The sequence below is a fragment of the Oncorhynchus gorbuscha genome, linkage group LG07, assembly GCF_021184085.1.
Source record: "Oncorhynchus gorbuscha isolate QuinsamMale2020 ecotype Even-year linkage group LG07, OgorEven_v1.0, whole genome shotgun sequence".
In the NCBI taxonomy this organism is placed as follows: Eukaryota; Metazoa; Chordata; class Actinopteri; order Salmoniformes; family Salmonidae; genus Oncorhynchus; species Oncorhynchus gorbuscha.
Window position 1 is genome coordinate 35,445,796 of NC_060179.1, and position 233,499 is coordinate 35,679,294.

The 233,499-nt window shown below is 43.1% G+C and overlaps 1 pseudogene; it reads left to right on the forward strand.

Moving 5' to 3' along the window:
• Nucleotides 1-51,474: 51,474 nt before the first annotated feature.
• LOC124038987 lies at nucleotides 51,475-231,957 on the forward strand (annotated as a pseudogene).
• Nucleotides 231,958-233,499: the final 1,542 nt, after the last annotated feature.

The window sequence follows — 233,499 nt, forward strand, 5'->3', positions numbered from 1 at the left end:
AGGAAGGATATAACACCACCCACTTTGCCAAAGCACAGCCCCCACACCGCTAGAGGGATATCTTCAACCACCAACTTACCATCCTAAGACAAGACTGAGTATTGCACACAAAGATCTCCGCCACGGCACAACCCAAGGGGGGGCGCCAACCCAGACAAGATGACCACATCAGTGAATCAACCCACTCAGGTGACGCTGGTGTTATGACAGGAGAATGGATTTTTAATTTGAGTTGTTTAATGTTTTAGGGATGTTTTTTTCCTGAGAACCAGCAAACCAGGCTGTCGTCTTGTGAATCAGTGGAAGTAAAGAATATAGCTAGCTAAATCATTTACTGCAAATTGAATGTATAATTGGGTAAGCTTGCCTTGCAATGCAGCTGAAGTAACATAGCTAGCTAACCATTTACTTGCTTATTCTGGAGTGGAGGATAAAAATTTCTGTATGCCTATAGATATGTAGCCGATCTGTGAATGGACCCAAAAACATTTGGTATGAATATTAGTTCAGAACCTATCGATGAACCTCAGAACCTATCGATGAACCTAAATTCCTGATTGGTGGTGCTGCAGAGATGGTTGTCCTTCTGGAAGGTTCTACCATCTCCACAGAGGAACTCTTGAGCTCTGTCAGAGTGACCATCGTGTTCTTGGTCACCTCCCTGACCAAGGCCCTTCTCCCCCGATTACTCAGTTTGGCCAGGAGGCAAGCTCTAGGAAGATTCTTGGTGGTCTCAAACTTCTTTAATTTAAAACCTCTTCGGGAGAGAAGTTCCGCTAGTGGCACACCTCGACAACATCCGGTGAAATTGCAGGGCACGAAATTCAAAATACAAAGATTGTAATATTAAACATTTATGAAAATAGTCTAGTCGGTATTTCAATTGAGGCTTCTCTCAGAAACGAGTTCTCCTTTTTAAGTTCTTTAATGTCAATTTCAATCATATTGACTGTACCTTTTAACTTGTTTGTTTCTTTCTCCATTGTCAAAGCTTGACCTTTTTCTTACATGAGGAGACAAACAACAACAGTGTCTTTCTGCTATAGTTTGGTGTTCTTTCAATAACTTATTTTAAGAATTTATGGTGGAAATTTCACTTGGATTGGAACGGATTAGAAATTACTTTGAGTGTTATTTTAAGAACTTCATACAAACAGGTTTTGATTGATTGATAGAATTTGTTCTTAACTGACTTGCCTGGTTAAATAAAGGTAAATAATTGATCACTAGGCGCAAAATAGATAGGGCAATGGTGTAAATACACCTATTTATTTTGCGCCTAGTGATCAACCAAAATCCGTCATCATGATTCATGTGTAGAGAAAGAGTTGCTTATCTTAAGACACTAACAGCTTACAGACGGTAGGCAATTCATGTCACAGTTATGAAAACTTAGGACAATAAAGAGGCCTTTCTACGGACTCTAGGACTCCATGCCTCAGGACTACCTGACATGATGACTCCTTGCTGTCCACCTGGCCGTGCTGCTGCTCCAGTTTCAACTGTTCTGCCTGTGATTGTTATTATTTGACCATGCTGGTCATTTATGAACATTTGAACATCTTGGCCATGTTCTGTTATAATCTCCACCCGGCACAGCCAGAAGAGGACTGGCCACCCCACATATCCTGGTTCCTCTCTAGGTTTCTTCCTAGGTTTTGGCCTTTCTAGGGAGTTTTTCCTAGCCACCGTGCTTCTACACCTGCATTGTTTGCTGTTTGGGGTTTTAGGCTGTACAGCACTTTGAGATATCACCTAATGTACGAAGGCCTATATAAATTCATTTGATTTGATTTGATTTGAGTTGACCTGCAGTACTTAATGCAGCTGGTGTCCACACCAGATACTGACCTTTACTTTTGATTTTGACCCCCCCCACCCCTTTGTTCAGGGACACATTATTTCATCACGTCTCAGTTGTTGAATCGTGTTATGTTCATACAAATATTTACACATGTTAATTTTGCTAAATATAAACGCAGTTGACAGTGAGAGGTTTCTTTTTTTGCTGAGTTTATATAAAACCGATATTACTGTGTATCGTCATTTGAGCCTCAAAATGCTAAAAAAAAAACATTATTTAGGCATTATATATGTGGGCGTTAAACCCCCTATAGCATACTCATGCACGTGCGTTAGGCTATACGGATTTACGGTAAATCATTGAGAAAGCATAGGTCTTATTTGTCTATTTCGGATAGCAATAGTCAATGAAGCACTGAATTTATTATCACACAGATGGCAGTGCCATGATTTGTGTTTTATCTTTTGATGATGTTTGCCAAGGACAAGTAGAGATCAAGAAGATGGGCATGCATGTTCTCCATACATGCACCTAAATTCTGCATCGCAATATGTCACAAGCACAAAAGCCTACCAGAGAAAATTCAGTTCATACACTTATTGTCATGATTTTTATATAATCAACGTCATCCTATTACGGTAGTGTAACATCGAGTCAGGAAGCAAGTGCAGTTAGTTAGTTTAATAATAATGATGATGATGATGATGAACGTAAAATGATACAAAACAAGATAAACATAACCAATAATGCCTGAAGAGTGATGCTAGATAAATGTGGAGTAATCAGGGTAGTGATGGAGTACAGGTGGGCATCATGATGGGGCGCAGGTGTGCGTAATGAGTGTTGAAAGGTATGCATAATGAAGGGTTGCCAGGACCAGAGTAGACATGATAGGTAGACCTAGACAGGCCAATGAACACCGCTTTGAAGATGCACGATTTGCATATTATGTCTATACGTCGGCATTTGAAAATAAGGTTCCGATATGAAACGCTTGACTGATTATTCTGTTACAATTCAACGACACACTAAGCTTTTTAGAAGTAGACTAGGCCTAATAAAATGTGACATGGACTAGGGGTGTCGCCAATACGGTTACGCTTCAGTGCTGGTCTCAGATCACTTCAAAGAGGAGGTTTGATGTTTTGTTTCGTCATCGTCCCTTTTAACGTAGCCTAGACGTATCTTTCTCCAATGCTTGTCAGTCTGTCTTACACAATGCGCTTTCACTTGTTAAACATAACATGCGCATGGTGCAAGATTGTAGCAGCTGCTGCAATTCACTGTTTTTATTTCAATTAACAATTACACCAAACAGATACATTATTTATATTAACTTTTAGTGATTCAATAGTTAATCATTACAATACTTGCTAAACTATGCTAGTATTTGTTGTTTTGTCCATTATTAAACTTTTATATTGTATCCTCAGCTACAAATCATTTGGTATTAGTAGCAATAATTCATTAGTGTACCATACAGGGTTCTATATGGAACACATTTTGGTTCAGTTAAGAATAACCCCTGGGATTCTATATTTGCTTCCGTGAAATAGTGTAGGTCTATTAATGGAATCATTGCCAATAAAATGTGTCTAAAAAGTGGCAATGCTAACAAATTACTTTGGTAAACATGCTTGCTGTTCTTTTTTTGCTATTACATCGATAATACTTTTAATTCTGGTACATCCAAAGTGAAAAACAATAGCAACATACACCACCAATGTTGACAAATGCATTTGATAAATGTTATTCACAATTACAGTATACAGACCTTGAAAACCCAAAATGTTTCCAGTACAAAGATATGAGAGAAGTCTGATCATTTAGAAATACACATTACAGAGCAACGTGGCAAGTTCTTCATTCGCACATTCTTATGGCAAAGAAATTAAAATGTTTGAGCCTATACAGAAACTCTCTCCACATTGGCTCTAGACACTACCCTCCAGACCACTTTGATAGTCAGCAGTTGATGGAGATTGGAGAAGGGTATGGCAAGCCTCTTAAAATTGTACAGCTATATTGATGCCCTGAATTTCCAAGATTTCAAGATTTGCCTTGACAACCTTGTCGCCATTGCTTGACCCTCCGAAATGAAACAAAAACAAAACAGTGAGATCAGTTCATATAATGTTACCCTAATGTGCATATAGAAATCAAAGAAAGCTCCCGAGATTGTCATTACTACCACCTGCATATTTCCTCATTAACCCGCACATGAATTTACATTCCAGACAGGCCCGGCGGCAGGATTAACTCGGCAAGGGGGCCACTGCGTATGATAACAGAAATTATTTTTCCAGAGCAAAGAGTTGTTTATGGCAACACTATAGCTACATCATTACTCAACCATTGTTCAAAGTCTGCCCACTCTCATCAATGTAATGCAAATCACCTATTCTACCATATAACACAACATTAAAAACAATCAGATTATATCATAAACCATTTCCAAACACATCACAGAAATCAAGTAGTAGACTTGGCAGCAACGCCAATAAAGAAAATCACGTCTATGCCTATTTCTGACATTTACCACGCATTTCCAAAAGCTAGCAAATCACAAAATATTACAAGCATAGCCAGGCTGCCTGTTCTTACCCAGATTCAAAAGTGTTTCAGCCACCTTGATGCTGTGTTAAACCTCCTCAGCAGTCTCTCGTTCCACTCCCCACGGAATTTGCTTGTAAGTGTCATGTTTTGTCATTTATTATCATGTCTTGTCCCTGTGCTCCCCATTCTATTCGTTTCCCTCTGCTGGTCTTATTAGGTTCTTTCCCTCTTTCTATCCCTCTCTCTCCCCCTCCCTCTCTCACTCTCTCGCTCTCTCTTCTCTCTATCGTTCCGTTCCTGCTCCCAGCTGTTCCTATTCCCCTAATCATCATTTAGCCTTCCCACACCTGTTCCCGATCCTTTTCCCTGATTAGAGTCCCTATTTCTCTCCTTGTTATTCGTTTCTGCCCTGTCGGTTCCTTGTCTAGAATTCACCGTGCTGTGTTTGTGTATCGCCCTGTCGTGTCGTGTTTTCCTCAGATGCTGCGTGGTGAGCAGGTGTCTGAGTCTGTCTGGTTCAAGTGCCTTCCCGAGGCAACCTGCTGTTCACCTGCTGTTCAAGATCGAGTCTCCAGTTTGTCCTCGTCATTTCGAGTGAAAGTTGTGTTTTTTGATTGTATTTACTTTACTGGATTAAAGACTCTGTTTTCGCCAAGTCGCTTTTGGGTCCTCTTTCACCTGCATGACAGAAGGAACCGACCAAGGAATGGACCCAGCGACTTCAGACGCTCGTTACACTGCCGTCGAGATCCAAGGAGCCATGCTCGGCAGACACGAGCAGGAATTGTCTGCTGCTCGCCATGCCGTGGAGAACCTGGCCGCTCAGGTTTCCGACCTCTCTGGACAGTTCCAGAGTCTTCGTCTCGTGCCACCTGTTACTTCCTGGCCTGCCGAGCCTCCAGAACCTAGGGTTAATAACCCACCTTGCTACTCCGGGCAGCCCACTGAGTGCCGCTCCTTTCTCACGCAGTGTGAGATTGTGTTCTCTCTCCAACCCAACACATACTCTAGAGAGAGAGCTCGGGTTGCTTACGTCATTTCACTCCTTACTGGCCGGGCTCGAGAATGGGGCACAGCTATCTGGGAGGCAAGGGCTGATTGCTCTAACAAGTACCAGAACTTTAAAGAGGAGATGATTCGGGTTTTTGACCGTTCAGTTTTTGGTAGGGAGGCTTCTAGGGCCCTGGCTTCCCTATGCCAAGGTGAACGGTCCATAACGGATTATTCTATTGAGTTTCGCACTCTTGCTGCCTCTAGTGAGTGGAACGAGCCGGCGCTGCTCGCTCGTTTTCTGGAGGGACTCCACGCAGTGGTTAAGGATGAGATTCTCTCCCGGGAGGTTCCTTCAGATGTGGACTCTTTGATTGCTCTCGCCATCCGCATAGAACGACGGGTAGATCTTCGTCACCGGGCTCGTGGAAGAGAGCTCGCATCAACGGTGTTTCCCTGCTCCGCATCGCAACCATCTCCCTCCTCTGGCTCAGAGACTGAGCCCATGCAGCTGGGAGGGATTCGCATCTCGACTAAGGAGAGGGAACGGAGGATCACCAACCGCCTGTGCCTCTATTGCGGAGTTGCTGGACATTTTGTTAATTCATGTCCAGTAAAAGCCAGAGCTCATCTGTAAGCGGAGGGCTACAGGTGAGCGCAACTACTCAAGTCTCTCCATCAAAATCCTGTACTACTTTGTCGGTCCATCTACGCTGGACCGGTTCGGGTGCTACATGTAGTGCCTTGATAGACTCTGGGGCTGAGGGTTGTTTCATGGACGAAGCATGGGTTCGGAAACATGACATTCCTTTCAGAGAGTTAGAGAAGCCTACGCCCATGTTCGCCTTAGATGGTAGTCATCTTCCCAGTATCAGATTTGAGACACTACCTTTAACCCTCACAGTATCTGGTAACCACAGTGAGACTATTTCTTTTTTGATTTTTCGTTCACCGTTTACACCTGTTGTTTTGGGTCATCCCTGGCTAGTATGTCATAATCCTTCTATTAATTGGTCTAGTAATTCTATCCTATCCTGGAACGTTTCTTGTCATGTGAAGTGTTTAATGTCTGCCATCCCTCCCGTTTCTTCTGTCCCTACTTCTCAGGAGGAACCTGGCGATTTGACAGGAGTGCCGGAGGAATATCATGATCTGCGCACGGTCTTCAGTCGGTCCCGAGCCAACTCCCTTCCTCCTCACCGGTCGTATGATTGTAGTATTGATCTCCTTCCGGGGACCACTCCTCCTCGGGGTAGACTATACTCTCTGTCGGCTCCCGAACGTAAGGCTCTCGAGGATTATTTGTCTGTGTCTCTTGACGCCGGTACCATAGTGCCTTCTTCCTCTCCGGCCGGGGCGGGGTTCTTTTTGTTAAGAAGAAGGACGGTACTCTGCGCCCCTGCGTGGATTATCGAGGGCTGAATGACATAACGGTTAAGAATCGTTATCCGCTTCCCCTTATGTCATCAGCCTTCGAGATTCTGCAGGGAGCCAGGTGCTTTACTAAGTTGGACCTTCGTAACGCTTACCATCTCGTGCGCATCAGAGAGGGGGACGAGTGGAAAACGGCGTTTAACACTCCGTTAGGGCATTTTGAGTACCGGGTTCTGCCGTTTGGTCTCGCCAATGCGCCAGCTGTTTTTCAGGCATTAGTTAATGATGTTCTGAGAGACATGCTGAACATCTTTGTTTTTGTCTATCTTGACGATATCCTGATTTTTTCTCCGTCACTCGAGATTCATGTTCAGCACGTTCGACGTGTTCTACAGCGCCTTTTAGAGAATTGTCTCTACGTAAAGGCTGAGAAGTGCTCTTTTCATGTCTCCTCCGTTACTTTTCTCGGTTCCGTTATTTCCGCTGAAGGCATTCAGATGGATTCCGCTAAGGTCCAAGCTGTCAGTGATTGGCCCGTTCCAAGGTCACGTGTCGAGTTGCAGCGCTTTTTAGGTTTCGCTAATTTCTATCGGCGTTTCATTCGTAATTTCGGTCAAGTTGCTGCCCCTCTCACAGCTCTTACTTCTGTCAAGACGTGTTTTAAGTGGTCCGGTTCCGCCCAGGGAGCTTTTGATCTTCTAAAAGAACGTTTTACGTCCGCTCCTATCCTCGTTACTCCTGACGTCACTAGACAATTCATTGTCGAGGTTGACGCTTCAGAGGTAGGCGTGGGAGCCATTCTATCCCAGCGCTTCCAGTCTGACGATAAGGTTCATCCTTGCGCTTATTTTTCTCATCGCCTGTCGCCATCTGAGCGCAACTATGATGTGGGTAACCGTGAACTGCTCGCCATCCGCTTAGCCCTAGGCGAATGGCGACAGTGGTTGGAGGGGGCGACCGTTCCTTTTGTCGTTTGGACAGACCATAAGAACCTTGAGTACATCCGTTCTGCCAAACGACTTAATGCCCGTCAAGCTCGTTGGGCGTTGTTTTTCGCTCGTTTCGAGTTTGTGATTTCTTACCGTCCGGGTAGCAAGAACACCAAGCCTGATGCCTTATCCCGTCTGTTTAGTTCTTCTGTGGCTTCTACTGATCCCGAGGGGATTCTTCCTTATGGGCGTGTTGTCGGGTTAACAGTCTGGGGAATTGAAAGACAGGTTAAGCAAGCACTCACGCACACTGCGTCGCCGCGCGCTTGTCCTAGTAACCTCCTTTTCGTTCCTGTTTCCACTCGTCTGGCTGTTCTTCAGTGGGCTCACTCTGCCAAGTTAGCTGGTCATCCCGGTGTTCGAGGCACTCTTGTGTCTATTCGCCAGCGCTTTTGGTGGCCGACTCAGGAGCGTGACACGCGCCGTTTCGTGGCTGCTTGTTCGGACTGCGCGCAGACTAAGTCGGGTAACTCTCCTCCTGCCGGTCGTCTCAGACCGCTCCCCATTCCTTCTCGACCATGGTCTCACATCGCCCTAGACTTCATTACCGGTCTGCCTTTGTCTGCGGGGAAGACTGTGATTCTTACGGTTGTCGATAGGTTCTCTAAGGCGGCACATTTCATTCCCCTCGCTAAACTTCCTTCCGCTAAGGAGACGGCACAAATCATTATCGAGAATGTATTCAGAATTCATGGCCTCCCGTTAGACGCCGTTTCAGACAGAGGCCCGCAATTCACGTCACAGTTTTGGAGGGAGTTCTGTCGTTTGATTGGTGCGTCCGTCAGTCTCTCTTCCGGGTTTCATCCCCAGTCTAACGGTCAAGCAGAGAGGGCCAATCAGACGATTGGTCGCATACTACGCAGCCTTTCTTTCAGAAACCCTGCGTCTTGGGCAGAACAGCTCCCCTGGGCAGAATACGCTCACAATTCGCTTCCTTCGTCTGCTACCGGGTTATCTCCGTTTCAGAGTAGTCTGGGTTACCAGCCTCCTCTGTTCTCATCCCAGCTTGCCGAGTCCAGCGTTCCCTCCGCTCAAGCGTTTGTCCAACGTTGTGAGCGCACCTGGAGGAGGGTGAGGTCTGCACTTTGCCGTTACAGGGCACAGACTGTGAGAGCCGCCAATAAACGCAGGATTAAGAGTCCAAGGTATTGTTGCGGCCAGAGAGTGTGGCTTTCCACTCGCAACCTTCCTCTTACGACAGCTTCTCGTAAGTTAACTCCGCGGTTCATTGGTCCGTTCCGTGTCTCCCAGGTCGTCAATCCTGTCGCTGTGCGACTGCTTCTTCCGCGACATCTTCGTCGCGTCCATCCTGTCTTCCATGTCTCCTGTGTTAAGCCCTTTCTTCGCACCCCCGTTCGTCTTCCCTCCCCCCTCCCGTCCTTGTCGAGAGCGCACCTATTTACAAGGTACATAAGATCATGGACATGCGTTCTCGGGGACGGGGTCACCAATACTTAGTGGATTGGGAGGGTTACGGTCCTGAGGAGAGGAGTTGGGTTCCGTCTCGGGACGTGCTGGACCGTTCACTCATTGATGATTTCCTCCGTTGCCGCCAGGATTCCTCCTCGAGTGCGCCAGGAGGCGCTCGGTGAGTGGGGGGTACTGTCATGTTTTGTCATTTATTATCATGTCTTGTCCCTGTGCTCCCCATTCTATTCGTTTCCCTCTGCTGGTCTTATTAGGTTCTTTCCCTCTTTCTATCCCTCTCTCTCCCCCTCCCTCTCTCACTCTCTCGCTCTCTCTTCTCTCTATCGTTCCGTTCCTGCTCCCAGCTGTTCCTATTCCCCTAATCATCATTTAGCCTTCCCACACCTGTTCCCGATCCTTTTCCCTGATTAGAGTCCCTATTTCTCTCCTTGTTATTCGTTTCTGCCCTGTCGGTTCCTTGTCTAGAATTCACCGTGCTGTGTTTGTGTATCGCCCTGTCGTGTCGTGTTTTCCTCAGATGCTGCGTGGTGAGCAGGTGTCTGAGTCTGTCTGGTTCAAGTGCCTTCCCGAGGCAACCTGCTGTTCACCTGCTGTTCAAGATCGAGTCTCCAGTTTGTCCTCGTCATTTCGAGTGAAAGTTGTGTTTTTTGATTGTATTTACTTTACTGGATTAAAGACTCTGTTTTCGCCAAGTCGCTTTTGCGTCCTCTTTCACCTGCATGACAGTAAGGGCCCTATCAAATGCCAGTTGAATCAGCTGCGCTTCCTCCCGTGCAATATGCTTCATATGTGCTCACGAAATACAATTTTCAATGTTGACGGTTCCAGAGCAGAGTGGTAGATGGTCCTCGACACATCTTTTCTCCATCGCAGCATTGAGTTCTCTCTTGGACACCAAGCTGGCCTAGTGACCACCGCTGCACCAAATTATGTTTTTTTATTCATTGCCTGGATGTTTTTCTCTGCCCTGATAATACACAGACGGCAAACAAATATGCAATACATTTAAAAAAAAACATATTTTAAAACATTGGGATTATTGAAAGCATGATGTGAAATAAAAGCATGGAATGTAAAAAACCGAGTTGCAGCTTCCTTCCGACAGCTAAAGGTCCCAAAGCTTCTGCGCATGGGCGGGACCCTCCACTCCACTCCACCCCCAGACTCTGCTCCACTCATGGAGAACGGTCTGTGTCTTGCTCTTGTTTTCTAGTCTTTCTTGGTTTTGACCCCTGCCTGCCCTGACCCTGAGACTGGCTGCCATTCTGGACCCTTACACCCCCTCTGGATTATTGACCCCTGCCTGCCTTGACCTGTTGTTTGCCTGCCCCTGTTAAGGAATACACTTTAGTTTCTTCAACACTGTCTGCATCTGGGTCATACCTTAAAGCGTGATAGCGTCCCCACATCCCATTTTGATATTACATATTTCAATTAATTTAATTTATTCACTTGCGTGATAAAAACATTTTTAAACAAACATACATTTAGGGAACTATTGTTGTGGATGTTGTTTGGAGTTGACGTTCATGTAGTGCAGGGCTAGGCACCTCATGTCCTGATTTTGATTTAACTGACCTGGAAGACCAGGTGTATTGATTTTAGGCAATCACTGAACAGATCAATTAGCTCAGTTGGCCAGGTGTGGTGCGTAGTTGGAACAAAATTCTGCAGTATCTGTGGCACTCCAGCAACAGGGTTCACTATCTGTGATGTAGGGGATGGAATATTTTCGAGATCATCCAGTTCTTGCTTTGACTGGTGTTTTTCATCCAGAGGTTGTGATGATTGGTTGTTAGACTGGAGGAGGTGATGGGGAGAGGTTGAGGGTTGAGTCTGCTGATGTATCATGGTCCAAAGATATTCCAGCATGCTCACTTCTGTATTCCCTCCAATTGTGCAGTTATGGTTGAGGTATTGTAGTACAGGCCTAAAGTTGGTGGTGTAGATGGTCACCAGGCCGGGTCTGTTGACAATGAAACACTTGAGACGACACAATACAAATATATATAAAGTAACATACAGTATATGCCATTTAGCTGACAGTAGCACCCGAAGCATCTGTGCATACATTTTCTATATGGGTGGCCCCAGTGGGAATTGTAACAGTTGAATGCACCATGCTCTAACAACCGAGACAAAGAGAACCATGTCTTCTGGTTCCCCTTTTTTTCACCAAGGACTCCATCTGTAGGTCCAACCGAACATCCTGGATCCCAGCAGTTAAATATAAGATGTTGTTTGCAGAGTCTGTACATTTAGATAGATTGGTGCCAAAGGGGTGGGTTGTTTGTAAAGCAAACATTCAGTACTTTGCACTTTTTTGGGTTGAACTGCATGGAGTGTTAATTGACACAGGAGTACAGCTGTTATCCTGTTAGTCCTCTAGGGGCATTATTTCATTTTTGGATAAAAAGACGTGCCCGTTTTAAGCGCAATATTTTGTCACGAAAAGATGCTCGACTATGCTTGGAATTGATAGCTTTGGAAAGAAGACACTCTGACATTTGCAGAACTGCAAAGATTTTCACTGTGAGTGCCTTAGAACAAAAGCTTCAGGCAAAACCAAGATGTTTCAGCGACCAGGAAATGAACTGTATTTCTGAAGCTACGTTTTCCATGATCTCCTTATATGGCTGTGAATGCGACAGGAATGAACGGACCCTTTCTATCGTTTCCCCAAGGTATCTGCAGCATTGTGACGTATTTGTAGGCATATCATTGGAAGATTGACCATAAGAGACTACAATTGCCAAGTGCCCGCACGGTGTCCTGCGTGCAAATTGGTGCGCAAAACTCACCTACCAGTATTTTTCCATCCGAATCTGAGAACAATGCAGGCTTCCAGGAATGGCATTTCAATGAAGAGATATATCACAAAACACCTTGAGGATTGATTCAAACAACGTTTTCCATGTTTCAGTCGATATTATGGAGTTAATTCGGAAAAAAGTTTGACGTGTAGGTGACTGAATTTTCGGTTAGTTTCGGTAGCCAAATGCATAGTAACAAATGGGAACGATGTGTCCTACACAAGAATCTTTCAGGAAAAACTGGACATCTGCTATGTAACTGAGAGTCTCCTCATTGAAACATCTGAAGTTCTTCAAAGGTCAATTATTTTATTTGATTCCTTTGCTGGTTTTTGTGAATATGTTGCGTGCTAAATGCTAACGCTAAATGCTAAGCTAGCTATCACCACTCTTACACAAATTATTCATTTTCTCTGGTTCAAAAGCATATTTTGAAAATCTGAGACGACAGGATTGTTAAGAAAAGGATAAGCTTGAGAGCAGGCATATTTATTTCATGTCCTTCTGTAGCTCAGTTGGTAGAGCATGGCGCTTGTAACGCCAGGGTAGTGGGTTCAATCCCCGGGACCACCCATACGTAGAATGTATGCACACATGACTGTAAGTCGCTTTGGATAAAAGCGTCTGCTAAATGGCATATATTATATTATATATTATTTCATTTGCGATTTTTAGAAATTGCTAACGTTGCGTTATGGTAATGAGCTTGAGGCTGTAGTCACGATCCCGGATCCGGGATGAGGTGACGTAAGAGGTTTTAAATAAAATGTTGAAGGCTGAAGAGCTTCTCCCACCCTTATGCATTCTGCAATGTCATCAATGTACATCCATCCACCTGTGATCAAACTTTTGAAGTGTGCTGTCGATAAGGGCCAGGAAGAAGGTTCAAGACAGGTATAAAGCATTGTTCACACTGCAGTGATGAAATAATTTTATTTTTGTACATGTTTTTTTATATATTGACGGTCCAAACAGCAAGTTACAAGTGACCAAATCGGATGTGTGTGTTCAGACAGCAGTACTTTATTGACATGGCTATGCTAGTTGTCAAGTAACAACGGGTATGTGCACCGTGGTATAGACTGATTGGTGGTGGTGCTCGTGCTTCCGATCAATCAGTTATGGAGCAAGCTAAGGTGACAACAATGCCTGTCATCGACATTTCCCAGTTGCTTTGAATGTTAAAAATCATTGCGTAAGAACACATTTAAAGCTTTCAAGGATAAGATGATCCAACTTTCAAAACAAGTCACTTTTGGCTAGCCAAGACTGTCAACTAGCTAGATAGATAGCTGTTTAACTTTCTAGCACATTCACTAATTTGTTTGTAAACAATTAACAAGCTTACTAGCTGCCACATGTTATTCTCAAACTGTCAACAAAGTAGCTAACAAGCAACAAGATATGTTAAATAACAGTCTAAAGACCACTTGAGGGCAAATAAATCAGATTTGACCAATCAGAAGCAAGTCACATTGCCATAAATCTGATTTGTATCTCTTAAAACCACCTGCAAAATAGGATATTTGGATATTCAGACTGCAGGAAAAAATAACAGATTCTAATTGAATATGCAAAAATCTTTGAGTCACTTCAAACTTCCAATGTGAAAATGGCAAAAGAAGCCACTCCACAGGTCAGCTGTTGCAACTTGCCACTATGAGAGGGTGCCTTAACCTTGCCAAATATCTCTAATGGTCGCCCCAGCGTGAGTTTTTTTATGTCTTATGTCTGAATTTACTCCACGTTCCAAAATCTGATTGTTACGCAAAAGGACAGTTAACCTCTGCTGCCCTCAAACCAAGACACACTGCATGCTATTTTTCTATAGGCTGTTTCAACTTTTCAATTTTTTTTTTTTTTATCTAACAGTTTTAATTGTGGTGGGTTCCACCTCCTCATTAATTCACACAGAAGTAGCCCATTTCACTATTGCAGACAATTTATGTTTGAGGGTTTAATAAGTATGCAGACATTTACCTTACTCAGTTTTGACAGGGAAATAGGTGGTAAGAGTCTCATACTAGTCCTGGGACAAGAACAGTTCCCTCTTTCCCCTGTTGACGAGTGGCTGCACAGTAGTCGTCCACCACCTTTGTTGCTGTGGCGATGGAGCGACTATCTGTCCTGACGATGGTGATGTCATCCATATTCACCATCACTTTAAGCCTCTCCCCCTCGGCCTCTGGAATTTGGTTTCTGGTGTTGACCTGATCTTCTGGAGGAAAAGTTCTAGGTAGATGACGTACGACAGAGGGGCTAGGGGGCAACTATGGCCTACTCCGAATATGATGGGGAATAGGTCTGTGAGGGAGTTGTTTACCAGAACTCTGCTTGTAATATTCTGGTAGTAGAGTTTGGGTCAGTGGATGAGGTGTTGGGGAAATCTCATCTCGGTTAGCACCCTCTGCAGGAAGCCATGGCTAACCCTGTCAAAGGCCTTCCCCTGGTCAAGGCTGTTTTTTTAGGGGGAGGATCAGCTTGAATATTGCAGATAAAATGTAGTTTCACCACCAATTTCACCATCACCAATCACCATATATTGTTTTGTAAATATATATATATATATATATATATATATATATATATATATACATACAGTGGGGCAAAAAAGTATTTAGTCAGCCACCAATTGTGCAAGTTCTCCCACTTAAAAAGATGAGAGAGGACTGTAATTTTCATCATAGGTACACTTCAACTATGATGGACAAAATGAGAAAAAAAATCCAGAAAATCACATTGCAGGATTTTTTATGAATTTATTTGCAAATGATGGTGGAAAATACGTATTTGGTCAATAACAAATACTTTGTTATATACCCTTTGTTGGCAATGACAGAGGTCAAATGTTTTCTGTAAGTTGTAAGGTTTTCACACACTGTTGCTGGTATTTTGGCCCATTCCTCCATGCAGATCTCCTCTAGAGCAGTGATGTTTTGGGGCTGTTGCTGGGCAGCATGGACTTTCAACTCCCTCCAAAGATTTTCTATGGGGTTGATATCTGGAGAATGGAAAGAGGTTTTCCCTCAAAATCTCACGATACATGGCCCCATTCATTCTTTCCTTTACACGGATCAGTCGTCCTGGTTCCTTTGCAGAAAAACAGCCCCAAAGCATGATGTTTCCACCCCCATGCTTCACAGTAGGTATAGTGTTCTTTGGATGCAACTCAGCATTCTTTGTCCTCCAAACACGACGAGTTGAGTTTTTACCGAAACTTTATATTTTGGTTTGATCTGACCATATGACATTCTCCCAATCTTATTTTGGATCATCCAAATGCTCTCTAGCAAACTTCAGACGGGCCTGGACATGTACTGGCTTAATCAGGGGGACACGTCTGGCACTGCAGGATTTGATTCCCTGGCGGCGTAGTGTGTTACTGAGGGTAGGCTTTGTTACTTTGGTTCCAGCTCTCTGCAGGTCATTCACTAGGTCCCCCTGTGTGGTTCTGGGATTTTTGCTCACCGTTCTTGTGATCATTTTGACCCCATGGGGTGAGATCTTGCGTGGAGCCCCAGAGATTATCAGTGGTCTTGTATGTCTTCCATTTCCTAATAATTGCTCCCACAGTGTATTTCTTCAAACCAAGCTGCTTACCTATTGCAGATTCAGTCTTCCCAGCCTGGTGCAGGTCTACAATTGTGTTTATGGTGTCCTTTGACAGCTCTTTGGTCTTGGCCATATTGGAGTTTGAAGTGTGACTGAGGTTGTGGACAGGTGTCTTTTATACTGATAACAAGTTCAAAAAGGTGCCATTAATACAGGTAACGAGTGGAGGACAGAGGAGCCTCTTAAATAAGAAGTTACAGGTCTGTGAGAGCCAGAAATCTTCCTTGTTTGTAGGTTACCAAATACTTATTTTCCACCATAATTTGCAAATAAATTAATAACAAATCCTACAATGTGATTTTCTGGATTTTTTCCACCTCATTTTGTCTGTCATAGTTGAAGTGTACCTATGAAAATTACAGGCCTCTCTCATCTTTTTAAGTGGGAGAACTTGCACAATTGGTGGCTGACTAAATACTTTTTTGCCCCACTGTGTATCTAGTTTGGAGTGGACAACATCGTATTTAGTTTTGGCTAAATTGAGTCGTTCCTGTAGACAACGATTTTGATGAAGAGTTTGTGCTCGTTCATCGTCATAAGTATTTGCAATTGCTTTTAATTGTTCAGATTTCAAACGCAGTTCCTCGACTAGCAGAATGTTTTAATTTCCTGCTTTTGTCAATAGTTGCTCAGTTCTCTCCACCTGTCCCCTCATGTTCGCCATGTCTGGCAAGTGCTTCAGCTGTGCACTGTGGTATTTGACCAATGCCACATTTTTATGGCGATACATCAGTGCAAAAGTGGGGAGAACCGTCACAAAGCCTGTGCTTGATGGTTGATTTTGGAGAGCGTTCGCAATTTCGGCTGTTTTTTTCCGCTAATGGCATAATTAGGGTTGGTATTGCTGGTCAGAGATCAATCCTTTTATGGGTGGAGTTCCACTAATTAGCGGAGGAGTGATGACCACCTCCTTTGATAGCTTGCACATTATTAGAAAAAGTTAGAGGAAAAGTGTTCCTATTTTCTTTCGAAGTTTGGGTTTGGAATTGGAAGCTGCAAAGACAAGTTTAATCAACTTATAGATGTTGCCAAACTATCAGTACTGTACCAGTGATGTGGAAGTTGGACGTGAATGAATTTGCAAAAGCAAATTGAATGAATTAATCAATGCCAATGATTAATCCTACCTGGGTAGGCTATCTGGGTATTAAACTTTAATTAACCTGAGAAGTTGCTTCATCTAGGTTAGTTTGGAAAAAGTTTACAATGTCTTATTTAGAAAACTTATCAATTTGGATATTATTTGAAAGATCTATTTCAGAATGTAAATTGCCAGATTAGTTCAATTGGATAAGACATTGATATCCATCTGGATATCCTAAGTAATGACTTGAGTGTGACCTGAATAATTATTCATGAAAGAATATACTAGGGCACATCAGCGGTCAATGATTTCACACGCTGAAATCAAACGGAACTAGCCGGGATTCCGTTCCGCAAGGCGGAGCAATTTTAACGTAGCACAAGAAAACAAAATGGCTCTTTTCCCTTGTTAGCTTTATCATGCAAGCTAAAACCTCCTTTGTGCCTGAAAATGCAACATATAGGATTCCCTTGGCAGGGAAAAGGTTTTACTTATAACGTATTATGTTCAAACCCTTTTCGGCATTTTTTTGACGATATTTAAAATGGAACACGCGGCAACAACGAAATGCACCTTGGTCTACTTGCGAGAGAGACATAGATATATATCACTGGTCAAACTTATATCTCATTCATTTAAATCGGCTGGCTCTTTGTCCTCGCTCGAGAAATAATGACCGAGCCTACCCGCGTCTGAAACACGCCAGGCAGAATTAGCCCTGTGTTTGGCCAAACGCTCTATTTCTCAGATTTCTATCATTAGCTTTCTCGGCCCTCATACAGAAATGTATTCGCTTACGCTACCCACTGACTACGTCAGCAAACAACATGGAGGCGGGGGAATCTTCAGCACACACACACCCAATAATGCTTGTCTACCACTCCCAAAATTTGTACGATAAACTTGGTATATTATGTAATCTGTTTTTCAATTTTATACAGGCGGAGTCAAAATGAAAGCGTCATTCTATTTTAGATTGAGCAGCCCTATCTTATGAAAACCCTAAATCTCACATTTTAAGAGCTAAAATCACATTTCATCCTATAACGAATAATTTCATTTTCAAACATTTAAATTGAACAACAATTCCATGTGAATCCGATAACTCTGATGTGTAGACTTTCCACTGTAGAGTTTATGTCATCTTATCATTGATAAGAATGTCTCAGATGACAACCGAACTGACATCATATTCATTAAGTACCACCGGGTACGTTCAATGGTTCGGATTACCAGAATATAGTTCACCCCCCCTCCTTCTGATGTTCCCAGAATCTCTATGTTAACCAAGGGTTTTCCAAATGTAACCTCAGTATGGTAGAGAGAGGAAAAAGGGGAGAAGAGGTATTTACGACTGTAATAAACCTACCCCCAGGCCAACTTCATGACAGCATTGAAGCACAGATTGAACTTGTATTCATAAAATATTAAATAGTACAATTATAATATTATTAATACATGTATTATGCATGTATAACACTTGGATTTTGAACTTATTCCAATAAACCTTTTAACATTCTCTTCTGGTTGAAATTAAATCTCATTTCATGAAATACTACACCTCTCCTGTACATTATTTACATGACGCATAGGAAGTTCAATAAACCATTAAAAAAAATTCTGGACCAAAATATTTAAATTACCAATCAGCATCTTACAAGTTAAATCATGTGATTTAGTCTGCTACGGAGTTATATTGTGGAACCATTGATGTCCCAGGACCAGGATTGGTAAACACTGAAGTGTGTAATTGTAATATGTAAGTACATGCGGACACAGCATCATTCAAAGACTGGAGTTTGATACTCCTGGTATTGGATATGACTGCAGAATTATGTTTTATAGACATTCATACTTGAACAACACCTTTATTTTCCAAGGCATAATAACTTATTAGCAAACAATAATGACAAACACACACACTAGTGATGTACAGTTGGCAAAAGACTCTTGACTGACTCGATAGTCATGATTTATTTTTCTGAGTGACTTGTTCATTTAGTCATTAGTTTGACCTGGGACTAGTGATAACGTCCAGCAACAGCTTGCAGAAACGAGTGGTATTAAAACTTTGTGGATATTCAACTTTTAGGAGGTTGTGAATTGAACTTGACATCAATAGCATGAACACTGATAGTGAGCTCTTTGCAAAAATGACCATTTCCAAGATAGGTTATGTGTTAAAGATTATAGTGCAATAATTGTATCCTTTTCACCTTAATTAACATTTCAGACACTGAGTGAACCATTGAGTCTAAGTTTCAGTTTCGGAAGTATACACAGTCGTGGTCCACACACACAAACACACACGCACATGCGTGCACACACACAGAGCTAGTCCTCCTTGGCCTCTGCTTCATAAAGTATCCTATGGATATGTAACCTGACGGCTACTTTTTTGGCAATGGTCAGCCTTTTCGTGGATAGGAGTAAGCTTTTTTTATATACATTATATAAAATAATAGCTTGTCCTCATCCAGAGGAGCCTGGATAGTGCCCTGGGATCCCTGCACATCTGCGTGAACGTGCCTTAGGCATGCTGCAAGGAGGCATGACGACTGCAGATGTGGCCAGGGCAATAAATTGCAATATCCGTACTGTGAGATGCCTAAGATAGCACTACAGGGAGACAGGACGAACAGCTGATCGCCCTCGCAGCGGCAGACTGCGTGTAACAACACCTGCACAGGATCGATACGTCCGAACATCACACCTGCGGGTCAGGTACAGGATGGCAACAACTGCCCGGGTTACACCAGGAACGCGCAATCCCTCCATCAGTGATCAGACGGTCGCAATAGGCTGAGTGAGGCTGGACTGAGGGCTTGTAGGCCTGTTGTAAGGCAGGTCCTCACCAGACATCACCGGCAACAACGTCGCCTATGGTCACAAACTCACCGTCACTGGACCAGACAGGACTGGCAAAAAGTGCTCTTCACTGACGAGTCGTGGTTGTGCCTTACCAGGAGTGATGGTCGGATTCGTGTTTATCGTCGAAGCAATGAGCATTACACTGAGGCCTGTACTCTGGAGCGGGATCGATTTGGAGGTGGAGGGTCCATCATGGTCTGTGGCGGTGTGTCACAGCATCATCGGACTGAGCTTGTTGTCATTGCAGGCAATCTCTCTACTTGCTTCCCCCATTACCCTCCCACAGTGCACCTGTTGATGCCATGTTGCCTCCTATTGCAGGGCATGTAGCTCAACTAGCTACCAATTACCTTCCTATTTTTTGCTGATTGCCTGAACTGAGCTAATGGTATAATGGGGTTGGGGTTACCTTGCCACAGACTTAAAGGCAATAGGCACATTGACAAAAAAACTCTCCAGTGTTGCCATTTAGCCATTTTACCAGGCTCAGCCTGCTATTGGAAGATATTATTGTTGAACTAATGTCAAATCAGTCAGAGGATGATCAGTACATTATTTGAGAGAGAATACGTGGTTGAACATCTCTCCAAACTTTCCCCTATGACACGATCTTGGAAATGAGCTGACCAAGGCTCAGCGTGAGTATAGTTCCACATATTTTTAAGTGAATTTAACTTAAGTGAAACTAACAAAACCAAAATAACAAACCTTACAAAGACGTACTGCACAAACGCACTAACAAACAATCAATATCCCACAAAACACAGGTGGGGAAATAGCAACCTAAATATGATCCCCATTCAGAGGCAACGATAAACAGCTGCCTCTAATTGGGAACCACATTAGGACCAACATAGAAATAGATATACTAGATCACCCCCTAGTCACGCCCTGACCGACTACACCATAGAGAACCAAGGGCTCTCTAGAGTCAGGGCGTGACACCCTAATAGAAAAGTATCAGGCAAAAGCAGTTGCATTAGCAGATAAACTGCCAGTTGAAAGGAAATGTAGAGTTTTTACATTAGGAAAAATTATGCGAGTCCCAAATGTCACTCATTATTCCCTACACAGTGTAGTACTTTAAAGCAGAGACCTATGAACCCTGGTCCAAAGTAGTGTACTATATAGGGAATAGGGTACCATTTAGGATACCACCTTTAAAAGTACAAAATAATTAGGTGATCATGAATCATGATGGGCTGCAAAGTGATTTATAGATGGATCACTGTCATCAAGTTTCCTCTTTTATACAAGATAGGTAACTCAATGTCAAACTTAAGGAATGATACCACGGTGATGTACTGTACATGTTTGCTTGTTCATTAGCGCAATACTGACATAACAGGTTAAACTTTGATGGGGCCTACACTCTTAAAAATAAAGGTGCAAGTTGGAACCCAAAAAGGCGATACCATAGGTGAACCATTTTAGGGTCTCTGAAGAACCATAAATGGGATGGTTTTTAGAAGAACCATCAAAGAAAATATAAAATCCCAGATTTTTTGGGGCCCTTATTGACCGAAATTGAATAGCCCTGCTGTAGGACCTTAATTGTATATTTCCCAGGGTGACTTTCGAGGGAATTTTAGAGTTACCAGTACCACACATGACTGTGTTTGCTAGTGACAGAGACAGGGTTTTTGCATTCGTTCATTATCAGTACTGTGGCCTTCACCAAGTGAGATCCTTAGTGAATGTTGATGTTAAAATAAGATTTTGTAAGACACGTGTCAAACTTATTCCATGGAGGGCTAAGGGTATGCAGGTTTTCACTCTTCCCTTGTACTTGATTGATGAAATGAGGTCAGTAATTAGTAAGGAACATCAGACTGTTAAATAGCCATAACTAGCCAGCCCCCACCGAGTACCCTGCCCTGAACATAGTCACTGTCGCTAGCTGGCTACAACTCGGTTACTCAACCCTGCACCTTAGAGGCTGCTGCCCTATTTACAGTTGAAGTCGGAAGTTCGCATACACCTTAGCCAAATACATTTAAACTTTGTTTTTCACAATTCCTGAGATTTCATCATCGTAAAAATTCCCTGTCTTCAGTCAGTTAGGATCACCACTTTATTTTAAGAATTTTAAATGTCAGAATAAGTTTACATAGACTCAATTAGTATTTGTTAACATTGCTTAAAATTGTTAAACTTGGGTCAAACGTTTTGGGTAGCCTTCCACAAGTTTCCCACAATAAGTTGACTGAATTTCAGCCCATTCCTCCAGACAGAGCTGGTGTAACTTAGTCAGGTTTGTAGGCCTCCTTGTTCACACACACCTTTTCAGTTCTGCTCACAAATGTTCTATGGGATTGAGGACAGGGCTTTGTGATGGCCACTCCAATATCGTGACTGTGTTGTCCTTAAGCCATTTTGCCATAACTTTGGAAGTATGGCAAAAAAAGCATTTCGAAGAACCATTTGCGACCAAGCTTTAACTTCCTGACTGATGTCTTGAGATGTTGCTTCAATATATCCACGTAATTTTCCTCCCTCGTGATGCCATATATTTTGTGAAGTGCATCAGTTCCTCTTGAGGCAAAGCACCCCTACAACATGATGCTGCCACCCCTGTGCCACAAGGTTGGGATGGTTTCTTCGGCTTGCAAGCCTCCCTCTTTTTCCTCCAAACATAACGATGGTCATTATGGTCAAATAGTTATAATTTTGTTTCATCAGACGAGAGGACATTTCTCCAAAAAAGTCCGATCTTTGTCCTCATGTGCAGTTGCAAACCGTAGTCTGGCTTTTGTATGGCGGTTTTGGAGACTGGCTTCTTCCTTGCTTTTCAGGTTATGTTGATATAGGACTCATTTTACTGTGGATATAGATACTTTTGTACCCATTTACTTGAGCATCTTCACTAGGTCCTTTGCTGTTGTTCAGGGATTGATTTGCGCTTTTCGCACCAAAGTACGTTCATCTCTAGGAGACAGAACGCATCTCCTTCCTGAGCAGTATGATGGCTGCGTGGTCCCATGGTGTTTATACTTGTGTACTATTGTTTGTACAGATGAACGTGGTACCTTCAGGCGTTCAATTCTTCCCAAGGATGAACCAGACTTGTGGAGGTCTACAATTTTTATCTGAGGTCTTGGCTGATTTCTTTTGATTTCCCATGATGTCAAACAAAGAGGCACTGAGTTTGAAGGTAGGCTTTCACAGGTACACCTCCAATTGACTCAAATTAGGTCAATTAGCCTATCCAAACTCTGAAGGATCTGCCCCCTTTTTTTAATCCAGTATTTCTATTTGCTCATCATCATCTGCACAGCTATCACTGAAGTGTTCATTTGATACATTTTAATAACTTCACTACTATGGCCTATTTATTGCCTTACCTCCTCACGCCATTTGCACACACTGTATATATACTTTTTTCTATTGTGTTGACTGTACGTTTGTTTATTCCATATGTAACTCTGTGTCGCACTGCTTTGTTTTATCTTCGCCAGGTCGCAGTTGTAAATGAAAACTTGTTCTCATCTGGCCTACCTGGTTAAAAAAAGGTGATATAAAAATAATTTTAAAAATGTTTTGTCTAAAAGGACATACCCAAACCTATCTGCCTGTATCTCAGTCCCGGATGCAAGGATATGCATAATATTGGTACCATTTGAAAGAAAAACCTTAAAGTTTGTGGAAATGTGAAAGGAATGTAGGAGAATATAACACATTAGATCTGGTAAAAGAAAATACAAAGATAAACCATCCATTTTTTTCTTTTTTGATTCATATCATCATCTTTGAAATGCAAGAGAAATGCCATAATGTATTTTTCCAGCCCAGTTGCAATTTAGATTCTGTCCACTAGATGGCATCAGGGTGTGTGTGCAAAGTTGTAGACTTATCCAATGAACCATTGAATTTCTGTTCAAAATGTTGTTTCAACACACTCTCCTCAAACAATAACATGGTATTATTTCACTGTAATAACTACTGTAAACTGGCCAGTGCGGTTAGATTAACAGGAATTTAAGCTTTCTGCCAATATCAGATATGTCTATGTCCTGGGAAATGTTCTTGAAACTTCCAACTTCATGCTAATAACATTAGCCTACTTTAGCTCAATCATCCCGCAGGGAACTCACTAATCCTGAAGAAGTTTTAATGAATCCAACCTAAATGTATGTAAACTTCAACAGTGGGTATATATATATAAATATAATATATATATATAATATATATACACACACACTGCCATTAAAAAGTTTGGACACAAATCATTAGAGGGCTTTTATTTATTTGGACTATTTTCTACATTGTATAATAATAATGAAGACAGCAAAACTGTGAATAATATGCAGTGTAAGAAATCGTGTTGTAACCAAAAAAGTATTAAACTTCAAAGTAACCACCCTTTACCTTGATGACAACTTTGCACACTCTTAGCATTCTCTCATCCATTTTCTTTGACCGTTTCGAGCTCAAGTGAATAAGAGGGGGAGGGATGTCTAAGGCCATAGGACTTGAAAATAAACTTGTGATGAATGTCCTTTTCTGCCTCTGCCTCAGAAGGATAGCTCCAATTCTCTTCAGAGAACATCTCTTTCATTAGATAAAAGGAGATAAAAGTGCACTCCAACAATGGTTGCTATTCAACTCTCAAACACAAATGTAAGTACTGTACACTACCTGGGGCATTGTTGCTTGATCTCACACAGCAGGCATTTTCCATGGCATAATACACTTTCCAGAGCCATCTTCACAAAAACACTATGTCCTCTATTGAATAAATCATAAAAGTCTAATTAAAGTCCCACCACCTTAGGTCAGTCATGTTTTCACTGTGTAGCATCTTAATCAGTCAGAAAAGTTACATATTTTAAAGCATGGTGTCACATTCGTTATAACGAGGAGACCAAGGTGCAGCGTGATTGGAATAGATTCTTATTTTATTAAAACGAAGAACACTTAAACAAAATAAAACTAACCAAACTAACCTGAAGCTATAAACAACTAGTGCTGACATGCAACTACACAGACAATAACCACAAACCAAACCTGAATAGGTTCCCCAATCAGAGACAACGATAAATAGCCTTCTCTGATTGGGAAACAAGTCAGATTCTCTGGTCTGATGAAACCAATATTGAACTCATTGGCCTGAATGCCAAGCGTCACGTCTGGAAGAAACCTGGCACCATCCCTACGCTGAAGCATGGTGATGGCAGCAACATGCTGTGGGGATGTTTTTCAGTGAGACTAGTCTGCATCGATGCAAATATGAACAGAACAAAGCACAGAGACTAGTCTCTTGATGAAACCTGCTCCAGAGAGCTCAGGTCCTCAGACAGATGGCAAAGGTTCACTTTCCAACAGGACAACGACCCTAAGCACACAGCCAATACAACGCAGGAGTGGCTTCTGGACAAGTCTCTGAATGTCCTTGAGTGGCCCATCCAGAGCACGGACTTGAATCTAACATCTCTGGAGAGATCTAAAAATAGCTGTGCAGCAAAGCTCACCATCCAACCTGACATTGCTTGAGTGGATCTGCAGAGAAGAATTGGAGAAACTCCCCAAATATAGCTGTGCCAAGCTTGTAGTGTCATACCCAAGAAGAATCGATGCTGTAATCTCTTCCAAACGTGCTTTAACAAAGTACTGAGTAAATGGTCTGAATACTTATTTACTTATATAATATTTCAAGACTAGTCATTCAACTGAGACTGCTCTTCTCTGTATCACGGAGGCGCTCCGCACCGCTAAAGCTAACTCTCTCTCCTCTGCTCTCATCCTTCTAGACCTATCGGCTGCCTTCGATACTGTGAACCATCAGATCCTCCTCTCCACCCTCTCCGAGTTGGGCATCTCCGGCGCGGCCCACGCTTGGATTGCGTCCTACCTGACAGGTCGCTCCTACCAGGTGGCGTGGCGAGAATCTGTCTCCTCACCACGCGCTCTCACCACTGGTGTCCCCCAGGGCTCTGTTCTAGGCCCTCTCCTATTCTCGCTATACACCAAGTCACTTGGCTCTGTCATAACCTCACATGGTCTCTCCTATCATTGCTATGCAGACGACACACAATTAATCTTCTCCTTTCCCCCTTCTGATGACCAGGTGGCGAATCGCATCTCTGCATGTCTGGCAGACATATCAGTGTGGATGACGGATCACCACCTCAAGCTGAACTTCGGCAAGACGGAGCTGCTCTTCCTCCCGGGAAGGACTGCCCGTTCCATGATCTCGCCATCACGGTTGACAACTCCATTGTGTCCTCCTCCCAGAGCGCTAAGAACCTTGGCGTGATCCTGGACAACAAACTGTCGTTCTCAACTAACATCAAGGCGGTGGCCCGTTCCTGTAGGTTCATGCTCTACAACATCCGCAGAGTACGACCCTGCCTCACACAGGAAGCGGCGCAGGTCCTAATCCAGGCACTTGTCATCTCCCGTCTGGATTACTGCAACTCGCTGTTGGCTGGGCTCCCTGCCTGTGCCATTAAACCCCTACAACTCATCCAGAACGCCGCAGCCCGTCTAGTGTTCAACCTTCCCAAGTTCTCTCACGTCACCCCGCTCCTCCGCTCTCTCCACTGGCTTCCAGTTGAAGCTCGCATCCGCTACAAGACCATGGTGCTTGCCTACGGAGCTGTGAGGGGAACGGCACCTCAGTACCTCCAGGCTCTGATCAGGCCCTACACCCAAATAAGGGCACTGCGTTCATCCACCTCTGGCCTGCTCGCCTCCCTACCACTGAGGAAGTACAGTTCCCGCTCAGCTCAGTCAAAACTGTTCGCTGCTCTGGCTCCCCAATGGTGGAACAAACTCCCTCACGACGCCAGGACAGCGGAGTCAATCACCACCTTCCGGAGACACTTGAAACCCCACCTCTTTAAGGAATACCTAGGATAGGATAAAGTAATCCTTCTCACCCCCTCCCCCCTTAAAATATTTAGATGCACTATTGTAAAGTGGTTGTTCCACTGGATGTCATAAGGTGAATGCACCAATTTGTAAGTCGCTCTGGATAAGAGCGTCTGCTAAATGACTTAAATGTAAATGTAAATGTACTTATGCAAACGTAATAATTCAGTTTTGTATTTTTTATAAATTTGCCAAAATTTCTAAACCTGTTTTTCATTTGTCATTATGGGGTACTGTGTATACATTGACAAGGAAAAAAAATATTTATCAATTTTAGAATAAGCCTGTAACTGAAAGAGTTAAGGCGTCTGAATACTTTCCGAAGACACTGTACATAGCCACCTCAATTACCTCGTACCACTGCATATTGACTGGGTATGGGTACTCCTGTATATAGTAATGCTTATTAGTTAAAACCTCTAGTGACTCCCCATCCCGCATGAGGGAGCGTAATCATTGGCTGACACTAATTAGAATAACGCAACAAAAATAAATATTCCTAGAAAATATTCCTATTCATGAAAATCACAAGTGAAATATATTGAGACACAGCTTAGCCTTTTGTTAATCACCCTGTCATCTCAGATTTTCAAAATATGCTTTACAGCCAAAGCTAGACAAGCATTTGTGTAAGTTTATCAAGAGCCTAGCATAGTATTTTGTCCAGCTAGCAGCAGGTAACTTGGTCACGGGAATTGGAAAAGCAATCAAATTAATTAGTTTACCTTTGAGCTTCGGATGTTTTCACTCACGAGACTTCCAGTTAGATAGCCAATGTTCCTCTTTTTCCAAAATATTATTTTTGTAGGCGAAATAGCTCCCGAAATTAGCTCCATAATATCGACAGAAACATGGCAAACGTTGTTTAGAATCAACTCCTCAAGGTGTTTTTAACATATGTATTCGATAATATATCCATCGAGGCAGTTGGTTTCTCATAAGAAGCGATTGGAAAAATGTCTACCTCAGTATTTTTTTACGCAAGGTTTTCTGCGGGAGACAACATGCCATATATGGTCCCTTACAGCCATTGTTCAAAGGAAATGCCTAAAAAGACGTCACAATGCTGTAGACACCTTGGGGAAAACGTGGAAAACGTAAGCTCATTCGTAGCTAATTCACAGCCATATAAGGAGTCATTGGCATGAGGCGGTTTCAAAAAATGCGGCACTTCCTGATTGGATTTTTATCTGGGTTTCGCCTGTAACATCAGTTCTGTGGCACTCACAGACAATATCTTTGCAGTTCTGGAAACGTCAGAGTGTTTTCTTTCCAAAGCTGTCAATTATATGCATAGTCGAGCATCTTATCTTGTTTAAAACGGGAACGATTTTCATCCAAAAATGTTGCCTACGCTCATCACCTGGGTTTGGCCCACCAGGAAGTCCAGAATCCAATTGCAGAGAAAGAGCTGTTCAGTCCCAGGGTCAAAAGCTTGGTGAAGAGCTTGGAAGGGACAATGGTGTTGAATGCTGGAAGGGACAATGGTATTGAATGCTGAGCTGTAGTCAATGAATAGCATTCTCAGATAGGTATTCTGCTTATCTAGGTAGGTGAGGGCAGTGTGTAGAGCAATTGAGATTGGGTCATCTATGGATCTGTTGGGGCGGTATGCAAATTGGAGTGGGTCTAGGGAGGCTGGATGGTGGACATAATGTGTGCCATAACCAGCCTCTCAAAGCACTTCATGATTACAGAAGTGAGTGGTACAGGGTGTTAATCCTTGTGGCATGAAGGCTTAGAGTTATTATGGACAGGGATGATTGTGGTCATCTTAAAACATGTGGGGATTGCAGACTTGGACAAGGAGAGGTTGAATATGCCTGCCAGCTGTTCTGCGCATGCTCTGAGAACACGCCCTGGAATACCGTCAGGTCCCGCAGTCTTGTGAGTGTTGATGTGATTAAAGACCCTTCTTGCGTCGGCCTTGTAGAGTGAGATGACCTAGTCCTCTGGGTCGGTGATGGCCCTCACACCTGGCTAGATGTTGTTGTCGTCAAAAAGCAAATCAAATTAATTGAGTTCATCTCGTAGGGAGGCATAGTTTGGCAGGTCCCAGTAGAGTATTCCTTTGTAATTCGTAATGGACTGTAGCCCCTGCCACATGCAGTGGGAGTCAGAGCCTGTGTACTATGATTCTACCTCATTCCTATATTGTCCTTTTGCTCATTTGATTGTTCTGCGGTGGTCATGGCGGGCCTTCTTATACTTATCCCTATCTTCGGCCGAAAAATCAGGGTTGTCTACGATAGCTCTGTGTGTGGTAGCCCTGCTCTTTAGTTTAGTGCCAACCTCTGTTTTAATCCAGGGCTTTTCATTGGGCAAGCCTCAGTGCGGGTACAACGTCACCGATGCATTTTCTAATGAAGCCAGTGACTGAGGTGGTTAGCTCATCAGTTTTATTGGCGGAGTCTCGAAACATATTCCAATCAGCCATAGGAAAGCAGTCCTGTAGCATACCCTCTGACTCTGATGACCATTTCTCACCATAGCAAATTGCGGTCACTTCCTATTTCAGCTTCTGCTTGTAAACAGGAAGCAAGAGCATGGAGTCATGATCTGATTTACCGAATGGCGGATGAGGGAGAGCCTTGTGTGCTTGCTTGTGGGTCGAATAGCATTGGTCAAGGATTTTATCACCCCTAGTGGCATTGGAGACGTGTTGATGGTAGGTGGGCATCACGCAATGAAATAAAATCGACGGGAACCAGAAAGGCAGCCTCTGTGTGTAGGGTTTCCTGCTTATTTATAGCCTTGACAGTTCATTAACTTGTTATGCCTGGGGGCAGTATTGAGTAGCTTGGATGAACAAGGTGCCCAGAGTAAACTGCCTGCTACTCAGGCCCAATTGCTAAAATATGCATATTATTAGAATAGTTGGATAAAAAACACTCTGAAGTTTCTAAAATTGTTTGAATGATGTCTGTGAGTATAAAAGAACTCATATGGCAGGCAAAAATCTGAGAAAAAATCCACCAGGAAGTGGGAAATCTGAGGTTTGTAGTTTTTCAGATCTTTTCCTACAGAGTCTATGGGGTCAGATTGCACTTCCTAAGGCTTCCACTAGATGTCAACAGTCTTTAGAACCTTGTTTGATGCTTCTAATGTGAAGGAGGGGGAATGAGAGGGGAATGAGTCAGTGGTCTGGCAGAGAGGCATGAACTGACCACGCGCATTCACTTAAGAGTTAGCTTGAGTTCCATTGCATTTCTGAAGACAAAGCAATTCTCCGGTTGAAACATTATTGTAGATTTTATGGTAAAAACTTCCTAAAGATTGATTCTATACTGCGTTTGACATGTTTCTGCGAACTGTAATATAACTTTTTTACTTTTCGTCTGAACTAAGCGATTGCTCATTGAGCATTTGGATTACTGGGCTAAACGAGCAAACAAAAAGTAGGTATTTGGACATAAATTATGAACAAATCAAACATTTATTGTGGAACTGGGATTCCAGGGAGTGCATTCTGATGAAGATCATCAAAGGTAAGTGAATATTTATAATGCTATTTCTGACTTCTGTTGATTCGACAACATGGCGGATATCTGTATGGCTTGATTTGTTGTCTGAGTGCTGTACTCAAATTATTGCATGGTGTGCTTTTTCAGTAAAGCTTTTTTTGAAAACTGACTCAGCGGTTGAATTAAGGAGAAGTGTATCTATAATTCCATCCATAATAGTTGTATCTTTTATCAATGTTTATTATGAGTATTTCTGTAAATTGATGTGGCTCTCTGCAAAACCACCAGATGATTTGGAACTACTGAATGTAATGGGCCAATGTAAACTCAGATCCTTTCATATAAATATGAACTTTTTCGAACAAAACATGTATTGTGTAACATGAAGTCCTATGAGTGTCATCTGTTGAAGATCATCAAAGGTTAGTGATACCTTTTATCTCTATTTCTGCTTTTTGTGACTCCTCTCTTTGGCTAGAAAAATGGCTGTGTTTTTCTGTGACTAGGAGCAGACCTACCAGAATCGTTTGGTGTGCTTTCATCTTAACGACATTTTTGAAATCGGACACTGTGGTGGGATTATCAACAAGTTTATCTTTCAAATGGTGTAAAATACTTCTATGCTTGAGGAATTTAATTCTGAGATTTCTGTTGTTTTGAATTTGGGACCCTGCACTTTCACTGGCTGCTGTCATATCGATCCCGTTATCGTGACTCAAGCCATAAGAAGTTTTAAGTGCCAGATGGTTATTTTCATTGTCATGAGGTAGAATTTATACAGCAGTCATGATAACTGCTGAAAACTTTCTCGGGAGGTAGAAGGGTTGGCATACTCTTCCTGTGCAACAGCTAATGGGGATCCTAATAAAATACAAAATATCAACACCAATGTGAACATCAGGTATTCCCAGGCAGGTGAACAGTGGGTCGACATTTCCAACTCTCTGGAATTAGCACACCAGTTGTTGTTATTGATGAAGAGGCAATCCCTTCACCCCTTCGATTTTTCCGACTCCACTGTCCTGTTCACCGGTGAATGGAGAATCCATCGAGTTGGATAGTCATGGGGGGTATCTTGTCGGAGTGCCATGTTTCTGAAAAGCAAAGAATATTGCAGTTCCCGAGAGTCCCGTTGATAGCAAACCCATGATCAAAGGTCATCCATCTTATTATCGAGTGACTGTACATTAGTCAGTAGAATGGAGGGAAGAGGTGGCCGGTTTTCCCTCTATTGCCTCTGTAACGCGTTTCTTATTGGGTAGCCTGAAAATTGTGTTGGAATTACGGAGAACCCAGGGCAAATGAGTCACAAGTAGAAGACGGAATTGGGGTAAGTAACTGCCGATCTGATGTTCAAGAGTTCTTCTCGGTCGCAAGAAACAATAGCGGATGCATTTCGTGAACATTTTGTTAAAATAAACCACAAAAGAATCACAAAATAGCAAAGTTGGGTCGGAGCTTGCAAAATGGCTGCCATCCTGTACGCACCATCTTGATCAGGGACGAGAAGTCTCTAGTTGTCCAGGACAGTCTACATAGGGCCCGCCACTGACGTTGAAGTTGTGGGAACATATTATTTTTTATTTCCCCCTGGTTCTGGGAACAAAGCAGTACATTTCCTGACCAGTAAAGGTTCTGAGAAAATGTTGCCTGTTCAGGGAACTTTCTGGGAATGTTTGAGTTGCAGGGAGAATGTTTACTAAGGTTCCCTGAAAGTTTTCCTGGGAGGTTTACTTAACTTTCTGAAAACGTAAATTATAGGTTATTTGAAGGCAATTAAATAACGTTCTGAGGACGTTTCAATAATTCTCATCTTAGGTTAACTGTTTTTAACTCACAGTTAGGACACATGGAAATGCATTTGGTTTGGCATTATTAATCATGCAAACAAATACATGTTTTATTGTGGCATGGCATCAGTGAGATTTGAACCTATGCTCATCTGTTACCATTGAATTAGGCCATTGCGTCACCAGAATGGAACTAGCAGGCCATGTTTTTTATAACTACAAAAACTCATATAACTCATTTCAAAGGAAACAACCAGTCATTAAGGTCAGCTGTGGCCAATTAGTGGGCATGGCCAACACACTTAACATGCTTTAACACGTTTTTAAATAACATTCTTACAACAATCTTTGAACATTACTAATGTCTTATTGCGGTTTTCATGGCAAGTGTTCTTAATGTTCTGAGAACATGCCTTTAAATTGAGCCATGAGGAAACCTGCAGAAAACGTTATGCTGAAAGTACTGAAATTCCCACAGAAGAAAGTATCTTTTTTAACTTTCTTGGAACAATATGAAAACATTACTCTAAATTGAACGATGAGGAAACGTTTTGAGCTGAAGTACTGAAATGGCCACATAAGAAATGTTCTCAGAACAATATGCGCTATCTGGGGATCAAGCAGAACAATCAACAGCTGGCAGTAAAGTGGAATGACAATACAGACGTCCGTGTCCTCTCCTCAGAAGCCTCCTTCCCCAGACTCAAGGTTAATCAAATTGTCCTTCCAAATAACAGGCCAGTCAACCCCCCCCACACACACACACACACACACACGCTGTCTTGGAAGGTATGAGGTGAGGCTACTGAACCACAATGCAGTGTGTTATATTTTTTACTGGCCTGTCTTCTGGGAACAGCAGCTGAGATACCTTGACCCTGCTTGGGGAAGTGGCTTCTGTTTTCATTTCCAGTAATTCCATTCTGGGAACTTTGTCTTTGTGGCATGTATGTAGTGCACTAGCTTTTATTGGCAATGCAAGACAAGTTATTGTCAATTAAATAATTTATGATGACGATACGCCATCATCCAACAGTCTTGTCTCTGTTTGCGTGTCCAACTTCATTAAGTTTTGTTAAATAATATGCAGTATATTATGTACATATTGCTATCCCCATAGTTATGATTATGGAAGATGATTTACACAATTCTAAGAAAACTAAGCAGGCATTAACCTTTTAAACATTCAAATACACATGTTTCATCCATGCAGTTTCGTGAAATTATTATCCCACTCTACCTAGTAGCAGGGTTAGTGCTCACCTTATACCAAGGCTTCTCTAAATACGTGAGCAAATGCCTGAGGTCCATCACATAGATTTTTCCAGACGCAAACAAACACTGTTCATGACAATACAGTTGGGAGCAGCACTCAGGCAAAAAAAACGGGTTAAGAGCACAAATATTTAGCAAATGCTCATTTTAGCATTTAGCGATAAGTGCAACAGTAATGGATTAAGTGTCACGGGTACAGTATGTAATACTAGGTTCCAGAAAGGAATTCATGTTAGGTAGTTTAACATTTCCCCCCAACCGTCCCTGTACCCCAAAACCCCTACTCACTCACACACACACCAATCTCACACGTCTACAGTGCGTCAACAAATATATCTCTGTAAATTAGGAGGTATAATGCATAAATAATGTTGAACATAACAGTATGTGGGCATTTAGGGGAATATGTTTGCCTGTTAGTCTCTTATAGTCAGTAGTCTCTCCACTCTCCTTTTTTTCTGTAGAACCTTCTTCTAAACCTGGCTGTGCTGTGCCTGTAGTCCTCTGCTACACTCTAGTGGCAAAACTTCATAAATGTGCCACAGAGGATTAAATAAATGTTGCAATTTTTGAATGTAGTAGGTGTGTCCAAACTTTTGACTGGTAACGTAGATATTGACACAAATGTGAATAAAGTCATGTTTTTCCTTTTCACAATGTTATTCCTCAGACTTACTATGTGATAGGATTTAGCCTACTGTGTCATATTGTGCTTTTGTCAGCATAAATCCAGTAGCAGCCAGCATCCCCCTTCAACTGTCATAGATGAGGTACAAGCATGAGTAATTAGAAGGAACTGGGATTAGAGGTGAGGGATTGCTATCAGTCATGTCATGATTCATGAATATTCATGATTCCAGGATTTAGTATACTTAGTTATTCCAGGCACTGAAAATAGCAAGGCAGTTTGGGATAAAGTAATCTAAAGTTAGAATGGAACATTTTGGCTGAACTCTTGAAAACACCCTCAATTGAATTATAGTAATATAACTGAGATTGTTTGCATTTAAACAGGACACTGAAGACAAGTAATGTATGTGTCAGTAAAGCTCTAAATTCCACAAAAAAAGGCAGACTCTTCTTAATGGTAATCATTTGCCCTACTAGTACATTCAAAGGTTTTTCTTTATGTTTAAAGTTTTTTACATTGTAGAATAATAGTGAAGACTTCGAAACTATGAAAGAACACATATGGAATCATGTAGTAACCAAAAAAAGTGTTAAACAAATTAAAATATATATTTAGATTCTTCAAAGTAGCCACCTTTGCCTTGATGACAGCTTTGCACAGTCTTGGCATTCTCTCAACCAGCTTCTCCTGGAATGCTTTTCCAACAGTCTTGAAGGAGTTTCCACATATGCTGAGCAGTTGTTGGCTGCTTTTTCGTCACTCTACAGTCCAACGCATCCCAAACCATCTCAATTGGGTTGAGGTTGGGTGATTGTGGAGACCAGGTTATCTGATGCAGCATTCCATCATGCTCCTTCTTGGTCAATAGCCCTTACACAGCCTGGAGGTGTGTTGGATCATTGTCCTGTTGAAAAACAAATGATAGTCCCACTAAGCGCCCACTAAGCATCCAGATGGGACAGCGTATCACTGCAGAATACTGTGGTAGCCATGCTGGTTAAGTTTGCCTTGAATTCTAAATACATCACAGACAGTGTCACCAGCAAAGCACCCTCACATCTTCTCCTCCATGATTCACGGTGGAAACCACAAATGCGGAGATCATCCGTTCACCTACTCTGCATCTCACAAAGACACGGCGGTTAGAACCAAAAATGTTAAATTTGGATCAATCAGATAAAGGACAGATTTCCTCCCGATCTAATGTCCTATGGTGTCCTTTAGTAGTTGTTTCTTTGCAGCAATTCGACCATGAAGGCCTGATTCATGCAGTCCCCTCTGCAGTTGATGTTGAGATGTGTCTGTTACTTGAACTCTGTGAAGCATTTATTTGGGCTGCAATTTCTGAGGCTGGTAACTAATGAACGTATCCTCTGCAGCAGAGATACCTGTGGGTCTTCCATTTCTGTGGTGGTTCTCATGAGAGCCATTTTAACACTTGATGGTTCTTGCGACTGCACTTAAAGAAACTTACAAAGTTCTTGAAATTTTCCGCATTGGAATAATGTAGCTATGTAGCTACCTAAATACGGTTCATGTCTTAAAGTAATGATGAACTGTCATTTATCTTTGCTTATTTAAGCTGTTCTTGACATAATATGAACTTGGTCTTTTACCAAAAAGGGCTATCTTCTGTATACCACCCCTACCATGTCACAACACAACTGATTGGCTCAAACACATTAAAAATGAAAGAAATTCCACAAATTCACTTTTTACAAGGCACGCCTGTTAAGTGAAATGCATTCCAGGTGACTACCTCATAAAGATGGTTGAGAGAATGCCAAGAGTGTGCAAAGCTGTCATCAAGGTAAGGGGTGGCTACTTTGAAGAATGTACAATGTATTACATATTGTTTTCTTTTTTGGTTATTACATAACTATATATGTTATTTCATAGTTTTGAAAGAAAAACCCTTGAATGAGTAGGTGTGTCCAAACCTTTGACTGGTACTGTATATAATAAAAGCAAATATTAATATAATAACCATCATATCGAAGTTAACTTGTAGTCACACGATGATATATTGTGTGGGCCTCCCACTATGACACGAGAAAGCATGCAGTTTATTAGGATACAGATTATGATGAACTTCAAAGGGTGGTGAATGTGCAAGTTGATGAGCTTGATGCTCCTTTTCAATAAATATTGTTCTGGTAACATGATGATCGATGCTTGACAAATGCAAATTGTATCTTTCTCATGCATAATATCATAATATAGGTAGCCTACCTGCACTGTATATGTGAGTTGTTGGCTAGAGTTCTTCATGTGCCAAGATCAGATTGGGCACATTTGCTATATAATACAGTTTTTTGTGACAAATCCATCAGAAGAGTTGAACATGGGATGGAAACCCATTTCGCTTGAATATTTCATTCGGTACATGGGAATTTCCCACACAGCCTTTTCTATGCAAAAAAGTCAGTTTGATGAAAACATCCCTGGTGGGAAAATGTGCATATTGTTTTTTGCAGATGTTAGAATATTTGCAATCAACTCTGTTGCAAATGTTGGTTTCACAACTCTTGCATATGATTTTAAAGGCCCAATGCAGCAGTTTAAAAAAAATCCCAATTTAGTACCTTACTGTAATAGTTTTCCATTACAATGGTCAAAATAAAAACAGCGTTTTTAGCAACAGCAAAACAATCTAGTACTGTCTGGGTTTTCGTTAGCCGGTAATAGCCGGCTTTTGGCCCCAAAAATGAAAAGCCAATAAATAAAAATGTTGTTGGCCAAATTGACCGGGGTGTTGCAGAATAATGATGGAAATATCAGTCGATGTAAATAAATTTGACCATCATGCTTAATTTGTGTATGGTTGTTAGGCGGCCTGTATCTTACTTGTCACATGCACAAAGCAAGCAGAGCCTACTTTGAGCAGAATATCACTTGTAAGGCACCTAAAGGTCTCTCAGACCATGAAAACAAGATTATCTTGTCTAATAAAACCAAGATTGAGCTCTTTGGCCTGAATGCCAAGTCTTGAGGAAACCTGGCACCATCCCTACGGGGACGCATGGTGGTGGCAGCATCATGCTGTGGGGATACAGAGGAGACTGCTCTCCTCTGTATCACGGAGGCGCTCCGCACTGCTAAAGCTAACTCTCTCTCCTCTGCTCTCATCCTTCTAGATCTATCGGCTGCCTTCGATACTGTGAACCATCAGATCCTCCTCTCCACCCTCTCAGAGTTGGGCATCTCCGGCGCGGCCCACGCTTGGATTGCGTCCTACCTGACACGTCGCTCCTACCAGGTGGCGTGGCGAGAATCTGTCTCCTCACCACGCGCTCTCACCACTGGTGTCCCCCAGGGCTCTGTTCTAGGCCCTCTCCTATTCTCGCTATACACCAAGTCACTTGGCTCTGTCATAACCTCACATGGTCTCTCCTATCATTGCTATGCAGACGACACACAATTAATCTTCTCCTTTCCCCCTTCTGATGACCAGGTGGCGAATCGCATCTCTGCATGTCTGGCAGACATATCAGTGTGGATGACGGATCACCACCTCAAGCTGAACCTCGGCAAGACGGAGCTGCTCTTCTTCCCGGGGGAAGGACTGCCCGTTCCATGATCTCGCCATCACGGTTGACAACTCCATTGTGTCCTCCTCCCAGAGTGCTAAGAACCTTGGCGTGATCCTGGACAACACCCTGTCGTTCTCAACCAACATCAAGGCGGTGGCCCGTTCCTGTAGGTTCATGCTCTACAACATCCGCAGAGTACGACCCTGCCTCACACAGGAAGCGGAGCAGGTCCTAATCCGGGCACTTGTCATCTCCCGTCTGGATTACTGCAACTCGCTGTTGGCTGGGCTCCCTGCCTGTGCCATTAAACCCCTTCAACTCATCCAGAACACCGCAGCCCGTCTGGTGTTCAACCTTCCCAAGTTCTCTCACGTCACCCCGCTCCTCCGTTCTCTCCACTGGCTTCCAGTTGAAGCTCGCATCCGCTACAAGACCATGGTGCTTGCCTACGGAGCTGTGAGGGGAACGGCACCTCAGTACCTCCAGGCTCTGATCAGGCCCTACACCCAAACAAGGGCACTGCGTTCATCCACCTCTGGCCTGCTCGCCTCCCTACCACTGAGGAAGTACAGCTCCCGCTCAGCCCAGTCAAAACTGTTCGCTGCTCTGGCCCCCCCAATGGTGGAACAAACTCCCTCACGACGCCAGGACAGCGGAGTCAATCACCACCTTCCGGAGACACCTGAAACCCCACCTCTTTAAGGAATACCTAGGATAGGATAAGTAATCCCCCCCCCCTTTAAGATTTAGATGCACTATTGTAAAGTGACTGTTCCACTGGATGTCATAAGGTGAATGCACCAATTTGTAAGTCGCTCTGGATAAGAGCGTCTGCTAAATTACTTAAATGTAATGTAAATGTAATGTTCATCAGCGACAGGGACTTGGAGACTAGTAAATTACAGAGTTCCTTGATGAAAATCTGCTCCAGAGTGCTCAGGAACTAAGCTCTCTTGAACCCGATCAAAAATAGCTGTGCAGCGAAGCTCCCCATCCAACCTGACAGAGCTTGAGAGGATCTGCATAGAAGAATGGGAGAAAGTCCCCAAATACAGATGAGCCAAGCTTGTAGTGTCATCTTGAGAAGACTCGAGATGGTAATCACTCCCAAAGATGTTTTAACAAAGTACAGAGTAAAGGGTCTGAATACTTATTTAAATGTGACATTTCAGTTTAAAAACTGTTTTGTTTTGTTTTATCATTATGCGGTATTGTGTGTAAATTAAAATGTAATCAATTTTAGAATAAGGTTGTAACTGTAACGTCGTTCTTCGTTTGTAGAAAGAGAGTCGGACCGAAATGCAGTGTGTTGGTTGCTCATGACTTTAATGAACACAGTGACACATGAAATAACTATACAAATGCAAAACAACAAATGGAACGTAAAACCTAATTACAGCCTATCTGGTGAAACTACACAAGAGACAGGAACAATCACCCACGAAATACAAAGCGAAACCCAGGCTACCTAAATACGGTTCCCAATCAGAGACAACGGGAATCACCTGACTCTGATTGAGAACCGCCTCAGGCAGCCAAGCCTATGCAACACCCCTACTCAGCCGTAATCCCAATAATTGCAACAAAAAAACAATACGAACCACAACATATAAACCCATGTCACACCCTGGCCTGACCAAACATATAACGAAAACACAAAATACAATGACCAAGGCGTGACAGAACACCCCCCCTAAGGTGCGGACTCCCGGACGAACCCCAAAACCATAGGGAGGGTCCGGGTGGGCGTCTGTCCATGGTGGCGGTTCCGGCTCGGGACGTGGACCCCACTCCATTAATGTCCTAGTTCCTCCCCTTCGCGTCCTGGGATAATCCACCCTCTCCGCCGACCATGGCCTAATAGTCCTCAACCAGAACCCCACAGAACTGAGGAGCAGCTCGTGACTGAGGGGCATCTCGGGACTGAGGGACAGCTCAGGACTGAGGGGCAGCTCGGGACTGAGGGGCAGCTCGGGACTGAGGGGAAGCTCGGGACTGAGGGGCAGCTCGGGACTGAGGGGCAGCTCGGGACTGAGGGGCAGCTCGGGACTGAGGGGCAGCTCGGGACTGAGGGGCAGCCCGGAACTGAGGGGCAGCCCGGAACTGAGGGGAAGCCCAGTACTGAGAGAAAGCCCAGTACTGAGAGGAAGCCCAGTACTGAGATGAAGCTCAGGTAGGTAGTAGGCTCCGGTAGATCCTGGCTGGCTGGCGGATCTGGAAGATTCAGGTTGACTAGCAGATCTGGAAGATTCTGGTTGACTGGCAGATCTGGTAGAATCTGGTTGACTGGCAGATCTAGAAGAATCTGGTTGACTGGCAGATCTAGGAGATCATGGCTGACTGGCGGATCTAGCTGCTCTATGCAGGCTGACAGCTCCTTGCAGACTGACAGCTCTGACTGCTCCATGCAGGCTGACAGCACCCTGCAGACTGGCAGCTCCTTGCCGACTGAAAGCTCCTTGCAGAGTGACAGCTCCTTGCAGACTGACAGCTCCTTGCAGACTGGCAGCTCTTTGCAGACTGGCAGCTCTTGCTGCTTTATGCAGACTGACAGCTCTGGCTGCTTCATACAGACTGACAGCTCTGACTGCTCCATGCAGGCTGACAGCACCCTGCAGACTGGCAGCTCCTTGCAGACTGACCGCTCTTTGCAGACTGACAGCTCCTTGCAGACTGGCAGCTCTTTGCAGACTGACAGCTCTGGCTGCTTCATGCAGACTGACAGCTCTGACTGCTCCATGCAGGCTGACAGCACCCTGCAGACTGACAGCTACTTGCAGACTGACAGATCCTTGCAGACTGGCAGCTCTTTGCAGACTGACAGCTCTGGTTAAAACCTTCCCTAACAAGAAATCTTGGATTGATGGCAGCATTCGCACGAACCACCGGTTTTAATCATATCAAGGCGACCGGAAACACAGCCGAATAAAAACACTGCAGCTATTCCCTCCACAATCAAACAATCAAGCAATCAAACAAGCAACACGTCAGTATAGAGACAAAGCAGCGTCGCAATTCAATGGCTCAAACACGAGACGTATGTGGCAGGGTCTACAGTCAATCACGGATTACAAAAAGAAAACCAGCCCCGTCGGGGCCACTGATGTCTTGCTCCCAGACAAATTAAACAACTTTTTTGCTCGCTTTGAGGACAATACAGTGCCACTGACATGGCCCACTACCAAAGCCTTTGGGATCCCCTTCTCCGTGGCCAACGTGAGTAAAACATTTAAAAGTGTTAACCCTTGCAAGGCTGATGGCCCAGATGACATCTCATCTCCTTAGAGCATACGCAGACCAGCTGGCTGGTGTGTTTACAGACATATTTAACCAATCCCTATCCCAGTCTGTGGTCCCCACATGCTTTAAGATGGCCACCATTATTCCTCTTCCCAAGAATGCTACGGTAACTGAACTAAATTACCATTGCCCCACTGACCTCACTTCTGTCATCATGAAATGCTTTGAGAGACTAAACAAGGAACATATCACCTCCACCTACCTGATATCCTAGAACCACTCCAAATTGCTTACCGCCTCAATAGGTCCACTGACGATGCAATTGCCATCACACTACACACTGCCCTATCCCATCTGGACAAGAGGAATACCTATGTAAAAATGCTGTTCATTGACTACAGCTCAGAAACATCTCCACCCCGCTGATCCTCAACACTGGGCCCCACAAAGTCACGTTCTCAGCCCTCTCCTGTACTACATATTCACCCATGACTCAATCATCAAGTTTGCAGACAACACTCCAGTGGTAGGCTGGGTTACCAACACCGACGAGACAGCCTACAGGGAGGAGGTGAGGGCCCTCGGAGTGTGGTGTCAGGAAAATAACCTTTCTGTCAACGTCAACAAAATAAAGGAGATCATCGTGGACTTAAGGAAACAGCAGAGGAAGCACGCCCCCCATTGACATTGATGGGACAGTAGTGGAGAAGGTGGAACTTTTTAAGTTCCTCTGCGTACACATCACGGACAAACTGAAATTGTCCATCCGAACACAGACAATTTGGCTTGTCATCTAAAACACACACAAACTTTTACATATGCACAATCGAGAAGCGTCCTTTCGGGCTGTATCACCGCCTGGTATGGCAATTGTACCACCCTCCACCGCAAGTCTCTGGAGAATGTAATATACAAGTCTCTGGAGAATAATATAGGACTAGAATTAGATGCAAACAGCTTTCACTTCTCTTCACAAAAATGGATTGCTTATTGGTCTGCATAAATAGCTGCTACAGCCTTCCGCTATCATGCGTTCTCTCTTCTTTCAAACTACAGGTGAGTTTTATTGGTTGCTGTATTTAAGGCTAAGGTCTATTTTTCTAAATTTCCACCTGACTGACATGCCCAAAGTAAACTGCCTGTTGCTCAGGCTCTGAAGCATGGATATGCATATAATTGGTACCATTGGAAACAAAACACTCTAAAGGTTGTAGAAATTCTAAAATAATGTAGGAGACTTTAACACAATAGATATGGTAGGAGAATATCCAAAGAAAAATCTACCAGAATGTTTTATTTTTTGTGTAGGGAAATAATTAAATCTAACTCCCAATGTGCAATTCCTATGGCTAACACGATGTCAGTAGTCGTGGTTCAAGGTTCCAGGCTTGTTTCTTTTAAAATATGAGTTTTACTACAGGGACACTGGAAATGTATGTGTGCGATGAAAAGGACGTGCACCTACTAATATCACTTTCCTATTGAACATACTTTCCGTAAGAAATATTATAGTTAAATGACATTATAGTTAAATGACATCTGAGGACTACATAGAAACGTATTTTGACTTGTTGAAACAAAGTTTAGGGGTACATTTTTGGATTCCTATCTTGGCATGTTGAACGAGTGGATTACTCAAATCGATGGTGCCAACTAAACAGACTTTTGGGATACAAAGAAGGATTTTATCTAATAAAATTACACAAATCAGAGGAAGATTTTCAAAAAGTAAGTGAATATTTAAATCGCTGTAAAAATGCTTTCGCTGTAAAGCTTACTGTATATCAGACAGTGCAGTTAGATGTACAATAATTTAAGCTTTTAACCGATATAATACACTTGTATGTACATAAATGTTTAATAGCCATCATTTTTATGATTATTTATTTGAATTGCGCGCCCTCCAGTTTCACCGTAAATTGTCTGCTAGCGGGAACCCTAGCCTGAATAAATTTTAACATTCAGAAAACAAGAGTTTGCGTCCCTCTTCGAATTGTGTATTTGTATTAGAAATTCAATTTAAAAAATGCATTGAATGTTTTACCTGAAAGTGGTAGGCTAGGGCATAGACACGTTCACACATCTCAAATCTTGAACAGGATTTTTTGGGATGAAATTTGAATGGAATTGATGAGAGAGAGGGGAGGACTCCTTGCACTTGCTCTGATTTAAAGTAACAACATTCGAGTGATAGGCTGTTTCAAATTTTTTGTTAACAATCTTAACAATAAAAACATTTATGTGACCCATGAGAGCCAATGTAAATGTGTAAATTAGACATGCATTCGGTCCTTATATTACTGTAGCATAGGCTACGCCTACCGGTTTCAAGAAAAAAATATATGATGATGAGATGCTAGGTATACGTGCATTGTGAATTGCACTCCATATTGACATGGGCTGTATGTCCCCACAATGAGCATTGATGATTGATCGTGCAGAGAGAAGGCCGTAGAGAAGCCATATTTAGAAATGGCAGTTCCATTTCAAGTCATGCTGTTTATATAAATAATTGTTTTAATTTACCAATTTCTCGCAGTTATCCCAGGAAAAGGGAGTGGTTTTGGGCAGTAAATATCGGTAATCGGGTTCCCACCATTCAAAGAGCTGTTTGAAAAGACCCGTTGAAATTTCAGCCTGTTTTGTTGGGATGGACTTTTGGCAGTAAAAGTTGTTACTAGACCAATAAAAGTTAAAAAACCTCTCCACAAATAACAGCTTCAGTTTTTCCTTCCCCATTCAGACCACTCCCAGACTGTCCTAGGTAAACGGTTGCTTCAGAAAGTAATCTTTGCTCAGACCATTTTAATTGAAAGCAATTAAGGTACTTAATAAATACCAATAAATTATTTGATATTGATAGAAATTTGTTAATTGAAAAAGGTAATGATATTAAGGTAAGGTTTACAGTCAAAATATTTACAGTCAAAAGTATAGTCTTTCCTTTATTGACCAATATTTAGACTTTTGTGTAATTCCTTGCTCTGCTGAGTTTCTGCTATAACCAGGAAAAAAGCAAAAGTCCAACCTACTGGTATGCTGTATTCAATACTCTACCATTGCCAACAAAATACGTAGTCTTACGTAAACATTGGCGTGTCCTGCTTTTACATGAACATTTTAATGATAAACCCCTTGTGGCTTTCAGGAGGAACGCCAATATCAGAGACAAACTGGTTCGCTCTATACACAAATACTTATGCACTTACACAAAACACCATTGATGGCCTCGCACTCCCTATAGGCCATTACCCAAGCACGCACTGTTCCTGTTGCACACAATCACGAAACCCAACTATTTCCCCATGCAAAAACCAATAAGCCCATGACCCTGAAGAGCCTTTACCACATGGGCTTCCGAAGGAGTCATCTACGCCATCTATTGCTTGTGCTCCAAATTATACGCTGGCAAGACAACACGGATCATTGAACTCAAGAGATTTACTAGACACAAGGACGAGAACTACCCTCTAGCAGCCCACTTTATTCAACACCAACATACAGTCAATGAACAAAAATTCAGGGCGTTAGAAAAATGATAGAGGGGGTGATTTTGACCGTTTCTCAATACAAAAGAGGCTAAATGGATCCATCGCCTAGATACTGTCGCTCTCCACAGATTAAACTAACTGAGCTGAACTGTTTCTCTAGTCTAGCCTTTCCTATACTGACCAGCATATAGACATTTGTGTAATTCCTTGCTCTGCTGAGTTACTGATTACCACCATGGTGTGCTTCCTGTGTGTAGTATTATACAATGTATTTTATGCACCAGTGCATTATTTATTTTACTCACACAACTGTGATAGAGTATCCCTTTATGCACATTCTTTGTATACATTCCTGTGCGCTATTTTTCCATGTTGCCTCTATACACTGACGTGATAATGCTGTAGATGTGTTTTGTATATAGTTATTTTCCTATCATGTGACATTTACTTCTCCCCGGCTCTATTTCTAGAGACAGGTTAGCTTCAGTCCACAACGATGCCTGAGGAAGACTCCTGTGATGGAAACGCGTTGCAGTTGTGCGTAAATATATTCTGTTAATAGTATATTGCTACGTACCGGCCGCCTACTAGTCTTCATATTGAAGATAAAACAAGTATTTTACAGTATATTACAGCCACCATAATGCATACATTTAAATTATAATAACTGAACTGAACATGACATTTAAGCTACAATATGTAACTTTTTGGGCGACGACCAAATTCAAATGTAAATGTGAGTTATAGATCCGTCATTCTCATTGAAAGCAAGTCTAAGAAGCTATAGATCTATTTTCAGCTTCCCGTTCTTAAATGTTGTTTTTGGCTCTTTTAGTCTACATTCAATATTGTACACCAGCTTCAAAACAGATGGAAATATAATACCTTTGGTTCTGGAAAATATTTCACAGTGGCCTGGATGGTACAATGATTCTCTACACTACACTTGCTTGTTTAGTCAAACTGAAACTAGACAAACTATTATAATTTTAGCAACCAGGAAATGGCAGAGCAATTACTGCATGGTGTACCTATAAAAAAAAATATTAAAATCAGTAGAGGCTGGTGGGAGGAACTACAGTAGGACGGCTCATTATAATGTATGGAATGGAATCAATGGAACAGAGTCAAACGTGGTTTCTATATCTTTGTATGATACCGTCCCATTTATTCCATTCCAGCCATTGCAATGAGCTGTCCTCCTATAGTTTCTCCCACCAGCCTACACAGATTAAAACATATTCCTTAAAATATTTGTTGTTTGTTTGAGAATACTAATGTTACTGCTGCCACTACAACAAATAAAGTCTAAAATATATAACATTTTGTCCAATAAACATTTTTAATTTAAATACTGTAGAATTCCATTCATTGCTGAAGGACTGTGAATATGGCTGCTGGTGTCTTTAAAGCCTTTCATTGAGGGGATTCTATTAAACTGGCCCATGGTGTACACTGGGCTATGGCCCGTCACCTGACCTGGCGAAACCGGTGAAGGAAGCGCTCCCCCTGCTCAAATCAAATCAATTTTTATTGGTCACATAAGCATATTTAGCTGATGTTATTGCGGGTGTAGCGAAATGCTTGTGTTCCTAGCTCAAACAGTGCAGTAGAATCTAATAATTCACAACAATAGAGAAATATAAAAGTAAAACAATGGAATAAATAAATATATACATTTTACAATGAGCACTGTCGGAGTGGCTTTGACAAAAATATTGTAGAATAGTATATACATATGAGATGTGTAAAGCAGTATATAAACATTATTAAAGTGGCTAGTCATTCCATGTCTATGTATATAGGGCAGCAGCCTCTAAGGTGCAGGGTTGAGTAGCCTGGTGGTAGCCGGCTGGTGATGGCTATTTAACAGTCTGATGGCCTTGAGATAGAAGCTATTTTTCAGTCTCTTGGTCCCAGCTTTGATGCACCTGTACTGACCTCCGCCTTCTGAATGATAGTGGGGTGATCAGGACGTGGCTCAGGTGATTGTTGTCCTTGATGATCTTTTTGGCCTTCCTGTGACATTGGGTGCTGTAGGTGTCCTGGAGGGAAGGCAGTGTGCCCTTAGTGGTGCGTTGGGCAGACCAGATGGTATAGTGGTGATAGAGCCCGACAGGATGCTCTCTATTGTGCATCTGTAATAGTTTGAGGGTCTTAGGGGCCAAGCCAAATTTTCCAGCCTCCTGAGATTGAAGAGGCAACGTTGTCACCACACTGGTTGGACCATCTCAGATCATCAGTGATGTGTACACCAAGGAACTTTTCCACCTTCTCTACTGCGGTCCTGTGGATGTGGATAAAGGTGTGCTCCCTCTGCTGTTTCCTAAAGACCACGATTGTGGCGAGAATCTGTCTCCTCACCACGCGCTCTCACCACTGGTGTCCCCCAGGGCTCTGTTCTAGGCCCTCTCCTATTCTCGCTATACACCAAGTCACTTGGCTCTGTCATAACCTCACATGGTCTCTCCTATCATTGCTATGCAGACGACACACAATTAATCTTCTCCTTTCCCCCTTCTGATGACCAGGTGGCCAATCGCATCTCTGCATGTCTGGCAGACATATCAGTGTGGATGACGGATCACCACCTCAAGCTGAACCTCGGCAAGACGGAGCTGCTCTTCCTCCCGGGGAAGGACTGCCCGTTCCATGATCTCGCCATCACGGTTGACAACTCCATTGTGTCCTCCTCCCAGAGCGCTAAGAACCTTGGCGTGATCCTGGACAACACCCTGTCATTCTCAACTAACATCAAGGCGGTGGCCCGTTCCTGTAGGTTCATGCTCTACAACATCCGCAGAGTACGACCCTGCCTCACACAGGAAGCGGCGCAGGTCCTAATCCAGGCACTTGTCATCTCCCGTCTGGATTACTGCAACTCGCTGTTGGCTGGGCTCCCTGCCTGTGCCATTAAACCCCTACAACTCATCCAGAACGCCGCAGCCCGTCTGGTGTTCAACCTTCCCAAGTTCTCTCACATCACCCCGCTCCTCCGCTCTCTCCACTGGCTTTCAGTTGAAGCTCGCATCCCCTACAAGACCATGGTGCTTGCCTACGGAGCTGTGAGGGGAACGGCACCTCAGTACCTCCAGGCTCTGATCAGGCCCTACACCCAAACAAGGGCACTGCGTTCATCCACCTCTGGCCTGCTCGCCTCCCTACCACTGAGGAAGTACAGTTCCCGCTCAGCCCAGTCAAAACTGTTCGCTGCTCTGGCCCCCCCAATGGTGGAACAAACTCCCTCACGACGCCAGGACAGCGGAGTCAATCACCACCTTCCGGAGACACCTGAAACCCCACCTCTTTAAGGAATACCTAGGATAGGATAAGTAATCCTTCTCACCCCCCCCCCCCTTTAAGATTTAGATGCACTATTGTAAAGTGACTGTTCTACTGGATGTCATAAGGTGAATGCACCAATTTGTAAGTCGCTCTGGATAAGAGCGTCTGCTAAATGACTTAAATGTAAATGTAAATGTAAATGTAAATCTGTGTTGGCAAGAATTCATGACTATGGGTGATTTTCCATTATCTAGTCTGTTTTCCCAGAAGTATTGAGACAGAAAACATAGGGTAAATTAATAGACATGTGTAAGCAGAATAAAGGCTGAGCTCAGGTGAATGAACAGAGCTGGATAAACAAAGAGTTAACCATTGGACATGTAAAAACAGAACGTAAGCAGAAAATGTGTACCTTGGTTAATTAATATAGGCACCAAAAGCCATGTATCTGAAATAAGAACATATTTTTGTACTAATCAAGTATTATTAGAAAAGCACTTATATTAGGAAAGTATATATGCAATACATTTATATTTTTTTTTGTGTTCACACTATGGCACTGCCACCAGTATAATCTAAACTGAGTAGATTTGGGCATTAACAAGAAATAATTGGGACAGGAAGATAATGGTGGCGAGAAGCCAAGGGGTGTTAATCATCTCCATAGATTTGAGTGACCATGTGTGTTATTTGAAGGTGGAAACCTATAAAGCCCGAGGTCTGTAACAAGAAAATTCCATTGTTCCATGGAACTGCTCGGCTTCTGTTACTTTTGTAATAAAGTATTTTTGAATTTACAAGTTCCGGTATCTGAGAAATATTTAATTCAATTTTTCCATGAGCTCTGCTCCTTTGCTTTGTTGAGGGAGAGGTTATTTTCCTGGCACCACTCCACCACGGCCCTCACCTCCTCCCTTTAGGCTGTCTCAGCAATTTTGGTTATCAGGCCTACTACTGTTGTGTCGTCTGAAAACTTGATGATTGAGATGGAGGCGTGCGTGGCCCACTCAGTCATGGGTGAACAGGGAGTACAGGAGGGGGCTGAGCATGCACCCTTGTGGGGCCCCTGTTTTGAGGATCAGTGAATTGGAGGTGTTGTTTCCTACATTCACCACCTGGGAGCGGCCCATCAGGAAGTCCAGGACCAAGTAGCACAGTTCAGACTCAGGACCCCGAGCTTGGAGGGTACTATGGATTTGAAGGCTGAACTACAATCAAATCAAACAACAATCTGCATTGCTTGGTATTGTTGTCAACGATCCATCTTTCAGAAACATAAAACATTAGTTTTTCAAAAATATATGTTTGATATTTCAAATTAGTTTTCAATGTGAAAGAAGAAAGCATCAAAAGCAATCACATTTCAATGTGAATAATCCTATTCAATACTCCTACGTTGCTTTTGCTTTGAGCCAACTTTGCTGTTGGCCAGAACGGCACAGACTGTTCATGCCCAAGAAATACCCTAATTCCCAAAGAATTGCAATCAGTTTTCACCAGGTGCAAACTATCTGGGCACCCGGGCAAGATTAATATAATCCCCTCAATGTTTTTAACCAAAGATAATCTATTAAAATGCAACATGCAACAATTTCAAAGATTTTACTGAGTTACAGTTCATATAAGGAAATCAGTCAATTGAAATAAATTCATTAGGCCCTAATCCATGGAGTTCACATGACTCGGATTTCAGATATTCATCTGCTGGTCTCAGATACCTTAAAAAAGGTGGGGGCGTGGATCTTAAAACCAATCGGTTTCTGACGTGACCATCATTTACCTCATGCAGCGTGACACATGTCCTTAGCATATTTCTTGAACTACGTAGTTGGTTAACTTCTTTAAGGTACAGGGGGCAGCATTTTCACTTTTGGATAAATAGCGTGCCCAATTTCAACTTCCTGCTACTCATGCCAAGAATATAAGATATGCATATTATTAGTAGATGTGGATAGAAAACACTCTGAAGTTTCTAAAACTGTTTGAATCATGTTTGAGAGAATAACAGCACTTGTGTAGCAGGCAAAACCCAGAGGACTTACCGTTCAGATTTTTTTTGGGGGTCTCTGTCTGTTCGCTGATTTCTCATTGGGGAAACAATATTTCTTAGGAACTTGTTTTCAGTTCCTTCCGCTTCCACTAGATGTGACCAGTCTTTGGAATTTGGTTGAGGTTATTAATTTGTGCAATGAAGAAGTACGGCCATCTAGGAACTGCGTAACACTGTTGAGAGTTGCGCAAGACTTGAAAAGTAGCTTGGTTTGTTGTCTTCCTATATTGAACACAGATAGACCCATCTTCAATTTCATCGATTATTAACGTTTAAACATACCTAAAGTTGTATTACAAAAGTAGTTTGAAATGTTTTGGCAAAGTTCACAGGCAACTTTTAAAATATTTTGTAGTGACGTTGCGCAATTTGAAAGCTGTTTTTTTCTGGATCAAACGCGCCAAATAAATTAACATTTTGGATATATATGGATGGAATTAATCAAACAAAAGGACCAATTGTGATGTTTATGGCCCATATTGGAGTGCCAACAAAATAAGCTCATCAAAGGTAAGGCATGTTTTATATTTTATTTCTGCGTTTTGTGTAGCGACTGCAGGGTTGAAATATACTACCCTCTTTGTTTACTGTTGTGCTATCATCAGTTAATAGCTTGTTATGCTTTCGCCGAAAAGCCTTTTTAAAACTTGACATGTTGGCTGGATTCACAACTAGTGTAGCTTTAATTTAATATCTAACGTGTGATTTAATGAAACTTTGATTTTTATATCAATTTATTTAAATTTGCCGTGCTGCATTTTCCCTGGCTTTTGGCCAAGTGGGACGCAAGCGTCCCCTATACCATAAGAAGTTAAGGGCTTATAAGTAAACATTTCACTGTTGTATTCAGTGCACGTGACAATTAACACTTGATTGGATTTTTGGAGTTGATTAGGATGTTAATTTTGACCGATGGAATTTTGTCCCACTTTTCTTCAAAAGCAGTGTGAATTGTCTGGCTAATGGCGGGACCTGGGACTTTGAAAGTTGGTGGATATTGCAGGTAACTGGATCAAGCTGTCGTACACGTCGATCCAGAGCATCCCAAACGTGCTCAATGGGTGATAAGTCTGGTGAGTATGCAGGCCATGGAGGAACTGGGGCATTTTTAGCTTCCAGGAATTGTGTACTGTTCCTTGCAACATGGGGCATTGCATTAACATGCTGAAACATGAGGTGATGGTGGGGGGTGAGTTTCACGTCAATGGGCCTCAGGATCTCATCACGGCATCTTCATGCATTCAAATGGCCATCAATAAAATGCAATTGTGTTCGTTGTCTGTAGCTTATGCCTGCCCGCCATAGCACAACCCCACTGCCACCATGGGGCACTCTGTTCAACCGCTCGGACACATGACGCCATACATGCTATCTACCATCTGCCTGGTACAGTTGAAACCAGGATTCATCCATGAAGGGCACACTTCTCCAGAAGGTGAGCATTTTCCCACTGAAGTAATTTATGATGCCGAATTGCAGTCAGGTCAAGACTCTGCCGAGGATGATGAGCACACAGATGAGCTTCCCTGAGATGGTTTCTGACAGTTGCAGATGAGGTGGGCAGATGAGGAGGTCCTGGTTGTGAGGGTGGTTGGACGTACTGCTAAATTCTCTAAAACAACGTTTGAGGCAGCTTATGGTAAAGAAATTGGCAACAACTCTGGTGGACCTAGCAACAACTCTGGTGGACCTTCCTGCAGTCAGCATGCGAATTGCACACTCCCTCAATTTGACAGATCTGTGGCATTGAATTATGTTACAAAACAGCACATTTTGGAGTCGCCTTTTGTCCCCTGCACAACGTGCAGCTGTGTAATGATCATGCTGTTTAATCAGCTTCTTGATATGCCATAACTGTCAAGTGGATGGATTATCTGACAATTGACCAGAATTTACTTTTCATCGCAGGTTAAGAGATCTTACACAGCAGGTAATGAGAATTTACATAGCAGGTTACTCTACTTTAGACCAATTTTAACAATAGAAGCCATCCTCCCACTAGTCTCTTGTACTGGTCATGGGCACAGAACTGGATAACATAAGATATAGTACAGACAAGCGGGGAAGCTGGAGGTAGAGGGCAGGAGTGAGCGGGGAATGCCGTCCCTGGAGAGGGCAAGAACGAGATGCGTGTCAGGAGAAGTGTAGTATTATCATACAGAGGAGGAATGGTGGAAAAAAAGGCAGAGGAGGTCGAAGAGAAATATGGAGGAAGAGGATGAGCATCAGTTGGGTAAAAATGGCGGAAAAAAGGGAGATGGTTTGTTGAAGAAGAATGTAAGCATAGTGAGCAGTACGCCGGATTGAGGTCTGGAGGAGAAATGGAAGTGAAAGAGGGCGACTTATCGGAGGTTGCAGGTGTGGTGAAGTCCACAGTCACAGATGAGTCTGTGACGATAGGAGGGACATTTTTGGGGAAAGTGGACCCCTGCCATTTGGCTGATCCATTTGTGGTTTCAGGGTGGGTGAAAAAGGAGCTGGGTGCTCCGCCATCGGTGAAGGTAACCCAAAGTGTTCTTGTGATAATTATTGGTGTTTCTCTTGGTCAGAGGGAGCAGGTGCTTTGCACCAAACAAATTGGGACAAGATGTGACTTGTCTTGCCCTCAAGAAAAGGGCTCCATTGAAAAGAGGGATTACTGGGCTAGCGGTAATTGTGAAAGTGGACCAACTGAAGGGAAAGATGACCTGTGTTTGCGATGCTCATCGTTTGGTTTTGACGCAGACAGGGTGGCGTGAGTGGTGAAACAGAAGAGTCATTGTCTGTTCTTTTGAATTTTTATGTTGAGTCCAAAGTGATGTTAGGAATTTTCAGTTATCCCATGCGAGTTTATGTGCCGAGTACATGACGTTGTCACAGGTGTCAAGCTTATAGGCATGTGGCAACAGTGTGTAGGAGGGAGGTTCCTAGGTGTGAGAAGTGTGCAGAAGGGCATGAGCCAAAGGAATGTGTTGCATTGGGGAAAGAAGTGGTATTTGTTATCTGTAGGGGTACCCTTGTGGTTGGGGATCAGTCATGTCCAGTGTGAGAGAGGCAGATTGACGTTACAAGGGTCAGAGTAGAGGGTGTCGTATGCTGAGGTAGGGATGAAAGTTGAGGAAGATGGGTCAAAATGAAGGAATCCTGAAAGGATTTGTGTGAGTAGTAGATATGTATCAGTACAGAGGGATAGGCCAACGAGTGATAAATGCTTCAGATAGATTGGCTTCTTAAACATGTACAGCAATAGTTATCAACTGTACTGCAGGGATGGAACTTAAGTCGCATAAATTAGATGTTGTGGCTGCAGCTGCAGCGAAGTATTTGGCTGTACACGATTTGACGTGAGAAGAGTTACATGATATGTTTAGTGGTGGTGTCCTGTCCTTTCAGGCTGTTGGCCTGAGGTAGGTTTAAATAGTGGAGTAGGGTGGTGGGTTTTTTCATGAGTGTTGGGTTAGATGGTAGGATATTTGTTGATTTATTTTGCTTTTCTCAAGCAAAGTATAAGGGAGTTATACTCCAGTCTACTCGGTGGCGGTAATGCTACGTTTATTGGATGCCAACCACTGCTAAACCTCAACAAATGAGATGAATGAATTATCTTGGCAAAGAAGAAGTGCTCACTAACAAGGATGTGCACAGAATTTGCAAGAAATAAGATTTGTACACATTTGAAAAATGCTTAGATATTCTATTTCAGTTCATGGGACCACCAACACTACATGTTGTGTTTATATTTTTGTTCATGATACAGTACCAGTCAAAGTTTGGACAAACCTTCTCATTACAGGGTTTTTATTTATTTTTACTATTTTCTACATTTTTGAATAATAGTGAAGATGTCAAACTATGAAATAACCCATATGGAATCATGTAGTAACCAAAAAAGTGGTAAACAAATCAAAATATACTTTTTCTTTAAAGTAGCCACCCTTTGCCTTGATGACAGCTCTGAACACTATTGGCATTCTCTCAACCAGCTTCATGAGGTAGTCACCTGGAATTTTCCATGAACAAGTATGCCTTTTCTTAGAAGTTACTTTGTGGAATTGTGTTCCTTATGAATGTGTTTGAGCCAATCGGTTGTGTTGTGACAAGGTAGGGGTGGTATACATAATTGGTAAAAGACCAAGTCCATATTATATGGAACGGTCTGCCTACCCATGTCAGAGATGCAAACTCGGTCTCAACCTTTAAGTCTTTACTGAAGACTCATCTCTTCAGTGGGTCATATGATTGAGTGTAGTCTGGCCCAGGAGTGGGAAGGTGAACGGAAAGGCTCTGGAGCAACGAACCGCCCTTGTTGTCTCTGCCTGGCCGGTTCCCCTCTTTCCACTGGGATTCTCTGCCTCTAACCCTATTACAGGGACTGAGTCACTGGCTTACTGGGGCTCTCTCATGCCGTCCCTGGAAGGGGTGCGTCACCTGAGTGGGTTGATTCACTGATGTGGTCATCCTGTCTGGGTTGGCGCCCCCCCTTGGGTTGTGCCATGGCGGAGAACTTTGTGGGCTATACTCAGCCTTGTCTCAGGATGGTAAGTAGGTGGTTGAAGATATCCCTCTAGTGGTGTGGGGGCTGTGCTTTGGCAAAGTGGGTGGGGTTATATCCTTCCTGTTTGGCCCTGTCCGGAGGTGTCCTCAGATGGGGCCACAGTGTCTCCTGACCCCTCCTGTCTCAGCCCCCAGTATTTATGCTGCAGTAGTTTATGTGTTGGGGGGCTAGGGTCAGTTTGTTATATCTGGAGTACTTCTCCTGTCCTATTCGGTGTCCTGTGTGAATCTATGTGTGCGTTCTCTAATTCTCTCCTTCTCTCTTTCTTTCTCTCTCTCGGAGGACCTGAGCCCTAGGAACATGCCCCAGGACTACCTGACATGATGACTCCTTGCTGTCCCCAGTCCACCTGGCCGTGCTGCTGCTCCAGTTTCAACTGTTCTGCCTTATTATTATTCGACCATGCTGGTCATTTATGAACATTTGAACATCTTGGCCATGTTCTGTTATAATCTCCACCTGGCACAGCCAGAAGAGGACTGGCCACCCCACATAGCCTGGTTCCTCTCTAGGTTTCTTCCTAGGTTTTGGCCTTTCTAGGGAGTTTTTCCTAGCCACCGTGCTTCTACACCTGCATTGCTTGCTGTTTGGGGATTTAGGCTGGGTTTCTGTACAGCACTTTGAGATATCAGCTGATGTACGAAGGGCTATATAAATACATTTGATTTGATTTGATTATAGCAAGAACAGATCAAATAAGCAAAGATAAACTACAATCCATCATTACTTTAAGACATGAAGTTCAGTCAATCCGGAAAATGTCAAGAACTTTAAGTGCAGTCGCAAAAACCATCAGTCGCTATGATGAAACTGGCTCTCATGAGGACCACCACAGGAAAGGAAGAGTTACCTATGCTGCAGAGGATAAGTTCATTAGAGTTAACTGCACCTGGTGACACTGTGATTTATTTAGAATTCAAGGCACACTTAACCAGCATGGCTACTATAGCATTCTGCTGCGAAACACCATCCCATCTGGTTTGCACTTAGTGGGACTATCATATGTTTTTCAACAGGACAATGAATCAAAACACACCTCCAGGCTGTGTTAGGGCAATTTGACCAAGGAGAGTGATGGAGTGCTGCCTCAGATGACCTGGCCTCCACTATCACCCGACCTCAACCCAATTGAGATGGTTTTGGATGAGTTGGACCGCAGAGTGAAGGAAAATCAGTTCTCAGTGCCGTTGCATTTGGTGCATGTGACAAATAACATTTGATTTGATTAGATGACATGAGACACTTTTCACAGAACTTCCGAAAGTAACAAATGTTAGTACCGAACTGTTTAAAAAAAATAATTGTATCGAAAAAGAACAGAAGTTTCGGGCATACCATGCAACGCTCAACTAACGTGGCCACCTAAATGTTTTCATTGGCACGCTACAGTAGCAACCAATATAAAATGTGTGTAACACTGCCAAGTCAAAGGGTCACAAATGCAAGTGTTTGGGTCACAGTCTCGAACCCTATGCATAGCTCAACACTCGTCTGTTCCCTCGCTCTCCATCTCCTCTCTCTCCTCCCTCATGCCCTCCAATGGGACAACCTGTGCCGCATCAGCTGTACTATGTATGTGTGTGTGTGTGCTGCTTAATATGAATGTTCTCTCCGTTCCAACAGGCAGGTTTATAAAGCAAAGCACATTCATATTTCACAACCAGCGATTAGCATTTGGCTTAAAACACCAACTTCAAATCCGTCCTTCGCTACAACCCTCCTATTTTTTCCTGAGTCAACCTCGGATAAACTTAGTGTGTGTCCCAAATGGTGCCCTAATTGCCCTATGGACCCTGGTCAAAAGTAGTGCATTATATAAGGAATAGGGTGCCATTTGGGAGATGCTCACTATTGTTCTGTCCCAGCCACACTTCTGATGGTGACCTTGTGTTTAAAGTCATCTCCCTCTCTCTCTACTTTTGAAGGCCCATCAGTATCTGTCAAATATTACAGAGTTTGCGACTTTAAAGTCCTCCTACGTATAGACAGAGGATCGCTCGATAGTCCCTCACAGTGTGACATTCATTGTGGTCACGTGGGTCGTACTGGGATATGGATTTAAAAATCTCTCATTCTGCTGTTGCCTTGTTTTCTCATTAGCTGGGAATTTAGTTTGAAATGTCTGATAGAACATAGTTGGACGGTGTCAGGATTTGGCCAGGGTTGTTCCGGTTTTTGGTCACTAGATGCCCCCATTGTGCCTTTTGACCTTTTGTTTTCCCTTGATCCCCATTATTATTTGCACCTGTGCCTCGTTTCCCCTGATTGTATTTAAACCCTTTGTTTTCCTCTGTTCTTTGCTCTGTGTTTATATGTTAGCACCCAGCCCTAGTACTCTGTGAACTCTTGTTGATCCTGGTGGACGCTCTTGTGGAATTCTGTTTTTTGTTCTTGTTTGTTTGTTTTTGAGTATCTTTTGAGGCTTTTTGTGCTTTTCCTTCCATCTTGTGGAATTCCTTTTGAGGTTGTGGAGTTACATGTTTTCCTGAAGAAATTCACTTTTTACTTCATTAAATACACCTTCTCAAGTACTGCTGTGTCTGCCTCATCTTCTGGGTTCTGCCGACTATTCGTGGCTCAGTTGGTTAAGTGACTGTTTCTCACTCCGGAGACCCGGGTTCGTAACTGGGTCCTGACAGACGGGAGCTAAAATCCAGTTATTAAAAAAAAAATGTTTAACTATGTGTGTCGTTACTGCTTAAAATCTGGCTTGGCGGCACTGCTTTCATTGGGGAAAGATTGCATCTGTACCTCCTGCTTCCCCAGGCATTTCAATGGCAGGCAATGCCTGGCTGTGACCGAGAGACTTGTCTGTCTGTGTGTTTGAATAATGAAGCGAAAGTCACATATGATCAATCATTTCAAATTTTAAAAATGATTCAGTGAAGATTATGCCCAGATTATCGTGGGATAATTTAAACAACACCTGCAAAAACCTTGCATCACCAGGGGCCTGGTGATAGGACAACCACAAGCGCAGCAATATTAACCACTGCTAGTTAGCCAGAAGGGTGGGCACCACTGCACATTGTACGGCGGAAGGCCAGGTTAATCCTACAAAATGGACACTCGCTCAGACAACAAAGAACATGTAACTGGAAGATTAAACACGGAAGAATGGGTTAATCTCCTTAAAGAGATTGGAGCCACTTAATGTTCAAAAGCCCTGGGTAAAGAGATGTTGGGTGTGTGTTCAGCGTATTTTTCCAGTGTGTGCACGTTACTCTGTGTGTGTGTTTGTGTTTGTGGTTGTGTATGTGTGTTCTCCTGCATATGTGTGTGTGTGTTTGATGTGTCTGTTTTTTGGGGCAGCAGACCCTGCTTATTGAGATTCAGTTTCTTTTATGAGTTTCCTTCAGAAGCTGCAAACTCTGTTTAACACCATGGTAATGAGTGTTCCTCTTTTCTTCCCTCACTCCCTCTCGCTCTTCTTCTCTTTCATCATCCCAGTTTCCATTGTGCAGAGTGATTCGTTTCAACATAGATTACACAGTTCATTTTATTGAAGAGATGACACCAGAGGTCAGTAAAGCCCCTCATCTCTTGTATGTCTGTCTGTCTTTCTGTCTGTGTGTGTGTGTGTTTAATGTTCTCCAAACGGTTGTGTATCGCTCTCTGTGAACCCATCCAAGGCCCATGTAACCTACAGTGCATCCGGAAAGTATTCAGAACCCTTGACTTTGTCCACATTTTGTTAAATTACAGACTTATTCTAAAATTGATTACATCTTTTTTTTTCTTTGTCGATCGGCACACATTACCCCCTAATGTCAATGATGGCTTAGGAACAGTGTGTTAACTGCCTTGTTCAGGGGCAGAACCACAGATGTTTACTTTGCCAGCTCTGGGATTCGATCTAGCAACCTTTCAGTTACTGTTACTGTTACAATACATAGGTATTTAGAAACAAAAATACTGAAATATCACATTTACATTCAGACCCTGTACTCAGTAGTTTTTTTGAAGCAGTTTTCCTTTCCCCCTAGGCACTAGATCTGGGAGGGATGGGAAGGTGTTTTCAGTGTTTTTGTTTTTTCTCCATGCAGGTCCAGAGTGGGACAATCACAGTGGGACAATCTCCTGGATGTCAGAAGTTCCACTTCATGCCTAGCTTTGTCCACTTCTTACCTGGTGAGTCACTGTCCTTCCTGTCTCGATCTGTCCTTTACTTAGAGCACTCTGTCTCTCTCTGCTGGAGAATGTTGGAACCTGCTACTCTGTTTGAGTGGTATGTGCTTTATTTGTGTGAGACACTATGTACACATGAGTTATTGTCGTAATGCGTTTCTAAGATTGAGAGTCATCGCTGTAGATTTTCTGTGTGTGTCAGTCCATGTGAACACTTGTAAATTTAGGTCAAGCAATTTTGCATTAGTGTTTATTAACCTGATTGTGTATTTGAACCTGTTCATATTCTCTGTCTATCTCTCTGATCATGTGTGTGCCTTGTCTCGTCTGTCCGTCTCTTTGTGTCTGTGTCTGTCCGTCTTGTTTCTCTTGTGTGAATGTGTTTGTCTTTCTCTTTGTATGCTGTCTATGTCTCTCTCTCTCTCCGACTCTGAGTGTCTAGACGAATGTTAGGAGGTGCTGGTCCATGAACCAGCTGTTGCTCTACGTCCTGTCTATCTTCCCATTTCACTATCTCTGTGTATCCTCTCTGTCAGATGGTGGTAAGGAGGTGTTGTCCATGCAACTGGTGCTCCTTCTCTGTCCTGCAGATCTCCAAGCATCCGGTCCATGAGGAGGAGATAGCTGACATGCTGCGGTGGTAGGAACTGGAGCGGCAGAAATATGCAGAAGAGTGCAAGGGCATGATCATCACCAACCCTGGCATAGTAAGCACTAGGGATGGGCACGGTTAACGGACGTTAGTATTAAATTACTTGAGTCAGTGTTCATTTCTGGAGAATTCTTGCTTAACCACAAGTATAAACCATGACATTTGAACTACTTAATGTAATAAAACAAACTATTGAATGTTGTTGTTATAACCGTGCATTATATATATATATATATATATATATATATATATATATACATACATACATACATACATACATACATACATACATACATACATACATACACAGTGGTGAGAACAAGTATTTGATACACTGACGATTTTGTAGGTTTCATGGGGGATTTATGTTTTTTTTTTCACTTGTCTAGGGCTTGTATGTTTATGGAGCTGTTTCCTTTCTAGGTAGTTTGTCTGTCTATGGTTTCCTAGATTGGTTCTCAATTAGAGGCAGCTGTCTATCGTTGTCTCCGATTGGGAACCATATCTAGGCAGCCATATTCTGTGAGTACTTTGTGGGTGGTTGTCTTCGGTCTTTGTGTCATTGCACCAGATAGGACTTTTCGGTTTTCACATTTGTTGTTTTGTATTTTGTAGTGTTCTCGTTTATCATCTATATTAAACATGTTGAACACTAACCACGCTGCATTTTGGTCCGCCTCTCCTTCAACGGAAGAAAACCGTTACACAATGTATCAAATACTTGTTCTCCCCACTGTGTGTATATATATATATATATATCCGGATATCCCTAAAAATTGTTATGAGATTATTTGAAGATTAAAATAGAAAGTCAAATGCCCATCCATATTAAGGAAAAGGCTGTTAATCAAATAGCACCCTATTCCGTATTTAGTGCACTACTTTTGACCAGGTCCAATAGGGTGCATGTGTGTGTGATTGACAGAATGCTAGATTGGAAGGCTGTGCACTTTTGAGTGGAAATTTCCTTGAATTCAGATGCTCTTTTTGTAACAAAATAACATGTCACTGTACTGAGACGATCTGTGGTCGTATCAAGCATCCCAGAGTAGGAGTTCTGATCTAGGATCAGGTCGTCACCCCCCTGTCCACCCGTCCATGTAAACGTATACATTTTGAGCTAAAAGTCAAAACTGCTCTTAAATCAGCACTTCAACTATGAGACACTTGATACATATGGGCCCTGGGTCCGTATTCACAAAGCGTCACAGAATGGTAGTGCTGATCTATGATCAGTTTTGCCTTTTAGATAATAATTAATATGATCTAATATTGTGCTATTGTGTGTGTTTTTTTCTGCCCCCTCCTATGACCGAAGAGAGCTTCTGGATATCAGGACAGTGATTACTCACCTCGTACTGGAAAAATATTTTATCTTTAATTAACGAGTCAGACAGAAAGGATTTATTTCAGACACCCGGCAATGCCCAAATCCCAGTCATTCACATGAAGAAGAGACAGAGAAATCGGGGATGTAGGTCGGTGTAACTTGTAAGGATCAGACGGCGAGTGAGTAATCTGCCTTTACCATCAGTCCTATTAGCCAATGTGCAATCGTTGGATAATAAAATGGATGAGCTCAGATCAAGACTATCTTACCAATGGGATAGAGTAGATCATGATAAGCTGTAGACCACACTATTTAACGAGAAGTTTCATATACACTACCGTTCAAAAGTTTGGGGTCACTTCGAAATGTCCTTGTTATTGAAAGAAAAGCTATTTTTTTGTCAATTAAAATAACATCAAATTGATCAGAAATGCGGTGTATACATTGTTAATGTTGTAAATGACTATTGTAGGTGGAAACAGCAGATTTATTTTATGGAATATCTACAAAGGCGTACAGAGTCTTATTATCAGCTGTCACGTTCTGACCTTTATTTCCTGTGTTTTGTATTTAGTTAGTATGGTCAGGGCGTGAGTTGGGTGGGCAGTCTATGTTTGTATTTCTATGTTTTGGGTATTTGTATGTTTCAGCCTAGTATGGTTCTCAATCAGAGGCAGGTGTCATTAGTTGTCTCTGATTGAGAATCATACTTAGGTAGCCTGGGTTTCACTGTGTGTTTGTGGGTGATTGTTTCTGTCTCTGTGATTGCACCAGATAGGACTGTTTTGAGTTTCACATTTATTGTTTTTTTTGTAGTCAGTTGTTCATGTGTACCTTAACATATTAAAAAGAACCATGGACACTTACCACGCCGCGTATTGGTCCTCTGATCCGTTTCGCCTCTCCTCTTCGGAAGAAGAGGAGGAAATTCATTACATCAGCAACTATCACTCCTGTGTTCTAATGGCACTTTGTGTTAGCAAATCCAAGTTTATAATTTTAAAAGGCTAATTGATCATTAGAAAACCCTTTTTTAATGAAGCTGCCAGTTGAGGATTTGGAAGGCATCTGTTTCTCAAACTAGACACTCTATTGTCCTTGTCCTCTTGCTCAGTTCTGCACCGGGGCCTCCCACTTCTCTTTCTATTCTGATTAGAACCAGTTTGTGCTGTTCTGTGAAGGGAGTAGTACCAGGTGTTGTACGAGATCTTCAGTTTCTTGGCAATTTGTCGCATAGGATAGCCTACATTTCTCAGAACAAGAATAGACTGACCAGTTTCAGAAGAAAGTTCTTTGTTTCTGGCCCTTTTGACCTTGTAATCGAACCAACAAATGCTGATGCTCATTGTTTAATCAGCACAACATAATTGCAAAAGGGTTTTCTAATGATCTATCCTAATAAAATTATAAATTTGGATTAGCTTACAACTTTCCATTAGAACACAGGAGTGATGGTTGCTAATAATTGGCCTCTGTACACATATGTAGATATTGCATTAAAAATCAGCCATTTCCAGCTACAATAGCCATTTGTCAAAATTAACAATGTCTACAATGGATTTCTGATCAATTAGAAGTTATTTTAATGGGAAAAAATACTTTTCTTTCAAAAACAAGGACATACCCTAAAATGTAATTAAATATATTTCATACGTAAAGAAGTATGTTCAATAGGAAAACGATATTAGCAGGTGCATGTCCACTTCATTGCACATACTGTACACTGATTTCCAAGTCTGAGTCCCTGTATCAAAACTCATTATTCTTCCTCGTTTGGGAAGAAACAAGCCTGAAACCTTGAACAAAGACTACTGATATCCAGTGGAAGCCATAGGAATTGCATACTGGGAGCTAGATTAAATCTTTTACTTATACATTCCATTGGAAGAGCATGGGCTTTCAAAGAATATATATTTCCGGCTGGTTTTTCTTTAGATTTTCACCTATCTATTGTGTTATAGTCTCCTACATTATTTTAACATTTATACAAATGTCAGAGTGTTTTCTTTCGAGTGGTACCAATTATATGCACATCCTGGCTTCAGGGCCTGAGTAACAGGCAGTTTACTTTGGGCGCGTTAGTCAGGCGGAAATGGAGAAAAATAGACCCTATCCCGAAGAAGTTGAATGACTTGTTATTTTTCTTAATTAAAAAAATATATATACAGTGGGGCAAAAAAGTATTTAGTCAGCCACCAATTGTGCAAGTTCTCCCACTTAAAACGATGAGCGAGGCCTGTAATTTTCATCATAGGTACACTTCAACTATGACAGACAAAATTAGAAAAAAAGTCCAGAAAATCACATTGTAGGATTTTTAATGAATTTATTTGCACATTATGGTGGAAAATAAGTATTACTTTCTTAACACTTATTTTCTTAAAACTGCATTGTTGGTTAATTAAGGGCTTGTCATACAGTGTCATTCCACTGTATGGTCTACACGTGTTGACTTGATATGGGCCCTGGTATCATAGTGTTTGTGTTGTTGTTTCAGAAGCCCAGCTCGGTGCATATTGACCAGCTGAACAGAGAGCAGTTCAACCCAGAGGTCAACTCCTTCCCCACCATTGTCCACTTTGGGATCTGGCCCATCCAGCTCAGCTCCCCCGGGGACCCGCAGTAAGATCCTCACTATACCCCTCAAACCCTAACTGCCCCCCACCACCCAGGAACTATACTTCCCCTGTCCCGCTCCCCACAACCCCCGGCCCAGCTCAGTTACACTGGGGATCCGCAGTAAGACCCCAACCACTAACCACCCAGGATCTAGATTTATACTGCCCCCAGCCTCTCATCCCTGGCCACAAACACTACTGCATAGTCCCCTTCCTCAGACACACTCCTTCCGCTCCCCTCTCCCCTGTGCCCCACACTCCTTATTTAAGGAATCTCTCACAGGACGGGTTGATGGTGGCACTCTTCTGTGTTTGTTGAGAGAGAGAGAGAGAGAGAGAGAGAGAGAGAGAGAGAGAGAGAGAGAGAGAGAGAGAGAGAGAGAGAGGGGGGGGGGGGCGTATGTCGTTGAGAGACAGGGAGGTAGAGAAAGAGTGGTGTGACATTTTCAAATGCGTCGTCATGGGTCCTAGGGTTCCACTGGGTAATCTCGCTGTGGGAACGACACTGTCTGTCTCTTGAAAAGTAAAGACAAGCAGATACACACACACACACAGACAGTGTGGAGGTGAAGGAGAGGGAATACTGTACTGTGCCTGTGCATAATTACCAAAAGTATATTACATTTTCCTCTTCCATCGTCTCCAAGGTGTAGAGAGAAGCAACAACAAACAAAACAAAGCGCCAATCAAAAGTGAAACTCTTCAACAAGTTTATGTTTGTTCAGTGTGCCTGTTATTATAATCTGTTTATCTGTATCCTTGTCACATACTACAAGGAGATCCCAAATGTCATTTTATTCCTTTTATAGTGAACTACTTTTGACCAGAGTCCTGATAAAAAGTAGTGCACTACGAAGGGAATAGCGTGCCATTTGGGACACATCCTTAGAAGCCAATGACGAGCGATTGAAGGCTTTATAGCCGGTAAACAGGAGATCTCATTATTATGAAACCCCATCATTAGTGTGTTTGTGCTCAGACCTTTGTCCTTTGAGTAATGCAGATTTTTGTCTGTCGGAATATTAGGGATGTCCGTCTGCGTCCGCATGTTTCCCCGCAGTTATGGATGCACACACACACCACACACTCCCCTAGGCTATGTCAAATCTCTCTGATCCACAGACGACACGTTTGTTGACGAACGTGGACATGATTAATAGGAGGTCGCAAATGTGGAAATGAAATAAGATGGAAAGCACCGGAACATTCCTGCGACATAATGAGGGAAGTGAGGGCAGAGCTGTCTTTAATTGCATTGATGGCAATGCCACTGAGAGGGGAGCGAGGAAGGAGAGAGAGGACACAGACAACGCTACTTACGTTAAGGTACACCTTCCTGTTCCCTTACTTTAGAAATGAATGTTTAGGGTTGTTCTAACCCCAGTATCTATAGAGGGCCACAGGGAGAGGGAGTGAAATTTAAAAAAGAGAGGGGGAGCGAGACGAGGGAGAAGCGGATGGTGGTAAATTAGCATTTACTGGAGAGCGACGGCAGTCAGAGAGCATATGTTAATGAGCGTGTGGCAGACACACACACACACACGCACCAGCCTGTCATACCTTGAGAGCACAGAGCGGATCTTCTGAAATGTCAAGTGAGCAGGTTGGGGAGGGAGGCCTCTCAGGCTACAGCTTTAACCTGCTCTCCTCTCCTCCGCAGCCTCCACCTGTGCCCGACTGTCGCACGCCGTTAGGCCAGCGGTGAGCCGATAATCACAGCGGTAAAGCCGTCTCAGTCTCTCTCCACACAGATCACTAATGAAGTCGCCCTATTAAACAGCCTTAATTCTAATTCCCCTCATCGCCACCATTCCTCTCCCTCTACCGCGGGTTGCTCTCTTGCTTTCTCTCTTTCTACACCACAGGTTTAATTTCTCTCTCTCTCTCTCTCTCTCTCTCTCTCTCTCTCTCTCTCTCTCTCTCTCTCTCTCTCTCTCTCTCTCTCTCTCTCTCTCTCTCTCTCTCTCTCGAGCCGGGCCGGGCCGCATGCCCGTCATATAATTGAATAACTCGGCCACTAAATGAGGAAAAGCTTTAATGGAGTGGCGCGGTCAGAACCCTCAGTCTATTATTACTAGAGTCTGGCAGTCCAAGGGGGTTTTCAATGGTACATCACTGTGTAACCTTCCCCAAATCGATGTCCTTTTCAAATAAATTTTAAATCATATAAATTGTAATTGGGGCATTTGGAGAGATGTCTCTTCTCTTGTCACACACACATGTGTGTTATAACTGCAGCGTTGAGTGAAGAAGTGTTACAAACAGTGCTCATAAACTATTTTGTGTTTACTTCCTAGTTGTTGAAGGCGACCTCTCTGGTCGAACACAAGAGGAAACCAGGCCCCCCACACACACAGACAGCAGGACAGCAGACAAATGTACTATTAAATTATGTTGTTTAATAATGGTGAAATATTAACGTGTTGGTCTGAGAGACGTCTTTCTCTCTCTCTCTCTCTCTCTCTCTCTCTCTCTCTCTCTCTCTCTCTCTCTCTCTCTCTCTCTCTCTCTCTCTCTCTCTTTCTATCTCTCTCCATCTCTCAAAGCTGTGGAAACCCTATGTGAAACTACCCCACCTGCTGGCTAACAGTCCCAAGGTCAAGCAGATAGTCAAACAGAATCTAACACAGATGCAGGTGGGTATCACACACACTACAGCACAGTACATCTCACTGCCCAGCTGACCTCATAATAATTAAGTATGACACATGCCAGCTTCATACAATTGTAATGTCCTAGGAGCATAGGGCTGAAACATGTAGCAGTGTAATTACTAGAACCATCTAACACTACATTGTAGCCTTGTGCTGCAATGAGCTGAGGTCCTGATCTATTCACTGCCTGTAGCTTCTTTTCACCCTTGCATATCCTTCTTAGGCTACTGCTATTAGTCTTTCCTCACAGCCACTCTATCTCTGGAGCGCCATGTGTCTGGCTAGTAATTTAATCCTTATTAAAGATCAAATCCACACTAGGGGAAACAGCACCACTGTTCGCTCCACAGCGACTTCGTTTTTTTTGTTGTTGATGAATGCGGAGAAGGGTAGAATTCTAGCTAGACTAGCTTTATACCCTTAGAGCACTTTGAGCCCCTATAGTGCTTGTTTATCCTTCTAGCTCTGGTTGCTCTTGCTGCCTTTGTTGGTCCTACATGCAGTTATTGTCTGCAGTAACTGCTGTTGAGGCTTTTGTAGCTCCAGGTCAGTCAGTGGTCCTAAATCGGTTTGTATAGTATGTTTTCTCTCCCCAATTTCGATCTTGTCTCATAGCTGCAACTCCCCAACGGGCACGGGAGGCGAAGGTCAAGTCGTGTGTCCTCCGAAACATAACCCGCCAAACCGTGTTTCTTAACACCCATCTGTTTAACCCGGAAGCCAGCTGCACTAATGTGTCGGAGGAAACACCGTTCAACTGACGACCGAAGTCAGCATGCAGGCGCCCGGCCCACCACAAGGAGTCGCTAGAGTGCAATGAGCCAAGTAAAGCCCCCCCTGCCAAGCCCGCCCCTAACCCGGATGATGCTGGGCCAATTGTGCACTGCCCTATAGCACTCCCGATCACAGCCGGTTGTGATACAGCCTCTAGCACTGCGTTGCAGTGCCTTAGACCGCTGCGCCACTCGGGAGGTGTGTGTATAGTATTTTATTAGGATCCCCACACAAAACATAAAACATGTCGTAAAATGTATAGACAACTTCATCAAAAGGACAGAACTACATATGCACGCTTTTATATGTGTACGCCTTCAAAATCATTTGATTAAAAGATGCTGCTGAAAGAGAAATGTGAAAATGGAAATTCAATAACCATGAGGTGCATTGCAAATAGGCTGACACGTCTCACCTTTTGTTAGTTACCACACGCTATGGGCTTCATTAGGTAAAATCCATATTCATGAACATGAAATAACTAGGCCTTGAATCTTGAGCCTTGTTACAGTTTATCGCCCTTAATCTGTGATAGGTTTGCATTTCTGAACTTCAAATGTTATTAATCATTAGTTGTAATAGAGACATGAAGGGTGCCATTGCCAAGGGGCTACACCAGAAGTTAATGGTTATCTTGGAATGTACTGTGAAGGGAAAACAATCACATGTGGCAGGCATTGATATGGGGAGAGAGCCATGGATTAGTGATGAAGGGGGTCGAGGTCAGGTCAGGTCACATTAAGGGAGAAGGAAAGATTTATCACTTAGTTTCCTGCCTAGGGATAAAGGTAGAATGTTTAGCGAGAAGGAGGTACCTAAAATGGGGTACCTATACACCCCTATTACAAACATGTTTTTGTCAATTCAGCATTTCAATCCTTTGGGAAGAATAAACTTGGTTTAAGTTTTCAAAGTGTCCGTTGAGTTCTTACTCTGGTAATTAGAACCTAACACGGGTTAGCTAAGATATAGTGTAACGTGTTACAGTCTACCAACCATGAAGGGTTATCTGAGGTATTGTGCTAGGCTTTGGACCTGCTCATAAAATGAACAGGGTCCCGTCAATCAGTTTCGGCAGGTAGCCTAGTGGTTTGAGTGTTGGGCCAGTAAGGTTGCTTGATCGAATCCCTGAGCTGGCAAAGTGAAAAGCTGTTGTTCTGCCAATGAACAAGGCAGTTAATCAAATTATTATTATTTTTTACCATTTTTATTTCACCTTTATTTAACGAGGTAGGCCAGTTGAGAACAAGTTCTCATTTACGACTGCGACCTGGCCAAGATAAAGCAAAGCAGGTCGCCACAAACAACAACACAGAGTTACACATGGAATAAACAAACGTACAGTCAATAACACAAGAAAATAAAAGTCAATATACAGTTCCCCGGAAGGCCAAATTTGTTTTTAAAGGCGTCCCGCTAACAGGACAACTTCCAGTGAAACTTGAGGGTGCGCAATTCAAATAGATAACCATAAAATGATGGATATTAAACATTTATGCACATACAAGTGTCTTATATCGGTTGAAAGCTTAAATTATTGTTAATCTAACTGCACTGTCTGCTTTACAGTAGTTATTACAGTAAAAGCATGCCATGCGATCGTTTGAGGACTGCGCCCCAAATCAAAATATTTTTCCACCGGCACAGGTTTAATAAATTCACATATAGAGATTAAATATTCACTTACTTTTCAAAAATATTCCTCTGATTTGTTATCCAAAGGGTCCTGGCTTATAACATGTAGTGTTGTTTTGTTAGATAAAATCCTTCTTTATATCCCAAAAAGTCTGTAGTTGGTTTCATCGATTTGAGTAATCCACTCGTTGAACATGCAGAGAAAGGAATCCGATCTACCACTATACTTTGTTTCAACAAGTCAAACTACGTTTCTATTTACTCCTCAGATAACATAAAATGTAATCAAACTATAATATTTCTTATGGAAAGAAGTATGTTCAATAGGAAACCGATTTTAGCAGGTGAATCTTGTCTTCATGGTACGCGGAATAACTAATTTCCAAGACTGTGTCCCTGTACTAAAATTGATATTTCTTATTTGTTTTGGAAGTTACAAGCCTGAAACCTTGAACAGACTGTAGACAACCTGTGGAAGCCATAGGAATTACATCCTGGGAGCTATAATTGAGTATGCCCTTATACTTGCCATTGCAAGAGGATGGTCTCTTAGGTGCAGGTTTATTCTTCTTTTGATATTCTCCTACATTATTTTAACGTTTCCACAAACTTCAAAGTGTTTGTTTTCCAATGTTACCAATTATATGCATATCCTGGCTTCAGGGTCTAAGCAACAGGCAGTTTACTTTGGGAATGTCATTCAGGCAGAAATTGAGAGAAAAGGGGCCTAGCCCAAGCCGTTTTGTCACAACTTTGGAAGTATGCTTGGCGTCATTGTCAATGGAAGACCCATTTGCGACCAACCTTTAACTTCCTGACTGATGTCTCTTTTGAGAAGTGCACATGTACCTCCTGTTGCAAAGCACCCCCACAACAAGATGCTACCACCCCGTGCTTCAACGTTGGGATGGTGTTCTTCGGCTTGGAAGTCTCCCCCTTTTTCCACCAAACATAATGATGATCATTATGGCCAAACAGTTCTATTTTCGTTTCATCAGACGAGAGGACATTATTCCAAAAAGTACCATCTTTGTTCTCATGTGCAGTGGCTTCTTCCTTGCCTTTCAGGTTATATCGATATAGGACCAGTTTTACTCTGGATATAGATATGTCTGTACCGGTTTCCTCCAGCATCTTCACAAGGTCCTTTGCTGTTGTTCTGGGATTGATCTGCACTTTTCACACCAAAGTACATTAATCTCTAGGAGACAGAACACAACTCTTTCCTGAGCGGTATGACGGCTGCGTGGTCCCATGCTGTTTATACTTGCGACTATTGTTTGTACAGATGAATGTGGTACCTTCAGGCATTTGGAAATTGCTCCCAAGGATGTACCAGACTTGTGGAGGTCTACCATTTTTTTTTCCCATGATGTCATGCAAAGATGCACTGAGCTTGAAGGTAGGCCTTGAAATACATCCACAGGTACACCTCCAATTGACTCAAATTATGTCAATTAGCCTATCAGAAGATTCTAAAGCCATGACATCATTTTCTGGAATTTCCCATGTTATTTAAAGGCACAGTCAATTTAGTGTATGTAAACTTCTGACCCACTTGAATTGCGGTACAGTGAATTATATGTGAAATAATCTGTCTGTAAACAATTACTGGAAAAATTACTTGTGTCATGCACAAAGTAGATGTCCTAACCGACTTGCCAAAACTATAGTTTGTTAACAAGGAATTTGTAGAGTGGTTGAAAAACGATCTACAGTATGTTTATGTAAACTTCGAACTGTATATGTTGGGGTCAATTAATGTTGGATTTGAGCCAGGGGCTTGGAACGTTACTAAGAAATGAAAAGGCAATCACATGGTTGCGGTCAGTGATAAGGGTGGATAGCTGCGGATTAGTGAGGAATGGGAGCAGAGGTCATTGCACCCTGCATAGCAACAAATATGTCGTGTTAAGAGAAGAGGAGGAGACTCCACCTGAACTGAATGTTTGCATGCAGTTGTTGGTGTTGCTACATACGTTCCTACATTTTTTTGTGTGTGTTGGTATCGCTACATGTGTGTTGACAGGCGGTGGTGTCTAAAGCGCATCAAAGTGGCCAGCCAGGGACCATGGATCCTCCATCTGGGGTGGAACACACTGCAGTCTCTCTAGAGGCAAAGATACCATCTGGGCATCTCTCTGGGGTGAGAGCCCCTACACTGGAACCTCCACTCCTCACTTACCCTACAGTAGCTATGTCCAAAATGGCACCTGGTTAAGAGTAGTGCACTAAGTAGAAAATAGACTGCCATTTGGGAATGCGCACATTAAACGGCCATACAGGCAGTGACAGAACTAGAGCACCAACCATCAACCTCCACTAACACTAACAAGCCCTTCTTTCTCTGATGAGATGAAAGGCCTCTCTCTGTAATTTAAAGGCACATTTTATACTCGGTTCAGCAGAAAAAAACAAATGAACGTTTACCGGACCTGTGGATGAACAAGTGACACAAACGATGTGCAAACACACAAACACATGCTCACACACGTACACAAAAACACACACTCCTAATGATGTTCCCAGGGGGTTGTGGATAATAAGAGTGTTGCTGAATTGTTATAGCTGTGTGAAGACTCGCTGACATGGCTAGCCCTTGGAGCTGTGATGGCTTGGTGTGTGTTGAACTAATTGCTCTGTGGGTTGACAGTGGGAATATCAGTAATCATTAGCGACGCTGCCTGAGCTCCTAGCCTGTGCTACCTGGGAAACTGGCTAATTGACTGAGCTCAGGGCACACAAACACACAGATTATCACAAAATGTAAGACAAGTTGCTGAGGTGGAAACCATTAAGTTTAAACTTTAGAGGGAAGAAACTCCGCACAATTCAAGGTTTCTACCTTCACATCTGTGGCAGAGTTGAACACATTAGAGGGAGCCAAGGGCCTTATATGAAACTCCCATCTGATTATGGTTAATTTTATATGAGCAGGAGAGTCACTTAAAAAAAAATTTGAACCAAACAAGTCAGATAAGCTCTTAAGAATTGGACCCATTTTTCAATTTTCGCCTAAAATGACAAACCCAAATCAAACTGCCTGGAGCTCAGGACATGAAGCAAGGATATGAATATGCTTGATACCATTTGAAAGGTATCACTGTGGTGTTTGTGGAAATGTGAACGTAATGTAGGAGAAAATAACAATTTAGATCTGGGAAAAGATAATACAAAGCAAAAAACATGCTTTAAAAAAAAATCTTCATCTTTGAAATCTAAGAGAAAGGCCACAATGTATTATTGCAGTAAAGACGCAATTTAGATGTTGGCCAGTGGATGGCAGCAGTGTATGTGCAAAGTTTTAGACTGATCCGATTTAACCATTGCATTATTGTTCAAAATGTTCTATCAACTCTCCCCAAATGTGCCTAATTGGTTTATTGATACATTTTCGAGTACATAACTATACACTCTCCTCAATCAGTTGTGTTGTGACAAGACCTTTGAAAGTTTCTTCAAGTGCAGTCACAAAAACCATCAAGTGCTACGATGAAACTGGCTCTCATGAGGACCACCACAGGAAAGGAAGACCCAGAGTTACCTCTGCTGCAAAGGATACGTTCATTAGAGTTAACTGAACCTCAGGTTGCAGCCCAAGTAAATGCTTCACAGAGTTCAAGAAACAGACACATCTCAACATCCACTGTTCAGAGGAGACTGTGTGAATCAGGTCTTCATGGTCAAATGTCTGAAAAGAAACCTCAACTATATGACGCCAGTAAGAAGAAGAGACTTACTTTGGCCAAGAAACACGAGCAATGGACATTCGACTGGTGGAAATCTGTTCTTTGGTCTGATGAGTCCAAATTTGATATTTTTGCTTCCAACCTCTGTCTTTGTGAAACGCAGAGTAGGTGAACAGATGATTTCCGCAGGTGTGGTTCCCATCGTGAAGCATGGAGGTGTGATGGTGTGAGGGTGCTTTGCTGTTGACACCGTCAGTGATTTATTTAGAATTCTAGGCACATTTGACCAGTATGGTTACCACAGCATTCGGCAGCGAGACGCCATCCCATCTGGTTTGGACTTAGTGGAACTCATTAGTTTTTCAACAGGACAATGACCCAACACACCTCCAGGCTGTGTAAGCGCTATTTGATCAAGAAGGAGCATGATGGAGTGCTGCATCAGATTACCTGTCCTCCACAATCACCTGACCTCAACCCAATTGAGATGGTTTGGGATAAGTTGGACCGCAGAGTGAAGGAAAAGCAGCCAACAAGTGCTCAGCATATGTGGGAAATCCTTCAAGACTGTTGTAAAAGCATTCCAGGTGAAGCTGGTTGAGAGAATGGCAAGAGTGTGCAGAGCTGTCAAGACAAAGGTGGCTACTTTGAAGAATCTCACATATAAAATATATTTTGATTTGTTTAACACTTTGTTTTGCTTACTACATGATTCCATTGTAGAAAATAGTAAAAATAAAGGAAAACCCTTGAATGAGTAGGTATGTCCAAACATTTGACTGATACTGTATATATACTGTATTCGGTTGTACACAGAGGGCCGCTGGCGTGTCTGTGTGCGTGCCTTTGTGTGTGTGTGACCATGTTCCCTTTGATGCGCAGGAGTAGGATGGCATTATTATTTATTCATTTCTTTGTTGTTCTTATTTCCTCGCTGCCGACTGAAAATCATGCCATTCCATTTCAGACTGCATCATGGGTAATTTAGTCACTGTAGCAGAGATACCCTAGACACATGTCCCCAGTCGTAATTCTGATTTGTCTTTCTCAGCCCAGACCAAGGCTATGTCCCAAATGGCACCATATGAGCCCTATTTTCTACGTAGTGCACAACTTTTGTCCAATATATAGGGTCATTTGGTCCGCACCTGTCTCTGGTGCTAACCAGACCTCATCTCTCTGGTGTTGTTACCAGTTGTCTTCTCTCCTGTAGGGCTGACAATGTATACACTTTAGCCCTGTAACGAGAGATTTCTGGGATTCTACACACCCAAGTGTTTGTGTGTGTGTGCATGTCTGTGTGTGTATGTGCTCTATGTTTCTCTCTGTGTGTGTGTGTGTGTGTGTGTGTGTGTGTGTGTGTGTGTGTGTGTGTGTGTGTGTGTGTGTGTGTGTGTGTGTGTGTGTGTGTGTGTGTGTGTGTGTGTGTGTGTGTGTGTGTGTGTGTGTGTGCGTGTGCGTGTGTGTGTGGGGGGTTTGTGTGTGTCGGAGCCAGCGTTAGCTGCAGGTCCTAATGAACAGCCTGATGCCTCTGGGCACGCTGCCTGAGATTGGAGTCCAGGCTCCGACACACACACACACACAGAAATACACACACACATACACCCACAGCCGCCATGCTGCCCAATTCCAATGCCTCAATTAGCCAGGTCTAGTGGAGCTGTCTACTGCTTTCACTGTTATTGTGTCTGTCATGAGACGCAGGGGGTCGGAGCATTACCTGGAGAGAGGGGAGGAAGGAAATGGGCTGTGTGTGTGTGTGTGTGTGTGTGTGTGTGTGTGTGTGTGTGTGTGTGTGTGTGTGTGTGTGTGTGTGTGTGTGTGTGTGTGTGTGTGTGTGTGTGTGTGTGTGTGTGTGTGTGTGTGTGTGTGTGTGTGTGTGTGGTCATCCTGTATGCACCTGTTTGTGCGTGTCTCTGTCTATGCATGTGTCTCTCTCGGTTCCTGTATTTGTAACTGTGTGGTGTAAAGATGGTTGGCTGTCCCCTGTAGCAGCAGCTCTAACCCAGTAGATCAATAATGTATGTGTGTTTGTCAGGAAGCTCTGCAGAAGATTTGACAGAAGAACACCATGTGCCGGGAGGTGACCGTTGAGCTCACTATCCATGGAAGAGTGGCATCCGCTTCTGGAAGACTGGCATCCGCTCTGACGTCTATCAGGTGGGCAGGAGAGACGCTACGCTGCCACACTGCACCCAGCCTTACACACTTAGGCAGAGACGCAGAAAATATATGCACAAGCACACACGCTCATGCAGCAAACAGATGCAAGCACATGCACACAGACACAGAGACACAGAAGTATTCACACTCGCACACACACACTGTACGCACACACAATGTACCCACGCTCATACAGACGCACACATACACACACAGATGTACACTACCAGCAGTTTTTTTTCTGCCATCACACCATAACATCACCCACACATAGCAAAGACATAAACATGGATTGCAGTTTGTTGTCAGGTCTGATATGTGGCCGGTAGCTAGAGGCTTCCATTGATGACATCCCAGGCCAATCATTCTCTCACACACACACACACACACACACACACACACACACACACACACACACACACACACACACACACACACACACACACACACACACACACACACACACACACACACACACACACACACACACACACACACACACACACACACACACACACACACACACAGACACACACAGACACACACACCTGTTTCCTACTGAGGACTCAGTGAGTAAATTGGTCTGGGAGTGGACCCATGCGGATGTTGTCTGAGCCACTAAGCCAGTCAGGCAGGCAGTAAGGCTGTAGCCTAGTCTGATGAGTTGAGACACGGTCTTGCTTTGTTAATTGGCTAGTTAACAAGGCCTTTGAGTAGTGTGGTCATGCCCTGTGGATGGGTGCAGACCAGCAGGGTGCACACTGTGGGCGGCAGGTGGGCAGGCGAGGGCCAGGGGTGGGCTAACAGATTGGGCTGCGTGGGTTAGTGGTTAGTGCAGAGAGAGAGAGGACATAACAGAGAGAGAGATGGAGCAGAGAAAGGGAAAGAGAGGGAAACGCAGATCATTTAACTGACCTGTAGGAACCCTGGGCCCCCTGCAAGGCCCCCGGTAACACTAATTAGAACTTGCAGCTCAGCCTGCTCTTTGTGGTGGCGCGGGGTTAATGGATGTTCCACCCGCTACACAATGCTCCCCACACTGTTCTCCAGTCTGGCTTGATAAGACTCCTGCTAATGATAGCTCTCATTGGTTACACTCTCTCTCATTTTCTTGCTCAGTCTCTCTCACTCTCCAGCTCTGTCTATAGCTTGGTCTCACTCTCTTTATCACTCTCACTCTCTCTTTATCTCTTTATTTATCTCCATCTCTCTAACTTTCTCTCCCGGGCTCAATCTCACTGCCTCTGCATCTCTCCTCTCTTCCTCACTCCGTTTCTCCTTTCGCTCCTTCCTTCTTTCTTTGTTTGACAATTTTGAGAGATGTGATTCAGTGACAGAAACAGGAAAAGCCTTTCTGTTAGTTTCTGCAGGCACATTTGGTCAACATGTTGAAATAGCGGTCTTGATTCGTTCGTGACAAAATGTGAATTTCCCTCACAACTCTCATTTCTCTTCATGGTGAGAACACACACTTATTGGGCTTTTGATTATTGAATCTCCCTCTGTCGGAGCACCACTTAATAAATAATGACCAGCTGATTGATTTGACATGTTCTCTCTCTCTCGCTCTCCCTCTCCTCTACTCTCTGTCGCTGTATCTCTCTTCTTTCTCTTGCTCTGTGTCGCTCTCTCTCTCTACCTCCCTCCGCCCATCTCTCACTCGCTCTCTCCCCTCTCTCGCTCTCTCTCTCCCCTCTCTGTTATTCTCCGCAGCATGCCATGATGTGTTCAGTGTTGACCCACCACGTCTGCTACCACCACTGTCTGAAGCACCTGGACAAGCTGATTGGCTACGTCTTCAAGGAGGTCTGCCTAATACAGGCGAGACACACAAACACGCACACGCTTAGCCTGCCAGCGGAACATCACAGCAGGACATAGTCGGGTAAGGACAGGTAATGGTAATCAACACTTACTCTACAAGTCATACATGCCCCTGTAGCAGCCCACAGCATGTCTATGTGTGTGTAACTGCTGTGTGCTGTAATGAAATTCTCCAGGATACAACACAATGTAACACACAGACAGTGTAGTCTTCCAGAATGTAACCATTCTCAAATGAAGGGGCCGAGCCATGGATGCAAGGACTCACCATCCATGTTATCAAAATTGTAGTTTTAACCATATTTTGATGCTTAATATTGTTTGTTTACATGTAGTTTGGTTACAAACATTGGAGTAAAACAAGCTTATATTTTGGGTTCTGATGTGGTACAACAGTTGAACTAAGCTCATGAGGCATTTGTTATATTTTTTAGTAATCAATGGGCACATGTCAAAAAATAGATTTAGCAACTGTGGATTACCTCTTTTTAAAGAGAAGGTTGCCCCACTCAAGGCCCTCTTAGTCATTCCTTGTTGAACAAGGGAGAGCTCAGATTTTTGTTTTGAATATCTCTGAAAAAGTGTTCTATTGAAAAAATGTGGTTACCAGCTAGCTAAGATTTTTTTTTTATTGGCATCAGTTGCTGGGACTGCTGCTCGGCCCTGTAATTTCATGATTCATGGGAAAGGCCATTTGGTCATGCCCAATCTGCCAGTGCACCAAGGTCATTAACCAAATAGCCAATTGAGAGGTTAAATTGATTTGAAAACTGAAAAACATGAGCTATTCTGTTAAGAAAAACAAAAGTGTATGATACGTTTTTTGTGTATGGAATATTTCAGGGATCTTTTATTTCACATATAATCGGGTAGTTGTGGGATGGGTTGTTAGCAATTGCGTGCAGGTGTGGGTGAACAAACAGCTGACCTAGCATACATTTTGTAGTGTTTGAGGTATTGTATTGCAAGCTGTCAAGTAAGCAGAAGTGGGACCAAGTCATTGTTTTACAAGTCAAAAGTAAGTCTCAAGTCTTAGCACTCAAGTCCCAAGTCAAGTCCCAAGTCAAGACCGTCAAGTATCAAGTCCTAAACTTTGATTTTCGAGTCCTAAACAAGTCACGATGTGCTCTTCACCAAATGTAATACCATTTCATATTTTTAACAAGAGTAAAAGTTAGTATAGTATATTTATGCAAATCATGAATGCTTTTAAAAATATCTATATATTTATTACTTTCCAAATAAAGGTTATAATTACATGGAAATGCATTGGTAGCCATGAGAAAGAGCCCCCCCAATGGTCATCATCTATTGAGGATCGCTATGGGGCGCAATCGGCGATGTAGGCTTGTACACAATTGCCCAATCTTAACGCACACTCACTCACTCACTCACTCACTCACTCACTCACTCACTCACTCTCTCTCTCACTCACACACTCTCTCTTCATGGTTACAGTAGGCTAACGTATGTCAATGATTTTAGGAACAGCAGTAACATCAGGCAGGATTTAGGCTATCAAATGCCTAGCCAGTTGTAGCTCAATCTTGGGTGCAATGATCATGTTCAAGCACTGACTGACTGTGTGGAGGCTCATTCATTTAACATTACGTTAGCCTACATTATACACTAGTAAAATAATAAAACATATAGCTGTCGGCTATATTAGCCACGACTTACCGTTCGTTGTGCAGCTTCAAATGTTGAAAAAAGTTGGAAATTGTTACACCTCCATCTGTAATTTTCTTCCTGCATGTTTTGCAAGTTGCAATACGTTTTGTGTTGATACACCGTTGTCTTTATATCCGAAAATAATAATTTTGGGTATCATCTTTCCAAGGCCTCGATCTGAATTCACCCGTCGACGTACACTGCCACATGCAACTTTTTCTCAGCTGGCACCATTTGATTGGCTGCTGTACGATGCAAACTGTAATCAGTTAAATGAAGAGTTGATGCGCTGCACACTTTTTTTAATACCATCATTTTTAATATTTGGGCTTGGGGAGGGTATCAAGTCAGGTCGAGTCATAACGCTCAAGTCCAAGTCAAGTCATGAGTCATTGGTGCCAAAGTCGAGTTGCAAGTCATCATATTTGTGACTCGAGTCCAAGTCATGTGACTCGAGTCCACACCTCTGCAAGTAAGTATGGTAAGTATTGTGTGCAAATGGGGGACATGATGACAACCTTTTTCTTAAAACCATTGTAATAAGATGAGGCCATTAGTGAGAAGAGCGAAAATATGTTTAACTTTTTGAATATTAGTCATATTTTCATCACCATTGCAGAATAAATTCTTCACATTTTCCACCTGTGATGGGTTAGTATCTCGAAGTAGCCCTACAACAAATTACCATGCATATCTTCCATTTAAGTGGGCCTAGTAGCCTAGTAAATTATAGACTACTCTATGTATTTCAAGTTTTGCTGTATGCGATCCCAAATGCAGCTGGTTTATAACCTACAGTCATATTTAACAGGCAAACATGTAGACAGCTGATATTTTACACTGAACAAAAAGTATGAATGCAACATGTAAAGTGTCATGAGATGAAATAATGGATCACAGAAATACTCACAAAAAGCTTGTCTCTAAAATGTTAGTGAGCATTTCTCATTTGACAAGATAATCTATCCACCTGACAGGTGTGGCATATCAAGAAGCTGATTAAACAGCATGATCATTACACAGGTGCACCTTGTGCCGGGGACAATAAAAAGCCACTCTAACATGTGCAGTTTTGTGACAGAACACAATGCCACATATGTCTGAAGTTTTGATGGAGTGCGCAATTGGCATGCTGACTGCAGGAATGGCCACCAGAGCTTTTGGCAGATAATTTAATGTAAATGTCTCTACCATAAGCCTCCACCAATGTCGATTTAGAGAATTTGATCGTCAAACTGGCCTCCCAACCGCAGACCAAGTGTAGAGTGTAGTGTGGGCGAGCTGTTTGTTGATGTCAACATTATTGAAAAGATGGCCCCATGGTGGTGGTATGGTTATGGTATGGGCAGGCATAAACTACGGTCAACGAACATGATTGCATTTTATCATTGGCAATCTGAATGCACAGAGATACCGTGATGAGTTCCCGAGGCCTGTTGTTGTGCCATTCATCTGCCACCATCACCTCATCTTTCAGCATGATAATTGGCTGGTCCCATATCGAAAGGATCTGCACTTAATTCCTGGAAGCTGAAAATGTCCCAGTTCTTCCATGGCCTGAATGCTCACCAGACATGTCACCCATTGAGCATGTTTGAGATGCTTTTGATCAACATGTTCCATTTCCTGCCAATATTCAGCAACTTCGCACTGCCATTGATGAGGATTGGGACAACCTTCCACACGCCACAATCAACAGCCTGATCAGCTCTATGTGAAGGAGATGTGTCGCGCTGCTTGAGGCAAATGGTGGTCACACCAGATACTGACTGGTTTTCTGATCCACGCCCCTACATTTTTTAAGGTATCTGTGACCAACAGGTACATACGTATCTGTATTCCCAGTCATGTGAAATCCATAAATTAGGGCCTACTGAATTTATGTCAATGAACAAATGTCTTTATTTGAACAGTAATTCCCTGAAACCTTTGAAATTGTTGCAGGTTGTGTTTATTTGTGTATGCTACTACTGTTTTTTAGCCTATTGTAATAAAAAATCAAATGAGTAGCCTAGACAATGTTTCAGAATTCACAGGCAGTCCTTCTTATTAGGTTGGGGGGAAAGTCAATGCACAACATTGTTAAATTCAAACATTTTGCTGACAAAATTATTATTATTATTATTATTATTATTATTATTATATTATATTATTATTATATTAGGTCCACAACAATTTGCCATTATTTTCCTTTCAGAAACTGTCACAGTGCTTTGCCAAATACAGCATAAGTTACTGCAACAGATAATGTTCTGCCAACACAGTAAATAGACCTTAGCTTATGTAAAATGTTTGACAGTATGGGTAGGCTAAAGTATTGCTGTGCGATAGGAGCATGACATCAGAGCCTATTCCAAGGCAGGACATAGAAACACAATCGATTGATAAACACTATTTTGAACAAGTGTGGGCTGAGGGAGGTCAGAGACCTGGCAGTGTGGTGCCAGGACAACAACCTCTCCCTCATTGTGAGCAAGACAAAGGAGGTGATTGTCTACTACATGAAAAAGCGGGCCGTACAGGCCCCCATTAACATCGATGGGGCTGTAGTGGTGCGGGTCGAAAGTTTCAAGTTCCTTGTTTTCAACATCGCCAACGAACTATCATTGTCCAGACACACCAAGACAGTCGTGAAGACAACACCTTTTCCCCAACAGGAGACTGAAAAGATTTGGCATGGGTGCCCATATCCTCAAAAGGTTCTACAGCTATCGAGAGCATCCTGACCGGTTTGCATCACCACCTGGTATGGCAACTGCTCGGCATCTGACCATAAGGCGCTACAGAGGGTAGTGCGTATGAGCCAGTACATCATTGGGGCCAAGCTTCCTGCCATCCAGGACCTATATAATAGGCGGTGTCAGATGAAAGCCCAAAAAATGGTCAGAGACTCCAGTCACCCAAGTCATAGACGGTTTTCTCTGCTACCGCACAGCAAGTGGTACAGGAGCGCCAAGTGTCGTACCAAAAGTCTCCTTAACAGCTTAAGCCATAAGACTGTAGAACAATTCAAAAAATGGCCACCGGACTATTTACATTGACACCCCCCCCATTTGTTTTATACACTGCTGCTACTTGCTGTTTATTATCTATGCATAGTCACTTCGCCCCTACCTACATGTACAAATTAGCTCGACTAACCTGTACCCTCGCACATTGACTCGGTACCGGTACCACCTGTATATAGCCTCGTTATTGTTATTTTATTTTGTTAGTTTTATTATTTTTTACTTTAGTTTATTTGGTAAATATTTTCTTAACTCTTGAACTTGAACTGCACTGTTGGTTAAGGACTTGTAAGTACGCATTTCATGGTTAGGTCTACACTTGTATTCAGTGCATGTGACAAAGTTTGATTTGATTTGAATAAAATACGTTTCCTGTCATCATTAAAGGCGAAACGATAGCATTTTCCTGACGTAGTTATAATGCGCGTTCAAGCTCGCACAGTTTTACGACAGGTCTGATTTTATAATGGGAAACATGCATACAGTGCCATAATGGACATACACAAAATAGTCAAAATTGATGAAGTGAATTTTTTTTTTTTTATGTTTCCACAATTCACCCCAAAAAAATGTACAGGAAAGTGGTGTGTGCAAATGTATTCATCAAATCAAAATCAAATCAAATCAAATATATTTTATATAGCCCTTCATACATCAGCTGATATCTCAAAGTGCTGTCCAGAAACCCAGCCTAAAACCCCAAACAGCAAGCAATGCAGGTGTAGAAGCACGGTGGCTAGGAAAAACTCCCTAGAAAGGCCAAAACCTAGGAAGAAACCTAGAGAGGAACCAGGCTATGTGGGGTGGCCAGTCCTCTTCTGGCTGTGCCGGGTGGAGATTATAACAGAACATGGCCAAGATGTTCAAATGTTCATAAATGACCAGCATGGTCGAATAATAATAAGGCAGAACAGTTGAAACTGGAGCAGCAGCACGGCCAGGTGGATTGGGGACAGCAAGGAGTCATCATGTCAGGTGGTCCTGGGGCATGGTCCTAGGGCTCAGGTCCTCCGAGAGAGAGAAAGAAAGAGAGAGAGAAAGAGAGAATTAGAGAAAGCACACTTAAATTCACACAGGACACACCAGGAGAGGAGAAGTACTCCAGATATAACAAACGGACCCTAGCCCCCCGACACATAAACTGCTGCAGCATAAATACTGGAGGCTGAGACAGGAGGGGTCAGGAGACACTGTGGCCCCATCCGAAGACACCCCCGGACAGGGCCAAACAGGAAGGATATAACCCCAACCACTTTGCCAAGGCACAGCCCCCACACCACTAGAGGGATATCTTCAACCAAGAACCTACCATCCTGAGACAAGGCCAAGTATAGCCCACAAATATCTCCCCCATGGCACAACCCAAGGGGGGACGCCAACCCAGACAGGATGACCACATCAGTGAATCAACCCACTCAGGTGACACACCCCTTCCAGGGACGGCATGAGAGAGCCCCAGTAAGCCAGTGACTCAGCCCCTGTAATAGGGTTAGAGGCAGAGAATCCCAGTGGAAAGAGGGGAACCGGCCAGGCAGAGACAGCAAGGGCGGTTCGTTGCTCCAGAGCCTTTCCGTTCACCTTCCCACTCCTGGGCTAGACTACACTCAATCATATGACCCACTGAAGAGATGAGTCTTCAGTAAGGACTTAAAGGTTGAGACCGAGTTTGCGTCTCTGACATGGGTAGGCAGACCGTTCCATAAAAATGGAGCTCTTTAGGAGAAAGCGCTGCCTCCAGCTGTTTGCTTAGAAATTCTAGGGATAATTAGGAGGCCTGCGTCTTGTGACCGTAGCGTACGTGTAGGTATGTACGGCAGGACCAAATCAGAGAGATAGGTAGGAGCAAGCCCATGTAATGCTTTGTAGGCTAGCAGTAAAACCTTGAAATCAGCCCTTGCTTTGACAGGAAGCCAGTGTAGGGAGGCTAGCACTGGAGTAATATTTTTTGGTTCTCGTCAGAATTCTAGCAGCCGTATTTAGCACTAACTGAAGTTTATTTAGTGCTTTATCCGGGTAGCCGGAAAGTAGAGCATTGCAGTAGTCTAACCTAGAAGTGACAAAAGCATGGATTAATTTTTCTGCATAATTTTTGGACAGAAAGTTTCTGATTTTTGCAATGTTACGTAGATGGAAAAAAATGGTCTTGATATGTTCTTCAAAAGAGAGATCAGGGTCCAGAGTAATGCCGCGGTCCTTCACAGTTTTATTTGAGACGACTGTACAACCATTAATATTAATTGTCAGATTCAACAGAAGATCTCTTTGTTTCTTTGGACCTAGAACAAACATCTCTGTTTTGTCCGAATTTAAAGTAGAAAGTTTGCCATCCACTTCCTTGCCATCCACTTCCTTATGTCTGAAACACATGCTTCTAGCAAGGGCAATTTTGGGGCTTCACCATGTTTCTTTGAAATGTACAGCTGTGTGTCATCCACATAGCAGTGAAATTTAACATTATGTTTTCGAATGACATGCCCAAGAGGTAAAATATATAGTGAAAACAATAGTGGTCCTAAAATGGAACCTTGAGCAACATCGACTATGCTGAGGATTGATTCAAACAACGTTTTCCATGTTTCAGTCGATATTATGGAGTTAATTCGGAAAAAAGTTTGACGTTTAGGTGACTGAATTTTCGGTTAGTTTCGGTAGCCAAATGCATAGTAACAAAACGGAACGTTGTGTCCTACACAAGCATCTTTCAGGAAAAACTGGACATCTGCTATGTAACTGAGAGTCTCCTCATTGAAACATCTGAAGTTCTTCAAAGGTAAATTATTTTATTTGATCCCTTTGCTGGTTTTTGTGAATGTTGCGTGCTAAATGCTAACGCTAAATGCTAAGCTAGCTATCACCACTCTTACACAAATTATTGATTTTCTCTGGTTCTAAAGCATATTTTGAAAATCTGAGACGACAGGATTGTTAAGAAAAGGATAAGCTTGAGGATAGGCATATTTATTTCATTTAATTTGCAATTTTCAGAAATCGCTAATTTTGCGTTATGGTAATGAGCTTGAGGTTGTAGTCACGATCCCGGATCCGGGATGGGGCGGACTAAGAGGTTAAATTCCTCTAAAGCAGCGGAGGGCCCACGTAGGATTACCTCGAAGCGAGCATAGATTTGGTGCTCGCCCCGTAACTGGTGTTCCTCTTGTAGTCGGTGATTGTTTCTAGTCCTTGCTACCTGCGTCTCGCATTCATGTCTTTTTTGTGTCTTTGATTGATTTCTGGAGGTTATAGATGGTCTTTTTGTGTTCATCCATATCCTTAGAAATCCGACTGGAGTTAAATGCATTGGTCCACGCTCTGTTTTGTGTGGATGTTGCCATTTATCCACAGTTTCTGGTTGGGATATGTGCAAATAGTCATTGATGGAACAACATCCTCTATGTAGTTCCTGATTTTGATTGGTCAGACAAGAATTGAACAGATCTTACCACAAACAATTCCTGATTACATTTTTGCCTGTAAGCTGTCAGGAGCAGGATGGAGGTGTCATTGTACTCTGATTCATGTTTTCTTTTAAATCCACAACTAGAATCCCATCACAGTCTCATAGAAGACATAGATACTTTTTCTAAACTCTCTGGATTAAAAACAAATTATGATAAATGTAATATATTACACATTGGATCACTAAAAAAAACAACTTTTACATGACCATGTATTTTACCAATAAAATGGTCTGACGGGGATGTGGACATACTCGGTGTACATATCCCAAAATATATTCTCACTCCAAAACATTTTTATAGAAAGTTTGCAAAATAAATACACTCCAGCCACATAAGGTCTAGCATTGTCTTGCATTTAGGAGGAACCCAGGGCCAACTGCACCAGCATATGGTCTCACAAGGGGTCTGAGGAGATCTCATCTCGGTACCTAATGGCAGTCAGGCTACCTCTGGCGAGCACATAGAGGGCTGTGCGGCCCCCCCAAAGAAATGCCACCCCACACCATGACTGACCCACCGCCAAACCGGTCATGCTGGAGGATGTTGCAGGCAGCAGAACGTTCTCCACGGCGTCTCGAAACTCTGTCACGTCTGTCACATGTGCTCAGTGTGAACCTGCTTTCATCTGTGAAGAGCACAGGGCGCCAGTGGCGAATTTGCCAATCTTGGTGTTCTCTGGCAAATTCCAAACGTCCTGCACGGTGTTGGGCTGTAAGCACAACCCCCACCTGTGGACGTCGGGCCCTCATTCCACCCTCATGGAGTCTGTTTCTGACTGTTTGAGCAGACACATGCACATTTGTGGCCTGCTGAAGGTCATTTTGCAGGGCCCTGGCAGTGCTCGTCCTGCTGCTCCTTGCACAAAGGCAGAGGTAGCGGCCCTGTTGCTGCGTTGTTGCCCTCCTCCGTCCTCCTCCACATCTCCTGATGTATTGGCCTGTCTCCTGGTAGCGCCTCCATGCTCTGGACACTACGCTGACAGACACAGCAAACCTTCTTGCCACAGCTCGCATTGATGTGCCATCCTGGATGAGCTGTACTACCTGAGCCACTTGTGTGGGTTGTAGACTCTGTCTCATGCTACCACTAGAGTGAAAGCACCGCCAGCATTCAAAAGTGACCAAAACATCAGCCAGGAAGCATAGGAACTGAGAAGTGGTCTGTGGTCACCACCTGCAGAACCACTCCTTTGTTGGGGGTGTCTTGCTAATTGCCTATAATTTCCACCTGTTGTGTTGCTTCCTAAGTGGACAGTTTGATTTCACAGAAGTGTGATTGACTTGGAATTACATTGTGTTGTAATGTAAGATGAAATAAATGTCCCTTATTCAGGACCCTGTTTTTCAAAGATAATTCTTAAAAATCCAAATAACTTCACAGATCTCCATCCTATGGTGGTTCAATGAACCATAAACAAATAACTTCTTCGAGATAGGGGGCACTCTTTTAATTTTTGGATAAAAAACGTTCCCGTTTTAAACAAGATATTTTGTCACGAAAAGATGCTCGACTATGCATGTAATTGACAGCTTTGGAAAGAAAACACTCTGATGTTTCCAAAACTGCAAAGATATTATCTGCTAGTGCCCCAGAACTAATGCTACAGGCAAACCCAAGATTAAATTTCATACAGGAAATGGTCCAGATTTCGAATGCCCTGTGTTCCAATGTCTCCTTATATGGCTGTGAATGCGACCGGAATGAGCCTGCACTTTCTGTCGTTTCCCCAAGGTGTCTGCAGCATTGTGACGTATTTGTAGGCATATCATTGGAAGATTGACCATAAGAGACTACATTTACCAGGTGTCCGCCCGGTGTCCTGCGTCGAAATGATTGCGTAATCTCCAGGTCCATGCGCGTTCCATTTCTTCAGAGGAGAAACCAAACTGCCACAAATTATTAATCATCGATAGATATGTGAAAAACACCTTGAGGATTGATTCTAAAAGTAATGACTTAATTTTCAGTTTTTTTCTTACCCGAACATGATGAACAAAACGGAACAATTTGTCCTACACAAATAATCATTTTGGAAAAACTGAACATTTGCTATCTAACTGAGAGTCTCCTCATTGAAAACATCTGAAGTTCTTCAAAGGTAAATTATTTTTATTTGAATGCTTTTCTTGTTTTTGTGAAAATGTTGCATGCTGAATGCCAGGCTTAATGCTATGCTAGGCTATCAATACTCTTACACAAATGCTTGTGTAGCTATGGTTCAAAAGCATATTTTGAAAATCTGAGATGACAGTGTTGTTAACAAAAGGCTAAGCTTGAGAGCTAATATATTTATTTCATTTCATTTGCAATTTTCATGAATAGTTAACGTTGCGTTATGCTTATGAGCTTGTGGAGATAATTACACTCCTGGATACAGGTTTTTTTCGTAGCCAAACGTGATGAACAAAACGGAGCGATTTGTCCTACACAAATAATATTTTTGGAAAAACTGAACATTTGCTATCTATATGAGAGTCTCCTCATTGAAAACATCTGAAGTTCTTCAAAGATAAATGATTTTATTTGAATGCTTTTCTTGTTTTTGTGAAAATGTTGCATGCTGAATGCTAGGCTTAATGCTATGCTAGGCTATCAATACTCTTACACAAATGCTTGTTTAGCTATGGTTCAAGAGCATATTTTGAAAATCTGAGATGACAGTGTTGTTAAAACCACTTAAGCTTAGGGCTTACTTTTTCGAACATTCTGTTAAAAATCGCGCAACATTTCAGTGTCCTGCTACTCATGCCAGGAATATAGTATATGCATATGATTAGTATGTGTGGATAGAAAACACTCTGACGTTTTAAAACTGGTTAAATCACGGCTGTGACTATAAAAGAATGTGCGTTTCGTCGAAAAGCTCAAGGAAAACTGATCACCAAAAAGTGGAAAAAGTATCAATGCGCCACTTGCATGTATTGTCTATGGCACAGCAAATTTGATGGGGCCGAGATTACAAGTCCTACAGCTTCCACACGATGTCGCCAGTCTTGGCAATTGCCTGGGAGTTGTTCCTTTGTCAAACGAGGAAGAGAGACCCCATTCCTTCCGGTCTCCGACAGGATGTTTTGGAAGAGAGATTTCCGACCATGATTTGAAGACGTGGAGCTATTGAATACACATCGCCCCGTGATCAATTTGATAGATTATTAACGTTTACTAATACCTAAAGTTGGATTACAAAAGTATTTCTAAAGTGTTTTGTGAAAGTTTATCTTCAACTTTTTTAATTAAAAAAAATGACGTTGCGTTTTAAAACAGTGTTTTTTTCGGGATCACACACTTTTCATAGATCGATATTTTGGGTATATAATGACCGATTTAATCGGAAAAAGATCCAATAGTGATGTTTATGGGACATATAGGAGTGCCAACAAAGAAGCTCGTCAAAGGTAATGAATGTTTTATATTTTATTTCTGCGTTTTGTGTAGTGCCGGCTATGCTAATTATTTTGTTTACGTCCCCTTCAGGTATTTCGGGGTTTTGCATGTTATCAGATAATAGCTTCTCATGTTTCGCCGAAAAGCATTTTAGAAATCTGACTTGTTGGCTAGATTCACAACGAGTGTAGCTTTAATTCAGTACCCTGCATGTGTGTTTTAATGAACGTTTGAGTTTTAACGAGTGCTATTAGCATTTAGCGTAGCGCATTTGCATTTCCAGATGGCTGGGTGGGATGCAGACGTCTCAGAGGACGCTAAGAGGTTATTAACAAAAGGCTAAGCTTGAGGGCAAATATATTTATTTCATTTGCGATTTTCATGAATAGTTAACGTTGCGTTATGGTAATGAGCTTGAGGCTATAAATAGGATCCCGGATACGGGATTGCTCATCGCAACAGGTTAATGAACATGCACCTGTGGAACGGTCATTAAGACACAAACAGCTTACAGATGGTAGGCAATTAAGGACACAGTTATAAAAATGTAGGACACGAAAGAGGCCTTTCTACTGACTCTGAAAAACACCAAACACCAGGGTTCCTGCTCATCTGCCTGAAAGTGCCTTAGGCATGCAATGAGGCATGGAGGACCCTGGTGTTTGGTGTTTTTCAGAGTCAGTCGTAAGGCCTCTTTTAGTGTCCTAAGTTTTCATAACTGTGACCTTAATTGGAGGACTGCAGATGTGGCCAGGGCAATAAATGGCAATATCCGTACTGTGAGACACCTAAGAAAGCGATACAGGGAGACAGAATGGACAGCTGATCGTCCTTGCAGTGGCAGACTACGTGTAACAACCCCTGCACAGGATAGGTACATCCAAACATCACACCTGCGGGACAGATACAGGATGGCAACAACAACTGCCTGAGTTACACCAGGTACGTACAATCCCTCCATCAGTGCTCAGACTGTCCGCAATAGGCTGAGAGAGGCCTGGACTGAGGGCTTGTAGGCCTGTTGTAAAGCAGGCCCTCACCAGACATCACCGGCAACAACGTCACCTATGGGCACAAAACCACCGTCGCTAGACCAGACAGTACTGACAAAAAGTGCTCTTCACATACAAGCCGTGGTTTTGTCTCACCAGGGGTGATGGTCGGATTTGCGTTTATCGTTGACGGAATGAGCATTACACCGAGGCCTGTACTCTGGAGCAGGATCGATTTGGAGGTGGATGGGTCCGGAATGGTCTAGGGCGGTTTGTCACAGCATCATCTGAGCTTGTTGTCATTGCAGGTAATCTCAACGGAGGGCGTTACTGGGAAAACATCCTACTTCCTCATGTGGTACCCTTCCTGCAGGCTCATCCTGACATGACACTGCAGCATGACAATGCCACCAGCCATACTGCTCGTTCTGTGCGTGATTTCCTGCAAGACAGGAATGTCAGTGTTCTGCAATGGCCAGCGAAGATCCCGGATCTCAATCCCATTGAGCATATCTGGGACCTGTATATCTATGTTTCCATGTCTAACAATTGTATTTATCGACATTTATAATGAGTATTTCTGTAAGATGATGTGGCTCTCTGCAATATCACAGAATGTTTTTGGAACTAGTGAACGTAAAGCACCAATGTATACTGAGATCTTTTTTATATAAATGTGAACTTTATCAAACAAAACATACATGTATTGTGTAACATGAAGTCCTATTAGTGTCATCTGATGAAGATCATCAAAGGTTAGTAATTCATTTTATCTCTATTTGTGCCTATTGTGACTGAATTTTCTGTGAGTTGGTAGTGACCTAACATAATCGTGGTGCTTTCGCTGTAAAGCCTATTTGAAATTGGACACTGTGGTGGGATTAACAACAAGATTACCTTTAAAACGGTATAAAATACATGTATGTTTGAGGAATTTTAATTATGAGATTTCTGTTGTTTTGAATTTGGCGCCCTGCACTTTCACTGGCTGTTGTCATATCGATCCCCTTAACGGGATTGCAGCCCTAACAAGTTTTAAACTGGCATTGTTTCAAGTGACTGGTGATCCATGTATTAAAGTGGCCAGTGATTAGGTCTCTATGTAGGCAGCAGCCTCTCTGAGTTAATGATTGCTGTTTAGCAGTCTGATGGGATTGAGATAGAAGATGTTTTTCAGTCTCTCGGTCCCAGCTATTATGCACCTGTATTGACCTCGCCTTCTGGATGGTAGCAGTGTGAACAGGCAGTGGCTCAGGTGGTAGTTGTCCTAGATGATCTTTTTTGCCTGCCTGTGACATTGGGTGCTGTAGGTGTGATGGAGGGCAGGTAGTTTGCCACCGGGGATGCATTGTGCAACACCCTCTGGAGAGCCTTGCAGGTAAAGGTGGTGCAGTTGCCTCACAAGTCCTCAACTGGCAGCTTCATTAAATAGTACCCACAAATAACAGTTTCATCGTCAACAGCGAAGAGGCGACTCGGGGCGGCTGGCCTTCTCGGCAATGTTGCAAAGCAAAAGCCAGTTCTCAGACAGACCAATCAAAATTACAGGTTAAGATGGGCAGAAGAACACAGACACAACTCTGCCTAGGGCAGCATCCCGGAGTCGCCTCTTCGCTGTTGACGTTGAGACTGGTGTTTTGTGGGTACTATTTAATGAAGCTGCCAGCTGAGGACTTGTGAAGCGTCTGTTTCCAAAACTAGACACTCTAATGTACTTGTCCTCTTGCTCAGTTGTGCACCGGGGCCTCCCACTCCTATTTCTATTCTGGTTAGGGCCAGTTTGTGCAGTTCTGTGAAGGGAGCGCTGTAATGAAACTGGCTCTCATGAGGACCGCAACAGGAAAGGATAACCCAGAGTTACCTCTGCTGCAGAGGATACATTCATTAGAGTTACCAGCCTCAGAAATCGCAGCCCAAATAAATGCTTCACAGTTCAAGTAACAGACACATCTCAACATCAGCTGTTTAGAGGAGACTAAGTCAATCAGGCCTTCATGGACGAATTGCTGCAAAGAAACCACTACTAAAGGACAACAATAAGATGTAGCTTTACTTGGGCCAAAAACATAAGCCATGGACATTGGACTGGTGGAAATCTGTACTTTGGTCTGATGAGTCCAACTTGAGAGCCATGGTTCCAACCGCCGTGCCTTTTGTGAGACGCTGAGTAGGTGAACTGGCTCCCACCGTGAATCATGGAGGAGGTGTGATGGTGTGGGAGTGCTTTGCTACTTTGATACTGTCTGTGATTTAGTTTGAATTGATGGCAGACTTTACCAGCATGGCTACCACAGCTTTCTGCAGCGATATGCCATCCCATCTGGTTTGCGCTTAGTGGGACTATCATTTGTTTTTCAACAGGACATTGACCAAACACACCACCAGGCTGTGTAAGGGCTATTTGACCAAGGAGAGTGATGGATTGCTGCATCAGATGACCTGCCTACACAATCACCCGACCTCAACGCAATTGAGATGGTTCTGGAGTTGGACCGCAGTGCAAAGGAAAAGCAGCCAACCATCATATGTGGGAACTCCTTCAAGACTGTTGGAAAAGCTTTCCAGATGAAGCTAGTTGAGAGAATGCCAAGGGTGCAAAGCTGTCATGAAGGCAAAGTGTGGCTACTTTGAAGAATCTAAAAAATCAGTTATATTTTGATTTGTTTAACACTTTTTTGGTTTACTACATGATTCCATACATGTTATTTCATAGTTTCGATGTCTTCACTATTATTCTGTAATGTAGAAAATAGTAAAAATAAAGAAATACCCTTGAATGAGTTGGTGTGTATAACTTTTGACTGCTACTGTATATATTTTACCTTGGAATGTTAACAAAAATTATTTATGTGTTGCTTTTGATACACTTCATGTGCACTTTTATTTTAAAGAATCTTTATATAATACCAAACTGAGAAGGAAGACTTTAGTGTACTGTCTTTAACACTCAATTTATTCATCCCAAATGGCACCCTATTCCCATTGCACTCTTTTGACAAGGGCCAGTAGGGTGCCATTTGCGACACAGTCAATGTGTCTGTTTTCAGAACGGGGCTGAGTTACAATTCCAAGTAACAGTTGTTTTATGTCAAGCTGTTAGATAAAAGGACAGAGTTGTGCTTGGATGCTAGACTTATACTTGTACAATGTCAAATACTTTTGAAAAATTCTTGCTGTTCTGTTCCTTTTAGTTACTATGAAAATAGATCTTTGGTTGAATTTGTTTCTGTTCAAGGATACAACCCCGGCTCTGTTTGCAGCAATTATAAATATTGAAACCCTCTCTCTTAACATTTTACATTTATTTCTCATTGGAGCTTGAAATTGATTTGAAGTTGGCTGAACGAAGACAAGCATTTGAACCCCTAGCAGCCCAGTGAGAGGAGAGATGAATTGGAAAGTGTTTTTGCTGAGAGAAGCTACATTCTGATAATGTTAGATTGATAAATGCTCGACACGTCTTACTACAGCGGTTTTCTCTTTTCCCTGTTTGTGCTCAGTTGACAATGTTCGATTCAGACAGACACACTGCTTTCCAAGCTCTCTAGTTTGTCCTGTCTCAAACCAAAGCAGAGTTGTGGGGAATATGTGCAGTGTCTGCTGTGCTACTGGGCTTTTTGTTATAAAAGGCTTGATTTATTTATACTTTCTTCCATTTTATTTATATTTTTATGCTCTATTCCGTATTACATACTGTTGCTCAATGTTTCAATGATCAACCTTTCACATGGTTGGTGTTCTAGTCTAGACATATCTTGGAGGTCAAGGAAAGTCTAGTATGCTTTGTGTTTCAGTCAGATGAGTTGATCATCCGAGTAGGAGTACTGATTTAGGATCCGCAATACCTTTTTAGTTCATAAATAAAGGGTTATATTGCCAGGGAAGACCTGATCCTAGATCAGCTGTAATACTCTCAGATGCTAGATGCCTACATCAGACAGTAGTGATGGGGGGGATCAATACAGTTACATATTACAATATTATTTAAATTTAATTTTTGCTTCTGTAGGTTGCGTTGGCTAGCGCTATAGTCGCTGTACCTGCGCCAAAACGCGGGAATGTTTCATCCTATAGCTTGTTCTCCATCTTCTTTTTAAATAGTGAGCCAACATGTTTTCAGCACTTCTATTTCCCTGACTGATCAAAACTGGTTTTCTAAATCTCCCTCTTGTCTCTCGGTAGCAGACATATAGAGAGCAATATGTTTGGAATATTAAATTGCAGTAAAATCACAATATCAAATCACAATACATTTAGAATCGTGAGAATCGCACCTAAGTGTCATGATAATATTGTATCGTGAGGTCCCTGGCAATTTCAAGCCCAATCAGACAGTCGCCCCATCAGTCATAATCACCACCAGATTTTCCTACTCTTCTCCCTCTCCAGCTGGCCATGACTCACCTCAGCCACCACCTGAACTTTCGGCATGATACCAGACCACGCCCGAAACGCCCTGTCCAACTGTGGCATCCGCCAGCCCAAGTATGGAGACAGGGAGGTCCTCCACATGTATATGATGAGGAAGAAGGGTGGGTACCTACGGTACAACACATACGTGCAGACACACACAGACACAGACGCACGCACAGACACACACACACCACACACACACTTCATCAATATTGATTAATGGATTTAACTTCTGTCTATGCTGAATAACCAACCTCTCCCTGGTTGGTCAGGAACACCTTGATCAACATTAAGTCTAGTCTCAGACAAGACGACCCCTTCCCTCCAGGTAGACTCTACTTCCATAAGGAGGTCTACGCAATGTCACCAACCACTGATGCAATGGACATTCTTAATCCCTTATCTAATACAAATTTAGCAAATGCAAAGTCCCTAAATCAAGCAGTTGCTGTACTGCAATGCCTCAGTGTGGGTAGGCCCTGCTCTTATTTCCATGAGTGAGTTCTAAGAAATATCACAAACCACTGATGCAAGGGCCATTCTAATTCCAATACACCTTTGCATTGTGTGCTAATACATGTGTGCTATTAGACTTGTGAAGGTTTGAGACAGAATAAATACACTTGAGCAGAATGAATCAACTTGATTCAAACCGGTATAGGTCATATTTCAGGTCACTATTGGATTTTCACCTGTGATATTTGTCAGATTGTGTTGATTTGGTTTGTCTCAGAGACCTGTGGTTCCTGTGTAAATGTCTGATCTACTATAGACTGAGATGCCCATTAAATTATCTCTCTCTTCCTCATCTCTGTCTCTTTCTCCTCCCCACCTCCCTCCCTCCCTCTCTCTTTCTCTCTCACCATATCTTCCTCTCTCGGTCTCTTTCCTCTCTCCCTGTCTCTCTCTCTTTCTCTCCTCATCTCTTTTTTTCTCTCTTCCAGGATCAATCACAACGAGCGGCTGGAGTTTCTTGGCGATGCCATTGTGGGGTTTCTCACCAGGTGAGATTTATGTCCGTCAGGTCCCTCGCTTTCATTTTTTTGACAGACACGTTTGCTAATCGAACATGGCGACGACTCTCTCCCCCTCTTCTCCCCCTTCCTCTTACTCTACTCTGTGAATTTACTCTTAATTGGGGATTGGGTTGTAATTTCACTACAGCCCTTTTCATAGGGCCTTACTGAAAGTCTCCATGACAATCAACAATTAGCTGTGTAAATGCTGCGTGTGTTATTGACTGAGTCACTCCCAGGTGAGAGGGTACCGTTGTGGCCCAGGCACCACTCAGAGTGCACTGCCATGCTACTAATTACATAGAGCTATACTACAGTCACTACCTCCCTACCTAGCTACCTCTTCTGCATCGCAAAAATTAGCCTATTCCTTATGTAGCCATATGGGTCCTGGTCAAAAGTAATGTACTAGATAGGGAATAGGGTACCATTTGTGACACACCCTTTCTTTGGATAGAAAGGTAGCTGGAGAGGGGAAATGTCTAGGCTTGCCCAGCTTAGCTCATTAGGTAGTTTCTGCATGTCAAAGCATAGAAGTCTCACCGGGAAAAAGGTGAGCTGAGGGCTGCCCTGTTCATTTTAAAATGAAAACCTTCCTAGGGATGAGTTGTTGTTTTTCACTTCTCCCCGTTTTCCATTTCCGGCTGTTTGTTGTTAGAGATGAGAGCAAGTAATTTATTTCACCCCTGCCAATATATAGCCTTGGATAGACCTAGCCCCGACTGCAAGAGTTTGACTGTAATAGGAGTTGACCGTTAGTAGTGGATGGCTAGGAGTCCGTTTTAGCTGTTTTACCCAGCAGATGGACTGCATCCTAAATGGCAACCTATTCCATTTACAGTGCACTACTTTTGACCATAGCCCTCAGTGAACTATAAAGCAGATACGGTGCCATTTGGGATTCAGCCATGGATGGAGTGAGTGAGGAAGGAAAGGGGTGGTTAACTGCTGTTTCTGTGGACTTGGGCAGTTCCTCATCTTGTGTTGCTCCTCTTCTGATGTAGGCATTCATAAGGACCCGTTCAGCCCACGCAACTCGCTTTGGCCCTCCTCAGAGTTGTGAATAATGTATCACCCTCTTGTCTAGTTAACTGATGGAGCAAATCTAGTTAACCACCCTTGCTTCCCCTGGCAAGCACTGGACCTGCTCTGGACCACTCTACCTACCTCTTTCTCGCTCTCTCTCCCTATCTCTCTCTCTTTTCCCCTCTTCCTCACTCGCTCCCTCCATTCCAGCACTGCAGTCTCCTGGACTGAACAATTCTGAAACGGGAGTACCAGGAGCTGGGGATATAGAATATTTAGGTGTAAAATAGCAAGTGTGCTGAATTGGGATAAGGTGTTTTATTTGTCTTGATTTGTCATGGCCATTTGATTTCTCGTTGATTCATCACAGTCATACGTACCTACTGCCAAGGAATAATAACTTGTGGTAGGGTGAGATAAATTAACCTAAGGAACAGAACATCACTACATCACTCACACACATCAGAAACCACCAATGGATAGCCTACAACCATTCATTGAGCCTTGTGTTTTTAAAAATGCCTGTACTGGTGGCAGTAATAGCTTTCCTTAAATGTATCATGCAACAAGATAGAACTGCCAAAGGGGGAGGAGTTGCAATTTTCTGCAGAGATAGCTTGCAAAGTTCTGTCATACCTTCCAGGTCTATGCCCAAAATGTTTGAGCTTCTAATTTAAAAAATGAATCTCTCCAGAAATAAGTCTCTCACTGTTGCCGCCTGTTATAGACCCCCCTCAGCTCCCAGCTGTGCCCTGTGCACCATATGTGAATTGATTGCCCCCCATCTACAGAGATCGTTCTGTTAGGTGACCTAAACTGGGATATGCTTAACACCTCAGCAGTCCTGCAATCTAAGCTAGTTGCCCTCAATCTCACACAAATGATCAAGGAAACCACCAGGTACAACCCTAAATCCATAAACATGGGCACCCTCATAGATAATATCCTGACGAACTTGCCCTCCAAATACACCTCTGCTATTTTCACTGCGATCACTGCCTTGTTGCCTGCATCCGCTATGGGTCCGCGGTCAAACGACCAGCCCTCATCACTGTCAAACGCTCCCTAAAACACTTCTGAGACCTGGCCCAGGTATCCTGGAAGGATATTGACCTCATCCCGTAAGTCGAGGATGCCTGGTCGTTATTGAAAAGTAATTTACACACCATCTTAAAAAAGCATGCCCCTTTTAAAAAATGCAGAACTAAGAACAGATATAGCCCTTGGTTCACTCCAGACCTGACTGCCCTTGACCAGCACAAAAACATCCTGTGGCGGACTGCTATAGCATTGAATATTCCCTGCGATATGCAACTGTTCAGGTAAGTCAGGAACCAATACACAAAGTCAGTCAGGAAAGCAAAGGCTAGTTTTTTCAAGCAGAAATGTGCATCCTGTAGCTCTAACTCCAAAATGTTTTGGGACACTGTAAAGTCATTGGAGAACAAGATCACCTCCTCCCAGCTGCACACTGCACTGAGGCTAGGCGACACAGTCACCACCGATAAATCCATGACAATCGAAAATTTCTCGAAGCTCCGCAACCCTCGCAGCTACTTGCCCGAGCCTCCCGAGTTTCTCCTTCACCCAAATCCAGATCGCAGATGTTCTGAAAGAGCTGCAAAACCTGTACCTGTACAAATCAGCTAGGCTAGACAATCTGGACTGTCTCTTTCAAAAATGATCCGCTCCATTGTTGCAACCCCGATAACCTCTCTATCATTTCGTCCGAGATCCCTAAAGATTGGAAAGCTGCCGCGGTCATGAAGAGGGCTCTTCAAAGGGGGTGACACTCTAGACCCAAACTGTTACAGACCTATATCCACCCTGTCCTCCCTTTCTAAAGTATTTGAAAGCCTAGTTAATAAACAGATCACTGACCATTTTGAATGCCACCGGACCTTCTCCACTGTGCAATCCAGTTTCCGAGCTGGTCATGGGTGCACCTCAGCCATGCTCAAAATACTAAACGATATCATAACCGCCATCGATAAAAGACAGTACTGTGCAGCTGTCTTCATCGAGCTGGCCAAGGCTTTCGACTCTGTCAATCACGGTATTCTTATCGGCAGACTCAATAGCCTTGGTTTCTGAAATGACTGCCTCACCTACTTCACCAACTAATTGGCAGAAAGAGTTCAGTGTGTAAAATTGGAGGAACTGTTGTCCGGACCTCTGGCAGTCTCTTTTGGGATACCACAAGGTTCAATTCTGGGCCGACTCTTTTCTCTGTATATATCAACGATGTCGCTCTTGTTGCGGGTGATTCCCTGATCCACCTCTACGCAGATGACACCATTCTGTATACATCTGGCCCTTCTTTGGAAACTGTCTTAACGAACCTCCAAACGAGCTTCAATACCATACAACATGCCTTCCGTGGGCTCCAACTGCTCTAAAACGCCATCAAAACCAAATGCATGTTTTCAACCGTTCCCTGCCTGCACCTGCCCGTCCGACTAGCATCAATATTCTGGACGGTTCTGACGTAGAATACGTGGACAACTACAAATACCTAGGTGTCTGGCTAGACTGTAAACTCTCCTTCCAGACTCATGTCAAACATTTCCAATCCGACCTGTATGCTCTAGTCGGCTGGCCCTCGCTACATATTCATCACCAGACACACTGGCTCCAGGTCATCTACAAGTCTATGCTAGGTAAAGCTCTGCCTTATCTCAGCTCACTGGTCACAATAACAACACCCATCCATAGCACACGCTCCAGCAGTTATATCTCACTGGTCATCCCCATAGCCAACACCTCCTTTGGCCGCCTTTCCTTCCAGTTCTCTGCTGCCAGTGACTGGAACGAATTGCAAAAATCGCTGAAGCTGGAGACTTACATTTCCCTCACTAACTTTAAACATCAGCTATCTGAGCAGCTAACCGATCGCTGCAGATGTACATAGTCCATCTGTAAATAGCCCACCCAATCTACCTACCTATCTACCAATCTATCCCCATATTGTTTTTATTTACTTGTGCTGCTCTTTTGCACACCAATATCACTACTTACACACCTGTCAGGATTTGGCCAGGGTTGTTCCGGTTTTTGGTCACTAGATGCCCCCATTATGCCTTTTGACCTTTTGTTTTCCCTTGATCCCCATTATTATTTGCACCTGTGCCTCGTTTCCCCTGATTGTATTTAAACCCTTTGTTTTCCTCTGTTCTTTGCTCTGTGTTTGTATGTTAGCACCCAGCCCTAGTACTCTGAGAACTCTTGTTGATCCCGGTGGACTCTCTTGTGGAATTCTGTTTTTTGTTCTTGTTTGTTTGTTTTTTGAGTATCTTTTGAGGCTTTTTGTGCTTTACCTTCCACCTTGTGGATTTACCTTTTTTGTCTTGGAGGATTACCTTTGTTCTTGTAGGATTCCTTTTGAGGTTGTGGAGTTACATGTTTTCCTGAAGAACTTCACTTTTTACTTCATTAAATACACCGTCTCAAGTACTGCTGTGTCTGCCTCATCTTCTCGGTTCTGCCGACTATTCGTGGCTCAGTTGGTTAAGTGACTGTTTCTCACTCCGGAGACCCGGGTTCGCAACCGGGTCCTGACACACACCATCATCTGCTCATCATCATCTGCTCATCTATCACTCCAGTGTTAATCTAAATTGTAATAACTTTGTGCCTATGGCCTATTTATTACCATACCTCCTCATACCATTTGCACATACTGTATATATACTTTTTTTCTATTGTGTTATTGGCTGTACGCTTGTTTATTCCATGTAACTCTGTGTTGTTTCTGTCATACTGATTTGCTTTATCTTCGCCAGGTCACAGTTGTAAATGAGATCTTGTTCTTACCTAGCCTACCTGGGTAAATAAAGGTGAAATAAAAAATAAAAAATTTAAAAACAAATACGTACTTACCATATGAGCAAGAAATCCGAGAACAGCAAAACAACAATGTGCCGTAATGTACCCATGCTCTGGCTGTTTCAACATAGAGTAGTACTACTACTGAAGCAGGTCTTTCATTCATTAATAGCAGCTTGACATGTAAAAGTCACCCTTCATTTCTTGGGGATTAATGATTAACCAGTGAAAGCAATGAAGAACAATTAAAACCACTGTTCAAAACTAATATTTGTACTAAAGGGTTTAAGGTTTTAAGATTGGCTACATAGTTACACATCCATAGGCATACAGGTCTTTTTCTCCTCCTCTACACAATAAGCAAGAAAAGAGTTGGCTAGGTTACTTCAGCTGCATTGAATGGAAAATATGTTCAAACACTAATGTTAACGTTACTACAATAAAGAACAATGACAAGTGTTTGAATTATACTTTTTTTAATGAACAGCAAGGCAAGCTTACAACATTGTACATTCAATTTGCAGTAAATGTTTAAGCTAGATTCTTTACATCCACTGGGTTTCACAAGATGACAGACTGATTTGTTCAGGAGGACCTAAAACATTCAACAACAGAAATTACAATTCGTACTAATGTCAAACTCCCATATAGCCAGCTAAATGTATAACCAGATGATTAATGTTTGTTTGTCAGCTAGCTTGTAAAATAGTTATTTTCATAATTTAATTTATGACAAAAAAACATACGCATGTTTGTTTCTCTACAAATAGAGATCAAATTGTGATCAAACGGCAATATATCACATTTAGAATACATAATTCTTAAAATAATTCATGAATTTAAATGCTGTATTCCAAATGTGATATATTTCCGTTTGATCACAATGCCCTGACGAATAGACCTTTTGAAAAAGCCACAACTGGTATTGGTCCAACGTTTTGGAGAATGTGGACAAAGAACAGTAATGAAAATGTAGGCTAGCTGGTTGCCTGAACACAGCTGTGGTTCTGGTAGACTTCGTCCCATTGTCAGCCATTTAAGATCTAATGGGTCTGTGGTTGGTTACCTGCACAAAGCTGGGGATCTGTAAACCATCGTCAGCAATCTTGGATCTAATTGGTCTTTAGTTGCCTGCACACAGCTGGAAATCTGTTTATGAATTATTTAACCAGGCAAGTCAGTTAACTTAAGAACAAATTCTTATTTTCAATGACAGCCTAGGAACAGTGGGTTAACTGCCTGTTCAGGGGCAGAACGACAGATTTGTACCTTGTCAGCTCAGGGATTTGAACTTGCAAACTTTCAGTTACTAGTACAACACTCTAACCACTAGGCTACCCTGCCGCCCCATCTGTGACCCACCAGGGGCCATCTTGGATCTAACAGCTCTGTCTGTGTGCTTCCTGTCTTCACAGTGTCCATCTTTACTACCGGTTCCCCTGTCTGGAAGAAGGAGGCCTGGCCACCTACAGAACAGCCATTATACAGAACCAGCACCTGGTTATGCTAGCAAAGGTGAGACTTGAACCCTTTTTGGGGAAGGTTTCACTGACGCAGATTAACACTGGTCCTATTAAAGCAAGACCTATTCAAGACCAAGACCGGAGCAAATCGAGTCAGAGTCAAGACCAACAGCGGGGGCGGGATGGGGACAAGGGGTTCGAGACAGAGTCAAAACCAAGACTAGAAAAATGTGAGTCCAATTCAACATCATGTTTGTAAAATCGCCACCATAATAAGAGTTAAAAATGTCCAGTATTTCTGTGTTCATATTTCAGAAGTATATATGGATTCTTTAGACATTCCGAATGGTTAAACAATGCAAGATGAGGGAAAATAGAGCCGCTCTACAGATGATTAGTAACCCAAACACAGTGGGAACAATGAGAAAATCCCCAAATCCAGATGTGCTAAGCTAATAAACATACCCAAGATGACTCAAAGATGTAATCGCGGCCAAAGGTGCTTCTACAAAGTATTGACTCTGGTGTGAATTGTTATGTAAATGAGATATTTCTGTATTTAATTCTCAATACCTTTGCAGAAATGTCTAAAAACATGTTTTCACTTTGTCCTTATGGGGTATTTTGTGTGATTACAGGCCCCTTACAGTGTGTGTGTGTGTACTGTGCCATACAGAACATTTAACATTACATTTAAGTCATTTAGCAGACGCTCTTATCCAGAGCGACTTACAAATTGGTGCATTCACCTTATGACATCCAGTGGAACAGTCACTTTACAATAGTGCATCTAAATCTTAAAGGGGGGGCTGAGAGGGATTACTTATCCTATCCTAGGTATTCCTTAAAGAGGTGGGGTTTCAGGTGTCTCCGGAAGGTGGTGATTGACTCCGCTGTCCTGGCGTCGTGAGGGAGTTTGTTCCACCATTGGGGGGCCAGAGCAGCGAACAGTTTTGACTGGGCTGAGCGGGAGCTGTACTTCCTCAGTGGTAGGGAGGCGAGCAGGCCAGAGGTGGATGAACGCAGTGCCCTTGTTTGGGTGTAGGGCCTGATCAGAGCCTGGAGGTACTGCGGTGCCGTTCCTCTCACAGCTCCGTAGGCAAGCACCATGGTCTTGTAGCGGATGCGAGCTTCAACTGGAAGCCAGTGGAGAGAGCGGAGAAGCGGGGTGACGTGAGAGAACTTGGGAAGGTTGAACACCAGACGGGCTGCGGCGTTCTGGATGAGTTGAAGGGGTTTAATGGCACAGGCAGGGAGCCCAGCCAACAACGAGTTGCAGTAATCCAGACGGGAGATGACAGGTGCCTGGATTAGGACCTGCGCCGCTTCCTGTGTGAGGCAGGGTCGTACTCTGCGGATGTTGTAGAGCATAAACCTACAGGAACGGGCCACCGCCTTGATGTTAGTTGAGAACGACAGGGTGTCATCCACACTGATATGTCTGCCAGACATGCAGAGATGCGATTCGCCACCTGGTCATCAGAAGGGGGAAAGGAGAAGATTAATTGTGTGTCGTCTGCATAGCAATGATAGGAGAGACCATGTGAGGTTATGACAGAGCCAAGTGACTTGGTGTATAGCGAGAATAGGAGAGGGCCTAGAACAGAGCCCTGGGGGACACCAGTGGTGAGAGCACGTGGTGAGGAGACAGATTCTCGCCACGCCACCTGGTAGGAGCGACCTGTCAGGTAGGACGCAATCCAAGCGTGGGCCACACCGGAGATGCCCAACTCGGAGAGGGTGGAGAGGAGGATCTGATGGTTCACTGTATCAAAGGCAGCCGATAGATCTAGAAGGATGAGAGCAGAAGAGAGAGAGTTAGCTTTAGCAGTGCGGAGCGCCTCCGTGATACAGAGGAGAGCAGTCTCAGTTGAATGACTAGTCTTGAAACCTGACTGATTTGGATCAAGAAGGTCATTCAGAGAGAGATAGCGGGAGAGCTGGCCAAGGACGGCACGTTCAAGAGTTTTGGAGAGAAAAGAAAGAAGGGATACTGGTCTGTAGTTGTTGACATCGGAGGGATCGAGTGTAGGTTTTTTCAGAAGGGGTGCAACTCTCGCTCTCTTGAAGATGGAAGGGACGTAGCCAGCGGTCAGGGATGAGTTGATGAGCGAGGTGAGGTAAGGGAGAAGGTCTCCGGAAATGGTCTGAAGAAGAGAGGAGGGGATAGGGTCAAGCGGGCAGGTTGTTGGGCGGCCGGCCGTCACAAGACGCGAGATTTCATCTGGAGAGAGAGGGGAGAAAGAGGTCAGAGCACAGGGTAGGGCAGTGTGAGCAGAACCAGCGGTGTCGTTTGACTTAGCAAACGAGGATCGGATGTCATCGACCTTCTTTTCAAAATGGTTGATGAAGTCATCTGCAGAGAGGGAGGAGGGGGGAGGGGGAGGAGGATTCAGGAGGGAGGAGAAGGTGGCAAAGAGCTTCCTAGGGTTAGAGGCAGATGCTTGGAATTTAGAGTGGTAGAAAGTGGCTTTATCAGCAGAGACAGAGGAGGAAAATGTAGAGAGGAGGGAGTGAAAGGATGCCAGATCCGCAGGGAGGCGAGTTTTCCTCCATTTCCGCTCGGCTGCCCGGAGCCCTGTTCTGTGAGCTCGCAATGAGTCGTCGAGCCACGGAGCGGGAGGACCGAGCCGGCCTGGAGGATAGGGGACATAGAGAGTCAAAGGATGCAGAGAGGGAGGAGAGGAGGGTTGAGGAGGCAGAATCAGGAGATAGTTTGGAGAAGGTTTGAGCAGAGGGAAGAGATGATAGGATGGAAGAGGAGAGAGTAGCGGGGGAGAGAGAGCGAAGGTTGGGACGGCGCGATACCATCCGAGTAGGGGCAGTGTGGGAGGTGTTGGATGAGAGCGAGAGGGAAAAGGATACAAGGTAGTGGTCTGAGACTTGGAGGGGAGTTGCAATGAGGTTAGTGGAAGAACAGCATCTAGTAAAGATGAGGTCGAGCGTATTGCCTGCCTTGTGAGTAGAGGGGAAGGTGAGAGGGTGAGGTCAAAAGAGGAGAGGAGTGGAAAGAAGGAGGCAGAGAGGAATGAGTCAAAGGTAGACATGGGGAGGTTAAAGTCGCCCAGAACTGTGAGAGGTGAGCCGTCCTCAGGAAAGGAGCTTATCAAGGCATCAAGCTCATTGATGAACTCTCCGAGGGAACCTGGAGGGCGATAAATGATAAGGATGTTAAGCTTGAAAGGGCTGGTAACTGTGACAGCATGGAATTCAAAGGAGGCGATAGACAGATGGGTAAGGGGAGAAAGAGAGAATGACCACTTGGGAGAGATGAGGATCCCGGTGCCACCACCCCGCTGACCAGAAGCTCTCGGGGTGTGCGAGAACACGTGGGCGGACGAAGAGAGAGCAGTAGGAGTAGCAGTGTTATCTGTGGTGATCCATGTTTCTGTCAGTGCCAAGAAGTCGAGGGACTGGAGGGAGGCATAGGCTGAGATGAACTCTGCCTTGTTGGCCGCAGATCGGCAGTTCCAGAGGCTACCGGAGACCTGGAACGCCACGTGGGTCGTGTGCGCTGGGACCACCAGATTAGGGTGGCCGCGGCCACGCGGTGTGGAGCTTTTGTATGGTCTGTGCAGAGAGGAGAGACACATAGTTGACAGGCTACAGAAGAGGCTACGCTAATGCAAGGAGATTGGAATGACAAGTGGACTACACGTCTCGAATGTTCAGAAAGTTAAGCTTACGTAGCAAGAATCTTATTGACTAAAATGATACAGTACTGCTGAAGTAGGCTAGCTAGGTAGGCATTATGAGGCCCGAGACGCACCCCCAAAATTTTCTTGGGGGGGGCACAGGGAGAGTGTGGCAGAGTCAGGAGTCAAACCTGAGCCAAATCCCCCCGCTTATCGTGAGGAGCCAAGGAGGAGCTCAGAACCAGAGCTGGCGTTGGAGGTGAGCGAAGCAGAGACTGTGAAGGAGTTAATGGGAAGATTGGAGGAGAGAGATATGAGGGAGTTGCTGTGTTGGTGCATGAGACACGGAATTCGCCCGACGGAGCGTGTCGAGGATTTGATGACACCTGGGTCAGCTCTCCATACTCGTCCTGAGGTGCGTGCTAGTCGGCTGGTGAAGATGGTGCCAGCCTCACGCACCAGGCCTCCTGTGCACCTCCCTAGCCTTGCATGTCCTGTGCCAGCTGAGCGCTACAGTGTGCCTAGCAGTGCTAACCGTGGCGGGCGTGGTACTGGTCAGGCACCGTGCTATGCGGTGGAATGCACGGTGTCCCCAGTACACGTGCTTAGCCCAGTACGCTACATCTCAGCTCCTCACATCTGCCGGGCTAGACTGAAGATCCAGCCAGGGCGGTTGGTGCCAGCCCTGCTCTCAAGATCTCCAGTACGCCTTCACGGTCCGGTCTATCCGTCACCACCTCCACACACCAGCCCTCCGGTGGCAGCTCCCCGCACCAGGCTTCCTGTGCGTGTCCTCGGCCTAGTACCACCAGTGCCAGCACCACACATCAGGCCTACAGAGCCTTCCTCCTCTCCAGCGCTGCCGGAGCGTCCCGCCTGTCCGGCGCCGCTGCCGGAGCGTCCCGTCTGTCCGGCGCCGCTGCCGGAGCCTCCCGCCGCCATTTAGTGCAGGCGGGTAGTTCTTGTCACTTGGGCTCGTGGTTCGAGCTGTCCTGCATCAACGGTTTGTTTCCCTTTTATGTCATCACCCATCTCCCTCTGGCTTTGAGACTAAGTTGGACCTTGCAGTGGAGGGATTCGCATTGTTAAGAAGAAGGACCGCCTACTCCGTTAGGGCATTTTTGTCAGTAAGAGGTTCATGTTTCTACAGCCCTTTTGCCTTAGAGGGAGCCAGAGAAGTGCTACAGTACTGTTGACCTTTCGTTATTTCCGCTTGTCACCATTCAGATGAACCCCTGGCCGCAGGTCAAGCTGGACGGTTAGGCCCGTTCCAAGGTCATGTGCCAGTGTTTGATTGCAGCGCTTCTTGGCCTAATTTCAACGAAGCAGGCGTAATTTAATCAAGTTGCCCCTTCACAGCTCTTACTTTGAGTACGGCGCCGCTGCCGGAGCCCTCCTCGGTTCCGCCTGTCCGTCGCCGCTGCCGGAGCCTCCCGCCTGTCCGTCGCCGCTGCCGGAGCCTCCCGCCTGTCCGTTTGGACGCCGGAGCCTGCCCCGCCTGTCCGGCGCCGCTGCCTCCTGTGGCAGCTCCACGCACCAGGCTGTCTCTCTGTCGCCTCCCGCCTGTCCGGCGCCGCTGCCGGAGCCTCCCGCCTGTCCGGCGCCGCTGCCGGAGCCTCCCGCCTGTCCGTCGCCGCTGCCGGAGCCTCCCGACTGTCCGTCGCCGCTGCCGGAGCCTCCCGCCTGTCCGGCGCCGCTGCCGGAGCCTCCCGCCTGTCCGGCGCCGCTGCCTCCTGTGGCAGCTCCACACACCAGGCTGTCTCTCTGTCTCCTCCCTGCAGGTGCTCCCGCCTGTCCGGCGCCGCTGCCGGAGCCTCCCGCCTGTCCGGCGCCGCTGCCGGAACCTCCCGCCTGTCCGGCGCCGCTGCCGGAGCCTCCCGCCTGTCCGGCGCCGCTGCCGGAGCCTCCCGCCTGTCCGGCGCCGCTGCCGGAGCCCCTCAGCCCAGAGGCGCCAGAGCCGGCTATGTAGCTAGCTAAGAAGAAATTGCTAAGATTAGACAAATCAAACCGTTGTGCTATAATGAAATGTAATGAAAAAGTTATACTACCTGCGGAGCGAAGTGCCGATGCGACCGCTCGCTCCAACCCGGAAGTTATCAACTCTGATATATGACTTCATTAAACCCTTTCTGTGTGTTTGAAAACAGCTGATCCCAGTTGAATGTGTTGAGAGTCAGAGAGAGAGAGACAAAGACAGAGAGATGGTCCTGTGACTCCAGCTACTCTGATATATGAACATATACATATAGAACAATACAAGCATTCTGCAACATTCGCAATAACATCTACTAAATATGTGTATGAGACCAATAAAGTTTGATTTGATTTGAGAGACAGGTTGACATTTATTATTTTCCTTAGATAGGCCAGCTGCAATGTCAAAATGTGCTATATTGTAAAAATGTATTTAAACAAGTTTTAGGTTTGGGCTAGACATTAGGGTTTAGCAGTCAGCTTTTTTTTCACCACCTCGACCATCTCTGTATCGGACAAATATCAAAGTGTCAGTTATCAAAGACAAAAGAAGGTCAGGAGACACGCTGATTGTGTTATTTGCTCCCATAATTGTGTGTTATAGTAATTGTGTGTTATAGTATGATGGAAATTAAGCTATCCCGCTAGCCTGAACTAGCCAACCAGGTCAGAAAACTGTTATTGTTCGCAGTACTGCATGGCACAGATTGTGACTGGATGTGTTGGTACAGTATGTTTTGTGCTTTGCCAGAAACTGGAGCTGGATCGCTTCATGTTTTATGTGCACAGACCAGACCTCTACAGGGAGTCAGACCTGAGACCCGCCATGGCCACCTGCTTTGAAGCCCTCATAGGTGAGTGTGTCCATCCATATGTCTCTGTAATTCACAGGTGTGTGTTTGTGCGTGACCATGCTCGAACCAGAGTGTTGTATCCAGGTCAGTGTGTATGTGTGTGCAGTATAACTCCCGTCAGGTCCAGACACATTAAGCAGCTTTATTGATCTCTCTATAGATGGGCTTTGACCTCTGGCTGGACAGGCAGTCCCTAGAGTACCACATATACACACATATACACACACACACCCCACACAGACTAAACTGTCTGTAGGGACAGTCTCCACTCCATCCCCCTTGGGCGGCAGGCAACAGTAGGGAAGCTAAGCAGCGCTCGGTCCTGGCGAGTGTGCCGTGTCGGCAGCTTTCCCATCTTATCACCATCTTGATTAAACCATTTCAGCCATTCCTCCACTCCCCTGATAGGCAATGGAGATTACGTCCCAAATGGCAACCTACTCCCTATATCATGCACTACTTTTCCTCAGGGCCATGTGGGTCTCCCGATTGGCTCTACTCAAGGTATTGCACTGTGTAGAAAATAGGGTGCATTTTGGGACACAGCTGGGTGGATTTAAAAAGAAAAGACAAAATTAAAGTGGGCAAGAAATGAGAGGCAAACATTGTTGAGAGTAGTGCTGTTTTGCGTCTTGGATCGGAGTGGTCCCTCGCCTTTCTCTGGGCCCCGGGGCCCCCAACCATACTTGTTCATATTGGCTGCGAGATCAGCTTGGTAATCTATTCCATCCCATAGCTCCTCAGAGAGAGAGAGAGAGAGATCGAGAGGGAGAGAGAGAGAGAGAGAGACTCATCCTCTCATTTCTTCTCTCTTTCTATATTTTTACATAGAATGTCAACGCAAGTGACAGAAAATAAACAAAAAGAAACTATACAGGGGAAATAAACAATCCTCCCAAAAAATATATGCTGCTATTTCTTTCAAAATACTGCAAAATGCAGCATCATACGGCTTTGATGATGGATTTTGCATCATTTGTCTGTATTTTGAAATGTACATATCTTGAAAACTTGATTGCTGACAATGGACTAATGAATCAAACATAGTTTTGGGGTGGAATTTTCCTTTCACAATGAACACTAAACTCACATTTTTTTTAAATAATATATATGTTTCAAATGTCATATTACTGTGCATGTACAGTGTTGTAACAATGTGCAAATAGTTGAAGTACAAAAGGGAAAATAAATATAGGTTGTATTAACAATGGTGTTTGTGCTCTACCGATTGCTCTTTTCTTGCAGTAATAGGTCACACATCTTGCTGCTGTGGTGACACACTGGCATTTCGCCTAATATATATGCAAGTTTATTAAGATTAGATATGTTTTCAAATTCTTTATGGGTCTGTGTAATTTGAGTAAAATATGTGTCTCTAATATGCTCAAATATTTGGCAGGAGGTTAGAAAGTGCAGCTCTGTTTCCACCTATTGTGTAGGAATTGTACCCATAGCCTGTCTTCTCTTGAGAGACAGATCTTCCTATGTTGACCTCTTTCAATGGCAATACCATGTTTACTGAGTCTGAACATAGTCAAAGTTTTTTGAAATTTTTGACTCAGTCACAGTGTTCAGGTATTCTGCCACTGTTTATTTTTTGTTTAGTTCCAAATAAAATTCCAGTTTGTGTGAAGTAATTATCTTTTTGTTTTCTCATGATTTGGTTCGGTCTAATTGTGTTGCTGTCTTGGGGCTCTGTGGGGTCTGTTTGTGTTTGTCAACAGAGTCCCAGTACCATCTGGCTAAGGGGTCTCTTCTGCAGGTGCATCTCTCTGTAAGTGAGGGCTTTGTTATGGAAGGTTTGAGAATCACTTATTCTTTTTAGGTGGTTGTAGAATTTAATAGCTTTTTTCTGGGGTTTTGATAATTAGCGGGAATCACCCTAATTCTGTTCTACATACATTATTTGGTGTTTTGTGTTGTACACTGGGGATGTTTTTGCAGAATTCAGCTTTTTTGTGTTTGTCCCATTTTGTGAATTCTTGGTTGTTGAGTGGATTTCAGACCTCACAACCATAGAGAACAATGGGTACTATAACTGATTCAAGTATTTTTTTTTGCTAGGTCCTAATTGAGATGTCAAATTGTATGTTCCTTTTGATGGCGTAGAAGGCCCTTCTTGCCTTGATCGTTCACAGCTTTGTGGAATTTACCTGTGGTGCTGATGTTTAGGCAGAGGTACAATAGGCATAGTTTTTTTGTGCTAGCCGTGTCTAGGAGGAATTTTTATTTGTGGTCCTTTTTTTTGGAATACCATAATTTTTTGTCTTATTGAGATTAACTGTCAGGGCCCAAGACTGACAGATTATATATGCAGAAGATCTAGGTGCTCTCTCGGCCCTCAACTGCAAACAGTAAACATTTGACTTCAGAGTCTAGTGGGGTAAGGTTGGGTGCCTTCACCAATTCGTTGATATAAATGTTGAAGAGGGTGGGGCTCAAGCTGCGTCCCTGTCTATTCAAACAACCACAAACTTGTTGTTTCTATAAATGGATGTTATAATGCTGTATGTATTCCTCCCAACACCGCCTTCAATCAATTTGTATATCAGACTTTCATGCCAAATTGAATCAAGCTTTGTTGAAATCTGCAAAGCATGAGCAGAATTTACTTTTGTTTTTCTTTGTTTGTTTGTCAAGAAGGGTGTGCAGGGTGAATATATAGTCTGTTGGACTGTAATTTGGTAATCGATTATGTATATGTGTTTGCTGTTTGTTATTTGCTGTAAGGCCAAAAAGATTGGAGAAGTGTTTTACCTATATTACATGACCAAAAGTATATGGACACCTGCTCGTCGAATATCTCATTCCAGATGTTGGAACATTGCTGCGGGGTCTTACTTCCATTCAGCCACAAACATGAGGTCGGCCACTGGCTTGTAGTCAACGTTCCAATTCATCCCAAAGGTGTTCGATGGAGTTGAGGTCAGGGCTCTGTGCAGGCCAATCAAGTTCTTCCACACTGATTTTGACAAACCATTTCTGTATGGACCTCACTTTGTGCACAGGGCATTGTCAAGCTGAAACAGGTAAGGGCCTTCCCCAAATTGTTGTCACAATGTTGGAAGCACATACTCATCTGGAATTTAATTGTATGCTGTAGAGTTCCATTCACACGAACTAAGGAGCCTAACCCGAAACACAAAAAACAGCCCCAAACCATTATTCCTCCTCCACCTAACTTTACAGTTGGTACTATGCATTCGGGCAGGTAAGCACTATCCTGGCATCCACCAAATCCAGATAAGTTTATCGGACTGCCAGATGGTGATGCATGATTCATCACTACAGAGAATGCAGAGAACGCGTTTCCACTGCTCCAGAGTCCAAAGGCGGCGAGCTTTACACCACTCCAGCCTACACTTGGCATTGCGCATCTTAGGCTTGTGTGCTGCTGCTTGGCCATTGAAACCCATTTCAGTGAGTGTTGCAACAAAGAACATGATTTTTACGTCCTACTCTCTTCAGCAGTCTCCGTTCCCATTCTGTGAGATTGTGTGGCCTACCACTTAGGGGCTGAGCCGTTGTTGTCCAAGACGTTTCCACTTCACAATAACAGCACTTACAGTTGACCGGGACAGCTGTAGCAGGGCATACATTTGTACGAACTGACTTGCTGAAAAGGTGACAGTCACTGAGTTCTTAAATAAGACCATTCTACTGCTAATATTTGTCTATGGAGATTGCATGGCTGTGTGCTCGATGTTATATCCCTGTCAGCAATGGGTGTGGCTGAAATAGCCAAATCCACTAATTTGGAGGGGTGTCCATATACTTTTGGATATATAGTGGATATAACTTCTTGTTGTTGTCTGTTTAGTGTGTTCCAATTTTACCAGAAGTGGTTTGATTCTATGGATTCTTCAGTAACTGGTTTCTGACATGCTTTTCTTAATTTTTCCTTACTGTATTTCTACTGTTTTTAGTGTTTCACTATAGTGAAGGCGTAGGCTCAGGTTTTCTGGGTCTCTGTGTTTTTGTTTGGATAGGTTACATAATCTCTATCTTATGTTTTTGCCTTCATCAAAACATTTGTCATTGCTGTTAATTTTCATAGGTGTTCTGGTTTACATATTTACATTTGATATGGAAGCTGAAATATACTGTTTAGGTTTCTACTGTCAAGTTTACACCTTCCCTTTTGCAGTGAAACATTTTTTCCAGTAGGTTTCTGGTAGGTTTCTCCAAAACTTTCCATCAATCTATGGCATTTCTTTATAGTATGTGTTTTGTTCAGCTCTGATGCCTCATGATTGAGTATTGCTTTATTGAAGTAGGCTGTGATTTTGCTGAGGTGTCAGTGATCTGTCAGTGGGCTGACTGAAAGGTCTGAGAGGCTCTGGGTTCAGGTTGGTGATAAAGTAATCTACTGTAGAGTGCTGCTGACAAGATATGAGATGTACAGTTGAAGTCGGAAGTTAACTTCTTATGGCTGGGGTAGTATTGAGTTGCTTGGATGAATAAGGTGCCCAGAGTAAACTGCCTGCTACTCAGGCCCAGTTGCTAATATATGCATATTATTATTAGTAGTAGAAGATTTGGATAGAACACTCTAAAACTTTCTAAAACTGTTTGAATGATGTCTGTGAGTTTAACAGAACTCATATGGCAGGCAAAAACCTGAGAAAAATTTAACCAGGAAGTGGGAAATCTGAGGTTTGTAGTTTCTATGGGGTCATATTGCACTTCCTAAGGCTTCCACTAGATGTCAACAGTCTTTAGAACTTTGTTTGATGCTTCTACCGTGAAGGAGGCGGGAATGGGAGCTGAATGAGTCAGAGGTCTGCCAAAGTGCCATGAGCTGACAACACGCGTTGACGCTTGCGTTCCATTGCATACCTTAAGGGAAGATTTCGGCAGTACCTGTATGGTTAGTGAGAAAGTCCATATTGCAAATGTACGGTCCCTTACTAGACGTCCGAAATCGTTTGTAAAATTCGCAGACGGCGTCGGGCCGAGCGGCAGGGCCGGACCTACCAGGAAGTCATCAAATGAACTTTGTCGGACATTCGGTTTCCGTTTTACAAAAATAATAAGATTTAGGTCATTTTTCCGATGTCCCGGAAATTCCCACAAGAGGGCATAAGCAATCATATTGCTATTGGACAAAACATCACGATTCACGACGGGGCCTTATCTCGAAAACTGAAAATATTTAGAAGCCGAAACTCGGTGAGCGTAGGGGCGGCATAATGGGCAGTTGGCCCCGAACAAGATGGCGTCTAGGCCTCAACGGTTTTTGAGTTATGGCCATTTATCTGGGATTAAAGGTCCAAAATGAAAATAGAGAAATTATTTTTCCACTTCACGTCAAAGTCAAGGAGCCTCCGGTGTCAATAAAAAAAGAACCAGCCATTTATCTATCGTCATTTAAGAGAAATCGTACAACGACACCTTGGTGATGTTCACGGATAGGTGTTTTTTTTTTCAATCGTTACAGATCCAGTTGCAGGGTGTTCTTACGAATCTTTTTAAAGTGTGCTGCGGAGCTCTGCGACATTTCTGTGATTTTCTATGATTTTCTGAAATAACACACACTCACTAAACCCTCCGTAAATAACTCAGTTCTTAACGTAAAGACTTAAAACTCAGGATTCTGTAAAGGCATACCCCAATCATGATATGAGTTTATTTATAGCTTCCTGTGCCAACCGGAAGTGCCTTTAATGGTGTCACAGTGGCAGTTTCCATGGGTTAAAAAGGTCAGATCTTTTCAAAACTTCATATGTGTGACTAGGTAACCATCATGAACTGTAAATCAGTAATTTCTCCCAGCAGATGTCAAAGAAAAGCTCTCACACGCACACACAGCAAGGATGGAGTGGAAAAAGTGCAGTTCTGAAAGACACAGAGAGCAGGCAATGGCATAAACATAATAATCTCTAGGCCGTGCCGAGTTCAACGAGATATCCCGCTTGACCGTAGCTCGCTCGGTCTAAGCGCAGCGACCATTAGACAATTAGGCCCAAAATGAAGCCTGCCCCACAACGTCATTTGCTTTTGGGTGACAGTGAGAGAACCGTTAGGGTGAGAAGCACAATTCGACCTCAGGTACGTTCCTGAGGTCCTCCCGATCCGTGCAAGCCTAACGTTGACCGTGTGGCATTAACCCTTAATAGTTAAAAGAAGGTGTTTACTTCAAAGAGTTTGCATTGACTTCTCTCCCCATAGGAATACATTGCCTGCACCCCTAAATTCAACCTGAAGTCTATATGGGTTATGAATGCCGTATGAACCTGTCTTTGGTAACAGTCCATCAGGCCAGTATGAGGTCTACCTGTGTTGATTCTAAGCTTCCTGGACTAACCGGAAGTGGTTAAAATCACCCTAAAAGTGTTTTTCCATTACCTGCCTGCAGTTTGATAGACATAGTGCATTCACTCCTGTGTAAATCAGTCAATTCTTAACGTAAGGACTTAAAACTCAGGATTCTGTAAAAGCATAGCCCAGTGAGGATATGTGTTGACTTATAGCTTCCTGTGCCAACCGGAAGTGCCTTAATTGGTGTCTCAGGGGCTGTTTCGAGGGGTTAAAAAAGTCAGATCTGTCCAAAACTTCATATGTGTGATTAGGCAACCCCCATGAACTGTAACTCAGTCATTTTTCCCATAAAATTTCAAAGGAAAACTAAATCACAGACACACAACTTGGAAGGAGGGACGTATTGGGGTTTGTAGAGACAGACAGTGCCTCCAATAGTTAGCTTTGTTCGAGCTAAAAAAGAACCGTCAGACCTAGAGATCCGAAACTTTAGAATCCTGTTCTAGACCTCAGGTCGATAGTGCGTGGTGAGTTACGTGGCTCTAGACGGTTCTCGGACCGAGAAACAGCTTCGTACATTTGCAATGACTTCAATTCATTTTGACCATTACGAAAATGGCGACATTTAGAAATGTCTCAGAGACACAAGACTAGGTGCATTGCGACCGTGTCGGCCCATATAGACAGACCCCAACGTTTCTGTCTGATAGCTTATTCAAGGACCCCGTAGCAAGTCATGGAAAAAAGTGGATTTTCAGCACCAATTAGGGTTTTGCTCGGACACCAAATGACCGATCGAGCCGAAAATTAGGATTCGGGGTCGCCTCAGCTAGGCCTACACGTAACATAAGAAATGGACCCGCAGCTAGAACGTAACTACATGTTTTATGGTTTTTTTATGGTTTGAACCAAAGGCGTTGTGAATTTTGGGCCAGCTCTGAAGTGTGTGATAGTTGGCTACTAAACAGGTTGGAAAAAGTGGGTTTAGTGTCAATTTGTATCAGTTTGGTGTCAGAATGACATCTAATTGACTGGTGGACACTGACTTGCTAGTTGACTTTTGTACATTAGCAATATGTTTAAACGGTGAGGTACCATCACCAAAAGTGACATTCTGAAATCAACCCTAACGAGCCATTGAGATGAACCAGAATCACTGCCCAGCCATCCCGGGTTCATCGGGCCAGTCAATTTCACATTCCTGCAGGATTTTTATAGCATGACAAATTCGTGATGGTACCTGCCCATTGAACCATATTGCAAATGCACAGTGACTTTGCAAAAGTGAGAAAACATAAATAAATGGACATGATGAAATCAACACAACGAGTGATGGAAAGGTACAACTCTCACTGCTCGGCCATCCTGTGTTCATCAGACCAGTCAATTTTGCATTTTTGAGCATGTCAAATTTCATATGGTAAAATGCACATTGAAACATATTGCAAATGCACGTGCACTTACAATATGATTCTATAGTGAAAAAACATCACCTAACGGAGATGATGAAATCAACACAACGAGTGATGGAAATGTACAACTATCACTGCTCGGCCATCCTGTGTTCATCAGACCAGTCAATTTTGCATTTTTGAGCATGTCAAATTTCATATGGTAAATGCACATTGAAACATATTGCAAATGCACGTTCACTTGCAATATGATTCTATAGTAAAAACATCACCTAATGGACATGATGAAATCAACACAACGAGTGATGGAAATGTACAACTATCACTGCCCGGCCATCCTGTGTTCCCATAGCGAGCATTAATATCAGAATGACCGGTAAATGCATTTACAAGCATATTTTTGGGGGGGTTACCAGGTGCCTATTTTCAATCACCAGTTGCACAACATGCGTATCCATCAGAATATTTTAAACAGTCCATAAAGCACTCAGGACGTACTCCATAGATAGAGGGCCGTAGTAGGGTACTCCCATAGCGGGCATGGACAATAGGCGTCCCGGTAAATGCATTTACAACCATATTTTTATTTTTGGGTTACCAGTTGCACAACAATGCACGTGCATTTGCAATATGATTCTATAGTGAAAAAACATCACCTAATGGACATGATGAAATCAACACAACGAGTGATGGAAAGGAACAACTATCACTGCCAGGCCATCCTGTGTTCATCAGGCCAGTCAATTTCACATTCCTGCAGGATTTTTATAGCATGACAAATTCGTGATGGTACCTGCCCATTGAACCATATTGCAAATGCACAGTGACTTTGCAAAAGTGAGAAAACATAAATAAATGGACATGATGAAATCAACACAACGAGTGATGGAAAGGTACAACTCTCACTGCTCGGCCATCCTGTGTTCATCAGACCAGTCAATTTTGCATTTTTGAGCATGTCAAATTTCATATGGTAAATGCACATTGAAACTTATTGCAAATGCACGTGCACTTACAATATGATTCTATAGTGAAAAAACATCACCTAATGTTCATGATGAAATCAACACAACGAGTGATGGAAATGTACAACTATCACTGCTCGGCCATCCTGTGTTCATCAGACCAGTCAATTTTGCATTTTTGAGCAAGGTCAAATTTCATATGGTAAATGCACATTGAAACATATTGCAAATGCACGTGCACTTACATTATGATTCTATAGTGAAAAAACATCACCTAATGGACATGATGAAATCAACACAACGAGTGATGGAAATGTACAACTATCACTGCTCGGCCATCCTGTGTTCATCAGACCAGTCAATTTAGCATTTTTGAGCATGTCAAATTTCATATGGTAAATGCACATTGAAACATATTGCAAATGCACGTGCATTTGCAATATGATTCTATAGTGAAAAAAACATCACCTAATGGACATGATGAAATCAATATAACGAGCGATGGAAAGGAGCAACTATCACTGTCAGGCCATCCCGAGTTCATCTGGCCAGTCAATTTTGCATTTTTGAGCATGTCAAATTTCATATGGTAAATGCACATTGAAACATATTGCAAATGCACGTGCACTTACAATATGATTCTATAGTGAAAAAACATCACCTAATGGACATGATGAAATCAACACAACGAGTGATGGAAATGTACAACTATCACTGCTCGGCCATCCTGTGTTCATCAGACCAGTCATAATTTGGCATTTTTGAGCATGTCAAATTTCATATGGTAAATGCACATTGAAACATATTGCAAATGCACGTGCACTTACAATATGATTCTATAGTGAAAAAACATCACCTAACGGAGATGATGAAATCAACACAACGAGTGATGGAAATGTACAACTATCACTGCTCGGCCATCCTGTGTTCATCAGACCAGTCAATTTTGCATTTTTGAGCATGTCAAATTTCATATGGTAAATGCACATTGAAACATATTGCAAATGCATGTGCACTTACAATATGATTCTATAGTGAAAAACATCACCTAATGGACATGATGAAATCAACACAACGAGTGATGGAAATGTACAACTATCACTGCTCGGCCATCCTGTGTTCATCAGACCAGTCAATTTTGCATTTTTGAGCATGTCAAATTTCATATGGTAAATGCACATTGAAACATATTGCAAATGCACGTGCACTTACAATATGATTCTATAGTGAAAAAAACATCACCTAATGGACATGATGAAATCAACACAACGAGTGATGGAAATGTACAACTATCACTGCTCGGCCATCCTGTGTTCATCAGACCAGTCAATTTTGCATTTTTGAGCATGTCAAATTTCATATGGTAAATGCACATTGAAACATATTGCAAATGCACGTGCACTTACACTATGATTCTATAGTGAAAAAACATCACCTAATGTTCATGATGAAATCAACACAACGAGTGATGGAAATGTACAACTATCACTGCTCGGCCATCCTGTGTTCATCAGACCAGTCAATTTTGCATTTTTGAGCATGTAAAATTTCATATGGTAAATGCACATTGAAACATATTGCAAATGCACGTGCATTTGCAATATGATTCTATAGTGAAAAAAACATCACCTAATGGACATGATGAAATCAATATAACGAGCGATGGAAAGGAGCAACTATCACTGTCAGGCCATCCCGAGTTCATCTGGCCAGTCAATTTTGCATTTTTGAGCATGTCAAATTTCATATGGTAAATGCACATTGAAACATATTGCAAATGCACGTGCACTTACAATATGATTCTATAGTGAAAAATATCACCTAACGGAGATAATGAAATCAACACAACGAGTGATGGAAATGTACAACTATCACTGCTCGGCCATCCTGTGTTCATCAGACCAGTCAATTTTGCATTTTTGAGCATGTCAAATTTCATATGGTAAATGCACATTGAAACATATTGCAAATGCACGTGCACTTACAATATGATTCTATAGTGAAAAAACATCACCTAATGGACATGATGAAATCAACACAACGAGTGATGGAAATGTACAACTATCACTGCTCGGCCATCCTGTGTTCATCAGACCAGTCATAATTTGGCATTTTTGAGCATGTCAAATTTCATATGGTAAATGCACATTGAAACATATTGCAAATGCACGTGCACTTACAATATGATTCTATAGTGAAAAAACATCACCTAACGGAGATGATGAAATCAACACAACGAGTGATGGAAATGTACAACTATCACTGCTCGGCCATCCTGTGTTCATCAGACCAGTCAATTTTGCATTTTTGAGCATGTCAAATTTCATATGGTAAATGCACATTGAAACATATTGCAAATGCACGTGCACTTACAATATGATTCTATAGTGAAAAAAACATCACCTAATGGACATGATGAAATCAACACAACGAGTGATGGAAATGTACAACTATCACTGCTCGGCCATCCTGTGTTCATCAGGCCAGTCAATTTCACATTCCTGCAGGATTTTTATAGCATGACAAATTCGTGATGGTACCTGCCCATTGAACCATATTGCAAATGCACAGTGACTTTGCAAAAGTGAGAAAACATAAACAAATGGACATGATGAAATCAACACAACGAGTGATGGAAAGGTACAACTCTCACTGCTCGGCCATCCTGTGTTCATCAGACCAGTCAATTTTGCATTTTTGAGCATGTCAAATTTCATATGGTAAATGCACATTGAAACATATTGCAAATGCACATGCATTTGCAATATGATTCTATAGTGAAAAAAACATCACCTAATGGACATGATGAAATCAATATAACGAGCGATGGAAAGGAGCAACTATCACTGTCAGGCCATCCCGAGTTCATCTGGCCAGTCAATTTTGCATTTTTGAGCATGTCAAATTTCATATGGTAAATGCACATTGAAACATATTGCAAATGCACGTGCACTTACAATATGATTCTATAGTGAAAAAAATCACCTAACGGAGATAATGAAATCAACACAACGAGTGATGGAAATGTACAACTATCACTGCTCGGCCATCCTGTGTTCATCAGACCAGTCAATTTTGCATTTTTGAGCATGTCAAATTTCATATGGTAAATGCACATTGAAACATATTGCAAATGCACGTGCACTTACAATATGATTCTATAGTGTAAAAACATCACCTAATGGACATGATGAAATCAACACAACGAGTGATGGAAATGTACAACTATCACTGCCCGGCCATCCTGTGTTCATCAGACCAGTCAATTTGGCATTTTTGAGCATGTCAAATTTCATATGGTAAATGCACATTGAAACATATTGCAAATGCACGTGCACTTACAATATGATTCTATAGTGAAAAAACATCACCTAACGGAGATGATGAAATCAACACAACGAGTGATGGAAATGTACAACTATCACTGCTCGGCCATCCTGTGTTCATCAGACCAGTCAATTTTGCATTTTTGAGCATGTCAAATTTCATATGGTAAATGCACATTGAAACATATTGCAAATGCACGTGCACTTACAATATGATTCTATAGTGAAAAACATCACCTAATGGAGATGATGAAATCAACACAACGAGTGATGGAAATGTACAACTATCACTGCTCGGCCATCCTGTGTTCATCAGACCAGTCAATTTTGCATTTTTGAGCATGTCAAATTTCATATGGTAAATGCACATTGAAACATATTGCAAATGCACGTGCACTTACAATATGATTCTATAGTGAAAAAACATCACCTAATGGACATGATGAAATCAACACAACGAGTGATGGAAATATACAACTATCACTGCTCGGCCATCCTGTGTTCATCAGACCAGTCAATTTTGCATTTTTGAGCATGTCAAATTCATATGGTAAATGCACATTGAAACATATTGCAAATGCACGTGCACTTACAATATGATTCTATAGTGAAAAAAACATCACCTAATGGACATGATGAAATCAACACAACGAGTGATGGAAATGTACAACTATCACTGCTCGGCCATCCTGTGTTCATCAGACCAGTCAATTTTGCATTTTTGAGCATGTCAAATTTCATATGGTAAATGCACATTGAAACATATTGCAAATGCACGTGCACTTACAATATGATTCTATAGTGAAAAAACATCACCTAATGGACATGATGAAATCAACACAACGAGTGATGGAAATGTACAACTATCACTGCTCGGCCATCCTGTGTTCATCAGACCAGTCAATTTTGCATTTTTGAGCATGTCAAATTTCATATGGTAAATGCACATTGAAACATATTGCAAATGCACGTGCATTTGCAATATGATTCTATAGTGAAAAAACATCACCTAATGGAATGGACATGATGAAATCAATATAACGACCAGTCGATTTGGAAAGGAGCAACTATCACTGTCAGGCCATCCCGAGTTCATCTGGCCAGTCAATTTTGCATTTTATTTTGAGCATGTCAAATTTCATATGGTAAATGCACATTGAAACATATTGCAAATGCACGTGCACTTACAATATGATTCTATAGTGAAAAAAATCACCTAACGGAGATAATGAAATCAACACAACGAGTGATGGAAATGTACAACTATCACTGCTCGGCCATCCTGTGTTCATCAGACCAGTCAATTTTGCATTTTTGAGCATGTCAAATTTCATATGGTAAATGCACATTGAAACATATTGCAAATGCACGTGCACTTACAATATGATTCTATAGTGAAAAAACATCACCTAATGGACATGATGAAATCAACACAACGAGTGATGGAAATGTACAACTATCACTGCTCGGCCATCCTGTGTTCATCAGACCAGTCAATTTGGCATTTTTGAGCATGTCAAATTTCATATGGTAAATGCACATTGAAACATATTGCAAATGCACGTGCACTTACAATATGATTCTATAGTGAAAAAACATCACCTAACGGAGATGATGAAATCAACACACAACGAGTGATGGAAATGTACAACTATCACTGCTCGGCCATCCTGTGTTCATCAGACCAGTCAATTTTGCATTTTTGAGCATGTCAAATTTCATATGGTAAATGCACATTGAAACATATTGCAAATGCACGTGCACTTACAATATGATTCTATAGTGAAAAAACATCACCTAATGGACATGATGAAATCAACACAACGAGTGATGGAAATGTACAACTATCACTGCTCGGCCATCCTGTGTTCATCAGACCAGTCAATTTTGCATTTTTGAGCATGTCAAATTTCATATGGTAAATGCACATTGAAACATATTGCAAATGCACGTGCACTTACAATATGATTCTATAGTGAAAAAACATCACCTAACGGAGATGATGAAATCAACACAACGAGTGATGGAAATGTACAACTATCACTGCTCGGCCATCCTGTGTTCATCAGACCAGTCAATTTTGCATTTTTGAGCATGTCAAATTTCATATGGTAAATGCACATTGAAACATATTGCAAATGCACGTGCACTTACAATATGATTCTATAGTGAAAAAAACATCACCTAATGGACATGATGAAATCAACACAACGAGTGATGGAAATGTACAACTATCACTGCTCGGCCATCCTGTGTTCATCAGACCAGTCAATTTTGCATTTTTGAGCATGTCAAATTTCATATGGTAAATGCACATTGAAACATATTGCAAATGCACGTGCACTTACAATATGATTCTATAGTGAAAAAACATCACCTAATGGACATGATGAAATCAACACAACGAGTGATGGAAATGTACAACTATCACTGCTCGGCCATCCTGTGTTCATCAGACCAGTCAATTTTGCATTTTTGAGCATGTCAAATTTCATATGGTAAATGCACATTGAAACATATTGCAAATGCACGTGCACTTACAATATGATTCTATAGTGAAAAAACATCACCTAATGTTCATGATGAAATCAACACAACGAGTGATGGAAATGTACAACTATCACTGCTCGGCCATCCTGTGTTCATCAGACCAGTCAATTTTGCATTTTTGAGCATGTCAAATTTCATATGGTAAATGCACATTGAAACATATTGCAAATGCACGTGCACTTACAATATGATTCTATAGTGAAAAAACATCACCTAATGGACATGATGAAATCAACACAACGAGTGATGGAAATGTACAACTATCACTGCTCGGCCATCCTGTGTTCATCAGACCAGTCAATTTTGCATTTTTGAGCATGTCAAATTTCATATGGTAAATGCACATTGAAACATATTGCAAATGCACGTGCACATTTGCAATATGATTCTATAGTGAAAAAAACATCACCTAATGGACATGATGAAATCAACACAACGAGTGATGGAAATGTACAACTATCACTGCTCGGCCATCCTGTGTTCATCAGACCAGTCAATTTTGCATTTTTGAGCATGTCAAATTTCATATGGTAAATGCACATTGAAACATATTGCAAATGCACGTGCACTTACAATATGATTCTATAGTGAAAAAAATCACCTAATGGAGATGATGAAATCAACACAACGAGTGATGGAAATGTACAACTATCACTGCTCGGCCATCCTGTGTTCATCAGACCAGTCAATTTTGCATTTTTGAGCATGTCAAATTTCATATGGTAAATGCACATTGAAACATATTGCAAATGCACGTGCACTTACAATATGATTCTATAGTGAAAAAACATCACCTAATGGACATGATGAAATCAACACAACGAGTGATGGAAATGTACAACTATCACTGCTCGGCCATCCTGTGTTCATCAGACCAGTCAATTTTGCATTTTTGAGCATGTCAAATTTCATATGGTAAATGCACATTGAAACATATTGCAAATGCACGTGCACTTACAATATGATTCTATAGTGAAAAAACATCACCTAATGGACATGATGAAATCAACACAACGAGTGATGGAAATGTACAACTATCACTGCTCGGCCATCCTGTGTTCATCAGACCAGTCAATTTTGCATTTTTGAGCATGTCAAATTTCATATGGTAAATGCACATTGAAACATATTGCAAATGCACGTGCACTTACAATATGATTCTATAGTGAAAAAACATCACCTAATGGACATGATGAAATCAACACAACGAGTGATGGAAATGTACAACTATCACTGCTCGGCCATCCTGTGTTCATCAGACCAGTCAATTTTGCATTTTTGAGCATGTCAAATTTCATATGGTAAATGCACATTGAAACATATTGCAAATGCACGTGCACTTACAATATGATTCTATAGTGAAAAAAACATCACCTAATGGACATGATGAAATCAACACAACGAGTGATGGAAATGTACAACTATCACTGCTCGGCCATCCTGTGTTCATCAGACCAGTCAATTTTGCATTTTTGAGCATGTCAAATTTCATATGGTAAATGCACATTGAAACATATTGCAAATGCACGTGCACTTACAATATGATTCTATAGTGAAAAAAACATCACCTAATGGACATGATGAAATCAACACAACGAGTGATGGAAATGTACAACTATCACTGCTCGGCCATCCTGTGTTCATCAGACCAGTCAATTTTGCATTTTTGAGCATGTCAAATTTCATATGGTAAATGCACATTGAAACATATTGCAAATGCACGTGCACTTACAATATGATTCTATAGTGAAAAAACATCACCTAATGTTCATGATGAAATCAACACAACGAGTGATGGAAATGTACAACTATCACTGCTCGGCCATCCTGTATTCATCAGACCAGTCAATTTTGCATTTTTGAGCATGTCAAATTTCATATGGTAAATGCACATTGAAACATATTGCAAATGCACGTGCACTTACAATATGATTCTATAGTGAAAAAACATCACCTAATGGACATGATGAAATCAACACAACGAGTGATGGAAATGTACAACTATCACTGCTCGGCCATCCTGTGTTCATCAGACCAGTCAATTTGGCATTTTTGAGCATGTCAAATTTCATATGGTAAATGCACATTGAAACATATTGCAAATGCACGTGCACTTACAATATGATTCTATAGTGAAAAAACATCACCTAACGGAGATGATGAAATCAACACAACGAGTGATGGAAATGTACAACTATCACTGCTCGGCCATCCTGTGTTCATCAGACCAGTCAATTTTGCATTTTTGAGCATGTCAAATTTCATATGGTAAATGCACATTGAAACATATTGCAAATGCACGTGCACTTACAATATGATTCTATAGTGAAAAAAACATCACCTAATGGACATGATGAAATCAACACAACGAGTGATGGAAATATACAACTATCACTGCTCGGTCATCCTGTGTTCATCAGACCAGTCAATTTTGCATTTTTGAGCATGTCAAATGTCATATGGTAAATGCACATTGAAACATATTGCAAATGCACGTGCACTTACAATATGATTCTATAGTGAAAAAAACATCACCTAATGGACATGATGAAATCAACACAACGAGTGATGGAAATGTACAACTATCACTGCTCGGCCATCCTGTGTTCATCAGACCAGTCAATTTTGCATTTTTGAGCATGTCAAATTTCATATGGTAAATGCACATTGAAACATATTGCAAATGCACGTGCACTTACAATATGATTCTATAGTGAAAAAAACATCACCTAATGGACATGATGAAATCAACACAACGAGTGATGGAAATGTACAACTATCACTGCTCGGCCATCCTGTGTTCATCAGACCAGTCAATTTTGCATTTTTGAGCATGTCAAATTTCATATGGTAAATGCACATTGAAACATATTGCAAATGCACGTGCACTTACAATATGATTCTATAGTGAAAAAACATCACCTAATGGACATGATGAAATCAACACAACGAGTGATGGAAATGTACAACTATCACTGCTCGGCCATCCTGTGTTCATCAGACCAGTCAATTTTGCATTTTTGAGCATGTCAAATTTCATATGGTAAATGCACATTGAAACATATTGCAAATGCACGTGCACTTACAATATGATTCTATAGTGAAAAAACATCACCTAATGGACATGATGAAATCAACACAACGAGTGATGGAAATGTACAACTATCACTGCTCGGCCATCCTGTGTTCATCAGACCAGTCAATTTTGCATTTTTGAGCATGTCAAATTTCATATGGTAAATGCACATTGAAACATATTGCAAATGCACGTGCACTTACAATATGATTCTATAGTGAAAAAACATCACCTAACGGAGATGATGAAATCAACACAACGAGTGATGGAAATGTACAACTATCACTGCTCGGCCATCCTGTGTTCATCAGACCAGTCAATTTTGCATTTTTGAGCATGTCAAATTTCATATGGTAAATGCACATTGAAACATATTGCAAATGCACGTGCACTTACAATATGATTCTATAGTGAAAAAACATCACCTAATGGACATGATGAAATCAACACAACGAGTGATGGAAATGTACAACTATCACTGCTCGGCCATCCTGTGTTCATCAGACCAGTCAATTTTGCATTTTTGAGCATGTCAAATTTCATATGGTAAATGCACATTGAAACATATTGCAAATGCACGTGCACTTACAATATGATTCTATAGTGAAAAAACATCACCTAATGGACATGATGAAATCAACACAACGAGTGATGGAAATGTACAACTATCACTGCTCGGCCATCCTGTGTTCATCAGACCAGTCAATTTTGCATTTTTGAGCATGTCAAATTTCATATGGTAAATGCACATTGAAACATATTGCAAATGCACGTGCACTTACAATATGATTCTATAGTGAAAAAACATCACCTAATGTTCATGATGAAATCAACACAACGAGTGATGGAAATGTACAACTATCACTGCTCGGCCATCCTGTGTTCATCAGACCAGTCAATTTTGCATTTTTGAGCATGTCAAATTTCATATGGTAAATGCACATTGAAACATATTGCAAATGCACGTGCACTTACAATATGATTCTATAGTGAAAAAACATCACCTAATGGACATGATGAAATCAACACAACGAGTGATGGAAATGTACAACTATCACTGCTCGGCCATCCTGTGTTCATCAGACCAGTCAATTTTGCATTTTTGAGCATGTCAAATTTCATATGGTAAATGCACATTGAAACATATTGCAAATGCACGTGCACTTACAATATGATTCTATAGTGAAAAAACATCACCTAACGGAGATGATGAAATCAACACAACGAGTGATGGAAATGTACAACTATCACTGCTCGGCCATCCTGTGTTCATCAGACCAGTCAATTTTGCATTTTTGAGCATGTCAAATTTCATATGGTAAATGCACATTGAAACATATTGCAAATGCACGTGCACTTACAATATGATTCTATAGTGAAAAAAACATCACCTAATGGACATGATGAAATCAACACAACGAGTGATGGAAATGTACAACTATCACTGCTCGGCCATCCTGTGTTCATCAGACCAGTCAATTTTGCATTTTTGAGCATGTCAAATTTCATATGGTAAATGCACATTGAAACATATTGCAAATGCACGTGCACTTACAATATGATTCTATAGTGAAAAAAACATCACCTAATGGACATGATGAAATCAACACAACGAGTGATGGAAATGTACAACTATCACTGCTCGGCCATCCTGTGTTCATCAGACCAGTCAATTTTGCATTTTTGAGCATGTCAAATTTCATATGGTAAATGCACATTGAAACATATTGCAAATGCACGTGCACTTACAATATGATTCTATAGTGAAAAAACATCACCTAATGGACATGATGAAATCAACACAACGAGTGATGGAAATGTACAACTATCACTGCTCGGCCATCCTGTGTTCATCAGACCAGTCAATTTTGCATTTTTGAGCATGTCAAATTTCATATGGTAAATGCACATTGAAACATATTGCAAATGCACGTGCACTTACAATATGATTCTATAGTGAAAAAACATCACCTAATGGACATGATGAAATCAACACAACGAGTGATGGAAATGTACAACTATCACTGCTCGGCCATCCTGTGTTCATCAGACCAGTCAATTTTGCATTTTTGAGCATGTAAAATTTCATATGGTAAATGCACATTGAAACATATTGCAAATGCACGTGCATTTGCAATATGATTCTATAGTGAAAAAAACATCACCTAATGGACATGATGAAATCAATATAACGAGCGATGGAAAGGAGCAACTATCACTGTCAGGCCATCCCGAGTTCATCTGGCCAGTCAATTTGCATTTTTGAGCATGTCAAATTTCATATGGTAAATGCACATTGAAACATATTGCAAATGCACGTGCACTTACAATATGATTCTATAGTGAAAAAAATCACCTAACGGAGATAATGAAATCAACACAACGAGTGATGGAAATGTACAACTATCACTGCTCGGCCATCCTGTGTTCATCAGACCAGTCAATTTTGCATTTTTGAGCATGTCAAATTTCATATGGTAAATGCACATTGAAACCTATTGCAAATGCACGTGCACTTACAATATGATTCTATAGTGAAAAAACATCACCTAATGGACATGATGAAATCAACACAACGAGTGATGGAAATGTACAACTATCACTGCTCGGCCATCCTGTGTTCATCAGACCAGTCAATTTGGCATTTTTGAGCATGTCAAATTTCATATGGTAAATGCACATTGAAACATATTGCAAATGCACGTGCACTTACAATATGATTCTATAGTGAAAAAACATCACCTAACGGAGATGATGAAATCAACACAACGAGTGATGGAAATGTACAACTATCACTGCTCGGCCATCCTGTGTTCATCAGACCAGTCAATTTTGCATTTTTGAGCATGTCAAATTTCATATGGTAAATGCACATTGAAACATATTGCAAATGCACGTGCACTTACAATATGATTCTATAGTGAAAAAACATCACCTAATGTTCATGATGAAATCAACACAACGAGTGATGGAAATGTACAACCATCACTGCTCGGCCATCCTGTGTTCATCAGACCAGTCAATTTTGCATTTTTGAGCAAGGTCAAATTTCATATGGTAAATGCACATTGAAACATATTGCAAATGCACGTGCACTTACAATATGATTCTATAGTGAAAAAACATCACCTAATGGACATGATGAAATCAACACAACGAGTGATGGAAATGTACAACTATCACTGCTCGGCCATCCTGTGTTCATCAGACCAGTCAATTTTGCATTTTTGAGCATGTCAAATTTCATATGGTAAATGCACATTGAAACATATTGCAAATGCACGTGCACTTACAATATGATTCTATAGTGAAAAAAACATCACCTAATGGACATGATGAAATCAACACAACGAGTGATGGAAATGTACAACTATCACTGCTCGGCCATCCTGTGTTCCCATAGCGAGCATTAATATCAGAATGACTGGTAAATGCATTTACCAGCATATTTTTTGGGGGGTTACCAGGTGCCTATTTTCAATCACCAGTTGCACAACATGCGTATCCATCAGAATATTTTAAACAGTCCATAAAGCACTCAGGACGGACTCCATAGATAGAGGGCCGTAGTAGGGTACTCCCATAGCGGGCATGGACAATAGGCGTCCCGGTAAATGCATTTACAACCATATTTTTATTTTTGGGTTACCAGTTGCACAACAATGCACGTGCATTTGCAATATGATTCTATAGTGAAAAAACATCACCTAATGGACATGATGAAATCAACACAACGAGTGATGGAAAGGAACAACTATCACTGCCAGGCCATCCTGTGTTCATCAGGCCAGTCAATTTCACATTCCTGCAGGATTTTTATAGCATGACAAATTCGTGATGGTACCTGCCCATTGAACCATATTGCAAATGCACAGTGACTTTGCAAAAGTGAGAAAACATAAACAAATGGACATGATGAAATCAACACAACGAGTGATGGAAAGGTACAACTCTCACTGCTCGGCCATCCTGTGTTCATCAGACCAGTCAATTTAGCATTTTTGAGCAAGGTCAAATTTCATATGGTAAATGCACATTGAAACATATTGCAAATGCACGTGCACTTACAATATGATTCTATAGTGAAAAAACATCACCTAACGGAGATGATGAAATCAACACAACGAGTGATGGAAATGTACAACTATCACTGCTCGGCCATCCTGTGTTCATCAGACCAGTCAATTTTGCATTTTTGAGCATGTCAAATTTCATATGGTAAATGCACATTGAAACATATTGCAAATACACGTGCACTTACAATATGATTCTATAGTGAAAAAAACATCACCTAATGGACATGATGAAATCAACACAACGAGTGATGGAAATGTACAACTATCACTGCTCGGCCATCCTGTGTTCCCATAGCGAGCATTAATATCAGAATGACCGGTAAATGCATTTACAAGCATATTTTTTGGGGGGTTACCAGGTGCCTATTTTCAATCACCAGTTGCACAACATGCGTATCCATCAGAATATTTTAAACAGTCCATAAAGCACTCAGGACGGACTCCATAGATAGAGGGCCGTAGTAGGGTACTCCCATAGCGGGCATGGACAATAGGCGTCCCGGTAAATGCATTTACAACCATATTTTTATTTTCGGGTTACCAGTTGCACAACAATGCACGTGCATTTGCAATATGATTCTATAGTGAAAAAACATCACCTAATGGACATGATGAAATCAACACAACGAGTGATGGAAAGGAACAACTATCACTGCCAGGCCATCCTGTGTTCATCAGGCCAGTCAATTTCACATTCCTGCAGGATTTTTATAGCATGACAAATTCGTGATGGTACCTGCCCATTGAACCATATTGCAAATGCACAGTGACTTTGCAAAAGTGAGAAAACATAAACAAATGGACATGATGAAATCAACACAACGAGTGATGGAAAGGTACAACTCTCACTGCTCGGCCATCCTGTGTTCATCAGACCAGTCAATTTAGCATTTTTGAGCAAGGTCAAATTTCATATGGTAAATGCACATTGAAACATATTGCAAATGCACGTGCACTTACAATATGATTCTATAGTGAAAAAACATCACCTAACGGAGATGATGAAATCAACACAACGAGTGATGGAAATGTACAACTATCACTGCTCGGCCATCCTGTGTTCATCAGACCAGTCAATTTTGCATTTTTGAGCAAGGTCAAATTTCATATGGTAAATGCACATTGAAACATATTGCAAATGCACGTGCATTTGCAATATGATTCTATAGTGAAAAAACATCACAAAATGGACATGATGAAGTCAGTATAACGAGCGATGGAAAGGAGCAACTATCACTGTCAGGCCATCCCGAGTTCATCTGGCCAGTCAATTTTGCATTTCTGCAGGATTTTGAGCATGTCAAATTTCATATAGTAATTGTCCATTGAACCATATTGCAAATGCACGTGCACTTGCAATATGATTATATAGTGAAAAAACATCACAAAATGGACATGATGAAGTCAACACAACGAGTGATGGAAAGGAACAACTATCACTGCCCGGCCATCCCGAGTTCATCAGGCCAGTCAATTTTGCATTTCTGCAGGATTTTTGAGCATGTCAAATTTCTTACGTCATTTGGCCCACAAAAAAATTCCTTATGCACAATTAAAAAAAAATATAAAAAAATATGATAATAAAATTGGACAAAAGTATATTCATACAGTTCTTACACATGTGTAATTGACAAAAAAATTGAAAGAATTTCAAAAAACGGTCCAGAAAGCACTTTTTTAAGGGTGTGTGAAGTTTTTTACAAAATTTTGACATTTTTGACTTTTGACTTTTGACTTCCTATGAAATCATATTGAAATTGGACAAAACATATTCCTTATGCGCATGTAAAAAAAAAAAAATTATGATAATAAAATTGGACAAAAGTATATTCATACAGTTCTTACACATGTGTAATTGACAAAAAAATCTAAAGAATTTTGAAAAACAGTCCAGAAAGCACTTTTTTAAGGGTGTGTGAAGTTTTTTACAAAATTTTGACATTTTTGACTTTTGACTTTTGACTTCCTATGAAATCATATTGAAATTGGACAAAACATATTCCTTATGCGCATGTAAAAAAAAAAAAAATATGATAATAAAATTGGACAAAAGTATATTCATACAGTTCTTACACATATGTAATTGACAAAAAAATCTAAAGAATTTCGAAAAACGGTCCAGAAAGCACTTTTTTAAGGGTGTGTGAAGTTTTTTACAAAATTTTGACATTTTTGACTTTTGACTTTTGACTTCCTATGAAATCATATTGAAATTGGACAAAACATATTCCTTATGCGCATGTAAAAAAAATTAATTATGATAATAAAATTGGACAAAAGTATATTCATACAGTTCTTACACATGTGTAATTGACAAAAAAATCGAAAGAATTTCGAAAAACGGTCCAGAAAGCACTTTTTTAAGGGTGTGTGAAGTTTTTTACAAAATTTTGACATTTTTGACTTTTGACTTTTGACTTCCTATGAAATCATATTGAAATTGGACAAAACATATTCCTTATGCGCATGTAAAAAAAATTAATTATGATAATAAAATTGGACAAAAGTATATTCATACAGTTCTTACACATGTGTAATTGACAAAAAATCGAAAGAATTTCGAAAAACCGTCCAGAAAGCACTTTTTTAAGGGGTGATAAGTTTTTGACAAAAATTTCATTTTTTCAAAATTTTACTTTTGGACGTTGACTTGGGTTACATTTCCAATATGAAAAACCCCGGTGGAGCGCATTCGCCCCCTGTTGAATTTTTAAAGTGTTACAACTGGCAATTGCCATATGGCATTTGCAATACACTTTGCATGAATCAACGCCGAATTGGGTGGTATTGGCCAATGTGTATATGGTTTGTCCGATGCCAATGACTTGCCATTCATTTTTGTCCAATACAGGGGGGACTTCCCTTACATTTCTGAAGACAAAGGAATTCTCCGGGTGTCACGCCTTGGTCATTGTATCTTGTGTTTTTGTTATATGTTTGGGTAGGCCAGGGTGTGACATGGGTTTTATGTTGTATTTCGTATTGGGGTTTGTATTAATTGGGATTGTGTATGATTAGGGGTGTGTCTAGTTAGGCTTGGCTGCCTGAGGTGATTCCCAATTGGAGTCAGCTGATTCTCGTTGTCTCGGATTGGGAACCGTATTTAGGTAGCCTGAGTGCGCGTTGTTTTTTGTGGGTGATTGTACCTGTCTCTGTGTTAGTCACCAGATAGGCTGTAATTAGTTTCATCTCGTTTGTTGTTTTCTTCTTCAGTTATTTCATGTACCGCATTTATCTTCATTAAAGTCATGAGTAACCTACACACTGCATTTCGGTCTGACTCTCTTCATTCAACAGACGAACGAACGTCGTTACAGAATCACCCACCATTCACAGACCGAGCAGCGTGTGAACTGGCAGGATCTGAAGGAGGACGTTATGGACAGCAGAAGCATGGAGTATACTACGTGGGAAGAAATCGACAGGTGGGCGGCCGACCCAGAGCGAGTGCAGGAGCCCGCCTGGGATTCCCTACAGCAATGCGAGGACTTCTGGTCTTGGGAGATGATATTAGACGGTAAAGGACCCTGGGCGCAGCCGGGAGAATATCGCCGTCCCAAGGAGGAAATAGAACCAGCTAAAGCGGAGAGGCGCAAGTATGAGGAGGCAGCACGGCGACGCGGTTGGAAACCGGAAAGTCACCCCAAAAAATGTATTAGGGGGGGGGCTTAGGGAGAGTATGGCTGAGTCAGGAGATAGACCGGAGCCAACTCTCCTTGTTCATCGTGAGGAGCCAAGGAGGAGACCAGAACCAGAGCCAGTGTTAGAGGTGAGCGAAGCAGAGACTGTGAAGGAGTTAATGGGGAAAGTGGAGTGGAGAGTAATGAGGTAGTTGCTAGCTTGGTGCCATAGATATAAAATTTGTCCGACGGATCGTGTCGGGGATTTAATAGCACCTGAGTTAGCGCTCTATACTCAACCTGAGGTGTGTGTTAGTCAGCTGGTGAAGTTGGTGCCAGCCTCACGCACCAGGCCTCCTGTGCACATCACTAGCCTTGCACGTCCTGTGCCTACACTGCTCTCAAGATCTCCAGTACGCCTTCACGGTCTAGCCCATCCTGTGCCACCTCTACACACCAGTCCTCCGGTAGCAGCTCCCCACACCAGGCTTCCTGTGCGTGTCCTCGCGCCAGTACCACCAGTTCCAGCACCACGCACCACGCGTCCAGTGCGCCTCGCCTGTTTAGCGCAGCCAGAGCCTTTCTCCTCTCCTGCGCTGCCGGAGTCTCCTGTGTGTCCAGCGCCACCAGTGCTCCCAGTCGGCCCAGCGCGTCCAGTGCGCCTCGCCTGTTTAGCGCAGCCAGAGCTTTTCTCCTCTCCTGCGCTGTTGGAGTCTCCCGCCTGTTCAGCGCAGCCAGAGCCTTTCTCCTCTCCTGCGCTGCCGGAGTCTCCTGTCTGTCCAGCGCCGCCAGTGCTCCCAGTCGGCCCAGCGCGTCCAGTGCGCCTCGCCTGTTTAGCGCAGCCAGAGCTTTTCTCCTCTCCTGCGCTGTTGGAGTCTCCCGCCTGTTTAGCGCAGCCAGAGCCTTTCTCCTCTCCTGCGCTGCCGGAGTCTCCTGTCTGTCCAGCGCCGCCAGTGCTCCCAGTCTGCCCAGTGCTCCCAGTCTGCCCAGCGCCGCCAGTCGGCCCAGCGTCACCAGTCTGCCAGGATCCGCCAGAAGTGCCAGTCTGCCAGGATCCGCCAGAAGTGCCAGTCTGCCAAGATCTTCTAGATCGGCCAGACAACCTGAATCATCCAGTTCCACCAGCCAGCCAGGATTTACCGGAGCCTACTACCTGCCTGAGCTTCCTCTCAGTACTGAGCTTCCTCTCAGTACTAGGCTTCCTCTCTGTACTGGGCTGCCTCTCAGTACCGGGCTTCCCCTCAGTACCGGGCTGCTTCGGTCCCGGGCTGCCCCTCTGTCCCGGGCTGCCCCTCTGTCCCGAGCTGCCCCTCTGTCCCGAGCTGCCCCTCTGTCCCGAGCTGCCCCTCTGTCCCGAGCTGCCCCTCGGTCCCGAGCTGCCCCTCGGTCCCGAGCTGCCCCTCAGTTATGTGGGGATCAGGGTGAGGACTATTAGGCCATGGTCGGCGGAGAAGGTGGATTATCCCAGGACGCGAAGGGGAGGAACTAGGACATTTATGGAGTGGGGACCACGTCCCGAATCCAGAACCGCCACCATGGACAGACGCCCACCCGGACCCTCCCTATGCTCTTGAGGTGCGTCCCGGAGTCCGCACCTTAGGGGGGGGTTCTGTCACGCCTTGGTCATTGTATCTTGTGTTTTTGTTATATGTTTGGGTAGGCCAGGGTGTGACATGGGTTTTATGTTGTATTTCGTATTGGGGTTTGTATTAATTGGGATTGTGTATGATTAGGGGTGTGTCTAGTTAGGCTTGGCTGCCTGAGGCGATTCCCAATTGGAGTCAGCTGATTCTCGTTGTCTCGGATTGGGAACCGTATTTAGGTAGCCTGAGTGTGCGTTGTTTTTTGTGGGTGATTGTACCTCTCTCTGTGTTAGTCACCAGATAGGCTGTACTTAGTTCACGTTTTGTTTGTTGTTTTCTTCTTCAGTTATTTCATGTACCGCATTTATCTTCATTAAAGTCATGAGTAACCTACACGCTGCATTTCGGTCTGACTCTCTTCATTCAACAGACAAACGTCCTTACACCAGGTGGAACATTATTGAAGATTTATGATAAAAAAAATCATAAAGATTGATTCTAACCGGGATCTAAGCCATAAGAAGTTTTTAACATACACCATACTTTTTAAACTCAGTTTTTCACTATTCCTGACATTTAATCCCAGTAAAAATTCCCTTTTTAGGTCTGTTAGTATCACCACTTTATTTTAAGAATTTGATGTGTCCGAATGATAGTAGAGAAAATGATTTATTTCAGCTTTCTGTCATCACATTCCCAGTGGGTCAGAAGTTTACATCATCTCAATTAGTATTTGGTAGCATTGCCTTTAAATTGTTTAAGTTCTGTCAATCATTTTGGGTAGCTTTCCACAAGCTTCGCACAATAAGTTGGGTGAATGTTGACCCATTCCTTCTGACAGAGCTGGTGTAACTGAGTCAGGTTTGTAGGCCTCCTTGCTTGCACACATGTTTTCAGTTCTGCCTACACATTTTCTATGGGATTGAGGTCAGTGCTTTGTGATGGCAACTCAAGTAACTTGACTTTGTTGTCCTTATGCCATTTTGCAACAACTTTGGAAGTATGATTGGGGTCATTTTCCATTTGAAAGACACATTTGCAAACAAGCTTTAACTTCCTGAATGATGTCTTGAGATGTTGCTTCAATATATCCACATTACTTTCCTCCCTCGTGATGCCGTGTGTTTTGTGAAGTGCACCAGTCCCTCCTGCATCAAAGCACCCACACAACACGATGCTGCCACCCCCGTGCTTCACGAATGGGATTATCTTCTTCGGCTTGCAAGCCTCCTCTTTTTCCCTCCAAACATAACAATGGTCATTATGGCCAAACAGTTCTATTTTTGTTTCATCAGACCAGAGGACATTTCTCCAACAAGTAGGATCTTTGTCCCTATGTGCAGTTACAAAACGTAGTCTTTATTTTTTATGGCGGTTTATCAGAAGTGGCTTCTTCCTTGCTGAGCGGCCTTTAGGTTACGTTGATATGGGACTTGTTTTACTGTGGATATAGATACTGTTGTACCTGTTTCCTCCAGCATCTTCACAAGGTCCTTTGCTGTTGTTCTGGAATTGATTTGCACTTGTCGCACCAAAGTACATTCATCTCTTGCAGACAGAATGCGTCTCCTTCTTGAGCGGTATGACGGCTGCGTGGTTCCATGGTTTTTATACTTGCGTACTGTTGTTTGTATCGATGAACGCGGTACATTCAGGCATTTGGAAATTGCTCCAAAGGATGAACCAGACTTGTGGAGGTCTACAATTTTTTTTATGAGATCTTGGATGATTTCTTTTGATTTTCCCATGATGTCAAGCAAAAAGGCACTGAGTTTGTAGGTTGGCCCTGAAATGCGTCCACAGGTACACCTCCAATTGACTCAAATGATGTCAATTAGCCTATCAGAAGATTCTAAAGCCATGACATAATTTTCTGGACCCACTGGAATTGTAATCCAGTGAATTATAAGTTATATAATCAGTCTGTAAACAATTGTTGGAAAAGTTACTTGTGTCATGCACAAGGTAGATGTCCTAACTGACTTGCCAAAACTCTAGTGTGTTAACAAGAAATTTGTGGAGTGGTTGAAATACAAGTTTTAATGACTCCAACCTAAGTGTTCGTAAACTTCTGACTTGAACTGTAGTTTTACCTGCAGTTTGAGTCCCCTCAAAGCCTATTGAATATGTACAGTGCCAGGTTGTGCCTAGGGGGGCATCTGGTGTAAGCCTCTTAGGTCGCAGGATATGGCTTAGGTGGGTGTATTAGTGAACAGGAAAAGTTGAGCCTTTTCCTGTTTTCACAGCCTGGGCATATGTGTAGCATGTCATGATGAGGTCCGTGCTGCAAGGGGGCAGGGGGCAGAAGGGGTGTAGGCCTGATCTTTCTCCATCTCTACGTGTCTCTCTTTCTCTCATGCTATCTGTATAAGACAAAGTTTGATGCCCACCTGTTTATTCAGTGTAACAGAGCCTGGCTGTCAGAGAGAATGCGAGGCAAGAGAGGAGACGACAGTGATTTTTGGATCTCTAACTCGAAATAGTCTCTGCATGCCGAGACGTACGCTGATGTGCGGGCGTACACATACGCAATCATGCAGACACACACAAACACTTGTATTAACATTGTTTGGCTCAATGTACCTTTTCTTTTGTGACACTTCTGTCATCTCAATTTCTGTTTTAAGCTCCAAGGGCTCTTGAAGACGCCTTTGTCTTGCTGTCTCTCTCTTTTCAATTCAAAAGGGCTTAATTGACATGGTAGACATATGTTTCAATTGCCAAAGCACATATACAAAAATGAGAAGAAACAAACTTCAAAACAAAAAAACAATTAGAACATTGCACTCAAATGTTTCAAATGTCACGCCTTGGTCATTGTATTTTGTGTTTTTGGTATATGTTTGGGTAGGCCAGGGTGTGACATGGGTTTATATGTTGTGTTTCGTATTGGGGTTTGTATTAATTGGGATTGTGTATGATTAGGGGTGTGTCTAGTTAGGCTTGGCTGCGTGAGGCGATTCTCAATTGGAGTCATGGGATTCTTGAAACCAATCCCCCAACTTGAGCAATACTGATATCTATTGGTAAACATAAGTATACCAGGTTATTACATTGCCCCTTTTAATACTAATAACTCAACAAATTTCCTTTCTAAGCTAAAGCAGCCAACTAACATTTTAAGATTTTCTCTTGACAATCACATGCTATTTTAATATTAAATTTTTTCGAACATGATCTCCTTTAGGATCTGAAATAGTCTGGCAGACATCTCACTAATAGCACTTCAACCTTTAATGGTGAAACAAAGTCTTTTTGTGGAGACTTCACAGAAGGAGGTTGTCCTGGACTGGTGGTGACAGGAAGACCTTTTGGTCTCAGGTTGTTTGTCCAACTGCAACTTTGTGGAACATTCCAATGTCCTGTCCTGCTCATTTAAGCATTGATTCATGTCCACGTATGGAACTGGAATTCGAGTTTGGATCTGATCCACGTGTCTCCTTTGAATGTGTCCACTTCCGATGATCACAGTATAGGTCCTGAGCAATCCTCAATTGTAGCTGGAATCCATTTAGGACCAAACCCATAGTTCTTATGTGGACATCGTCTCCAGGTGAGAAACTTTTGAGTTTTGTTCTGTTGTCATGATTCCGTTTTTGATTCCATTGCTTTTATTGTATTTTCACTTTCAGGTCTGGCCTGGTGAAATCCATGGTTGACCTCAACCGCCTTGACATCAGCATGTCTTCAGGTGACAACCCAGTTATAGCTTGAGGAGTGATCCTGTAGCTAAACAAGAATCTGGACACCTTTGTTTCAATATTGTCCCCTTGCATCATCCTCATCCCCTCCAAGGTCTGAACCCACGTTCTAGTATTCCGTTTGAAGATGGGTGAAAAGGGGCCGACGTTACATGCTGAATTCCATTTTGTTTCATGAAGCTTGTGAATTCAGTGCTAGTAAAACAAGTAGCATTGTCACTAACCAACATTTGAGGCAATCCCATGACACTGAAGCGTTGTCTCAACTTATCAAACGTAGAGTGGGATGTTGACTTGTTCATGGGGTAAACGTCCATCCACTTTGAATGTGAATCAATCAGCACAAGGAACATTTTCCCTAGGGAGGGTCCAGGGTAGTCCACATGTAGTTGTGTCGATGGTTTTTCCGGCCATTCCCATGGATGTAATGGCTTGGTGGGGGGTGACTTCCTGTTACTCTGACAATCTGCACACAGGCTAACCTCATTATCCACATCTTGGTCCAACTTTGGTATGACCTCGCTAAGCCTTTCATTCTCGACATACCTGGATGCGACTGGTGCAACAATTTCAGTAGCATACTCCATCCTTGTGGTGGGATAACTACTCTTGAACCCCACAGACCACACCCATCTCAAACACTCAAGCGGCGAGTGCAGTAAGACATGATCTGAGGCTCTGTCACTGTAGGCCATACTTTCAGGATAAATTCATGCACTTATGATAATGTCATGTTCTTTGAAGTTCATTGCCTGATTTTGTGTTGTCTTCACCGGTGCATCATCCAAAACACTGATCATCAAGACTTGGTCATTTTCTCTTTCCTGAGCAATTATTTCTGGAAAGGCCAGCCTACTCAGAGCATCAGCATTCCCATGGTATCTACCTGGCTTGTAAATCACTCTGTACTCGTAGGCCCTGAGCAACACAGCCCAACAACCTCTTTAACACTTGTCGGAGCTGGAGCACCAACGACTGCCATCACTTTAGCTTTTACAGTGTGTAATTACCCCGTTGGGACTTGGCGTCCACCTTATGACCTAGGTCCTGCACTTCATCTGCTAACAGTGTACACTTGCTCCTCTTCAGCCGGAGACCGGCCTCTTCCATCCCCCTCAAATCTTCACCCAAGTTTCTGAGATGTGACTCCCGTGACAAGAATGTTGTCAAGGTAAACTGCTACCTTGGGTATGCCCTGCAGAACTCCCCCCGTGCGGAAGACACCCCAAAAGGTAAGCATTTATAGGTAAACATTCCTTTGTGGGTGTTTATGGTCAGGTACTTCTGTGACGCTTCATCGATTAGCACTTGCTGATATGCGTGACTCATGTCCAGTTTTGTGAACTGTTGCCCTCCGGTGAACGTTGAAAGCAAATCCTGCACTTTGGGTATAGGGTACTGCTCCAGTGATGAAGTTCTATTTACAGTCAGCTTGTAGTCACCTCATAATCTGATCGAACCATCTGGTTTGAGTATGGGAACAACTTGACAGGAATAGTTATATCCTCTGCTAAGAGTCTGTCACATCCACTTTAGGCTTTATGGCATATGGAACTGATCTTGGCCTATAGAATCTGGGAGTAGCATCTGCAGCAACAAAAATCATAGTGTGGGCCCCTTTTAATGTCCCTAGCTCTTCTTTGACAACACACTCATACTTTGAAAGCACCTGCTGCAGTGTCACTGTCTCTGTGGTGACATGTTTGATTTCATCGCAGTTCAATTGTATTTCTTCCAACCACACTCTCCCTAGTACGCTGGGGCCAGTACCTTCCACTATTAAGATAAAAGTTTTCCTTTTGTCCTTGATATTCCACTTGAACATCAGCAACTCCAATCACAGTGATCTTCTCCCCTGTGTACCTTTCGAGTTTAATGGGGGTGTCTCTCAGTGTAGGCACTTCAACCTCTTTCCACTTCTCATTGAATTGGGACATGTTCATCAGCGTGACGCTACATCCTTTGTCTATTTCAAACGGTACCTTAGGTCCATTTATTCCCATTTCCACAATGAAAGGTTTCACCCTTTTCATATTCACACCCCCTGTACACTGTACATTGAGAACGCTTGCTCTGTGTCTACTCACTCACTTTCACTTTCTTTCACTTGATTTGAGCGGTAGCTATAAAGAATTGCGAGGTATTTGGTATTCTTCTGTCCATTTTCTTTTCTGTAGCCCATGGCTTTGTCTTATTGCGACACACCCTCGCAATGTGTCCTATTATGCCACAGGCATAACACTTTCATGTTTGAAGTTACAGTCAAACACTGTGTGTTTGCCTTTGCAACGAGACATCTCTATTGGCAGCTGCCCCGCGGCTATCCCCTCTTTGAAATTCAGTGCACCCAGAGTTACTTGTCTTTACGGTACGGCAATCAGTTGCAATACTTGCCTGCAAATCCAGTGCATTTCTATTCGCGGACTCAATGAGTGCATTCTCAAACGTGAGATTGGGCTCACACATTATCATTATCCCCACACACCAGCCGATCGCATAGCATAATGTATTCCCATAGTTGCAGTCCAATCCTAGTTTTCTCAACTTAGCCACATATTCCCCCACTGATTCAGTAGGTTTCTCATGTGTCAATCAAACTTGAATCATCGCACTGTTTCAATGGGTTTGAAGTGATCTTTTAATAGTTTGCTATATCTATGAGTGACTTATCCTGGCTTCCGGCTCAACATGTTTCTCATTAATCTGTATGTCTACGCACCGACAAGGCTTATGAGTTTATAGGGGTGGTGCGGTGAAAGGGAAATGTCCCGTGCTTGTTGAACATTTCTCTGAGATCTTGGTACTCTGCGGGAAAGGCGTAGACGTCCGGAAACCACCTCCGAGGACCCAGGATGACGTCCCAGGGCAGGTTGTGCCGCCTTCAGACAATGGGTGTGGCAGAACGGACTCCAGCCCATGATGGCACCCGTAGACCAGTTGATGAGTGGGTTGTGTCACTGGAGACAGGAGAATCCCAAATCCACGGGGATCTGGGGAACTTGATGAGCAGGAACTGAATGGTCTCGCTGTGATTCCCTGACACACGTAGGTTGATGGGAGTGGTGTTATGGGTGACCCGACCTATAGAGCCCCCGTCCAACGCTCTAACATCTATGGGAATGGAGAGGGGCTGAGTCGGCCCCAGAAAAGCTCTCATCGGCCCCAGAGCCATTGCAGACAAGGAGAGATTTGGACTGGTTTCCCCACAGCAGAATGACATGAAAAGGGTGCGAGTAAGGGAAGCAGAAAAGTTCCTCATATGGCCCACCAGAGTTTGTACTATCAGGTATGAAGGTAAGACCCAGATGCAGAACACGTCAAATAAACAATAGTTAAATATTCCAACAGGGGCAGGCAATAGACAGATCAAGGCAGGCAGAGGTCAGTAAACGAGAGGTGGGGCAACAGTTTCGGGTGGCAGGCAGGGTCAGGGTAAGGCAGAGGTTGGTAATCCAGAGCGGGGCAAAGGCACAGGTCGGCAGGCAGGCTCAGGGGCAGGCAGAGTGGTCAGAACAGGCAAGGGTCAAAACCAGGAGCTGAGAGACAAAATTCTGGTTAACTTAAACAAACAGATGACCTGGAAACAGACAACCAGAGAACACAGGCTTAAATACACACGGGATAATGGGGAAGATGGGAGACACCTGGAGGGGGGTGGAGACAATCACAAAGATAGGTGAAACAGATCAGGGTGTGACATATTTCTGTATAGCGGCATCAGTTATTTTATTAGCAGCAAAGAAATTTTCCTTTATTTCACAGTACTCCTCCCATTCCTGATTTTTAGGGTCAAATGATGGTTGAGAGCCTATTGTTGCCAAAACGATCTTTTCCGGTTTGCTCTCCCCTCAAATAGTCAATCATTTGTCCTACCCGTAACCAGGGAATCAATCCTTCAGCATCTTCTCACTTGAGTCTCACATCCAGCGTCACACGCCAAACACTCCTTTGAATTTGTGGAAAACAAATCCAACGAAGTCATCCATAGTCATCCTCGTCGCCAAATATGTATCATCTTAAGATGCTTCTTACATTGATAACACCAGAGACATAAGTACGTTTTAGTATTTAATTGTAACTTAGAATAACATACCCTAAAGCACCTGGTGTAAGCTTTCTCAAGCATGGTTATATATGGCAGACATAGAAAACGGCTACGGATAGCGGAAAGAAAACCCCCGACTTAAGTCAATACTGCCATTGACTGGCAAACATAAATATAACAGGTTACTATACCAAAGATGTTAGATCGGGTTCAAGTCCGGGCTCTGACTGGGCCACTCAAGGTCATTCAGAGGCTTGTCCCGAAGCCACTACTGTGTTGTCTTGGCTGTGTGCTTAGTGTCATTGTCCTCTTGGAAGTTAAACCTTTGCCCCGGTCTGAGGTCCTGAGCGCTCTGGAGCAGGTTTTCATCAACGATCTCTATGTACTGTACTCCGTTCATCTTTCCCTCTATCCTGTCAAGTCTCCAAGTCTCTCCCAATGAAAAACATCCCCACAGCATGATGCTGCGACCACCAAGCTTCACCCTACGGATGGTACCAGGTTTCCTCCAGATGTGACACTTGGCATTCAGGCCAAAAAGTTAAATCTTGGTTTCATCAGATCAGAGAGTCTTGTTTCTCATGGTCTGATAGTCTGTAGGTACCTTTGACAAACTCCAAGCGGACTTTCATTTGCCTTTTACTGAGGAGTGTCTTCCGTCTGGCCAATCTACCAAAGAGGCCTGATTGATGGAGGGCTGTAGAGATGGTTGTCTTTCTGGAATATTCTCCCATCTCCACAGAGGAGCTTTGGAGCTCTGTCAGAGTGACCATCGAGTTCTTGGTCACCTTCCTGTCCAAAGCCCTGTTGCACTAATTGAGCAGTTTGTCCAGGTGACCAGTTCTAGGAAGAGTCTTGGTGGTTCAAAACAAATTCATGCAGGCCACTGTGTTCTTGGGACCTTCAATACTGCATAAATGTTTTGGTACCCTTCCCCAGATCTGTGTCTCGACACATTCCTTTCTTGGAGCTCTACGTACAAATCCTTCGAGTCATGGCTTGATTTTTGCTGTGACATGCACTGTCAACTGTGGAACCTTATATAGACAGGTGTGAGCCTTTCCAAATCATGTCCAATCAATTGTAGAAACCTCTCAAGGATGATCAATGGAAACAGGATGCACCTGAGCTCAATTTCGAGTCTCATTGCAAAGGGTCTAAATACTTAAAAACATAAAAACATTTAACGCATTGTAGAAAAAGGCTGTAATGTAACAATCTGGAAAAAGTCAAGGGGTCTGAATATTTTGCAAATGCACTATATACAGGTTAAATAATTTCCAGTAGCATATTTACAATGTGCTTGGATACTGAAGTGATATACAGAACCAGTCAAAAGTTTGGATACACCTACTCATTCCAGGGTCTTTCTTTATTTTAGTTATTTTCTACATTGTAGAATAATAGTGAAGACATCAAAACTATGAAATAACACATGAAGTAACCAGAAAAGTGTTAAATAAATTCCTCAATTAGCAACCCTTGGCATTCTTTTAACCAACTTCACTTGAATGCTTTTCCAACAGTCTTGAAGGAGTTCCCACATATGCTGAGTACTTTTTGGCTGCTTTTCCTTCACTCTGCGGTCCAACTTATCCCAAACCATCTCAATTGGGCTGAGGTCAGGTGATTGTGGAGGTCAGGTCATCTGATTTAGCACTCTATCACTCTCCTTCTTGGTCAAATAGCCTTGTGACGTGCAATTGAGATTGCGTTGTCTATGAATCTGTTGGACCGGTATGCAAATTGGAGTGGATCTAGGGTGTCTGGGATACTGGAGTTGTGTGCCAGAACCAGAATGCAAAGCACTTCATGATTACATATGCGAGTGCTACAGGGCTGTAATCATTGTGGAATGAAGCCTGTGAGTTCTTGGGAACAGGAATGATGGTGGTCATTTTAAAACATGTGGGGATTACAGACTGCAATAAAGAGAGGTTGAAAATACAGTGAATATGCTTGCCAGCTGTTCTGCGCATGCTCTGAAAAAGCACCCTGGAATACTGCCGGGTTCCCGCGTTGCGGGTGTTGACCTGATTTAAAGATCTTATTCACTTTGGCCACGTTGAGCGATGTCACCCAGTCCTCTGGGTTGGCGATGACCCTCACCCGGCATGATGTTGTTATTGTGTAAACTTGCATGAAATGTGTTGAGTTCGTCTGGTAGAGAGGCATCGTTGGGCAGATTACGGCTTTGTCATCCTTTGTAATCCATTTTGGAATGTAGCCTCTGCCACATGCAGAAGGTGTCGGAGCCTGTGTACATCGACAAGCTATAAGTGTAGCCTCTTAACATATTCCATCCAGCGCTAGCTAAAGTGGTCCTTTAGCATAATCTCTGATTCTGGTGACCATTTCTCAACGGAGCGAGTTGCGGGCACTTCCTATTTGAGCTTCTGCTTGTAAAAAGGAGGCAGGAGTACAGAGTCATGATACTATTTGCCGATTGGCAGACAAGGGAGGGCCTTTTGTACTTGCTTGTGTGTAGAATAACAGTGGTGTAAGACTTTATCACTCCTAGTTGCAAAGGAGACAAGTTGTGCATCACATGGCTTAATGACACATAATTATTCATTCTTATCACAAGGTGGAACGTTTACAAGTCTCTAAAACAGCTGAAAACTCCCTGATGGAGGTAGAAGAGTTGGCATTTGACCATTAGGTATTCCAATTTGGGTGAATAATGGGCCGACACTTCCACCACACTCGAGTCATTATACCCCCTCTCAATTTTCCCTGACTCCACTGTCCTGTCCGCATAGTGAATGGGGAATTCATTGAGTTGGATAATAATGGGGGGTATCTTGTCCGAGACCCATGTTTCAGAAATGCAGAGAATATTGCAGTTTCGAGAGTCCTGTTGGTAGCAAATCCGCGATTGGAGGTCATCTATCTTATAATCAAGTGATTTGCCAGTAGAATGGAGTGAAGAGGTTGCCGGTTTTCCCTTTGTCTTAATCTCACCCGGATCCCCCCTCTTGCTTCTGTAATGCCAGCATTTCCACATGGGTAGGCCGAAAATTGGGTCGGAATTACAGAAAGAGCCCAGGGCAGGTGAGTTGAACTTGAAGCCACATTTGAGGTAAGTAACTGCTGATCTGATGTTCAGAAATTCTTGTCGGTTGTAAGAAATTAAGGCAGATTTCGTAAAAAAATAAAGTAAAAATAAACAACAAAAGAGTCACAAATAATCAGTTGGCTCGGAACTTGCAAAACGGCGGCAATACAGTACGACGCCATCTTATCTACACTGAGTACACCAAACATTAGGAACACCTCCCTAATATTGAGTTGCATCCCACCTTTTGCCCTTAGAACAGCCTCAATTTGTCTGGTCATGGACTCTAAAAGGTGTCGAAAGCGTTCCACAGGAAGGCTGGCACATGTTGACTCCAATGCTTCCCTCAGTTGTGTGAACATCCAGTTGGCTGGATGTTCTTTGGGTGGTGGACCATTATTGATACACACGGGAAACTGTTGAGCATGAAAAGCCCAGCAGCGTTGCAGTTCTTGACACAAACCGGTGCGCCTGGCACCTACTACCACACCCCATTCAAAGACACTTGAATTTTTTTGCCTTGCCCATTCACCCTCGTCTGTCTGCCGATCGTTCAGTGTGTTGTGTTTTAGGGACCACCCGCTCTAGATGTCTGACTGCCAAAAAAATGTAATGATTCTACATGTAAATTGGTGCGTTGTCTGTTCGCAAAAAAACATTGATGTGCTAGGTACTCTCAGTGAACAAATTCTTTTGATGTGTTTGGACCCTTAGAAGTATCTACAGACTGATCTGCTCACTCAGTTGCAGGTTGTTTAGGTTTCTGTTGTGCTTATTCTACTGGTTGTTGGTTTGCTAGATAGTTTGCTGGGTAGTCCTATGCAATAAGAATCCTAATAGTTGTCAAAAATCCAAGGTTGTAGGTTTAAAGTTTTGGATAAATGGTTGTGTTGTAGAAGGTAGTTTTATGTGTGAGTCCTTGTAAAACAATCCAGGTTTATCCAACTCTAATTCAGGTTTGAGGTTATTCAGGGGCTCATGTGCCCCCAATTTACCCCTCCCCCCTCTCTCTCTATCTCTAGCTCTCTCTCTATTTCCCTCATACCCCTCTCTCGTCCTCTCATTGAGTCTTCCTTCCTCTACAAAACATTCCCAGTTTAGAGTAACAGGCCGAGGGCACGCTGGCTGTCATTTCATCCTGTTTTACACACATTTCCTGTAAAACAGATACATTATCAGAGAGCAGCTCCCACTGTAAAATGTATGTAGTTCTGTCCTTGAGTTGTTCTTGTCTAATAATGTGCTGTATTATGTCATTCTGTATTATGTTTTGTGTGGACCCCAAGGAGAGTAGCTGCTGCTTTTGCAACTGCTAATTCTAATAAAATACCAAATACCAAATAGCCACACACACTCACTCACTCACTCACTCACTCACTCACTCACTCACTCACTCACTCACTCACTCACTCACTCACTCACTCACAGACTCCATCACTCACTCACTCACTCAATCACTCAGACTCCATCACTCACTCACTCACTCACTCACTCACTCACTCACTCACTCACTCACTCACTCACTCAGTCAGTCACTCACTCACAGACTCTCTCACTCACTCACACACACACAGACTCACTCACACACACACACTCAGACACACACACACACACACACACACACACACACACACACACACACACACACACACACACACACACACACACACACACACACACACACACACACACACACACACACACACACACACACACACACACACCCCATCACTCACACAGACTAACTCACCACAGACAACACTGCTACTCCTACTGCTCTCTCTTCGTCCGCCCACGTGTTCTCGCACACCCCGAGAGCTTCTGGTCAGCGGGGTGGTGGCACCGGGGTCCTCATCTCTCCCAAGTGGTCATTCTCTCTTTCTCCCCTTACCCATCTGTCTATCGCCTCCTTTGAATTCCATGCTGTCACAGTTACCAGCCCTTTCAAGCTTAACATCCTTATCATTTATCGCCCTCCAGGTTCCCTCGGAGAGTTCATCAATGAGCTTGATGCCTTGATAAGCTCCTTTCCTGAGGACGGCTCACCTCTCACAGTTCTGGGCGACTTTAACCTCCCCACGTCTACCTTTGACTCATTCCTCTCTGCCTCCTTCTTTCCACTCCTCTCCTCTTTTGACCTCACCCTCTCACCCTCCCCCCCTACTCACAAGGCAGGCAATACGCTCGACCTCCTCTTTACTAGATGCTGTTCTTCCACTAACCTCATTGCAACTCCCCTCCAAGTCTCCGACCACTACCTTGTATCCTTTTCCCTCTCGCTCTCATCCAACACCTCCCACACTGCCCCTACTCTGATGGTATCGCGCCGTCCCAACCTTCGCTCTCTCTCCCCCGCTACTCTCTCCTCTTCCATCCTATCATCTCTTCCCTCTGCTCAAACCTTCTCCAACCTATCTCCTGCTTCTGCCTCCTCAACCCTCCTCTCCTCCCTTTCTGCATCCTTTGACTCTCTATGTCCCCTATCCTCCATGCCGGCTCGGTCCTCCCCTCCCGCTCCGTGGCTCGACGACTCATTGCGAGCTCACAGAACAGGGCTCCGGGCAGCCGAGCGGAAATGGAGGAAAACTCGCCTCCCTGCGGACCTGGCATCCTTTCACTTCCTCCTCTCTACATTTTCCTCCTCTGTCTCTGCTGCTAAAGCCACTTTCTACCACTCTAAATTCCAAGCATCCGCCTCTAACCCTAGGAAGCTCTTTGCCACCTTCTCCTCCCTCCTGAATCCTCCTTCCCCCCCCCCCTCCTCCCTCTCTGCAGATGACTTCGTCAACCATTTTGAAAAGAAGGTCGACGACATCCGATCCTCGTTTGCTAAGTCAAACGACACCGCTGGTTCTGCTCACACTGCCCTACCCTGTGCTCTGACCTCTTTCTCCCCTCTCTCTCCAGATGAAATCTCGCGTCTTGTGACGGCCGGCAGCCCAACAACCTGCCCGCTTGACCCTATCCCCTCCTCTCTTCTCCAGACCATTTCCGGAGACCTTCTCCCTTACCTCACCTCGCTCATCAACTCATCCCTGACCGCTGGCTACGTCCCTTCCGTCTTCAAGAGAGCGAGAGTTGCACCCCTTCTGAAAAAACCTACACTCGATCCCTCCGATGTCAACAACTACAGACCAGTATCCCTTCTTTCTTTTCTCTCCAAAACTCTTGAACGTGCCGTCCTTGGCCAGCTATCTCTCTCTGAATGACCTTCTTGATCCAAATCAGTCAGGTTTCAAGACTAGTCATTCAACTGAGACTGCTCTTCTCTGTATCACGGAGGCGCTCCGCACTGCTAAAGCTAACTCTCTCTCCTCTGCTCTCATCCTTCTAGACCTATCGGCTGCCTTCGATACTGTGAACCATCAGATCCTCCTCTCCACCCTCTCCGAGTTGGGCATCTCCGGCGCGGCCCACGCTTGGATTGCGTCCTACCTGACAGGTCGCTCCTACCAGGTGGCGTGGCGAGAATCTGTCTCCTCACCACGCGCTCTCACCACTGGTGTCCCCAGGGCTCTGTTCTAGGCCCTCTCCTATTCTCGCTATACACCAAGTCACTTGGCTCTGTCATAACCTCACATGGTCTCTCCTATCATTGCTATGCAGACGACACACAATTAATCTTCTCCTTTCCCCCTTCTGATGACCAGGTGGCGAATCGCATCTCTGCATGTCTGGCAGACATATCAGTGTGGATGACGGATCACCACCTCAAGCTGAACCTCGGCAAGACGGAGCTGCTCTTCCTCCCGGGGAAGGACTGCCCGTTCCATGATCTCGCCATCACGGTTGACAACTCCATTGTGTCCTCCTCCCAGAGCGCTAAGAACCTTGGCGTGATCCTGGACAACACCCTGTCGTTCTCAACTAACATCAAGGCGGTGGCCCGTTCCTGTAGGTTCATGCTCTACAACATCCGCAGAGTACGACCCTGTCTCACACAGGAAGCAGCGCAGGTCCTAATCCAGGCACTTGTCATCTCCCATCTGGATTACTGCAACTCGCTGTTGGCTGGGCTCCCTGCCTGTGCCATTAAACCCCTACAACTCATCCAGAACGCCGCAGCCCGTCTGGTGTTCAACCTTCCCAAGTTCTCTCACATCACCCCGCTCCTCCGCTCTCTCCACTGGCTTTCAGTTGAAGCTCGCATCCCCTACAAGACCATGGTGCTTGCCTACGGAGCTGTGAGGGGAACGGCACCTCAGTACCTCCAGGCTCTGATCAGGCCCTACACCCAAACAAGGGCACTGCGTTCATCCACCTCTGGCCTGCTCGCCTCCCTACCACTGAGGAAGTACAGTTCCCACTCAGCCCAGTCAAAACTGTTCGCTGCTCTGGCCCCCCAATGGTGGAACAAACTCCCTCACGACGCCAGGACAGCGGAGTCAATCACCACCTTCCGGAGACACCTGAAACCCCACCTCTTTAAGGAATACCTAGGATAGGATAAGTAATCCTTCTCACCCCCCCCTTTAAGATTTAGATGCACTATTGTAAAGTGACTGTTCCACTGGATGTCATAAGGTGAATGCACCAATTTGTAAGTCGCTCTGGATAAGAGCGTCTGCTAAATGACTTAAATGTAATGTAAATGTAACTCACATTCTCACTCACTCAGACTCATCACTCCATCACTCACATAGGCTCACTCACACAAACTCACTCACTCACTCACTCACTCCATCACTCACTTACACAGACTCACTCACTCAAACTCACACACTCACTCAAACTCACTCACTCACGCAGACTCTCTCACTCACGCAGACTCTCTCACTCACTCACACACACACACACACACACACACACACACACACACACACACACACACACACACACACACACACACACACACACACACACACACACACACACACACACACACACACACACACACACACACACACACACACACACACACACACACACACACACACACACACACACACACACAGACCTCATTCATTCACTCACTCACTCAGACTCCATCACTTACTTACACTGTTCACTCACTCACTCACTCACTCACTCACTCACTCACTCACTCACTCACTCACTCACTCACTCACTCACTCACTCACTCACTCACTCACTCAGGCTCACACACTCAGGCTCACACACTCAGGATCACACACACATACACACTCACTCACACAGTCTCACTCACTCACTCACTCACTCACTCACTCACTCACTCACTCACTCACTCACTCACTCACTCACTCACTCACTCACTCACTCAGGCTCACACACTCAGGCTCACACACTCAGGATCACACACACATACACACTCACTCACACAGTCTCACTCACTCACTCACACACACACACACACACACACACACACACACACACACACACACACACACACACACACACACACACACACACACACACACACACACACACACACACACACACACACACACACACACACACACACACACACACACACTCAAACATCCCTGAGAACAAGTTGCTTTTCTTCTTTAGATGTGTCTTCCATTTTGGAACTTATTATTTTTCTGCATATCTCTGATCTTTCCTGTGCCTTCTCTTATTCACATAGAATTCGGATGTCTTTCTCGGCTCTTTAATTAGTCCTTTTTTTAAGAAGAGAGATGAAATCTGACATGCATCTACATCTATATTTGAAGAGCGAAGCCAAGAGTGGATGGTTTTAAGTGGTTGTTGGATGTGTTTCGTGACCCTTGTTGTATTTGTTTATGTGCCGAGGTGACCTTTAAACCCTGGCTATGCAGGAAGCAATCGGAAGCGGCAGATAATCTCCTACTTTGCATAGACCGACTGACTCTCCTGTCTCACTGTGGTACAAACGCACGCACCCACATGCAATGTCTATATCTGCTTGCCCTGAAGCAGGGCCACTCTTTGGCGGGGAGTGAGGAAGGGAGAGGAGGGAAAGAATGGAGGGAGGAAGGGAGAGAGAGAGGTGGAAAGGCAAAGCGGCATCTGTAATGCAAATGGACGCCTGCAACCCTGCATTATTCAAAGTGTTCAATGGAAAATTGAGCTGTTTTGATCTCTTGTCATTAAACTTCCTGGCAGAGTGTTCCATTCTCATTTGGGTTATTTTGGCCCAGTTCGCCCAGTTCACATTCTCCTGTGTCTTGGTTTTCTCTCATTTCTCTCTCTTTACCTCTTGTAATGTAAACAAAATACTTTCTTACCTTTTCAATGGGGCTGCCGCAAGCTTTCTCTCCCCCTCCCTCCATCCTCCACTCCTCTCTATGAGGTCATGACTGATAAGCCCTCTCGTCTTCTTTCCTTCCTTCCATCCTATTGAACCGCTTGAAAAGAGGAAAGAATTGAAAAAGAAGAAGAAAAGAGCTACGTTCTGTTTTATGGCCCTAATTTCCTTGTGTATTTGATCTGTGGATTATAGTGTGCCAGCAGCCACCAGGCACTGCCATGATGCAGATGGTGGATCATTATGAGTTTCTCTCCCTCACTCTCTCTCTGTCTCTCTCTCTCTCTCTCTCTCTCTCTCTCTCTCTCTCTCTCTCTCTCTCTGTTCAGCCTCAACGCTCTTCAATCTCAACACTCTTCCTATTAAGAGAGCAGAGAAGAGGATTATGTTTCACTCGTCTGAATGTCAGATTTGCACAATGCAGAGACGGTGAATTTATTGAGCGAGCACAGCTCCATTGTTAATTGCTGTGGATGGTAGCAATGGAGGGATAGTTATCTTTGTTCGGTTCCTCTCTCTCACTCTCTCTGTTTTTTTCCACTGTTTTTCTCTCACCCTTTTTTCTCTTGTTTTTCTTCTCTCACCCTCTCTCTCCTTTGTTTCCCTCAACCCCTTTTAGTTTGGAATAGTTAAGATGTTTGATGTGGGAATGCAATCAGCGGTCTTGGTGCGTCGACGACAAAAGTTCCATTTATTTTCTTGTTCCGTTTATTTTGTCATTAATGCGCCTGCACAGTTTTGCATGTCGTTTGGTTGGGCTGCCGGGCCGGAGCAAAGAGAGAGAGAGGAGGAGAGAGGGAGAAACTGCTTTATTTCTATTTGATGGATTAGAGCCTGAGCTTTTTTGAATAATTCATTTGAAGTTATTAATGTGACTGTCGGATATTTTGAGCTCCGGACCCTGTTTATCAGAAGGGCGTCTCAGTATTTCAATGTTTTTCCCTAAAGAGAACTGTAGCGTGCAGCTGCACAGAAGCATGCCTGCCTATACAGGCGCTCTGGATAAGAGCCACTGCTAAATTACTAATGTAAATGTAGCACCTGCCTTTCCCTAAATCTGACACAAAGACAACAGGCATATTATAGTCGTTAATGACACGAATAGCCCTGACCTGGATCACAAATTGCACCAAATTCCCTTTATAGTGCATTGCTTTTGAACAGAGCTTTATGGGTCCTGGTCAAAGGTAGTGCACTTTAAAGGGAATAGGGTGCCATTTTTTTTATGCAAAATAAACCTATGTGTTCTGGCTTCAGTAACGTCCTGGGTATAAATCTGAAACTGTACAGATGCTGTATGGGTTGTTCTGGCCAGGTCATGACGTAAGTCAAGGTTACTTACTGACTCGGGGGGAGGGGCGGCTCCTGAGGACATGATATGCATCTGCTGCCTGGGTCTCCGATTGTGGCCGCATCCCAAATAACATTCTAATTCCTACATAGTGTACTACTTTTGACAAAAGTTTCTCTCTCTGTGTCTCTATCTCTGTGTTTATGTCTGTATCTCTCTCTCTTTCAGGTGGCAGGTATTGTAAGTTGTAGAAGGCAGCAGCCAGGCTGGTTAGCTTGACGATGGATGGCCTGACTTGACTGGCTCCATCTAATGATCACTGCATGTTGTGCGATTGGTCAGACCGCTGCAGGGTAATCTTTCCACGGACAGAATTCTTGTCAAAGTGCTCTCTCTCTAGCTCTCGCGCTCTCTCTGAGTCTATTTCCATCCCTCTCTAAAATTATCTTAATTTTCATCTACTGGCTCTTTGATTGACACCGAAGGTGTTACTTTGAGATGTTTTAATACATTTTTCCTTCCCCTTGAGGTTCCCACTCCCCGATTCTTGGGAAAGTTTGAGAAATGCAATAAGAGGCAAAACTCTTTGAATCGTCAACCTTCCGTCCATAACTTCGACTTTCTGTAACTTCCAGGGAGTCAGTATCAGTGATGGATCACCGAAACCACAGGAAAAGCCCTTAGCTCTTGAAATGTAGCCTATATTGTATTGTACAGTCAATATCAATAAGAAATATACCTGTAGAGAGAGAAAGCAGCCAGGGGTGTGTTTCTCCTCATAGCTGCCTTATAATCTTCAGAGGAAACATCTGCTGTGTTGGAGCATCCAGAGCTGTGGTCAAGCCACTAATCTGGAAGTGGGAGGATATCCTTTAGACGCGGTGGATCTCAACTCTCCTCGCGGACCCCCAGGCTTTTCACAGTTTCCTTGTAGCCCTGACTTACCACACCGGACTCACTAACCAAGGGCTAGATGATTTGTTGAAAAGTTGAATCGGGTGTACAGCTCTGGAATAGATCAAATGGATCAAATGCATGGCGTTTAACGTGTTGAAGAACCATCTTCTGTGTAGGAGCATCTCCAAAGTTGTGGTCGAATCATGGTCAAACCACCAATCTCAGCACAAATATAGGAGTGGGAAGGTGTCCTTTAGAGGAACCTCTTTGGTCCCCTTGCAGTGAGGGTCTAGTGGGCACGCATACACGGAAACACTCACGCTGTCATGGCAAGATTAGAGGTCTCGACCTCCGAGGCAGCTGGAAGGGGTTTCATCACAGATAAGATGCTTTGTGTGTGTGTGTGTGTGTGTGTGTGTGTGTGTGTGTGTGTGTGTGTGTGTGTGTGTGTGTGTGTGTGTGTGTGTGTGTGTGTGTGTGTGTGTGTGTGTGTGTGTGTGTGTGTGTGTGTGTGTGTGTGTGTGTGTGTGTGTGTGTGTGTGTGTGTGTGTGTGTGTGAGGCAATGGGCCTGTTAGCCATCTGAAAGCTGTTTCCTTTCCTGAAGGATGAATCTAACATATCTGCGTTTGATGTCGTTTATAAAGACACTTTGAGCAAAACCACACATCACAACCATCTCCAAATGAGCTCATTTGCGCACATCAAAGACGCGCTGCACAATCGTATTTTCAATTATGCCAGGTTTTTATTGCTTTTTCTAAATTGAATGAACCATTCTTAGGTGATGTGGGACGAAGTTGTAGGCAACTTAACAGAAGAAGATTGCAACACATCAATGTTAATAAAAGCCCTAACGAACAAGAACAACTTTTGTCGAGAGTAAATGATTGGTGTTCTCAAACACTGGTTTGTGTGCCGAAGCAGCTCCTTCAGTACACCGGAGAGAGAGACACAGAGGGAGAGACAGAAAGAGAACAATGAAGAAGGAGAGTGAGATGTGGGGATAAAAGAGAGAGGTGGATATAGAGATGGAGGGAGAGAGAGGTATTATTACAACACAGCAGATGCACTTGCTGCGTGCTGTGACAGAAAACAATTTGTTTTTTTTTGTTTGTCTCCTTGTTTATGTGTATGTTTCCTCTCAAGTGTGTATCTTTTGAACATTTTAAAACATTGTACACTGTCTCCCCGTGTGTGTGTGTGTGTGTGTGTGTGTGTGTGTGTGTGTGCAGCTCGTATGAGAGTTGTGATTGTGTGTGTGTGTGTGTGTACAGGCGCATTTGTGTGTTCGGCGTTCATATGAGAGGTGTTTGCACAGCACATCTAAGTCATGTTGTTTATGTGACCTTGGTTAGTTTCATCTCCTGTCACTGTGGTGATGAAGCCATGCCATTTCTCCTTGCCTCCTACTGCACTCTGTGACAGAGGGGGCTGACGCGCACTCACACACAGAGGTGGGACACACATACATCCAGTGGTCATTTTAACATGAAAAGCTATGCAAAAAAAAAAAAGAAACTTTTAATAAAGCAATTATAACAAATTCTGCAGAGTTCAATTAATGTCAACTTTTCCATCTGGAAAGTGGTTGTCAAACAGTGATTGCTCAACTTTGAACGAAGGAAATGTTGTATTAAAAAGCACACGTGATTTGTCATCCCTCCCGAGGAGTGTGTGTATGCCTAGCCAACATCGTTCCTAAACCAAACATATATTTTCCCTATCTGAGTATTCTATATTTTTCATTAATCTCATCCTACCTTCTCTATTTTTTCCCTCCCTTTATTCTGTCTCTCCTTTAGTTTATTTGATTTGGAGGGCGGTGTAGAGGAACCACAGCAGCTGTTTAGGAGGCTGCTTTTCAATGGAGAGGTACAATCACTTAATCACTAAATGACTAATACTGTCTAATGCAGTGTTCCTACTTCCTCCCCCTTGTGTGTGAGAAACGTTTGTACGATGTGTGTGTTGGCACGTGTGTGTGTGTGTGTGTGTGTGTGTGTGTGTGTGTGTGTGTGTGTGTGTGTGTGTGTGTGTGTGTGTGTGTGTGTGTGTGTGTGTGTGTGTGTGTGTGTGTGTGTGTGTGTGTGTGTGTGTGTGTGTGTGTGTGTGTGTGTGTGTGTGTGTGCGCACCTGAGTTCTACTTTCGTAGTGTGGATTGATTCAACGTCCTTGGTTCTGTCTATGACTTCCCTCTGGCCATGCAGCTTAACGACAGTCTATTGAGTTTGTGTGTGATGCAGGGTCTGTGTTTTTACAGAGTGTGTGCGTGTCAGGGTTTCCATCAGGAAAACGTGGAGCTGGACATTTGACCGGCAGCATTTTAATTTGGACACATATTCATTGGTTGGGAAACATAGTCATTGGTTGGACACATATTCATTGGTTGGACACATATTCATTGGTTGCATAACCAGATTAGGGTGTCTACCACAGTTCTCAGAATGACAGAAATCACATTTAGTTTATGGGAGTTCTGTCTTAACAGAACATGCAATGGCGTGCATCATTCTTACTGAATTTCAAGGAGCAATTTGAAGATGGAATAAATAGGTGGCACGCCCACAAGGCTAGGGCAAACTGTCCCTAAAGTAAATAGAATTAAATTCCCAAAATTGTATAGCCTAAATGGCATATATAATTAGAATACCCCTGTCTATACAGAAAAAAATGAAAACCATTCAAAATAGGCTACAATACCAGAAAACATAATTTGGCCACAGTCGATTATTAGCTTCTTTAAAAAAAAAGAATCATAGATCCCAAATTCAATACAACCGCTAAGCCTAGGCGACATCCAAAAAACGTTAAAAAGCAATGAGGCATGCAACAGATCAGATGTTGAAAACTATTAGTTGTTCAGCAACTAATAGGCTACGCGCAACTGGCCGTTCCTGTCATGCAGGTGAAAGAGGACCCAAACGCGACTTAACAGAAACAGAGTTTATTAATGTTCAAAACGGAATAACAGAAATCCTCTAGATTGTAGAGGGGAAAACAACTGGAGAAGCGGCCACAGACTGCAGGTCGCTTCGGGTAGGCGCAGGCCGTAGTCGACTGAGACACCTGCTCACACGCAGCGTCTGATGAAGGCACAAAACACGACAGGACAGGGTGATACACAATCACGGCGAAAACACGACAGGACAGGGCGAAACGCAATCACAGCATGGTGAATACAATACAAGGAACCGACGGAACAGGAACGGATCACAAAGGAATAAATAGGGACTCTAATCAGGGAAAGGATCGGGAACAGGTGTGGGAAGACTAAATGATGATTAGGGGAATAGGAACAGCTGGGAGCAGGAACGGAACGACAGAGAGAAGAGAGAGCGAGAGAGTGAGAGAGGGAGGGGGAGAGAGAGGGATAGAACCAAACAAGACCAGCAGAGGGAAACGAATAGCATGGGGAGCACAGGGACAAGACATGACAATAAATGACAAACATGACAGTACCCCCCACTCACCGAGCGCCTCCTGGCGCACTCGAGGAGGAATCCTGGCGGCAACGGAGGAAATCATCGATGAGCGAACGGTCCAGCACGTCCCGAGACGGAACCCAACTCCTCTCCTCAGGACCGTAACCCTCCCAATCCACTAGGTATTGGTGACCCCGTCCCGAGAACGCATGTCCATAATCTTATGTACCTTGTAAATAGGTGCGCTCTCGACAAGGACGGGAGGGGGAGGGAAGACGAACGGGGGTGCGAAGAAAGGGCTTAACACAGGAGACATGGAAGACAGGATGGACGCGACGAAGATGTCGCGGAAGAAGCAGTCGCACAGCGACAGGATTGACGACCTGGGAGACACGGAACGGACCAATGAACCGCGGAGTCAACTTACGAGAAGCTGTCGTAAGAGGAAGGTTGCGAGTGGAAAGCCACACTCTCTGGCCGCAACAATACCTTGGACTCTTAATCCTGCGTTTATTGGCGGCTCTCACCGTCTGTGCCCTGTAACGGCAAAGTGCAGACCTCACCCTCCTCCAGGTGCGCTCACAACGTTGGACAAACGCTTGAGCGGAGGGAACGCTGGACTCGGCAAGCTGGGATGAGAACAGAGGAGGCTGGTAACCCAGACTACTCTGAAACGGAGATAACCCGGTAGCAGACGAAGGAAGCGAATTGTGAGCGTATTCTGCCCAGGGAGCTGTTCTGCCCAAGACGCAGGGTTTCTGAAAGAAAGGCTGCGTAGTATGCGACCAATCGTCTGATTGGCCCTCTCTGCTTGACCGTTAGACTGGGGATGAAACCCGGAAGAGAGACTGACGGACGCACCAATCAAACGACAGAACTCCCTCCAAAACTGTGACGTGAATTGCGGGCCTCTGTCTGAAACGGCGTCTAACGGGAGGCCATGAATTCTGAATACATTCTCAATAATGATTTGTGCCGTCTCCTTAGCGGAAGGAAGTTTAGCGAGGGGAATGAAATGTGCCGCCTTAGAGAACCTATCGACAACCGTCAGAATCACAGTCTTCCCCGCAGACAAAGGCAGACCGGTAATGAAGTCTAAGGCAATGTGAGACCATGGTCGAGAAGGAATGGGGAGCGGTCTGAGACGACCGGCAGGAGGAGAGTTACCCGACTTAGTCTGCGCGCAGTCCGAACAAGCAGCCACGAAACGGCGCGTGTCACGCTCCTGAGTCGGCCACCAAAAGCGCTGGCGAAGCGCTGGCGAATAGACGCAAGAGTGCCTCGAACACCGGGATGACCAGCTAACCACTGTCGCCATTCGCCTAGGGCTAAGCGGATGGCGAGCAGTTCACGGTTACCCACATCATAGTTGCGCTCAGATGGCGACAGGCGATGAGAAAAATAAGCGCAAGGATGAACCTTATCGTCAGACTGGAAGCGCTGGGATAGGATGGCTCCCACGCCTACCTCTGAAGCGTCAACCTCGACAATGAATTGTCTAGTGACGTCAGGAGTAACGAGGATAGGAGCGGACGTAAAACGTTCTTTTAGAAGATCAAAAGCTCCCTGGGCGGAACCGGACCACTTAAAACACGTCTTAACAGAAGTAAGAGCTGTGAGAGGGGCAGCAACTTGACCGAAATTACGAATGAAACGCCGATAGAAATTAGCGAAACCTAAAAAGCGCTGCAACTCGACACGTGACCTTGGAACGGGCCAATCACTGACAGTTGGACCTTAGCGGAATCCATCTGAATGCCTTCAGCGGAAATAACGGAACCGAGAAAAGTAACGGAGGAGACATGAAAAGAGCACTTCTCAGCCTTTACGTAGAGACAATTCTCTAAAAGGCGCTGTAGAACACGTCGAACGTGCTGAACATGAATCTCGAGTGACGGAGAAAAAATCAGGATATCGTCAAGATAGACAAAAACAAAAATGTTCAGCATGTCTCTCAGAACATCATTAACTAATGCCTGAAAAACAGCTGGCGCATTGGCGAGACCGAACGGCAGAACCCGGTACTCAAAATGCCCTAACGGAGTGTTAAACGCCGTTTTCCACTGTCCCCCTCTCTGATGCGCACGAGATGGTAAGCGTTACGAAGGTCCAACTTAGTAAAGCACCTGGCTCCCTGCAGAATCTCGAAGGCTGATGACATAAGGGGAAGCGGATAACGATTCTTAACCGTTATGTCATTCAGCCCTCGATAATCCACGCAGGGGGCGCAGAGTACCGTCCTTCTTTTTAACAAAAAGAACCCCGCCCCGGCCGGAGAAGAAGAAGGCACAACGGTACCGGCGTCAAGAGACACAGACAAATAATCCTCGAGAGCCTTACGTTCGGGAGCCGACAGAGAGTATAGTCTACCTCGAGGAGGAGTGGTCCCCGGAAGGAGATCAATACTACAATCATACGACCGGTGAGGAGGAAGGGAGTTGGCTCGGGACCGACTGAAGACCGTGCGCAGATCATGATATTCCTCCGGCACTCCTGTCAAATCGCCAGGTTCCTCCTGAGAAGTAGGAACAGAAGAAACGGGAGGGATGGCAGACATTAAACACTTCACATGACAAGAAACGTTCCAGGATAGGATAGAATTACTAGACCAATTAATAGAAGGATTATGACATACTAGCCAGGGATGACCCAAAACAACAGGTGTAAACGGTGAATGGAAAATCAAAAAAGAAATAGTCTCACTGTGGTTACCAGATACTGTGAGAGTTAAAGGTAGTGTCTCAAATTTGATACTGGGAAGATGACTACCATCTAAGGCAAACATGGGCGTAGGCCTGTCTAACGGTCTGAAAGGAATGTTATGTTTCCGAACCCATGCTTCGTCCATGAAACAACCCTCAGCCCCAGAGTCAATCAAAGCACTGCATGTAGCACCCGAACCGGTCCAGCGTAGATGGACCGACATAGTAGTACAAGATCTAGATGAAGGGACCTGAGTAGTAGCGCTCACCAGTAGCCCTCCGCTTACTGATGGACTCTGGCCTCTTACTGGACATGAATTAACAAAATGTCCAGCAACTCCGCAATAGAGGCACAGGCGGTTGGTGATCCTCCGTTCCCTCTCCTTATTCGAGATGCGAATCCCTCCCAGCTGCATGGGCTCAGTCTCAAAGCCAGAGGAGGGAGATGGTTGCGATGCGGAGCAGGGAAACACCGTTGATGCGAGCTCTCCTCCACGAGCCCGGTGACGAAGATCTACCCGTCGTTCTATGCGGATGGCGAGGGCAATCAAAGAATCCACATCTGATGGAACCTCCCGGGAGAGAATCTCATCCTTAACCACTGCGTGGAGTCCCTAGCGAGCAGCGCCGGCTCGTTCCACTCACTAGAGGCAGCAAGAGTGCGAAACTCAATGGAATAATCCGTTATGGACCGTTCACCTTGGCATAAGGAAGCCAGGGCCCTAGAAGCCTCCCCACCAAAAACTGAACGGTCAAAAACCCGAATCATCTCCTCTTTAAAGTTCTGGAATCTGTTAGAGCAATCAGCCCTTGCCTCCCAGATAGCTGTGCCCCATTCTCGAGCCCGGCCAGTAAGGAGTGAAATGACGTAAGCAACCCGAGCTCTCTCTCTAGAGTATGTGTGGGGTTGGAGAGAGAACACAATCTCACACTGCGTGAGAAAGGAGCGGCACTCAGTGGGCTGCCGGAGTAGCAAGGTGGGTTATTAACCCTGGGTTCTGGAGGCTCGGCAGGCCAGGGAGTAACAGGTGGCACGAGACGTAGACTCTGGAACTGTCCAGAGAGGTCGGAAACCTGAGCGGCCAGGTTCTCCACGGCATGGCGAGCAGCAGACAATTCCTGCTCGTGTCTGCCGAGCATGGCTCCTTGGATCTCGACGGCAGTGTAACGAGCGTCTGAAGTCGCTGGGTCCATTCCTTGGTCGGTTCCTTCTGTCATGCAGGTGAAAGAGGACCCAAACGCGACTTAACAGAAACAGAGTTTATTAATGTTCAAAACGGAATAACAGAAATCCTCTAGATTGTAGAGGGAAAACAACTGGAGAAGCGGCCACAGACTGCAGGTCGCCGGGTAGGCGCAGGCCGTAGTCGACTGAGACACCTGCTCACACGCAGCGTCTGATGAAGGCACAAAACACGACAGGACAGGGTGATACACAATCACGGCGAAAACACGACAGGACAGGCGAAACGCAATCACAGCATGGTGAATACAATACAAGGAACCGACGGAACAGGAACGGATCACAAAGGAATAAATAGGGACTCTAATCAGGGGAAAGGATCGGGAACAGGTGTGGGAAGACTAAATGATGATTAGGGGAATAGGAACAGCTGGGAGCAGGAACGGAACGACAGAGAGAAGAGAGAGCGAGAGAGTGAGAGAGGGAGGGGGAGAGAGAGGGATAGAACCAAACAAGACCAGCAGAGGGAAACGAATAGCATGGGGAGCACAGGGACAAGACATGACAATAAATGACAAACATGACAGTTCCATTCAATTAGCAGGAAAACACCAAATCTCCTGTTACATAAAAATCCAATCTAAATAGGCTAGCATGGGTTGCTAATATGACTAGGATTGTGCCTTTGGCTACTGGAGGATGAAAGAAAGTTGATTTAAAAACAAATAGAACATGAGAGAAAAACGCTACTAGTTTCAATGTCATATGGAAGTCTTTATTAAACAATATTAAGTTGGTTGGATATTTGCTAGGCAACTTTGAAGTTAGGGGAAAGGGGGTACCTAGTAAGTTGTCCAACTGAATGTATTCAACTGAAATATATTTTCCGTATTTAACCCAATCCCTCTGAATCAGAGAGGTGCGGGGGGCTGCCTTAATGGACATCCATATCTTCAGCGCCCAGTGGGTTAACTGCCTTGCTCAGTGGCAGAACGACAGATTTCCACCTTGTCAACTTGGGGATTCAATCCAGCAACCTTTTGGTTTCTGGCCCAACGCTCTAACCACTAGGCTACCTGCTGGTTACTGGCCCAACGCTCTAACCACTAGGCTACCTGCTGGTTACTGGCCCAATGCTCTAACCATTAGGCTACCTGCTGGTTACTGGCCCAACGCTCTAACCACTAGGCTACCTGCTGGTTACTGGCCCAACGCTCTAACCACTAGGCTACCTGCTGGTTACTGGCCCAACGCTCTAACCACTAGGCTACCTGCCGCCATGGAGTGACGCACTTCATGTTCAGGTTTCAAACAATTAAGTATATGTTTTCAAAATGCATACTGCCTCGAGCTGATAGCAAAGTGGTGTGTGATGCGCTGAAGTCTGCATGCGATTGCCTTTAGAATTGTTGTGCGATGATTGTGCTTATTAAAGCACGTGTTTCATTCCAACGGCAACAAACAGCTGTATCAGCAGTTCTCGCACTACATTGACAGCTATATTTCAATCAACGAGTAGGCTAAAATCCATTATTTTGCAATGGGATAACATTTCTTCTACTGGACAATTGTGACGGTGCCAATTTTATTTATCAGCTTTGCAATCGTTTTATCGGCCCAAAGCTGGCTAACGGAAACTCTGTTTTTGTGTGTGTGTGTGTTTTTGTGTTTTTGTTTGTATTTGTGTGTGTGTGATGCAGGGGTGTGTGTGTGATGCGGGAGTCTGTGTTTCTACACAGAGAGAGATGCGTGCTGCCGATTTTGTTAGCCCTTTGGCTCAGACCGCTTTGCTCCCTATATGGCCCTAAGGGCCCTGGTAAAAGTAGTACATTATATATGGAATAGGGTTTCATTTGGGATGCAGGGAGTGGAATCAGTGACCAAAGGCTGCCTTTGTACGCAGCCTGTTGTGAGGGTTTCAGCTACAGTAAACAGATACAATAGATGCACCCGAATTTGCTGAATGGTTGTGGATTAAGGCAGTAACTCTGGGTGATAAAAAAATAAGGTGCAAGGGCATCCCGAGTGGCGCAGTGGACTAAGGCAATGCATCACAGTGCTGGCTGTGCCACTAGAGATTCTGGGTTCGAGTCCAGGCTCTGTCTGGGTTAGGGGAGGGTTTGACCAGCAGGGATGTCCTTGTCCCATTGCGCAATAGCGACTCCGGTGACAGGCCGGGCGCAGTACACGCTGACATGCTTGCCAGGTGTACAGTGTTTCCACCCACACATTGCTGTGCTGGCTTCCGGGTTAAGTGGGCATTGTGTGAAGAAGCAGTGCAGCTTGGTTTGGTTGTGTTTCGGAGGATGCGAGGCTCTCGACCTTCGCCTCTCCTGAGTCTGTACGGGTGTTGTGAAATTGGGGAGAAAGAGGTAAAAAAATATATAATACGGTGCGTTATCAAAAGTTTCCACCTAAAACAACAAATGTTACAGAAGATTTAGCAAACAACCAAGCAAAGAAAGGGAGGCGGCTCGACTGCTAAAGCCACAGAAAGGAATTTGGAGTCAAAAATGCACAGAAAGCATAAACACACACACACACACACACACCCTCTCCTAGATTCGTAGACAATAGAAACAAACAGTGCGGAGCCGAGCAGATAAACATCCCTTGGCTATAGCAACAAGACTGCCTGCTGCGCGCTCTGTTTCTCTCTCTTATAGCAATAGTCTAACGACACACACTGTTTCTCTCTCTATAGTCATTATCTAAATGATGACACAGGTGTTGGTTTCACTCGTGTCGGGAGATGAGGACAGGGAAAGATTTCTGAGAGAGAGAGGGAGGAGGTGTAGTAGGGAGTGGGTTTACAAATAAGTGAGGGAGAACTGGAAATGGAATGGAGGGAGGGAGGTAAGGTGTGTAGGAGTGGGTGTATTAATTAGTGTATGTGGGAGGAAGCGAGAGGGTGTAGAAATGAGTAATGATGGAATGTGGGAGGGATATAATGAAGGATAATTTAAATGTGTTGGAGTTTAAAATATCAGTGTCATCACCACCAGCTGAATTCTCCCCATGATGGAACAATAAGATGATGATTTACACGTTGTCAGCCATACCAGTTACAGAAAACTCTGTCTATAACTTAACACTCCCAATTTGTCTTTACACACCACATTACCAAAGTTATAAAAGGGCTGTGTTGCAAATGGCACCCTATTGCCTATGTAGTGCACTAATTTTAAGGGAAACATATACGGTTCTGGGCAAAAGTAATGGACTATGTATGGAATGGTGTGCCATTTGGGATGTGTCAAGCTGAAGGCCTCTCTATTTCTCTCTATGTTCTCTGCCCACTGAGGGATGTCTCTGTTCAGAGTGGTGTTACATTCACACATGGATGCTCATGGGCCTATACACTGTCACTTCCTCACCACTCACCGTCTGTTTCTCTCTCTTTTATTTATCTCCCGCTCTATCTCTCTCATTCCATCCCTCTTTCTCTCCCTATCCCTCTGTTTCTCTGCTGTCAGTTCCATAGTGTGTTATTATGGTCAGAGAACTTCAGTCCCGTACCAGTTGTTTATGACAGACTAAATCAAAATGGATGCTTCTCAAATGGCACCCTATTCCCTACAAAGTGTGCTACTATTGACCAGAGCCCTGTTGACTCTGATCAAAACTAGCACATTACATAGGGCGTATGGTACAATTTGGGACTCAGACAATGTCCCTAGTGGGTTTAAAATGAATCCCTAATTGGTTTAACATTCATGTCTGTTTCACACAGAGACAGTTAAACGTGACAGTTTTTTTTACACAACACCTTGCCTTCCACTAGTTTCTAAATGACTGTACTGTAATTCAATACAGGAAAATCTAACATATCAACTCTCCATAGGGAGCCTGTGAAATATGTAGATGTGAATGTCTTAATGATGTTAGTTTGTTATAGAAATAGCTCAAGGTTATTATGCCATCTTACAGGCGAAGGAAGGGCCTCTCTAGACAGCCTCCACAGTGTGTGAGTGTCTGCGCGATTGTACTATATTGGATATTGTTGAGACGATGCATTCTGCTCCATTCTTAGAAAAAAGGTTATCTGAGCAGTAATCTCCATAATGACGATTGCACTCACTCCCAATATACTAATCCACTACTGCCTATTATCAATCCACCCCGTCCCCGTCCTCGACCATCCTATGAAAACGTTCCAGGGGTTGCCATGACAATAAACGTGGTCGCCACAGCGCTATGTGACTGTCTAACTTTTTGTTGGTTTTGTACAGCAGCAACAGACAGCCCTCACCCACACTGAATGGAACGATGCTGGGATTTTAATAACAGTGTGGAGAGAAGAAAAAAACTAAATAGAGTGGTATCTGAAAAAAACATTCAAATCTAAGCCCTCAGTAAAACAATTCTAGATTTTATATTCAATTCAATGTTCACAAATGCCAATTTTGGTGTCCACTGTAAATGGGTGAAAACCTATGGGCAATGATCAAATTGATTCCCTTGAATGGAATACATAGGCCATGAGACTTCAGCACATTAAAACATCCCTGTGAAATCAATTCATACAATATCACACGTGTATTGTGATTGTGTATTTGTTCCTGTTAGATTTGCACAACCACTCTTTTAGCCTGTTGTACTTGGTTTCTGGACATGGGCTACCAGTAGAGTGTGCTAGGCTTACACAGTGCAAGCAGTCCAATGCTGAACACACACTCACACAGGTAGGAGCTGGTTCTGACAGCCCCACTCCACTACTTCAGCCAGCGAACCGTGCCGAGCCTAGCGAGGGGTAGAAAAGAAATGGCTTCCTAATGCTCATCATCACCACAGCCTCCTCTACCTCAATTGATTTGGTTTTAGATCACTTTATTTTAAGAATGTGAAATGTCAGAATAAAAGCAGAGAATCATTTATTTCAGCTTTTATTTCTTTCACCACATTCCCAGTGGGTCAGAAGTTTACATACACTCAATTAGTATTTGGTAGCATTGCATTAACTCGGGTCAAAACATTTTTTGGTAGCCTTCCACAAGCTTCCCACAATAAGTTGGGTGAATTTTGGCCCATTCCTCCTGACAGAGCTGGTGTAACTGAGTCAGGTTGAAGGCCTCCTTGCATGCGTATGCTTTTTCAGTTCTGCCCTTAAATTTTCTATAGGATTGAGGTCAGGGCTTTGTAATGTACCTGCTTCGTCCAACATCTTCACAAGATCCTTTGCTGTTGTTCTGGGATTGATCTGCACTTTTCACACCAAAGTACATTCATCTCTAGGAGACAGAACATAACTCCTTCCTGAGCGGTATGACGGCTGCGTGGTCCCATGCTGTTTATACTTGCGCACTATTGTTTGTACAGATGAATGTGGTACCTTCAGGCATTTGGAAATTGCTCCCAAGGATGTACCAGGAGGTCTACAATTTTTTTTGATTTTCCCATGATGTCAAGCAAAGAGGTCCTGAGTTTGAAGGTAGGCTTTGAAATACATCCACAGGTACACCACCAATTGTCTCAAATTATGTCAATTAGCCTATCAGAAGCTTCTAAAGACATGACATCATTTTCTGGAATTTTCCAAGCTGTTTAAAGGCACAGTAAACTTCTGACCCACTGGAATTGTGATACGGTGATTTTTAAGATAAATAATCTGTAAACAATTGTTTGAAAAATTACTTGTCATGCACAAAGTAGATTTCCTAACCGACTTGCCAAAACTATAGTTTGTTATCAAGAAATGTGTGAAGTGGTTGAAAAACGAGTTTTAGTGACGCCAACCTAAGTGTATGTAAACGTCTGACTTCAACTGTATCTAGTCGCGTCTAATTGTATTTAAGCGCACTCCCCTCCATCCCTCTCCCTCAATGTTTTTTCTCTCATACTATATTTATATTTCACTTAAGTTTTTTACATGTTTTCATCGAATGTACCAACAGTACTTTCAAAATGTTCCCTGACTTTGTGTTTGTTGAATATGTTGGTTTGCTTTGTTTCTTCAGACACAATCAACATCTCTCTCCAGGGTTGTTGCTATTCTACTCTTCTATTTGAGGGAGTCGTGTGTGAGTGTGTGTGAGAGAGCTTTCGTTTTTTGCTTTTCTTGGCTTTAGTAGGAGCTCTGAAAAACACCACATACAGTACATTAGAAAGGTTGTCAGACCGCTTGACTTTTGTCAGTGGTGTAATGTAGTTTGGTAAAAATACTTGAAGTACTAGCCAAATAGTTTTTTGGGTGAATCTGTAATTTACTCTTTATATTTTGGACTGCTTTTACTTCACTACATTCCTCAAGAAAATATTATACTTTGTACTACTTACATTTTCCAATTCCTACTTACAAACCCAAACCTCGTTACATTTTGAATGCTTAGCAGGACAGGAAAATAGTCCATTTCACTCACTTATCAACCAAACATCCCTGGTCATCCCTACTGCCTCTGATCTGGTGGACTCACTAAACACATATACTTTATTTGTAAATTATGTCTGAATGTTGGAGTGTGCCCGTGGCTTTCCGTTTTAAATGTAATGGTGCCATCTGAGTTTCATAATATGATGAATTTCAAATTATTTATACTTTTACTTTTGATACTTAGGTATATTTTAAACCAAATACTTTTTTACTTTTACTCAAGTACAATTTCACTGGGTGACTTTTACTTTTAATTGTGTAATTTTCTATTAAGGTATCTTTACTTTTACTAGTATGACAGTTGGGTACTTTTTCCTCCTCTGACTTTTGTTACATTACAGCCTCATTCTAAAATGTATTAAAATACGTTTTTCCTCATTAATCTACACACAATACCCCATAATGACAAAGTGAAAACAGGTTTTTAGAAATGTTTGCACATGTATTTTACAAATGAAAAACTGAAATGCCTGATTTACATTAATGTGGTTATTCAATTGATTAGACATTTTTTGGAAATGCACACACCTGTAAACACAAGATCCCACAGTTGACAGTGATTGTCAGAACAAAAACCAAGCCACAAGTTCAAAATAATTGTCTGTAAAGCTCAGAGACAGGATTGTGTTGAGGCACAGATCTGTGGAAGGGTACCCAAAAATGTCTGCAGCATTGAAGGTCCCCAAGAACACAGTGGCCTCTGTCGTTTGGAACCACCAAGACTTTTCCTAGAGCTGGCCAAACAGAGCAATCAGGGGCGAAGGGTCTTGGTCAGGGAGGTGTTCCTCTGTGGGAGGGGAGAACCTTCCAGAACGATAACCATCTCTGCAGCACTCCACCAATCAGGCATTTGTGGTAGAGTGGCCAGACCGAAGCCACTCCTCAGTACAGGACACATTACTGCCCACTTGGAGTTAGCCGAAGGGCACCTAAAGGACTCACAGACCATGAAAAAAAATATTTTCTGGTGCGATGTAACCAAGATTGAATTATTTGACCTGAGTGCCACGTCTGGAAGACACCTGGCACCATCCCTACGATGAAGCATGGTGGTGGCAGCATCATGCTGTAGGGATGTTTTTCATTAGCAGGGACTGGGAGACTAGTCTGGAGCGAACGATGAGCGGACAAAGTACAGAGATCCTTAATGTAAACATGCTCCAGAGCGCTCATTACATCAGATTGGGGCAAAGGTTGACCTTCCAACAGGACAATGACCCTAAGCACACAGCCAAGTCAATGCAGGTGTGGCTTTGGGACAAGTCTCCTAATGTCCTTGAGTTCCAGAGCCCAGACTTGAACCCGATCGAACATCTCCGGAGAGACCTGAAAACAAGCATTTCACTACACATAACATCTGCTAAATATGTGTATGTGACCAATAATATTTCATTTGAAAATAGCTGTGCAGCAGTGCTCCCCATCCAACCTGACAGAGCTTGAGAGGATCTGCAGAGAAGAATGGGAGAAACTCCCATAACATAAGTGGGCCAAGCTTGTACAATAGCGTCATACCCAAGAGGACTTGAGGCTGTTATCGCTGCCAAAGGTGCTTCAACAACATATTGTGTAAAGGGTCTGAATACGTGTGTAAATGTGACATTTCAAAAATTGCACAAAATCTAAAAGTTGTTGTTTTGTCATTATGGTGTATTGATGAGGGGAAAAATAAATACATTTTGGAATAAGGCTGAGAGAGAGGAGAGAAGAGTAGAGACAGAGAGACATGGAAAGAGAAAGAGGTGGGAGAGAATGGTATGAGAGAGAAAGAAGGAGAGAGGATAGAGAGGGAGAGAGCACACCATTATGTCCCAATCATGGATGTCCAGTAATCCCAGGAGGTCCCAGCCAGCATGATTGAGAGGAGCCATGTTGTGTGTCTGTCTGTCCGTCCTTGTGCTTGTATGTTCGTTCGCACCACGCAGTAGTGTTGCACAGTACGTTAAAAAAATGTTTTACTTTTTCAATACTAGATCATGAAAAATGGTCCGGTACTCACATTTTGTTACTTTCGGTACGTCTGTCAAATGTGTCTCACATCATATGTGGATTGAGCTGATCAAGTCTGTCTAGTAATTTGTTTGAATCTTCTGAAGGGGGCAGAATTAAGCTAGCCAGGCCTTTTGCACATTCAGCTGACACAGCACCAGTGTTGGGATTAGTTTATTAAAAAGTAGTGTACATATTACTCATTGCATTTAACAAGATTAACCTGCTACTTTACGATATTACTTTGCTTGGAAAGTAACGCGTTATATTACTTTCTGTTTCTTTCATGAACTGTCTGCTTGACTGTCAGAGGGAGCAGTGCGAGTCATGCACGCTCAACCAAAGATGGGTTACGTACTAACTCATGTTTGATCACTAGTTTCTCCTTTCATCTATAGCGCTGCTTTCCTGTGCGAGTCTACATGTTCTGCAAGGCTTCTTCTAATGAAAACATCGTACTTCCACACCCACAGTTTGTTGTAAATCTAGCTCCAAATGCAAACTATTGAATTACTTTGCTTACAGAGCAGATGATGAGTGCCGGCTAATGTATTATATAATAGATGACTGATGGGGCGCGCTGTGTTGAAGTCACTGTGACTCCATCTTGGCACTCCCCCACCATTGTAAAAAATAAATTTAAAAAATTTGCACTGTGGAAAATTCCAGTAGCACTGTGGAATGTCCAGGTACACTTTTGCAAACTTCAGACATGCAGCAAAAACAAATTGGGACAACAGTGGCTTCTTCCGTGGTTTCCTCCCATGAACACCATTCTTTTTAGTGTTTACGTATTGTAGACTCGTCAACAGGGATGTTAGCATGTTCCAGAAATTGTTGTAAGTCTTTAACTGACACTCTATGATTCTTTTTAACCTCATTGAGCATTCTGCTCTGTGCTTTTCCAGTCATCTTTGCATGATGGCCACGCCTAGGGAGAGTAGCAACAGTGCTGAACATTATCAATTTATAAGCAATTGTCTTACCATGGACTGATGAACATCAAGGGTTTTAGAAATACTTTGTAACACTTTCCAGCTTTAAACAAGTCAACCATTCTTAATCTCAACTCTTCTGAGGTCTCTTTTGTTCGAAGCATGGTTCGCATCAGGCAATTCCTGTGAATAGCGAACTCAAATGTGGTGAGTTTTTTTATCCAAGGCAGCTCTAACCAACATCTCCACACTCGTGTCATTGATTGGACTCCAGGTTAGCTGACTCCTGACTCCAATTAGCTTTTGGAGAAGTCATTAGCCTAGGGGTTCACATACGTTTTCCAACCTGCACTGTGAATGTTGAAATTATGTAATCAATACAGACAAAAATACAATCCTTTGTTATTAGTTTAAGCACACTATGTTTGCCTATTATTTTGACTTAGCTGAAGATCAGATCAAATTTGATGACCAATTTATGCAGAAATCCGGGCAATTCCAAAGGGTTCACATTGTTACGCCTGCTGATAAATGACCGGACCAAGGTGCAGCGGAGTAGCCGTACATTCTCTCTTTATTTGACAACACCGGGAAAAAACAACACCGGGAAAAAACAATGAATACAAACCAAACGTAAAGCAACAAACAAAGACAATATCCCACAAAACCCAAAAGGAAACTGAAAACTTTTATCTGATTACCAATCAGAGACAACAATAGACAGCTGCATCCGATCGGGAATCAAACACACCAACATAGAAACAGAAAACCTAGAATGCCCACCCAAATCACACCCTGACCTAACCAAATAGAGAAATAAAAAGGTTCTCTAAGGTCAGGGCGTGACAGTACCCCCCCCCCCCGGACTCCGGCTGCAAAACCTGACTCTACAGGGGGGGGGGATCCGGGTGGGCATTTATCCTCGGTGGCGGCTCCGGTTCGGGACGTAGCCTCCGCTCCGCACACTGATCCCTCCGCTTCCGTGGAACCGGAAGTCTCGGGCGTATAGCTGGCACAACCCATCCTGGCTGAATGCCCTCTTCCGCCCGGCAAATGCGGGGCGCTGGCACAGAGCGCACCGGCCTGTGAATGCTCACTGGAGACACAGTGAGTATCACAGCATAACATGGTGCCTGACCGGTCAATCGCTCCCCACGGTATGCACGAGGAGTTGGCTCAGGTCTACACCCTGATTCCGCCAATCTCCCTGTGTGACCCCCCTTGCCGTGACTCTTGGTCTCATCGCTGTTCCTCCCTCGCTGCTTCCACCTGTATCCACTGCAGTCTCTCATGCCCTGCCTTTACCTCCTCCCATGTTCATGATGTCCTCCACTCCGGGGCACGGTGCTTGGTCCGTTGGTGATGGGATCATCTGTTACACTCGTGGTCGGATGATAAATGACCGGACCAAGGTGCAGCATGGTAGGCGTACATTCTCTCTTTATTTGAAAACGCAACACCGGGAAAACACAATGAACACAAACCGAACGTAAAGCTAGTCATGCAATAAAGCAACAAAGATAGACAAGATCCCACAAAAGCCAAAAGGAAACTGACAACTTATATCTGATTCCCAATAAGGGACAACGATAGACAGCTGGGAATCAAACACACCAACATAGAACCAGAAAACCCTAGAATGCCCAACCTAATCACACCCTGACCTAACCAAATAGAGAAATAAAAAGGCTGTCTATGGTCAGGGCGTGACACACATACATTTTCTTGCCACTGTATTTAGACTGCTTCGTGTTTTTCTAGGCTTGCTAGCAGTAACCAGCCAGCAGTTTTTGTGCAAGTTCCTTATACAACAGCAGGCACTGGCATCTACAATGTGATACCAGCAACCCTCCGGTTGCCAACTCACTTCCCACCAGATTTTTCCTGTATCATGATACTAAACCTGGTATTGGCATCAAAGTCAAAATTCTGGTATCGTGACAACGCTACCATGCAGTGCCAGGGCTGTGCTGAGCCTTGGTCTGAGTGGGTTGTGGAAGATTGATTCTCTCAGAGGGTTAGAGAGAGCAACACTGATTGAAGCCTCTGACTTCTTCAATATGTTACTGGTTATTCAGCAGCCTGTTTTCATTTATACTCTCATTATTAGAAAAAGTCATCATTGTGATTCAAATAGTTGTGCGTTTGCATGGCATTTCATTTTTAAGAGAGACGGGAAAATAGAGGGATGGAGAGAGACAGACAGAGAGCGATGGAGAATGACACAGAGAGAAATATGGAGAGACAGAGAGGGAGGGAGAGAGAGAAATGGAGTGAGGGATGGAGGATCGGGAGGGAGGGACTCAAGAAGAGAATGATCCTGCACCATCCTAGCAAATTGCAGTGATTCACCTGTACATAGTGGTAGTATTGATGATTTGTCCCTTGCAATTACACCTCGCTCAGGAAAACATTTATTGTTAAATCCCCACTTGATGTGGGCGTAATCATTTAAACCTGTTGTCTGGTTTGTCTTAGGGATGCCGTCTGTAATTGAAACATTAGTGTTTCTGGTCAATATGTGTAACGACATTCAGAGGTGGAAGAAGGATCGGACCAAAGCACAGGGTTGTGTTCATGATGATATTTAATTGAAATGAACTGAACACTGAAATACAAAACGATGTGAACAAAATGAAAACCGAAACAGTACCATGTGGCCCAAACACTCACAAGGAAACAAACACCCACTAACAAAAAGTGAAACCCAGGCTACCTAAGTATGATTCTCAATCAGGGACAACGATTGACAGCTGCCTCTGATTGAGAACCATACTAGGCCGAACTCAAAACCTCAACATAGAAAAACACACGTAGACTGTCCACCCAATTCACTCCCTGACCATACTAAAACAAAGACAAAACAAAGGAACTAAGGTCAGAATGTGACAGTACCCCTCCTGGCTGACTGGCGGCTCTGGCGGCTCCTGGCTGACTGGCGGCTCCTGGCTGACTGCCGGCTCTGGTGGCTATTGACAGACTGGCGGCTCTGGCGGCTCAAAACAGACTGGCGGCTCTGGCGGCTCAGGGCAGAAGGGAGACTCTGGCGGCTCAGGACAGACGGGAGACTCTGGCGGCTCAGGACAGACGGGAAACTCTGGCGGCACAGGACAGACGGGAGACTCTGGCGGCACAGGACAGACGGGAGACTCTGGCGGCTCAGGACAGACGGGAGACTCTGGCGGCTCAGGACAGACGGGAGACTCTGGCGGCTCAGGACAGACGGGAGACTCTGGCGGCTCAGGACAGACGGGAGACTCTGGGCTGTGCTGGCGAACCGGGGCCACCATGCGTAAGGCTGGTGCCATGTACGCCAGCCTGAGGAGACGCACTGGAGACCAGATGTGTAGAGCCGGCTTCATGTCACCTGGCTCGATGCCCACTCTAGTCCGGCCGATACGAGGAGCTGGAATGTACCGCACCGGGCTATGCACCCGCACCGGGGACACGGTGCGCTCCACCTCATAACACGGTGCCTGCCCGGTACCTCTTACTCTCCGGTAAGCATGAGAAGTTGGCACAGGTCTCCTACCTGAACTCGCCACACTCCCCGTGTGCCCCCCCAATAAATGTTTGGGGCTGCCTCTCGGGCTTCCAGCCGCGCTGCCGAGCTAGCTCCTCATAATGCCGCCTCTCAGCTTTCGCTGCCTCTTGTTCTGCCTTGGGGCGCCGATATTCACCCGGCTGTGCCCAGGGTCCCTTGCCATCTAATATCTCCTCCCAAGTCCATCTCTCCAGATATCGCTGCCTCTCCTGCTGCTGCTGCCTGTTACCACGCTGCTTGGTTCTTTCTTGGTGGGTGTTTCTGTAATGCCATTCAGGGGTGGAATAGGGATCGGAACAAAGCACAGCGACTGAACACTGAAATACAAAACAATAAACAATGTGAACAAAATGAAAACCGAAAGAGTACCATGTGGCAACAAACACTCACACGTAAACAGACACCCACAAATCAAAAGTGAAACCCAGGCTACCTAAGTATGATTCTCAATAAGGGACAACGATTGACAGCTGCCTCTGATTGAGAGCCATACTAGGCCGAACTCAAAACCCCAACATAGAAAAACACACACAGACTGCCCACCCAACTCACGCCCTGACCATACTAAAACAAAGACAAAACAAAGGAACTAAGGTCAGAACATGACAATATGTGGCTGGTAGGGCGGCCCTGTGCAGCCCATGTTTCCATTTTAATCAGGTGTGTGTGACAGTGTGTGTGTGTTAGGGTTGGACATTACATCAAATTAATTTGATTGCGATGTTCCAAATGCCTCTATTGCAGGAATCAACGTGTGTGTGTGTGTGTGTGTGTGTGTGTGTGTGTGTGTGTGTGTGTGTGTGTGTGTGTGTGTGTGTGTGTGTGTGTGTGTGTGTGTGTGTGTGTGTGTGTGTGTGTGTGTGTGTGTGTGTGTGTGTGTGTGTGTGTGTGTGTGTGTTTGTCATTTTGGTCTCATTCGTTCCTTCTATGTTGTGTTGACTGTGCACCTTCCCACGTGCAAACAGACATTTAGCCCCTCTCCCTGCCATCAAAGACAAAAGATAACAAAGACGAAAGATTATATTACATTTGTCATTTAGTGGAATCTCTTATCAAGAGACAATTACATGAGCAATTAGGCTTAAGTGCCTTACTCAAGGGCACATCAGCAGATTTTCACCATTAGGCTTGGGCATTCATCTTCCTCTCTGACAACAAACAATTGCAAATCACTATTTGCATTTGGGGTCCAAAACAATCAGTCATATGGACACCAAAACACATTGAGACGTTATTTTACTGTAATAGAGTAAAATGCCCTTTTTATATCTCAACTCCCAAATTTTAGAACATAGGAGACCCTACTAAGACAGGAGTATCAATTAGCATGATTGTTAAAAATGAATGCTCTGTTTCTGTTGCGTGGCATTGCAGTTTCTGTTGCACGCGACGAGACCGTAATGTCACATAAGCACATTAACAATTGGCAACTCGTTCTCATTCTGAGAAATAAGCATTTTCTTATCCAGGTAGGCCACTTGACTTCAACATCTAAACGTAAACTGTTCTACGTTGTTAGCAAGAAATTAAATCCAATTTGGCTAGACTTTAAATATAAAGATTAGCTAGTTACTCACTAGCAGGTGGGCTTGTGCTTGAGAGATGTTTATGAAACCTGTGTTCATTTTCTATATTGCTTGTTATCAGAAGTTGGTGATTTGTTCGTTGATGTGCATTGTACATGGTTCTAGATAAATGTGTAACAAGGGGATTTTCATAGACCGACATGAAAGCCAGATCGCTGATTATTGCACAAAAAAAGCAGATTCAACTATTTTGATGAAATAATTTTAGTGGGTCTTATGATTGAATGCTTATATTTAGCCCTGAAGCCCCGAATTAATTAGATTATTCCCGATTATTTGAAATGCAGTGTATGGACATCTTAATTATGCAACAAAGGTTATTTAGAGAGAACATAAAAAATATATACATATACTCAACACTGAGTATACAAAACATTAAGAACACCTGCTTTTTCCATAATATATGCCATTTAGCAGACACTTTTATCCAAAGCGACTTACAGTCATGTGTGCATACATTCTACGTATGGGTGGTCGCAGGAATCAAACCCACTACCCTGGCGTTACAAGTGCCATGCTCTACCAACTGAGCTACATGACAGACTGACTAGATGAATCCAGGTGAAAGCTATGATTCCTTAATGTCACTCGTTAAATCCACTTCAATCAGTGTAGATGAAAGGGCGGACACAGGTTTAAGAAAGATTTTTAAACCTTGAGACAATTGAGACAATGCATTGTGTATGTGTGCCATTCAGAGGGTGAATGGGCGAGACAAAATATTGAATTGCCTTTGAACGGGGTAAGGTCGTATGTGCCAGGCAAACCGGTTGGTGTCAAGAACTGCAATGCTACTGGGTTTTTCAGGCTCAACAGTTGCCAGTGTGTATCAAGAATGTTCCACTACCAAAGGACATCCAGCCAATTTGACACAACTGTAGGGAGAATTTGAGTCAACATGGGCCAGCATCCCTGTGGAACCCTTTCGACATCTTGTAGAGTCCATGCCCTGACAAAATGAGGCTGTTCTGAGGGTAGCTATAGCGAGTGGTGTTGACTCTTGAGTGATGCCATCTACCATCTCACCACGGCTGTGGATTTTTCACTCAATACAATGTTGACTCAGTACGTGCTATGTACTTAGGGCCTTTTTACCTTTGAAGAGATGTGAAAACGAATGAAAGCATTTGCTCGAACATATTGAGCACTTTCATGAATTTTTCATCACCTCAGTTCCTTACCATGAAGTCAGTAGCGTTGGAGAGTAGTTGAGGTGTGTGTGCTCATTGCGGCCAAACAAAGGTGTAGCATCTTTAAAGCTTTATCTATTTATCCCTTTAAAAAACCCTTAAACGCCCCAATGACTGACTTGCCGGCCCTGTCTTGTGTGTCGCTCACTCTCGCTCTATCTCAGGAATGACTCACCCAGTATGAAACCAGCACCAAACTGTGTCTTGGCGACCTGTCTCCATAGCAACCAGGCCGTCTCTGCTGCGTTACCACAGCGTTATCCTGCCGTTATCCATAAGTTACTCCTGTTGTGTGGATATAAAAACAGCGCGACTATGTGAGCCAACGTACAGCACAAATGCATATCTGTCTACACAGGCCAGTGTCTGTCATTGTGGGGTGATGGGAGCTTTCAAGTGTGTGTGTGTGTGTGTGTGTTTTGTGTGCATTTATATATATGTGTGTGTGTGGTGATGGCTTTGCCACAGGACCTGGTGTGTTGTGATGGTTGATGAGGAGATCTCTGTGCTCAGAACGACATGCTGCTGACTCATTCAGCGTGCATCTCAAATAGCACCCTATTCTCTATATAGTGCACTACTTTAATAGAGTGCCGTTTATGACACAGCTTTACTGTTATTTTATCTCCCTCCATGGAGGTGTGGGGGGTCCTGAAAGCACATTCACTCAATAATCCCGCCCCCCACGTCTCTCCTTCACCCTCCCTCGCTCTCCATCTCTCCTCATCTCCTCCGCTCTTCCCTTTTACAGGACCTACGGGAGGTTTGGCTCAACTATCCGCCCACCCTCTGCAGGTTGGTTGGAAATAATCTATTTTGTTTGTTTGTCCCGACATTCTGTATCCGTAGATGGATAAAAAAGATGTATAAAATATATATGTACAGCTCTGAAATACATATTGTATATATGTAACCCCCCCAGAGTACCGCTTTCTTACACACACACACACACACACACACACACACACACACACACACACACACACACACACACACACACACACACACACACACACACACACACACACACACACACACACACACACACACACACACACACACACACACACACACACACACACACACTCAAATCAAACTTAATTTGTCACCTGCGCCGAATACAACGTGTAGACCTTACCATGAAATGCTTACTTATAAGCCCTTAGCCAACAGTGCAGTTCAAGGAAGAATTAAGAAAATATTTACCAAATAAACTAAAGACATTTTTGTTGCCGAAATTAAGTTCAATGTCGCAACAATTTCAACGATTTTACTGAGTTACAGTTCATGTAAGGAAATCAGTCAATTGAAATAAAATCATTAGGCCCCAATCTATGGAATCAGTATCTGGAGTGACCATCATTTGCTTCGTGCAGTGGAACACATCTCCTTCGCATAGAGTTGGTCAGGCTGTTGATTGCGGCCTGTGGAACGTTGTCCCACTCCTCTTCAATGGCTGTGCGAAGTTGCTGGATATTGGTGCATACTGGAACACACAGTCATACACAGCCTATGCCAGCCCATACCATAACCCCACCACCTCCTTGGGGCACCCTGTTCACAAAGTTGACATCAGCAAACCGCTCGCCTACACAACACCATTCTCATGTCTGAAGGAGACGACACCTACGAGGGTAAAAAAAAAACACCCTGTTAAGAACTCTTTTTTTACATTTTATTTTTTATATATTGACTTTCAATGTCTGTGGTTGTGAGGCCAGTTTTATATACTGCCAAATTCTCTAAAACATCATTAGTGGTGGTTTATGTTAGAGAAATGAACATTAAATTATCTGGCAATAGCTCTGGTGGACATTCTTGCAGTCAGCATGCCAATTGCACACTCCCTCAAAACATGAGACACCTGTGGCGTTGTGTGACAAAACTGCACATTTTAGAGTGCAATTTTATTGTCCTCAGCACAAGGTGCACCTGTTTAATGATCATGATGTTTAATCAGCTTCTTGATATGCCACACCTTTCAGTTGGATACATTATCTTGGCAAAGGAAATGCTCACTAACAGGTACTGTATGTAAACAGCTTTGTGCACACAATTTGAGAGAAATTAGATTTGTGTCTATGTACAATTTCGTGGATCTTCTATTTGAGCTCATGAAACATGGTACCAACATTTTACATGTTGCATTTTGTTCATTGTAGTTTAAGATAGGGTATAAGTAGGCCTGTTAAATGAATATCATAAGCCTATTGCTGTCGTTTGTTGGGTACATTAGGCACTAGCATTTCTTGGTAATTCTGAACGAAAATGCACTTCTGTACGCCTATATCTGCACAGCAGATGCTTTAGCCTATCTGACAAGGATCAAGAAATGCATGTCGGTGTCGTAGCATGCTGTCGGCATATCTCTACCTCTCTTTGGGGCTAGGCCTAAGCTTCTCTTCCTTTTGATATAAGTGTTTTAAAATATTAATAGGCTATCATACAGTGGATCCCTAAGTCTAGTATAGGTCTATGAATGCAATGCCCTGATGCATTTTGTGCTCAAATCTCCGACAGCTGAACCATGAGGTCGACTCGGATTAAAGTTCTCCATCACTGCGACGGATTTATGCCATATAGATTTGGGAGAGGTCTGGTTGGTGAAATGGCCTAATACAGAATCATGTCTGTTCTGTGAAATACACTGAGTGTACAAAACATTAAGGTTATTAACTTCTTGCGTCGAGCCATCCCGGAGCCGGGATCGTGACTACAGCCTCAAGCCCATTACCATAACGCAACGTAAACTATTTATGAAAATCGCAAATGAAATGAAATCAATATGCTAGCTCTCAAGCTAACAACACTGTCATCTCAGATTTTCAAAAATATGCTGCTCAACCATAGCAAAACAAGCATTTGTGTAACAGTATTGATAGCTATTGCAGGCTAGCTTAGCATTTAGCGTTAGCATTCAGCAGGCAACATTTTCACAAAAACTAGAAAAGCATTCAAATAAAATAATTTACCTTTGAAGAACTTCGGATGTTTTCAATGAGAAGACTCTCAGTTACAAATGTTCAGTTTTTCCTGAAAGATTATTTGTGCAGGACAAATCGCTCCGTTTTCTGCGTCACGTTTAGCTACGAAAAAAACCTGTAATCCAGGATTGTGTAAATCTATCCGCAAGCTCATTTGCATAACACAACGTTATCTATTCATGAAATTCACAAATGAAATGAAATCAATAGGCTAGCTCTCAAGCTAACAACACTGTCATCTCAGATTTTCAAAAATATGCTTCTCAACCATAGCAAAACAAGCATTTGTGTAACAGTATTGATAGCTATTGCAGGCTAGTGTAGCATTTAGCGTTAGCATTCAGCAGGCAACATTTTCACAAAAACCAGAAAAGCATTCAAATAAAATCATTTACCTTTGAAGAACTTCGGATGTTTTCAATGAGGAGACTCTCAGTTCGATAGCAAATGTTCAGTTTTTCCTGAAAGATTATTTGTGCAGGAAATTTGGCTACCAAAAAAATCCCCAAAATTCAGTCATCATAACGCCAAACTTTATTCCAAATTAACTCCATAATATCGACTGAAACATGGTAAACGTTGTTTAGAATCAATCCTCAAGGTGTTTTTCACATATCTCTTCATGATATATCGTTCGTGGAAGTCTCCTCTCAAATCACTGGATGACTGCGTGCAGCTTGTAGAATACGCAGCAATTTCAACAAAGGACACCGGGCGGACACCTGGTAAATGTAGTCTCTTATCGCCAATCTTCCAATGATATTCCTACAAATACGTCACAATGCTGCAGACACCTTGGAGAAACGATAGAAAGGGCAGGCTCATTCCTGGCGTATTCACAGCCATATAAGGAGACATTGGCAAACAGAGCCTCAAAAATCCTGCTCATTTCCTGTTTGAAGTTTCATCTTGGTTTCTCCTGTAACATCAGTTCTGGGGCACTCACAGATAATATCTTTGCAGTTTTGGAAACGTCCGAGTGTTTTCTTGCCAAAGCTGTCAATTATATGCATAGTCGAGCATCTTTTTGTGACAAAATATTGCGCTTATAACGGGCACGTTTTTTTTTATCCAATAATGAAATAGCGCCCCCATAGGTTGAAGAGGTTAAAGAAGGATTTTTAGGTCTTGTGACAGTTGAACCAAGGGTTGTGTATATGTGCCATCCTGAGTGTGAATGTTCAAGCCAAAAGATTTAAGTGCCTTTGAAAGGGGTAAGGTAGTAGGTGCCAGGTGCACCGGTTTGAGTGTGTCAAAAACTGAAACGTTGCTGAGTTTTTCACGCTTAACAGTTTCCTGTGTGCATCAAGAATGGTCCACATGCATGATTGTTGCTTACCAAAGGCGACGAGTCCATAAGGTTAGGTAGGGTTTCCCTAAAGTAAATTAAATTAAATTGCCCAAATTATATAACCTAATTAGCCTACTCCTTCTAAACATAAATACATAAAATCATTCAAAACAGGCGTCTACACCAGAAAGCATGATTTGGAGGATCAGAGCATCGTTAGCTCATTTAAAAAAAAAATAAGCCTGAGGATTGTTTTAAATGAAATAGCCTGTTGAAAGGCATATAGTATATATATAGTATATATATTATAGTATATATATATATTCAAGTTGCGAGAGCCATAGGAAGGGAAACATGTATTCTAATAAGCAGTCAATGCACAACAATTCTTAATGCAATCTCAGGAGAACACTTTTGAAAGCAGTTTTGACATTTTTTATTTTGAAAGCATTTGTTCTTTGTTTAATAGAAAGAAGGGGGTCACAGTTTTCCATTGCTACCATGTTTATTTCTCTACTCCTTCAATTACGCAAGTGGCCTTGTTTTTCAAATGCAAACTGGAGCGGCACCACTGAGTTCTTCTTAAAAGGGCATTGACATACTTTCTAATAGAAACTCCAACATTTACATTTTTGGAGTGAATAATAATAATTAATGTATTTATAATAAAAGTATTATTATTAATAATAACAATAATATATAATTAGAACAATCAGGTGTTGTGTCCAATGGGGTAAATGCAGATGGAAAAACCCCATGCTTCAGCAGCAGCCCATGTACATTTTATAGCCTGAGTGGCCTCGTTTCACTGCCAAAAATAAACCTAAACCATCTAGTGTTCAGCGAAATAACAACACAATGTCAAATACAGGTAGCCTAGTCAAATAATTAACATCCAATCACATTAACCATTACTCTCTCGCGGGAATTCCACTAACGGTCCGTATGTAGCCAAACGTAGCTGCTGCTCATTTTGGTATCTGTACTGATGGCCCAAAAGCCATGACAGGGAGACATAGGGGAGCGGTAACGCTTGTGGAAGCAGTTGCTCCCGAAGCCACTTGGGTACACTGCACCATCCACCGAGAGGCTCTTGCTGCCAAGGGAAATGCCTGACAGCTTGAAATAGGTTTTGGACACTAACTTTGTTAAAGCAAGGCCCCTGAACTCTCATGGATTTTCTGCACTATGCAATGATATGGGCAGCAACCATGTAACACTTTTACAACATACAGAAGTGGGCCGGTTAACAAGGGGCAAAGTAGTGACGTGTTTTTGTTTAAATTGGGAGACAAGCTTAAAGTTTTCTTTCCTGACCACAGTTTTCACTTGTCTGACCGCTTACATGATGACGAGTTTCTCACACGACTGGCCTATCTGGGTGATGTTTTCTCTAGCCTGAATGATCTGAATCTAGCATTACAGGGACTCTCCGCAACTATATTCAATGTGCGGGACAGAATTGAGGCTATGATTAAGAAGTTGGAGCTCTTCTCTGTCTGAATTAACAAGAACAACACACAGGTCTTCCCATAATTTCATGACTTTCTGTGTGCAAATGAACTCAAGCTTACGGACAATGCCTAATGTGATATAGCGAAACACCTGAATGAGTTGGGTGCGCAATAACGCAGGTACTTTCCCGAAATGGATGACACAAACAACTGGATTAGTTATCCCTTTAATGCCCTGCCTCCAGTTCACTTACCGATATCTGAACAAGAGAGCCTCATCGAAACTACGACAAGCGGTTCTGTGGAAATCTTATTTAATCAGAAGCCACTGCTAGATTTCTGTATTGGGCTGCGCTCAGAGTGACCTGCCTTGGCAAATCGCACTGTTAAGACACTGATGCCCTTTGCAACCACGTACCTATGTGAGAGTGGATTCTGGGCCCTCACTTGCATGACAACTAAATACAGGCACAGACTATGTGTGGAAAATGATTTAAGACTTCCCACGAGCCGGGTTGTGACAAAAACTCACACTCATTCTTATGTTCAATAAATGTATCATATAGGCTTACAATGGTGGCAAAAAAACAACATTTGTGAGTGTGCTAACTCTGGTGCTAGAGGGGGTACACAGCTGGAGGTTGAATGTTTGAAAGGGTAAGGGTCTAAAAAGTTTGGGAACCACTGATTTAGACCATGCATTGTCCCATATGTTAAAATAATTGGATATGTTATGGGGCTCGTTTCTGGAGGTGGACATTTTATTTTAGTTGGTGTCAGCTTCATTTTATTTTCACTTATTTTGGAGTAGAATGTCCTTTTTAAAAGGTCACCAGAACTGAGCTTCTCAGTCCTAAGGGGACTGGAATTGGTCAGACTTACAGTTTTATACAGTACATGTACAAACGTATCCTGTTTCCCTAAAAGCATGATGGTCATGACTTGCTTGTATGAAAGGGGAGGTTGATCTAAGATTGACTTAAGTTTCATCATTAGTTTTCTTTTTATGCTTTAACCCCTGGGTTAACAATGATTGTTTTAGGAAAGGAAGAACCAATACAAATAGGCTATAAAGTTTTCCTTATAGGCTGTTTTTAAGGATATAGCTAACATCCCTCATTTATTGATGGTGCTGGGTGCGTGGGTGGACCCTCTAATGGGTTAAGCGCCCAATGTACAGTATCAGTCAAAAGTTTGGGCACACCTACTCAACCCAATTGAGATGGTTTGGGATGAGTCAGACTGCAGATTGAAGGAAAAGCAGCCAGAAAGTGCTCCGCATATTTGGGAACTACTTCAAGACTGTTGGAAAATCATTCCAGGTGAAGCTGGTTGAGAGAATGCCAAGAGTGTGCAAAGCTGCCATCAAGGCCAAGGTAGGCTACTTTGAAGAATCTCAAATATATAATAGTCAAAATAAAGAAAAACCCTTGAATGAGTAGGTGTGTCCAAACTTTTGACTGGTACTGTATATGGATGACCTATACAGTTTTCAGATAAATGTAGATATTCCTGGTCACTTGTCTGGCACCAAATGTTCCTTACGGAAACACACACACACACACACACACACACACACACACACACACACACACACACACACACACACACACACACACACACACACACACACACACACACACACACACACACACACACACACACACACACACACACTCAGTTAGACTGTCTGTTGTTCTCTAGCTAGTCCCTATGTTGTCCATCTGCTGTTTCCGCTCTCCATAATCCGCTTTCTTACCATTACTCAGACACCCTCTCGCACTTTTATTCTCTACCGCTGACTCTAGCTCTCTTTCTTTCTCTTTATACACTTTCATTCATTCATTCTTCCTCTCTCTCTTTCTATTTCTCTCTCTCTCCCTATTTTCATTCCCTCTCTCTCCCCCTATTTTTGTCCCCATTCTTCTCACGCTCTTCCCCTTTGCAGTGCATGATCTCCCTAGAAACATTGAGAGTAGGGCAAAGAGAGAGAAGAGGATGTTTGTTTGAAAGTAGGATTCGGAGGAAGAGATCAAAAATGGTGTAACAGGATTACACACGGTCCCAAATCACATAGGGCCTCCAGGGACCAAAACACTGCTTCTGTGTGTGTCAGTGTGTATGTGTGTGTGTGTGTCTCACAGTGCGTTTTGTGAGTCAATGTGTTTTCACGTGCATGTTTTTCTGAGCATATCCATGTTTGTTTCTAAATCCCACTCTGATCTCGGCTGATGTACGTTTTTATATTTTCGTTTGCTCTCTGCTCTCAATTGATGACAGAGATTTTGAGACATGGTTTAGAGAGCTTTTGGCCCACATTGACAGTACAACTGAGCCCAAACCGTTTGTCTGTACTTCTTCCTATATGCCTGCCACCATGCCAGTGAATATAATATTGTGTCAGCTGCTGCCATGGCCATAGAAATAGAATCACTAGAATGGGCTTCCCTATACAAGTCAGTGGGTCATTCTATTTAGCCACAGAAACCTATGAAATCCCACCAACAGGGCTTTACAGACATTATTTGGGAGGTCTAGCAAAATCTTCCAGCCACTCATTCTTGACTTGTTACCAGCATCTGAGGATGGTAGCTTGTGGTCATTTCAGCCATGCCCTTCCCTTCTCAACAGCAGCCTTGGAGGTCAATACCTGGGTAAGGTGTGGACGCCTAGGGTCAATCCCACAATCCTCAGTGGTCAGGGAGGGACCACCGCTGGGTGTTCCTGGGTAAGGTTTATGCTAAGCGGGATCGTGGATAATTATGGGGTTTAGAGCGAAGGCCATCCTTCCATCTCTCCATATTTCCAACCTGAGTCAGTCTGCTGTGGGTTAGAGTGGTCAGAGAGAGGGGTCTCCTCCTCCTCCTCCTTCTATTTACCTTACATGCCTAGCTTAGTTTATGAACCCGTGACTTAAATTTAAATGACCTTTTAACATGAATGAATAGTTTTACGATAAGATTATTTAAGTGAAGACATCAATTTTCTATGTTGATGAAGCCTAAAGGTAAGCAGGGACAACCGACATCTGGTTCAAGGGCTCTCTCTCTCTGAGCATAAATGGCTACCAGTTGGCTCTCTCTCTCTCTCTCTCTCTCTCTCTCTCTCTCTCTCTCTCTCTCTCTCTCTCTCTCTCTCTCTCTCTCTCTCTCTCTCTCTCTCTCTCTCTCTCTCTCAGCCTATGGGGTAACAAGATGACTCTGGCCCCAGGCAGAACAGAAAGGCTGATGATCGTCAGGAGTTAGTTAGCTGAAAGCAATTCACCAATAATGAGGCCCAGGCTTATGTTGATGACAATCCATCTTTGTTTTTATTTCTACAAAACTTTTATTAAATAAAGAATATCCAGGATTGTAGGTGTACATATGCATGTGCGCTGGCCCATGTTCATACATTAGCATTAACACCATGGGTTAGCTCTGCCTGCCTGCTAAGTTTGGGCGGTATTTAGATTTGTGCATTTTCATACAGTTTCTGTACATGTATGTGTTTTACACTATTACCTGCAGTTTACACAAGAGGCTGTTAATTCGTTCCAAATGTTAAAAAAAAGAAAAATTGCTGACACTTGCCACTGTAAATGCTAACAAGTGCAAGCAAACATAAACAAATTGCAAGGACAGACAACCCACCTCATAAAGTTGTACAACTATGTCAATAGGTTTGTTGCACGAACAAAATGAATAATAGACAGCAGTGATCTTGACCTCAGAGGGGATTGATTGCGTCTGCTTTAACCATGAAGAGTGTAACCATGAAGTGTGTGTGGTGTGTGTGTGTGGGTTTGTCGTTAAGAAAGAGTTAGCTGAGACGTCCCACAGCATTTTATCTATTCTATCTCTACTTTCCCCACTGCTGCATTTATATTTACAGTGCCTTGCGAAAGTATTCGGCCCCCTTGAACTTTGCGACCTTTTGCCACATTTCAGGCTTCAAACATAAAGATGTAAAACTGTATTTTTTTGTGAAGAATCAACAACAAGTGGGACACAATCATGAAGTGGAACGACATTTATTGGATATTTCATAGTTTTTTAACAAATCAAAAACTGAAAAATTGGGCGTGCAAAATTATTCAGCCCCTTTACTTTCAGTGCAGCAAACTCTCTCCAGAAGTTCAGTGAGGATCTCTGAATGATCCAATGTTGACCTAAATGACTAATATATATATATATATATATACTAATGATGATAAATACAATCCACCTGTGTGTAATCAAGTCTCCGTATGAATGCACCTGCACTGTGATAGTCTCAGAGGTCCGATAAAAACGCAGAGAGCATCATGAAGAACAAGGAACACACCAGGCAGGTCCGAGATACTGTTGTGAAGAAGTTTAAAGCCGGATTTGGATACAAAAAGATTTCCCAAGTTTTAAACATCCCAAGGAGCACTGTGCAAGCAATAATATTGAAATGGAAGGAGTATCAGACCACTGCAAATCTACCAAGACCTGGCCGTCCCTCTAAACTTTCAGCTCATACAAGGAGAAGACTGATCAGAGATGCAGCCAAGAGGCCCATGATCACTCTGGATGAACTGCAGAGATCTACAGCTGAGGTGGGAGACTCTGTCCATAGGACAACAATCAGTCGTATATTGCACAAATCTGGCCTTTATGGAAGAGTGGCAAGAAGAAAGCCATTTCTTAAAGATATCCGTAAAAAGTGTTGTTTAAAGTTTGCCACAAGCCACCTGGGAGACACACCAAACATGTGGAAGAAGGTGCTCTGGTCAGATGAAACCAAAATGTAACTTTTTGACAACAATGCAAAACGTTATGTTTGGAGTAAAAGCAACACAGCTCATCACCCTGAACACACCATCCCCACTGTCAAACATGGTGGTGGCAGCATCATGGTTTGGGCCTGCTTTTCTTCAGCAGGGACAGGGAAGATGGTTAAAATTGATGGGAAGATGGATGGAGCCAAATACAGGACCATTCTGGAAGAAAACCTGATGGAGTCTGCAAAAGACCTGAGACTGGGACGGAGATTTGTCTTCCAACAAGATAATGATCCAAAACATAAAGCAAAATCTACAATGGAATGGTTCAAAAATAAACATATCCAGGTGTTAGAATGGTCAAGTCAAAGTCCAGACCTGAATCCAATCGAGAATCTGTGGAAAGAACTGAAAACTGCTGTTCACAAATGCTCTCCATCAAACCTCACTGAGCTCGAGCTGTTTTGCAAGGAGGAATGGGAAAAAATGTCAGTCTCTCGATGTGCAAAACTGATAGAGACATATCCCAGCAAAAGGTGGCGCTACAAAGTATTAACTTAAGGGGGCTGAATAATTTTGCACGCCCAATTTTTCAGTTTTTGATTTGTTAAAAATGTTTCAAATATCCAATAAATGTCATTCCACTTCATGATTGTGTCCCACTTGTTGTTGATTCTTCACAAAAAAATACAGTTTTATATCTTTATGTTTGAAGCCTGAAATGTGGCAAAAGGTCGCAAAGTTCAAGGGGGCCAAATACTTTCGCAAGGCACTGTATATTTAATTTTACCTTTATTTAACCAGGCAAGTCAGTTAAGTCGGTTAACTGCCTGTTCAGGGGCAGAACGACAGATTTGTACCTTGTCAGCTCGGGGGTTTGAACTCGCAACCTTCCGGTTACTAGTCCAATGCTCTAACCACTAGGCTACGCTGGGGCAAAGAAGTATTTAGTCAGCCACCAATTGTGCAAGTTCTCCCACTTAAAAAGATGAGAGGCCTGTAATTATCATCATAGGTACACTTCAACTATGACAGACAAAATGAGGAAAATCACATTGTAGGATTTTTAATGAATTTATTTGCAAATTATGTTGGAAAATAAGTATTTGGTCAATAACAACAGTTTATCTCAATACTTTGTTATATACCCTTTTTTGGCAATGACAGAGGTCAAAAGTTTTGTGTAAATCTTCACAAGGTTTTCACACACTGTTGCTGGTATTTTGGCCCATTCCTCCATGCAGATCTCCTCTAGAGCAGTGATGTTTTGGGGCTGTTGCTGGTCAACACGGACTTTCAACTCCCTCCAAAGATGTTCTATGGGGTTGAGATCTGGAGACTGGCTTGGCCACTCCAGGACCTTGAAATGCTTCTTACGAAGCCACTCCTTCATTGCCCGGGCGGTGTCTTTGGGATCATTGTCATGCTGAAAGACCCAGCCACGTTTCATCTTCAATGCCCTTGCTGATGGAAGGAGGTTTTCATTCAATATCTCACGAAACATAGCCCCATTAATTCTTTCCTTTACATGGATCAGTCGTCCTGGTCTAAAGAGTTTTCTGATGATCAATTAGCCTTTTAAAATTATAAACTTGGATTAGCTAACACAACGTGCCATTGGAACACAAGAGTTGATTGTTGCTGACCATGGGCCTCTGTACGCCTATGTAGATATTCCATTAAAAATCTGCCGTTTTCAGGTACAATAGTCGTTTACAACATTAACAATGTGTACACTATATTTCTGATCAATTTGATGTTATTTTAAGTTTAATTATTATTTTTTCTTTCAAAAACAAGGCCATTTCCAAGTGACCACAAACTTTTTAACAGTAGCGTATTTGCAAAAAATATAAATGGGGGGTTGGAAGTGATGCAGACAATTACATTGATGGAAGCTACAATCTATCTACAATTTTAAAGCTGATCTACTCCCTAGATAAAGAAATAAAGATAAACAAATATATATAATAATTTGAAAATGAATGACTCCATTCTCCTGTTTCCCAGTTTTCAAACAAAAGCTCAAACAGGAAGTACTATTGAGCGCTCAATACGAAAGTGTTCCGATGATGCAGACGCGAGGCTGTCGCACCCCTCACTCGAAGCTCCAATAATGTTTTGCAAGTACAGGCTGGGATATGTTCCGGGATTCACCCGATAGCATTGAGGAGTTTACCACATCAGTCAATAAGTGCATAAACAACGTCTTCCCCACAGTGACTATACGAATGTTACCAAACCAAAAAGCATGAAATAAAGGCACTATCCTTGATGGGATTAAAGGCTAGAGCTACTGCTTACAAAGAACAGGACATGGACATGAACACATACAAGAAAGCCCACTACCACCTCCAACAAACATGCAAAAACATGCACACATGCAAAAGGACAATATAGGAGGAAGGTAGAATTCTATTACACCAGCTCTGACACTCGTCAGATGTGGCAGGTCTTGCAGACAATGATGCCCAGTGATGCAGAACTCCAAAACGAGCTAAATGCCTTTCATGCTCACTTCAAGGAATACAACACTGAGTCCTGCATGAAAGCTCCTGTTCCAGATGACTGTATGATCTCGCTCTCTATGGCTGATGTGAGTAAACTTTTAAACAGGTTAACACTTGCAAGGCCACCAGACGGAATACCAGGTCACATTCTCGGAGCATTCGCAGACCAGCTGGCAAGTGTCTTCATTGAAATGTTCAGTCTCTCCTTGTCCCAGTTGGTAATCCCAACATGCTTCAAGCATCCTACCATTGTACCTGTTCCCAAGAGCTCTAAGGTAACCTGCCTAAATGACTATCGCCCTTTAGCACTCACATCTGTAATTATGAATAGCTTTGAAAGGCTTTCAAAGGCTTTCAAAGGCTTTTAGTCATTACGCACATCAACACCATGCCAGACACCCTGGTCCCACTCCAATTCACATACCACCCTCAACAGATCCGCAGATGGCGCAATCTCAATTGCACTTCACACTGCCCTCTCCCACCTGGACAAGAGGAGAACAAACTGTGTGAGAATGATGTTCATGGACTCCAGCTCATCGTTCAACACCGTTCAACCACCCTGCTTGTTTGACATTGGGCATCTAGGTATTCCACCGCTGCTTCGTCTATATTGCTTATTAAATGAAACCAAACATGAACTCAAAGGTACAATCTGCAATATTTACTGCTCTCCAATGGTCATTGGAATCCATGATATATATACACACTCAGGATTGTGACTTTAACTGTACTGTACCATATGCATCAGGCAGACTGGAGTTGATAGATAAAGTTATAGAAACTTTACATACATATTGTACTTACCTACTTACAGTACAGTGTTTATACATGTGAAGAGCCAGGTGAATAAGGTGAATTCATGTATATATTTAATGATGACTACATCCCAAATGAGATTCTATTCCCTATGTAGTGGACTACTTTTGACAAGGGACCATTGGGCTCTCGTCAAGAGAACTGCACTAGGGGACAGGGTGCCATTTGGGATGATGTAGCTCGGTGTTTGTTTTCAATGAGGGAAGTGTCTTGATCAAACCTCCAGCAGTAGCAAGCCAGAGGCCAATTAGATACTTCTCTCTACTACAGGCAGGCGCAGTGGTCTAAGGCAATGTATCTCAGTGCTAAAGGCGTCACCTCAGACCCTGGTTCGATTATAGGCTGCATCACAACTGAACGTGACTGGGAGTCTCATAGGGCGGCGCACAATTTGACCAGCATCGTCTGGGTTTGGCTGACAAGTAGCCTAGTGGTTAAAGCATTTGGCCAGTAACCAAAAGTTTGCTGGATCGAATCCCTGAGCTGTCAAGGTAAAAATCTGTCATTCCGCCCCTGAACGAAAGCAGTTAACCCCCTTGTCCTAGGCTGTCATTGTAAATAAGAATTTGTTCTTTACTGACTTGCCTGGTTAAATACAGGCTAATGAATGCATCTATAAGTGTTTCTCCTGATTGAACACACAACACGCACTCACTCAGCCCTCTATTGATTTAAAGCATGCATTTTAGCACATTTCCTCCCCTAATAAGGGAGGTCATCATAAGTTTCAATGTTCCGCCAGGTTCAGCATATTTGTCTCTGTTAAAACCCGATACTCTCCCAATTCACTGAACTACCAAGCAAGCCTATAGCCGAGCCTTGATCTGTGATCCAAACCCTATGATCTAGTCCCGGGATAGGCTGCTCCGGTCCAGGATGGCCGAAATCACTTTTTGATTAGTTCTGCAGGGCAGGTAAAAGACAGACTTACTTATTCAGTTTTACTTTCAAAACTGATGTGATCAGTTTTGGAAGTTCCCAGGAACCGCTCATTTCCTGAAGTGTTTAGCTGTAAATGTTGTGTTCCCAGGTGCAGGAGCCGCAGATGGACAGGCAGCTGATCGAGATGTCTCCGGTGATTCAGAAGCTGACGGACTTTTAGGATGCAATTGGTGTTATGTTCACGCACTGTCGCCTGCTGGTCAAATCTTTCACACTGAGGACCGTGGGCTTCAACCACCTCACACTGTGAGTATGGGAGGGGTGTGTGTGTGAGCGTGTGCATGGGTGCGCGTTATTACGAATATTCTCTCATAACTCTCATAACAGTCCTAAATGCCACCATTAGTGTACATCTCTATATCTTTAGCTAGGTCCTAGTTAATTTTCCACTAGTGCTCTCGTCGAAATAAATGCACTATATAGGGAATAGGGTGCCATTTGGGAAGCACCCCATAGCCTTGTTCAGTATGAGACATCTAGTCTACAGTAGGAGTGTCTTCCAGTCTTCAGAGCTTTGTGCACATAGTCACAGGGCCTGCTGCCTGCCTCTCTGCCCGGTCCATCCTCCATCGCAATCCGGTAGTGATGGATGGATTGTTTAACTCCTAGTTCGCCCAATGCCTAATCCTGTGGCTTTTACAGCATGCGTAGTCCTCCCAGGGTACACTAAAGCCCCTCTCCAGCCATGGCCCGACTCCGCTAGGGAGGTCACAACCCCACTCCCCCATGGGAAATTGAGTTTTTACATGTTGTTGATTATATTTACTGGCTGGCCTGTGGCATTGGTTGTTAATCCTTCTCTCTCATGTGAATAGAGCCTTTCACTTTCTCCCTAATTTGTCTCTCTGTTTCTGTCTCATTCTCTTGTTCTTTCTCTCTCTCTCTCTCTCTCTCTCTCTCTCTCTCTCTCTCTCTCTCTCTCTCTCTCTCTCTCTCTCTCTCTCTCTCTCTCTCTCTCTCTCTCTCTCTCTCTTTCTCTCTCTCTCAGCTCTGTGAGGTCTTGGAGGCCCATTTCACTTGATTTAATTTATATTCATAGTTTTTAGTTTAAGTTAATAACTTAGAACTTTTATGTTTTAAGCCATTACTTGCAGGCAGTGTATTATGTATATTATAGTAAGCATGCACACATTTTGTTAGCTTACTTTAGGTTTATTTGAATTCTGACACATTTACTGTGTTGTTGTTGCTTTGGAGACACATTTTTACGAATACTGTCTTAGATATTGTTAGACTTGATTTGACCCTAGAGGTCATTTCAGATGCCAACATCGCTTACATTTTCTCCAAATGCTTTTATATTAAATCAAACTGCATGTTTCTTTTTTAACAATGGTGAAATCATTGGTTTTATAAAGTTGCTGACATTTCAATCAGGTCGAATTCAATTGGGTGAAGAACTGCTGTGTTTCGCTTCCCTGCTTGTTACCTTTCATAGGTGGCTTTCATCGCTTGCGCCTTACAGTAGGGGCGGCAGGATGGCCTAGTGGTTAGAGCGTTGGGCTAGTAACTGGAAGGTTGCACGTTCAAACCCCTGAGCTGACAAGGTACACATCTGTCATTCTGCCCCTGAACAGACAGTTAACCCACTGTTCCTAGGCTCTCATTGAAAATAAGAATTTGTTCTTAACTTACTTGCCTAGTTAAATTAAGGAAAAATTACAGTAGTAAAACAGTATTAAAAAATGGGAGATTTTACTCGAGTGAGTGCAGACAATGTGTTTTTGAATAAGTCAGCTTTGATTCACACTTGTCTCGAGTTACCCTGTTACCTTTGGTGTTTCATTTTCAAGTTTCATGTTTTATTAGTTGTACAGGATACACTTGGTATATACACCGGCCAACGAAAGGCTTATATGCACGTTCCTTCTCGACAATGAAACAACAATAGGAAATGATAAAATAAAAAAATACGAACGTAAAGCAAATTGCTCAGTAGAATGAAATAAACATTTTAGCATGTTTTACTGCTTTGTACTGTAGCATTGTTTTTAAATGAAAGGAAAAGCTCTTCACTCTAGTAGCTCCGATGCAATACTTTATTCACCAACGTTTAAAAGAAAGCTGTCTTCACGGTTTCATCAAATGCTCTGTACTTAGCATTCCTCTTTCATTGTGTTTAAAATGCTCTTAAAAATGACACGTAATGGAAAATAATTGCAGAGGTCATGCCATCTTTTAGGAGATGTGCTTCACTGTGTAGAGCATATGAGGGTTAAATGTGTGATCCATTCAAAAAAGTGAAATGTTAGCAACACAATGGTGAGTTTTGACAGCAAAACCAAATTAGCCTTGACAGTGCATCTCTGATATCTTATTGGCAGGCAGCACTCAGTAATTGCTTTTAGATTTGCCACAAGGATGTGTGTGTGTGTGTGTGTGTGTGTGTGTGTGTGTGTGTGTGTGTGTGTGTGTGTGTGTGTGTGTGTGTGTGTGTGTGTGTGTGTGTGTGTGTGTGTGTGTGTGTGTGTGTGTGTGTGTGTGTGTGTGTGTGTGTGTGTGTGTGTGTGTGTGTGTGTGTGTGTGTTGTGTTTTTTAATCCATCACTTTAACGTCAGAGCCTTTCACCACTCATGGTCAGTGAAGTCGATTAGAGGGCTGAACTGTCAAGGTTAACTTTGAAGGTTTCTCTTCCTTCTCAAAGAATAGACTGACGCCTGCAATGCTAACCCTATTATTAATGGCCAACTTATTATTAGACTCAGTTTTTACACTAATTCTTAGCCATTATATAATAATAATAATAATGTTCAATTGGATTTATGCAGCATCTTTCCACCTAAAGTAGGTGCTCAAAGCGCTTTACGTAATAAGGGGGAAACTCACCTGTTGAGGTGATGCACGGCACAGGAGGCTGCTGAGGGGAGGACAGTTCATAATAATGGCCGGAACGGGGCACATGGAATGGCATGTGTTTGATACCATTCGATTACCACAAGCCCGTCGTCCCCATTGAGGTGCCACCAACCGCTTTTGATGCACAGCAACCATTGGGTGCCAGAACGCTCACCACAATTCTGCTAGCATGGTGAAGAGGTGAGGAGTGATATATGCCAATTGGGAATCAGCGGAATAATTAGGTGGCCGTGAATGTGAAGATTATGATACAAACCTTTATAACACATTTTATGGGGGGGCCAATTCTTTACCATTAGCTTGTGATTATACCCAGTAGTCAAGCCTAATGCTGATATTTTTACTCAAAAAGTATTAGTGGACGTGTAAAAATAAATCAACTGTTTGTAATGAAGGTCATCTAAAAAAGTAACGAATCCCTTGTTCTTAAAATGGGATGCTGATGAAACCGAGTTTGAAATTGAACCTGAGAACAAGAGGTCGCTAGCAGTGTGAGTCCGCCCAAAGCCCAAAGTAGGGCAACCTTTAGAACCCTATCCCATCACACTGGAAACCGAAATGAAGGTCATACAAATGAATAGTACAGGACGTAGAGGAGACGAGCCCCCCCCCCCCTCATTGTGGAAGTAGATAGATAGAACACACACTCAGTAACCTCATAGTAGTGAATTTAGATAGAGTCTGACCTAGAGGAAGTGGAGCTGTGAGTTGACGCCTTTTAGAGATCCTAGTGACATTAGACAACCTCAGAGGAACACAGACGGAGAGACTCTGCTCCCACGACTCTACCCTCTAAATCCCCTCTGTTGCCTCTCAAATGGCACCCTATTCCCTATACAGCGGACTACATTTGACCAGAAAGTAGTGCACTATAAAGGGATTAGGGTGCCATTTGGGACGCATACCTTTTATCATAGACCCCTAATGGTCAGGACACTCAATGGCTGCCATGATCAATGATCCCAAACCACGAGAGACCGCACCGCTCCTCTCATCCTGCCCCTCTCCGCTCAGGTATATATAGCCTCCCCTGTTGGATCAGGCCTAAACAACCTCCCGGACTGATACTGAACTGGGAAACTCTATTTCTAGAACTCCTAAGTAGCAAAGGAGCCACATACACGAACACACACACAGGTGTTACAAAATGGAGTAGTTGTCGTTGGAACGCGATCCTCCTGAAGCTGTTAAAGGTGTTTTAGATCAAAGTCAGTGCAGAATAAAACATGGGATTCACACTTTACTTCAATTTCCCCCATCGTTTACCATCTCACTACCGCTGCATTGTGCCTCCTGTGTTGGAGAGATGGCTCTATGTGGCTTTCACACTAAAACGCTTTCCTTCTGCCCTGACCCTCTATCTCTCTCGCCTTTTTACTATGTTTTTCTATATCGATATCTATATCTATTATTTTTTCTATCCCTCTAGAACACACATGCTCACTGTCATCTTAACACACACATATTGAGGTTCAGTATGTGCGTGCTGCAGCACTCTCTCTCTCTCTCTCTCTCCCTCACCCTTCTTATGAAGCACATTCCAGGAGAGTTTCCCAGTTCTGATATGCCGCATAACAAAAAATGTGCCTGCCAGTCGATGCCGCAGAAAGGGGACAATAAACTCTGACCTTTGATGTGATCATTTCCACTCCTCATCCCTCCTCTCTTTCACCCCTCCTCTCTTTCCCCCCTTCCCTTGCTCCTATGTCCTCGCTCTACCCCCTCTCCACTCAACTATAACTGTACTCAGTCAATCCTGCTCTAACCTGCTGAACCTCATATTTCTGTTTGCGTCCCAAATGGTGCCCTGTTCCCTAGACAGTACACTATTTTTGGTCGAAAGTAGAGCATTGAAAAGGGAATAGGGTGCAATTTGCGATACAGTCAATGTCTACATATCTCCAATTCCGCTCTGCTCACTGTGGTCTGTGCTGCCCGCCCTGGCTCCTTGGCATAGCACCAACCTACATCTGCAACACTAATCTATAATTCTGTTTAATTAAGGAGCAATGCTGTGCAGCGCCTCTCCTCCATCTCCTACTACACTGCAGTACCCCCCTGTCTAATATGGTACTACTGCATAGGGAGTAGAAGGCTCTGAATATGATCAAACACATCCATAGATATCGGTAGGGGTTTAATGTTGGAAGGTGTGTGTGTGTGTGGGGTGGGGGTACTGTGCATGTCTGCTTGTCCTAGTTAATTCAACACAATTGACTGAACGCAGCGGTATCATTGATCTGATCCAAGCTTACCATTCTATTTAACCTTAGCGGTATAAACTTCTCTCCATGTGGGTAATAACCTTTCACTTGTCACTGACTGTTAGGGCCTGCTCTCGTCTCTCCCCAGGGCTGCCCATGAGTAGTGTGTGTGTGTGTGCACGTTCGCATTAGTGCTTTAGTGCATCACAATCAGCATGGCACTAAGGCTAAAGCCCCCATGGGTTTGACTAAGAGTTGAAGACACATGTGAATTGAAGGCCTGTGGCTGTGCACCTAAATAAGCCCTCTTTCCTCTTCCTCACCCCTCTTTACCCCCCCCCCCTTTCTACCCGTTTCCCTGTTTCGCTCCCTCTCTCTGGGGTCACAACCAGAGAAGGGAGTTCCTGGGAGCCTCCATCATGCAGCTGATGGCTACAGAGTACCTCTTCATCCATGTCCCTGACCACCACGAAGGACACTTAACAGTAAGGAGAAATCCCCGAACTTCTCTCTCCATCTATTCTCTTCTTCCTTCTCCTCATCTAGTTCCCTTGCTATTGACATCTTTTGTCCGTCTTGCTTTGCTTCTCTCTTTCTGCCGCTTCTCCCTCCTCGCCTTGCACTCCTCTCTCACTGTGCCCTCTCTCTCCTCTCCGGCTCTCCCCGTCTTTGTTTGTTCCTCCCTCTGTACCCATCTCTCCGTTTTTCTCTGGTTATTCACAGCATCCGTTTTTCTCTCTCTTCTTTAGCTCTTCCTGCTCCCTTTGTACCCCCCCCCCCTTTCTTTCCCTGTCTTTGTGTGCTGAAAGGAAGAGTTACTGGGCTAAAGAGAGAGCGAGATGGGTAGCCTATTGTTGCACGGGAAAGTGTCTTTAATAGCCGGCCTTTGTTGGTACTCTTTTGTGATGGCTGTGGAGTGCAGATGAAAACAGATTGTCTCCGTCCTTGGATGATGCTGTAACAGTGTGTGTGTGTGGGTTTAAGGGTGTCTCTGTGTTCATCTTATACAATACTTGCCGGAACATTCCAGTCGTGCATTTCCCATCCTGTCAATCAATATTGAATGGTGGAAAGGAAGAAAAAAAAACGTCATTCCACTCTTTCCTTTTGGTTCCTTTTCCTTACGTACTCTGCAGTGGGGAGGAGCATGCAGTGCAGTGGTGCTGTAACTGATTTGTCATAGAAAAGTCCTAACTAAAAGCTGCTAAGTAAAAACAGATCTGCAGTTAGATATTTATTAGTGGAGAGTAGATGTGACATCAATGGGATAAAAGCTCTGCAGTGAAGCATAGCTAAGAGACTGAGATGGTCCCGGCCTGCCCAAGAGTAGAAACAGACTCGGACTCAAATGGATTTCAAATTGAAGTGCTCATTCAACACATTGCCTTTGTGTGTGTGTGTGTGTGTGTGTATGCATGTGCGCGCGCGTGTGTGTGTGTGTGTGTAGCGTTAAGATCGAGTTAGCTGAGACGTCCCACAGCATTTGATCTATTCTATCTCTACTTTCCCCACTACTGCGTTTATATTTATAATGTTTATGCCAACTCTTTCAGAGCGGGCAATGCACTCGTCTTGTTTTGACATGTCTTCATCTGCTGAGCTTTGAATCTCAATGTAATATTTAACAGTCCAATGATGTGAAAAGTGAAACATTGAATAGCCTGGCGTGATCCTACACGCTACAGGGTCTGTGATGTATTAGTCCATATGGTGTTTATTTTCCTTTTTTTTCTTTTTTTTGTATGTGCGTGTGTCCTGTGCACGCACTTTGGCATATGTGCAAAGTGGATCTGTGAGACTTGGATATTCTGTGTGTGATCAAAATTGGATGTGTGTGTGCGTGCATGTGTGTGTTCCACAGTTGTTGCGTAGCTCATTGGTAAACAACCGTACCCAGGTCAAAGTGGAAGAGGAGCTGGGCATGCAGGAGTTTGCCATCACTAACGACAAAGCCAAACGGCTCGTGGTCCTCCGCACCAAGACCCTAGCTGACCTGCTGGAGTGTATGTAGTATAGCGTTTAAACCCTGTTTAAAACCTCAACCATTGTCTATTTATTTGTACCATATGTACAAGGCATTTTTCTAATTTCTCTCTTAATTTAATAACAAAATTATTGCCATTTTGCGTGTACTGTATTTGTATATGTCCAAGGCCTCTCCACTCTCTCTGATGTGAAGTTTTAAAAAATTTACCAAAATTGTTTTTTGGCATAGAGATCCTATAGTACATTGCTCTCTCCTTGAGGTTTTTAAATTGGAGTTTGCGTGTTTTTGTCCATAGGCTACATGTCCTCTCCCTCCTTGACGTCTTCAAACCCTGAAATATTGGCATTTTACTATTCACTTTCCTTTATAATAATAATAATATATGCCATTTAGCAGACACTTTTATCCAAAGCGACTTACAGTCATGTGTGCATACATTCTTGAAAGGCAAGTAAAGACATTTAGTTATCCTGTGGAAGTACAGGTACGCCGGCTTGTCCTTTGGCTCCCGAGCCCTTGCTTGGTGACCGGAGGGTTGATGATGAGTGTGAGGGCTCCCTGTCATGGCTAGTGAAGAGGAAGGTTATAGCCTTCCCTCCCTCATTTGGCCTCCCAGCCTTCTGGTCTTTAGACATCAAAAAGGCTAAGTTGCATCCCAAATGGCACCCTATTCCCAACATAGTGCACTACTTCTGACCAGGGCCATAGGTCTATGTAGGGAATCGCTTTTTGGGATGCGTCCTGAAAAAAGTCTTGAACATTAAGGGGTTGGGAGGGTTAGGTTGTGGAGAGGGTTGAGAGGATGGAGGGGCGGCCGCATGATGAGATATACACTACTGGATGCTCTTCAAAGGCCAAGCCACAAGAGGATGACATGCACTGTGCGCACACACATATACAAACACATGTCCACACACTCCTGCGCACGCACGCACACACACACACACACACACACACTAGATCATTCGCATCCTCTTATATTCTTCTAAGGCCAGGGCAGAGCAAAGGAGAGATGATGACAGCAGGGTTGAGGGGTTTGGGCTGAAATGAGTGGTTCTCTTGAGCATATAAACAGTCATGTCATCTAACTAGCTACGTACACACAGTGTACCTACAGTAGAGCCTCGACACTGTCTCTCTGCATCTCAAATGGCACCCTATTTTCTATATAGTGCATTACTTATGACCAGAGTACATAGGGTTCTACTTTTGACTATGTACTGTTAAATGGCATATGATATTACACTGAACAAAAATATGAATGCAACATGCAACAATTTCACATATGTTATGGAGTTACTGTTCATGTAATGAAATCAGCCAATTTAAATCAATTCATTAGGCCCTAATCTATGGATTCCACGACTGGGAATACAGATATGCATCTGTTGGTCATAGATACCTTTTAAAAAAAAGATGGGGACGTGGATCAGAATACCAGTCAGTATCTGGTGGGACCACCGTTTGCCTCATGCAGCGCAACATATTTTTTCTCAATAGAGTTGATCAACTCTATTGCGAAAGAAATGTGTTGGCCTGTGGAATCTTGTACCACTCCTCTACAGTGGCTGTGCGAAGTTCCTGGATATTGACGGGAACTGGAAGACGCTGAGTCGACACGCTAAGTCGTACATGTCGATCCAGAGCTTCTCAAACATGCTCAATGGGTGACATGTCTGGTGAATATGCAGAACTGGGACATTTTCAGTTTCCAGGAATTGTGTACAGATCCTTGCGACCTTGCTGTCCATTATCATGCTGAAACATGAAGGAATGGTGGTAACAATAGGCCTCAGGATCTCATAACTTAGTGCATTCAAATTGCCTTCGATAAAATGCAATTGTGTTCGTTGTCTGTAGCTTATGTCTGCCCATACCATAACCCCACCCTCACCATGGGGCACTATGTTCACAACGTTGACATCAGAAAACTACTCGTCCACACGACGCCATACACGTGGTCTACGGTTGTGGGTCCGGTTTGACATGCTGCCAAATTCTCTAAAACTACATTGGAGGCGGCTTATGGTAGAGAAATGAACATTCAATTATCTCCCAACAGTTCAGGTGGACATTCCTGCAGTAAGCATGCCATTTGCACGCTCCCTCAAAATGTGGTATTTGGTTGTGTGACAAAACAGCACATCTTAGAATGGCCTTTTATTGTCCCCAGCAGAAGGTGCACCTGTGTAACGATCCTGTTGTTGAATCATCTTCTTGATATCCTACACCTGTCAGGTAGCTGGATTATCTTGGCAAACAAGAAATGCTCACTAACAGGGATGTCAACACATTTTTGCACACCATTTGAGAGAAATAAGCTTTTGTGTTTGGAACCCTTCTGGGATCTTTTATTTCAGCTCATTAAACATGGGACCAGCACTTTAACATGTTGTGTTTATATTTTTTCGGTATGTATTATATTATTATAGTAAGACAACCTGAAGTAGGGCCTGCTGCATTACGTCATATTAACCTTTCCACACTACATTACCACTAACTTTACTACTCTGGCTGAAATATTTTATTTTCAAATCATCCTTCCAACAACTATGGTGGAAGCTCATATTTCTCTGTATATTTTATATTATTTCCAATTTCCATTTGATACTGTTTTGAAGGTAGACTTTATTATTAGGTCCAGGACCCGTATCCACAAACTATTTCAGAGTAGGAGTGCTGATCTGTCCATATAATCGTATACAAAAGTCTAAACTGATCCTAGATCAGCACTTAAACTCAGAGACAATTTGTGGATGTGGGTGTTTATCAACAACAGGAGCCAGCCATCATCATCTATTATATTTCCCCTTATTTTACCAGGTAAGTTGACTGAGAACACATTTTAATTTACAGCAATGCCCATGGGAATAGTTACAGGGGAGAGGAGGGGGATGAATGAGCCAATGGCAAGCTGGGGATGATTAGGTGGCCATGATAGTCAGATTGGGAATTTGTGCCAGGACACCAGGGTTAACACCCCTACTCTTACAAAAGGTGCTATGGGATCTTAAGTGGCCACAGACAGTCAGGAAACCCATTTAACATCCCACCTGAAAGACAGCACCCTACACAGTGTCACCAATCACTTCCCAGGGGCATTAGGATATTTTTTTAGACCATAGGAAAGTGTCTGTCACGACTTCCACCGAGGTTGTTTCCTCTCCTTGTTCGGGCGGTGTTCGGTGGTCGGCGTCACCGGTCTTCTAGCCATCATCGATCCACTTTTCATTTTCCATTTGTTTTGTCTTGTTTTCTTATATACCTGGTTTCCATTTCCATCATTCATTGTTGTGTATTTAACCCTCTCTGTTCCCCCCATGTCCTTGTGTGGAATTGTTTGTTTGTAAGTGCTTGTACGCTATGTTACTGGTGCGCATCGGGTTTTGTACCCATGTCGTTTTTTTTTGTATTGCCGTGGGTTTTGTAATTAAACTGCTCCGTCTAGTATCTATCTCTATTCTCCTGCATCTACCTTCACTGCCACCAGTTCCGCAACTCTTACAGTGTCTCCCACTGTCCCTCCAACACCACTTTCAGCAGCATCTGATCTCCCAACCAGGACCAACCGTGCTTAGCTTCAGAGGCAAGCCAACAGTGGGATGCAAGGTGGTATGCTATTTACCTGGATTGATTCGGTCAATATAAACACACTTTGCGTATAGCCATTCCATAACTTCCTCATTTCTTCCTCTCTTGTGTTCATGTTGTTCTTAACCACAAAGCAGCCTTTAAATGTGTCTGACGTTACCTCTTAAACATCAACTAAGTAGCCTAGACCTCTCTTCCTCTCTATTTTTTTCGTCCCTGGTTCATTGTTGTGTTCCCCCTCAGCTTTCATCGAAATGCTCTACATCGATAAGGACCTGAAGTAAGTTCACACCTTCGTGGACGTCTACTTCTTCCCTCAACTGAAGGAGAACGTGTGTGTGTGTTCAGTGTCTGTGCGTTCTTGCGTGAGTGTGTAAGCTTTCATTCCTGAAGGTGAGATCTCCCTACCTCTCCAATCCCAACGACAGCCCAGCCTCCCCTCGCCTGCGAGAGAGGCCACTCACTCTCAAATCAATGCGCACTCTTCTCTCTGCACCGCGGATAGAGAGGGGAGGCGAGAGGAGCTAATGGCTAAACACTAATAGCTCTAGCATTGACAAGCGGTGCGCAAGTGATGCTTGACTACTTAATTCTCTTATCATGGTTGTGTGGTCCTATTATGGTCATCTTTAACACTAGAAGCACTGGGCCTCCCTGCCTGTAAGTACCCACTAGAGAACATTGCTGGGCGTAACCTTTAGCATACGCATCATATGCATATCAACCCGCAAGGTGCACAGGTCAAAAGATTTTCCATATTCCTAAACAAAAGCACCTCTCTTTACACCTCTCTATCACTGATGTGGAGGACAGCTCCCCTGGTATGTTGTTTTACGCAGAGGGTGGCAGCTGCCGTCTTTGTTAACGGTTCTGAGCAGGCTAGACTTTTTGTTTGCAGTGAACTTGTCTGCCAGGGAAATTGATGTGTAAAATTTGTCCAGGGTCACATTTCTGTCGTCTCAGATAGTCTCTCATCCTCTGGCCTGGTTTCATCTTTCCTCCGGCAATCTAAAGCCGTTGAGCTAAAACTTGGTTTCGACATCCGCGGCTATCCAAAACTTAATTCCGAATATGTCCGGTTTGTTGGCCATGTATTGGCCATGAGTTTTAGCTGGGAACAGTAGCTCATCAACAGTAATGTCAAGCAATGCATTTGAATAGCAAACAAGCTTTCTGTGGTTACTTTGTTATTGTCATGCCATACACTCAAGATTGTAAAATGGCCTCAATTGCGCTCACATTTTAGTTGAGAAATATATCATACATCACTGAAATGCTGGGTATGGAAGCATTTAGCTGCCAAAACTCAATTGGAAATGCAAATGGTAAAATTATAAATCAATATATTTGCACTTACTTTTCCTAAATGGGTAGGTATTTTTTGTGGAAAAAAATATATAAACAAATATAATTGAAATATCAAAAAAGATATTGCATTATAATTTTCATGATTGAGTATGCATCATTAGTTTTTTTATTTAACCTTGTTTTAACGAGGCAAGTCAATTAAGAACAAATTCTTATTTACATTGATGCCTACCCCCCCCCCCCCCCCCAGCTGAACCCTAAACTAACACGGATGACGCTGGGCCAGTTGTGTGCCGCCCTATGAGACTCCCGATCATGGCCGGTTGTGACACAGCCTGGGGAACGAACCAGGATCTGTCACCACACCCTTTTTGCTGATCTCTTGTGTTTATTAAATGGTTCACCACATTTTCTTTGCAACTTTGGGAAGAAAACCAATTGCAGAATTATTGAAAATAAATTGTGTGGTCAAGCCAGCCCTCCATGAAACCACTTCAGTTGGTGCTTCTTTTAGCAACCTAATGTTTCAACCTCACTCTGCTTGAATAGTCCCAAAGAACATCTAGTGGGTAAAACATGGTGCACAAATGTATGGTAAAGAATGCAAGCAACTTCAATCGCTAATTTCTCTGAACAGGGAGAAAAAGATTCATAGGGAAGCAGCTGCTCCATACTACTTGTCAGACATAGAGAACTGATGCAGTATACACGTTGTTGGGGTGGGATTGGCACGGAGGCGGTCTGGGTGGCTATTGGATTCCTCATGTCTTACTCTTGTTTATGGTCCAAATCAGATTTAATGAACTATATTTATTGACGATTATATGAATAAAATAAATACAAATGGGCAATTTGGGTGCAATCAATTAGCTTAATTAATTTCTCAGAGAATGCTAATCTTATTTCATTTTACCAAAATAAACCAAATATGTTTGCACACTAGATGCCGCTGTTCCTGCTACTGCCACCACACCCTTTAATCCATTTTGCTGGACTCTTGTGTTTATTAAATGGATCACAACATTTTCTTTGCAGCTTTGGGTAAAAACAACAATTGCTGAAAATAAATTGCGTGGTCAAGTCAGCCCTCCATGAAACCAATTCAGTTGGTCCATCTCTTAGCAACCTAATGCTTCATCCCAACTCTGCTTGAATAGTCCAAACCAACGCCCTTTGGCACACTTGTCTTGTCCTCTCAAGATAGTAATAGCAAAGAAAATCAAAAGGCTAACAGCCTCTGAATACTTTTCTGTATGTGATTAAAACATTCTGACAACTGAGCAATGTAAAATATTATTATTATTATTATTATATTTAGGAAGAGTCAGGGAATGTTCTAGTGTTAATGTGCGGCGGTTGCGGTCGGTTCTATGTTAGCTGAATGTTATTGGGTTGTTGGTGTCTGTTTAGATGTTGATCCCCAACCGGTAGTCAGTGCTGTTCTGTTCTAAGGGTCTTTTGATGTTGTTTCTCAAGTGTTTCAGGGACGGGTCAAGGTGGATGTTCATTCAGAAAGGCGTCAGTTAAGCCTCCTCTCGTATTAGATGAAGTAGCAGTAAGATTTAGCGAATGGAGTCTGTCTGTATAATGAACAGGTTGGACCTGTTCCCTCCCTGTCTTTAGAGAAGATAGTATATGTCTACGATGAACAGGTTCGTGGACCTGCTTCTTCCTGTTAGACTGGTCGAGCAAAAAACTGTGCTACTCACATCACAAAAGAGTTCTCACGCACACACACACACACACACACACACACACACACACACACACACACACACACACACACACACACACACACACACACACACACACACACACACACACACACACACACACACACACACACACACACACACACACACACACACACACACACACACACACACACACACACACTGTGGCCCTGTGTGAAGGCCATGGCACAGCCTACAGTGGTGTGCTAATTGCTGTGTGTGTGGATGTCCTGGGAGGCTGGGTGTCCATGTAGGAGCTGAGCCGTGTGTGTGTGTATGTGTATGTGTGTGTGTATGTGTGTGTGTGTGTGTGTGTGTGTGTGTGTGTGTGTGTGTGTGTGTGTGTGTGTGTGTGTGTGTGTGTGTGTGTGTGTGTGTGTGTGTGTGTGTGTGTGTGTGTGTGTGTGTGTGTGTGTGTGTGTGTGTGTGTGTGTGTGTGTGTGTGTGAGAGAGAGAGAGAGAGAGAGAACTCTTTGTAGAAACAGACAGCTCTAGATTCAAAGTGTCCCTTTTATAACAAGGCTGCTTTCCTGTTAATGGAAGTGCTTTTAGACACAGACCAAGAGAGAGAGATCTGTATTTCTGGCTCAGATAGTAGCAGGCAGGAGATGATATTTTCTTAAGTAGCCTGTGATTTGTGCCCACTATGGAAAGCGAAAGAGAAGTCAGGTAGATGGAGAAAACAGAGAGAGCCAGAGAAGAGCAATAAGTGAGTGTAGAGCAAGAGGTTGAAAGAGAGTGAGGGAATGAAAGAAAGCATGGGCAAAGAAGGGGGAGCGAGAGGGGGACATGAGAGAGATGGAGACAGTGATTGTAAAGGTTTCTATAATGGTTGCTCTACTGTATTTGTGTGCGTCCATGTTTTTTGTGACTAATGTTTACTTTTGGTGTGTGTGTCAGTAGTTCATCCTGAACCAGTAAAGGAATGATCCTAAATCCCAGCTCCAGCAGTTCTGCCTGACCCTGGGCACAGAGGGCAAGGAGCCTGACATCCCCCTCTACAAGTAAGCCACTGCTCTCTCCATCCCTCTCTCCCCCCTCTATAAGTAAGATGTTCCCTTGGCCCCATACAAGCTGTTCTCCCTCTCTTATTCTCCCAGACCCTCTCTTTATCTCTGCTGTTATCTTTTTCATTCTTTCACATGCGTCTCTCACCCTGACCGCTGTCGTTCCATTCAGAGATGGGCTGAACTACTTGGGCCAAGGATTGTGGTGAAGAAAGGATGGTGAGGCACTCTGATTTGTCAAAGAGAAATGAAGTAATGAAAAGCCACTGTGTGTGTGTGTGTGAGACACTTTTTTGTCCACACGGGTTTTGTACATGGTAACCTTGACAGCCTCCCCTAGCATAACATAGTGAATGGTCGTGCTGTGTAGGGTAACATTCTTTGTTGTTGGCATAAATAAGCACTACTCCCAAAGATACCTTTTATTTGACAAAGGAGCAAGGAGCAAGTATCGTTTGACTGACCACTTCCCAAGTCCCAATTAGCTAGGCTAAATGTCTCCATATAAACTGACAATTGACGAACAGTGTTTATGAGAAGTGCGGGTGGGTGTGAGTGTATTCCCTTAGAGGACCAGCCTGTTTGGGAATCACCACAATGTATACAGTACTTGACTCTCTTGTTAAAAACACTTGAGAAATTTGATTCTGATTAAGGTCTAAATATTTAATGAGAAGCAACAGAGGGGTTCTGATAACAGGGTATGGGATGTGTCCAAAATGGCACAATATTCCCAGTATACATACAGTGCATTTGGAAAGTATTCAGACCCATACACTTTTTCAGCATTTTGTTACATTACAGCCTTATTCTAAAATGGATGAAATTGTTTTTTCCCCTCACCAATCTAGACACAATACCCCATAACGACAGAGCAAAAACTGAAATATCACATTTACATAAGTATTCAGACACTTTAATCAGTACAACCTCTGGCAGTGAATACAGCCTTGTCTTCTTGGGTATGACACCACAAGTTTGGCATGCCTGTATTTGGGGAGTTTTTCACATTATTTTCTGCAGATCCTCTCAAGCTCTGTCAACCTATTGGCCACTATACCATAAAGGCTTGATTGGTAGAGTGTTGCAGAGATGGTTATCCTTCTGGAAGGTTGTCCTATCGCTACAGAGAAACTCTGGAGCTCTGTCAGAGTGACCATCGGCTTCTTGCTCACCTCCCTGACCATGGCCCTTCTCCCCCAATTGCTCAGTTTGGCCAGGTGGCTAACTATAGCAGGAGACTTGGTGGTTCCTAACTTCTTCCATTTAAGAATGGAGGACACTGTGTTCTTGGGGACTTTCAATGTGGCAAACATTTTTGGGTACCCTTCCCCAGATCTGTGCCTCGACAGCATCCTGTCTTGGAGTTCTACCAACAAGTGCTTCGACCTCAAGGCTTGCTTTTTGCTCTGATATGCACTGTCAACTGTGGGACCTTATATAGACAGGTGTGTGCTTTTCCAAATCATGTCCAATCAATTGAATTTACCACAAGTGAAATCCAATCAAGTTGTAGAAACATCTCACGGATGATCAGTGGAAACCGGATGCACCTGAGCTCAGTTTCTAGTCTCAAGGCAAAGGGTCCAAATACTTATGTAAATAATATATTTCAACCAAACAAATTCCCCAAATAATAAAACCTGTTTTCTCTTTGTCATTACAGGCTATTGTGCTCATAATGCTATAATGCATTTTAGAATAATGCTTTAACGTAACAAAATGTGGAACAGTGAAGGAGTCTGAATACTTTCCGAATGCACTGTGCTGCACTACTTTTGACCGGAACGCTATGCTATGTTCCCTGGTCAAAAAGTAGTGCATTATATAAGGAATAGGGTGCCATTTGGGACACAGACTTGGTGATCTGCCATTTTGATCAAACAGTCCGTTTTAGAATTTTGCATGAATCATATCCTTTATTTTGTTATTATTATTTTTTCACCTTTAATTAACCAGGTAGGCTAGTTGAGAACAAGTCTGGAGGTTAGTTAACACAGTGTCCAAAGAGGGGCCAGAGGTATACAGAATGGTGCCTTTCCGTGATTCCTCGCATAATATTGCTTTGCCTCCTTCTGAACCGTATTTGAGGAGAAGATCCAAGGAGATAGAGGGAGATAGGATGCAAGGAATCAAGAAAAGCTACATTGGGAAAAGACATATGCAACAAGGTAAATACCCCCTCACACATTTCATGCACCATCTGGTACTCTGGCAGTTTGATCATCAACACCCTTCCCTCTGTCAAATCTCAGAGAGAAAGCCCTCAGGATGATTTTAACATTGGCGTCAGAACACAGCCCTTCAAGGGGCAATCTGCAATTCAAACAACAACAAAGCAGACACCCTGCCACCTTTTTAGGTAAACAGCTTAGAGATGGGGCTGGAGAGATGTAACCACTCTCAAATTCATAGGCCGGGATATGGATGCAATACCCAAGTTTTGTTTACAATTACATTGTTTACACACAATGGAGTAAAACAAGCTTATATTTTGGGTTTTGATGGGGTCAAACAGTTCACCTAAAATCATGAGATATTTGTAAGTTATATTCTTCAATAATCAATGGTTGTATATCATTCATTTGAAAGTCCAAAAATGGATGTCACCATCGCAGGTTAACCTCTTGAAACTAGGGGACACTATTTTCATTTTTGGAAAAATAATGTTCCCAAAGTAAACGGGCTATTTTGTCAGGACAAGATGCTAGAATATGCATATAATTGACAGCTTAGGATAGAAAACACTCTAAAGTTTCCAAAACTGTAAAACTATTGTCTGTGAGTACAACAGAACTGATATTGCAGGCGAAAGCCTGAGAAAAATCCAATCAGGAAGGGACTCTTATTTAGAAAGCTCTGCGTTCCTATGCATCCCTATTGAGTAGTGAAAGGGATATCAACCAGATTCCTTTTTCTATGGCTTCCCTAATGTGTCTAGTGTCACAAGACATAGTTTCAGGCTTTTATTTTGAAAAATGAGCGTGAACGACAACATTGCGTCAGTGATCATCTGGTGGCTCTCAGAGAGATTTGTGTGTAATAGACAAAGTCGGCCATTGTGGCTCTCGCTCCTACTGGGAAGCCTACTGTCCCGGTTGATATACTATCGAATATATATTTGAAAAACACCTTGAGGATTGATTATAAAAAACGTTTGCCATGTTTCTGTCAATATTATGGATCTAATTTGGAAAACAATTCGCCGTTGTCGTGACCGCAGTTTCCGGTGGATTTCTCAACCAAACGTGAAGTACAAACAGAAGTATTTCAGCTATAAAAATAATATTTTTATGGGACAAAATGAACGTTTGCTGTCGAACTGGGAGTCTCGTGAGTGAAAACATCCGAAGCTCATCAAAGGTAAAAGATTTAATTTGATTGCTTTTCTGATTTTCGTGGCCAAGTTGCCTACTGTTAGCTGGACATAATGCTATGCTAGGCTATCAATAAACTTACACAAATGCTTGTCTTGCTTTGGCTGTAACGCATAATTTCAAAATCTGAGATGACAGGGTGATTAACAAAAGGCTAAGCTGTGTTTAACTATATTTCAATTGTGATTTCATGAATATGACTATCTTCTAGTAATATTTTTCGTCCGTTGCGTTATGCTAATTAGTGTCAGTTGATAACAATTATCCCGGATCCGGGAGAGTTAGTTCTATGAGGATTTAAGCTTTGTCACTACAGTGTTAGCAAACTCCTCACCAGGGGTAGTATATTACAGACTACAGTGTTCACAGTAGAAACACTATTGATTTCCTTCATTCAAACATATCACCCAATAATCTAAGTGTTTGTGTGTTGGAGTAGGGTGAGACCTTCACTCTGAGAATTCTAGTGCAGACTGGACCTGGTCAACTTGACATTGATTACTCCTCACCTGGAGCCAGGACCATCTAATTCAAATCTGGACCTCAAATCCAGTTCCACTGCTTTTCATTATAAACCCGGGACCCGGGACCCCAGGTTGGTGCAATTAATTATCAGGTAGAACAGAAGAAAACGGCAGTCGTCCAGACCTCGTAGGGTAAGATTTGCATAACACTGGTATAAACAGGGCCTTATGTGAACAGTGATACTACATTTCAAATCAAACTGTTTGTCCCTACTCCCTAGGTACACATCAGTGTAACCAACACCTGTGGGATTGGGCTCAATTTGGAACAAAGTTTGACAGTGTTTTTAAGTAAGGGTTCTGAGACTTCCATAATGAGCCCATGCAGACTGGAATGTAACCAACCAACCACCACTTTTAAAGACTGACATGGGCTGTGTCCCAAAATGCACCATAATATCTACAGTGTACAGCGCAATCAGAAAGTCTTCAGGCACCTTGACTTTCTCCACATTTTGTTATTCTAAAATGGATTAATAAATAAAAAAATAATCATCAATCTACACACAATACACATTAATGACAGAGTGAAAACCGTTTTTGGGGAGGGGGGTCAAATTTATAAAAAATTTAACAACAGAAAAACGATCCCCAAGAAAACAGTGGCCTCTATCATTCTTAAATCGAACAAGTTTGGAACCACCAAGACTCTTCCTAGAGCTGGGCACCCGGCCAAACTGAGCAATAGTGGGAGAAGGGCCTTGGTCAGGGAGGTGAGCACTGAGGAAAGGGTCTGAATATTCATGTAAATATGATATATATATTTTATATATATACATATATACATTATGGGGTATTGTGTGACAAATGTGTTTGTAGAAATTGTATTGAATCAATGTTAGAATAATGACGTAGCGTAATAAACTGGAGAAAAAAAATTGTTACCTTTTTATTTAATAATAATAATAATAATAATATATGCCATTTAGCAGACGCTTTTATCCAAAGCGACTTACAGTCATGTGTGCATACATTCTACGTATGGGTGGTCCCGGGAATTGAACCCACTACCCTGGCGTTACAAGCGCCATGCTCTACCAACTGAGCTACAGAAGGACCATATTTAACAAGCCAAGTCAGTTAAGAACAAATTCTTATTTTCAATGACGGCCTAGGAACAGTGGGTTAACTGCCTGTTCAGGGGCAGAACGACAGATTTGTACCTTGTCAGCTCAGGCGTTTGATCTTGCAACCTTCCGGTTACTAGTCCAACGCTCTAACCACTAGGCTACCCTGAATACTTACTGAATGCACTTTATAGTGTGCTACCAAAAATGGTATGGGTAAATATATAGGGAATATGGTGTCATTTTGGCACACCGCTAGTCACCTCAACAACCATGACCCCTCACCCTGATCCAGCTCTCTAAATGAGCTCATGAGTACAGAGACAAAGGGCAATTGGTATGAAGTGCATTCCATAGAATCCCAACACACTTTCGCACCCACAAAAATTCCACTCTCCGATTAGACAGATGTGTCCACGGCAGCGAGCTTTTAAAGAGTGCTTTTTGCATGAAGTGAAATGGAGAGTCACTCAGAGTGTTCTAGGCCCCCTCAATAGCTGTACAGAGAACTTGACTTAGTCTGTGGCCACTACGACATACTCTAAGAGCCTGAGAGATAGGCACGCACTGTGTTTACATTTACATTTAAGTCATTTAGCAGACGCTCTTATCCAGAGCGACTTACAAATTGGTGCATTCACCTTATGACATCCAGTGGAACAGCCACTTTACAATAGTGCATCTAAATCTTTTAAGGGGGGTGAGAAGGATTACTTTATCCTATCCTAGGTATTTCTTAAAGAGGTGGGGTTTCAGGTGTCTCCGGAAGGTGGTGATTGACTCCGCTGTCCTGGCGTCATGAGGGAGTTTGTTCCACCATTGGGGAGCCAGAGCAGCGAACAGTTTTGACTGGGCTGAGCGGGAACTGTACTTCCTCAGTGGTAGGGAGGCGAGCAGGCCAGAGGTGGATGAACGCAGTGCCCTTATTTGGGTGTAGGGCCTGATCAGAGCCTGGAGGTACTGAGGTGCCATTCCCCTCACAGCTCCATAGGCAAGCACCATGGTCTTGTAGCGGATGCGAGCTTCAACTGGAAGCCAGTGGAGAGAGCGGAGGAGCGGGGTGACGTGAGAGAACTTGGGAAGGTTGAACACTAGACGGGCTGCGGCATTCTGGATGAGTTGTAGGGGTTTAATGGCACAGGCAGGGAGCCCAGCCAACAGCGAGTTGCAGTAATCCAGACGGGAGATGACAAGTGCCTGGATTAGGATCTGCGCCGCTTCCTGTGTGAGGCAGGGTCGTACTCTGCGGATGTTGTAGAGCATGAACCTACAGGAACGGGCCACCGCCTTGATGTTAGTTGAGAACGACAGGGTGTTGTCCAGGATCACGCCAAGGTTCTTAGCGCTCTGGGAGGAGGACACAATGGAGTTGTCAACCGTGATGGCGAGATCATGGAACGGGCAGTCCTTCCCCGGGAAGAAGAGCAGCTCCGTCTTGCCGAAGTTCAGCTTGAGGTGGTGATCCGTCATCCACACTGATATGTCTGCCAGACATGCAGAGATGCGATTCGCCACCTGGTCATCAGAAGGGGGAAAGGAGAAGATTAATTGTGTGTCGTCTGCATAGCAATGATAGGAGAGACCATGTGAGGTTATGACAGAGCCAAGTGACTTGGTGTATAGCGAGAATAGGAGAGGGCCTAGAACAGAGCCCTGGGGGACACCAGTGGTGAGAGCGCGTGGTGAGGAGACGGAGCGACCTGTCAGGTAGGACGCAATCCAAGCGTGGGCCGCGCCGGAGATGCCCAACTCGGAGAGGGTGGAGAGGAGGATCTGATGGTTCACAGTATCGAAGGCAGCCGATAGGTCTAGAAGGATGAGAGCAGAGGAGAGAGAGTTAGCTTTAGCGGTGCGGAGCGCCTCCGTGATACAGAGAAGAGCAGTCTCAGTTGAATGACTAGTCTTGAAACCTGACTGATTTGGATCAAGAAGGTCATTTTGAGAGAGATAGCGGGAGAGCTGACCAAGGACGGCACGTTCAAGAGTTTTGGAGAGAAAAGAAAGAAGGGATACTGGTCTGTAGTTGTTGACATCGGAGGGATCGAGTGTAGGTTTTTTCAGAAGGGGTGCAACACTCGCTCTCTTGAAGACGGAAGGGACGTAGCCAGCGGTCAGGGATAAGTTGATGAGCGAGGTGAGGTAAGGGAGAAGGTCTCCGGAAATGGTCTGGAGAAGAGAGGAGGGGATAGGGCGAGCGGGCAGGTTGTTGGGCGGCCGGCCATCACAAGACGCGAGATTTCATCTGGAGAGAGAGGGGAGAAAGAGGTCAGAGCACAGGGTAGGGCAGTGTGAGCAGAACCAGCGGTGTCGTTTGACTTAGCAAACGAGGATCGGATGTCGTCGACCTTCTTTTCAAAATGGTTGACGAAGTCATCTGCAGAGAGGGAGGAGGGGGGAGGGGGAGGAGGATTCAGGAGGGAGGAGAAGGTGGCAAAGAGCTTCCTAGGGTTAGAGGCAGATGCTTGGAATTTAGAGTGGTAGAAAGTGGCTTTAGCAGTAGAGACAGAGGAGGAAAATGTAGAGAGGAGGGAGTGAAAGGATGCCAGGTCCGCAGGGAGGCGAGTTTTCCTCCATTTCCGCTCGGCTGCCCGGAGCCCTGTTCTGTGAGCTCGCAATGAGTCGTCAAGCCACGGAGCGGGAGGGGAGGACCGAGCCGGCCTGGAAGATAGGGGACATAGAGAGTCAAAGGATGCAGAAAGGGAGGAGAGGAGGGTTGAGGAGGCAGAATCAGGAGATAGGTTGGAGAAGGTTTGAGCAGAGGGAAGAGATGATAGGATGGAAGAGGAGAGAGTAGCGGGGGAGAGAGAGCGAAGGTTGGGACGGCGCGATACCATCCGAGTAGGGGCAGTGTGGGAAGTGTTGGATGAGAGCGAGAGGGAAAAGGATACAAGGTAGTGGTCGGAGACTTGGAGGGAGTTGCAATGAGGTTAGTGGAAGAACAGCATCTAGTAAAGATGAGGTCGAGCGTATTGCCTGCCTTGTGAGTAGGGGGGAAGGTGAGAGGGTGAGGTCAAAAGAGGAGAGGAGTGGAAAGAAGGAGGCAGAGAGGAATGAGTCAAAGGTAGACGTGGGGAGGTTAAAGTCGCCCAGAACTGTGAGAGGTGAGCCGTCCTCAGGAAAGGAGCTTATCAAGGCATCAAGCTCATTGATGAACTCTCCGAGGGGACCTGGAGGGCGATAAATGATAAGGATGTTAAGCTTGAAAGGGCTGGTAACTGTGACAGCATGAAATTCAAAGGAGGCGATTGACAGATGGGTAAGGGGAGAAAGAGAGAATGACCACTTGGGAGAGATGAGGATCCCGGTGCCACCACCCCGCTGACCAGAAGCTCTCGGGGTGTGCGAGAACACGTGGGCGGACGAAGAGAGAGCAGTAGGAGTAGCAGTGTTATCTGTGGTGATCCATGTTTCTGTCAGTGCCAAGAAGTCGAGGGACTGGAGGGAGGCATAGGCTGAGATGAACTCTGCCTTGTTGGCCGCAGATCGGCAGTTCCAGAGGCTACCGGAGACCTGGAACGCCACGTGGGTCGTGTGCGCTGGGACCACCAGATTAGGGTGGCCGCGGCCACGCGGTGTGGAGCTTTTGTATGGTCTGTGCAGAGAGGAGAGACACATAGTTGACAGGCTACAGAAGAGGCTACGCTAATGCAAGGAGATTGGAATGACAAGTGGACTACACGTCTCGAATGTTCAGAAAGTTAAGCTTACGTAGCAAGAATCTTATTGACTAAAATGATACAGTACTGCTGAAGTAGGCTAGCTGGCAGTGGCTGCGTTGTTGACTTTGTAGGCTAGCTGGCAGTGGCTGCGTTGTTGACACTACACTAATCAAGTCGTTCCGTTGAGTGTAATAGTTTCTACAGTGCTGCTATTCGGGGGCTAGCTGGCTAGCTAGCAGTGTTGATTACGTTACGTTGCGTTAAAAGAACGACAATAGCTGGCTAGCTAACCTAAAAAATCGCTCTAGACTACACAATTATCTTTGATACACAGACGGCTATGTAGCTAGCTATGTAGCTAGCTACGATCAAACAAATCAAACCGTTGTACTCTAATGAAATGAAATGAAAATGTGATACTACCTGTGAATGCGACCGGGTTGTGAGTCTATTCGGTAGACGTTGGCTAGCTGTTGGCTAGCTAGCATTGTCTCCGACGTTAAGGACGACAAATAGCTGGCTAGCTAACCTCTGTAAATTAAGATAATCACTCTAAGACTACACGCTCTAAACTACACAATTATCTTGGATACGAAGACAGCAAAGACAACTATGTAGCTAGCTAACACTACACTAATCAAGTCGTTCAGTTGAGTGTAATAGTTTCTACAGTGCTGCTATTCGGTAGACGGTGGACGTTTGCTAGCTGGCTAGCTGCTGGGCAGATAGCAGTGTAGACTACGTTAGGACGACGAAATACGAAGTTGCAATAGAAGTGCTGACTGTTTCACTTTGTTGTCCTCTTTCTTTTCCTTTTTCTTCTGTCCTTCTTTTGTCCTTATTTTGTCTTCCTTTCTTCTGTTAATTAGATATTTTTTGTTGTTATTCTTTGTAAGCCAGCTAGCTTCTTCCAGGAGAGTCCCTAGCAACTGCTTAGCAACAAGTAAACAATTCTGCTAGCAATTCAGCTAGCTAAGATAACTGTACAATTTTATGAAAAATAGTTAATTTTTCAAAAGCCTGTCTTTTTTGGTTTGTTCCTTGTTTTCTCTTCTATTGAGTCTTGCAGTTTTCTCTTGATTTTTTCGATGTACTTCACTCTAAAAAAACATTTTATTACTATAAACCATGTTTGTACTATACTTCGTCTATCCGCCTGCATTTTCATTCATTCATTGTACAGTACCTGTCGAAAGTTTGTTAGCACCTACTTACACAAGGGTTTTTATTTATTTTTTCTATTTTCTACATTGCAAAACGATAGTGAAGACATCAAAACTATGAAATAACACATATGGAATCATGGAGTAAACGTAAGTGTTTAACAAATCACAATATATTTTATATTTGAGATTCTTCAAAGTAGCCAGCCTTTGCGTTGATGACAGCTTTGCACACTCTTTGCGCATTTCAATTAACAGGTGTGCCTTGAACTTGTTAGGGCCGTGGTTCCGAGGTGGGAACAAAAATCAGCTGAAATTTCAAGTGCGCCACGTATAGTTTTTGATAAAACTCAAACTTTCATTAATATGCACATACAATATACTGAATTAAAGCTACACTCGTTGTGAATCTATCCACCAAGTCAGATTTGTAAATTGCTTTTCGGCGAAAGCATGAGAAGCTATTATCTGATACCATGCACCCTCAAAATACTGCAACGTCACCTAACACGACAGATTTTGCGTTAGCCGGCGCAAACCAAAAACGCTGAAATAAAATATAAAACATTCATTACCTTTGACGAGCTTCTTTCTTGGCACTCCTAGATGTCCCATAAACATAATTTAGGGTCTTTTTCTGATTAAATCGGTCCATATATAGCCTAGATATCGATCTAAGAATACTGTGTGATAAACGGAAAAAAATAGCGTTTCATAACGTAAAGTCATTTTTTTAAATTCAAAAAGTCGACGATAAACTTTCACAAAACACTTCGAAATACTTTTGTAATGCAACTTTAGGTATTAGTACACATTAATAAGCGATAAAATTCATCAGGAGGCGATGTAAATTCTTTAGCTGTCCGTGTCGAAAACATGTCTGAAGAAAGCTCGACCAAAACATCCGGTCGGAGACAGGAGGGAAGTGGTTCCCTTGATTTGGTGAGACAAAGAATCAATTGTAAAGCAAATGACAAGACTCTAGACAACGTGTGGAAGCTGTAGGCACTGCAACCTCAGTCTACTTTAATTCGGTTCACTTTGAACAATCTCCTTGAAGTCGCGGATGGATATTTTTTTCCATTTTCAGTGATCATATTTTCATGCACTTTTCGATGAAACACACTTTCTGTTATAGTCACAGCCGTGATTTAACCAGTTTTAGAAATGTCTGAGTGTTTTCTATCCACACATACTAATCATATGCATATACTATATTCCTGGCATGAATAGCAGGGCGCTGAAATGTTGCACGATTTTTAACAAAAAGCTGCAAAAAGCTGCTTAAATTCTCGACTTCCTTAACAGGTTTTAAAAGTTCATTTGTGGAATTTCTTTTCATTCCTAATGTGTTTGAGCTAATCAGTTGGGTTGTGACAAGGTAGGGGTGGTATACAGAAGATAGCCCTATTTGGTAAAATACCAAGTCCATATTATGGAAAGAACAGAACAAATGAGTATAGAGAAATGACAGTCCATCAATACCTTAAGGCATGAAGGTCAGTCAATCTGGAAATATTCAAAATCTTTAAAAGTGTCTTCAAGTGCAGTCACAAAAAAACATCAATCACTATGACGAAACTAGCTCTCATGAGGACCGCCACAGGAAAGGAAGACCCAGAGTTACCTCTGCTGCAGAGGATAAGTTCATTAGAGTTACCACCCAAAGAAATTGAAGCCCAAATAAATGCTTCAGAGTTCAAGTCCAAGACACATCTCAACATCAACTGTTCAGAGGAAACTGGGTGAATCAGGCCTTTCATGGTCAATTTGCAGCAAAGAAACCACTGCTAAAGGACACTAATAAGAAGAAAATACTTGCTTGGGCCAAGAAATACGAGCAATTACATTAGTCCGGTGGAGGTCTATCCTTTGGGCTGATGAGTCCAAATTTGAGATTTTTGGCTCCAACCGCAGTGTCATTGTGAGACGCAGAGTAGATAAACAGATGAACTCAGCATGTGTGGGTCCCACCATTAAGCATGGAGGAGGGAGATGTGATGTTGTGGGGGTGCTTTGTTGTTGACACTGTCTGTGATTTATTTAGAATTCATGGCACACTTTACCAGCGTGACTACCATAGCATTCTGCAAAGATCCCATCTGGTTTGCGCTTAGTGGGAATAAAGAGGACAATGACCTAACACACCTCCAGGATGTGTAAGGGCTATTTAACCAAGAAGCAGAGTGATGGAGTGCTGCATCAGATGACCCGACTTCAACCCAATTGAGATGGTTTGGGATGAGTTGGACTGCAGAGTGAAGGAAAAGCAGCCATCAAGTGCTCAGCATATGTGGGAACTCCTTCAAGACTGTTGGAAAAGCATTCCAGGTGAGGCTGGTTGAGAGAATAACAAGTCTGTGCAATGCTGTCATCAAGGCAGAGTGGCTACTTTGAAGAATCTAAAATCTAAAATATATTTTGATTTGTTTAACACTTTTTTGGTTACTACATGATTCCATATGTGTTATTTCATTGTTTTGATGTCTTCGCTATTATTCTACAATGTAGAAAGTAGTAAAAAATTAAGAAAAAACATTGAATGAGCAGGTGTGTCCAAACTTGACAGGTGCTGTATATATTTATGCAGGGCAATCTACTCAATAACAATTGCCTGAGTCCTGGGATCCATCAAATCAACACAAACACACATATTATACACTGAATAAAAATATTAGCGCAACAAGCAACAATTTCATTAATTTTACTGAATCACAATGAGAAAATCAGTCAATTTTAATGAATTCATGAACCCTAAGCTATGGATTTCACATGACTGCGCACACATATGTATCTCTTGCTCACCGATTACCCCCCCCCCAAAAAAAAATAAGAAAAAAAGTGGTCCCCAGGAGCTCGTCACAGTATTTTTGTGCATTCATATTGCCATCTTTAAAATGCAGTTGTTTTCATTGTCCGTAGATTATGCCTGCACATACCATAACCCCACCTCCACCATGGGGAACTCTTTTCACAACGCTAACATCAGCAAACCGCTCACAAAGCTATACACGCGGTCTGCTGTTGTGAGGCCGGTTGGATGTACTGCCAAATTCTCTAAAACAACATTGGAGGTGGCTTATGGTGGAGAAATTAACATTCATTTCCCTTGCAAAGCTCTGGTGGATATTCCTGCAGTGAGCATGCCAATTTCGCCCTCCTTCAAAACTTGAGATGTCTGTGGCATTGTGTTGTGTTGTAAAGCTGCACATTTTAGAGTGGCCTTTTATTGTCTCCAGGACAAGGTACACCTGTGTAATGATCATGCTGTTTAATCAGCTTCTTGATATGCCACGCCTGTTATGTGGATGGATTATCTTGGCAAAGGAGAAATTCACACTTACAGGGATATAAACAAATTTGTGGACAAAACTTGAGAGAGGTGCGTTTTTTGTGCGTCTGGAGAATTTCTGGGATTTTTTATTTCAGCTCATGAAACATGTGACCAACACTTTATATGTTGTGTTTATGTTTTTATTCAGCATATACAGTATGTTTGTCTGTCTGTACGTTATGTGTGTGCTGCTTGGAACTGACAGCCTCCCTAATGCTTCTCGTATTGCAAAGTTTTCTTTGGTTTATGCTACTTTTCAGTTTTTCTGTCTGTTTGATTTCAAATTCAGAAGCACAGAGGAACAGTTAGTATTTGTTTGGAACATGCCACAGGCCTCTTCATTTGTAAGTGAGAAATAGGATTTAATTATTGATAAAGTGACATAAGTGACCACATTGCATTAAAAATTAATAGCTTTCCTGAAAGTAATATAGTAAATTGGCTGTTAATAATTTAGGGTACTCAAAAACCCTGGGTGTTTTGTGTCTTTGTGTTTTATGCTAATGTTAGCATTTTTGACATCTACAAGTGTTGTTTGTTTACTTGTTCTTGCTTTCCCCTGCTGAAATCTAACCAAAATGTGTGATGTTAAATGTATTTTTAAATGTTTTATATGATATGAATATGATATTTTCCTCATCTTTCTCCCTGAGTGTGCTGCTTTCTCACATATTTCTGCACAACACCAAAGTTTGATGGGGCATTGTCTTTCTCTAATGTCTTTGTTTTATCCCTCCTCTCGACGTGTAAAATTTGTAGCAGTGGAACACACATCTTCTTCCCATTCAGAGATGATGGGGGACTATATGCTGTTGATATGTCCCTCAGATTAATTAAACCTATTCTCCATCTCAGGGTGCCTCTCTCCATCTTTCTCTCTATCTATCTTTCTATATATAGTAGGGCAGAAAAAGTATTTAGTCAGCCACCAATTGTGCAAGTTCTCCCACTTAAAAAGATGAGAGAGGCCTGTAATGTTCATCATAGGTACACTTCAACTATGACAGACAAAATGAGAAGAAAAATTACAGAAAATCACATTGTAGGATTTTTAATTAATTTATTTGCAAATTATGATGGAAAATAAGTATTTGGTCACCTACAAACAAGCAAGATTTCTGGCTGTCACAGACCTGTAACTTCTTCTTTAAGGGGCTCCTCTGTCCTCAACTCGTTACCTGTATTAATGGCACCTGTTTGAACTTGATCTCACCCCATGGGGTCAAAATGATCACAAGAACAGTGAGCAAAAATCCCAGAACCACACGGGGGGACCTAGTGAATGACTTGCAGAGAGCTGGGACCAAAGTAACAAAGCCTACCATCAGTAACACACTACGCCGCCAGGGACTCAAATCCTGCAGTGCCAGATGTGTCCCCCTGCTTAAGCCTGTTTTTCTGCAAAGGGACCAGGACGACTGATCCGTGTAAAGGAAAGAATGAATGGGGCCATGTATCTTGAGATTTTGAGTGAAAACCAGCAAGGGCATTGAAGATGAAACGTGGCTGGGTCTTTCAGTATGACAATGATACCAAACATACCGCCCAGGCAACGAAGGAGTGGCTTCGTAAGAAGCATTTCAAGGTCCTGGAGTGGCCTAGCTAGTCTCCTGATCTCAACACCATATAAAATCTTTGGAGGGAGTTGAAAGTCTGTGTTGCCCAGCAACAACCCCAAAACATTACTGCTCTAGAGGAGATCTGCATGGAGGAATGGGCCAAAATACCAGCAACAGTGTGTGAAAACCTTGTGAAGACTTACAGAAAATGCTTGACTTCTGTCAATGCCAACAAAGGGTATACAAGAAAGTATTGAGATAAACTTTTGCTAATGACCCAATACTTATTTTCCACCATAATATGCAAATACTTTCATTAAAAATCCTACAATGTGATTTTCTGGATTTTTTTTCTCATTTTGAATGTAATAGTTGAAGTGTACCTATGATGAAAATTACAGGCCTCTCTCATCTTTTGAAGTGGAAGAACTTGCACAATTGGTGGCTGACTAAATACTTTTTTGCCCCAATGTATCTGTCTCTCTCTTCTCTCTCTTTTTCTCTCTCTCACTTTGTCCTCTCTTCTCTATCTTTCTCTCTGTCTGACTTTATTTGTGTTATTTTCCAGAAGGACAATACCAGCGTCTAGTGTCCTTCAGCATTCTCATATTATTATTCATCTCTCTTGTCCTCTCCCTCACTCATCCCTCTCTTCTTTTCATCTGTTTGTCTCGGACGCGGACCGAGACTGTGGCTGTGTATTTCAAAGAAGAGAGGATAGGCTGTGGCAAGGGCCCAAGGTATGTAGACCCACAACAACCACCCAATAGGCAAAGTTAGCATGCAACTCAAATGGGACCATATTTCCCATGGAGCCCTGGTCAAAAGTAATGCACTATAATGGGAATAAGTTGGCATTTGGGACGCATTCCTTAGTGTGCTCTGCTCTGCTCTGCTCAATGCATGTCTAATGGGCTCTAGAAATAATGGCAATTTTTTATTGATAGTGTTTATTATAGCAATTAAGCTTTCAGTGGCTGTTCTATTGGTAGCAACATTATGCAGAATGAAAATTAATCGATTCATTATTGAATTGACATAAATAGTATTATAGAAACAACATCACTTTGAAGAGGGGAAGTGCCCTGTGACGAGGAGTGAGAGACCGCACAGAGTGCGTCTCTCTGTGGAGATAGCTTAGCTCTGGTCTATGGAATTAGTGCGGCTTGCGGACACTAAGCCTTCCTTTACTCACACCCTGGACTATATCTAGGGCTAGCTGTGAAGATAGACGGCACACAGTGAGTCCCTCCGGCTGCGTCCCAAATGACACCTTTTTCCCTATATAGTACATTTCTTTGACCAGGGCCAATAGGGCTGTGGTCGTATGGTTCTGGTCAAAAGTAGTGCACTATAAAGGGAATAGGGTGCCATTTAGGATGCAGCCTCTGGGGCTAAGTGGGGTTTGGTTTGGTTCTACCTGTGATCTGTCTCTTCACAGGAAAAGGGCGTAAGGGGTGGGGAGGGCTTTTGTGAAGAAGCCTAGGGTAAAGCAAGTGTGAATCGCTGCATGAAGGAAGGCCCTTTCAGGGTGGAGGAGAGCATAAGAGATAAAACCCTTTGGCTCAGCTTAGGAGGAATAAAACGGAAATGCATCAAACATCTCTCAACCCTCTGCATTGGAAATCCCTCTCCTTGGCCCCCCTTGAAAGAGCTCTCTGCCTCTAAGCTGGTGATAACTTTGTCCCCTCCATAGTATCTCTACCCAGCTTACTGTTTTTATATTTACGGAATTTTAAGCCCCACTACCCCCCTGCCTCTTGGCTATGATCACATAATGCATAATATAATATATACTGAGAGCGGTACGGTAAACAGTGCCTGGCCCAAAGGCTTAGCTACGTCTGTAAGATGTATGCATGGTGCTAGCTACCTGGGATTGTTAGGAGGGAAAATGGGCTTTGGGGAAATAAACTTTTTGATATAATCCTCTGTCTTTGGCCTGCTCTCAGACTACAGCATATGAAAAGGATGTTTTGAATATACTTAAGACCTTTTTTCTTGTCTGTCTGTCTCTCTATTTTATTTATGAATTTTTCTCACTTTCAATCCAGTATCCAACAGGTGGTGATGGAGGCTGCTATAGACGCGCACGAGAAATATAAGTTGTTTGAAGAAGAGTAATTTGTAACCACCACTACATCTTATATGTTTAATAAGCCCAAGCTTTGTCTATATAAAAATATATATATATATATAAATGGCTGCCAATGTTTTAAGTTCCTAGGCGTACATATCACAGACAAACTGAAATGGTCCACCCACACAGACGGTGTGGTGAAGAAGGCGCCTCTTCAATCTCAAGAGGCTGACGAAATTTGGCTTGTCACCCAAAACCCTGACAAACTTTTACAGATGCACCACCGAGAGCATTCTGTCGGGCTGTATCACCGCCTGAAACGCAAGGCTCTCTGGGGTGTGTGTGGTCTGCACAACATATCACCAGTGGCAAATTACCTGCCCTCCATGACACTGAAAGCACCCAATGTCACAGGAAGGCCAAAAAAATCATCAAGAACAACAACCACCCGAGCCACTGCCTGTTCACACTGCTATCATCCAGAAGGTGAGGTCGGTACAGGTGCATCAAAGCTGGGACCGAGAGATTTAAAAAAAAAATCTCTCTCAAGGCCATCAGACTGCTAAACAGCAATCACTAACTCAGAGAAGCTGCTGCCTACATTGAGACCCAGACTCTTTAATAAATGGATCACTAGTCACTTTAAACAATGCCACTTTAAATAATGCCACTTTAACTTACATTACTCATATCACATGTATATACTGTATTGTTTATCATCTATTGCATCTTGCCTGTGCCCTCGGCCATCGCTCATCCATGTATTTATATGTGCATATTCTCATTCACCCATTTAGATTTGTGTGTATTAGGTAGTTGCTGGGGAATTCTTTGATTACTTGATAGATATTACTGCACTGTCGGAACTAGAAACACAAGCATTTCTCTACACTAGCACTAACATCTGCTAACCATGTGTATGTGACCAATAACATTTGGATTTGATTTGATGTACAGTGGTCTGTCCAGTCATTTGAAGAAGTTGGAACCACCATTACATGTTTAAAAGCTTCACAAAAATAGTCTACAGTTGAATTCGGAAGTTAACATACATATAGGTTGGAGTCATTAAAACTTGTTTATGAACCACCCAACAAATGTCTTGTTAACAAACTTAAGTTTTTGAAAGTTGGTTAGGGTTACGCAAGTATAAACACCATGGGACCACGCAGCCATCATACCGCTCAGGAACAAGACGCTTTCTGTGTCCTAGAGATGAAATACTTTGTTGTGAAAAGTGCAAATCAATTCCAGAACAACAGCAAAGGACCTTGTGAAGATCCTGGAGGAAACAGGTACACAAGTATCTATATCCACAGTAAAACGAGTCCTATATCGACATAACCTGAATGGCCACTCAGCAAGGAAAAAGCCACTGCTCCAAAACCTCCATAAAAAAGCCAGACTACGGTTTGAAACTGCACAGGGGGACAAAGATCATACTTTTTGGAGAAATCCCAATTGTGAAGCACGGGGGTGGCAGCATCATGTTGTGGGGGTACTTTGATGCAGAAGAAACTGGTGCACTTCACAAAATATATGGGATCATAAGGAAGGAAGGTTATGTGGATATATTGAGGCAACATCTCAAGACATCAGTCAGGAGGTTAATGCTTGGTCGCAATTGGGTCTTCCAAATTAACAATGCATACTTCCAAAGTTGTGGCAAAATGTCTGAAGGACAACAAAGTCAAGGTATTGGAGTGGCCATCACAAGCCCTGACCTCAATTCTATATACATTTTGTGGGCAGAACTGAAAAAGCATGTGTGAGCAAGGAGGCCTACAAACCAGTTTCAGTAACACCAGCTCTTTCAGGAGGAATGGGCCAACATTCACCCAACTTATTGTGGGAAGCTTGTGGAAGGCTATCTGAAAACGTTTGACCCAAGTTCAACATTTTAAAGGCAATGCTACCAAATACTAATTGAGTGTATGTAAACGTCTGACCGACTGGGAATGTGATGAAAGAAATCAAATCTGAAAGAAATAATTCTCTCTAGCATTATTCTGACATGTCACATTCTTAAAATAAAGTGATGATCCTAACTGACCTAAGACAGGGAATTTTTACTAGGATAAAATGTCAGGAACTGTGAAAAACTTAGTTTAAATGTATTTGGCTAAGGTGTATGTAAACTTTTGAAATTCACTTTGTTTAAACATTTAAAAAAAAGGTTCATGGCTGCCGGAGAGTGGTGGACTGTGCTGTCGGTTGTCTGGTGGATACGGAGAATTAGCCTGTTTTGAAGTGCTCGTCCAGAGAACAGCTATCATGTGACCTTGACCTGCCTGCATTGTGGTCCATGAATGCTAAGCTAACTGCAGCTAAGAGCCTTCTTCCATGCTAATAACCTTGGAGGACCATGTTGAAGTCTCTTCTTTGTGGGGTGTATTTCGCTAATAGAAAAGGGGACATAATAAGAATAGGCCTTGGTTTGTGTGTGAGGCTGTGAGACGAAAGAAATCTTGTGTTGAGCATGGCCCCGGTCCTTAAGCTGTATAGTGGAAGACATGTTGACTCGCCCTTTAGGCTATAGGGTGTAATTTGGTATGCATCCTATTTAGAGCCCTATGTTCAACCAGAGGGTAGCCATTTGCGACTCACTTCTAGCCACACGCTGCTTTAGTTTTTGGCCGTTTGTCATTAAACAGCACTTAAGGAAAATCTATAAACGTTTTAGCATTAATAACCATGCGTCATTCACTGCCAGGTAAAACACAATTACATGCTCTCAGATCCTGATCTGAAAGTTATCCCCATCATCATCATCATCATCTATCCTCCTCCTCCGTAGCACCTGCATATGTATGTGCATGGCTAATGCATTAGTGTATATACATTGAGAGGTGGGTAGTGTGTATGGAGAGTGAGTGTGGTTTTGGACTGAACCAGTGTTGTCCGCGCCAACCAGCAACACATTAATCAAACAGTACAATTTGTCTGTCTTCACTGGAACTAATTACCGGATAGATGGGTAGAGTTAGCCTTGCTGAAGGAAGGAGGAAGCAGGCCTGTAGGAAGTTGAGAAGGTCAAAGCTTTTATTTGGTTTGGCCTGTAAATGAGGCCCTTAGCGGCCTGTGTTTGATACTGTTTGGGCGTTCAAACCCTCGCTTTTATGGAACAGTAGTTTCTTACGGTGTTGTTTTTTACAACCTCCCCCTACCTCACTCCCCCTCTTGCCATTTGAGGCGTAGAGAAGATAATCTCTCCCTCCCTTTACCTCTTCCTCCCCCCTCCCTATCTCTCTTCCCCTCTCTCTCTCCTTTTCTTAGTCTTCTTCCCATCCTTAATTATCTCCATTCTCTCTCCCCTGTGTAATCCCCCTGTCGTAATGATTGATAGATGCTCATTGCTAGTAAATTAACATTTCCCTCATAAATTGCACTTTCAAGTGGCTGGATTAGCAATGCATCCTGAAAAGGTCAGTTCATTTAAAATCATCTCTCCCCCTGCGAAGCCTCTTCCTCTCACTCCTTCAGACAGTACAAACTGTCCAGGTCTACATCCCAAATGGCAACCTTTGCACTATTATATAGTGCACTACCGTTATATAGGGGATGCGGCCCAGGGCTGTGTTGGACCTGTTGTTTCCTATCCTTAATAAAGCTAGCTACCTCCTGGGAGAGACATCTCCCTACCGTACGTATGGCTGAGACATTTAAAAACTTTTGAACACAGCCCTAGTTTGTCCAGGTTATGACTGAAATATTTGCTCATTACCAGGGTCAGTCATTTCTCTGTGTTGGGGACCCAATTATAGATACTGTACACTGAGCTCCAAAAGTATTTGGACAGCAACAATTTAGTTGTTTTTCTGCTCTGTACTCCAGCACTTTGGATTTGAGATGATACAATGACTGAGGTTAAAGTGCTGACTCGTCTTTAATTAGAGGGTATTTTCATCCAGATCGTGTGAACCGTTTAGAAACTACAACACTTTTTGTGCATAGTTCCCACATTTTAGGGAACCAAAAGTATTTGGACAATTTCCCTTTTGTATTAAATTAGTCAAAAATGTAGTATTTGGTCACATATTCCTAGTATGCAATGATTATTTCAAGCTTGTAACTCTACAAACTTATTGGATGCATTTGCTGTTTGTTTTGGTTGTGTTTAATATTATTTTGTGCCCAATAGAAATGAATGGTAAATAATGTATTGTGTCATTTTGGATTCACTTTTATTGTACACGAGAATAGAATGTTCCTAAACACCTCTACATTCATGTGGATGCTACCATGATTACGAATGGTCCTGAATTAATTATGAATAGAGATGAGTGAGAAAGTTAGACGCACAAATATATCCCCAAGACATGCTAACACCACTATAATAACAGGGGAGGTTAACATTTTTTTGGTGGGGTATGATATTTGTGCGTCTAACTTTCTCACTCATCGTTATTCACGATTCACACAGGAGTATCCGTGGACATTGTTACTCTTGGGTACTTGTCTTTTTAAACTCTGGTCAACCAGAGGGTTGCCGGTTTGAAACGCAGCTCCGACGGATGAGCCGACAACTGGAATGAGCCTACAACTGGAGGATTTGCTAGCATCATCCTTGATACCATCGCTTGCTGATGTGCCCTTCAGCATGGCACTGAACCCCTGCAAGCCTCCTCTTCCTTCAGTACAAACTGTGTTGGACAGTTGTTTCCTCTATTAATACTGCTAGTTACCTCCTGCGAGAGAGACGTCTCCCTACAGTACAGGTGGGACATTTCAAAACTTCTCAAGACTTTTGAACATAGCCCATGTTTGTCCAGGTTATGACTGAAGTCTCCCAAAGCGCTTACTCCCTACTAGCATGAATCATATTTATGTGTTAGTGGCCCAATTATGGATGTACAATGAAATCAAACAGTGTTCCTTTAATTAAGGGGGAAATGTACAGGTAGCTACCAAAATAAAGGAAACACCCTAGTAAATGAGGGGTACAAAGTATATTGAAAGCAGGTGCTTCCACACAGTTGAGTTAATTAAGCAATTAACATCTCATCATGCTTAGTCTAAAAAAAGGCCCAGTTGTCCATTATTTTGGCTACTCTGGCTAGGAGAAAATATTTCAGTGACTTTGAAAGAGGAGTCTCAAAGGTGTGTGTGTGTGTGTGTGTGTGTGTGTGTGTGTGTGTGTGTGTGTGTGTGTGTGTGTGTGTGTGTGTGTGTGTGTGTGTGTGTGTGTGTGTGTGTGTGTGTGTGTGTGTGTGTGTGTGTGTGTGTGTGTGTGTGTGTGTGTGTGTGTGTGTGTGTTCCATCAACAAAACACAAAATGATGACATTTCTGGTGGAAGAATGGTGTCGCATCCCTCCAATAGAGTTCCAGACCGAATCTTTGCCAAGGTGCATTGAAACTGTTCTGCCGGTTCGTGGTAGCCCAATGCCCGATTAAGACACTTTATGTTGGTGTTTCCTTTTTTCGCTACTTACCTGTAGATGGGGAGTGGACACTCCTGCATCCCAAATGAGACACTATTCCTGACAAATTGCACTACCTTTGACCATGGCCCGCATATGGCTCTGGTCAAAATTAGTCCACTATATAGGAATATGGTGCTATTTGGGACGAAGACAGTGTATCTGAATTTAAAGGGGGATCTGAAGTTGGCAGTGTACTGTCTTGTGTTCTGTCTGTTTACACCCCGGTAACACCCAGGGATCACAGGACATATTATTCCACAGATAAGGAGTGTAGTCATAAATCTTAACTCTTCTGTATTGAGGATCCAATTTTCATTTGAGCGTTCAAGTTTCATTTATTTGCCTTTTGTAAGTTGAAAATATATCTGAAATGCCATTGAAATATATCTTAGATGAGATTTCAATAGTGTGATCATATTGTCTCTCATATGTTTGCTGGGGGCCTTTATTCCTTTATTTCTATACCAACACTAACTGGCTCTACTGTGTGCATCATCGATAGTTATATTGTATTGAGCATTGAATGCATTTGACTATAGGTCGTTCCACCAATTTGGTGTCGTTTGAGAAGTGTAACTTAAAAAAAAAAAGTCAAATAATTTCACCTTTAACATAGCGTCATAAAGAGAACATGTTTTCTCATCTCAAGAGGTTAAATATAAAAGTGTCTATTTTAAGTGCCAAATAAAGTAACAGGGTTGACAATTTCATTTGAAATCAGCCATAAATCACCTTGTAACAGGGGGAATGGAAGCTGTTTGTGTGCAGCAGGGAGTGTCAATTGAATGCAAGCTTCACAGGCTTGACGTGTTATGCTTGACCCGCTCGGTCTCCCACCAGAAAATGGCTAAAAATAGTAGATTTTTTTTAAAGGAATAAATTCACTATATTAAATAGAGTTCAGTTCACACAACAGGGTTGACCATGAAATGAGAGCAGACATATAATGAATCACGAATCACATTAAATAACAATAATCTTCAGAAAGAACTTTGTCAAAGCCACAAAATAACTAGGGCTTTACAATTATGGCGAAAACTTGGATAAATGTTGGAGTTAAGTGGGTTAAAATCTTCCTCGAAGCCACAAATTGTACATGGAGGGACATGTCAAAAAGCGGAATTTTTGCACTTTACCAAGTCAGATTTATTGAATTCATATGATCTATATTAAGAGCACCTCATTTAAAATAACAAGCTTTTTAAAATGCAATGCCGATACACAATTTATACTTAAAATATCAATGGCACTCTTTTCCATATATATTTTTGTATTTTAATTGTTTTCTTGAGAAGGATAGACAGAAATGAGCTAGGAACCAGGTAATTAAAGGGAACATAGAGTGAAGGCCAGTGAGGCTGGAATTGGAAACCACGCAGCTAGGCGAATGCATAATGTGCTGAGGGTGTGTGGCCTTAACCACTCTACCAACCTCAGGGCACACACTCATTTTCTCCTCTTACACTTAGTGTCTCACTCTAGCTAACAGTATATCTCAGACTGTCCAAAGGGCTTCCTTCTTTCTGTCTGGGATCATTTCCATGTTTTATTTAAGGCCTTCTTGGGTATCGAGCCACTCAGTGAAATTGAACTTTTTGTTCGAAGGCACCACCGCCATGCCCACCTTTCTCTTTCCTTCCCTCCCTCCCTCCCTCCCTACCTGACAGCTGCAAAGGGGAAAAGGGAAAGTGGATAACTAGCCAGTTGCGCAACTGAATGCATTTAACCAAAATGCGTTTTCCGCGTTTAACCCACCACTCGGAATCAGAGCGGTGCGGAGAGCTGCATTAATCGACATCTACATCATTGGTGCCTGAGGAGCAGTTGTGGAGGGTTAACTGCCAGTGGTAGAGAGTAAAGAAGTGAGAAAAGTCCTCACATTGACGGCTCATTAAAGAGAAAGTGGCCAAAAGGTTAGTATTATGCTTCACTTTATAGATTCTCTGGTGGCTCTGGGCGGCAGGTAGCCTAAACGGTTAAGAACATTGGGTCAGGAACTGAAAGTTAATTCAAATCCTGAGCCTGAGACTAGCTGAAAGAAACTGCCGATGTGCCCTTGAGCAAGGCACTTAACCCTAAATGCTCCTGTAAATCGCTCAGCATAAGAGCATCTGCTAAATGACTAAAATGTCAAATGTATAAAGATCTGTCGAAGCAGAATTAAATGTTAACCAAGGCCTGAACGAGAGCTGGAGGTGGAGGGGAGGAGCAAATGGATAGAGCTGAGCCTGCCATGTAAGCAGGCAAGATGGGAGGGAGAAAGGCGTCCCAGCAGCCCCAAATACCTTTTCTCTCTTTCTCTTAATCTCTTTCTCTCTCTCTATGCTCTCAATCAGCTATTACACACTTTCTTCCGCTCTCTCTTTCGCTCCCTCGTTCTTTTCTTTATCACCACCACATCGTCCGATCCTCTGTCTCTCCTGCAGCTGCATGTTTCCTAAACAATACAGTTTCTTCTTCTCCTGGATACGACAAGAAATAGTCTCTGAATGTTTCACAAATGACACCCTAGTCTCTACATAGTGCACTACTTTTGACCTGTGCCCCATTGGAATTTGGGATGCAGCCTCTCTATCTATTTGGCTGTCAGTGAGCAGGGAGAGGACGACAACCTCTCTCCTCAACTGTCACTTAACCCTTAATCTCTGGGTAAGGGCTTGTGTGAATACACAACAAGTACAGTACAGAACAGTATGGAGGATGGCTGGAGGGATGGATGATCTTGATATAGTGTTTATGTATTTGCCCCTTGATGAGACAGGGGAGGTAGGCTATAGGGAAATCTTATCTCATCAATGAAGGTACATGGGTAGATGCAATGTTAGTGTTGGTTAGATGTGTTGATTCGTTAGTAGGCCTTAAAATGTCTTTGATTCCCATAGGCAATAGGTATGCTGTTCTTTATTCATTGTGTGTTGTGTTTGTGTGTGTTCTGCAGCACCCCTTGAGGGAGTCAAGTGTTGCTAGCTACATTCCAAAGTGTCATCGCTGTGGTGCACAACAAGTCACATTGTTGATAGGGTCCCAAACTTTAAACCATTCTCCTCTCTCTCTCCAAAAACACGGAATTTAGAATCGCAAGACTGCAAGTCGCAACCCTGTCCTTGAAAGTAATTACCAGACTGTCGATAAACAAAAGACTCAAGTCAAGCTAAATGGGCTAACGCCTAACACTAAGGTGATCAGTATGCAAAAGCACATCTCCTCAAAGGTGATTTTCTACACAACGTTGGACCGCAGAGAATTCTCAAGATGTCTCTTCATGCAATACCTCAACACAACACAGAGACCCTGTTGTCTTTTCTGTCTTCTCCTGGCAGACTGGGAGCAAGGATATGCATATTCTTGGTAAAATTTGAAAGGAAACACATTGAAGTTTGTGGAAATGTGAAAGGAATGTAGGAGAGCATAACACAAAAGATCTGGTAAAAGATAATACAAAGAAAAAACAATTGTTATTTTGTATTTGTTTTGTACCGTCTTTGAAATGCACGAGTAAGGCCATAATGTATTATTCCAGTTCATGTGCAATTTATATTTTGCCCACTCGATGGCAGCAGGGTATGTGCAAAGTTTTTGACTGATCCAATGAACCATTGCATTTATGTTCAAAATGTTGTATCAAGACTGCCCAAATGTGCCTAATTTGTCAATTAATAACTTTTCATGTTCAAAATTGTGCACTCTCCTCAAACAATAGCGTGGTATTCTTGCCCTATAATAGCTACTGTAAATTGCACAGTGAAGTTAGATAACAAGAATTTAAGCTTTCTGCCAACATCAGATATGTCCATGTCCTTGAAATGTTCTTGTTACTTACAACCTCATGATAATTGCTTCAGCCTACGTTAGCTCAACCGTCCCACGTTAGGGACACCGATTCCGGAGTTTTAAGAGTCTTAATCTCTTGTCCCTTTACACTCTTTATGTAACGGCATGATAAACAATGCAAATGACCAAATAAATATTTCTTTCTTTCTTTCTTTCTTTCTTTCTTTCTTTCTTTCTTTCTTTCTTTCTTTCTTTCTTTCTTTCTTTCTTTCTTTCTTTCTTTCTTTCTTTCTTTCTTTCTTTCTTTCTTTCTTTCTTTCTCTCTCTCTCTCTCTCTCTCTCTCTCTCTCTCTCTCTCTCTCTCTCTCTCTCTCTCTCTCTCTCTCTCTCTCTCTCTCTCATCTCCAGACTGGAATGCTGACACTGATTTCCATACTTGAACTGCAATAGGTAGTTTTCTTTTCTCTCTGAGGCTCATCAAGTGTTGCTTAGTCATCTATGGTCAACCACACTATAGTGTATCCCTCGCTGTTTGTTGAAGTGAATGTGTTTGCTTATACTAGATGCTGGCCTCCCATTGCTGTATAGAGATGTTGGGGCATTTGGCTATACGTTTGACATTTTAGTCATTTAGCAGACGGTCTTATCCCGAATGTTTTTATTGTCTGTAGACTACATGACATGGTGGAGTGACCAAAGATTCGACCTGGGGTCAAATACTATTACTTGTCTTTTAAATAGAGTGTGTTTGATTGAGCTTTAAGTGAAGAGGAAATTAAGCAACTCCTGGAGGACAGTGGAATTTGATAAAAAGCTATTGATATTTTTAAAACCAACGCATTTCGGCCTGTGGCCTTCATCAGGGTTTTTATTGATTGAACTTGACACATAGACTCTTAGTCAAAAGGATACTGTAAATCTTAGAGCCAGTGCGAGATCTGTGAACGGAATAACCTTCAGTACAGAACAAACATGGTCTACACAACTAAACTGTCTGTTGTTCTTTCATGATATCCTAATCGACTTGATCTAAATTTGTGACATAAATGCTTTGACACAGAAGACCTGGCATCCCTCCATGGGTACAGTTTTAAATTGAGACGCAGTGACGCAGTGATCCTTTTCTGTTCTCTTTATTTTAGATCTCATTTGGAGATGTTATGTTCTAATTAGCTTATCAGATCCCATTCTCATCACAATGACATCAAATGAAGCCTGTCGAATTCCATGTTATTTTGCTATTATTAGGAAGGAAAATAATGAGGTACTCGGGTCATTCAGTGCTGGTAATGTTTGCAGTGTTTCACGAATTATAACTAAAATGACAACATGTAGGAGTATGTGTACATTACAATGTCAACACATGCTAAACACTATTCTAATCACTGTCCTCTATCGGTCATAGACTGACCTTGTCTCTCTCTCTTTATTCCTCTCTGTCTTTTATATTTTCCCTGGTCCATCTCTTTTATTGTGTCTCTCTTTTATTATGTCTCATCAGAAGCGATTCATCGAGTGGAAGTACAGACAGGAGCTGAAAGAGATGAAACGAGAGAGGGAGCGCCAGCAGAAGGTGGGAGACGAACCAGAGGAAAGTAGGAAGTAACAGAGCCTTTTTCTGACCCATTGAGATGGACAGAGCACTTCTTTGACCAATTGAGATGGATGATATTGAATAGCGCATGGAAGGAGCAGGAAGTGGAGGGATGAACAATTTACAAACACTGAATTTCAAAGAAAAAATGCATTTTCCTCTGACTACTCCCTTCATCTGCATCTGACTGGAGAAGATTTGTCAGGTGTAAACAATATGTTGGCAGCTTATAATTAGACTTGCTTTCACCTGGTCAGTTCTTTCAGATCAGTGCAATGAAGGAGAGAATGCAAGGAGAGGACAAATTTCTAGACAATTGAGAAAGGCCATCAGTCTACAGTCCACCCTGTTCTGTCTCGTCCCATTTTTATTGTGCTTTGTTGCGTTTGTGGTTGTTTTGAGCTGCTTTCATGTGAAGGTCTTAATCAATTTCATGTTGATTATGTACAGTCAGTTTTTACCTAAATCTACAGCACTGTTGGTCGTCGCTCATGACAATGAACGGCATCAACAGAAATGCTATGTTTTAAATGTCAATTTTTACTGCAAGTGACATTGATACTAATTGATATTAATAAGGGTATTTGAAATATAGATTTTTCATTATAATGACATCTGTCCTCTTGGTAGCCATACTCTTCATAATCAGTGTCCAATGACAAATTGCTTAATGGGAAAACTAGGAGTGGCATATCACATGCACGTTATGAGGAGGGGAAAGTGTTAATATGATTTAATTACATTAAATATGTAAAATGCCACCATCTGTCGCGCATCTGCTGCCTCTTCCTCTAACAATGAAAAAATTGTTTTTTCCCCCCTCTCTCCAAATCCGATAGCCAGATTTTAAAGATCTTAATTATAGATTGTGTGGAATTAATGATTGCTTCAGTTCAGTAGCCACAGGATCCATGCTATTAACCACTTTGTCTTGAATTTCAACGTACGTCATAAGAACTTAAGCTACAGTACCTTCGAGCTAGTCTGATGTCATCCTAGGCAAAAACTAAGGGAATATCGCTAATGTGCAGACTGATTTTTTTATTTCCAAATTGGTAAAAATTTGGCCAGTGTCTAGGGTGTGGTTATGGTAAGTTTGAGTTTTTTGCCAGTCTGGCTGTCAAGTAGTCCCCACTTTCTAACTTCCTATGTCTGTTAAATTGCCCTCTGTTAGGACAGCAAAGCTTATCTGATTCTGAAACACTGATGTCTATGCATAGAAACAGTAAGGATGAATGCATGATTTTGAAGAAATTTAATTGTTGGATCATGTAAATATGCAGTAGAAAATCATGTTGTACAAAGCAGATAGATTAATGAATGGGCATCGTGTCATGACCGGGCCCCTTTTAACAACTTCACATACTATAACCTCTCATAGTATTAATCCACATAGAAAAAAATGTCTGCATCCCTATTCTCCATCCGTCCCCTGAAGTGTGCACTTGCATACTTTCTCGCATAGTAAGTAAGGCTTATCCGAGCCAAAACGGCCCATGGGGCAGGAGCCTAGCCCCTTTTTCTGTAGCGTGAGGCAGGTTGGTGTACAAGTACAGACCCTAGACAGGATGCTACCTTCTCGCATGGATTTAACATTTCCATTCTTGTAAATCCATGACGGGTAGTGTGTAAGTGCACCATTTAGGAGAAGGGTGGAGAATTGGTACA